The 262,027-nt window shown below is 36.9% G+C and overlaps 14 protein-coding genes and 1 pseudogene across 29 annotated transcripts in view; 6 read left to right on the top strand and 9 right to left on the bottom strand.

Moving 5' to 3' along the window:
• Window positions 1-69,776: 69,776 nt before the first annotated feature.
• Window positions 69,777-103,092, top strand: mef2d (myocyte enhancer factor 2d). 13 transcript variants are annotated; one of them, XM_042772649.1, is made up of 12 exons: window positions 69,777-70,014; window positions 73,288-73,491; window positions 80,787-80,924; window positions 83,713-83,920; window positions 85,387-85,443; window positions 88,793-88,971; window positions 89,997-90,026; window positions 91,739-91,853; window positions 92,194-92,407; window positions 94,993-95,061; window positions 97,496-97,546; window positions 99,069-103,092. In XM_042772649.1, the coding sequence occupies exons 1-12, from the start codon at window positions 69,961-69,963 to the stop codon at window positions 99,457-99,459; spliced, it is 1,710 nt and encodes a 569-aa protein (XP_042628583.1). In that variant the 5' UTR covers window positions 69,777-69,960; the 3' UTR covers window positions 99,460-103,092. The 13 variants fall into 13 exon arrangements, with proteins under 13 accessions (XP_042628583.1, XP_042628581.1, XP_042628582.1 ...); XM_042772647.1 differs by having other exon boundaries at window positions 91,730-91,853; XM_042772648.1 differs by lacking the exon at window positions 80,787-80,924 and adding an exon at window positions 80,554-80,691.
• Window positions 103,093-106,186: 3,094 nt separating this feature from the next.
• nes (nestin) lies at window positions 106,187-117,234 on the bottom strand. Its single transcript, XM_042772643.1, has 5 exons — window positions 116,291-117,234; window positions 115,814-115,938; window positions 114,745-114,818; window positions 113,521-113,912; window positions 106,187-109,127 (listed from the first exon to the last, which is right to left on the bottom strand). Exons 1-5 carry the CDS (start codon window positions 117,101-117,103, stop codon window positions 106,677-106,679), a joined length of 3,855 nt encoding a protein of 1,284 aa, XP_042628577.1. The 5' UTR covers window positions 117,104-117,234; the 3' UTR covers window positions 106,187-106,676.
• Window positions 117,235-118,027: 793 nt separating this feature from the next.
• LOC109059571 (asialoglycoprotein receptor 2) lies at window positions 118,028-122,843 on the top strand. Its single transcript, XM_042772645.1, has 9 exons — window positions 118,028-118,508; window positions 118,728-118,808; window positions 120,109-120,165; window positions 120,285-120,392; window positions 120,894-120,928; window positions 121,233-121,407; window positions 121,480-121,637; window positions 121,954-122,072; window positions 122,365-122,843. The coding sequence occupies exons 1-9, from the start codon at window positions 118,445-118,447 to the stop codon at window positions 122,549-122,551; spliced, it is 984 nt and encodes a 327-aa protein (XP_042628579.1). The 5' UTR covers window positions 118,028-118,444; the 3' UTR covers window positions 122,552-122,843.
• Window positions 122,574-126,516, bottom strand: gpatch4 (G patch domain containing 4). The gene is made up of 8 exons (XM_042772644.1): window positions 126,373-126,516; window positions 126,127-126,227; window positions 125,858-125,931; window positions 125,395-125,487; window positions 124,850-124,960; window positions 124,641-124,756; window positions 124,462-124,512; window positions 122,574-123,934 (listed from the first exon to the last, which is right to left on the bottom strand). Exons 2-8 carry the CDS (start codon window positions 126,203-126,205, stop codon window positions 123,127-123,129), a joined length of 1,332 nt encoding a protein of 443 aa, XP_042628578.1. The 5' UTR covers window positions 126,206-126,227; window positions 126,373-126,516; the 3' UTR covers window positions 122,574-123,126.
• Window positions 126,517-126,627: 111 nt separating this feature from the next.
• On the bottom strand, window positions 126,628-143,768 carry gon4lb (gon-4 like b). Its single transcript, XM_042772642.1, has 31 exons — window positions 143,613-143,768; window positions 142,367-142,614; window positions 142,187-142,288; window positions 141,809-142,050; window positions 141,530-141,604; window positions 141,359-141,409; window positions 141,203-141,253; window positions 141,027-141,125; window positions 140,125-140,235; window positions 139,844-140,020; window positions 139,533-139,752; window positions 138,376-138,477; window positions 138,249-138,289; window positions 138,062-138,174; window positions 135,933-136,134; window positions 135,627-135,713; window positions 134,926-135,100; window positions 134,668-134,818; window positions 134,138-134,288; window positions 133,814-133,930; window positions 131,775-133,589; window positions 131,038-131,332; window positions 130,772-130,935; window positions 130,475-130,672; window positions 130,218-130,361; window positions 129,713-130,024; window positions 129,525-129,635; window positions 129,185-129,359; window positions 127,755-128,028; window positions 127,565-127,667; window positions 126,628-127,482 (listed from the first exon to the last, which is right to left on the bottom strand). The coding sequence occupies exons 2-31, from the start codon at window positions 142,593-142,595 to the stop codon at window positions 127,369-127,371; spliced, it is 6,201 nt and encodes a 2,066-aa protein (XP_042628576.1). The 5' UTR covers window positions 142,596-142,614; window positions 143,613-143,768; the 3' UTR covers window positions 126,628-127,368.
• Window positions 143,769-146,088: 2,320 nt separating this feature from the next.
• LOC109059567 (atrial natriuretic peptide receptor 1-like) lies at window positions 146,089-182,350 on the bottom strand. The gene is made up of 22 exons (XM_042772641.1): window positions 182,126-182,350; window positions 179,885-180,680; window positions 169,354-169,541; window positions 167,381-167,494; window positions 165,196-165,331; window positions 161,424-161,518; window positions 159,935-160,070; window positions 159,774-159,855; window positions 159,555-159,675; window positions 159,329-159,403; window positions 158,814-158,891; window positions 158,346-158,450; window positions 156,689-156,760; window positions 156,386-156,545; window positions 156,069-156,224; window positions 153,149-153,317; window positions 150,959-151,105; window positions 150,747-150,870; window positions 150,591-150,659; window positions 149,920-150,094; window positions 149,137-149,235; window positions 146,089-147,827 (listed from the first exon to the last, which is right to left on the bottom strand). Exons 2-22 carry the CDS (start codon window positions 180,642-180,644, stop codon window positions 147,679-147,681), a joined length of 3,210 nt encoding a protein of 1,069 aa, XP_042628575.1. The 5' UTR covers window positions 180,645-180,680; window positions 182,126-182,350; the 3' UTR covers window positions 146,089-147,678.
• A 7,186-nt stretch (window positions 182,351-189,536) lies between these two features.
• On the bottom strand, window positions 189,537-192,731 carry chtopb (chromatin target of PRMT1b). Of its 2 annotated transcripts, none has more exons than XM_042772639.1 (7): window positions 192,583-192,731; window positions 192,282-192,377; window positions 192,020-192,170; window positions 191,777-191,924; window positions 191,564-191,695; window positions 191,304-191,348; window positions 189,537-190,481 (listed from the first exon to the last, which is right to left on the bottom strand). In XM_042772639.1, exons 2-7 carry the CDS (start codon window positions 192,344-192,346, stop codon window positions 190,291-190,293), a joined length of 732 nt encoding a protein of 243 aa, XP_042628573.1. In that variant the 5' UTR covers window positions 192,347-192,377; window positions 192,583-192,731; the 3' UTR covers window positions 189,537-190,290. The 2 variants fall into 2 exon arrangements, with proteins under 2 accessions (XP_042628573.1, XP_042628574.1); XM_042772640.1 differs by having other exon boundaries at window positions 192,628-192,729.
• Window positions 192,732-194,411: 1,680 nt separating this feature from the next.
• Window positions 194,412-203,944, top strand: LOC109066417 (mothers against decapentaplegic homolog 4). Its single transcript, XM_042772638.1, has 12 exons — window positions 194,412-194,505; window positions 195,162-195,408; window positions 198,546-198,720; window positions 198,864-198,887; window positions 199,150-199,341; window positions 199,727-199,942; window positions 200,092-200,196; window positions 200,735-200,788; window positions 200,868-201,051; window positions 201,135-201,303; window positions 201,550-201,688; window positions 201,960-203,944. Exons 2-12 carry the CDS (start codon window positions 195,172-195,174, stop codon window positions 202,169-202,171), a joined length of 1,707 nt encoding a protein of 568 aa, XP_042628572.1. The 5' UTR covers window positions 194,412-194,505; window positions 195,162-195,171; the 3' UTR covers window positions 202,172-203,944.
• A 574-nt stretch (window positions 203,945-204,518) lies between these two features.
• LOC109066486 (synaptotagmin-11-like) lies at window positions 204,519-214,273 on the top strand. 2 transcript variants are annotated; one of them, XM_019083516.2, is made up of 4 exons: window positions 204,519-204,784; window positions 208,401-209,317; window positions 210,163-210,283; window positions 210,891-214,273. In XM_019083516.2, the coding sequence occupies exons 1-4, from the start codon at window positions 204,751-204,753 to the stop codon at window positions 211,199-211,201; spliced, it is 1,383 nt and encodes a 460-aa protein (XP_018939061.1). In that variant the 5' UTR covers window positions 204,519-204,750; the 3' UTR covers window positions 211,202-214,273. The 2 variants fall into 2 exon arrangements, with proteins under 2 accessions (XP_018939061.1, XP_018939062.1); XM_019083517.2 differs by lacking the exon at window positions 204,519-204,784 and adding an exon at window positions 208,169-208,311.
• A 1,125-nt stretch (window positions 214,274-215,398) lies between these two features.
• On the top strand, window positions 215,399-226,354 carry LOC109066416 (perilipin-2-like). The gene is made up of 8 exons (XM_042772635.1): window positions 215,399-215,533; window positions 216,870-216,910; window positions 216,995-217,193; window positions 217,385-217,467; window positions 218,501-218,738; window positions 219,169-219,356; window positions 223,485-223,751; window positions 225,096-226,354. The coding sequence occupies exons 2-8, from the start codon at window positions 216,884-216,886 to the stop codon at window positions 225,546-225,548; spliced, it is 1,455 nt and encodes a 484-aa protein (XP_042628569.1). The 5' UTR covers window positions 215,399-215,533; window positions 216,870-216,883; the 3' UTR covers window positions 225,549-226,354.
• A 276-nt stretch (window positions 226,355-226,630) lies between these two features.
• Window positions 226,631-229,608, bottom strand: LOC109066484 (ras-related and estrogen-regulated growth inhibitor-like protein). The gene is made up of 4 exons (XM_042772636.1): window positions 229,072-229,608; window positions 228,909-228,962; window positions 228,745-228,806; window positions 226,631-228,073 (listed from the first exon to the last, which is right to left on the bottom strand). The coding sequence occupies exons 1-4, from the start codon at window positions 229,184-229,186 to the stop codon at window positions 227,648-227,650; spliced, it is 657 nt and encodes a 218-aa protein (XP_042628570.1). The 5' UTR covers window positions 229,187-229,608; the 3' UTR covers window positions 226,631-227,647.
• A 494-nt stretch (window positions 229,609-230,102) lies between these two features.
• LOC109066414 (transcription intermediary factor 1-alpha-like) lies at window positions 230,103-241,603 on the bottom strand. The gene is made up of 17 exons (XM_042772634.1): window positions 241,187-241,603; window positions 239,651-239,742; window positions 239,296-239,434; window positions 238,361-238,478; window positions 238,038-238,154; window positions 236,454-236,568; window positions 235,338-235,481; window positions 234,941-235,052; window positions 232,977-234,838; window positions 232,798-232,885; window positions 232,670-232,712; window positions 232,310-232,439; window positions 231,994-232,199; window positions 231,752-231,851; window positions 231,519-231,587; window positions 230,643-230,777; window positions 230,103-230,530 (listed from the first exon to the last, which is right to left on the bottom strand). Exons 1-17 carry the CDS (start codon window positions 241,371-241,373, stop codon window positions 230,255-230,257), a joined length of 3,933 nt encoding a protein of 1,310 aa, XP_042628568.1. The 5' UTR covers window positions 241,374-241,603; the 3' UTR covers window positions 230,103-230,254.
• A 5,222-nt stretch (window positions 241,604-246,825) lies between these two features.
• LOC109066413 (protein S100-A12-like) lies at window positions 246,826-248,698 on the bottom strand. Its single transcript, XM_019083438.2, has 3 exons — window positions 248,542-248,698; window positions 247,890-248,021; window positions 246,826-247,619 (listed from the first exon to the last, which is right to left on the bottom strand). The coding sequence occupies exons 1-3, from the start codon at window positions 248,617-248,619 to the stop codon at window positions 247,446-247,448; spliced, it is 384 nt and encodes a 127-aa protein (XP_018938983.2). The 5' UTR covers window positions 248,620-248,698; the 3' UTR covers window positions 246,826-247,445.
• A 1,540-nt stretch (window positions 248,699-250,238) lies between these two features.
• Window positions 250,239-255,850, bottom strand: LOC109066412 (annotated as a pseudogene).
• A 5,221-nt stretch (window positions 255,851-261,071) lies between these two features.
• The window catches only part of LOC109062205 (disintegrin and metalloproteinase domain-containing protein 15-like), a 20,919-nt gene continuing 19,963 nt past the window's right edge, over window positions 261,072-262,027 (top strand). Inside the window, exon 1 of one of the 2 annotated variants that reach the window (XM_042772632.1) lies at window positions 261,072-261,701. In XM_042772632.1, coding sequence (XP_042628566.1) covers window positions 261,542-261,701 — 160 coding nt within the window. In that variant the 5' untranslated portion in view covers window positions 261,072-261,541. The remainder of the gene's footprint in view (window positions 261,702-262,027) is intronic. The other variant, XM_042772633.1, reaches the window with a different exon arrangement.

Here is a 262,027-nt window from a genome sequence, read left to right as displayed (position 1 = left end):
CTTAATTGCGCATTATAATCAGCAAAAATGAAGAATACTAACTGCACGTAATAGGGTATTTACATTGATTTGTTTTTGTGTTTTGTTTGAAATGGAGCTTTAAGGGTTTCAAAATGAAATTGCGCTGGAGATTGAAGTCCACGTGATAGACTTTGACTAATTGTTGTTTTGTAGTCCAAATGGTTTTTTTTTTTTAAACCTAGAGCCATCAAGATAATTTTAGCACACTAATTTTAGTTTATGGGATTTTTTTTTTTTTTTTTTTTTTTTTTTTTTTTAGATAAAACCTAAAAATAACCATTAGAAACATTCCATATATGTTCTTATTAGGTTCTTACCTCCCTACAGTGTTCTGAGAACAATGCATTATAGTTACATAAAATCTAAAGAACCTCAAGAAAAATTTTCTAGAATATTAGGAATTGATTCCCTCCTTTTGGCATTTACCTTTTAGTAAAAGACCTGAATCAGGAATGACCAATTCCTCTGAAGTTTATCCATTTTTCCCATAAGAAGTGGGTCAGTGGGAGTGTGTGCTGAAAGGAAAGTCCTGTGTGCTCTCTGAAAGACTGTCTGTATGGGGAGAGCGCCTCTCTTTAGCTCACATTAACAGGATTACAGGCAGGCTGTGCTCAGGGGCCATGGACCCTTTCAACCGCAGGCCTCCCTCTGATCAGTGCTCCCACAAACAGCACAACGAGAAAAATAGAGAGAGTGGATTACAAAGACAATGGCACTACCTTGGATATATTTATTTGATATATGAAGACAGAACTTTGGCTAATTGAGGATATGACAGTATGTCCAGTTACAAGGTGCACTGTATTCTTTTTTATTCTATTCTATTCTATTCTATTTTATTCTATTCTATTCTATTATGTTATCTTAAAGCGCTATAATTTTTTAGGTTCCAAATGTGCGTTTTTTTGTTTTGTTTGTTTTTTTGCAGTGATACAATAGAATAACCATTTTTGAATTCCTGACCTTTCAGTAAACAGGTTTTTTTTTGCACAGGGTTTATCAAGTTCCCCAAAATATATAATTTTTGTGTTTTTGGGTCATTTTTGCCTACCTTGTTATAGTAATAAAACCAGCCTACAAAAAATCCTTCTAAATTTCTCATTGTGCTGTTTTATAATAAAATATTGAATTCAATGTTTTTATCAAGTTGTTTTCTTTCAATTAGCACAAGTTGTGTATTTCTTTTTTTTAACTGATTGATCATTGACCTCGCTGATCTGCTTATGCACCTCAGTTTTTGGTGAACATTGCCAATATTATTCACAAATAACACTTTATGCTCAAGCTCAGATCAATCCATAGAAATACAAAACCTGTGCTAATGAAATGAAAAGAAGTTGATAAAAAGATCAAATCCAATATTTGGTAACAATATAGCATCATGGGAGGTTTACAAGCAATATTTAAGAATGTAATGAGTCCCTTAAAATTTGTTTTATCAGTGTAACGTCATTTTGACTTAATAAAACTAGTTAATTTTAAAATTTGATTGTATAGTTTACAGAACAATAAGAGTGCTAAAATCTCACCTTATGAGCGTTAACATAGCCCATTGTGATCAGGAAGTCTCCTGTCAGTAGAAATGGGTGCTTATTTGAGTTTACCATATTCTCCACTTTGGCTAGTGAAGGTGTTTGGATCTGAATGGAGCAGAGCACAAGAGAATCAGACAAATATGGTCACAGTGGAGCTCACACCTGCTTCCGCCAAGGGCAGCAAAGTTCAAGAGTTTCATTAAGAGGACAGCATAGCCAGAACAAAATGAACAACAATTCATGAGAAATAAAATAGCAACTTAACTAAGTGATCAATGGTTATTTTCATCATTAAAAGCCAAAACTGAGTCAAAACATCTTTACAACTCAAATAAAAATAAAAAAACCCACTAACTGGATATCTTCAATCTTTCAAAACTGACTTTAAACTCATATTTGTGTGAGGATTAAGGGATTTTTGCTTTCATAAGCCCTCCCTCGGGGCCCATTACATTCAAAGGAATATAACAAAAGCACTGACAGCATACTTTAGTAAGAGAGGGTGGCCGGACATAGAGGGGACAAAAGCCCTTTAGCGACCCCCTTGCGATCCCCCCTCCTTGGCCAAGCACATCCACATGCATGCTTGACATTGTGGGAGGTGTGAACCTTAAGGTCAGAGGTCAGTATGGGTCAAGTGGGGTGAAGCCATCATTGAGTCTTAATTGAGTTGGTGCTGTTGAATGAGGATGTGACAGTGGAGGGGCTCTATCTGGCTCAACTGATGGAGTGGGTTACTATTAAAGCTTACATGAAGTGTGTCTGGATGTCCAAGGCCACGTATAGACATGATCATGACAAGACAAATTAGCAGTTCCTGACATATGCATAAGAAATTTTATTTCAAAGATTTGTACACATTACAGAGGACTCCAAATTTTGATGATCATTTACTTGTTGATTATACCTTTTGCACACTAAAAAATGCAAAATATCCCTTTATCAAATGAATGAAACTAGGGATGCACCATAGTTTAAAAAACTATGAGTGTAGTGTTATATGTATGTATATATGAATTGTAAATTCTAAAAATATTTTAAAATTGTATATATATAATTTAAACAATTTTTAGAATTTACAATTTATATATACATACAACACTACACTCATAGTTTTTGAAGGGTTACGGTTTTTTAGATTTTTTATATATATTTTAAATAATAAATTAAACATTTTAAATTTGTGCTTGATGGTGATTTAAATCACAAACAGAAACAATTCTGAAATTATTAAATGTCCAGTATCAGCTGATATATAATAGAACAAATACTACTAAAAAAACACAGTTAAATCATCAACATTGTGCCAATATACACTTCTCAGTCACTGGCCACCTTATAAATACAAATAGAAAAATAGAAATAGAAATGTAAATAGAAATAACATTGTCTAACCACAGTGTGGGTCTATCAAGAGCTCATGGAATGTTAGATTATCAAAGTTTAGTGTCAGTCATCAAACACACATATTTCTCCAAGAAATAAAAAGGAAAAGCTATTTCAAGTTCAAAGAAGATTATGGGTTTTTCATTTGGGGATGATTCATTGGGTATGGAGGGAAAAAGACAGAGTGAGAGAATGAGGAATGCTGTGTGGCTGTATGGGTTTTGCAACAAGAACTAATTCTCTCCTATTTACTCCTTCCCTCTACATCCCTTAAGCAAATTCAGTCAATGCTGTTTTATCAGATGCCAATTTGCATGATGGCAACAAGCCACAACAGACTTGCAGCTGCACCACACACACACAAACAGAGAGAGAGAGAGAGAGAGAGAGAGAGAGAGAGAGAGAGAGAGAGAGAGAGAGAGAGAGAGAGAGAGAGAGAGCTTACGCTTCCTTTAAAACCCCATACAAAAACACAAATATACACATTTTACACACAAAATGTCACAACGAATGACATACACACCAGCAAATCACACGATTACACACAAATCAATGCTTTCGCTGTCTCTCCTCTCGCTTTTCTCTGTCTCACACACACACACCTCTATTCACACCCCCTCCGCACCTTCTCGTTATAATTAAAGCAGGAGGTGTCTCCACAATGCTCTTTTGTCTTAGTGCAGCACGATGAGAGAAAGGAGTCCGGTGGCTGAATATTAATGAGGCAGGGTGTCCGTGGATGGGCTGCATGAGCAGAGGGAAAAAACACTGGTCCTATTTTCCTCCTCCTACGCTTGTGGAAGGATACATCATGTGCCAAAACACCTCCGGCTGCCAGCGGTGGGGAAATGAGCACTTTGCATTGAGAGAATGTGTAAGAGGTATATCTAGGATGCTAGTGTTGAAAATACAGTGAATGGCTGAATGATTGTGTGGCCTATTCAAGCCACTAGGTGGAGCTGAGTGAGTTTTGAGATGGAGCTGGTGCTTGTTTGTCTCTACAGTACCTGACTGAGCTTCACCGATGTTTAGATGCTGTACTTAACACTATCTACAGATAGACACACGTGCCTTGGTCTCTGGTTAAAATATAGTACAAACCTATGTACAGTATGCATGTAAGTATGTATGCATATGCGGTTTCTTTTTTCCCCTTAGAAATCATCCAGCATTTTTGTGAACGTCTGATCGATGCTTTGTTTTCATAAGCACACACGATACAATAACGTTTTGCCTTTACGTATTTATATTGTGTCAATGGCAAATAAGAGTTTCCATGATAAATAAAAGGACAGATGTTTTAAAAAAAAAAATCTATTTTAAAACATTTGTTATTTTCTTTTGGTTTTGAAAAAAGTGTCTACATTTAAGAAACGTTTCAACTTACTGGACTCTTAAATGTCATACAAGAAAAATTTAATGAGGTGTAACCTTGAAAATAAATAAACACATTTGCTTACACCTTCAATAACTACTGTACATGTCAGTGTATGCATCTTTATTTTCAAAAAGTTTATACATATGTTCAAGTAAAAATGTATTTTGTTACATATAATAAATTAATAATTCATAAATATCATAACTTTTTGGGGGTGTCACACCACATGACAGAAAATCATAGAAAATGTGTATTAGAAAAGGTGAATTCAAGTCATTGTATGTATGAATTGAATTTTATTACATTTATTAAAATTGTATTTTAAAAGAAACACACCTCCAACAATACTGCACAATCAAAAATGCTTTCTCCAACAAACACGAGGGCAATAAATGCATGTTTGCAAGCACAAAATCAAATACACAAACACGCCATTCCACAATGCCGTGAAATTGTTTCTTTTTAGCTTTTAAGCGGTCAAAGGGAAACACACACACAAACACTTGCAAGCATACTTCCAGTGTTGCCATGCACTTCTCTCACACACACTTTCTCACACAGCTACTTCCTGAGGAGGCATTTTTAAATCTGAGAGGTTGGATGTCTGTCTTTGGCTCTTAGTTCTAAGTGCCCTGTGTGAGTGTGTGAGGGGCCTGTATATGAGCAAACTGCCGCCTACTCCGGCCATGACCCACAATTCCTCACAATGCCCCTATTCTCTGGACTGAAAGGCTCCATCAGCAGCAGGGGCCAGCTCTCTGGAGGGGATATGACGCCTCCCAGGATGGCATACAGAGATGGGCATCGCTGCCAGGAAACCATGGGCCTAGCGGAAAGAGCCAGCAAAGGCAATGATGACAGAAAGATAGAGAGAGAGGGTGAGCAGAGAGATAGAAGGATATGCTTGCCAAGAGATACCAAGCGTTTTGTATGTGCCAGTGCCACTCAAGCCTCATTAGCCTGACTCTTTGTGCCACACTGCTCTCTGCTGTGAAGGGATGTGCAACTCCCTAGTCCTGACAGGAGCATCAGATGCTGGGTTTATGTCAATCAGTCTGGAACTAGAAGTGAAAGTGAGTTCAGAATAAATTTAGTGTTATTTTATTAACTATAAAAAATATTTCTACCAGGCATAATTTATCTGACCATTCAAAGACTAGTATTAAATTTTATTATTATTATTTTTTTTATATATAAAAAAAAAAATCTCAGTCATATTTTATTTGAACATTCAAGCACTAGTGTTAATGTTTGTGTTACTTTTTAAATAAAAAATAATTATGTCAGGCAAATTTTGTCTGACAATTTAGGAACTAATATTAATATTTAGTTCTTTTTTAAATATTAAAAACAATTCTGTCAAGCAAAACTTATTGTACCTTTCAAGCACTAGTGTTAATATATTTGTATTCTTTAAAAAAAAAAAAAAAAAAAAAAAAAAAAAAAGCAGATTTCTTTTAAGCACATTTTTTGATTATTGTGACACTGATTATAATGAAATATACTACAGCAGGTATAACCACGATTTTAAGGTAAAATAAACATTTATGAAAGGATTTAAAAATTATTTAAATTGAAAAACAGCATTGCTGGACTGCAACAAAGAGACTTGTATGTGGTCTTTTAAATCCATGGCTGTTTCTTTTAAACTAAAACAAAGCCTGCATGTTGCTATTGTAAAAAAATATATAATAATAATCTCAGAGTTTTTAGCTCCTTATTTTCAGGACGCATTTCTGCAAAAGTCTCCTGTAAGCAAACAACCCTGGTGGTTGGCCATGAGCACACACACACATCTCAGTGAAAATCTTTATTTGAAAAGGTACAGGTCAGCCTTATCAAAGAGCCCAGGGGCTGTTAGGGGCATTGAAGGGGCAGGATAGCCTGGCAGGGGGGTAGAGGGGGTCCAGGTGGGGCATTAATCTTGGGGAGGATTAATCTAATAATCTAGTGATCCAATGATGAATCAAACTTCAGAGCTTGGTCTGATTCTCTACAGCTCCAATTAACTCCAAGGGAGGGAGAGGCTGATGGACAAGTCTATTATTGGCATTTGAGAGACACTGTGAAAACTGAAAGAAATCAAAGGAAAAGTGTTCTGGAGAATTACGCCCACGCAGAGTGAATGCAGAACATGCATGACTGGCTCAATTGTGCCCTTTTAACATTTTCCTTCCAAACCCCAAATCGCTAGGATATATATTGCAAAAGATGTCGTTTGCGACACCATGGTGGGGAGCAGTTTATGTGCCTTCATCAATCCCAAAGCAAGCATTCACGATTACATGAAAAACACGAATGGGCAGTTAAAAAAAGATTTGGGATTAAAGATTAAATTGAATTAAATTTACAGTCCTTTTGAACTATTTCTGCCTTTGATAAAGCCATTACATGTGCACATAGATTAAAATGCTTTCTTTAATATGAATCAAGCTAGTTTGTTGACAATCTATTTGTCCCTGACTTTCGCTTGCTCAGCACATACATGAATTGTGGGAAATCCAGCTGGTCTTTTATTTTAATTTAATGAAACAAGCTATGCTGAGTTACAGGAACTGGCATAATGGCAACTCTGGATCATATTTTTAAACTTGATCACCGATAATCATACACTAAAAAATAAAAATATTCAAGCATACAAGCTAATAAATCCAGAAAATACAGAAAAAATAAAGTTCCTTATGTTTGTAAGTCACTGGACCAACTGAACAGTTTTACATAAGAATTAATATTTCAAAAATGGGCTGCTCACATAACATTGCATGGCTGACACTGACCTGTTGTTGAAGATCAGGCCATCAGCCTATAGAGCCAAATGTTAGAGGATAGGACCCTGACCTCTGACCCCCGGCTAATTGGAGGCTTGACCCTGTTAGGCAAGGACAAGCAGGTCACAAGGATAGCGGGGGTGTGCTTAGGGAGGGATATGCCCCGAGGGCTTACCCCAGGGACCCCTCCTTATGTTTCACATCCACCTTATGACTGATTAAGGATATGTCCATCCCACTGTGAGGTTAAACCAACATTCATATATCAGTTCATTCATCGCTGCCCTAAAGCTATTCATGTGAATCAGCTATGGTATATTATGAACTTCCATGCTTAAACTAACATTACCATAATCTGATAATGATCACAAACAATAAATCTTTGTATGCTACAGAAAAACTTTTTTTAACCCAAAATACATAAAATATTATTGATGGTTTTCACAGTGAAAAGAAATGTTTTAATGGACCAACATTTCAGATTAAGGTTTTTATTTTCATTAATTAAAATGCATCCTCTCTGTTTGTCGTGTAATTAAAAATGAATAGGCTAATTCAAACCTTTTTTTTCACAGAATAGTTTATGAAGCCTTTGTATCTTTCATTCTGTCTCTGCGTGACACACACGGTAAAAATGTTTCCATAATTACAACGTTATGTTTTCATCTAAACTATTCATTTCTATCGAGTTTTCAGATTTTTAAATCAGGTTTCATAATCAGTAATGAATATCAAACTGTTCGAAAACTGAGTTTTATTTTATTTATTAAAATATTTTATATATAAAATATATTTACTATTCTATAATATTAATTTATATAAGTTTTCACCACCATGATTTGTTTTGTTTTAATTGGTGAAAAATTAAAAATGGCGTCTGCCGTGTGTTTTTGACGAACGGGAGATGTGATGGGAAAATGATGAGTTTTCTCTGTGATCAGTCGGATACAGTGAATATTTAATGGTGAGTGCTCATGATCCTGTGATGTGTCATGCCAGTGGCACACTGTATATAATCCCTAAGCTTGTTATTTGGGCCTCTCGTGAGCTCTCCGCTCCCAGCTGCCAGTGAACAGCTCTGCTTCTGGTTCTTTTCACTAGTACAAGGGATGAGAAAAACAAAATACCATTGGCAGCTGTTTGTTTATGGTTTCCCACGACTCCATGCCAATTACCTCTCGTCCCTTTGTCAGTCGCTTGTCGTCTCTCATTAGCCACCCTTCGGTTGACATGAAACCCGGAAAAAGTGTAGGCTATAGGCGAGCCCACGCTTAGGTGTTGTGGATCATCTCCTCACTTCGCTGGCAAATGTTCCTCTTGCTCTGGAATACAGCTTTTGCTCTTTACTCTTGCTTTACTATACCTCGTTCCGCTCAAGGCATTGGACGCTACATAACTCTAAAAATATAGGCTATGCTTCTTTGCAGCACCATAGACTTATTAATTTATTAAGATCCACATTTATTTAGATAGGACATAAGCGGTTTTCTAAATAACTCCAGAGTAATAAAAAAGTTAAGTTATCATCAGATTGTAAAAACTTTCATGTTCTATTTGAACCATAACTTATTCATACAGTATAGCCTATATTAACTTCTATTTGCCTCATTTATTATTGTTTTTCATTTATTATTTGCCTCATGTATTATTCTGTTTTTGCCTGCATTTTACAGTTTACATTTCTCACGTTTTGGATATTTTGCCCATTTATGAAAAATTAACGTGGAATTAAAAGGATTTAGTTGTTTGTCCTGAATAAATAGCTCTTTTATCAAACCAGTGCACGATTTAAATCTAAAATTAAGTGACATCATAAAGATAACTGATAAGTGAAATTGTTTTGCTTTTATGTACCCTAGCTTATATTTTTTTATTTTCTTGATGCAACAATTGAAAAAAAAAAATCTAAAATGCTGACATTTTCTCAGCAATAAAATATTTGCCCTTTGATTAATTCGAAGTTATTAATTCGTTAAAAAATTATGCAACTTGGGTTATTTCTCTAAATTTTTTGAAGCTATATAGATTACTGATACTGATAGTTGCCAGTTGGTTACAGGTTACATTTATACGAAAATAATCAGATCAACATAAATTATTAAATTTTTCATATATCTTAACAAATATATACTATTGCTGTTCATATTTGTTATTTGCTATAGTATATTTGTTATAATGCTATAAAAACTTTTGTAGCCTACATTTGTATCTCCACAGCTAAAGTAGCCGAAATGAACGAATAATAGCCCATTTGGCTTTAAACCCACTTTTCCAGACCATCCAATTGCAACGAATATTATAGCGAAAATATGCCTTTAAAAGGATATTTACGTTTCAGTCACTCGGAAATGAGTCTGCATTCCCCTCCCAATCACAAACCTTATTTGCGTTTAGAAAATCACTGGGTTTATTTTGCTCACTCTGATTCGTTGGAACGAATATTAAACGGGTCCGTGTATGATCTCATTGCCTTCTTTTACTATTTTCCGGTTTTTAATTGGGTTCTGCAGTGCATAGAATGCACGCAGTCCAGCCGAAGAGGCGCGGTAAACAAAAGGCGCTTTACTTTGATGCGAGGGAAACTGTGAGAACTGCTCGCCTGTGTTTTAATCCCGTTGACCCTGTGTGGTGTTAATTGAGGCTGACGTCACATAATTCCTCGGTGGAGGAAAATTAAGATGCGCGCACTAATGAGGGCTCCTGTCTCTCAACACAGACATGATGAAGTTCCACAACATAAACTGCATGGCCATGCAACTGTCTAAAATCAAAAGAACGAAAAATGTTGTTTTTCTGAAAAAAATGAAGCGGAATAGTTTGGTTATTCTGGTTATTCACCAGAAATTGCATAGAGTTTTAAGAGCAACAGCGTTTTTCTTTTACTTAATATAAAATAATTCAATAATTAAGGAAGACTTCATGAACATTTGTTTAAAACAGAACCTACGATTTAAAAATAAATAAATATATATATTGTTTTTAATTATTGACATTCCCCTCCTTAAATATAAATAATAATTATTATTATTTGCTCTGTATTTTTTAACATGAAACAAATAGTAAACATCGATTTAATGATGCACCAAAGCAGAATGTATAATATAAATGAGACAAAAATTTGAAATAGAAAAAGTAAACAACACTGAGTGGGCTGATGCAGTCTAACCGAAACGGTTAGTGTTTGTGTTGCCTTCACACAATTATTTATTTATAAATCTGATGGTCTTGTAGAATATTTATACCATATCCGATTCCCAAGCATAGATGATGGAGGCACATCGATCAGTGTCTGATCTGATCACTCACTTTTATGTGTCACTGCACCGTTGGTGGTATTAACCCTTTCATCCCCGCGAGTCACTATCACGGTTACTTCGGAAAGAAACCAGTAGTGCTTTGTGATTTCCCAGACACACCCTGCGGCTGCGCGCGGATTCGCTTCATTACAATTTCACGGATTGTCACGTCGGTGACAGCTACTAAAACCGCTAATACATTGATCGTGAAGCTATGTAGACTGTTTCTTTGAATGCAGCACAACTAGGCATTTAGCAGCTGTAATTAAGCTCGTGATTAGAATTATATATGTGTGTGAGTTTTAGTCTAGAAAATGACAAAGGGGTGATTAAAAAGTGAGAGAATTAGGGTAGTGTGAGGTTTGAGTTTCCAAACAGTTTCCTAGCTATTAATGCTTAATTGGCACACAGTTAAGGCTAATGGATTTCTCTCTTTTTTTTTCAGAAGTTGGCTCCAAGTCAGCAAAATTCTACATCCACCATCATTATTGGATAGGCTAATGATTAGCAAGTAACTGCATTTACAGGTTGGCTGTCCTTAAAAATAATTACACACAGTAGAGAAATGGCCTGTCGATATATGTTGCTTATCAGTGTCTATTTCTTGTTGCATCAATTGCTTGTTTTTGTGTGTATTTTTGTATAAGTGCGTGTATGCACCTACTTAACCATATTTTAGGAACATATTTGTACCTTGAAGAAAAAAAAGAGAGAAATGCTTCTATCACAAAGTTTTATAAAACTGCAAAAATTCAGAATGTTTTCTGTCAGGGATAAATTTAGTTTGTGGATTAGGGTTAGGTATTTACATAAAAACAATTGAAGTCTATGCAATGCCCTATTTAGATAGCTAAGACTGTGTGTGTATGTGTGTGTGTGTGTGTGTGTGTGTGTGTGTGTGTGTGTGTGTGTGTGTGTGTGTGTGTGTGTGTGTGTGTGTGTTAATGTGTTAAATGATGGATTTATCTCCAGAAAGTGAAAACCATCCTTATCTATCAGGTGCTTTCCTTAGAAATTGAGTTTTGTCATTGCCTATTTTGCTGATTGTGTGTTTCACTTTATTTATTTATTTATTGATGCATGCATCTTCATGCATTTCTCCTAAAAACCCAAGACTGCATGAACTAAAAAAACTTCCCATCTTACAGCAGTTCTGCCAGTTCAAAAAAGTCACATTCTCTGACATTGATGTTGCTTTACCTTAATGTACATGAAACAAAAAATCCAATTATTTTTCTCTACATTTGAAATCTGTGCATGTAAGCTCATGCAACAGATTTTTAATTTGATAGCTTGACTCGTTTGAAAGAAACAATCCGATCTTTCTGAACGTGCCCTCAAATTTCTTTCATTCGTGTCTAGACATCCCTCTTTTCACAAAGTCTCTAATGTCTCGGCCTGTCGTCGTTTCTCGCCCCATGAGGCTAAACGATATTTCACTTTTTATCCATCCTTGACACATACCATCAGTTACCACCCACTTCCCAGGATGCTCATGGATGATGTTACCCAGTGCCATCAGGGATCCTCAAAACTCTGTATCAGACAGAACTGGGGGTGCATGGGTATGGCAATTAGCATGAGAAAGCCACCCATCTTAGTGTGCTTATTTGACCTTTCACCCCTACTCCTTGTGCTTCTCAGACAGAAAACTGGTGTGTATGTGCAGTGCCCTATATCCATACATGTAATATGGTGATGTGTTTGTCTGAATGAAATATCTGAACAGCATTAAACATTAGTGTGAAACAAGTAAAGTGTTAGTGTGCATGTAACAGTTTGATATGATATAAGTCAAACCCCCCCCCCCCATGAACACATGCATACATGCACAAGGGGCAACACGCTCCCACACTCTTTCCCAGACAGTCTGGAGGACTCCATCTCATTTGCTTTTCTTCTGCTCTCCTCTCTGTCTGCGCCCCCTTTTCACGTCTGTGCTTTAATTAAGGGGTTCCAATCCCCTAAAAGTGTCATTGTGGAGTGCAGCCAGTGTTCAGGCACTCTGTTTTATGTGTGTTCCTGTCTGTCTTCCGCTTAATCCCAAGACCATATGTGATATATTAGAGACAGCATTAAAGAGCACTCTCAGACCGCTTCGGTGGCATCCTGTGTCTACGGCATCACAGCACAGAGAAAGCCTTTCCCATCAAATCTCATGTCACTCCGTGATAATGAATGGACTCGTATCTGTCTGAATCAAGGATGCCATTTTGTGGGAACTTTTGAAAAAAATCTAACTTTCAAATGGTGTCTCTCGTTAAAGAAATAGTTCACGCAAAAATAAAAATTCCGTCATCATTTACTCACCCTCATGTCTTTTCGAAACTGTATGACTTTATTTCACCTATGGAACATAACTGTTTGTTTCCCAACATTCTTTAAAAGTTGTGTTCCGTAGGAGAAAGAAAGTCTTGGAACAACATAAGGGTAAATCAGTGATTATAGAATGATCATTTTTGGATGATGCCTTTAAAGACTTGTCTGTTTATTGGCAAATCTTAATTGTCACTCCTATTATGGGTTTTGATTCCTTCTCAAACACCTGAAATTAAAGACCATTTCATTTTGGTATTAGAAGTGCTATGCTAAACTTTAAAACTTTTTTTTTACCCTGTTTTATTAATCCTGGTTGAGTTTGATCAATCACTGTTTAACTAGCAGATTTAGGTTTAATTCAGATTCCGAAAGAATTATGGTTGTAGCTTCTCATAGTGGTTGCAGCGAATTGCTGGTGTAAAATTCCTGGAGAGGTAGGCAGTCGTAGCCAATAGATGCTGTTCAGTGCTCTTGGCCAGGGGGCTTTGAAAATATTGCAGGTGGTCAACGGATATATAAAAGTATTTAATGTTGTTAATGAAAGTTACTTTAAAGTTTTATCCATGGGGCCTGTTTGGTCTGAGTAGGATGTCCCTGGGCCTGTAGAGATTGCAAAACATTGCTTTAGTGACAGCTGCAGGGTTTGTACATGACCTTGGTATTTTGTTCTAAACCAGGGTTATTCAAATCTTGCCCTGGAGGGCCAATGCGGTGCAGAGTTTGGCTCCAACCCTGATCAAAGTCACCTGCCTATGATTTTCTAATGATCCCAAAAACATTGATTAGCATGCTCAGGTGTGTTTGACTAGGGTTGGAGCCAAACTCTGCACCGCATTGGCCCTCCAGCGCAAGATTTGAATAACCCTGTTATAAACCAAGTGACCAGTGCCTAAAATATGTAATTCATATAAATAAATTTGAATGGTCAAATGTATAGTTCAGTATGACTGAATTACTTCACCTATACTACCATTGAAAAGTTTGGGGTCAGTAAGAATTTTTTTTCTCTCAAGAAATCAATACTTGTATGCCTTAAATTGATCAAAAGGCATTAAAGACATTTATACTGTTACAAAAGATTTATATTTCAAATAAATACTTACCTAATCCTGAAATAAAATTAACGCAAAAACATTAGCAGCATAACTGCTTTCAACATTAATAATAAGAAATGTTTCTTGAGCTCCAAATTAGCATATTAGAATGATTTCTGAAGGATCATGTGACACTGACTGGAATAATGACTGCTGAAAATTCAGCTTTGCAATCACAGGAAAAACATTAAAACATATTCCCAAACAAATACATTTGAACGGTACCATACAATAGATTAATATTAGCTTCTTAAGGTCCACACAGATCACAAAACTCTCAGTCCCCTTGCAATGGTGGTCCTGTCAATCAGCGCAGTACCAGCAGCACATTTACCTGCTGTCTGCTTCTGAAACACACTATTCATTTTATTCATTTCATTTAGGGCTTCTGGAATGAAACATTAAAATCTGGATTCATTGTTTAAATGTTATGATTAGTCCAGAACTAGATGCATCAACTATAGTCTATACAGGTTATGTCTCTTCATATATAACATTATTGTATCAGTCAGCTAGATGTGTGTGTGTGTGTGTGTGTGTGTGTGTGTGTGTTTGTGTGTGTGTGTGTGTGTGTGTGTGTGTGTGTGTGTTCGTGTGTGTGTGTGTGTGTGTGTGTGTGTGTGTGTGTGTGTGTGTGTGTGTGTGTGTGTGTGTGCAAGCAGTGGCACAAGTGTATTTTCTCATCACTGCATGTGTTTGTTTGTTTGTGCGTTGGCATATATTTGTGTTCTGTGCGTGTGTGTGCTCACAAGTGTTGTTCTCTGCTGCAGACCTCTTTCCTCTCTGAGTCAGTGCCATCAGTTGCTACGGCAACCAGGAGGCAGCATGAAAGCTAGCGAGAGAAGACTGAGGGAGAGAGTGAGGTGGAGCATGGCACAAAGCCGACTCGCAGCAGCTGTGGAACAGCACTGGGACACTGTGCACATTCTCTGGATGTGGGAGAGAGACTGTACCAGTGTGTGTGTGTGTGGTCCTGTCTATTAGCACATAATAATATACCAAATTGTATACTGTAGGGAAAAAAATTTTTTTTTTTTAAATCCTTCGTCTGCAGTTAAGACTAAACATTGTATCTCTAAATAAATACTGATATTTATCATTGAATCTTTGTGAATCTGTGAAGCCAGCTTTCTATTGTTTCAACAAATTAACAGGCATCCTGCTGACAGTCTATCAGCAAGTGACAGCCATTTCGACTCATTAATGTAGAATGTGGTTCGTCTTTGTGTGTATGTTGTGCAGAATGTGCTGGAAATTCACCATCCGAGACATTATTCCTTGCTGATTCACAAACAACAAAGCAATCAGATAAATCACTCTCTTAAATATAAAGGTTACAAAAGGAGGTTTTCACAGTGATGCCATAGAAGAGCCATTTTGGTTCCCAAAAGAACCTTTAGTGAAGAGTTATTTTTAAAAAAAATTAAAGAACCTTTTTCCACTATAACGAACATTTTGCGCAAGGTTCTTCATGGAACCACTGATGCCAGTAAAGAACCTTTATTTTTGTAAGTGTAAGGTAGATAAAAGGATATGAATTCCAAAGACATGTTTCATTAAAAGACCAAAAGGAAAAAAAGGAGCAAAACATCTGGTCCTATGGAATGTTTAGGTCAAAATTTCTAGTTGCTGGAGTCTAAATCTCGTAATTTTCATTCATTATTGAACAACATAGTCTTTTGATTGAGTTAATATCTGTGTTGATGAATGATGTGAGATCTAGAATTTTACAAATAAAAAAATATAGCCTGAAAATGCTAATAAAATATTACTTTTAGCTATTATGCACTTGCTAAAACTCATGAAGCCTTTTTCCACCTCAGAGTGAAACATAAAAAAAAAAGATAATTGTAAAATGTAATGTCACATTGCACAATATCAATTCATAATTGGGAAATAAATTCACAATATATATATATATATATATATATATATATATATATATATATATATATATATATATATATTATTCATAAAGATTATAATAGTATATATTTATGTATATATATATATATATATATATATATATATATATATATATATATATATATATATATATTATGTGTATATATTTTAGGCAGAAATGGGCTCTCGTGTAAATAGACTATTAAATCTACAAAATAATAGTTGCACAAACATTAGCTCATTGCAGAGACTGTATTGAGGGAATGCTGTCTGGGCTGGGAAAAGTGTGAATTTGTGTGTGTGTGTGTTAAACCTCATTTACATCACCAGACAGTGAGAATGGCCTTGAACTTGACCTCAGGTCTGTTCTCTTGTTCCTCTCCTCCTTCTCACCCTTAAACTCTCATTGTTGTGTTGTCTGCATTGACTCTCTCCGGTCCCTCATCATTCACATCAGCACGGCAGGCTAGGGTGACTTCGTCCCTGCTGCACACGCCCTCTGGGGCTGTTCGCTTTCCATGAGGCAAATCCAGTGTTCGAATTCCTTTCCCACATCCTCCATCTTGTATTTACTTGCTTTTGTTTTAGCAAAGTGACTTCAGCAGCTTGAACAGGATTTGCAAACCAGGCAGACAACGGGTCAGACACAGCTCAGGACTGGAGTAGAGCTGTCAAAGACACAATGAAATGGTGATTCATGAGTATATAAGTGCTGCTTGATAAATGATACCCTAAATATATACATTTATATATAAATATATAAATGAACTCTGTTTTCCCAGCTTTCATCACAATTTCCAAATTGTTTAGTTATTCCTAAAATACAATGTGTCTGTTCTTGGGTTTGTGTGAACATTTGTTTTAATTTTGAAGCTTCACATTACAGCCTTATTGAAACTTTACTTGTTTATAATTATTTGTAAAGCCTCTTTATGTTAAATTGTGGATAATAAATCATTATTTCAATGTCCTTTTTTCCAGATTTTTTATAATCTATATTTTATATACTTTGGTCATTTCCATTATGATTTCACATATAATACTTTAGTACTGGAGCGTTATAAATATGTTTTTACATAAGTATCTTCATAGTTTTTGATATATGATTTTACTCAGTCATTTTCATACAGTGTTGTTAATATTAAAATCTAAACTTGGTGTAATGATGAACAAAACATTTTTGTTTGGTCACTTTTATATATATATATATATATATATATATATATATATATATATAAATTTATGAAAGTGAAAAAGTGAAATATATATATATATATATATATACTTATAAAATTGATAATATGGGCATATATAATTATAATATATAATTTTATCATTTTCAACAAAGTAACATCAGTGTTGATTTACTTTGCAGTTAGCAGATGACAGGAATTGTTCAGGATTTGATAACTAAGATGGAGATTTGAGGTCAGTCATCAGTATGTGCTGGGAATCAAGGCTGCATCCAAAAGCTAAAAAAAATCTGCTTTCACAGACAGTATATGGAAGTAGACATAAGATGCCTTCATCCTCATTTTGAAGGCCACCAATGCATTCTTGCCAACATTATCCTACAATCCTCAACACATATGTGACCCTGGACCACAAAACCAGTCTTACGTCGCTGGGGTACATTTTTAGCAAAAGCCAAAAAAACATTATATGGGTCAAAATTATCGATTTTTCTTTTATGCCAAAAATCATTAAAATATTAAGTATAGATCATGTTTCATGAAGATATTTTGTAAATTTCCTACCATAAATATATCAATAATTTTTGATCAGTAATATGCATTGCTAAGAACTGATTTTCTCAATATTTTGATTTTTTTTTTTTTGCACCCTCAGATTCCAGATATTCAAATAATTGTATATTTAACAAATATTGTCCTGTCCTAACAAACCATACATCAGTGGAAAGCTTATTTGTTCAGCTTTCAGATGATGTATACATCTCAATTTAGACAAATTGACCCTTATGACTGGGTTTGTGGTCCAGGGTCACATATGGTTCAGCAGTTGGAGAAAGTGGTATAAGTTAAAATTTGTAAATAATTCATATAAATGATTGTAATTTTATTATTAATTGTATGTTTAATTATATTACTTTTTTTTTAATCATACACCAATATATATAATCTCCTAGTGACAATCCTAGTGACAATAGCACATAGTTGTTTTTGAAGTAACCTGTTATTAATATCCATAACAGGACATTGTTAAAATTCACATGTGGTACTACAGAAATATATATAAAGAGAGATAGAGAAAAAAATGTCATATTATTTAATACTTTAATTAAATATCAATAAATTATCCTTAAATAAAAATGTAATATATGTTAAGTGTATGAAGTTATGCTCACTTGTAAGCCTGTCTGAAGCCAGTTTTCTTACAAAGCACACACCGTGAACACACACCCGGAGCAGTGGGCAGCCATTTATGCTGCGACGCCCGGGGAGCAGTTGGGGGTTCGGTGCCTTGCTCAAGGGCACCTCAGTCATGGTATTGCCTGAGACTCAAACCCACAACCTTAGGGTTAGGAGTCAAACTCTCTAACCACTAGGCCACGTCTTCCCCCCAGTACACTACAGTGGCCTACAGTACACTAATGTACCTTGTCTCCAGGCACACAGCCACACAGATCTGAGCGGCCAAGATATTGTTGTTGGACTCGACACTAATACACTAGACTGTATGTGGTTCATTGCTAGTTGAATAAACCCAGAGCAAACCAAAAAACCTCCAAAAGAAAATGAGTCAGTCTTACATATGCTTCCACCATCTTAGAATCAGTTTACATTTCATGCAAAATCTGACGTGGTGCCTTTAGGATTCCTTAATTTAGTCATATATTTATGAAATTTGTTCTCAAAAATATTAGCGATAACAGCACAAGTTTGTTTTCAAAGTAAACTTTTATTAATATTCATACCAGGACATTGTTAAAAGGCACATGCGGAAATACAAAAAATAAGGAAATAAAAATACACATTGAACATGGAATGAAAAACCTACAGTTAGATGATGAATAAAGTTAAAAGAAAATATGATTTTAGTTATTATCGTTATCATTACAGGACTATGACTAGCTGAAAATCACAGAAAAAACTACAATTGCATAGTAAAAGGCCCCATTTCATCAATCCATTGTCTTCACATTCACTTGATTTGTCAAATTTTGCAAGAAAAAACAAAACAAAACATTATCTCAGTTTTACTGAAAGGATAATGCTGTGATTAAAAATTATTTTAAGAAAAATAGATTGCACAATTCTCTTCAAATTGTAATAAATTTGTAAAACATTTGCATATTGAACTGAATTTTCTCTTCAGCCATGACTTATTGTAACACAAAATACAGAGAGACATTTACAGAGCATTTAATACCTCTTAAATTTGTTTCTATTTTGAGTGCTGAAACAAAAATGGAAAAAACAAAAAAGCTAGATGAAGCTGCTTTTTAGTAGTCAATGACTTCACAGTTTGCTGTTGAAACCAGTTTTAGTAGTAATGAAATATTAATATATATTCTGCTAAATATTCCTTTCACCTTAAAACAGGTTTAATAGCTGCTCTGATCTGCCTTTTCTTCCAGATGATTACAAGCCCAACACAATTGCATAGAAATTAAAGACAACAGCTCTCTGTCCAACAAGTGTGTGATGCACACAACACACTGAGCTGTCCAATCAGAGTGCAGTATCGTTCACCGCTGCCGTGGGTCTCACACTCATACATGCAGAATCTACAGAGCCTCACACACCATTTCTAATAATTCATGTTAGATTTCAATTAGTAATCAGTTATTAGATAAGTACATTAGGGAACGAACACAGGCCACTACATTTTCCTTTAATATTGAAAAGTACTGAACTAAAAAAATCAGTTTGTGTGTTATAAAGTGCATCATGCTAAAGATTGTACCAAGACAGACTAGATCTGAGAGTGATAAATTTCTTTAAATAAATTTTATCAAAAAGTACCTTAATGATTGTCCTTTAAAATGACATTTTCTAGAAAACCCTCATTAAATTCACTATAGCTACCCGAATAAATCCTTTTTACTTGGAGAATCCCCAACAAGTGCCTTAGTACAAATACACAATTTGTTGAGTACTTTGACCCGTATAAACAGACCCGTTTTTTTCCTTTCATCTTCTCCACACAGACACACACACACACACACACACACACACTTGACTCACAACATACAGCCTTATAACTGCATCAAAAATGCCAAGACTGAAGTAATGTAGAACAATTAAAGTGCTGTCTTTTATCTGATGTTGGGGCACATGCATAGTAAAGACCCGTTTGACTCCATCAGCCCGTTTCAGCTCCGATCCTCCATTTAATGGATGTCACTTCATTCGACTTAACTATGAAAACCTGAAAAGACACAAAAGAAAATGAGAAATGTGTTAAGTGAAGTAATATTTTTGATAATTTGAAACAGAATATACATTTGATTAATGAAGACTGTCAGTTTATCTCATCATCAAAACTGGCTTTTGTATTTTAAGGTGTCCTCCTATTGGATTTTTAATGTTTTGTGTGTGTGTGTGTGTGTGTGTGTTTGGGTGTGTTGGTTTTTGTATTTTAAGGTGTCCTCGTTTGTATTTTAAGGTGTCCTCCTATTGGATTTTTAATGTTTTGTCACAGCAAATGAACACCTCAGATGGCTGTGAATCATGCAGGCCGTAGCGAGTGCCAGGTCGAGAGATTAAGGCCAAAGTTGACGGTGCCTGTGCTCTTAGTACAAAGTGGTACTGAAGCAAAGAGGAGGCATGTGACACAACCTAAACCCAGAGAACTCCAGAGTTTAGTCGTTCCACGTGGCGTGAAGCGTGCAGGTGATTAAGAACACAAGAGCTGATCAAACATCCACATTCGTTCATATTTATGGGGTAGCAATGACTCTATCCTTCTCTTTCATTGTCTGAAAATTGGATAAGGTGTGAGTGGAAGTTTGTGTATGATGGTCAGCATCCCCCCCAAAAATGCACCTCCCTCTCTGCTTCTCTTTAATTGTTTCTTTCGTGATTTCCCTTTCTCCCTCCGGTTGTCTTCCCTAAATGAATACTCATTGGAGTGTTACTGTGTCTTGGTCTCCCTCCTCCTGTCCTGGCTGAATAGAAGACTGAATTGAACAAACAGTCAGCCTGTCAGCTCAATAGGCAGTCTGAACATGAACTCTGAGTCCTTCCCAGGCACCCAGCATCATCATCAAGAGGGGGAGGGAGAGACAGAGAAGAGGGGGAGGCAGACAGACTCAGACTTTGGGGGCCCCCGGTGCCCATTTTTTGGGGGAGCCTCATCGTGGTGGTTCCCAAGGCTGGTTTCTGCATGGAAAGGCAAGAGCAGCTGCTCAGAAGAGGAGACCCTTGTGTGTATGTGTGTGTGTGTGCAGACGAGAGAGTGTCTGCCTCTTTGCCCAAGCCCCAGCCACCTCGCACGCTCCCAGACGCAAGCTGCTGCAGATTCTTCGCTCCTTTTTTATCTGATGTGCTTTGGCTTTGTTTTTACCGTGCATAATTTACTGTGCTGTTCCCTCTCAGCCGCTCTTCCCCAGTTTGCCACCTGTTTACTGCGGCGCACTTAGATTACTGAAAACAATGGCATGATTGTAGACCCAGTGTGACTGCAATCCTGTAATTCTCTGTTACCTACATTAAGAGTTTTATCACCCGTGCACAATTTAATCCTTGTTTTGGAATTTAAAATACTAATAATAATTCAAATGTAATTTTTAATTTGATAAAAAAGGAAATAGTTTCATTTCTGCTGTCATTTTGCGACAAGGCAGTTATTGAGCGATCACATTTGTGGGAAAATTCTTTGTGTTGCTGTTCTGCAAGTTTGATTTGCTTACATTGACATTCATTTCTAGTGGTTGCACAAGTTATGCACTACTGTTTGGGGTCAGGATGATTTTTTTTTTTTTTTTTTTTTTGAGAAATTAATACTTTTATTCAGCAAGAATTCATTAAATTGATCAGAAGTGACAGTAAAGATATTTATAATATTACAAAAGAATTCTATTTCACTGCTGTTCTTTTGAAATTTCTTCTCATCAAAGAATCCTGAAAAATATGTGTCACAGTTACCACAAAAATATGAAGTTGCACAACTGTTTTCAACAATAATAGTAATAAGAAATGTTTCTTGAGCACCAAATCAGCAGAATGTTTTCTGAAGGATCACGTGTTTTTAAAGCAGACTTCTTTATGTTGGTAAAAGTTGATCAGGATACAATGCTACACTTACAAAAAAGTATTATAATGTGTTTTTGGATATGTATCTTGGTACTTTCATGGTGTCATATCATGAAGATACCAAGTAAATACCATGTTACCATAGTATTGCCATGTAACACCATCTCCTTACCACATGGTACTGTGGTGGCATTTTTGTAAGTGTATACAGCTAACATGCACCACCTTCTCTTGAACAGAGATACTGAGCTCTGAACATACGCTAGTCCTCCACTGTATCTCCTTGCTCAGGGTATTGTCTGGACTTTCAGTGATGGGACTTAAACAAAGGCAGCCCTCTGAGAGAATGAAGGACAATGGCCTGTATTGTTTACTTTGCTACCTCACTTCATCAGGCACAGCCGGCTCTAATGGGTGTTTTGGTTAAGCGGTTTTTAAACTTATAACTTCCTGGCCTTAATAACAGTCTGCCACAGCAAGCTCGCCATGGAGAACAATAATGGACTTGTCTGGCCCACGACTCTTAGAAACCAAGACGTACAAAAGGAGCCCGTCCTCATTGAGACCATGCTCTCTGCTCCTACTCTTGCTCTCTCTTAGCATGTTTTCCCATTAGTTCGTTTTTCCCAAAAGATGATAAATAATCCAGGATATTAGCTTATGGTTTCTATAGTTATGTCAGACTAAAAATGGCGATACATTTTGCTCATTTAAACTTCTCTCTCATGGGAAAGCTAATATCATGACGACCCTACAGCTGAAAGCAGGAGGGAAGTCTTGCTGTTCTTCTTAATAATGGCAGCACGCCATCTCCATGGCTGGCATGGGACAACGACAGGGCAGCAGAATCCCTGATGGCGATCTATTCACTGTTGATGCCCGCAGATGCAGCTCTGCCTCAGCCATTGTACCGGGGAATGATTTAATGCAAACGACTACAAAACATCTCCCCGCCCCCTTCAGCGCCTTTCACAACCAGGACATGTGATATTCACAATTAACAAACACATCTGCTGTAATGAACAGTGCCTTCGAACAGGGGGAGCGAGAGGGGACAGTATGTGTAAAAGAGGAAAGGAGGGTGTGAGACACAGGAGAGTGATAGTGGGTCATACCTGCTTATTTTCCACTTCCATTTAATGCCCGCATGCTCTAAGATGGTGGCTTTGTGCAAAATGCATCTCGTGATGGGAGGAAGGGGGCAAGCGAGCAGCGAAGGGGAGGGGAGCAGCAACTCCAGCAGGACGACAGCCACACAACCAACCTGCCCTGCTTCTTCACTCTTTCCTTTCCCTGGCATCAAGGATGTTTTGGTCTGTTTGAAAGCGAAAACGGAAAGATGAAGGAAGAAGGGCATAAACGCACACACGCACACCTTTTCATGTCTGTTCTCATGGTAAAGTCTGCCCTGAGCATGCAAATGACTTTCATTATGCAGATGCATGCAAATCAGACCCAACCATCTGAGAATCAAGGCTGGGAAAAATCTACAAGGAGATATTGAATGAAAGAGACAGAGAGTGAAGGATAAATCCTTTGGGTGGCAGGAGGCGGCTAACAGAACTAAACACCATGTGGAAGAACAACGGTGTCCCAAAGAGCACAAAATTGGCCATTTAAGATTGTAATACACTCTTTCTTCATGGTATGGTAGTGTGGACACAGAACGCAAGCCTTATTTGAGGATTGAAAAGTTCACAATATCTGTAGCTACTGATCCATGTCATAGTTCTAAATGAAACATTGAAAGTTTCTCTGAAAGTACTCATGTTGACCGTCTCCTGTACGAGCTTTGTAAGTATAATGGAAATGCAAGTCATATACAACACCGGGAATGTTCTAGACAACACTAAAAAATTCATTGGGGTGAGGGATGAAACTTGAGATCATCTTACACGCCATGTTAAATTAACCTAATCAGGGTGGAAAATGTAATTCTTGCCCACCAGACAAAAACTATTTTACCACTTATGCTTTTTTATATTGCATTTTTTTTACATTTGAATGGAATAAATAGCTACAGTTTATGTTTTAAAAAAAATGTATATATATATATATATATATATATATATATTTATATATATATTTTTTTTTTTTTTTTTTATATTTAAAACATAAACTCAGTATATATACTGAGGCTGGCAGATAAGACAAAAATACTAGCCACTAATACCCAGAAAGTAACCAAATTACTAGTACCAGCCCAAAATTGAAACCCAATCTGACAGGTTCATCTTGAGGCATATCTTTATAGGGGACTATGGTCCCACAAGGAGAAACAACTCAGCATGGTGGGCTAGTCTTTATACTGTATATAGCTGTTTCCTTCCCCCTGAGGTAACTGAGGTAGAGATGGTCTTTGTTTTTAAGGTGCCGTTAGCCGGGCCGGAGTGTGAGAGAGTTGGCTGAGGGGTAAATAAAGAGGGATTGGAGGGGTGGGGTTCTGCTGAAAGGCAGCAAACTTTCCCTAATTGGCACTTGACATTTTTTTGCTGTGGCTGGATAAAGTGGACCCTCTCTCAAGACCACTCCAAATGCTTGCTGGAAAAGTGCCTTATGCAAATGCTGCAAATAGGAACCATTGTCAGGCCTCTGACATTAACAGCTGAGGTAACAATAGGACTGCGTGCTTTCAGTGGACATGTAGGTGTGTTGAAGAGAGTGCGGGACAATGTGGCAGAGAGTGGACAGCATGTGAAAAGCCATCCAAATGATGCTTCAGTTGGGGAAAAAAAAGTCATTTCACCAGAGCGAGTGCCAAGCTTTAAACAGAATGGCCCATTAAAATTGGACAATCAAGCAGATGTATTATTTTACAACATCTGAATATTTGTTTTCTTTAACTGCTCCTCCAATGACAAATTTCTTAAATCTGTAAGTGTAAATAATTCATATAGCAGCTTCAGTATTATTATTCAGCTATTTTCAGACACGGTCTAAACATGAACCCATTGTACAATTATCCATTCATTCCTTTAGACTAAATTTGAATGTCTAAATGAGAACGGTGTGGTCTTCTTGTCGCCATACAGCATGTGTGATGAATCAGCCTTTCATGTAGTCAGGACAGCATTTGGCTACACCTGTTACTGCTGAGTGTTTAATCCCCTTTGTGTGTGTGGGCCCACTGACTTCTCTAACATCCTAAAGGAAATTCACAGTTCTTTGGGGCGACATCAGGGCGGGAGGGGGTCGTAGAGAACAGCGTCTATTACTCAGTTTCCTCTCCAACAGTGCAGCCATTTTGGGGCTCGGTTGGTGAGTTCCGTCCAAAGAAAGAGAAGCATTGCCGGGGGCAGGAATCAGAGCGGCGCTCACCAAAAGCAGCCTGGCTGATGTGACTGGGACACTGTCAAAAGGTTGGTAAAGGAATCCATTGTCTCTGTGACAAGTGAACTGGCTCTATTGACAGTACAGTTGACGGGAGAAGGGAGGAGGGTGGTTAAGATAAGGGCACAAAGCCTGGTTTTCTAGTTGACACTTGAAGTTCGAAATGCTAAGTGCAAGAAAACTGCCGTTTGTGCTTTTTCTTTCTGTCCCTCTGTTCCCTGTGCTCCAGACAAACTGAGAGGAGACCATTCTGAGTTTGATTAGAAGCCAGCAGCAATGGCATTCATTAATCCTCACACACCTTGACGTGTCCAACTTGAATGCTACCTTCACACTAAACAGTCAAGGTATGCTAACCATTCAAATAAGAAGCGTCACATCAATATTATTTACATACACCTATGGAATGTACTCTAAGATCTTTTTTTTTATTCCACTTTTAAAGACATTTTGTAATTGAATGTGGTTTAGCGCTTATTGTAACTACGCCAAGATAGATGTTTCACTGCTAAGCTGGTGTAAAGGATTCAACAAGAGAAACGGATAATGACCAAGTGATGCAAATCAAGCCAAATCAAGACAATGATGACTGATAAGATCTGCTACATACAGGTAAGTGCAGTATATAAATTGCAGTTTAGGTCTTTTTGATAATAAATTAATTAATACCAGGAAAGCAGGCAAAATCAGGACAAAACAAATCCGCCACATGTTATTGCAAAACTTCCAAAAACATAGTTTTGGAATTATACCAAAAACTTTAAAGCTGCCTTTTCACTATCTCTGACAAACAATAGACCGGAAGTCCAATGGAGAGCTGTGCAATTGGAGCTGTGTGAAGTTCTGACCATATGGGAAACTAGCATTTTCTGATCTGATTTGAGCTTTGGTTGTGTTGAAATATTTGAACTTTTGTGACTAGAACATATGCGACCACCAGACTGGATGTGATTTAGGCCTACATTATTCTAAAGTAAACTATGAGTGTGAGGTGAGAAATACAAATATTTTTTATTCTTTAAAAACTATTATTCTAAAATAGGTAGTTATAAATAATTGTTTCCAAAAATATTATTTTAGAAGTATTAAGTAATTGATTTAATAGCTCTAGAAAACTTTTGATGGTCATTTATTTGTTGTGGATACATTTGAAAATTCATTATTTATTAACGGCTGGTTCACCACCAGTTTGAAAGCTGCCATTAGTGAATAAAATACGACAATCCTACACAAATGGCAGCTTTTGTCAGTGGTTTTAATAAAGTTGTTCAGTAGAAACCAGTCTGAAACATTTTGTCATTGGAGGACATGCTCTAGTCAATGCTAATGTGGAGTTTTTAAACACATGTAGCACACACTCAAATTATTTATCTTATCTCAGTGACAAAATTCAAACTCTGTTTGTGTTTGCTCTGAGAAATGTACGGTTTAATCCCTGCACCTGCAATGCAGCAGCACTGTTTGAGGCTACAGCAGTAAAGCAGGCAGAATAACAGCACCTCACACCACATAGATTCCATTTTCTACATCTAAAATGCACCTGTTACTTGCTAAATCAGAAGTCTGAATCCTCTGTGATCTGTTAATTCCAGATGAGATCCTTTAAATCTCATTTAACATGTCCAAAAGTGTGATGATCTGGTGGCCGATGTCCATCCACTGAGCACAAGGGAACTATGGAATTGGCCTCCTAATGGCCCAAGATTGTTCAGGTTCAGCTGCTGAACCCAAAGACCTGTATTCAGGACCATCCCAACAAGTTTTGCCACTTTTATAAAGCAGCCATCGCGGAGCTGGCTCCATCCCAGCCCCATTTATAACTCAGCCAACTGTCACATCCAATCAAGGACCTCTCAGCACAAACTTAACAAATTTGAGTTCAGACAATTGTCGTTTGTTTCTCAGCACTGGCTCAAGATCCGAATGCATCCGAAGCTTAGAATAGCAGCCAAATTTGTGTGGGAACGCTTTAGCCCGTTAACTATTCAAATGCATGAGTTGAATTGAGTGAGTCCGGGTTGGTATTGAAAAAGACAATGTGGTCTCAAATCACCAACCTTGTTGAACAAAGGTAACGAGTGAATGAGCTTTGAGTGTTCACTGCAGCCTAATACTGCGGAAAGCACTGGGTGTTAGTACAGGCACCCGTGGGTGATCGTCATGTGGCCCCTGTGTTAAGCCTTGGCCTGCTGCTTTGTGCTCTGAGACTAGCATCTTACAGATTAAATGTGATCATGTTTGACCAACATACCACTGCCCTGCATGTCCACATAAACCACATTTTATCCATACAAATACACAGTTTTTACGTTTTGGAAAACATCCTGTTTCACATTCCTACAAAAAACCTACATTTAATCAGTGCATCCTGCTGATATTTGTTCAGCGTTACTTTTATTCTATGCATTATTTGTAATGAAAGTTGTTGCCTACTGGCGTGAATGTGCATTTTTTTCTGTTCCTTTTAATTTTTCTTTGTTTACAATGGGTCTATAAACTGAACACACCATTTATTTGTCTAATGCTAGCCAGATCTAGTCCCTGAGTAATGCATTTTACATCAAAAGACATTGCAGTTGAGTTTGAAAATTTCACATGTGCTCCTTTGATTTGTTTGCTTTCATTTTTCATGCAAATAGGACTGAATAAGTATGACAAATATGAACAAGCTCCATAACATGCTTCTCAGAAGAAAAAAAATAGGTAGCTGTTTTGTACTTGCATATTCCTTTGGTTCTAGGTTAATGCACCTTTTACAATCGCATTAGCCCTATTCCAGAGTGGAAGCACTATTTTTACATGCATTAGAAAGAGGGTAATGACAAGGATTGGGCATTACGAGGAAAGATGCTGCTGCATAACACTTCATATGAGAAGGGGGTACAATCATTGCTTGTTTGTCACATGAAAAATAACTGTGTAAGAATAAAATGCTGCTTACCTTCTCTATCAGCATTGAGGGAGGCCATTTTGTGGCTTGATCTTGCAATAAGATGCAGAGATTGAAGAGGAGAGAGAGGGAGACTTAGGAAGGGTAAGAGAAGAGGAGAGGGGAGGAGTACAGATCTCAAGTTGGGGTGATGCCTTTCAGGTGTGTAATGGGATTCTTGTTACTTTCGGTTATCTAGCTTTATGAGGAATGAATAACACTCATACAGCTAGATAACCAAAGATAACAGCCAACCCCTCCGGCCACCCGTCCTCTTCCACCATATGACAAACCCAACCGGGGTTGAACTGGGACCTGCAAAGGGAAGATTTTTTTTATTAACTTTGTAATTAGGACTGGATTGAAGTCAACTGTATTTAGTATTGCACACTAGTGTTAATTAAAACTGATGTGTTTAACACAAGTCATTCATTAATGATACTGACTGTGCAAGGAGTGTCTTGCTTTTAGACTTTCTCAGATATTTCCTTTTAAAGCTAAATGGTTAAAACTTGCTAGTATAAACTTGGCTATGAGTTACCCAGCCTGTTAATCCAGTTTGAACTGGTTTTTAGAGATGCAGGGGGTTCATTCATCGCTTGTTGTCTCTGTCTTACTTTGCAGGCTGATCATTCTCCCTGGGTGAGAGATGGCTTCAAACGCATCCCGCAAAGGATGGGATTTATTTTTAAATGGGAAAAAAGACTCTGACTGTGCTGATGGAAAAAAGCAAAAAGAATAGTAACACTGGTTGTTTTAGTTTTCCGCAAATTTACCCTCAAGTCGCTGTTGTTTGTGTTTCAAAAGCCTTTCTTTCAGTGCTAAGTGGCAGAATCATGAGGTCTCTCTCTCTCTCAGACTCTCTCTCTCTTTCTCACGATTCTCAGTCAATCTGATTTTATGCAAATAAAAGAGGAGCTGGTCCAATTAAAAGCCTTTGTGTGAGAGGAGCCCCTCCCCATACACTCTCAGAGGTGTTGTAATCAAAGAGATGAGAGGGAGAGGAGAGAGTGTGTCATCACTTATTACAGCCTTTCAAGCCTAGTGAAAATGGCGACACAGGGGCGAGTTCAAACACTTTTATTTACTCTACACACAGCTCATCATCTAATTATTTTAGTAAACAGCACCAGAACATTGTTAACAGGACAAAATGTCCTTAGCCAACTAGCCTTTTTAACTGTAAATGAATGCTAGAATTTTTCCCTGTAAATGAACAGTTAGCACACAAACTTGCTTATATGATACACAGGTAGACACATGAAAGAAAAACAATGCTATTCAAATGCTTCACAGTTGAATATTAAAACTTAATACTATAATAATAATGATTATAATAATAATAAAATAATAATAGTTATTTATTTATTTTTCTTTTCTTTTATCTTATTTTTAATTTTCGTTTTTTTAATGCATGTTTTTATTTTTATTGTTGTGATGGTGGTGGTGAGATAATCGCATTGCTTACATTCACTTCACATGTTGCGTCACTTCTAAGGTTTCCTGTTTCTTGTGCTGATTTTTTTTTAATTGACGTCAAGAATTAACGGAAAGGTACACTAATTAAGTAATCTGTTAGACCTGACTGTAACTAATAAACTGATCTTTAAATCTAGTCCTCTAACACCGTTTTTGTGTGATTTAGTGAAGCGATTAGCTGTAGGCTAAAAAATTCTCTCTCTCTCTCTCTCTAATTTTAATCATTAGAATAAAAATAATCCAAAATATATTTATCATTTATTATCAGAATAAATACAAATAATTGACCTTAAGTTTTCATTGAAAGATAAAATGCAACTGGTTCAAAATATTAATGATATTAAGTAGCCTAATAAGAATGTAAGCAACTAAAGAGGAGACGTCCTTCATTTTATCTTTGTAGCCTGCTTGTTTCTCTGTGTCTATTTGTGTCTTTAGGCTATATTTGAATTTATTGTAAGGGTCGTCTCAGTGTGAAAGACGTACAAGGACAAAATGGAGAATGCGATCAATTTTATTAGCTGTTTTAAGTAACTGAAAACCATTTGAACGTGAGAATTAAAAAAAGAAATCATTAAATACGAATAAGAAAAATATTAAATAAAATAAAATAGGCCTACTAGGCTACAGGCCTACAAAAAAAGTTTATTTTTATTTTTATTTTATTTTATTTTATTTTTATTTTATTTTTTTGACGAAACTTCCTGTTTAGAAAGTTTGTATACCTTACACTAAATATTGTCATTTGGGTCTACTGGCGACTGCCAAATAGAAATTGCTTTAAAGGTGGTCGTTATTAATTTTATTCCTATCGATGATGCACTATTTAAAAACTACAAATCTAAATATTCTTTGGCTAAAATTAAGTAGGCCTATACAGTAAAGCGCTGGTGTCCTGTTTTTTCAATCGTAATCTAATGCTCTCTGCTTCACTCACTGAATGAATGGGTCCGTGCCTTGTGTGTGAGTGTATAGCTTATCTGGGTGTGTATAGATAGACCATATAATACGCTAAAAAAACAAATAAACAAATAAATAAATATATAAATAAATAAATTAATTAAATAAGAATATTTTATATTAGTAGCTACCCGTGTAACTTGTCCCTCGTGTAAAATCTCTCTCTCTCTCTCTCTCTCTCTCTCTCTCTCTCTCTCTCTGTGTGTATTTCTAAAAGACGTCCTACATGGTGGGAAAGAAGCAAAGAGAGAGCAACGTGAGAAAAGATAACTTATGTCTGATTTAAAAAAAATAAAAAATAGGTTACAGACATTTTCGACCGAGTGTTACAGCGATGTATAGTAAATTTTGGGATGATATAGCCTATAACACAGCCTGCATGAGCAACAGAGAGGTAGACCACACCTTAACGACTGCGATGGGGATTTTTAAACGAACACGGTCTACAACCTAACAATAACTTTTGAAGTGTCACATAATGTACAATTTCCTTCAGACTGCTGATATCTTACTGCATTAATGAACATACTGTATAATACAAAAGAGGGGATGAGATTTGTGATACAATGGTCGCACAGTCCATAAGGTTTCAATCCAGAGTGACGTTGGTCATCCTTCAGTCGGTTGTCAGTTTAATTGTTAATATTTTGTAAGGTTGTGGGGTGGGGGCATGGAGCTACACACATCCTACCTAAATACATGTACTATGTGTAAATACGTTTACTATTTTATAAATCTATGAAACTAGAACTTTTAATAAATTACAACGTGCCTCAGTGTTCATATATGTTGCAAGCGACAGAGCGAAACGCGCACCAAAAAGGCACGTGGAGAGCATATATTCGGCCTTCTGATAAATCTGAACGCTTGCCATCAGGATTAGACACGTCATGCGCACAGGCCACTTCCACAATAAACACCATACAGTACAAACTACAGTCATTCAGGCCAAGGTTTTTAAAAACAATTATTGAGTATATTTGCTGCAAAGTAGGCCTACTTGTTCTTTAAATACACACTAGCTTTTCCCGCGTCATGTAGTTTGAATGAATCAGACGAACGAAATATTCTTGTTTTATTCTGTGGCTTAATAGAAGAAGATTCGGTCAAAAGAGCTTTCCCGCACTAGGCTACCTATTTATCACAAAACTGATAATTATTTGGATTGAAAGCATTTAATTCATACATTAAGCTCACTGCTGTAACTCTAATTTCTAATAATAATAAAAAATAAAAAATAAAAACATTTGACGCTGTCGTTTATAGATAAAAGAGATGTGAATAATAATAAAAGAAACAAATTCCAAAAAGCACTGATTTCTTAATTGCCTATAATTTACAAAATTAGAGTATGGATCCATTCACAGACTTATGAGTTGAGTCTGAAAGAGAATCCGTGTAACGAATTCCTAACCTTTAAACCATCTAGCTACTCGCTTCTTTCTATGAAAAATGAGATGACTATATGATACAATTGACCATTTTCCGTTAATTGCGTCCAAGAAGGATGCACGCGCCCCAATCACCTCTTAACAGCAGCGTGTCTCGAGCGCCAAACCTTACAAGGACCGTTACACGCGCAACCCGTTTTGGGACTTATTTCTATCAATTCTCGCTTTATCCTTAAAAAACACGGTTACAGAATTCGTGCAGTGGCTTTATGACTGCATTTTACAATACAGGCGGAAATATTAGAATATACTCACTCCTATCCACCAGCATCGACGATCTTTAGGACGGATTGCAATGATAAATGTGCGCGTGCCAGCTGCGTGCACTCCAGAATGTTGTCTAGCGCTTCGGTCCTCCGCTTCATGGCTGCGGCTCCGCGTGACGTTGCAGTGGCCCCATCCATTCAGCGTCTCCGTATCGGGCTGCACGCAGTCTTTTCACCCATATTTCCCATTGAGATGCTTCTCTCCTCCCCTACGGAGAGTGAAATGAGCTGCTCGTTGTCCCCCCTCTTATCATTCCGCGTATTAAACGCTTGTGGGCCTCAACCTGCAAGCCAAAAAACATATAGCATATTTAAAGCCCTCCCCTTATGACACGTTGCGGGTAAAATTTGTCCCCACCCTCCTGAATTAGCGATGCAATGCTTTTTAAACTTAAGGAGAAGCATTTTAATTTGCGCTCTTTTGTTAACAATTACTAGGCCTATTAGTATAAGTTGTCTCTATAGTAAGTGTTCTTGCTCCAGACATTTTAAAATTTATAATGAATATAGCTGACATGCAATGGCTAAGTTTTATTTCGTTCCATACACTCAAATAAGAATATTTGCTGTTTAAATGTACACAGTGCACCATGCATCATTCTGTATCTGAGCCTCAGGGTGCAGTGGTTAAATAAGTGCCTTTTAGTTGAACAGAGAACACTTTGACTTAGAGACTCCTTTAACTGTAACCCACAGTCTAAATCAAGTGCACTCGCTCCCAGCAACCCTTTGTCTTTGGCTTTCTCTCTGTAAGTGTCTAGGAATGTGACCACTGAATCGACAGGGTGAAACCGTGCAAATCAGCTTTAACCGTCAGGACCGAGAGTAGACCCCAGACAAGGAGACAGAAAGGGGTCTTGGTCGGTTGATTATCATAAGAATCAGATCGCTGGGGATAAAAATCTCCTTTGAATAAATTACCGCTTCAATAGGAGGCGCGACTGCCAAATAGACAACTCTGTCAGAGGCCGATGGTCTTGTTTTTTCCATCACTCGTCTGGGTCCCCTTTTCTAAAAGCATAGACTCATAATGCATTCTCTGTCTCAAATTCCATCGATTTCCATCGCTTGTTGTCCTTTCTCCAGATCTGGGTAGCACGCGAAAGCCGCAGTTACCAGGGCACCGGGGGGCATACAGGCCTCGAACCCTTCGTGAAAGCCAACCCGTCGAGAACTAATGAGTTAGAGATAATGCGCCAAAGCATCGTGTCCTCCAGAGATGCTGTGAGAATCAGACAGACGCTGCTCAGTGATGGCACGTCCCAGGGTCATTATCAATTATCGACCAACAACATGTTTCTACTAGTCCATTGCTTTAACACATCTCAGTCTTTTCCCAAGGGATTCTCCAACACGTTTTTATCACTAGGAGGATGTCCTAAAATACATAAACACTTTGTCGCTTTTAGACCTCAGGCCTTAGGACAGTGGTGGATTATAAATCCACGCACTGGTCAACATGGTAGGACATACGCGAAAGTAATTTAGATTTTGTTTCTCCTCCCAGTGAGTAAATAGGCTGTGAGACCAGCATATATAGCCTACATTTAAGTATATTTCTATATGTAAAAATATTATAATGACGTTTTAAATAGGCCTACGAATTATTCGTGGTATTATGTGCCCACTTGTGTGCTTGAGACGCTGCCAGGGCGAAATGACTGATATTCATAGACTGCAGCGTGCGCTCCAGAAGTCAGGCTGCTCGGATTCATTCTTAATAAGAACACGTGTTTCTAAGAAGGCGTTTGACCAACTCAGCACCACGATTTTCGGCCACGAAAGTGTGCTAAGGCTCTCAAAGCGATTATGTGCAGTAAAACTCATGACAAGGATTGTATTGCATGGGCTGAGCTATTCTGTTTTTTTCTTCACATTTGGTCTCTTACAGTAAAACGTAAGGACGTAAAACGTTCAGGGGAACACAATGTACCTTGGCACAGTAGCCTAGCATCCCGCTATCCTGTCAATATTGACTCAGGAATAAATCTGATAGACAAAGATCCGTAAACTACACACTATGCATGGTGTTTGTGAAACTCTGGTGTTTTTTTTTTTTTTAAGTGATTTCAATTTGAATGTCCCTAAACCAGAAGAGTGAATGAGATAATAAATATTAATGCTAAAATAATTAATAAATTGATAAAGAAATAAATACACGCAGAACAATACAATATCATATAACTGCAGCATCACAGACATCAACTTCCTTTACATTTTCTTAGGTGTTCATTAATTTTTTTCTGAACAGGTTTTTCTCCTCCAAATGATATTGTGTTAAACATCTATAAGTGCATCACATTTGTATTATGCAATAATAGACTTTGGTTGGTTCTGCTGATTCTTAATAGCTTTGTCACGTGAATTCAGCGTTAAGAGGAAGCCTAAAATGTAATTCTCAAATATGTTTACAAGTTAAGACATTGCATAATCTTTTTATAGCACAGGGTAGGATAGGGTGGAAGTAAGGTAAGTCCACACACGTGAATGTTTGAAGGAGTGTGTGTGTGTGTTTATGAGAGAGAGCGAGAATATAGTGTATAAAGACTATATTCAAAATATTTTTTGAGCTGGTGTACGTGCTGACGTATACGTACGGGCTGTACTTTTAAGGTCTGGTTTTGAATTGGGATGCTGGTAGGTTCAGAACCCGGTACGTGATTAGCAATTTAAATGTCATCTTTTGTTCCCATAAATCCAACTGAGTATAACTACTCAGCAGAGGAGCGTGCGCATCTTCTTGTACTGGTTAATTGCAAATAAATAAATAAATGACCATTTTTCATACCTTGGCAAATTTTGGCAATGTTCCCTTGAATAAGTACTCTTAACCAAACATTTTTAATCAATAAGCTTTTGTTTCCTTTCAGGCAAGATAACCCTGACATTCAAGCAGTGACTGGTTAAATTGATCCACATCACTCTACTTGTAGGCTATTTGTACTTAAACACAAACAAGTTCTACCCCATATAATTTTCCTGGTTATTGGAAATCATAAGAACCGTTTTCTCAATGACAAATCCCTAAGCCTGGTCTAAATGAAAAACAAAAATGGCGTTCTGACATCTCCCACGCACCGCCTGACAGGGTTTGCAATTAACCCTAATTTGCATATGCAAATTATCTGGAAATTCGTTTTGACTACAAAATGGGGTTGAGTGAAGCTGCAGACGACTCCGAGATTAAATGCACAACTTTATGCCATTGTAATCTTTAGGCTTGAAATGATGAGAGAATATTTATTTGAAGCTGGTTAAAACCATTGTTCTTAGTCTGGCGCCGGTTATGTTCTCACTTCCACATTTTAGGTGTTCATTCTGCAATGGGATAGTGAACTCTTTCTGAACTACTTTCAGTGATAGAACCTTATGCTGTAAACTATATCTTAAGTAGCCTATTCCAAAAAGTCTGAGACTTTAATTCAGCACGTATTTCAAACAATAAAATTGAAGCATCTTGCTCATCAGCAGCCATTCGTTGGGCAGATCGACTAAGCTGAATTAATTGCTTAACTGATGGGTTTGTGAGAGTTTATTAATTTCTACTATTGAGACCACAATTAGTCAAGTCTACATTTCACGAAATGGTTTACTTTTCAACTGCAGTTTTCCCTTCAAATCTGAGTCAGTTGTTATTGGTTAATACATTTCGTACATAAATGGAAAGATTATAAAGCACAGTCTATTTATTTATTTATTTTGTATTTATTTTTTGCAGGCTGTATAAGACATCAGTCATTATTTATTGTATTACGAACAGATTACGTGTTAAGAATTTGATGCAGTGTAGTCTATAAATTAAATAAATGCATGTTTGACGTGTTCATTTGACGAAATGTTAATCAAACGTGCCTAAACGCATACCTGATGTCGTGAAATTATTCCCGTGTTATAATGTGAAAAGGAGCAGCTTGTGTGAAAGAAATTCCAACAGGCTTTATGTGTGACCTCTGCCATTACGGTAGCTAATTATGAAGCTATCATATCAAATACGGCAGTTTAGCTGTAAGAATTTGGTTTATTTAGATTATGAGTTAACGAATTTATTTTGCAATTAACGAAATTATTAAAGTAAATCCAGATCATCCGACCATTGAACCCGTGCCAACTTGTAACTTGGCCTATGTAGGTGTCGTTTTATGTGTGTTGATTGCTTTACCGAGGTCATTATATCCAAGCAATATAGAGAAAAATTAAATATATAAACAGAGGGACAATACTTTGTGACATTGTGTGCCATAGCCTACCTTTTAATAAGCAAAAAAGGTTGCTTTTGTTATTGCAAAAGTGCAAATAAATCAATCATTATTTCTATGATAAATACTTGGGGTGAAATTTGAGGCATAGTCTTATCAGCACCTTCACATTTCGTCCCCCATCTATTATAGTGCTATTATATTTACAATAATTTGAGTAATTTTCCTCCCACAGCATACTGATGATGAATAGACATCGATAGAAAACTTCCACTTTTACCATTCCCTTTCTGACTTTAAAAAAGGAGGAAATAGACTCGACTCGGTGACTTGTTTGACTAATCCTTCTCTTTTATGGGCTCAAGGAAAACACTGAAAGAGGAAAAAGAGATGCAGGGGGCAACAGGGCTGATTATCTTTCTCATTGAGTGTAACTACAGGCGTCTAAAATATCAGCATGGTTCTCTTATAGTGCGTAAAATAAGTGTAAGATTGAATCAGGAGGACCTGGTCAGACTACAAAAAGTAACCCAACCGTTAACAAAACGTGCTTCATTCCACAGCAAGACATATAGGCTACATGTAATGAAGAATTTAGAGTTTAGAGAGTTCCATGCTCTTCACCTGATTCCACTCTTTAATATTATTTGTATTTATTTGTTTGTTGTGTAGTTTTGTTGTTCATCACACCGATGGCAGTTAGGACTAAATCATTCTGCTCAATTATTTCACTTATCTTGAAACAAGAAACTCCTACAGTATGGTTACTTGTGATTTGCTTATGTATGAAATGTATTTTATTCTATTCTATTGGAATAGTCTATGACTAAGCCTGCTCGCACTCTGACTTTCTGGCGCTGTCCGTTAAAAAGTGCTGAAGTTAGTCCTATAAAATGTAATTTCAATTTCGTCTAATCTATATACACACACACACACACACACACACACACACAAACGTATACATGGTTTTAGTCAAACATATTATTTAATATAACTAAATCAACCTGAGGTTACGCTAATGAAAAACATTTAAGGCTCAGGTAGATAAAGGTAGCTAGATAAAGCTTAGCTGTCAATGTTTAGTTTTAAGGTTCACCGATAGTAGGCTACAAATAGTCTTTTGAAGAAATTAGCATCAAGTTAAACTTTTATTCTCGGCTTATAACCTAATGGAATTTCAAGTCGTCATTGACTTTGCATTTGAATTTCAGTTTGTTACAGTGAGATGTAACACGTGGTGCTCTCATCTGTGCGGCCGGAAGTCCACCACGTGAAATATTTAAAATAAAGTCACTGTTTATATCTCAGATTACGGGAGAAGACTTAAATATAAAATACACACAGTAATTAGGCAGGAAAAGTCTTGTTAAAGCATATGATGTGCGTATGCTTTACAATATTATTTGTACTACATGTTAAATATAGGGTTTGGTTATGTGGCAGGTTTAACAAAAGAGAATGGACCGTCTCTGTCTTTTTCCATGTCGTCCCCTTCCTTTTTCTCCGAAAGCAGTAGCCTGTGTACAGCAGTGTGGCGTAGCATGGCAACTACTTTTGCACAGTAGGCTTCTGTCATCCGAAGTGATTTTGACGAAATATTCAGCTATAGCCTATTTTTCAGCACTTGTGGCATCGATAGCTCCTGCTGAGCTGTACATTTAACCGACTTGAACCTGGTCCAGGTGTCTTCCCGAAAAGAAACCGATTTTAAAGCACTGTACCAATTTATACTTTTAAATACAATTTAATGTTTATTAGTAAGATAATAAAAATGAATATGTGTGGAAAAAGAGACTATGATGACTATTTAAATGTAGCTATAATAAAGAATAATCTTTTAAAATTATATTTGTTGAGGATAGTCAGTGTAAAGATAAAACAGTAACGGCACATTTTAGAATTATGAATTCAAATATGATAGTACTGAATTCTGAAATGAATAATATTACTGTGGCGTCTTACACGCAAGAGTAGTATAATTAGCCTAATTAGTCTATATAATGTTTCTGAATCAATTAACACATAAACAGATAATATATTGTTCTAAAATGTGTGTGTGTGGCACAAGCTTATTTAAATTAAATTGTAAAAATTCAGAACGTTTTCTAGGTATTTATGTAAATACTATTACATAAGTACTAAATGCTTTTTGTAAAAACAATAAAAAAGTCTATGCAGTGTCTCCATGTAGATGTCTGGGTAAACGTGTGTTTATGCCAAGATATTATCCCTGCTACCATGATAAAATAGCCAGTCCTCTGACTCTAAGTGACAGGGATAAAATGAAGTAACCTTAAACTAAATCTAATGTCTTACTGTTTTGGATGAATAAAGAAAGAAGCTGGAAGACACACAGAAATCATTCTTAAAAAAAACTAAGGGAACACAAGAAACTTGTGCACTGTTTGTAAACCATTTCTAAAATGAAGCTCCTTCAAATGAGATGTTAGGTAGGCTTCATGAGAACAGGCCTCGGTGCTGGTTTAAATTTCACCCTCCTGAGGGAGATTGTAGCCTACATAAAACATAAACTGCTCATTTGCATGCTCTATCCCACATAGAAATTACAATGCAGCATAATTAATATGTGCATAAATTAAGACTGAGAGAGGGTTCTAGATTCCGTGCACAGGCGGTCCTCTTAAAGAAGAAAGAAGGGACTCTGTTGGCCCAGGAACAAGCTGACTGTTCACACGCTAAAATTCAGTAGGAGGGGGCAACAAACCCGCCTTCCCATGCCGCTGCTGGCCTGGGCCCACACAATAACCGAGCAAGAGAAACAGAGATTAGTCAAACAGCTTTGAGATGTTTCTTCTTTATTCACAGAGACCAGCAGATTACTTCCCCGATCCTCCACCCCATCACTATGACTTAATAGACCTGTTATAAAGTTTTCACTTGCCTACATGACCAGTGAAGATCACATTTATGGTGACATTATATTAGCCTATTTAATTAAAATGAAATTAAGGGAACCATAGGCTACTGACACTTCTCCTCTATTGTTGATCATGTTTAGAGAGAGACTGACTTCCAAACAGTACATTTAAACAAACTCAGTGGCATTTATCTTGATATCTTTTACTGTGACATATCCATAGCATGAGGGTTGATATGGTAGACTATCAATAACTTGATTCTATATCAGTGCCTATTGATAAAAAAGAAAAATAAATATTAAGAAAAAATTATGAAATTAATCATAAAATGGGTTCATATATATATATATATATATATATATATATATATATATATATATGAGGCTCTACAAATTTGGGGCCTTTAGCTCTCTTTCCGATGCAAATTGATTAAGCCTTGAACGCCATCTGGTGGTCTTTTAGGGTCCGTGCATTCTTTTAAAACCAGCTGATTTTCCATCTTTACATTGGTAATTCACAAGTATCTTAAATGTTTCTTTCAAGGTAATATATATATTACCTTGTTGTACACACACACACACACACACACACACACATTCACACACACACACACACACACACACACACACACACACACATATATATATATATATATATATATATATATATACATATAATGTTGCTCTAAAATACAGTCACCTAGTTAGCTTGAACTTCTATTTATTTTACTGAACTGTGATACAGAAAACCATAGAAGGCAGTTTGTACTGAAATGAACATTTCTTGTATGAGAACAATATCAAAAAGAGTTGTATATGGATTTGCCCATTGCTTTCTTCATGTGCCCATTATCGTAATAACATTATTGTTATTTCAAAAGCAAATTTTAATTTGTATTTTTCCCCCCATTAGTATGAATCACATTTTACAGGCTGGGGACCAGTTGCAGCAAACCACCTAAGCTAATAAAACTCTAATGAATTATTGCCAAGGGATTTCTCAATTTAAGATTTTCATTAATTCATTCATTCATTCATTCATTCATTTAGCAACAAACTGAAGGCCCCTGACTAGCCAATACCTGCAATATATCAGTGTAATCCGATCCACTGGGAGACTTTAAGTTGTTATCAATCTCATTTTATAAAATGTGATTAAAACTTTTCTCTGACTATTCTTCTGGCAGCAACCAAGCTATTGTTAATTTCTTTGTTTTGCATTGCATTTATTTTAATCACAAAATAATAATAATAATAATAATAATAATAATAATAATAATTTCTTAATACTTAAAAAGATTTGAAATATTTCTTGCTAGAATTTCCTGTACTGTAAAATACTTCAAACTCATAAATAATAAAAAGAATAACAAATTTCTTAAGGACTATGATCTTTCTTACTGATTGAGGTTATGTTTACCTGTTTGTATCTATATATCTTTTCCCTCACTTTTTCTTTTATGCTCTATGTATTTCGAATGCAGTGCAGTTACTTCTGTGGAAAAAAGACAGAAATAAGATAAATATAAATAATATATATAAATAATAATAAATAGAGTAACAATCACATTGCACAGTGAATGCAGTTTAAGTATCACAAAATTCGCAGGTGACTGCATTTTTCTGCGATAACGTCATTCCGGAACACTTGTAGATCTTCGACTATTTTCAAGTAATATTTTATTTTAGATGATTCGTACGATTGTTACTACGAGCCACTTAAACTTACTACGCGTTTGGAAAACTAGTCCTGGCTCTTTCACTGGTCTTGTCCCAGTGTGGCCACTAGAGGGCGCAACGTCACCATCCAAAAACCACACTCACGTGAACCATTCAAATTTTTGCAGGTTAAACTTTGGATACAGTGCAAGCTTCTCCACGACGCCACTTGCTACGTGTACTTCTCTTGCAGTACACGTAGCAAGTTTTTTTTTTTTTTTTTTAAATCATATAATAAATAAAAAGAAAACGGAAAAAAGATAGAATAGGAAAAGAATAGAGCAAGCTAGTTTTAGAGGCCATTTTTTGCTTTTGTTTATTGCACGATAAATATAAAAGAAAACAAATTGAATACAAAAAGATTAGATAAGCTAGTGTTAGTTTTTTTAAGAAAACAAGCTGTTAGTAAATAAAGAGTGCAAGCCTAAAAGGAGCATCTTTTTTTTAAGAATAGATTTAGAATAGAGAGTGCTAGAGTTAGAGGGTCAAATAAAGATTTAAGAGATGTGTTTTTAGCCGATACTTGAAGAAGGCTAAGGACTCAGCTGCTGGGATTGAGTTGGGCAGGTCATTCCACCAGGAGGGAACATTTAATTTGAAAGTCTGTGAAAGTGATTTTGTGCCTCATTGAGGTGACACAAAAAGGGAAATTCACTTGCATAACGCAAGATTCTAGAGGGCATGAAGTAATGAATTTAGGTAAAGGGGTGCAGAGCCAGTGGTGGTTTTGTAGGCAAACATTAATGCCTTGAATTTTATATGAGCAGCCATTGGTAGCCAGTCAAACTGATAAACAGAGGTGTGACGTGCATTCTTTTCGGCTTGTTAAAAATGAATCTTGCTGCCGCGTTCTGGATTAATTGTAATGTTTTGATAGATGTGTTTGTTGTAAATGTTTGGTGGGAATTTTGGTAGTCCTGCCTGGACAGAACAAGAGCTTGAACAAGGAGATGTGCAGCATGTTCCGAAAGAAAGGGCCTGATCTTCTTGATGTTGAATAAAGCAAATCTGCAGTTTTAGCAATGTGGTCATCAATCATAACTCCAAGTTTCTGGCTGTTTTTGAAGGAGTTATGGTTGATGTGCCTAACCTGATTGTGAAATTGTGATGAAACGATGGGTTTGCTGGAACCACAAGCAGTTCTGTCTTGGCAAGGTTGAGTTGAAGGTGATGATCCTTCATCCAGCAAGAAATATCTGTTAGACAAGCTGAGATGTGAGCAGCTATCATCGGATCATCAGGATGGAATTAGAGGTAGAGTTGAGTGTCATCAGCATAGCAGTGATATGAAAAACCATGTTTCTTAATGACAGAACCTAGTGATGCCATGTAGACAGAGAAGAGAAGTGGTCCAAGAACTGAGCCCTGAGGCTCTCCTGTAGTTAGATGTTGCGACTTGGACACCTCACCTCTCCAAGATACCTTGAAGGACCTATCTCAGAGATAAGACTCAAACCACTGGAGTGCGGTTCCTGAGATGCCCTTTGCCAATAGGGTTGACAGGAGGATCTGCTGGTTAACCATGTCAAAAGTAGTGGACAGATTCAGTAAGCGATTACAGTAATTATATAACACAGCCTCGTCATACATGATGCTGCGTTCTTTAAAGTAGCGATTTGACCATGAGAGACATATAGACACTTAAAATTTATTAGTTTTTTTCAAACTTCAAGCTTTTCCACTTACTGAATTCTTGCCTGTTCCTGATTGCCATACTTATAGCAGCTCATTGTGGGGGTACGTTTGATAGAGGCAGGAGGGTTTGTTGGCTTTGTTGCCATAGATACAGAGAGTTGCTAGGCAGCAGACAGGATGCTATGGAAGCCAAGTGCAGCAGATCAGCGGGTCACTGCAGATAGGAAAATTTTCACCCACACACCTTTCATCTGGATTAATACATTCAGAAATAAAAGAAAAGAGAAAGAGAGAGAATGAGGCAGATAAAGAGCAATGCATGGAGAGAAAGAAGCAAGTTTGCATCTGCACGTGTCAACAAAAGAGTGAGAGAGGGGGAGGAAAGAGAAGGATATGAGAAGATGATCCATTCGTAAAGTGTCATTTCCAGCTCTTCTCAGCTCTGAAAGCAGCTGTTTTGAAACACGTGTTTGAGCATGCAGGCACTGCAGCCCCATGATGACTATTAAACAATGAAACATCACCTGTGCTGAATATTAAACTAATTTAAAGTTTAACACCTTTTATACATTACACACTGATCCAGAATCAAAATGCACAGCATAACGTTTTGTTATGCACACCAAAGATGAATAAAATGTAATCTGACATTTTTTTCCCTCTCTTATAACTGCCCACTGTGGTCGGTCAATAACTGCTCCAAGATCAGAGGGCTTGTCTGAGTCATCTCTGTCATTGCAGCCCCACTTTCATGATTGTTTTGGCCTGCAGTGAAGGTTTCGTGGCTGAATGGCATTCTGTTGAGTGCGCAGGCTGAGTGTAGGAAGCGAGTGATCTGAGAGAGGGCAACAGGGTGTCCATCTGTTTGTATAAATGCTCTTCCACAAAACCCCAGTGCATAAGCTCCTTACATAAGGAATAAAACAGAGTAATCTCTCTCCTCCGCAGGTAGGCCTGTATGCACTGGGCTACATTCCTATTGTGTCTTTTAAGTAAATCAATGTTTTTATTATTTATTTATAATTTAGTTAAAAGCAAGTTTTTTATTTTTTTGCTGACATTTGCAACTCATTCGAGTGACTTATTAAACATGAAATAGCTACTTTTGACTAAATTCAAAAACTAAACTAAACTAAAATGAAAGTAAACTTTACAATTACACATTCCTCATTGATTTATGTGATAATTTCCTCAAGAGTATTTTGGTTGCATGTATTCCATCTCAAATAAAACGCAGACCAGGAGTTTTGTTTTCGAGTTCTGTGACTTTAAGTGTTCCTCCTTCGCAGTGACGCACGCAGCTCTGATCCGAGTATACTGTATGTCGCAAGTGCATTCTCATTATTCAACCCTTTTTTTGTTTGTTTGTTTTGTGTTTTGTTTTTGTTCTCGTGTTATTTCAAAACCCGTGGCGCTGATTTCCAGATTGATCGGTTAAACTGTTTCCGTTTCAGCTGCCTTCAAACTTACTTACTGCACTCTGACATTTTCATTTTTCTCTGTCTGCATCACCACCATTCCCTCTTTAAACGCCATATTCCTCCACGAAAAGTAGGGCTTTCCATGCTTTTATTGGATTGAGCAAATATGTCTCTCTCCAGGAAACACTAAATCAGCCAGGTCAAAAACTATTTTTAATATTTTGCCCAAAATAGGTTGTTCTTTATACTTAAAATTTCCTCGTGGTTAAGCGAGTTATGAATAAAAGACATGAATGCAATTCTACTTATGATTGATTGACGTATTATGTGCTTTGAAAAAATGTACTTGGCTGACGTATCCTACTGAACCGTGCACATCTGATATGATAAATAATAAAACGTTTTTATGACAGCGCACCAGTACAATACACTACCATGCTTGGAGGTTATTTTCAGGACCTTTATATATTAAACGGATTTCAAATATATAATACAATTACGTGTAACTATTACATTCCAGTTCTCACATGTATATACGGAGAGGAATTTTACAGGATCTTTTCATTTAAGGTGGGGAGGCGGATGAATACATAAACCGCTTCAGCGTGATCTCTTCCTATTGCACATTAGCACCGCCCACATTTCTGCGTCCACGCAGAAGAGACCATAACTCGATTGGACGGAACACGCAAAGCTCATCTCTGATTGGCCACATTATCTGTCAATCATAATGCATTGCCAGTCATGGTGGATAGGACACTTTGTACATGGAGGTTTTTGACTGTACGGGCTAAATAATAACCCTAAACAGGAGTTAAGGATTTCACATATTATTATTGATATCTGCTCGGCGGTTTTTATATTCTTGCCTGGTCTGATCTATATTACACTTCTTTCACGTATCGGGCCGTAAGAAACCTGGTGTTTATCGCACAGATGTGGATCTTGTAGCTGCTCCGGGTAAGTCGTTCGTCCAGTCTAGCTGAAGCTCTTACAGTGCCGAATTACTGCCGTCACCTCTCTGAATTTATTTGTAAAAATATCAAAATTAAGGCTCGTTCGCGTCAGTGCGCAAACATGCACTGGTTATTTGTTGTGTGTGTCTTTTTCATTGCATCAAAGGGGGAAGAGTCGCGACTGTAATCGAAGCTAGTGAGATACGGAGGTTGGGACTACGCTTTTAATAACCAATTGGTGACAAGGGCATAAGATATAACCCATCACAATTACGGTACTTTTTAAATAATTATCTACCTTAAAGTTAGTGTGTTATTATAAATCGTGACTTACTGGGCCGATATGAACGCTGTTTATTGTTGTGGTGCTTCTGACGAGCTGTCAGATTTAGTCGATGTCTGAAATGTCAACATGATTTTGATGCAGTCACACACATTTCGGCTCACTGCGTAGTGCGCTACAGAATAGCATGTGTTATGAGGTATTAACATGTTGTGTGTTATTAACTGATTCAGTGTATTTTGAGGGGTGTTTGTGTGGAGTAGTCAGAATTTTTTTTAGCGCTCAAGCCACTTACAAATCAAGTTTGGTTGATCCTGCTCACTCTAAACAAAAGTTTGGTTTAACCTACGCAGTTCTGCGACACCACCCTCTCTCTTTCTGTTATGCAATAACAACATGTGTTTTAGTGTATTCGTACTCTTAAAAAAATTATCTGTGAACATTTGTTGGCTCTGAAGTAAACTTTTGATGCCAAGGACACCCGAATATGATGTTCCCCTTTGCAAAGAAACCCTCTGAGATAGAAATAAAAATAATAATTATGCTGTAATGATTACAAGTAACTGTTAAATTAAGTAATTTGTCAAACAAAATAATTGCCTTTTTTAATAATAATAATTTTAGCATTGTGCTAAAGCCAAAAGAAATGATTTGTATTTATTATAAATTTAAAAAAAAAGTTTTATTTTTTTCTATCAAATTGAAATTGTGTCATTAATAGGAATCATTAATGAAATATTCATTATTGAGCTTATCATACAGTGTCATATAATGGCAATTTTGGTACATTTAACAACAATAATAATAATTTATTGCTTTTTTTTGGTCATTGAAACGTTCCTATCTGGACTCCTGAAGGTCCTCGGAGCACAATGTGAAAACCCCTGTCCTAAGGCTTTCAGAGAAGAAATGTCATTTTAACAAGTTGTAAAAGTGTGACTTTAGTCTCTCATAAATATGTTAGTTTGAAGTTTCCACAGGCTGAGTTGTAAGTGTGAAGTGCGTCTGTCCTAGATGCTTTGCTGTGTAATGTGTGTGTGTGTGTGTGTGTGTGTGTGTGTCTTTTGATTGGTGGCTTCAGAATTCCAGCTCTCATTTTAGGCTGAATCTCATAATGAGATGAAAGTCTAGTTTATGCAGACAGGTACCGTGCTGTCGTGATTCCCAGCAGGGTGTCAGCTCTACCTCCAGAGACTCAATACTGTTATGTCTTCCCACCTGGGGTACCAATAACAGTCAGAGAGAAAAGATTGTTTCACAGTTCACACATTACAAACCCACCACTGCTGTTTTGAAATGCTTCAAAAAAGTTTTCAGAAAATAACAAGCATCCTGCAAACAACCACGTTCATTTTGTGAAAAAGCGCTGGTTGCTAATGGGAAGTTTGTTGCATGGAAATGATTAAGCGGATGTAGTTCAGAAAATGTTTTTGTTGTGATGGAACATGAAACCCATATAAGCAGGTCAGGATGATGCAAAACATGACAGAACAAAAGTAGTGTTGTGTCTTCATCCTAATCATCTATAGTGTTGTTTTCATCACCATGAAGTCAAAATAATGACTGTTCATCCTGGGTTTCTTATCTGGTTTTCCACATAAACAAATTTATGACCATGCTTCCACTGTTTTTATTAGATGTCTATCTGGCTGTCTTGTATCTGATGTGTATATTTTATTACATGTGCTCTCGCATGTGTCAAAGGTCCTCTGCTGGTTGTGAAGGTGTTCTTTTTTTTGTTATTGTTGTGTTTTTTGTATATCATCTGGTCACATGTTTAATCCACTTTTTCGATGTCATTTCCACAATGTCTCTGGTCTTTAGTGTCTCCCTGAAAGTGTTTGACAAAAATGCTTGCTGTGGACTTTACCCAGACATCCAGCCATGGTTCACAGTTTATTTATTTTTATTTTTTTGTCAAATACTGGTGAGTTTAAAGGCATAGCGCACATAAAATTTCTATCATTTACTCCCCTTCCTGTTGTTCCAAACCTTTATGACTTTCTCTCTTTTGTGGAATACAAATGAAGATACAAAAACAAGACTGGACCCCATTGACTTTAACTGTATGGGAAAAAAAAAAAAAACACTGGCACATCAAATTTATCTTCTTTGGTATTATGAACAACATACAAGTTTAGAACAACATGAAGGAGTGTAAATGGTGACAGAAGATAGTTATTACCAAACACTTTCTGCACTCAGTAATTATTTTGTCCTTGATCAGTGGCATCTGATATTGGCCAACATCTGATTGGAAACAAATCTACTTTAAGGTCATAGCGCTGCTGATTAAATTACGTTTTATGAGGAGGGGGTGGGGGGGGCTTCCCTTCCCTTTCCAATTCAAAATGGCCTCAATGTCCTTACTGGCTGTGCAGTTGGTGCAGTAGGGCACGCTGAAGCTCCTCCGAGAGAGCACAGCTCTGTGTTAATCTCTCCTCCAGCAAGCTCTTAATTGAGCCGTCATCAGCTGATCTAGGGAAGAAACATCAATTAATGTAATGAGCAGTATGAAAAGAAACCACTGAAGATGAGTGCAACCTTTTTCCGCTGGAGATGAGACGAGACTGGCAGGGGTTTAGGGGTTTTGACAAGCAATCAGAGTTGCATGTTTTTAAAATGAGCTTTTGAAATGTTAGCTCTAGCAGGCACGTTTATGTTTTTCAAATTGTGCTTTGGTATCTCAGACTTGAGAGGAAACTGATGTGTGTACCATTTTTTTTTATATATCAATAAATGTTTAAATGTAAAATGAATTATTACTCTCTGGTTAACAAGTCAGTTGTGTGAATGTGTGTGTGTATATACACACACCCAAACTACACACATGTACATGCACACGCACACTATATATATTACACATTTTAAATATTACTTTTTAATATACATATAATTTCATTATATATATATATATATATATATATATATATATATATATATATATATATATATATATATATATATATAACTTTGAGGTTTCTTATTTGTGTGTGTGTGTGTGTGTAGTGTTTTTCTATTTTGTATTTTTGCCTAAATTTATGTGTAACATGTAAATAAATATATATGAAAATTAATAAATCAGTCAATAAATAAATAATGTGATTTTATATATATTTATATATTTAAGTCAATCTATACATATATTTGCTTGTATGTGAATAATAATAGGTACCAAGCCAATATTAATTTTTTTTAAACATCACAAAATTAATATCCAGTTTTCATACTTAACATTATAATATTGTGGTGTCTAAATTCATGTGTAGCTTTTAAAATGATTTTTTTTTAATTAAAATTTATTATTTGATTTTAATTTATAATTTATTTGTTATCGGCCATGACATGAAAATAATTATCAGCCAGAAAAAATTCATGATGTTTCGTGACAACTCTTCAAATATTTTTATTTAATGTAATAATGATTATTAATGACAGTTATTACAAAGTTCTATATATGAAATTCTATTTTTTTTAGTTAAGTTTATCCTTTTAGTATTTTAGTTAAGACCTCATCCCAGTTCCTGTGTCCTTCAGACAGCATGAATTTGCAAGACTGACTTGGAAGGTTGAAGGTTTCTGGACTAGATTTTGCTGTCCAAACAAGGTCTAGAGAACAGTGTGGTTACCTCAATGCTGAAGTACTGGTGTCATCTTACTGAGGAGAGAGCAGCTGTATCCCTTATAAAGACCACCACTCATGCATTCACTCAAACATATGGGTTAAAAAGACAGACCACCATTCATGCGCTTACTGCTTGAAGAGCCCTCAAGTTTAATCTTTAGTGTCTCTTTAATGCCTATGTGCATATCATGCAATTTCTACATCATATTTTCTGTTTCCGTTTCAACGCATCAGAGGTAATTGTAGCACAAATGCTTTCACAGTATTCTTAACCACACCATAGAACCGTTTTTTCATTTTTTTTTTTTTTTGTAGTAAGACATAAGCATGAATAATTGGTCCTCATGTGAACATCTTTTAATCATTTTATCATGCAAAACACTGAATGCATTAATAGGTAAATGATGAAATTGCTGCCTTTATGCTGGTTAACACGCGAATGCTTGATTAATGAATGCAGGCAGCTCAGACATCTGTCATGCTGGGACATTTTCACATAGTCCCCACAAAACTGATTTCCATATCGTGAATCAGGCGTATTCAGTTGAGCTCAAAATATGTCATCATCAGTAGTACTGAATTCCTTAAAATCCCCCCCGAGCTAAAATGATGTGTGGTGACCTCATTCCAGGCGTGCTGTTAAAAGGAAAACAAATGAGAACCTGAAAAATCAAATTGTGTTTATTTTTAGTTTGGGAGTAATCTATGCTTCTAAATATGGAAAATGGCTTCTCCTTTCTGTGTGCATATATGTGTGGGTATTGTGGTTCTTGTATGATGGTGGTGTTTAGTCGTCAATTTATACAGATTATGTTTTTTTTTTCCTCTGTATTTCCTGCTGAATGTAAGTGTTAGTGAATGAGAAATCCACTAGCATAAAACCAACAGCCATGACCTAAATGCTGTTTTGATATTCACATACATTATATTTATCTCATGAAGATCCAGGAACAGTTTTTTCTTTTGTTTACTGAATACATTGCTGTCCTTAAAGGCATAGTTCACCTGAAAATGTTAATTCTTTTATTATTTGCTCACCCTGCATGTTGTTCCAAACCTGTATGACTTTCTTTCTTCTGTAGAACACAATAGGAGAATTTTTTTTTTTTTTTTTTTTTTTTTGTCTATACATTCAAAGTCAATAAAGTCCAATGTTCTTGACTTCCATTACATGGACAAAAAACTCTGAGACAATAATATGTTTTTCCAAATAGCTTCTTCTTTACCCATCAGCTCTCTGTCACTGTCTGACTCTGTGTGCTTTTTCCTTCCAGAACAAAGCAGAGAACTCACTGTCATCTTGTCAGGTCTCGTCTAGTGTAACCTGTGCGTACCCAACACAGATATTTCCCTTGGGAACACACACAAAGTCATTTACTGCAACCTTGTACCTGATTCTGCAGCGTGATGTAGGAGAAGATAGAATAAGATCCTAATGATTTCAGTCCAATGTTCTTATAAAGACAGAGATAACAGGAACTCTTCCTCTGTTCTTCCTGTCAGTAACTGGCTTACTAATGATATATGACCTAACACAGAGATTAGCTCGACCGAAAATGAAAATTCTGTCATCATTTACTCCTTCTCATGTCATTCAAAACCTGTATGACTGTCTTTCTTCTATGGAACAAAAAATAAGTTATTTTGAAGAATGTTGGTAACCAAACAGTTTTGGTTGACTTCCACGGTATGGAAGTATTTTTTTTATCAAAATATCTTCCTTTGTTTTATTACGAAGAAAGAACATCATACAGGTTTCAGTCTGAAGCAGTGCTGTTGGAAACTAAAGAATTACCATCTTGATCATTTAAACATATGAGTTCGGTCATCACTAAAGGATATTGGACCTTTTTATATTATTCATAGCTCTTTTGCATCAGCATTAATGGCCTGTATTGTGCAGTACTTGGTAAACACTGACTTTAACCTGCAGCAAATGAATGGAATGCAAAATGCTTTTAAAAATCAGCACACAAAGACGGCACAATCACACAACCTAGCATTGCATGTGTTGGATAATGGACAGTCTAATGGGGTTACAGTGGCGTGAGAGCAAGCCAAACCAAGCATTAAAGCCAAGTGCTGAAACCGTGCACTCCTTCATCTCTCATTTCGCTCCTGTTTCTCTCATTCTCCCTTATTGTAGTTTGGGGCTAAGCACTGCAGGTACGTAGGTACTATTGTATTCATTAGTATTCCTATTACTCTGGCTGGGGCTCTGTGGTGTCCCTGGAACTGTTTGCAGGAAAGTTGAGAAATTTGGCGATTGGTTGACTGGAGTGGGACTGAATTGTCCTTAAACCAACTGTAGGGTCTTACATGCAAACTGTGAGCAACATTTTAGATTTTTCTTCTGCTTATAGATTTTTCAACCATTTTTGGTCTTGAAAAAAATGATACTCTCGCATTTTTGGCACTCTGAGGAGAACACCACCCAGGGGTCAAAAAATAGTTAGATTATGTCAGCGTTACACTTCATACCCTCTTCATATGTCTTAGGTGATCCAGAGTCCAGTGACTTCTCAGTTGTCATGAGAAGCCATGACAGCCATGTTAGTTGTTGGCTATTTTGAATTTTAATGAAAACGTTTTTGCTGCAACACAAAATTGGTCAAAATTGGATGATTGACTGTATATTTATATTCAGAATTGTTTGCTGTGTATGACGATAACAAATTTGACAAGAACTCAATAAACTAAACAGTCTTTTTGGCAATGCTGTTGGTAACTGAAATAAAGCTTTGTCACTAACGCAAGGAGCATTTACATGCACTTTAAAAGTTTGATTTTAGACAGACTAATGGAAAAGAACTGAAGGTGGTATGGAACACTTAAAACTACCATAGTATCTTACGTCGTTAACAAATGGCAAAAGGAATGGGATCAGTGTACGAACAACAAATTGTATGAAATTAACCCTACTGTGGGTAAAAGTTTTCAATAATTGCTGGAATCAGATCACTTATATACGATAGCGAATAGAATATTCCAGAACCACACACAAGTTCTTAATATCAAATGAAGATCCACCAATATGCTTTTCATGACAGAGTATGATAACTCATAAATAATTTATTAAATTGTATTAAAGTTTTCTTTATGAATATTTTAATGAAAAACTTTAAAATCCTTTGCAATAAAAATAGCAAAGGAAACTGGAAAGACAATAAAACACTAACAGACAGTATAAAGCAATAATGTGTTTTGTAATGCTTGTAAAACATTTTGTGAAAGTTTACTGTTAATGTTTTGTGTTTGACTGAAATTGTACCAGCTGTTTTTTCTGAAGTCATACTACTGGACCTAGACCAGACCAACTTCGTCCAGCAACGTTAAATGGACAACAATCATAGTCCGCATTTTATTGCCGTTGTGCCCTAAGGCAACAAAGCAGTTCGTTTACAGCACCAACCAATGGTCAAAACCGAAAATATTTATTCATGCTTGTAACTTTGTAATTTCGTTTACATTTGAGTACAGTTCAATATAGATGGTGTGCCTATGGTGCTTGGCCTCAGTAATTGCTGCTTGCAGCTGTATTTCTCGTTATTCTGCTATTTTACTTGCTGCTGTGTCTTTCTCTCATGGGGGACTACAGTTCTATGGCGGTACAGCTGTGGTTCTTGTCTAGGGCCATCTGCACACATTGTCTCCTTCGCTCTTGAGGCTTAGTATGGCCGATCTCCGCCATATTTTAATGGAAGATTGCTGGCTGGTCTCTTCTCATCACAGGAGATGCAGGCAGCAGTATGGAGGGCTGGGAAATATGCCAAAGTGGGAGGAGGGACAGGGAGAAAAAAAATCCCCTCTTTCTACTTCCAATGTGACACACTTGGTGTGCGTGTGTATGAGTGTTTGTGAGTGTTTACTCATGTGAATATGCACGCTTCTCTCAGATGGTGCTCTGAAAGCAATTGTGCACTTGAAACAACAAGGCCCTGTTGGCCAATCAGATCAAGCCAGGGATATTTATTTGTAGAGGTCTATAAAATATTACCTCATGGTAATTTTTTTTTTTTTTTTTGTGAGTTGGATTTAATTGATTAATGAAATATGTGTTTTTCTTAGCTGTCTCTCTCAGAGAGGACTCTTTTTATCTTGCACACATGCTTACACGTGAATGTTTACACATCTTTTCCATGATCTGCCTTCAGCAAGGATTTTGTGAATCTTAACCACTACATGTTCTTTTCTGGGGATTACAGCCAATGTTTATATTATTCAAAAGCTACATAAGCACTCCTACAGTCCATCTTGAGGGCAGCAGGCAGCACTTTTCTTTCTTTCTTCTTCTCCTTCTTTTGCTTTGCAAGTGTTTATCAAGTGCTTTACCAGAATGTTCAAGATCTTTTAAAAAGGCTGGATTTTGTTGATGTATGTCTTGTATTGTTTGTTTACTTTATGTTTGAGTTTTTAAATATTTAATTTTAGACATTTTAGGGCGTTTAACTTGGAGCTGTGTTCTGTTATCATTATCGACATTTGATCTCATATGACCAATATAAGACCCTGCAATAATGTGGTTCAGCCAGTGTTGCGCTGTTGCGCAAGAATGTAATTCATCTCATCCAAATGAAATCCAATAGAAAATGACAGCGTTACAGAGAGCAAATGCAGCCAAACCAGAAGCTGCTACACACTTTCCTCTTAACAACAAAATAAACACACACACAAAAAAATGACAGCGGTGAGAAAGCAGCAGTTAAGAAAGCATCTAATTACAGCAATGTGGATATGTTTGCACAAGCTCTGCAGTTCAGTACCCCAGTAAAGTCCAGTTACGTCATGTTTATTCATGTAGCACTTTAAACAATAGATTGCTTTAAATCAAGCAGCTTTACAGTATTAAACATGAAAAAAGTCGGTGTTACTTTCAGTTTGAATTACAACTTGATTTTCTGTTATAAAGCAGCTCTCCAGTGTGTAGCTAGCTAATGATAAAATATTTGTATTAGTGAATGCAAACAAACCAAAACATTATTACATTAAAGTGATAGTTTGGTTTGCAGAGATTAAAGCTTGATCTAGCTCAGGACTGTTTTGATTATCATAACCCTATAAGGTATTTTAAGAGAGATTATGTTATGAATAAACAATTTTATCGAAAAATAAAGCTTATCATTTACCTTTATTTCGTTTTTTTATCCATATGACTTAAAAAAGGAGATGTTAGGCAGAATGTTACTTTTTAATCTAGCTAAATGGTGAATGAGAATTTCTCTTGTCTGTCATCACATTTTGTGTGCCAAATATACTGTATTAAATTGTATAGTAAAAAAAATTGTATAATCATTGTATTATTATTACATAATAATAATACAGCCTAGTTTAGCAAAAGCTGAAGTGATTACCTCATTTTATATATTGTTAGAATGTGTATAACTCAACATTTTATCTAACTGCAAAAGTTGAATATTCGATCAAAGCTTACAGATGAAACAGTTAAATAATAAGCGATTATTCCATGGTCTGTCTGAATACTTGATTCTGATTGGCTGGCAGGTATGCATTAAAACCTTTTTTTAATGCACAGGTATTTCCAAGTCAGTTTAATCACCGTTCTATGTTAATGTGTTGCTTTATTTTATGCACACACACACGACTTTAATTAATAAAATAACATGGATACTAGATCGCTACATTATCTTCCTCAGCAATGAGGTAAAATCGAAGTAACTAAACAGCTTCATTGTTTGGAGAGAGAGACGCACAGACACAGGTAACTCACACACACAATGGTCATCTCTCTCTCGATCGATAACTCATTCAAATAGGCTATATGCTATAATTCAGTCAAATAAATGTGGTTTTACCGCACTATTTCATCTCTGTCCCTGATTTGAAGTGGGTAGAATGCTAGCGCTAACGAGCCAAAACTGATCAAAATAACCGTTATTTTTACCCTTCCGGTTAAATATTGCACTGTTAACATCATAAACCGCTTTACAGGGATACTCCATCCCAAAATGAAAATTTTGTCATTAATCACTTACCTCCATTTCGTTCCAAATCTGTAAAAGTTTGTTCGTCTTCTGAACACAATTTAAGATATTTTGGATGAAAACCGGGAGGCTTGTGACTGTCCCATAGACTACCAAGTAAAATACACTGTCAAGGTCCAGAAAAGTATGAAAGACATCGTCAGAATAGTCCATCTGCCATCAGTGGTTCAACCGTAAAGTTATGAAGCAACAAGAATACTTTTTGTAAGTGAAGAAAACAAAAACAATGACTTTATTCAACAATTCGTCTTCTCTGTATCTCTCAGCCTCACCGTAGCGCCATTTTGGAGAATATCCACTGGACGCAAGCAGTGTACGCTCTTCTGTGTCAGCTGTGCCGCACGGATGCGCTGTTTTTGTTAAAAAAATCTAAGCGTAAATACGCGTAGAAAACATATCCTTGTGTCGCAGCTGACACAGAATAGGGTATCGGTATCGGTATCGGCATCGTTCTGAAAAAAGTGGTATCGGTGCATTCCTATCGATTATCAAAATAATTGTTTGTTGCAGCCCCTTAACACATTAAGCTAAGGTGCTTGTCCTAAATAAAAAGTGGTATGCACAGTACACTACATTTAAAAAGTATGGGGTTGGTAAGACAGGCTCTAGGGTACTCCCGAGACTGCGCTCTCTCGGGGAGCCAATCACGGCAGACGAGGCGAGAGAAGAGATGGAAGGATGAGGAGAGAGGAAAAGGGAAAAAAAAACTTTGGTACCAATGTAACAGTGTTCGTAGATCGGGGAAGAAGGAGGTGGGAACTGTGGAACATTTAAACATTAAACTTTGATAAACAAATGAATGAACACAAAACAAATGTAAAAGCAGCAGCCCCTCACGGACAACTGCTGCATAAAAAAACAACATAAAGTCCAGGCCTGGTCCTCTCTTGCCTTGCACTGTCATCACTCCTCCTTTTATCCTTCCGGATCTCCTCTGTGGGACTCAAGACTGGTGAGGTGAAACTAGCGCAGGTGTTGCTCATTATCATTTACTCCACCAGCCTCACTCTGTTCCCACGGCTCTTGGCCCCACCCCACTTGTCACACTTATGCTCACCCAGGCTGCATTTATTTGATCAAAAAAGTAAAAACAGCAATATTGTGAAATATTATTACAATTTTAAAATAACTCGTTTCTAGTTTAATATATTTTAGAATATAATTTATTCCTGTGAAAATCTGAATTTTCAGCAGCCATTACTCCAGTCTTTAGTGTCACATGTTCCTTCAGAAATCATTCTAATGTGCTGATTTGGTGCTCAAGAAACACTTATTATCAGTGTTGTGCTGCTTATTAATTTTATGGAAAGTGTGATACATTATTTTTTTTCACAATTATTTGATAAGTAGAAAGTTCAAAAGAACAGCATTTATTGAAATAGATCTTTTGTAACATTATAAATGTTTTACTGTCACTTTTGATGATTAATGTCATATCATCTTGCAATAAAGTAAAAGAATAGTGATAGAATATGGCACATTTTCCCTTTGAAAGCGTTTGTCGTATGAGTTGCTTTGTGCATGTAGCAACAGTAGTTTTTATTTTTTTTTATTTTTATTTATTTTAAAGAAATCATTTGTGGTATCAGCCATGTATTCCATATTGGTGCATCCCTAGCAAAACATAGCCTGTTTGCCTCTGCTCTGGCACATTTTTACTTTTTAATTTCTTGCTTGGTTACAAGGACCAAATTACATTTTAAAGAAACAAAAACAGTTTTCAGTTAATGAGTAAAAAAAATAAAATCCTTCACAAAGCTGGCATGTCAGACCCACGTGACTCTGTTGCCATCTGAACATTTTGCTTGCTGCACACAGTGAAAAAAAATATGAGGTTATCAAAGACTCAGACAGAACAAGGAGACTCGCTGCACTGAGGAAACCGAGAGGAAGAGAGACGGGGAGGCCGCTATCAGAAATAAATAACTTGAGGTGGAGGAAGGGTTTATCACAGTTTCTGTGCGGTACTAATAGGTGTGCCTGTATGTGTGTGTGTGATTCGGAGTGTAAAAACTTCAGGATGAGGACAAGGGCTGTGTGTTGGGGGTTGAGGGGATGTACAGGGTTAAAGAGGTTGTGCCCTTCCCACCTGTAGCCTGTCAGCTGTTGCCTTTTGAAACGTCAGCTGTTTCTGTGAAGTGTGTGTGTGTGTGTGTGTGTGTGTGTGTGTGTGTGTGTGTGTGTGTGTGTGTGTGTGTGTGTGTGTGTGTGTGTGTGTGTGTGTTTGAGAGAGAGTGAGTTCATTTGAGTGTTTAGTAGGATGGTAGAAGCTGTGTGTGTGGGCCACTTCTCTCATGTTAAATACCTTTTGAGAATTCGTTTTTTTTTAACACCAGAGACCCATCACTCCTCACCCTCCTGAACGTTGAGAGAAGACATCACCTCTTACTGACAGCTGATGGCTCTTTGTCATAGTAAAGGCCCCGTCATTTACTCATGTCCTTGACTAGTTTAGACTATGATCAACCCGGCACTTGGAAAGCTGCAGTGAAATCATCTAGGCATGCATGATATATTGGTACTATATGTGATCCTGGACCACAAAACCAGTCTTAAGTGTCAGATTCATCACATCATCTGAAAGCTGAATAAATAAGCTTTCCATTGTATACTGTATGGTTTATTAGGATTAGACAATATTTGGCCAAGATACAACTATTTGAAATTCTGGAATCTGAGCGTGCAAAAAAAATAAAAATACTGAGAAAATCCCCTTTGAAGTTGTCCAAATGAATTCTTAGCAATGCATATTACTAATCAAAAAATAAGTTTTGATATATTGACGGAAGGAAAATGTACAAAATATCTTCATGGAACATGATCATTACTTAATTTTCTAATGATTTTTTTGCATAAAAGAAGAATCGATAATTTTGACCCATACAATGTTTTTTTTGGCTATTGCTAAAAATATACCCCAGCGACTTAAGACTGGTTTTGTGGTCCAGATTCACATATGAGTTATCAGCCAGTATTAGAGAATATGTACATTTATCAGTAACGGGCAGTGTTGTAGTAGTTTTGCATTTACCTTTTCCGTCATCTAATGCTCACTTAAAGTTAATTTTTAAAACACTATTAATTTAATTTAAACCCTATTAAATGTAATATTTAGCAAATGTCAATGAATTTGTATTTTCATGCTATACTTTATAATTTTGTGATGCCTAAATTAATTTATAGACAGAAAATGCTATCTTTACCCAAAATGCTTGTTTCAGTGTTACAATTGGGAAGTATTCTGTTATCAGCCAGACATAAGTGTGTTGAAGTATTGTCCATATGGCAGTAATATACTACAGATATAATACATTTTATGTGGTTAGTTAACATAATTTATTCAGTTCAGTTCAGCAGACATATCAAATGTGTTAGGCAGCAATTACAACTTGTGGTGCTATTGACTAATATAATGATAATATTGCAATAATAAAGATAATATTTGACAGTTTTGTATGTTTGTATGTTGATCCAAAGTTGGCAATTTTAAAAATGTGCATTGGTGATATGAATAAATATATAGAAATAGAGATAGAAAAATGGTTTTCTTTAAGGATGTTAATAGGACTTGTGCGTTTGCATTTGCAAACACATTTACACTAACACCTTCATTAAATGTGGTTCGAATTGTTCCCAGGTCACCGTCAAATTTCAGTGATCAGATCACAGACAATTAGGATAGTTCACCCAAAATTTAAAATTGCCCCATGATTTACTCACCCAAGCCATCCTAGGTGTATATGCCATTCATCTTTCAGATGAATACAATCAGAGTTATATTAAATAATGTCCTGGTTAATCCATGCTTTATGATGGGATTGGATGGTAGCCCAAAATCTGAAGTCCAAAAAATTGCACCCATCCATTATAAAAGAAGTCCACACGGCTCCGGGGGGTTAATAAAAACCTACTGAAGCGAAGCGATGCGTTTGTGTAGGAAAAATATCCATATTTACAACTTTATAAATCTTAATCTCTAGCTTCCGCTAACTGCCGTGCCCGCGTTCATTATAAAGCATGGATTAACCTGGACATTATTTAATATAACTCCTATTGTATTTCCCGATGGCTAATTCATATACACCTAGGATGGCTTGAGGGTGAGTAAATCATGGTGTAATTTTTCAATTTTTGGGTGAACTATCCCTTTAATACCAGGTGTAAATGGGGCTATAGAGAATTGAGTGTGGGCTCTTTTGATGAGAGCTAGTAAATAGACCCCTAGCAATCCCATAGTAACTTGCTAAAAACCATTAGCACCTGCATAGCAGTGCTTTGACAACATCAAAGGATTGTGTCATTGAGTTTTACACAGACTGCTCGATTTTTCTTCATTAAATCTGGCTTTTAAAATGTAAGTTTTAGTCCAAAATATTGTCTATATTGCTTGACATTTTTGTGTTTATTTTCTGTGAATATCTAGACTGAACTCTTGATTATTCACTGATTTGGAATAAGTCATGGTTTAAAACAAGCTCTGGCTTGTGCCTGCTCAAGAGTTGTTTGAAGGGTCAGAGGAAATGATTTCAGATTGCGGCACTGTTTCTCGAGTGGCAGCTGAAGGGGCTTAGGCAAAGACAAACAGGTTGCGTTTTCTGTTAGGGCACATCTAGCTCCTCTTGACCTTTACACTTTAGCTGTGACTGTCCGTCTAGGGCGAGAGATACAATGTTTCTCTGAATTACAGAGCGTTTTTAGAGATGACAACAGGATGAAAGATTCGACTCTGAATCTTTTCAGCACATTTCTTTTATATCAGTGCATGAGAACAGCAGTTTATTCTTCAGCTGGATGGATTTTTCGATGATTTTTCACTGATGGAGATCCGAAATGTTAAAGTACTTCTAGAAGAAGCTTTTAACAATGATATTTGTCTGCAGACCTCAAATCAAGTAATTTAAATAGAACAGTGCTTGTTCTGTTATTTGGTTTGGTTGGTTAAAAGTCCACATGCATGCAACTGTTCCTGGTATGGGAATCCTTTTCTGACTGACAGTACGTTTTCTGTGAAAGGGGATATGGAAAGATGTGATGGAGTAACTGACATTTTTTTCTGCCTACACCTCATACGTGGAACTAAAAAATCCTTGAAAATCAAACCTCTTCCAGATTTTATGGTAACACTGTGTTGTATTTGTATGATGATGCACAAATAGGGGAAACGAAACAATCTTTTTCTCATATCCTGTGTAAAATCTCCTTTCGTTCATATTCTGAAGAATTTAAAAGTAGTTTGCATTGGAGTCCTACCATTCATGAAAGTGTCAGATATCATTCTCCATACACAATTTTATTAAAAATAGTAAACATTAGGGGTGTAACGGTACACACAAACATGACGGTTCGGTACGTACCTCGGTTCGGTACAGTTTCGGTACTGTTTTTTTTTTCTTTAAACAAACTCCGTTATGATTAAAATTTACTAAGGGATAAAAATCTACCTCGGCTTATCAATTTATATTTAAGTGTATTTTTATAAGTGTTTAAATAGGTGTTATTTATCATTAAATGTGAGATTATTTTGTCTTCAAAAAAAAATATTTATTTATTTTTATCTTTAAAATATGAAATAGTTTTTGATAAGATAATTTCCAAAAGTTTTTTTCTTTACATTCATTTGTATTTAAATTTGCAAACAGCTGGAAATAATACAGCTATAATGTAACTCCATAAATTCATTAAGAACACTTTTGCTAAAAAAAACCATGGCATACGCCATGCAAAAAATTCTGATTGGTTTGTGGGTTTGTTTTCAAGACTATCACAAGCAATTTTTGTATTTTTGACAACCTTATATATGAGCCAATATTAGATGATGCCATGTACAATGTAACTTCAATAACATGGTTGTGATGCATGTTGTTCAATGATATTACATTTTGTTCCACCTCCCAAACCCGAATATATGATTATTTCTCTACAAAATAAAGTGAAAGAGAGTTAACAAGGAAACAGGATCTTAGTAGGCTGATGACCAGTCAATGATTTTTGTTGTTCTAGCAATTGTGTCCTCTTGATTTTGGCCCGGGTGTGTTATGTTGAAGATGTTTGTGTTTTTTTTTCTCACTAATGGCAGATTTCCAGCTTGATTTCGCGTAGGGAGGTTTCATTTCCCCCCATCCACAACATTTATCCATATAAGTTACTCTTTGTGAGAAACCACAGTGTCCAGACCTCCTCCGCCTCAACTCATAACGTTCTCAGTGCCAGAGCATGATTTGTGCCCAAAATGTTTTTTGTCCCTCCCATTGGAAACTCATTGACATTGCAGTTTTACAGACCCATGGCCTTTGCATTTCCCACACTCGCTCCAAAGCCCTTCTGAGATTTTGAGGTCAGGAAAGGGCAAATCTTGAGATTTGTTCTTGGTGAAATCATGATTGTTCTTTAGAAAAGACTGTGGACTTAAACAACAGGTTATTGGAACTTTACTTATGTATGAAAAGGTTTCCATACTTAATGTAGAGCTATTGTGCAGGATGTTTTTGGAAAAAGCTCCAGCGTGGGGTGGCGCCTGCAGCAGCTTTGGACCCGAATAGTTGAATTTGCTACAGCTGTGACAGCAGAGATGTCACAAGGGGGTGTCAGAACAAAAGGTGTGTATAGGCAGCTGCCACTACATTTAACACACACATGTACAGGCAGGAGAACAGAGGATCTGACATACTGACAAGCGTCCCAATCCTGACACCCATCTACCCTCTCAATTACATCCAAAGACGCTGATGGAATATAGGCAGTTGCTAAAGGCATATTAGGGCAAAGGGTGAGGGTGGAGGGATCTGAGAGGAGGGCTGGGGGTCTGCGCTCTGCATTAGAAGCTCATTGCTGAACCGGTCTCCACTGTCAGCCTGGCATAGGTCATGGGACAAGCTATGCTGTAGTCCGCTTGGATTTTATTTGTTGCTTGATTGGGCCACCGGAAAGGAACTGTAGGCACATGAGACCGTGAGGAGGCTTTTTGTTCATCTTTACTTATAAGGGGTAAGAAGAAGCTTAATGCAAGGTCAAAAACGCTATTTCAAGTTTCATTTTATTTAGTTTCATACTTAAACACTTTGGTTTCTGAAAAAATTACTGAATGTTACACAAAAATACAGCAGTAACATCCTAAAATAGTTTACTAGTTTGTTTTTTAGATTTGTATATTCCGTAAACGTCACTAAGAAATCAGATTGACATGAGCGATGTGTTGCATTCAGGGTATTTCCGAGCATTGAAGAGTGGTGTGGTGTGACAGGACCATGTGCTGTAATGCATGACAGCTCTGTCTGCATCTCTTTCTTTTGCTTTTAGTGCACCTTTGTCACAATACTCTTTCTTTTCAGTTTGTTTGAATAGGAATTCAGTTGCGTTTTTTCATTTTATCAGCAGTTACAGTTTTGGGTTTTTTTTTTTAAGAAATTAATCATTTTATTCTGCAAGGACATATTAAATTGTTTAAGTGACAGTAAAGACATTTTATGTTATAAAAGATTTCTATTTCATATAAATACTGTTATTTTGAACATTCTGTTCCGTCAAAGAATCCTACAAATTGTCACAGTTTCCATAAATATTAAGCAGCACAACTGTTTTCAGCATTGATAATAATAAGAGATGTTTCTTAAGCACCAAATCAGCATATCTGAATGATTTTTTGAAGGATCATATGACACTGAAGACTGGAGTTATGACTGCTGAGAATTTGCCATCACAGAAATAAATGACATATACAAGACATTACAGTTACATTTAGCAGACGATTTTATCCAAAGCGACTTGAAAATGAGGACAATAGAAGCAATCAAAACCATTACAAAATATATGACATACAAAATATGTGGCACATATATGTTCTGTGTTTCTGTTCTCCCTGCCTTGACCTAGTTTTCCTTTGTTGCTTGATTAGTTCATTAGTTTCCACCTGTGTTCATTTATTATCTTCTTAGTCCATCGTTTTGTTTAGTATTTATAGCCCTGCCTTTCTGCAGTTTGTTTGTCCTCTCTGTCGTGTAAAGAGTTTTTTTTTCTCCATTTCTCCCTTGTGGATTTATTAAAGATTCTGTTTGTTCGATATCTGCCTCCTTCGAGCAACTTTTCCCTGGCAACCCGTGACAATATGCAACAAATACAAAAAAAAATATTATATAAAAAAAATATTTCACAATATTACTGTTTTGAATGGTAGTGCATATTGACTCTGGCTAAGATTTTTAAGATTTTGTATTTGATCATTTCATTAGATTAAGTCTATTTTAACAAATCACATCTGTTTAATAAAAAAATTATCTTTAAATCTAAAAAGTCAGTACCAAAAATATATATTTAAATCATATAATAAATTTCTCCCAAAGAAACCAACATATAATATTCACAAAATGTAATAGATTTACAATCTTGTTTGGATAAAAATTGAACTTTTAAAACAGTAATTAATTTTCATGTGAGCATTAGCAGAGAAAAGCATTGAGACTATTTTGAAAAAGTATGTCAATATAACCAGGAAAGAAAGATCAGTATTCATGTCATGTATGTTTATAGTTACAGTCATTTTCCTCTGCAGAAACACAAAGGACATATTTTCCTTGTCTAGCTTGTCTTCTGATTATGATTTTGATATAATACTGAACCAACAAGCTTATCTTTTGTTCGAAGCAAAAAATCTTTTGTTTTGTTGTGTAATCAACCGCTTATGACGAACCGCTGGCAACACACCCTCCTTTACAATTGTCACATTGATGTCACCAACGTTATTCTGCAAGGTAAGGTGTGTGTGTGTGTCTTGAAGAGCTTTAGTGGCATATCAGAGTCATGGTGGGTCAGAGGGAAACAGATTTACTTGACCCCAGAACAGCATGTTATTATTTGCAGGCTCATGCAGTAGCCTGAGAGTTGTGTCACTTGGGTTTGTTTGGCTGTATGGAAGTGCTGTTAACTGACAAGTTTGACCACATTGTCCACACTGATGCAGGAAATGATAAGCTGTTTCTTCTGTCCACAAGTGTTGTTTGTCAAATGAGTATAGAATAAAAAAAAACCTCATTGAATCCCACGGTCTGACACCAAAAAAAAAAACAATTTTTTTTAGGGTTGAAAGTGGTAACCACAGATCCATTACACCCCTCCCCCTGAAATGCTGTCCTTGCAGTGCCTTAACCACCACCCTCCCCCACCTCAGAGATTGGGTTACACTTGTGGTCTGGCAGATATTACGCCACCTATCTCCCCATTCCTGGAGGAAGTCCAGTGATGGCACTCAGCATCGAACAGTGTCGTATCATCAGTATACGTTGTGTACTGGACAAACGGCTGTGTTGAAAAACAGAAATCATGCGCTGCGGTCAGCAGCTGAGTAGCCATATTGGACAGGGTGAGCTCCTGCCGTGCGGGGAGGTTGAGTCAACAGGCTGGAAATATCCTGCAGTTGGTGTTGGCAGTACAACCCCAAGGTTGGAGTAAATCGCTGGAGGGTCTCACAGGGCTCCATTTTTGCCCCAGTTTAGCCACTGCTTGTGTTTTGAACAGCACTCAGCTCAAAAAACAAGTCCATGAGGGTGTCTCCTCAAAACACCTTTCCTCCACCACAATGGCTTTGTGGCTCCATGTTGGACCAGCCAAGCTTGTTTTTTTTTCTTCTTCGTGAGTCATAATATAGCAGACAGGCTTGGTTTGATTTCCTTCTACTCTAGTATAGTTTTGGGAATTGAGCTTAAAATCAACATGAAACATCATCTGTAAGCCATTTTGCTTTTGTAATGAGAGATATTATACTAATCTGGCTGATACTGATTCATCGATGATTGGTCAGATGGTAAGATTTATGGCTGATATTAAAATGTTGTGCTATTTTATCTAAATAAATAAATATACAATAAAGTGAGTTGTAAATGCTACAAGTGTTAAAAATGGTTTTATTTTGAAAATTGCTAAAGATTCAATGTAACAGTGTTAAAAGGGGAAATGAGCATCGACTAAAACCTGTACATTAAAAAATCATTAATAACAGCCGATAACTGATAAAAAGGGATATTCAACGAGACTTCAGCTTAAATTTTATCCTCTGTATGACAGGTGGTTTGAAGAGATGAGTTGCTTTTTGAAGACAGCTTTTAAAATTTGCAAGCACATGTGCTAATGAATTATACGCAGTGAGACCAGGAATATGTAGTAAAAAAAGTTGCTGATATTTTGAGATTATGCACATCATCAGTTCCTATTTCTACTGACAACTTTGTCAGTGGATTGGAAACAATTAATTTTTTAGAATTTTTTGAGTAAATGTTACATTTCCATTTCAGCAAGTTTGTAAAAGGAAATTTCCACTTGCAATCATTGATTTGTATTATATATGCATTCTTTGGGGTACTGCTCTCCATTCACATCCATTATACTTTACATTCTTGTTTCACAGTATCTCAGTCAGCACACTTAGCTTTCTTCCTCAGTACAGAATAGCTTTTATTGGCTCTGGGACTGCCGAGATATTGCCGGCAGTGACAGAGCTGTGGTCATAGGGCGTTATGTGTAGCACCAATGTACGGAAACTGTAAACGGCCGAATTAAACAACTCTCTGTCCCAGTCGGTGACCTCCCGCTCTGAGCTGGGAAGGTGATGGATTTCTCAGCACAGCTTTGGACCTGGTCCAAGCCCAGTTCTGGCACGGTCCCTTATCTCCAAGCCCCAGGCCACTCTGCCTCTAGTTACAGGCAGGGATAACAAAACTGGACTCTCTCACACACACCCTGTGGAGGAGATATGCTTACACACGCATACGCGCTCACGCAGAATACCATATGCCCACACATGGATGAGGGCAGCATGCGCTTATCCCAGCGGAGCTCTGGTACTTCAGAGTCCTTGCAAAAAGCACTGCAGCCCAAACGGGTGGGTCCGAGCTACTCGAAGATGGAGAATTACTTGATAGTAAAAGCTCACAAACTTGTGATTTTATTTTTTTTTTCTCTTGGGTTCTTCTTCACTAGCAGCATGTGCCTTTGGATGTGTTTACATCAAGGTGTTTTTACACTTGTTTGCAAGCCTTTGTAAATGTTGTTTTGCTTGTGTTGCACGCTGATGCTTGGTTCCGCAGGATTTCCTCAGTGGTATGAGCAAAGCCACAGCTCTAAATTATAACACCTTCCCCCTGTATGTGTGTATGACAGCTGCATTGTACAGCGGCTCACCTTTTTGTTCTTAGAGATGTGAGAAATGCCTTCTGTTGACACGTGTGTGTATGTGTGTGTTTGTACGCACATGCATAAATGTGTGTTTATTTATTGTTCATCAGTATTTTCATGAGCTTGACTAATTTTCAAGATAAGAAGGTTTTTGTCTTTGTTGCAGGGGGTTCCCCTAGTAGAGAAACGGAAAGGAACCATTGTTTTATCTGTGACCTTCTTTGTTTTTTCTTTATTGTTTAATTGTGGTGCTTGCTAACCCTTAAGGTTAGAGATCTAAACAAACCCCAGAGTTCCCCAGATTCGCCATGTAACCTGTCCCACACCGTTTGTTCTGCAAACTTACATAATACCTCAAATCATGCAGCCTGTTGGAAGTGTGCTGTAATTTTTCTCAGCAAAGAGACTCTCACGGTTTTTACCTGCCGAATGATAAACTGCATAAAAAAAGTTCTCACATCAACCCTTGTAGTATATGGACTCTTTTGACTTCAAGCACAGTTTAGCAACCGCATAAATGTGCTAAAAACCATAGAGTACAGCCTAACACCCTGGCATTTGTGGTGCAAGTGTTGCATGGGCAAACACTACTCTTATTTTCCTGAGAAAATGTAATAATTAGTTTAGTCGATCAAACATCAATCTTTCTTTCTTCATAAAATTATATGCATATTTGATATTTAATTTTTCTGTAAAAAAAAACATAATGCTGTAAATATAATAAACCATTCTAATCATATTTTATTCAATTTATTTTAATAAATACTTGATTGTTTTATACAATAATATAAAAAATTTATTTAAATTATTTAAATTTTTATTTTATATTATAAAATAATAAATTATTTATGAAAAAGTTAAAAAGTTATATTAAATATTTAATGTATCCTAAATGAACTTTGATATATATATATATATATTACAGTGCCGTGTTTTTTTTTTTTGCCCCCTTCCTGTATTTTTTGCCCCCTTCCCGTTTTTTTTTTTGTTTTGAAATTCAGATCATCAAACTAATTTTTATATTACACCAAGATAATGGAAGTAAATACATAATGCATTACTTCACGAGTTCTCTGTGGTTAGAGAGTCTGACTGTGAGGAACCGCAGTCTGAGGACACTTTCCAGGTCCCTTGTGAAGCGACTGAGATCAGAGCTGGGAATTAGCCCCTCTCAGAGCTCACAGGGTGAAAGGTCAAACTCTGACTCTCATTGCAGATAAAGAAGTCTTTTCATGTGTTGGCCCCACAGACCAAAACACACAGACGGACTCTGAGTCGCTTTGAACTCAAGCCTGCGCTGCTGACGGCCGGCTGAGGAAACCTTTCCTGTCAACACATCCTCTCCATTTGGAGTCAAAAAACTCATGTAAACGTACACGCGCACACACACACTATTCAATGTTTTACTGTAAAAGAAGTAATGAAGCTTGTGACGGGAACTGTTTTGTCATGCCCTCAGAGTATGTGAGCTACTGCATTCTGACTGTCACTCTAGATGCATGGCTTTGTTTCTTAAGCCACTTTAATTAACCACAGCCTGGAAGTCATTCATTTTGTAAATGTTTATTTTTGGATTTGTTTTTTGTGTAGATTTAATTAACCAAGGATTGGAATTAGTTATTTTTTTAATATGCTTCTACTCAACAATTACTCTGAACTACACTTACTAATTTTGTGCTTTCTCCAAGAAGTCTAGAATTCATGTTAATTCTGGACTGGAAGGGAAAATTTGGGCTATTTGTTGCTTTTTATTGCAAGGAAAGTGGGAAGGAAGTAAAAAATCATCATTCGAGTTGGGCAGAATCTCATACATTTGTCTCTGAGCATGTGCACTTTGACCTGAAAAGAGGAAATGAGGAAGTTTGAAGGCTTCCCTGATCAGGGAGTCAGCTTGTGTCAGCAGTCATGTGGGGATGTGTGAGCGTGAGTGTGTGTGTGTGTGTGTGCACAGTCTGGATGTATATATAGAATTCTGTTTTAAGCCCCTGGTTGCTTTTTAATCGAAGGCAGAGATAATAATAGCATGTTTTAAAATTATCCTGGCCCATATGACAATTCTTAGGCGGCAGTAAATCCATTCATGCAGCCATTCATTTATACACACACAAACTTGTGCCGTCTTACTCCCAGGCATCTGTTCTCACTGTTTGTTTCAGCATGTTTTTTTATTATTATAAAGTGAAAAATTCACTTAACCTTCAAACGCAGTTAAATATCCATGTTGACTAAACAACTAAAAGGGAGAGTTATTCTTGAGAGAATGCTGTGAGTGCTGCTGGGTGACACACTCAAGTACAGAGACACTTTAGCAGGTGTTTCCCTGCAGGTGAAGATGCTTTAGGTCTGTAAGCGACATTGGCGTCAGTGGTTTGTGAACGAGAACACATAATCAGTCAGGCTGCAGAAAGGGGCTCTGCCCAGCCGTATATGAGGATGTCATGCTATGTGTTGTTTAGAGGAAACCCAGCGACGGTTGAGGTCAGGTTTGCTTATTCTGTCTAGGTGGCTCTTAAGCTTCAGGGTTCTCATCATGGTCCTGAAACCTAGCAATATCAGGGAACTTCAAAAGTGTGATTTCCTTGCCTGAAAAATAAATTAACATTGTCTTAAAAAAAGTCATGGAAATTCTTTTATTCTATTTTATGATTAGTTTTGAAGTATTTGTTAAGCTAAAAATGACTCTTTTTGAGTCCGGTCTTTAAAAATGGATTTGCAAAAATCCTGGAAAAACAATGGAAATTTACTGACGAGAGTGAGGCTTTTTGAGGCTTGAAATTCACTTGAAATTTGCTTAAATGTAGGGGTGAGAGAATAAGTGACACAATAATCACAGACCGCAAGATACTTGAAAGGTTAAATGGTAAAGGTTTTGTGTTTGAAATTATGAAGAAAAATAATTAAGAATAATAATCTTTTATCAAGATTTTTTTTTCTTTATAAAACTACAGGAGCAGGTAGCAGAAACATATAATTGAAATTTTGTTGGAGTTTGTTGGGCTCTTAAATTAGTACAATTAATTATATAAAATGAAACAATTAATTATGTCAATGAATGTATTAATTCTATAAATATTGATATACACTGCTGTTCACAAATTGGGGCCAGTAAGATTTTTTTTTTTTTTTTGAAAGAAAGAAATTAATATTTGTTATAGTATTGTATGGAGCCCATTTGTCTGTTTTTCTGTCTTTTGTTCAAAATGACTTGATCTAGATATAATATGTAATTTAGTTGTGATCCACCCCTGAATAGAAAATGTTTCAATCTATTGACTTTCCTAATACTTGGGCGTTTCACCAGTTTTGTTTTTAAGTTCCGTCTCTCTTTTCTTTCACAGAATTCATCACAAGACCATCATCATCTTCATCACCAGATTTTTTCCAGGGGGGTTTGGATATCAGAAAAGACACCTGTCGGATGACATGCACCCTGAGCAGACCATGATCTGAAGGCCCTACCAGGAGGCCACATACTTTCTTTCTTTCTTTCCTTCTTTTTTTTTTTTTATTGGTGGAGGACGGGTGAGGGGTGATGTCTGCTGTATGTGGTGTAATGAGGGGGGGGGGGGGGGAGAGAGAGAGAGAGAGAGAGAGAGAAAGAGACTCTCTCTCACACACATCTTCATACACAGAGGCGACTAGTCGCTGTTTGTGCTCCTGGAACTGCCTCAAGAAATTTTGACCTCTGACCTCTGACCTCACCACACTCCCATCCTTGCCCCCACCCCTGCTCGGCCAATCACAGCAGCCATGGGGAGGAAAAAGATCCAGATTCAGCGAATTACAGACGAGCGTAACAGACAGGTGAGTGCAAAGCCTGACTGTCTTCAGCATCAGTGTTTTTAGTTGAACACATGAGAATTCTTTTAGTTGAACATATGAGAATTCTTTTCAGTTTTGAATATGTAAGTGAAATTTTTTTTAATTTTGTCAGGTTTCTCTGGAATATACAGAGGATTTGAACTGAAATCATTCTTATTTGGTCTGACTCTTGTGAGTTGCCTTAAGTTGCATCTGTAATTTAGGCATCTTGTACAGGGCAAACAGCATGAGGCCAAATCAAATCTTACTCCTCCAGTGCAAGGTTTCTGTTGATTTATAGTTGAGGTGTGGAATTTTTTTTTTTATCTTTAAGTACTTTTTCCTATCCCAGTTTCTTTTCTTCCCTTAGGGTGCAAACACTTTGAAAGCATTGCTGTTTGTTTGAGTGGTGCAGTTTTTACATTTCTGGCTCAACTGATGCAGCAGGGTTTTGTACAGTTTTCATTACTTTTTACATATAACTGTTACTTTTAGTTTCTTTGAGCTTTTGTATTAGTTTTATTCAGAAATGTGCAATAAATTGGCAACATTGGTTATTGCCTGATTTAAAAAAAAAAAATGAATGTGTTTCGGACTATACTAGATACATAATTATAATGCAATTAATTTTTAGAAAATCAGATATCTATTTTTTTATACAGTACATTCTAATTTTTTGATACCTACATTCAATTCTAACTGATTTTAATCTTTATTTTGAATTTATTACAAAAAAATGTTAAATGTCATAGCGGCCAATGATATCAGTTTTCAGTCATAACATGAAAATATTTATCATCTTATCTGCTAAATTTTTATTGTTGTGCATCACTATTTTGTTTTATTCTATGAGTACATTTAATTTTAAGTTGTAGTATTTTAGGGCTGCCATAGGTAATGCGTTACCTTATATAATTTAAATATGAATAACTGCATCAAATTTCTCAGGGCTGTCTAGTGTCATCCTTTGGCATTACAAGGTTTTATTTTTATTTTATTTTTTTTCAATCTTCATTAGAAACTGTGTCCTAGGCTAGTAGATATACATCAAGAATAGCCAACAAGGGTGCAAATGAAAGAAACAGTAAACAGAGATTGAATTAATTAACCATTTTTTTTAAATTACAAGCATAAGTATAAATGAGTATAATTTAGTATAAATAAAAAGATCAAACAGATATAGAATTTTTTTAAATCAAGCACAGAAACAAACAAATTATATAAATATACAGATTAATATAAATTTTTTTTTTAGTTAGTTTTTTTTTGGAATTTTTTATCAATGCTATATGTTTGACTTGTTTAGATTAATACATAAGAAGAAGTGTTCATTTTTGCTATTTTGTTATATTCACCTTCATTTCTGTTCTCTCAGCTCCCCATATTCCACTCGTGTAAACCTGTCATATAAAACCCGTTAAATCACGAACTTTATAACAGTATCCTATTGAAAGCTTTTAAAGTAATTATGGTGTTTAGTTTAGAGTTAGAAATTCCACTCACTAGTGTTGTAATCTCTTAGAAAGGTGGCTGTGAATGTATGGGAAATGTTTTTCTGGTCACAGTTGTGCTGATAGGTGTAGTCACTCTGAACGGGGCAGGTGTGCATACTCAACCTTAGCCTGCTTCGCTGTGTCAGCGCTCTCTGTCTCCCTCAGGTGTGCCTGACTAATCATATTTGTAAAAAAGTTACAAAAAAAGTTGTGTAGTTTGTCTGACCCAGATTAAGCCTCAATTTGTACTAAATATCACTTTTAATTGAGATTTCTTCTGGAAAACTATTCTGCTCTGTACATATTGTCCTTCCGACCTTCCTGTGGTGTAACAGGTATTTGGGCTATTAAAGAATTAAAGAGTATGAGAAGAGGACATGGACTACAGTCTTTGCTGCAATAAAATGTGCATTCTAATTACCAAACTCCAGCATTGAGGCAAGTACAGAAGAGAGGTGTAGGAGAACAGAGGCATCCGGAACTGACAGACAGCAGCAGGTGAGAGAGCGAGCTTGAGTCCGCGTGTGCGGTAAAGGTCAGTGGGTAAGCATTCGGCCCTGAGGTTAATTGGATCGAGAGAGAAGTGGAAAGAAGTCAGGTCGCTGCTTCTCGACATTCTTCACAATGATAAAGTTGTATTCTCCTGTTGCCATTGGTTACCTGTGATTTCTATTTTTGATGGCAATTATGTTGCTGTTGTTTATCCTGGTGCTGGCATGGAGAGAAGGAACATCAGCTCCTTGATTGTTGAAGTGGAGGAGATTCTTTCACTTAATGGAAAAGGGCTTTTATTTGCAGAGATGCAATCACTGTCTGCTAACACTGTGGAGCTCTTAAGGTTAAGGAGTCCTGGGTTTGAGCAGAAAAACTTTGTTTCTTGAGGTGGCACTTTTGATAGAAGTGAGCAAGGTAGTGGTAGAAAGCTGGTCAAATCTGAGAGAGAAGAATCGGTGGCTAAATCCTAGTCAACCTCTGTGCACTGCAAAAATTCCCATAGGAGTATCACGAAACATTTAAAAAATCCTGTCACTATTTTTTTAAACCTCATGTGGTTCCAAACCTTTATGACTTTCTTTTCTTCTGTTGAATTACAAAAGAAGAAACAATGTAGTTGGTTCATCTTCACCTTTCTATGACAATGAATGGGCACTGGAGCTTTCACACTTTGAAAATAACACAAAAGCACCATAGTGCAAATTGTGACTTTGTCTTCCAAAGTTATCTGCCATCCTTAAAATAAGACAAATTTACCTGAGAAGCAAAATTGCATTAGATATAGTTCTCATCTCTTCACTCATCCTTGTCTAACCTTGTCTTACTCTTTTTCTTAATGTTTAACAAAATATTTCTTCTTTTTTAATGGCATTTTTAACGGCAATTTAATGGCCAAATTTGAATGTGTATCTTCCCAGACAGTGAAAATGTTAACTGTTAAGTGAACTCTAAATGGCTCAGCACATGTCAAGATTGTCTTAAATATCAGTATAACCCTTTAAATAACATATATCTTATCATATTACTTTCAGATAGCATGTTTATGATATAATAATGGTGCTTTTGCATCCTTATTGAATCTTGAAAGTCCCAGTCCTCATTTCTGATTTTATTTAAATTGAAAATCAAAATCGATTCTTCAGAATATCTTCTTTTGAGTTTCATGGAGGACTATAACTTTAGTATCTTCATTCTTGTTTCACTGCAAATAAAAGATTCAGTTCTCATCTTTTATCTCAATCATCATGTTTTTCTCCCTCTCTAACCTCATCTTTCTCTCTATCTACAGGTGACCTTCACCAAACGGAAGTTTGGTCTGATGAAGAAAGCCTACGAGCTCAGTGTGTTGTGTGACTGTGAGATTGCCCTCATTATTTTCAATCACTCAAACAAGCTCTTCCAGTATGCCAGCACCGACATGGACAAAGTGCTCCTCAAATACACCGAGTACAATGAGCCGCACGAAAGCAGGACCAACGCAGACATCATTGAGGTAACACAGACATACAAGCTCACCGTGAATCCTTCCAATTTCAGGTTGCAGGAAATTGTTTTGTTTGTTTGTTGGGCTCATTTATCCTTTATTTGTTTGCTCCTTCTCTTTACTCCTTACTTCCTGTCTTTGGTGAACCGTGTTAATTCGGTTGCAGTAGTTCAGTCAATATCCCTATTTGGTCGGGACTAGTTTTCCCTGAGGATGCCAGGTAAATTTGTGTGTTTTTCCTCATAAAAACCTTGTTAAAACCGCAGAGCAAATTACCTACTGTTTTCCCCCTAACACACAAGTCCTCTGAGAATGATCCCGTCCAAATAGGAATGTCTGTAATTGCAATGACTTGTTTTCATGATGCTTCTCCTCATTTATTTTGACCTTTATCGAATACCGTAACTAAAGCTAAATTCGTTGTTTCATTACATAGTGAACCTTCATTTAGAGTGACTAAAGCTAAATTCGTTGTTTCATTACATAGTGAACCTTCATTATGGATTTAGACCATGCTATTACCATGCTAATTTGACTTAATTTATTTTTCATTAACTATAGAAACAATGCAATGTTAGACTTGTTTAGATTAAATGCTAATTTGACTTAATTTATATATTGCTTTATTTACAGGCTGTTATTTACATAGTACTCCAAGGTACTCCTAAGTAAGGATTAGTAGTAAATCTCCATCACCTGCTTTCAGATGGAGCAGCATTTAATACACAGAGCTGTAGATTACTGACAATCTACACAATACATCACGTTCATTATCGCAGGTGGTTCAAACTGCGATAATGAACACGATATTGCCTAATTGTCAATGAAGTAAGGCTCTGTGTAGTAAATGCCGCTCCATCTGAAAGCAGGTGATGGATATTTACTACTAATCATGGAACCGGCTTTACTGTCGAGATGCGCATGACAATCGCATGCGATTAATTGCACAGCCCTACTTCTAAGAATATAATGGTATTACCATGTTGTCCAAAATACCTTGGTTATACAATAGTGTAAATCCACAACATTGCACGTTCTTCCAAAAATGCCAAGGCTTTTGCATAGCTAAACACTCATCCATAGGGTGGCCAAACACATGTGAGAGAAAGAGTGTGTGTGCTCGTCTAGAGAGCATGAAGGGTTGTTCAGAGGCTCGTGTATCTCTATACACTGCTGGCTAACTGCCTGGACGATGGTGGGACAGGAGAGGTAGGGACAGCTGCACCCTCTACCACCTCCTGCCTTTGGCCAGAGAGGAGAAAGTGGCTTACACACAAACACACACACGGTGCCCATCCGGTGTCTGTCCCGTCCAACACAAGATGGCGACTGTATGTGTGTGGCATGTTGTTCTGGGGCGGGGGATTTTATGTGTGTGGCATGTTGTTCTGGGGCGGCTCACTGGAGATATATAGCTTAAACACAATAAGAATTTAAAGGATAGTTCACTAAAAAATGAAAATTCTGTCATTTACTCTCCCTCTGTTTTATTTTTCATCTTCATGCACCTTAATGCAGCTGTTTCCCATAATGAGTAGCTCAGTGCAATTTATGAATTGGACCAAGCGGTACATTGAAAAGAACAGCTCAAACGAGTGATTCACATGCAAATTGACCAGGTTTGGTTCTTAAAGTTCAGCTCACTGACTCAATGATTTAGATATTTTGGTCCTCGAGTTAACAGCTCACTGGAAAATAAGATTATTAGTGAACAAAAACTTATAGAACTATCATATAACCTCACTGGAAGAGTTAAAGAGTGTCTCAGATAGGATAGTTTGAATGCTGCTTGAATTAAAAAGAGAGTTCACCCGAAAATAAAAAATTCTGTCATTATTTACTCACCCTCATAGTATTCCTAACACATATGTTTGTTTTTGTTTTTTTCTTGTCTTGATGCACCTTAATGTAGCTGTTTTCCGTAATGAATCATTCAGTGCAACTTGTGAACCAGATCAAGCTTTTAATCGAAAAGAACCAGCTCAAAAGAATGATTTGTTTCCAAATTTAATAGAACTCACAGATTTGGTTGCTTTGGTTCTCTGGCTTACCAGAGGTAGAGATTACAGTGAATAACAACTTAAATTTGGGTCTTTTACTCAATCAAAGCTATCATGACTTAAGAAGATCAAGGATGTAGTGCACAAGTCATATGAGTCCGATTTGTCGTTGCTATGAACAAATACTATAATATAATAACTATATAATAATATAATAACTGAATGTTGATTGAAACTGCATGATGGTGGGTAAATCATAACAGAATTGTAATTTCTGGGTGAACTGTTACTTTAAAACTTCAAATGTATGTGTGTGTACAGAAGAAAGTAAAGCATTTGTTTCAAGATTTATTTTTCAAGATTAAATGGTAATTCTGTGCAGTTTAAAATGCAGTCATCAGAGGGTGAATACTTCTGTAGAGTGTGTGATGTTGAGAAACTGATGACTTTTTTGCAGAAGCCCCCAGTGGTACAGGTGCATGTTTCCTGTTGGGTGCAGCTGCAGAAGTTAAGAGAGAGAGTATATGTGTGTGTGTGTGTGTGTGTGTGTGTGTGTGTGTGTGTGTGTGTGTGTGTGTGTGTGCATGCACTGTGGTGAGGGCGTTAGGCCGCTGTGGGCCACATCAGCTCAAGCCTGACTGGGCTGCTTTGTGTGTGTAAAGGCTGAAGGCTGTCTCATGCAATATTGAGAGGCAGAGTGACAGTAGAGGCAGAACTGGCGCTGAGTTCCTCAATGTTTGGCCTGATGTTTTTTGGGGCAGTACCATTCAGAAGGCCCTTCCTGTGGCTCATGCCTAATTAAAAACACATCTTCTCTGCTTTACCTGGTTATTTGACTTTAAGCGACCAAAAAGAGAGAGACATGCAGGCAAACAGAGACCGTTCAATGAAGTGAGGGAGATTTGCTGTTTATAAATGATGAAGTGGCTTACATTTGCCCAGAGAAAAACCCTCATTCACTTTACAGCTCACTGTACACACACACACACACACACATTCAGGCAGGCATGCTTTCACACTGATGCATGGCTGAACAGATGCATATGTACTCACACAGCCTCTCTTCTTCTCTCTTGCTACATCTCTCTCTCTTTGCTCTCAACTCCTTGCTTGCCTCGTGTTACACGTGCCTTGTGTGTGTGCGTGTGTGCGTGTGTGTGTGTGTGTGTGTGTGTGTGTGTGTGTGTGTGTGTGTGTGTGTGTGTGTGTGTGTGTGTGTGTGAATGTATGGGGGCTGCCTGCTTTTTCTGCCAGAGCTTGTTAATCTGCTTGACTGCAGATCCCAATCAAGAGAGAGATAGAGAGAGGGAGAAAGAGACAGAGAGATGAAGAGTGGGTGTTTAAGGATGAAGATCCTGTAGATATCAGTTGGGATTGAAAGGAGGTGGTAAGAAGGCTTTGCCCTTTTTCAAAGGCAGGTCAGATGAAGAGGCCGTGGGGACTTAAAAGCAACATGAAATATATATATTTTAAATTTTCTTAATAAATGGTTGGTGTAATTAATCTATCCTCAGCTTTCTAATAAAAAATATGATAATCTTACATCAAAATCTAATAACTTTCTCAGCTTCTGAAATAATGTTTATTTTTCTGACATAACCAAGGTCATGTGGGCGAAGAAAATAATAGTATTAATATCTTCATAATCCATTTTTCACAATTCAAATTAAATTCCACTAGATAAAATCAAGTGCCGCCTTCCTGAATATTCTGTTTTTCTTGGAAATACATCACACTGGGGACACTTAAAGGGACGGTTTACTCAAAAATGAAAAATCTGTCATCATTTATTCTCCCTTTTGTTGTTTTAAACCTATATGACATTTTTTGCAACAAAAATCTTTTTGTGTTCATGCCATGTCATTGCTTTTCAAAACACTGACAGTGATCATGTGTATCAACCTCAAATAAAGCCCTATCAAAGTAGCTGGTTGTAAGTCTTGTTTTCTAAGACAAGCTTCAAATTAAGATTCAAACAGGTCAGGCGGCATCATTTATTGGGTTTTATAGGGCCTGATATGCATGTATGCAATGTTGATTGCCACATTGAGCTGGAAAGTTGTTAAAGTGTTAAAAACATTGGCTAGTTTTGTCACAACAATACCAATACCAATGAAATTTCACAATTCTCAAAGTTAAGCTTGAGACCATAGCAAAAATTAATATGCTATGGTTGATATTATTATTATTATAAATATTAACAAATTAAATGTAGAAAATGAAATATAGCCTTTGACATTTGTCAATTAAGTAAGTTAAATTAAAAAGTTTTAATTAATTAAAGTTTTAAAATGAAGTTTTATTAAAACAAATAGTGATAAAGAACAAATAAATAAAGTAAGCACAGTAAGTGGTTTTCTCTTCTTATTATCAGCATTACTGTTTAATTATTATAAATTAAATAATAGACAGTGGCAAAAAACCTGCTGTGTTTACACTGATGCCATGCAAAGCTGGCTTTTTGACCAGGAAGTGCACATTTATGAGCGTTCAGGAGTAACCACCTGTCACCAGACAGCTTTTAGGTACACCACTGATTTGTCTATAGTACCAATGCTACAGAAGGAATTGAATTGAATTTGAGTATCTGCTTGACACCGAAGTCGGCACCACCAGCACTTTTGACATGCCTGACAGCAGCAGTTCCTTTCAAGTGTGACCGCTAGTGTTAGATTGTCGAAATGAAATGACTGTGAACTCTTAACCTCTGTCTGTAAGAGATGAGAAATCTGTGTGTGCTGGACACTGGCTAAGCCCTCTTCGATATCGAGATGATGTACTTCAGCTTATTCTCTCAGATCCGCCTCCACAGTGGGCTGAGCCGTGGGCTATCAGCCCAGATCAGCTGCTAAAATGATTCCATTAGCCTCATGCACGAGTTATAGTCAGACTCGCCTGATAATGGCAGACACGCTGCCTTTAAAGGAGGAATTGAGATGGAAGGATGAAGAGGAGGAGGTGTGGAGGGTTCGGAGGGGCCGCTAATCTGTCAGATGGGTGTATCTGGACGCTGTCGTCTGTGTAAGCTGGCAGGCTGTGGCGAAGCCGAGGCTTTAAGCGTGTTCTCAAGGGATGGCCGGGGGGTTGCAGCCTTCTCTGCTTTACACACTGCAAATGGAAGGTGACATCACATTCTGCCTGCGTTAGACATCAGCACACACTTGAGAAATGGAGTTATGTGTATGTTTTAAGACCATGAACCACCCTCATTTTCAGATCAATGTCTTTTTCAATTACAGATTCTTAAACTTAAACTTTGGCCCCTCTCAAATCTTTGCTAACATCCCACATAGAAAGTGGGAGTTTGAAAAGAGGATATGGGATGGAGGGAATAGAGGACAGAAATGAGTCAGCTCAGTAAGTTGTGGAAGAATGAGAACATACTGGATTAGAAAAGAGACTCAAAGTAAAAAAAAAAAAAACTTCCAGAAACATTAGAAGAATGAAAGTGAAGGTCGAGGGGTAACAGATGAAATAATGTAAAGACAAGAAGGGGAAGCTAGAGAGAGGGACCGTACAGGGGGAGGGAAGGAAGGCGGTTGCAGGGGGAGGGGCGCTACTGAACGAGGTTAGCCAGTCAGAGGCAGTGGAGCTCTGCAGGGGAATCTTCCCTTGGCAACACAAACACGCACCCGCCCCATAAAGGAGGGACAGGTGAACAGATGGAGCCAACTCAGAGACAGGCTGATCAGCTGACCCACTGTGTGTGTGTGTGTGTGTGTGTGTGTGTGTGTGTGTGTGTGTGTGTCTGTGTGTGTGTGTGTGTGTGTGTGTGTGTGTGTGCGTGTGTGCGTGTGTGTGTGTGTGTGTGTGTGTGTGTGTGTGTGTGTGTGTGTGTGTGTGTGTTCGAGAGAGAGAGAGTGTTATGTTTGAACGATCGAGCTAGTTCAAATGTTGGATTTTTTTTTTCGTCATCATTCATCAGATCTATAAATTGGTAGCAGTGCTTGCTAAGGCTAATTGCTAATGCTCATTCTTTGGGTTAGGAATGTCAACAGCCCCTATTTTTTTATATTTCATTTCAATGCTTGATTTGTGACTTCAAAACGCCTCCAATTGTACAGCGTTTTGTGGAGAGGTGCGTTTCTTATATTTCAAAGTGATTGACACCTTAGCAACTGCATAGCAACAGCTTGACAACACCTTAGGCTTCACCACTTTTATTTAAGTTCATTTACTAATGTAATATAATGTAATGTAATATAATATAAAACTACAGTTCAAAAGTTTGGGATAAGTGAGATTCTTTTAAATCAATTAAAAGTGACAGTAAAGATATTTATGATGTTACAAAAGGTTTCAAATAAAGGCTGTTATTTTTCTATTATTCATGGAAAAAATCTTGAGAACCAAATCATATTACAATGATTTCTAAAATATCATGTGACAGTGAAGACTGGAGTAATGGCTGCTGAAAAACCAGCTTAGCCATCATAGGAATTAGTTGCATTTAAAAAATATTAAATTGAAAACAATTTTTTAAAATTGTAATGATTTTTTTACAATGACTCTTTTAGTGTATCTTATCTTAAGAGACTTATATAAAATCTTACTGACCCCAAACTTTAGAATGGTAGTGTATATGAAAAAAAAAATCTGGGTTACATTTTTATGCTGTATTTTCTTTGCACACTTTTTATGTCACTATGTCCTCTGTGAAAAGGAAGAAAGCAGTCCTGAAAACTGTTTTCCATTCAGCCTCGATACCCTCATCAAAGCTACTTAGAGAAAATCTTGTTTGGAAAATCTTCTCAAAAAAGTCTCAAACTGTTTTCAGGCTGAAACCGATAAACTGAGTTTCTCTCATTTTCAGCCTCGTATAACTTATTTTCAGCCCACGGTTTTCTATGGGCTGTGCATTTTCAGCATTTTCCAAGTCATGGTGTAAAATCGAATTTAGCCTCTTCACTTCTTCATGAAACAATCTGCTGATGTACAGTGTTTTTGGTTTATGTGTCACACATTACTCTGTAGGTTTAATAAATCAGTGCTGTTTCTTTCTGATTGGCATTTGTGTTTCTAAATGTGAAATATGCTCCTATCCCTTTCTTCTCCCATTCCAAATGCTTTGACGTTGAGAAAGAAAGGCTTTAATGGGTGCAACAGTCCAGAGCCAGATGGGGATGATTCAATCGACCAAAGTCCGTTACAAGAGGACAAATTCAACAAGAATTCCGAAGAGCTGGACATCCTCTTCAAACGCTACGGAGTGAGTATTCCTCTTTACCTTGTTGTTCTAACCTCCCTCCTTCTCTTTCTTCCCCTCTGTCTCTCTCTTCTATCCTCGGTTGGAAATAAATGAAGGCTCTGAACAAGAAAGAGCACCGGGATTCGGAGAGCCCAGACCCCGAGGAGCCGTTCTCCCTCACACCTCGCACAGAGGAGAAGTACAAAAAGATAGACGAGGAGTTTGATAAAATGATGCAGAGCTATAGGCTTTCAGTGAGTACTCGTGTGAAGAGGCCTGCTTTTGGCCCGGCAACCAACTCACACAGCCTGCTGTCGGCCCGGCGACCAACTCACAGAGCACCTAGCAACCATCTCTCACCCCATTCCCCTCCCACCACCCCTCAATCCCCTCTGAATGTGTGTGCTTGGGCCAGGAGAGGGCAGTCGGGGACGATAGGGCGAGTGTGTGCCGCATTCCTTTGATCCTCACAATCCACGTTTTCAAATGCGGCTGTGATTTATAGCTGGCTTGATTCTGCGTTCTGTTGTTTCTTATGTTCTGCGTTGACTGATGCTTGTATCGTGTTTGCCAGGAATAGACTTCTGACTCATTTAGGTGCCGATTCAGGCGTTGGTGAAGATAATTTTCATTAAGGCACTGTCAAGAATGCTTTATGCATGAGCCCTGCATGAGGAATCTCCTCTCAGAAGGTACAGAAATAAGAAAGTGCTGCTCGCTTTCTCAATGTATCGTGGGCCCAAGTTTGATATCATTTACATTATGAACGTGACTCAACATGATGTGGGCAGCAGAGACTGATTAGTGTAGTAAGTTGCGTTCTCTTTTCTCTGTAATGCTAATGGGACTGGAAATTAGAAATTGCTTGATAGCTGCATCCAAAAAGCATTTTGTCACCTGACGGAGGGCCAGTTTTCCTCTTTCTCGCCCCACTCCCGTTCTCTGCCCAGTGCTCCGTTCACGGGCCGGAGCCCAAAGAGAGTCATCCAGCACCTCTCTCTTCTCTCCCACATAATCCCAGCATGAGTGCCCGAGGAAGGAAAGCTAAAACCTTAATCCCTCTCACTGGGGACACCCAGCAGCATGTGTACTACAAGCTCTACTTAACAGGCCGGAAAATGATCAGTTTGTAATGAGTTTTTATATATTCACCACTAACTGTCTGACTCAGCTGCCATGGCAGTTTCAGTGGATAAAACTGGATTGTGAAGAAATTTACTTGAGATTTTTTTTTCTTCTTCCTAGAAAAAAAGATTACATCATTTAAATTCGTTTTTTTTTTTTTTTTTCAATTTCAACTTGTGTAAAAAAAAAAAAAACGTAATTTTTCAGTATTGTGCATCAGCACTATACATCAGTGCTATATCAGTGATTATTATTTTTAGATATATTTTTGTATCGGTTGATGTTGGATATACACTACCATTAAAAAGTTTAAAAAAGCCATCACAAGAATAAATTACATTTAAAGATATATTGAAAATTAAATCTATTTATTGACCCTGAAAGATCATTCCTCATGTGCACTGTGATCTGCAGTAAGCTCCAAGCTAAAGAGACTTCATGTGAATATGATTTGCCAACTTGTTTCCCAAACCAATCAGTCTTTCTCACTTCACTGGTCACGGTCTTCCTCAACGTCACACAGTCTTTCTTTCAGTACCAAGTGTTGTTCTTATCACAATTGACTATCGCTTATCTATGTGTCTAGACAAACATAATCTTGAGTCTGTTGTATTTATCTTCAGTTGTTGAAGGCACATCAGAAGTGTAAGACTGCATTTTTTGGCTTAGAAATTGGAGACTAGAAAACTAGATTATTTCTGTCTTGGTGCTCCATATTTTAAAACCAGCTTCTCATCTCACACTAATGATCCTCCCTTCACCCTGCCTGGCCTGCGTGCAGTGCTGGAACTTAGTTACTTCATCCACAGTCTTATCCTATAGCATATGCTACATGGGTTACTCCCTCCAGAACCATAGTATATTCATTTAAAGCAGCTTTGGCATCAGTAGAATCTAATTAGAAGTCATTCAGCTGTCACACTTACACACTTAAAACTTAAAGTTCCTTAATGGCGTCTATATTCCATGAACCTTCAACATCCATGGAACCTTTCCATTGCACAAAAGGTTCTTTATACGAAAAAAAAAAAAATCTTTAGGTTATTAAAATGTTTTTAACATTAAGGTTATATATATGAATTTTAATAAATGTTCACTTTGTGGTTGTTGGGGAGGCTTAAAAATGATGTTTTTTTGTGTGACTGCGAAAACCCCCTTTTGGAAACTTTATTTTAAAGAATGTAGTGACTAATCTGCACACTTCAAACTACATTTTTCTGCTGAAGCTCAGATGGAGAGGCTAGAGGAGAAAGGGAGAAGGACAGAGGAACAGCCAGACTAACTATCAAACTGGGTCCCACTCAGAACACAGAAGGCTTACTGCGGCCCACATTCCAAATTTAGAAGCCCTGGTTTTGCTGAGGATCATGGGAAAATGGGTCTCCATCAGAGCATCTGGACAGTTTGAGTCCACACTGATTGCCGAAGCTGGCTAATTGTGCTTCACAAAGCACGAGAAGGAGGATCGGCTGACTCAGGAGTTGTCACGGCCACATGCCCCTGGTTTGAAACACCTGAGCCTACTGTGCGTGGTGGGTTATTCCCTAGAGCCATATTACCAGTTTAAGGACAACTGTTGCAGACTAAAATTGAGTAAAATCCTGGGCTACGAAACAAGTGTTAAAATAAAACCGTAAACACCGGATGATTCATTGAAATCTAGATGCAAATGAAGTTAAGACTTCCTGTTTCTTTCATTTCCAGCCTGGATAATTAACACTAAAACATCAACAGTTTTTACGTCTTACAAAATTAACTCTGCACCTTGTAGCTTCACGTGCTCTGCTTTGAAGATGTTTGCACAAGTCACTGCATGCTATTAAAACCGGTGTGTGACCATTTGTGCAATGTCTTGATGTACATGCAGGTGGGCGAGTTTAAGCCGATAACATTTCCCTTTCTATCTGTGCTTCTCAGTCCACAGTGCCACCGCCCACTTTCTCCATGCCAGTCACAGTGCCGGTGTCCAGTCAGAGCCCTCTGCCATTCAGCAATCCCAGCAGCCTTGTCACCACTTCCTTCGTCACCTCCACTCTCACAGACCCACGCCTGCTGTCGCCACAGCAACCGCAGCTGCAGAGGAACACAGTGTCTCCAGGCCTGCCACAGAGACCTGCCAGTGCAGGTAAAATCCTGAGCAGATCAATGGTGCTGGGTACCAGTAAGCAAAACAGGAAGGACGAAATAGCAGCTCATGTTGTGTACATGAGTTTATAATGTTGCCCTGTGGGTGCTGGATTACCCAGAGCAACTGTTTCAGAGATATATACCACTGCTTCATGCATAAAAGTGACTGTCAAACCTTCATCTCCTCTGCTCTTGAGTGCTTACATAGTACTGATCTTTCTTATTTTGTTTCTAGCTGATTTTACAGAATTTTTTTTTTTTTGGCATTGGATGATATTGAATATATACTGAAATTGTGATTTGGATTACCTTTGTCATCAATTAATGGCAATTGAATAACACTGTTATCCTAAATCACACGTTTATTTTTTTTTTATTATTTGGCAAAATAGTATAGAATTGGTCACACTTTAAAATTGGTAAATTTACTTCATTATATTAAATTCATTATTAAAATCAAAAGTTGTAATTTATTTATATTATTTAATGGACCTGAGCGAACATGAGCTAACAATGAACAGTTGTTTTTTTTATTAACTAATGGTAAAAAAAAAGATTAAATAATTCTCAAAAAAATGTACCATTGATCATTGATTGTTAATGCATAACCTGTGTTAACTAATGGGAGCTTCTTGTAAAGTGTTACCACAGAATTGTAAAACAAGTAATTTATCAATTATCATTCATAACGTTATAATAATTAGCACCTTTGTTTTGACCAGAATTGTAATATTTATTACAGCATGTAGTCTTACTTCAGCCAATTCCGTTAAGTTTTCATTTCAGTATGCCAGTATCAACTGAGCTGTAGCATCCTTTTTACACCTGGTATAAACATCTTGAGGCATACAATTGTAAACAATCTCATTGTGATTTGATCACTTAAAGCTCCTTTGGAGGTGGTCAGGGACACGTCACATTTGTAGTGTAAACTCTAATGTGTCCTGATGCATCCTTGAAAACTCGGAAGGACTACTGACTCACATAACATGTAATCTCTGCTAGGAAAAGCTTTGAAATAAAACAACTGCTTGATCGAATCATTTAAGAATGGAATAAAAGCTTTATTTCCACAAGGCAGGGAAGGTGGGCAGTGTTATAGGCACAGTTGTCCAACATAAATGAGACGGTGTTTAAAAGTATACATGAACAATTGTATCATAGTATATACAATATATTCACTACCTTTTATGTATGATTTTTTTAAATCCAGAAATAAGACACCCTCCTTTAAAATTCTGTATCCCATCCCCCAAAAGACACGCTCATACCAGGTGTAAACAACAGTCTGTCTTGACTGACTATCTGTGATCAAATCACCCAAGACTAATGTTATTTCCTTTAGTCCAAAAACTTTATTTTTTGTTCCAGTTTTATTTGTTTGGTTTTAGATCTAGATTTAGAATCTGTACTCTAGACTTGAAATTTCAGCCTTCCTGTAAGCTATTTTGTCCTTTTTTCCAGGTGCTCTTCTGGGAGGTGACCTCAACAATTCAAACGGAGCGTGCCCAAGCCCTGTGGGTAAGTCTTTTCTCCTACCAGCCAGACGGCCCCGATAATGCCTCTTCATTTTCACCTGAATAATGCATCAGTCTGTGTCAAACTGCTTGAAATCGAAGGGCACGCTTTAGACCTGCAGAGTGGAATGAGAGTTTTAAATCTCATCCGATAAGATATGATCTGATCTGACTGTGATTATGAGAATGACAGCAGCTCTATGAAGGTTGTCCGAACACAAAAATCTGAAAGCGGGTGATCAGATCAGACATCCACTGTACGCTCACACACCTGTTTGCTCATGACAGCTGAAGCTCACACTGTGCCCTACAAGCATGCACGTAAACACCCTCATGGGACCAAGGGGCACGAGTGATATGAATGTTATGGGTCAGCACAACACATGTCATGTTTCCTACTCCGTCCTTCCATTTTCTTAAATGACCATTCGTTTTTTTCTCTTTCCCTCTCCATTTATGTGCTCTTGCATAACTGTCTTCCTATATTCTTCCCCTCTCAGCTGTTTTTCATATCTCACTCATGACATTCTGTATGCCCAGCTTAAACCAGCACGCTCTATCCCCTCCCCTCCCACTCTGTCACACTCCCTTCTCTCCTCCCAGCCAGTCTTGACAGTCCCTGACAGCTGTAGGTTCTCCTGCCTCTGATCTTCAAAGAGCACATGAGTCTCATGGACATTTTAAGTGGGCATTTAAAATGTGAACATTTAATCAGTGAAGTGGCTGTGGAGTCACTGGAAAAACACCTCCCATGGTTTCTCGGGATTGTGTGTGTATTCTTTGGCACATTCAATGAATGTGCCTTATTTTGGTGTTCCATGTTGTTGTTGTTTTTTTTTTTTTTTTTTTTTTTATGAGAAGAATTAAATTTAAACATAATGTAACCAAGAATTAAATGGTAAAAAATTATTCAACAATGGCATAATTGTGACGTAATCTATTTAATGGATATTAAATTATTAGCCCTGTAAAAAAAAATTATATTTTTAATTATTTATTTTATATAAATTAATTAATTTGACAAAGAATGAATGATTTTTTTCCCATGCTCCTTTTACCAAACTGCATCTGATACTTCATCTGACTCAACTTTGAACAGTATTATCAAAGTTGGGGGGAAAAAATTATAAAACTTTTTAAAATCCTTTTTTTTTTTTTTTTTTTACTGTGGACTAAAGTCTGCCCCATTAGACTAATTTTGCAACCCTTTTACTATATATGTTTGTTAATTTGAAAAGTTTTAACATTTAAAAACAAGTTTTAATAATTTACTGTTTTGTACCCATGGGAAATACTTTTTGTATATGTGGAGTAAAAAAAATGTTTCCCTAAGAAACTTTCTCAGCTCTTACCAAACTGCTTTTCTCTGTCCATTCCGTTGCCCCTCCCTTCCCTCCATTCTCAGCTGTTGCTCTGGGAATGTCAGCATTGACGTCATGTAGCATTCCTACCATTCCCAAGAGAGAGAGGGACAGAGAGCGAGAGAGACATGGACAGAGACAAAAAGAAAAAGGCAGTCAGACCTTTTGAAGTGGAGATTAATAGAAGCCGGGGCTTACAACCAATGCTCACACGTATTTACTCACACAAACAGCACACTCACATATACATGCTCATATCCACTATATCTTCCAGCATACTCTCTGACCCAAGTTCACAGAGCATAAACAAATGTGTTTATACACGTTTCTATCTCGGCCCCCCTCTAAAAACCAGACTGAACTTAAAGCTGTGTTTCCTATGTCAGAAAACAGCTGAGCATGTCTCTTCTCTACTGCCAAGGAATTGCAGTTCCCTTTGCAATCTCTTTCCATTCAGAGCTGCTGACGCGGTTGTTGATCTCTCTCACACACACACACGTCTAGCGGAGCAACATGCAGTTGTTGTTGCCCTGTAACCAGAGCTCAGATAAGATAAAATATCAAACTGCAAATGTCTCTCCAGTCTGAAGCTCTTAAATGATTCATAAACTGAACACCTCTAATTTCAATAGACTTTTTTCATTTATTGTATTAAATTCAGCTTATAGCACAGTTTAGAAGCAGCAGGGGAGACTGGGGCTGGTTGGCAGAGCTTTCACTTTATTCATTATCTTTTGTGTTATAAATATTAAGATGTCCCAGCAAGGTTAAAATGAAATTGTACAATCTTTAGTTTAAAAAAACAAAATGTTTAATGTAATCTTAAAATATTTAAAGAAAAAAGTGGGAATAAATAAAGTTTGTCTTTTGGACAATGTATATAAAACCAACCCAACTCTTGTCATAAATATAATGTATATTATTATTGTTATAAAAATAATAAAACAGGCACAAATTTATAAATTTGGCCAAAAATTACAAAATACGATTTCTTACAAGTCTTGTATTAAAATATAATTGGTTCCCATTTGAATTAACTAACATAGATTGTAATATATATGTGTGTGTATATATAATATATATATATATATATATATATATATATATATAGATATATATTATTTTTAATATTTTTTTATTTTTTTCAGACAGGTTTTAGTCTTGGATTTTGGATATTTCTGTACAGCAGGAGACATCAGTGCTTTGCCATAGCACTAGCAAGTGATGTTCATGTTGTGCTGAGAGAATAGTGTTATTCAGTACCAGAATGTGGGAACACATTGGGAAAATCCCCAGTCTCTCTCTCTCTCTCTCTCTCTCTCTCTCTCTCTCTCTCTCTCTCTCTCTCTCTCTCTCTCGGCCATGCTCTGAAACGCAGATCATAACATACTCTGCCTTCCTCTGCAAACACTGCCCTTGAGTTTGACTATTTATTAGATTAGATCAAGCATTACATGTGCTATAGCGTCATAAACAAAATAGAACAAAAATATTTCAATAACAAAGCTGGGAAGAAAGTCGAGAAACAGGATGAACTGGTGTCAGTTAAATACCCTGATCCCTTCCCTGTGTGTGTCTGCTTGTGCGTGCATTTCCTCCCTGAAAGGAATGCAGTTCTCCAACCTAAAAACCAGTAACAATTAATCCTCCAATTACAACATAATAGAGCTATAATCATAAGAAAAAAAAAAAAAAGAGGATTTGGTTTGCAGCACAAAGAATTAGAAAACACATCTGCCATGGTGAGGGAGACCCTAATAGGATTATTTTCCATGGTGGGTAATTATTGTGTTTTTTCCCATCAATACAAATTATAGAAAACAGAAAATATGATCACGGTCGTGTATCTGAATTTTGTGTTAAAAAATGCAGTGTTTCTTAGGGTTGGTGAGAAAAATCCACCAAGGTTTTTTTTTTTTTTTTTTGTAAATAAACAGCAGCTCTCTGTTGACATCTTGCTGTATTTTCCTGGTTCTCTTTCTGTTTCTGTAGCCAATGGTTACGTCAGTGCCAGGGCCTCCCCAGGACTCCTCTCAGTCTCCAACGGAAACAGCCTGGGGAAAGTAGTCCCGGCTAAATCTCCCCCTCCACCCAGCACTCAGATGGGGAACAGTCGTAAACCGGACCTTCGGGTCATCACCTCCCAGAGCAGCAAGGGTCTCATGCAGCTGGTGAGCACTTCCACATTACTCTACAGGAGCCTCAATGGGTCAAACATCATCAAATCTCAAAGCTGTTCTGTGTTACCTCATGTGAGGGGCTAATGTTAGAGATGGGAACAGGTCTAGGCTCTCAATGTGATGCTACACAGGAATTTCTCACAGGGACTGTGAGAGGGTGAAGTAAAGCTGTCAGATACATTGAGCTGATTCATTCACATCCGTCTGCTCTCAGTATGTATGTGTGTGTGTATGTGTGACCTCATTTACACCTGCTCTTAAGATCCATCCAGATTGCTTCGATCACAGATGGTCAGTGCTAAATACAGGTGTAAACGAGTCTGAAAAATTGTCACCACAACTGGCATTTTGTAGAGCAGAGCTTGTTTCAAGCAGCTTTAAAAGAAAAGGAAAATAAACTAAAATATTATTTGTTTATTAAAATTAAATTAAATTAAAATGTTATTTATTTATTTATTTAAAGTAAATATCAACAACGTGAAGTGCATTGAACATCACATTAAATCAGGGTTTCATGAACTGGGGTTCATGAAGTAACTGCAAAGGGTTCATGAATTGATGAAAAATTAATACTTAATTAAAATTAAAAAATTAATACTTTTTTTAAATAAAAGCAATAAGAAAAACTTTCATGTAAAGAGAAATGTAAGAGAGAAAAAAGGGAAGAATTAGGGAAAATAATAATAAATTAAGAATCTAATCTAATTAGAACTTGATTTTTTTAAATCAGATTATATAAACCACGATCTATGCAGAATTGTGACTGATTTAAACAAATTTTTTAGTAGTGAACAATTAGTTTAAAATTTTAAAAAAGTATATTTGAACTCTGTTACCCGATTTTTTTTTTTTTTTTTTTTTTACTTCTTGCACATACATCAGAATGCAGTATCATACTGATGTAAGTAATATGTGCAGTAATAAAGTCTCTTCAAAATCTGACCAGAAGTGGTGAAAAACAGGGCTTGTGTGTTGGAGTTGTAATCTTTGTTTTCTATTTGTTTCTGGCCTCGCAGACAGATGAAGAGCTGGAGTTGGTGAGTGAGGTGAATACAGCTCAATTCCTTTGACTGTTGTGCTGTGAACGGTTTCACAACATTTGACAAATGTTTGATAAACGGTTAATGGATGTTGTGTATTGAACAATTTTTTTCTTCACCTTTTTTATTCACACCATTATTCACTGATCAAATTTTATTGATTAAAGAGTTTAATTGGTTAAAAATTATTTTTATTTGTTGAAGAATACAGTGTATACAGTGTTTTTCATATATGATCTAATTGGTGGTCAGTGAGTTGGAGTTAAATGCGTGCTGTTTATTCAGTTGCAGGCTGACTGCCTGATTTTTGTGTACGGTTTTAAATGAATGCACACACTCAAGGCGAATTGCACATATGCATGGGTTGATCTCACATGAGTCAGACACACTAGATCAAATGTGGAGCTCAGCAGAGCAGAATACCTCACTCCAGAGATCAATTTGTCTGTCTGTCTGTCTCTCTCCCACCTTCTTGATGTCTTTTCCTCTTATGATTGTGGTCCGATGACACATTAAGTGTAGTGCATGCACATTCGAGTTTGGGGTGGGAAGGGAGGGTGTTTGAACCATCTCAGCCTCTGGATCTGTGAGTGCGTGCATGAGCAGGGCAAACCAATGTCCAGTGACTGCTGAATCATGGGAGTCTTTTTGAATAAAAAATTGGCCTCTTTCTCAGTGCCCTTGTAGAACTAAGAAGACTTTCAAAGCGCCCATGGGGTTTAAATGCAAATGTTTGACACTGGTTTGCCCTGCAGACACACTCAACCCATTTTGTTATTGCGTGTTTGGTAGTGAAGTGTTTAGATTTTTTTCTGCATGATTGAGAGCTCGGCTCAACAATGAGGATTTTTTTTGTGTGTTGAGTCTCTACATTTTCAACAGCCCCACCACAAAGAATGATTTTGTTTATTTTATTTGTTTTATTATTATATTTTTTTTATATATAGTTATTATGTAAATATATTAATTTTATTTTTAGCGACAATATATTATGTTTCCTCATATTATTTTATGTTTTGCTATTATATTCTTCTGAAAAAAAATAATAAAAAAAAAAATAAATATATAGATAATATATATATATATATATATATATATATATATATATATTACGAATTATGATATATTTAATATTTTTATTTTAATTGTTTTATTTTAAAAACTACAAATATTGGCATTGATACTTCCAAGAATATTACAAAATAAAATAATATTAACTAAATAATAATAATAGTCTAAATAATATTACCTTAGTGGCATATTTTAATGAGCAGAATTCACAACAATGTTCAGTACATCATATAAACCAAGAGTACAAATATCAGTTCTGTCACCTGACCCAAAGCGCTTTCATACTTGCCTTCGACCATCCTTATTGTTGAGCCCTTCAGAGTTTCAGGACATTTCTCTCAATGTTTTCACTCAGTTTAGAGTGACAGTTTGAAGCTGTGGAGCTCACATTGTTTGTATGGACTTTGTTAGTTATAATGATTGATTATTATTATTATTATAAGGATTGCATCCAATACTCTAAAATTATCTAAAATGTTTAATCTTCAGAAGTGTCTGAAATTTGAAGATTGCATTCATGCGCATACATATACAAATCTTTCAGAGGTGTTCATGTCCATTCTTTCCTTGCCCGGAAAGTGAGCTCATGTAATTCTCACTCATCTTATTTTATCTCTCTTTTTTTTTCTCTCCCTCTGGCTTTCCAGAACGCTCAGCGGTTAGGCGCCTCTCAAGTGACCCAGCCTCTTACCACACCAGTGGTTTCCGTGGCAACGCCGAGCCTCCTGACTCCATTCTCCATGCCAACCGCCTACAACACAGGTGAGAGTGACGTCACTGCAGGCCTGCACACAAATGAATGAATGTGTTCTGCTGCTTTAGTTTACACTACAAAGAGATGCTTGCAGATATGCCATTTGAATAAAATTAAGGCCATGGCCCATTTATCTCTTTTACTTGCTTTCTTTCATTCTTTTGCACTTAATATTCTGCCATTCCCCATTTCTCACCTCTCTTTCGAGGCTAGTTTTATCAATAGAGTTTATTTTGAACATGAAATGAAAAAAAAAATTATATATATAGAATATAGATGTTATATCATCAGAACTACAGAACTCTGTAAATAAATATGCATAAAATGTTCATCTTTGTTTTCATGCAGAGTACCAGCTAACAAGTGCAGATCTCACAGCCCTCCAGGCCTTTACGCCATCGGGTGCACTGTTGCCAAGCAACATGACCACTTGGCAACAGCAGCAGCAGCCATCTGTATCCCAGCAACCACAGCAGCAGCAATCCGTATCCCAGCAACAGCCTCAGCAGCAGCAGCAACAACAATCCCAGCAGCTAACTCTGGCCTCCCTCAGTAATCTTGTGTACGTCTTATGCCTTTTACAGCCTCTCTGTCTCTTGCTCGCACCTACTCACACATGCACCTGGTTCTTCACTAACCACATGTCCGGAGTGTGAGCCCACATGCACCACATCTACTTCCTGTCTACAGTGTAGAGAAGACTGTTCCGGTGATATACGCCTCTCTAGTCTGAGTGTACCTTTAGCTACATCTAGGTAGATACTATAAAGTTTACAGGGCAACCCTTTACAATAAGGTTATATATTTTAATCAATTTAATGCAGAAGATAACATGAAATAAAAATTAAAATACTGTGCAGAAGTTTGGGATAAAATTTATATTATTTTTTAAATATAACTATTCAGCAATGATGCATTAAATTGATCAAATGTTTGGTAAAAAAAATATATAAATGCTGTTTGACTGAACTTTCTATTCATCCAAAAAAATAAGGTTTCCACAAAAAATATTAAACAGCACTGTTTTCAACATTGATGATAAAAAATGTTTATAGCAGAAAAGGTTTTTTGAGGTTTCTGAAGTATCACAGCTGACATTTTAAGAGATATTAAATAGAAAACTGTTATTTTAAATTGTAATATTTCACAATATTCCTGTTTTACAGTGTTTCTGACTTAATGGAAACAGGTTTGGTGAGAATAAGAGGCATCTTTCAAAAACATCTTATCACCTCCAAACTTTTTGTTTACAGTATTTATTAATTAAATGTAAAATATTCATTTTACATACACTACCGGTCAAAAGTTTTGGATCAGAAAGATTTTTAATGTTTTTTAAAGGACTTTTTAAAGGCTGCAATTATTTGATCAAAAATACAGGAAGAAATTTAATATTGTGAAATATTATTTTGATGTAAAATAACGTTTTTCTATTTTAATATACAATAAAAACTAATTTATTCCTGTGATGCAAAGCTGAATTTTCAGCATCATTACTCCAGTCTTCAGTGCCACATGATCCTTCAGAAATCATTCTAATATGCTGATTTATTATCAGTACTGCTTAATATTTTTTTGGAACCTGTCATAATTTTTTTCAGGATTCTTTGTTGAATAAAAAGTTAAAAAGAAGAGTATTTATTTAAAATAGAAATCCTTTCTAACAATATACACTACAGTTCAAAAGTTTGACGTCAGTAAATTTTTATTATTTATTTTTTTTAAAGAAATTAAAACTTTTATTCAGCAAGGATGTGTTCAATTGATAAGAAGTGATAGCAAAGATTTATATTATAAGAAAAGATTTATATTTTGAATAAATGCTGTTCTTTTTATTCATCAAAGAAACCTGAAAAAAAGTATCGCAGTTCCCAAAAAAAAAATTTGGCAGCACTGCTGTTGCCAACACTGATAATTCTATATAAGAAATATTAGAATGATTTCTGAAGGATCATGTGACACTATATAATGGAGTAATGGCTGATGGAAATTCAGCTTTGCATCACAGAAATAAATTATATTTTAAAGGATATTAAAATAGAAACCATTATTTTATAGTGTAATATCATTTTGCAAGATTGCTATTTTTTTTCTGTATTTTTGATCAAATAAATGCAGCCTTGATGAGCATAAGAAACTTCTTCAAAAAACATTACAAGTCTAACTGATCCCAAACTTTTAACCGGTAGTGTATACTAACACACTTAAATAATAAATGATGTAAAGAAAATTAATTCATTGTCCTTCTAATATCTAATGCATTAATTAATTCCACCTTGTTGTAAAGTCTTTCCGTTTAACATTAAAATTAAATAGAGCATTAAAGCTAAAATAGATTTTTTAGAAGCTGCATTAGCACTAACTAGTGTCCTACCGAGAAAACAATGGACGTTATTGCCTAAGTAAGCAGCTCATTCATTGTTACATTATAAATCTGCGATTTTATTACGACCGCACATAACCCTAACACTTTAATCTAGTTGCATTTTGTGTCTCTGCTTCATCAGCTATTGAAAGAGCATCACAACTACTCTGTGATTCAAAACTATGTTACAGGGACATCTAGGCACCCTGAATATGATGTTTTTTATGTTTAGGACGTGAACAGCTGAAAGCCTGCGCTACCTACATAATAGCCTGGGGCTTAGGTCAAGGGCAGCTGTATGCTACATTATTAGCATGACACATACATCTACTTTGGTGTGATTTTGCTCTTTTTTTTTCAGTTGTATTCAGCAGTATAGCAAGGGTCATGATCTCATATTAGCAATCACATGAACAAGAAGTAATGACCGTAGAGGCTAATGATCATCAGTAACGCACAACCTAGAGCCTGCATATTCCCCCTCAGAGATTGACCTAAATAATAATAATCTTTCGGTCTCCCACACAGACGTTTTCCTCTTTTTCTTCCTTTTTTTTTCTCTCCTCCCCATTGCTCCCCTTGGGGGGTGAACATGGAGGTGTTCTAGTCTGGCTTTAATGCCTGCTAACAGCGGGGTTAGTGCTGTGCTACGCTCTCATTAGCGTGACTGTTCGCTTAGAGGGAAGGGCCATTTCTGTTATTGCTGAGTACAGATTTGCTGATTTCTGGTGCAGGTCTAACCTGCCGTGTGTGTTTGTGTGCTCTCTCTCATTTGTTTACAGCATGTGGGGCTCAGACAGACAGAACGGAGAGATGGCTCACTGCATCTCTGGTCTGGCTGCTAATCTCAGGTGAATGGGGCCTTATGGGTGCTTTGTGTCAGCCAGTCAAACCGTGGACTCTCTGTGTTAGCCAGTCATATTCTGTGGGTGTAGTGTGTCAGGCTCTTACGCGCCGCTGTCCTGTCTGTCACCTGCCATGGCCTAGTTGTCATGGTTACCGCTTCGGACTGTGCTGAAGAATGTTCACGCTTTCGTCTTCTCACAGATGACCATCTCATCATCAGAGATCTCTCCTTGTTAAATCCGAATTTAGCATTTTATATGTGTCTTTTTATATTTTTCTTGTTCATTGTTTACTGTAAAGTGTACTGTGCGCGACATGAACAGATTTACACAAGAATTCAGTGCTTTTCTAATAAATGAAGCACTTAATGTCCTGATAACTGTGCAGGTAGAGATTAGTACTCGAAAGTAGGACAGACATCTCCATCTAACCTCCCAAGTGGGTCAGGACTCTCTGGGGTTCATTTGTTCGTCCGTTTGTAACCTGCTGCATGGCCACACGTTCATCACGCCAGCATATCCTGCTCTGAATCACTTCCAGCAACCATATATTATATAAACCAGGCTGTTCATCACAGCAGTAGGTCAATGCTTTTAAACTTTATCTGCCACTATTTTATGATGATCATTTGATCGCAGCAATGCACAATAATAAACACTTCACAGTGTATTATTTTAGTAGCAATATAGTTAAATATTTCATATTAATTCATGAGTTTTTTTTTTTTTTTTTCACATGCCGGTACTAGTAGATCCCATTTAATATGATATTTGCGCATTATTTGCAGTCACTTTGGTAAGAAAGTGTCTGCTGAAGAACCTGAATTTAATGTATTTCATGTAATTTTTCTTTGTGGTTTTACTACTAAAATTTTCATAAATTATTGACACGTTACTAAGCATTGCCTTCAATATGTTGCCAATTCTACAATAGCAAACACCAAATTTATAACACCAAAAAATAAAAAATAAATATTTGGTGTACAAACAGGTTTCACCCCAAAATCGCTAATAAATTTCACAAAGTTACAAAGAAATGATAACAAATTAAATGTAATGTGAAATTTTGAAGTAGAAAAACTGAAATGGTATTTTTTTGTAAAATCTTCTTTTTTTTTTTTTACAGTGTAGTAAAGACTCTTTTTTTAATGTAAATCTAATATCTGTGTTTTGATAGTTTCAAACAGAATTGTAATGAAATTATCAAATAAAATGGTAAAACATTGTTTCCAGGGCACATTTAGTGGTGATACAAGTTATCCAGAGAGGATACAGGTGGTATTTGTTTACCAAAGTAAAAAAAAAAAAAATATATATATATATATATATATATATAATATATATATATATATATATATATATAAATAATACCTTGATGCTGTGGATTCCCAAATGACCATGAAAACATCAGTAGCTTATTTAAACATAAGTATTTAATTAATTTGCATGTTGTGTCAGGTCATAGTACAAGCGATGAAAGTTTCACTGCACAGTTCACTCTTATGGGACATTCTCTAAAGCTTCTCTAAGTGAGCAACTGTAACCAAGGGGTGAAGAGCCTAGCAAAAGATCAATGTAGCTTTTCTGTCACTAGCTGTTTCCTTATTATATATGATATAATGTTATCGTTCACATCATATCATTTTTGCAATGAAAATAATTTGTTTTGTCCTGCCTTTTCCCTCTGTAAGTCAACTTTAATTTTTTGTGAATTTAACTGATTTCTTTCACTGACCTCAAGAGGACGTAAGAGTAGTTTTAATATCATCCCATAATTTGTGGCTTCTCCACTCTCAGTTCAAAGAAGAACATATTATTCCAGATATGCTGTAGATATTAGGTTTAGCAGGCCTGAGACAGTATTGTCATGTCTTCAGTATAGCCATGAGCAGATTTCATTGATCAGTAATGCAGAAACCTTTCACCACTTTATCAGATCTTCCCATTCTTCTGGCAGCAGCTGCTGCGTTCTCTGCAAATATTCAGTGAATTCCAAATGAATTTCTCTCTCTTTATACCTGAGGAACCTGTCATTACGTCCCTCTGTGGCCCTGACTCCCTGTTCCTTCTAATATAAATGCTAATGGAGCCATGAGAGCTCCCCACCGCTCTGCCACCCTGTCTTCTGTTTTCATGTCATCAAATCATTTTCACTTGCGCCATGACTTCCATGGCCAGGCCTCTCCTGACCGGACTGGGGTGAAGAAGACTCACTCTTTCCGCTATGCATGACAGTGGGATATGTATTTCTGTTTTTGGAAGTTAGCATTCAGTTGGGTTTCTTTCTCCTGCTGAGCAGTCCATGTTAACTGTGCGTAGACACCTGTCTGTCTCTCAACTGTTGTAGATGAGTAAATACTGTTATGTATGTGTGTGTTTGTCACATGACTTTGATTTTTGTAGATGCTAGAGATGGTTTCGCCTGTCTCTCTCTTTGCAGTGTGACATCTCAGGGCAGCTTACTCTTGGGCAGGGAGGAAGGGATCAGCTGGTATTGTATCTGGCTTTTCCTCTCTCCGTCTCTCTCTGTTTGTTGTCTGTCTTGTGGCCGTTTTCTATGCGCTAATGGCGCTTACTCGCCTGCTCTCTCTCTCTTTTTTTCTCTCTCTATCAGTCTTTGGCTGCTTGGCTGTAGGAAGCTGGGCTTTGTCTTTGTCAGTGATTTGCTGAGTTGGCCTTTCTTTGTGTTTTGCATTAGAACATACTGAAACAGCACCTGCACCATCATCAATCAACCTGTACAGACCCACAAGACCAAACTCTCCATGTTTCACTACCCACTCACCATCTCTCTTTCCCTTAGTTCACTTACATTCTTTAATTTTGTGGTTTTTTGTCTTCCCCTTCATTTCCTTTTGTTTCCTTTTACATTTTTCTTTTCTCTTCCTCTGCCATTTCCTTTCAGTTTTTTCTTTTTCATTTTCTTTCCTCTTCTATATTCCCTTCATTTCTTTTCCATTTCTTCTCCTTTTCTTTTTTGTTTCCTTTTTTCCCTTTCTTTTCCCTTTACTTTTAATTTTTAAGTTTCTTTTCTTTTTCCTGTTTCCCTTTTTCATGTTCTCTTCTCTTATCTTGATTTTTGTTTTCCATTTTTTCCTTTTCTTTGTTTCTGTTACTTTCTTTGTTGTTTTTCCTCATCCATATCCTTTTCCTTTTCCCTTTTTGATTTATTCTCCTTTTCTTTTCCATTTCCTTTCCTCTTCCTCTCATTTTTTCTTTTCAGTTTTTTCTTTACCGTTTCTCCCGTTTCTTTTATTCTTTCCTTGCCCATTTCTTTTCCTTTAATTTTTCTTTTCAGTTTCTTTACTTTTTTCTGTTTCCTTTCCTTTCCTTTTTTTCCTTTCCTTTTTTCCTTTCCTTTCCTTTCCTTTCCTTTCCTTTCCTTTCCTTTCCTTTCCTTTCCTTTCCTTTCCTTTCCTTTCCTTTCCTTTCCTTTCTCTTCCTTTTTCTTTTCTTTCCTTTTCCTTTCCTTTTTTTCCTTTCCTTTTTTCCTTTCCTTTCCTTTCCTTTCCTCTCCTCTCCTCTCCTCTCCATTTCCCCCTCCCTATCCTTCCTTTTTCCCTTCCCTTTCTTTCCAGAAAACCACAGGAATAGTTAAGTCTAATCCCATCATCAATTATAGACTGTATACAGTGTGTAAGGCTGCTGTCTAATTACACACACACATAAACAAACACACTCACTGCAGTTAAGGGTATGTGGCATGTTGTGTTTTGTGAAAGGAGGCTGATCAAGTTGTGACTGCATGGCTGACAGGAGTTAAGGGATAGAGATAATTTGTCTGACTTCTGTGCATCTTATAGCTGCTTTGTTGTACTATTATTGTTTGTATGCTGAAATGTGGCTGTTCAGAGGTAGTGCAAGACATGGTAAAGCTGTGGGTAACGTTGCTGTTTGTCCACACGTATGTTGGTCAAATTTCAAATGTGTATTAATGCAATGCATCAAGTGTCATCTTATTAATAGTAATGTCCATGATGTTAATTATTCTTCTCTTTCTCCTTCTACCGTAGGCCCGTGGGAACGATCCCTCATGGAGCTACGCTGACGGTTAACACTAACCCCAACGTCAGCATCAAATCCGAGCCAGTGTCTCCTAACCGGGATCGCAGCACCCCTTGTTCCACCGCCGGGGCAGCGGGTGGCATATCAGGCCTAACTGTGACCCAGTATCCAGCGACGCTCCGTTTGGAGCCCACCGGCCGCTCTCCGGTCGACAGCATCAGCAGTAACGGCAGCTCTTACGAGGGAAGCGACCGAGACGACGGAGGGCAGCAGCGCCATCCCGATTTCAACTCCGCCAGCCTGGGTCTCCTCCGAGCTTCCGGAGAGCAACCGGCTCAAGCAGAGCAGCAGGAGTCAGCCAGCGTCAAACGCATGAGACTGGACACCTGGGTCACATAAACGCTGAAAGAGAAAGCGAGAGAGCTGCTCTCTCACCCGCACATACACACACACTGACACAAACACACCCCTAGTGGCACCTGCTTTCAGCAGCCAATCTCAGTCCACACTTAGACACATGCATGCGCCTGTCTCTCTCTATCTTCCTGTCTCTCTCACTCTTGTCTCACTCTCAGACACACTCATATTTACTGGTGTGTGTGTATATATTTATATAAAATATGCATATATGATCACACACGCACTAGATCCTCACACACACAGTTGCCAATCCAGGTGTAAACGTGTTCACATATAAGAGACTGAAGAGATGTACCAGGCGGATGGTTACGTCTCTGATATCCTCGCCCTTGCTCAGAAAGGCCGTCTGGATCTCAGATCAACTTTTGCAGGCCTTACCGTCGACCCGATCAGCACTGCTCTGTCGAAACAGCATAACAACAGCTTATGTTGCATAGACAAGCCTGTCAATCTCTTTTTATTATTGATTTCTATTTTGTTTTGTTTTTGTATGAATGGTTAAATTTGCCATTTATCTTCTCGACTGACTCTTTCTCTCTTGCTTTTCATGTATTTTGTTTTTGTCTATCTGCTTGAGCAGCTGCCTTTAGAATCGGCCCCCATCCTTTTGTAACAACTTTAAAGTAGGATCTTTATTTTTGTTTTTCTAACTGTGCAAAAACTACGCATAGTGTGCGTGTGTGTGTGTGTGTGTGTGTGTGTGTGTGTGTGTGTGTCAGCTGTGAGACGGAGGTGCTCATTCATTCGATCGCTAAACACAATTCAACCAAAAAAGCTCCACTCGATCATGTTTGTTTTCCATCATTCGTCGAACCGTAATCTCGCACCAGTCCCCTCGCTTGCACACTCGTATGTGTGTGTCTATCGGCGGAGATCGAAGCACAAATGCCGCTCCGTGTCGATTTTCTGCATATGCGTGGACTGTAAATGTGGTGTCGTTGATGGAAATGTAGATCTGTCTGTACTAATGAGATCCAGGCGTGCAGGAAACACACAGACGTGTTCGTATCAGCCTGCAGTGTAACTGTGAGCAGCCACATCATGCTCAATTTATTGTTTTCGTCTGGCTGTGTAATTCAGAGATTAATTAGTTAACTCTATGGGATGAGTATGCTTAATTACTGTTTGTAAGATTCCAGGAATAAGTAAAAAGTGGTCAAAAAAAGTCTGAGTTGTTGTTTAACTCAAGATGGCGAGTTTTTAGATGTTTGAGATCATGTATATACAAAATTTCTCAGTGTTTCAGAACAGGTCTATAGCGAAAGAGTTGGTGGCAAACACATCTCAGCTCGCTCATTTCAGCTGACAAAGAGATGGAGGATCGTGTAGCGCTGTGTGTGTGTGAGAAGCGTTGAGATTGTACATAGCGATGTATGTTCACATATATTCTGCTGGGTCTTTCTGAAACAGCGCCGTAATCTCAGTGGAACCGTCTCTGTCAACCTCTACCTGTAAATAAACCGTACCGTGTTGTAAGTAAGCAAGGTGGAGAGGCAGACGAAGGAGGATTTGACTGTTTTTAAGCGTGACGCTTTTCTGTCGTTTTTATCCTGATGGCACGCACTTTAAAATCTTTCCCCCTTGCCCGCTCGCACACCTTCAGACACACACGTGAGGGATTTATGCTTCCTCGCATTTTCATTTTCACGATCAGTCCACTATCCATCATTTTTACACCTCTGTTCCCCCCCATCAGGAATTTTCTAGAGCGATTTCCCTGACAGCTCCGAAGGGAATACAGCCTCCTATAAGACGTTAAAAGCATTCAGGGAAGGACGTTTGTTTGTTTTGTTTTGTTTTGTTTAACTGTGAACAATAATAGAAGAAATATGTCACGTTTTGTAAAAAGAAAAGAAAAAAGACAACAAAGAAAAAAGAATGTTGTACTGAAATCTAGATTAGGCTTTACACGTGTTGCAGATGTGACAGTTATGTACACAAATCGTTTTCTGTGCGTTAGTGTATTCTCTAAGCGACAAAGATGAAGGATGTTTCCGTGACGATTTTGAGAAATGACGACAGATTAAGTGAAGACAGCATTAGGGAAGGGAATTATTTCAAATATGGCATATTCTCCTCTAAAAAAAGATGCATTTTAAGTGTTAGTATATTTATATTCAAGGTGAGACTCACCTGTCCGTCATCGGCTTCTCTACCTCTCCCTTCATCCTCTCGTATCTTCTCTTTCTCTCCTTTTTTCCCCCCACTCCTTCACTCACAGAGGAAGAAAGAAGCCATTTAATTTCACCTCAACAGGTGACCCACCTTTTGTTAAACCAGATTCCACACGCACACACACACTTGATGGATGCAGTACTGGGAGAGTAAGCATTTGTTGGGACTCATCACAGACCTGCGTTCGTATATCCCATCGACTGAGGTTCTAGAGCTACTGGGCGGATGTTTCTAGAACTGTATCACAGCAGAGTGAGGCCTCTGCAGTGCACCCAGCTGACTTAAAGACTGTTGTGTCCTGAGCTTTGAACAAATGCAGTGATTTCTATGTACGTTTATAAGATGACGGCCGGTGACTGTAAAGCGTTGCGCCTGGGATGGTCCAGTGCCTCGAAGCACTGGCTATGTTGATTTTTAGGCTAAGACAAAGTTCGAAAAGCTCTCGCAAGGACCTCGTGATAAAATTACGAATCTGAGTAATCAAAGAAAAGACAATCGTCTGGTGAATAGTTCACTTTGGCCCCCGTATTACCTTTGTATGATGTCTAGAGATTCTCACATACTTTTTCTCGTGTTAATTTGTGCTGGTGACAGTTTTATTGTCTGTTTTTATTATAATTGTTATGATGATTATCATTACCATTATGGTTATCATCACAGATGGTAATAATAATGATAAATTAAGAGAGAGACGGTTTTTATTTTTTGCTTTTTTTTTTTCATGTAGGTTAGACATCCTATTTTATTTTCATTTGATTTGATTTTATTATATATGAATATTATATAAATATATTTTCATTTTTGTTGTTTTTGTCTTTTTTTTCCTTCAAAGGGGTGTTACTAATATTGCACGATTTATTAAGTAAAACAAAACCGTTGTAGTAATATTAGTACTTATTGCTAATTGAGGGAAGCGATAAACAGGTTCAACAGAATGACCAGTTCAATGCTGCAATTTTTAGTCAATTGTACAATAGTATCTACACATAGTTAAGGTGGGACATCCACACGTTTAATTTATTCTGATCAGACACAATGCATGGGCATCAGACAAGCAAAGAATGAGTCATATAATAAATAAACTGAAATGTAATTTCGATAAGAATATACAACACAAACCTAGAATAGAAATTGAAGAAAAAAAGTTTAAAAAAGAAAAATTATAGCTAATATATTGTGTTCGGCTAGTCTGCTTTGAGTTTTGTTGTAAAAAGAAAAAGACAAAAAAAAAAAGTTCTGTTGTTTTCGGAGAATGATATACAATTTGTGTATATTTTCATAAACAAAGTATGCACTGAATATGTTATTACAAATTCTATACTGCTTTTACAAAAGAGTGTTTGTTATTGTACCAAAGTATCCATTGTCCTTTATGACCCTCCCCTTTTGCGTATGTTTTATTGTATTTTATATATTAAATAGACAAGTTGACCTACACAGAAGTGTGAGTCTGTCTTTTACAAGTTTCTGTGAATGAAACGGTGGGTTGGTTTGTCTTGTTGTCTGTACACTCATTAGATTTATATATTTACATATTTAGCAAACAGTTTTATCTACAGTGACTGCCAAATGTAGAAAAACAAGTGATCGTTTTTGATCATGAAGTACCAAGAAGGCAAGTAAAGATGTCTTTCAAACAATAAAAAGTCTTACAAAATCCAAAAAGTAGATACTTATATTTTGATGCTTGTAAGATTATTTAAATGTTTTAAGCCCCTTATGTGCATGAAGGCTGCATTTAAATTATAAAAAATATAGTAAAACAGTAATATTGTTAAGTATTATAACTATTAAAAAACACCATTTAAATATATATTTAAAATCTTCAGTGTCACATGATGAATGTTGACAAAAGTTGTGCTGCTTAATATTTAATTTTTCTCACAATGCAAACTTCAAATAATTTTTTGTAACAAATGTCATATATATATTTATTTATTTTTTTTATTATTATTATTATTTATTTTTTTTTTTTTTTTTTTTTTTTACAATATCTTGATTTAAACTGTGTTGCAGTATTTCCCTTTAAGGAATTTTCATATCCGGCCACTAGATGTCAGCCTTTCACTTCACATCAACACTGCTACTAAAATTCGCAATTTTAAACCAATGTTTTTTTTTCCCCCTTCCCCTTATCAAATCAGTTTTATAATATATCTAGTTTTCTAATATACCTACATGCTTTCATTCAGAGGAAATTCAGGTCTCCGGGTTCATTTTATCCCAAGTTTATTTTAACCCAAATTTAGATAGAAAGACTGCTTTGAGATAAAATTTTGGGTTTGAGCTAATTATGTAAGAATGTGTTTCCCATTTTAGAGACACTGGGTTTGTTGTTGGAAATAAAAGCCACAAATAATTAACTGACAGATCACAGTGACTCAGCCACAATGCCATGACCTTGAGTGTGAGTGTGTCTTGTGCATGTGTCTTTTGCTGGTGTGGGCACTGAATTCAGACCATCCCTCAATGACACTGTGTTCATCTGAGCCCAGCGTCAGCTGAGTTTGTCAGTTGTGGCATCTGGTGTCCCCACTTATATGATGACAAATCAACCTATTTTTCGCATTCAGACACACAAACCATTTAATACTAATGTAGTTTCATTCTAATGCATACAGTAATTGTGCTCTTTTATTTGTATTTTTGTATTATTTCTCTAACAGTTGTGCTGAGATTGATTCAGCTCTCCAGCAGGCTACTGTTTGTCTGAGGATTGAGAGTATGAAACAGGCAAACAAATGCGCATTGCTTAAAACAGACCCCACTAATTAGTCATCAAAAGAGACCAATTTGGATGCATACAGCACAGCTTGGCAAATTAATATGAAATCTCACAATGCAATGAGATATCTTGGTCTTTATGATCAGCTGGTATTTTCTTCCCTCAGGCAGTGGGATCAATTACAATGCATACTGTATGTTTTCTAGCTTTTAATATATAAAATATTTTTTTATTTAAATTGTATGTTTATAAAGGCCATTGGTTTACCCTTATAATATGAGTAAGACATTATTTTGAAAAAATATAATCATATTATTTTATTTTAAACTCAAAGTTGTAAATAAAACAAGTTAATTGAAGTATGTTTTACAAGAAAATACTACTTCAGTCTTTCTTCTTTAAAATGTCATGTTTCATTCAGTGTATTACTTGTGCTACTGGCATTTATTTGTGAAATTTACTAGCAATTCCTAAATTAAAATTGTTTCATTACCAAATTACTTCCAACATTAAAAATGGCAACTTTTTTTTTTCTTCTTAAAGTTTTTCTTTTCCCATTCAAAATGTCATCTAGCTGTAATTGGTAATCAATGTATTTCCTGTGTCCTCAATATCACTTGTCACTTTACAATTTGTTTTGCAGTATTCCGTGAACTAACCAAAGTTGACATCATTCAGGAAGGGACATCATTTTTGGTAGAGGAAACAACAGCACGAGCATTAAGCATTAGTAATGATTTGTCAGACATTTGCATTATATAGAAGTTAAATGAATGATGATGAACGTCGAGTCTTGTCTAATATTTAAAACACTCAGTCACTCGCTATCTGACATTGATAATCAATAGCAATCGATAACAAAGACAGATGGTGAAGGGAGCAGCAAGAGCTGAATGTCACTCAGCCTCTGAACACATTTCAGGCTTATTGAGATTTATTTGTAGAGCTGTGGTCTCGGGATTCTGTGGTCATTCCACTCAAATAGCTCTCACATTGACATGTGTGAATTCCATCGAGATCGGATTTAAATAACAACCTCTGTCATTTCAACAGGATCAGATAGTCACTTCAATAGGCTGCTTATGCAGTTGCACACTGTTGCATCAGGGGTGATTGTGTGGCGTCCCCTTCCAAATGAAACAGGTGTTGAAGCATCTGACCACCCAGCTGCTGCCCTGCCTCACTTTTGTTTTAGCTCTTAAAAGACCGTGTAAATCCTGCTAGTATTTGTGGGTCATCTGACTAGCTGTTTGATTGGACTAAGAATAGAATTTGTATTTTATTTTATACAGGACGTTATGCCAGTAGTTTCTATCTGACTACATGTTCTGGTAAAAGTGATGTTGGTAAAAAGTGCTGATACGTTCAGCCAATATAGCCACATTGCCCCATTACACCCCCCATCAGTGGCACCAGAGAGCCAGTGTGCATACAGAGGGAAATGAGGAGGTGATGTCATCTATTATTCATTCCTTCTTCTAGTGTGGCCTCTTTGTCTCAGACCAATATTGTGTGGCTACCAGCGCTCGGTTCCAACTCCAAGTGTTATTCATGTCACAATGAGAGATTTTAGCCTGTTCAACTGGAGTTCTGATTCACTGAAACTGAAATGGCTGGAGAAATAAAACTTAGAACTTTAACAATCAAAACCTAGAACTTTAAATCTATATTTAAATGTATTGTATGTTTAAAACACAAAAAAGTGTTAAATGTCTATGGAATATCTAAAAACAGGAAAAATGTTGCGAGTTTGTAGATCAAAATTGTAAAATGAAAAATAATAATAAAAAGGAAACACCAACTCAAATTATTTGCTATTTTACTTTTTTTTAATCTTTTCAGAATTGTAAAATTTCAAAGTTTTAATCTAAAATTTTGTGGGTTCTCCATTATAACATACATTGGTGAAAATACACTAAATTATTATATTTTTAACCATGACAGATGAAGGTCATCAAAAAGCTGGTCTAATTGGTACAGAAACAACAAGCATGAAGTAAAGCTTCATAGTAAATCTTTAAGAATCCTTTCTGCTCGTGGCTGTCATGGAGTACAACGCCTTCTTATCCCGAGACGACAGCTGTTAACTCACATTACAGAGATCACATTGTACAATTACACACACTGCACTGAGCAATCTTGTCTAGTTTAAATTCTGTGAACGTATGAACGTATGTGTTTCATGTTGCTGTCTCTCCCCATGAATTTTCATTTCGTCTCAGTTCCATCTATGAGCACTAATTTTTTTTGTTTTTGGTTTAGTCTTTAAAAATGAAAACATCATCAGACAAAGCTGTTACTCATCACCAGAGGACCAGGAATCTTCCTCATCAACAGAGTCATAAGATAGGACCATCTTGCTTTGTGTTGGCTGTTCATCTTTATGCTTCTCATCCTGTCCTTTTAGAATGTCCATCTTTTCTTTAGGACTTACATTTGCCATTGGCATTCCCTCCATATCTCTCCACTCCTCTCCAAAGACCATGGCCTGGTTTAAGTCTTCAGTCTTGGCAGGGTCATAGTTAGCTGCCATCTCCATTTCCCCCTGACTCCAGAAATCCTCCTTCATACTAGTGCTGAAAAAGCTATGAATCTCACTTTTCTTTTCCTTTGACTGAAGTTCCTCCTTCTCTCCTGAACTGGTGCTCTCAAAGTCCATCACAGTCAGCACTTTTTCTGAAAAGCTCTCCACTGTCCTTTCAAGATGTTCTTCAAATTTTCCAAAGATGTTTTCTGCCATTTTATTTGGAATATCTAAACTCTCAGTCTCATTTACTGGGAAAACGCCTGTATTTTCATCTATAGTTGATGCGTGTGTGATCTCAGCTGCATCTGGAGCATTCATGCTTTTGCTCCAGATGTTAGAATTCTCCCAGTCATCAATCTGAGCGGCTTTAGGTTCTTCAGTGTTCTTCTCCTTACTAAGTACTTCTTCAGGCAGATTGTTGACGTCAGACACAAAATCAGCCTTGGAGACTCCATTAGTGAAGGTGAATGGCTGCTCATTAAGAGTAGCCACTTTTAAAAGGCTTGTGTTCTGAAAGCACTGGCTGGCATTTGGAGACTCATCTTCTGAGCTATTGCCCTCTTCCTGGTCTGAGTTGGGAATGTCTGATGTCATATTGTCTGGCTGACTGCTTATTTTACTCTCCAAAGAGCGACTCTCCGTGAGATCCATGCTGGTGTGCATGGAAACATCCAGAAAATCTTCTGGATCTTTGGTTGCAGCTGCATCTTGGAACATGGTTAGAGTTGATGGAGTTTCAAAGAGGTTTTTAAGTTGATGAGATGTTTCAGGGAATGAGATTGGATGTTTTTGACTTTCATATGAATGGACTGTTTCATCCTCAGGCTGTTCAGTGTGCATAAGCTGGTTTTCAGTCAGTTGTGGTTGCTCATAAACTTTGACATTGTGATCTTCATCTTTCCTTATCTCTTTAATAACATCACTATCTTCTTCCAGGTTTACCTTGAGCTCAATTCTTGCACTTTCCTTCTCCACCATGTCCAAACCTTCGTGGACTTCAGAGTCACTTTGAAGCATTATGCACACCCTATCACCCTCTTGCACTTCTTCTTTAGAAACAACATCTTCCGTCATCATCTCTCCAGTGACCTCCAGGTCTCGTTCTTCTGTGAGATCCTCCATGGTGTTGAAGCGTTTGGAGGCAATCTCATTCCAGTGACCTCCTTCCATTCTTTCTTTCTCATCCTCACTATCACTAGTCTCACTAATGAGGTGCGAGGTTAGCACATTCCCATTGGTTTCCTCATCACTCTTATAACGAAGCAAGGGCCGAGTGTCTGCTATCGTGTTCTCCTGACTGTAGCTGTCATACTCACCAGGATCGGTTCTCCACGAGGTTATGTTTGGGGAGTCATCGTCTTCACCTTGGTTCTCTTCTTCTCCCTCAAATTCCTCAGGTAAATGATCTTCTTCATTTACTGTCTGATCTGAATGAGGTTCAGTTGGCAGTACAGTCTTTTCTAAACTCTCCTGATGATCACTGTTCTTGGGAGAATCTATACCTTCATCCAGCACAGAAAAGTCACTTTTAATCACTTCTATCTCTTCTTCTTCTCTTTCAGTTACATTTTCATCTTCTTTTTTATCCTCTCTGTCAGCAACAATGTTCGTTTCATTCTCTTCTTCCTCTTCAGAGTCAGGGCTCACCACTTTCATCTCATTCTCTGGTTCAATTTCTTCCTGTCTGTCCCACTCATTGATTGAATCGATCACTGCCTCAGTTTCACTGTTCATTTGCTCTCTTCCCTCTTCACTAATATTGCTCACATTGTCCTGTTTATCTACCTTCATTAAATCTTCATGATAGCCAAAATCACCAACCAAATCTAAAGTTCCTTGCTCAAGGAACGATGAACCCGTTATATTGGTGTTTGCACTAATATGGGTAGATTTTAATGTATCATCATCATTCTCTGCATCTTCATATGCAAATCTGTGGCTTTCACTGATGTTCTCTGATTTTACATCCATCTCAGAGGCATCATCTTTTTCATCCTCTGCTATGGTTTTATTTTGTTCCCAAGCAACCTTAGGTGCATGTGAGATCTGAGCCATTTCAAAAGACACTTCGGTGTCCTCATCCTTGCCTTCTTCTGAATCCCCTGCAGGATCTGTGAATGGACCAGCCCCACTTTCTGTCTCTGGAGTTTGGTACAAGTTACTTGGTTGGTCAGCTGACACAGTTGTCAATGCAGATGCATCAGTTTTACATTCAACCATCTGAGCTTTCTTGAACTGTTTTGGTTCATCCTCCTTAATCTCAGTATCTTCTGGTTTCAAAGGATCTTCTTCATTCACTGTCTGATCTGAATGGGGTTCAGTTGACAGTACAGTCTTTTCTAAACTCTCCTGATGATCACTGTTCTTGGGAGAATCTACACCTTCATCCAGCACAGAAAAGTCACTTTTAATCACTTTTATCTCTTCTTCTCTTTCAGTCACATTTTCATCTTCTTTTTTATCCTTTGTGTCAGCAACAATGTTTGTTTCATCCTCTTCTTCCTCCTCAGAGTCAGGGCTCACCACTTTCATCTCATTCTCTGGTTCAATTTCTTCCTGTCTGTCCCACTCATTGATTGAATCGATCACTGCCTCAGATTCACTGTTCATTTGCTCTCTTCCCTCTTCACTAATATTGCTCACATTGTCATGTTTATCTACATTCAATAAATCTTCATAATAGCCAAAATCACCAACCAAATCTAAAGTTCCTTGCTCGAGGAACGATGAACCCATTATACTGGTGTTTGCCCTGATATGGCTAGATTTTAATGTTTCATTGTCATTCCATGCATCTTCACATGCAAATGTGTGGCTTTCACTGATGTTCTCTGATCTTACATCCATCTCAGTGGCGTCATTTTTTCTGTCCTCTGCTACGGTTTTATTTTCTTCCCAAGCAACCTTAGGTGCATGTGAGATCTGAGCCATTTCAAAAGACACTTTGGTGTCCTCATCCTTTCCGCCTTCTGAATCCCCTGCAGGATCTGTGAATGGACCAGCCCTGCTTTCTGTCTCTGGAGTTTGGTACAAGTTACTTGGTTGGTCAGCTGACACACTTATCAGTGCAGATGCATCAGTTTTACATTCAACCATCTGAGCTAAATTAAACTGTATTGTTTCATCCTCCTTAATCTCAGTATCTTCTGGTTTCAAAGGATCTTCTTCATTTACTGTCTGATCTGAATGGGGTTCAGTTGGCAGTACAGACTTTTCTAAACTTTCCTGATGATCACTGCTCTTGGGAGAATCTACACCTTCATCCAGCACAGAAAAAATACTTTTAATCACTTCTGTCTCTTCTTCTCTTTCATTCACATTTTCATCTTCTTTTTTATCCTTTGTGTCAGCAACGTTTGTTTCATTCTCTTCTTCCTCTTCAGAGTCAGGGCTCACCACTTTCATCTCATTCTCTGGTTCAATTTCTTCCTGTCTGTCCCACTCATTGATTGAATCGATCGCTGCATCAGTTTCACTGTTCATTTGCTCTCTTCCCTCTTCACTAATATTGCTCACATTGTCCTGTTTATCTACCTTCATTAAATCTTCATGATAGCCAATATCACCAACCAAATCTAAAGTTCCTTGCTCAAGGAACGATGAACCCATTATATTGGTGTTTGCACTGATATGGCTAGATTTTAATGTTTCCTCATCATTCCATGCATCTTCACATGCAAATGTGTGGCTTTCACTGATGTTCTCTGATCTTACATCCATCTCAGTGGTGTCATCTTTTTCGTCCTCTGCTACGGTTTTATTTTGTTCCCAAGCAAACTTAGGTGCATGTGAGATCTGAGCCATTTCAAAAGACACTTCGGTGTCCTCATCCTTGCCTTCTTCTGAATCCCCTGCAGGATCTGTGAATGGATCAGCCCCGCTTTCTCTCTCTGGAGTTTGGTACAAGTTACTTGGTTGGTCAGCTGACACACTTATCAGTACAGATGCATCAGTTTTACATTCAACCATCTGAGCTTTCTTGAACTGTATTGGTTCATCCCCCTTAATCTCAGTATCTTCTGGTTTCAAAGGATCCTCTTCATTTACTGTCTGATCTGAATGGGGTTCAGTTGACAGTACAGTCTTTTCTAAACTCTCCTGATGATCACTGTTCTTGGTAGAATCTACACCTTCATCCAGCACAGAAAAGTCACTTTTAATCACATCTATCTCTTCTTCTTCTTCTCTTTCAGTCACATTTTCATCTTCTTTTTTATCCTCTGTGTCAGCAACAATGTTTGTTTCATCCTCTTCTTCCTCAGAGTCAGGGCTCACCACTTTCATCTCATTCTCTGGTTCAATTTCTTCCTGTCTATCCCACTCATTGATTGAATCGATCACTGCCTCAGTTTCACTGTTCATTTGCTCTCTTCCCTCTTCACTAATATTGCTCACATTGTCCTGTTTATCTACCTTCATTAAATCTTCATGATAGCCAAAATCACCAACCAAATCTAAAGTTCCTTGCTTGAGGGAACGGAAACCCATTATATTGGTGTTTGCACTGATATGGCTAGATTTTAATGTTTCATCATCATTCCATGCATCTTCACATGCAAATGTGTGGCTTCCACTGATATTCTCTGATTTTACATCCATCTCCGAGGCGTCATCTTTTTCGTCCTCTCCTACAGTTTTATTTTCTTCCCAAGCAACCTTAGGTGTATGTGAGATCTGAGCCATTTCAAAAGACACTTCGGTGTCCTCATCCTTGCCTTCTTCTGAATCCCCTGCAGGATCTGTGAATGGACCAGCCCAGCTTTCTGTCTCTGGAGTTTTGGTACAAGTTACTTGGTTGGTCAGCTGACACACTTATCAATGCAGATGCATCCAGTTTTACATTCAACCATCTGAGCTAAATTAAACTGTATTGGTTCATCCTCCTTAATCTCAGTATCTTCTGGTTTTAAAGGATCTTCTTCATTTACTGTCTGATCTGAATGAGGTTCAGTTGGCAGTACAGTCTTTTCTAAACTCTCCTGATGATCACTGTTCTTGGGAGAATCTATACCTTCATCCAGCACAGAAAAGTCACTTTTAATCAAATCTATCTCTTCTTCTTCTTCTCTTTCAGTCACATTTTCATCTTCTTTTTTATCTCTTGTGTCAACATCAATGTTCATTTCATCCTCTTCTTCCTCCTCAGAGTCAGGGCTCACCACTTTCACCTCATTCTGTGGTTCAATTTCTTCCTGTTTATCCAACTCATTGATTGAATCGATCGCTGCCTCAGTCTCACTGTTCATTTGCTCTCTTCCCTCTTCACTAATATTGCTCACATTGTCCTGTTTATCTACCTTCATTAAATCTTCATGATAGCCAAAATCACCAACCAAATCTAAAGTTCCTTGCTTGAGGAACGATGAACCCATTATATTGGTGTTTGCACTGATATAGCTAGATTTTAATTTTTCATCATCATTCCATGCATCTTCACATGCAAATGTGTGGCTTTCACTGATATTCTCTGATCTTACATCCATCTCCGAGGCGTCATCTTTTTCGTCCTCTCCTACAGTTTTATTTTCTTCCCAAGCAACCGTAGGTGCATGTGAGATCTGAGCCATTTCAAAAGACACTTCGGTGTCCTCATCCTTGCCTTCTTCTGAATCCCCTGCAGGATCTGTGAATGGACCAGCCCAGCTTTCTGTCTCTGGAGTTTGGTACAAGTTACTTGGTTGGTCAGCTGACACACTTATCAATGCAGATGCATCAGTTTTACATTCAACCATCTGAGCTAAATTAAACTGTATTGGTTCATCCTCCTTAATCTCAGTATCTTCTGGTTTCAAAGGATCTTCTTCATTTACTGTCTGATCTGAATGAGGTTCAGTTGGCAGTACAGTCTTTTCTAAACTCTCCTGATGATCACTGTTCTTGGGAGAATCTATACCTTCATCCAGCACAGAAAAGTCACTTTTAATCACATCTATCTCTTCTTCTTCTCTCTCTTTCACATTTTCATCTTCTTTTTTATCCTTTGTGTCAGCAACAATGTTTGTTTCATCCTCTTCTTCCTCCTCAGAGTCAGGGCTCACCACTTTCATCTCATTCTGTGGTTCAATTTCTTCCTGTGTCTGTCCCACTCATTGATTGAATCGATCGCTGCATCAGTTTCACTGTTCATTTGCTCTCTTCCCTCTTCACTAATATTGCTCACATTGTCCTGTTTATCTACCTTCATTAAATCTTCATGATAGCCAAAATCACCAACCAAATCTAAAGTTCCTTGCTCGAGGAACGATAAACCCATTATATTGGTGTTTGCACTAATATGGGTAGATTTTAATGTTTCATCATCATTCTCTGCATCTTCACATGCAAATGTGCGGCTTTCACTGATGTTCTCTGATCTTGCATCCATCTCAGAGGCGTCATTTTTTTCATCCTCTGCTACGGATTTATTTTGTTCCCAAGCAACCTTAGGTGCATGTGAGATCTTAGCCATTTCAAAAGACACTTCGTTGTCCTCATCCTTGCCTTCTTCTGAACCCCCTGCAGGACCTGTGAATGGACCAACCCAGCTTTCTGTCTCTGGAGTTTGGTACAAGTTACTTGGTTGGTCAGCTGACACACATATCAATGCAGAAGCATCAGATTTACATTCAACCACCTGAGCTTTCTTGAACTGTATTGGTTCATCCTCCTTAATCTCAGTATCTTCTGGTTTGAGCTGTGGTTCTGGTTCTGCAGCTGTTTTGGGGAGTGTTATTGCAAGGACCATGCCTTCATGGACTTTCTCTTGCTGTAAATGATCTACAGACTCCTCAGCAGCTTTCTCAGTCTCCTCTGAGATATGAACCTCTGTCTTTTCTGTCACTGAGGTTCTGGTTGGTGTTCTTTGTGGAGTCCCTTGAGTCGGGCTCCATGATGGAGTCACTCTGGTCAGCAGAGTGCGAGAGGAGGTGATTGATCTGTGACTTGTAGACACAGTATTGCTGACATTGCAGGAAGCAGCAGTAGTCTGTGAGGCTGGGCGTGTCCCAGTGGGCTTTGACAGCACATCTGTAACAAGAAACAAGATGGTGAGACAGGCTTTGTCACACAGACAGGGAGCAAGCTCTTGCTACACAGATTTGTCTCTCAGTTAGTTGTATGATGTATGTATTTGATTCACTAAAAAGAACCAAATCTTCAAAGTCATTGTTTCAGGATTCTGACTACACTGGTTGCACTGTAAGCTTGTAATAATGGAACAAAATATGAGGAAGTTCATTTACAGTTAAAATACAGCAGAGTGGCTGATGTCCCATGCCTATGATGCTATTGGAACAAATGTGGTTGACTGGAATGAATAAAGCCCCAGGCTAAAGAGATAGATGGATATACTATAGTATGAAATATACAGACATAGACCCTTGATCTGCCTCCCAGGGGAGTCATCAGAATATACACTAGTCGTGAACTGTGAGTGAGCTGTAATGGAGATGTATTGATCATCTTTATGCTTTTCCAGGCCTGCATTACTGGAAAGTGGAGCCATTTTTTTTTTTTTTTTACCTCAGTATGCAATAAGCACAAAATGTCACAATGTACTAATCATTTAACTAGCCCATAGCACAACAGTATTAGGGAAAGGAGATCTGTGTTCTATGATCTGTGAATTTTGTTCATTGTAGTCTGTATTCATTGTTCATTATTTTTCATACTTATTAAAAATACAGTATGAATATTTCATATTTTTAAGTTTAAAAAAAAGAAAAAAGTTTTATTTCACTTTCCCTTTGCCCAAACAGCCATCGCTATAAGAAAATAATAAGAATAAGAATAATAAAATAATTAGATATTAAAGAATAATAAAATAATAATAAAAATATTGGATATTAAAGAATGTTACCTAAAAAGAAAGCAGAGCTGGTCTTTTTTGTTGTTGGTCTGTCAGTTCTCAGGCCCTCGCTGTCCAGCAAAGCTCTGTAAAAGAAGCAACAGAACAGCTGTCAGCATCACAGCACTTTGTTTAATGTGAAGGTTGGGTTAAAAGAGATGGAGTCAGGTTCTTGAGCTTCAGTCCTGTGCTTAGTTCTCATGTTATGCAAATAGTATGTCAGATTTGTCATTGACAGTCCATCTGCAGGATTCAATTTGGCATCAGTTCATTTACCTCCTGCACGCAGCACTGAACATTTGCAAGGGTTGGAATTTACAAATGTACAAACACTGTTAGTGTAACAAGTATCCTGCCAAATGCATGTATTATAATTAACAAAAACAATATACAATTCATTTTTACAAGAAATGTGGATCTTTCTTTCTTTCTTTCTTTCTTTCTTTCTTTCTTTCTTTTTATACATATAAATGTATTCCAAAACTTTAAAGGACCTAAAGAAAATTTGTCATTAAAAGTCTTTTAAAAGACACGGGCATCATATTGTAATAATGCACATTTAAAAACTGATGTGCACATTTCTAATAATGTCACATATTTAAAACCCTCCCCCATACTTCTTAAGTGTATGTGCATGTTATGCAATACAACGTCATGATATGGAGGACCAAGAAATGAGCAACAGCTAAAATGCTTGGGCAAAACTTAATTTGAATGAATAACACCCTTTCCGCCCCACCCCACCCCCGTTTTATTGCCCCTCCTCCAAGCTGATGGATCAGGGTTAGTGCCGGGTAGGAAATGGAGAGGGTCCATTCCGTTTGACCTATCTAAAGTTACCCCTCTCAGGGTGCCTGAGATGCTTTTTAGAGCCACTGATGCATGTTCATATTAGTTGGGCCCCCATAAATCACAAATCCCACACTGCAGAGGAGGCTCTCCACTTTGGAAGGAGGGAGGAAGTGGGGAGACTCATCTAAAGCTACATCCATATTTTACTGCATGTAAAGATGGGTCTGAAGGTAATAATAAGGGAAGGTTGTATTTTGCTGGTATTAGTGATGATGTTGAGGACAGGTACCTGTATGTGGCCACCTCCAGTCCAAGAGACATCTTGACCTGCAGCAGATTTTGTCTGTCCACCATCAGGCTGTCTATCTGCTGCCCCAGGTTGTCTTTCTCCAACTCCAGAGCATCTACTTGGGCCTGCACAAAGATATGAGACATGTTTTCTTAAAGTGAAGAGAATGTAGAAAATTACATTATTTGTTATACAATATTAGAAAGGAACATTGTTAAATAAATTTGTTCTGTTCCCTATCTTGTATGAATTTCTGTCTTCTGTGGAACACAGAAGATATTTTAAAAAATGTCTCAGTACTTTTTGTTCATGCAATGAAAGCAAGGTCTAATGGTTTTTTTTTTGGACCCCAGATGAAGCATTATTCAAAATATCCTATTTTCACAGAAGAAAGTAAGTCATACAGGTTGGAATGATATGAAGGTAAGTAAACAATGACAGAAATTTAATTGGTTGTCCATAAGTTGAAATTAATACCTGAAGATGTTGAAGCTCCTGTGTATGTTCTTCTCTCTGCTGCACTACATTTTTTTCCAACATCTGTCTCTTAGTCTTAGTGCTCTCAAGCTCCTTTGCCAGATGCTGAACTTGATGCTGGTTTTCTCTCTTCTCCTGATGTATCTTTGCCATGTTAGCTTTGGCTTGGTTTAGACTTTCCTCCAGACGTCCAACCAGTCTCTGATAGTTGTTGGTTGCCTCCTGCCAGGCTTGAGCTGCTCTGTGGCTGTACTCTTGTCCCAGGTCTGGGATGCTGGTAGTTTGAGAGGGATGTGGGGCCATCAAGACTTGCTTTGTCTGTTTCAGAGAGGCCTGCGAGGTTTCCATGTTTTCCTGGTGGACTTGCATCTGTAGCAAGAGGTCTTTCTCAAGTTGGCCAGCCTTTTCTCTAAGCCATATCTGAGCTCTACGTTCTTCTTCCAACTCCTTCCTGCTCTCCATGAGTTTTCTCTGTGCTTCAGCCTTTGCATTATTTGCCTTCTGTCTTTGAATACTCACCACCTCTATATCCTCCATCAAGTTTTCCACTTCTAGTACCACATGATCTTTCTTCCTCCAGGCCTCCTCCAACATCCTCCTGGCCTGGCTGAGAGCCTCCTCTTGAGCTTTGCGCTGGCCTGATGGTTCCTTGCTGCTCTTGAGAGTGTGGATCTCCTCTCGCAGTAGCTTGTTTTCCTCCTCCAGAAGCTTCACATGGCCTAAGTACGATTCAAGACGCTGGTTCAGCTCCAGCATCTGGTACTTTTCCTCCTGAAACTGGGTGAAGGGCAGTCGGCCACCTAGAAACTCCATCTCAGAGTGGTGGGAAATGTAAAGTCTCACTGGAACTGTGCACAGAGGCTGTGTAGGGCTGGAGGTTTTTGTGACTGCTAAGTGATTATAATGACAGGCTTGAGGGTGAGGTCTGGACCACAGTGCCCAGCAGCTGAATGGACAGGGGACAGAAAGACCCTCCTTTCATAGACAATGAGAAGGGGAAGGGCAAAGGAGTTAAGGAGGAGGGGTGGATGATCAGAATGCAAGGGAAAGCAGTGATGTAATTTTCAGAGTTAACCCTACCACTGCTGGATTACTCACAAACCCGTTCTACTTTCTTTCTCCTGTGGAACGCAGCAGGAGATATTAAGCAGAATGTTAGGAACTGATCCTCAGTCACCATTCACTTTCAATGCATCTATTTTTTTTTCTATAAAGTAAAAGTTCCAGTCTGTTTGGAACAACATGAGGTGAAATAATGACAATGTTCATTTTATGCTGAACAATCCCTATAATTCTTGATTTTCTCTACATTTTGTCACATTAATTTACTGCTCCCTCTTGTGGTAATATGGTGACAATACATCAGACAAAATAGTTTCCTGACAGCCAAGGATGAATGGCAGGATGAAAATTATCTTTCAGTGAAAATTATCTATATTGTTTCATTATTGTATAGAGGCCTTAATTATTTAAGGATTTTTTTTTTTACACATTTACATATATTTTAATAGGTTGTAAAAACAGAAAAAGAAAAAAAGGTTCACTAAAAATAATAAGACAACCTACAATTAATTTAACTCTAACAACTGAAAGCTTAAATACTTTATCTATCTTAACTTTTTAACTTTCTATTTTAACTTTTTGCAAATTGGATTTTTACAGTCAAGTTTCATTTTAGACATTATAATAATGTCTACATGTGAAAATAATTCACATTTGCATAGTGATAGGACTACACTTCAAACTTCCTCAAAACACAAAGCAAACAAGTTTATGCCACAGGACAGGGAAGAACACAGTTTTGTAAGACATCACTTCTTCTTTCAGTAATAATTTAACATTTCATATCTTATTGTTATTAAGCTTCTCTAAATGTAGAATGTAGAATTAACAGTGCTGACACTTCAGACACCTCCTTGTGTATGAATATGATAAATGAGGCAGCATGTTCCGTTTTCTGACCAAACCCAGACAGCAACCAGTGTCACCCCAGGTCCAGCCCACATCTGGCCCGCATGGATTTCACGATGTTGCTATCAGAGAAATCTGTTCTTACCAAATTCTGAATGCCACATATTTCTGTTCAATCCGACTGACTGGATTTAATCACACTGCTGCTTTCTCTCTGTTTGTGGATTGTGAAGGTGAGCAAGTATGGAAGAGGAGTTGTGCTATTCAACAGTCTGCTTTAAGCCATTTGACAATCAGAAATCTACAGGTACGTGTTTTTATTTATTTTTTATTATTATTATTATTTTTTTTTTTTTTTTTTAAGTGATGGCAAAGAAACACAAGATCTAACAATAATGTTAACACAACATTTGCTCAGTTTGGTTGAAATATATTAGAGTAGTTTTTATTTTTATTCATTTATTTATTTGAATAATCAGAATATAAATGAATGAATGAATGAATGTTTGTCTTATTAATGTTAAAGTGCCACAGTTAGAGGAGTCTGTAATATATGCGGAGGTGAAAATAAAACAATCAACTACGCAGACACCTCCTGAGACCTCAGGTAAGAGATCTGTCACCAAAAAAACAAAACAAAAACATGACTATAACTATAAAACTATTTTTATATTTAAAAGAATCTATCTATCAACTGTAATACTATTACAAACAATGATATATATATATATACAGTACAGGTCAAAAGTTTGGAAACATTACTATTTTTAATGTTTTTGAAAGAAGTTTCTTCTGCTCATCAAGCCTGCATTTATTTGATCAAAAATACAGAAAAAAATTTAATATTGTGATATATTATTACAATTTAAAATAATTGTTTTTTAAATTTATTATACTTTAAATTATCATTTATTTCTGTGATATAAAGCTGAATTTTTAGGATCATTATCACATGATCCTGTAGAAATCATTCTAATATGATGATTCATTATCAAAGTTGGAAACAGTTCTGCTGCTTAATATTTTTTCAGAACATGATACTTTTTTAGGATACTTTGATGAATAAAAAGTAAAAAAAAAAAAAAAGAAGCTATGTTTTTAAAATATAAATATTTTGTAATAACAAAAAAACACTACTGGTCAGTTATTTGGGGTCAGTAATTTTTTTTCTTTCTTTTTTTTAAATAAAATCAATACTTTTATTCAGCAAGGATGTGTGTTAAATTGATAAAAAAGTGATAGTAAAGAAAATATATTATTAGAATATATATTATTAGAATTTTTTTTTTTTTTTAATAAATGCAGTTCTTTTTTTAACCTTTTATTCATCAAATATATTAGACAGCAGAACTGTTTCCAACACTCCATAATAAATCAGAATATTAGAATGATTTCTAAATGATTCATGTGATAGACTGGATGTTACATGTGACACTGAAGGCTGGAGTAATGATGCTGAAAATTCAGCTTTGCATCACAGAAATAATTTTTTTTTTTTAAGTATATTCAAATAGAAACTTTATTTTAAGTTGTAATAATATTTCACAATATTACTGTTTTTTTCTGTATTTTTGATCAAATAAATGCAGGCTTGATGAGCAGAAGAGACTTCTTTCAAAAACATTTTTTAATAGTAATGTTTACAAACTTTTGACCTGTACTGTATATATATATATATATATATATATATATATATATATATATATATATATATATATATATATCTATATATATATATATATATATATATATATATATATATATACACAAGCACACATTTTTTTTTTTTAATTGGGGGATTTTTTTAACAAATCTGACTGACATACAGATTATTTCACTTCTTTAAAATTTTTAAATAAGTTAAGAGTTACATGCTATTTTTTCATTTTCCGCTCTTTCCTGTGCAGCTGCTGAGTGTTCATTAAACAAATCTGTTTTGCCAGCACATGATTCTCTGTCTGAAGGTACAAAAAATTGAATACCTATAATTTAATCCTAACAAAACAGAACATCTTCTAAGTCTTAATTTGTCAAATATTACCATGCACTATCTTGGACTCAAACTAGTGTTATTCTTATTCAGCAAAAGATGCCACCACCCCAATCTTTTCAGCGTACAGACCAGCTACAGTTATTCTGGGGCTGCTCTGCTTCTTCCTGCTTGCTGCATTAACAGCTGTCAGCGTTTTCAGTAAGGATAAGCACTCATGTATATACACAATACCAAAATATCATTCAGTCCTACATTTGGATGTTCACATTTGGTTGCATTCTAGCCCTGTACAAGGAAGCTCAAAGACCATGATTAACTGGTTTAAGTATATTCAATCAGAGCTAGAACTAAAGTAAATGAATAAACAAATAAAATGAAAAGAGAAGTGATTGAGTACTCCTGATGTAACCTCAAATATTCCCAACATAGAAGTTTACAAATGTGTCAAGAAAAGGGAAATGTTGCTGGGTGACAACACTGGAAACTTTCTCATGTGTTCTGTTTTCTTTCACAACTTTCAACTTTCACAATTTCTTACAATCTTATAGGTGCAATATAAGCCAATGTAGTAATTAACGACTATGCCTACTAAACTCATAAATACTAAAATATCACAGAACCACTGCATTGCATTAGTCTACAAGTACTTTATATTTAACTAACAATTTGCCTTTTTTTGTTTGTTTCTCTGCCTTGCAGACTACATTCATAAGTCAAAATACAACAATATTCTGGTAAGATTAAAGCCTGACAGACATACAGCACCTCAAGGGATAGTTCACCCAAATATGAAAATTCTGTCATCACTGGCTTCAATACTGGGTTCACTGGATTCAATAGGAACCAGAAACTGTTTGGTTACCCACATTGTTCAAATATCTTTTGTGTCCATATAGAAATCCGTACAGGTTAAGAACAACTCAAGGGTGAGTAAACGATGACAGAGTTTTCATTTTTGGGTGAACTATCCCTTTAATAGTTAGAAATTTCCTCTCTGCTAAACAAAAAAGACTAACCACATGAAATCCCTTTATATAGGCCCGGCACACTCAAGAGAAAGCCACCAATCTGCAACTACTGGCAGACATGGAAGTGCTGGAGCGAGAGAGAGCCAGGCTGAAGACACAGGGTGAACAGATGAATGGCACACTTAACTTCATACTGAAAAAAAGCAGCTTTTTAGTGGATAAGTACTGTCAGTCCACTGGAAATGGTAAGCTGTTTCACTGAATCTGGAGTGAAGTCTGTTTTTCCTCCAGTTAACCTGAGCTTCTCTCCATCACAGGGGTCCAGTGTACACCTTGTCTTCAAAATTGGATTCAGAATGGTTCCAGCTGTTATTATTTCAATAAAGACTGGCCCTGGAAAACGTGGACAGAGAGTCAGGAATACTGCAAGGGATATGGAGCTCAGCTGGCCATAATAGACAGTGTGGAGGAACAGGTATATTAAATGAAGTATAAAAATATACAAGAACGTTCTAAATTTTCTTTCTTACTCAAAGACTTAATCTATGAACTTAAAAATAGTTGGTCAGTGTTTTTACAGTCTTTCCACTAGCCTCAAAGAACTTCAAATAATGTCTTTTCTCATGAGTTCAAAGTGACTTAACTGATCTTGCTTTAACATCACATTGTGATCAAAAGATGGCAAGCATCTGGTTTACACTGTACACAATAGAAATGATTGCCAACAGTAAATTTACTGTATGATTTCCACATGATTATAATGCGGTTTTCATCATCTTATGCAAATTCAGGAATTCATCAATCAGCACACCGAATCATATTATGACAAATATCATGGGTACTGGATCGGACTCTCTGAAAAGAAAGAAGAAACTTGGGTCTGGACCACTGGTGCTGAACTTGAGGGAGGGTAAGTCTTAAAAATGGCAACAGAAGAGTAATTTGATTTATAAATCAATTTTGCTTTCAATTTTTTAAAAAAATCAATATTTAATTTTTATAATTATATTTTTTACTATAGTAACAGGCAGTATTTAAAAAAAAAAAAAAAAGTTAAAATATTTATTTTTTTAACTGAAAATAAATTTCCTTTTTATAAACCATGAAAAAAAAAATCTAATCAATTAAAAAAAAATTAAAATAAAATGAATCCGTTACAGTTAAAAAGCAACTATCTGATGCTTTCCATATTTTCCTTACAGTTTCTGGGTCTATGCCCCCTTGAAAGGATACATGGAATGCGTTCTGTCAATGCCCAGCAAAAACCCACTGCAAAGCTGGATATCAACAAGCTGTAACATGAGGAATAGATGGATCTGCGAAGTGGACGTTTTAACATGGCCAACCTTCCTTCAAGCCCAACAAAACCAAAGTGGCCCCTCAACATGAACAGAAGACCGAACAAAAGACAACCATCTCAAGAATAATTTTATTTTCAAATTCATTTGAAGTTTGATTTGTTAGCAATGTTTCAAGTTACAGCTCCAAGAGAGACACATACTGTAGGAAAATGACTTAACTTAGTGCACCATTCTTCCTGTCTGTCAAACAACATCCAACTTTACTGTGACTGAATAAATACTTCAGCCACATAAATCACTGCAAGCTGTTCACAGTTCATCACATTTTTGTACTTGTCAATATGCTATTAAATATGCATTACACAAATGTAAAAAAAAAACACCATTTAATGTCACCTGTGGGTCTCAAGCTTTAAAAATTGACCATGATTTGTAAGAATAAATATGAGTGCTCCATAACAAACATGATCTGAACACGCCTGCATTTTGTCAAGTCAAGTTTCTCAGCTGGAGAATCGATGCTAACATTTCAACAGCAGCCCAGATTCTGATCTACTTCTTGTGTTTGTAGTGAGTTTGGTAGAATGCAAGGTCACTCTTTGCTTTTTTTTTTTGTTTTTTTGGCACGGACTCCTCAGACTGCAAATTTTTGGCCACCTCGTGCTATTCCTTTTTGCTTCGTTTCATTTTTTTGTTTTTCTTCCTTTCGTTCTTCTGTCCTTCTGTTTGTGTGTCCATTATCTGTGCTACATTGCTAGCATCTTCCGTTACTATCATTGCAGTAGCTGAGTTATCCACATCTTCGTAGTGCTCCATGGAAGAGCGCTTTTTCTTTTTCTTTTTGAAGGCATTATCAGATGTTTGTTGATACTCAGTACTGCCCTCCTGTGGTTGTTTGCTGTGTGTGTCTGTGGATTCCTCATTGATCTCCTCTGCGTCAGCCGTCTCAGCAGCCACCTTGGACCGTTGTTTCTTTTTCTTTTTCTTCTTGTGCATGCTGTCATCTGTCGGCAGGTGTGTGTCTTGCTCCTCTGATTTGTGTGTGAATGCCTCATTCACATCTATGCTGCAGTCTCCATGAACACGATCCTCACGTGCTTCTTTTTCTTTGCGATTTCTCTTTTTCTTCTTCTTTGGCTCTGTATCTGCGATCGTTTTGTCATTCACAGAAGCATCATTAGACTCTTTCCTCTTTTTGGGTTTGCGGTCCTCAGTATCATTACTTGAAAGGACCTGTGCTGTCATCTTATCTTCATGGATGTTATTCTCTGATGGTTCCTCCTGCCTTTTTGATTTCTTGCGTTTTGTTTTCTCTTTAATATCTGGACGTCCCTCAGGATTTAGACAATCTGTGTTGCTTGTGGATGGTTCAGCAGTGTGGTTCTTCTTACCATACTTGTTCATGAACTCCTGCTCCTGCTGCTCAAGTCGGGCCAGTTTGGCGCTCATAGTGAGTCCATGTCTGGCTCCTCTATTCACAACAAACAAACAAACGTGTTTAAGTAACCAGCATATCTGACACAGTGTTGTTACTGATAACCAAACAAATTTTTGTCAATTAAAATATAGCAGAAATATAAATATTTGATGAAAATCAAGCATAAAACAGACACACACATACATACAACACACAGTATTAAGAATCAAGGGTTCCCAAACTTTTGAATGGGGTTATTTTAATAATTTCAGCAATTTTTTTGTCTTGTGGACTAAATGTAAACATCTTTCATGTAAAAAATCTAATATAAACAAAATGACAAACTTAAAATGAAAACTAAAAATATAAAATGCTAATTCAAGTTTTTAGAAAAATAACACTGATTTGATAATATTACTTTATCTATGATTCAAGTCCTGCTCAACTGTGATAGATAGAAATGGTTAAATGCAGGAAGTTCTAGTATTATAATTTAAACCAGTTTGACTAAAACAAATGAATGTAAGGATACTGCAGATTGGGATGCATCATAGTGCAAACCTGAAGAGATCAGAGCTTACTTGTGTGCTGTTCGTCCTCCACAAGCTTTCAGCAGATCTGTATCTGATAGCCTAAAAGAGACAGACAGAAACACAGACAGCTGAGCTGGCTGAAATCAAACAATGATAGTATAATCATATTTGATACAAACTATAAGGTTTTTAAAGGAATATGTTAGGATTTTGTAATATTGGCATACTTGGTAGTGCTGGAAAGGTCCAGTTTCTGGTCCTCATCTTCAGAACTGCTGCTGCTGCTGTCATCTGAATCAGAGATCTTTTCTGGCTGCTCCTCACCTGACAGCAGTGTAGCTGACTAAGAATGGAGAAACACGACATTACAAAAACAGCAAAATCCAAATACTAAATCACTACTGACTTTTTTTTTTTTTTCATTGATTATTTGTACCTTGACAAAACATCCATAGAGCATGGACTTGGCTTGCTGAGCCTTGCGTGGCTTCTTGTTGGAGATCAATCCATCATTGCCGTCATCCGACTTCTTCACCATCACACCACTCTAAACCACAATGACAACATCAGATGAGCCGACAAAACAAATATGCCCTCATTCACACAAAACTCAGTTTGCAATAAATGTTTTTTTTTTTTTTTTGACAACTTAGAATTTTTTGTATTTACTTGCCAGATTTTCATCAAATCACAGACAAACTAAGAAAAAAAAATCTTCTTTTCTGCATTTCACCCCTGCATATCATAATCTAGATGTCTGATAACCTTGTAAATATTGTTGGCTCTGTGACAAATTGCTAGTTATGTTCTTTGTTTGTAAGTGGCTTTGGATAAAAGACTATGAATAAAACTGAACTGTAATAAATATAGTCACAAAATGTGATAGATAATGTTTACAAAAAAAAAAAAAAAAACCTACTGTAAAAAGATGATTTCTAAGTAATTGTAAAAATGTCCCTAAATCCTCTTCATATTACTTACCTGACCTGTCTCCACAACCAGATTGGATGAGGCTTTATTAAAAACATGGTCCCACCAGTGGAAAGTGAACTGCTCACCTTCCTTATGGCCCATCTGAATACAAACAGTACATAATAAACACAAACATAATGTGCATATAAGGGCTATAACAGCTGGTAACTTAAAATCTCAAAGGCTAGATATGAAAAAATAATTGACCTGCACAGAGATATGCCTATATATATTTTCCTTTTTGCCAACATTTCAAACTCATGTGTAATTATTATACACACTGGTTTTAATGACCTGATAATAAGAGACCGTAAAATGCAAAAGCTACAGGGTGAACCAGTTAGAGCACCATAACTGTGCATTATGCATAACAATAAATGCTTGTAAACAACCATCATGTCCATGTTGTCAACTACCCACATGCTGTATTCAGAGCAATTATCAAAAGATAAAAAGATGTTCTCTCACTCACCCCTCTTTTGTCACATTTAATTTTGACTTTAATAGCTTCTGAGATGCCATTCTCTGATCTGCCCAGACCTTTACCTACAATACAAGTCTAAATATTAGTCATCATCAAACAGACTTGGCATGTGTCAGTCGATTGTTTACATGAATATGCCAACGATTATGCAAAAAAATGATTTATAGCTATATGAAACTTAATAAATATAGTAACATACACAGGGTTTCCGATGTATAAAACAGTCTGCACGGTTCCTATTATATGTTCTGATTTACCTTTTTCCCATCCGTGTCGCAGAAGCTGCTCCTCTGCGAATTTTAGTCCTGTACTCTTTTCTTGGACCATTTCTGCCATTTCCACAGTAACTTCTCAGAATCTGCACATGGAAGCACGGTCACTGAAACACGGATCAAGCAACTGCACATATAGCTGTTTTAAATATCTGTTGATACTAAATAAATTTTTAATCTGTCAAAGAACAAAAATAGGATAACACATTATAAACACATTTAGGATCGTACCGTATAAAAGAGGAAAATTGGCAATAACCGCTACCACGCGTTCAGCAAGGGAGTAGACATGACACCGGAAGGTTACGAAACTACGGAATACGAAAAGGTTCAGCGCTCTTGATTAACGAAACGCGCTTAAGGCTTTTTTTTTTTTTTGCTTCATCTTACAAATTTAAAAAATAATATTACCCAATCACGTAAATAGTAAATAATTATACAAACAGATAATCAGATGCAGTAGATTGAAACACAGACCCATAATAGATTTCAGTTTTTTAATAATAATAATAAAAATCAGTGAACAAATAACGTGAAATATACACACTCACACACAGCAACATTTTTTTATTATTCAGTCTTACACGAAACTCAGTATAAATAATAATTTTACTAACTGTCTCTCCAGATTTCCAACAATTTGTGCATCATTCACAAAACATCTGAAGCAAAATAAAAACAAAATCACCGATATAAAAATACTGTACATAAACCCATATCCCCTCCCCCACACCCCCATATGTTCATATTTTCACAGAATATACAATCAGTCTGTTAGAAACGATGTTGGTGTGAATCTGCTGGTTAGTGCTTTACATTGAAAATATTTTTTCTGCATCTTTTCACAAATCAAATATTTTATTTTGTCCTCAAAAGGCTTTAAAATTTGCCCACCAACAGTAATATAATAATCAGGCCCTGTCAGTACCTGAGCCATTTTTGTGCTACACTTCTTAGTAATAAATTTGTGTAAGTTGGATTTCTGTGTTTAGCATGTGTTTGATAACACCTTCATATTTAGTGGATGTATACTTCATATGTTACTGCGAGACCTTCTGACCCATTGTCACCATACTTAAAATACGTCTTTGGCAGGTGTTAGTGCAAGTCATGGGGTTTATGTGCATGACTAGTCTCCAACTAGAAGAACTGAATCCGTGTTTTAATGCACCAAGTCAACAATTCATATGGATGGAGAAAAGTCTGATCCTTTTATGACTGCAGGGCTCAGTCCTGTTCCTCATCAGTGGCAGACTGCTGCTCGGCAGCCTCGTCCTCCGAGCTGGCCTGACATGCTGACGTATGGAACAGACGCATCAGGTCCCGAAATCTCCTTGAAACCTGCAGAGACACTGATGTTAAAAAAGGCAAAGAAAAGAATGCTATAAAGCAAAAAAAATCTGTAACGTTATAATTCTGGTACCTCACTGGCTGTTTTGTTGCCGAGCTGCTCTGACACAGCCTGAAAGGTGCTCTGATTGGCTCCTTGCTGCTGACAGGCAGTAAGAATCACACGATCTGCCTCCCTGTGAACCAGATAAGAGAGGGCCAAGTAAAACACAAGCACCATCAGACGATGCTTAAAACGCATCATGATCTGTGGCTGTGCTCACCTAGTCCAGAGAATGACCCTCTCTCCACTGGGAGTGAGGGAGATGTTTTTGGCACAAACAGGGGTGTCTAAGACTGGGCTCAGTGTGCTCTGCTGAGTGGCATCTCTCTCTCCTGATTCAGCTGAATCGTCTTCATCCCTACTGTGCTTTTGTGCAGGTGTATGATGCATCTCCTCTTCGTTTTTCTTGTCATCTTCTTTGTTATGTATTTTCTGCTCCTCTAGGACGGGGGAAGAGGGTCTCTCTTCTCCCTCCCAAACAGGAACATCACCTTCTGCAGATCAGGTAAAGAGTTTTTTTTTTAAACGTTTAGAGTTTCCAGTAAACTCTCAGTACACTGTAGATATGACAATGAACACTCCTACATTTTTAGTTTCCAGTAAACTTATATATATATATATATATATATATATATATATATATATATATATATATATATATATATATATATATATATATATATATATATATATATATATATATACATAAATACTATATATGAACAAATATTGGCAAACAAAGTATTTGTGTACACTACTATTCAAATTTAGTGCTCAAGAACAATTCTTATTATTATCAATGTTGAAAATAGTTGGCCTGCTTATGTTTGCGAAAGCCTTGATACAAAAAAAACAGCATTTATTTGAAATAGTAATGTTTTGTAAGATTATAAAACTCTTTCCTGTCAGTTTTGAGCAATTTAACATCTTTGCTGAATAAAAACATTAATTTCTTTGAAAAAATAAATAAATATAATAATAATAATAATATATATATTAGTTTTCGTTATATTTAAGAAGTGGTCATAGTTACATGGTTTTCTTTTAGTGGCACAAATCAAGCACAAACAAACGGCACCGGTTTAGAGAAATTTGGATGGCATGGGGTGGAGAGTGACATCACTGCCCCGAATTGGGTTTGAAATATATACAATGTTCATTTTAATAGCACAAACCAGCACAAATCAAGCACAAACGAATGACACCAGTTTTTGCGATTTAGATAAACTGGGGTGGAAAGTGACGCCACAGCTCCCGAAACTATTTTGGTTATATCTAACGAAGGAAAATAGATACAGTGTTTGTTTTAACAGCACAAATGAACTGCGCCGATGTGGAGTGATTTGGGCAACATGGGTTGAGTGATGTCACATGGTCGAGAAAAAATATTGTTTAATATCTCAAACACCAAACCAGCACAAATGTTCCATTTTTGTGGCACAAATCAGCACAAACGAATGGCATAGATTTGGTGATTATTTGGTGATAATTTCTTTTAATGGGGTGCCAAATTCACGGAGGTGTATATATATATATAATTTTTAAGGACAATTTACTATTCAAATAGGTCTCTGTAAAAATGCCTGTAGATGCTGATTTCAATTATTAAAAACCTAACTAAAAGTAAATCAAAAATAATTTAGGCTATACCATCATGTGGACTGTTTGCTCCACTGCCAGTCTCATCTTTAACCTCTTTCTCTGCCTCTCCATCCTCCCCTTGTATTCTTTCCTCTTCCTTTTCTTCCCCTCCTCTTTCAGATTGTGCATCAGCAGACGGAAATGCAGAATCACGACTCTTCAGTACCTTGGAGCCATTAGTGGCCTGATCACAAAAAACAAAAAAACAAAAATTCAGGAGTCCTCCTCAATGTGAAAACCACATTATGAGGAAACATGGTCTCTATCAAAACATCTAATTATAATTGGGGCAATTCCATATATTTCAAGGCTTTGTTGTGTCAAACCACAAAACAAGCACAGCGAGCACCTTGTTGCTATTACAACGCAAGCATCCCTTCCTCTTATGCCTGCGATGTTTGGCATCATGGCTGGAGTCATGACAGGGACATGAGCAATCTTTTTCAGGCCAATCACAGTCCTGAAAAAAAGCATGAGATTAACAACTAAACAAGAACGGGGGAAACAAATTCACTGGGATGAACAAAATGAAGACACCTTGTAGTTGCCATGTGTGCGCATTTCTTTCCTCCTCCTGCTCCTGCTGCTGATCTGCCGAATCTTGTGAGACTCTTCATCTTCCTCAAGATCAGGCAGAGTGACTTCCTCAAATCCTCCCCATACACCACCTCTAGAGGCCAAACTCATCCCTGCTTCTCCATCTGTCCCAGTGCCCACGTCCTCCGGCCAAACCGCCTCTTCAAACTGGCCAGGACGTGCTGGGGGTGGACGCATCTCGTCAAAAAACATCCAAAATTCTCCCTGTAGGTGTGTGTGGCCTTTAAGAAGGGTGGCCATCTGTGCTTTGAGCTGAGTTACAAAAGCAGAAATAACAGGGTTTAGGAAAACAAATAGTCTAAGAAACTTTATCAGGTATTTGCTGTGAAGCTACAGACAAACGAGTGATTCAATAATATCAATTAATGCTACATTCATGGACATTGGTTGTGTATTTCTATAGGACACTGCAGAAAACCTTTAATTTTATTCATGAATCCTATACCTCTTCAATCCCAGCAGGACTGAGAGGACTTCCACTCTGTAGCGCTCTCACTATCTTCTGGTAATGAGATGGATTCTCCCCAAAACTGATCTCCAACTGACGCAGGAACCGACGACTCCTCTCAAAGGCTTGCTGCTCCTCAAACTGGGGATGGAACAGATTATATTTGACACGGTTTTGTTTTTTTTAGTAATAACATTGAACAAATGACTTATTTCCACAGTTCTCTTTTCTGTCTATAAAAGGATTGCAATTACCAGTCCACACTCCAGAGCTTGCTCAGGTAAAAGGAAAGCAGCGAAGTCCTTGAGGAGCTCAGGCCAGTCTTTGAGCAGAAGTTTCAGCTGGGAGAACAACTCTATGACACTGCGACTCTCCCCTGCCTCGTCAAACTCATAAAGCAGCCCTAAAAACTCCTCCACCTTACCAGGAATGTCTTGCAAGGCCTCACGCACCTACAACAGCAAAAGAAAGGGAAAGCATATGAGAGAGAGGGACAATTGGTGTTTCTCTAATCGATGTAAAGGAGATGCTAGTGAGTCGAGTGGTCTGACCCTGCTGAGATAAGCCTGGGCAAAAGCCATATCTTTGCTCTCTCTCATTGGATCGTTGTCCAAGATGTGGTCATCGTACAACAGGAGCAGCTTTGAGGCATCTTTACTTCCTCGTTCCTGACGTCGAACACGCTTCAGACTACGAGGGGGTGGGCGACCACGGCCTTTAAGAGTCAATAAACTGAATCAACTGAATGTTTCATATTGAAAAATTAACCAACCACAACTTGACATCACTGAAAACAACACAAACAAGCTGTGCTGACCTCTTCCCCGCCCCCCTCCTCTCCCACTGATCTGTGGAGGGTCGTCACCAGGCAGTGCTTCTCCTTCAGGAAGCTTTCCACCTTCTCCCTCCCCAACTTCCATCTCATCACCCTTCATCGCACCATCATCCTCATCCTCTGAGTTCTCCTCCTGCGAATTCTGGGACACAGGGGAGTTTTGGGAGTTTGGGGAGGTGGGGGATGTTGGGGAAGTGGGCGAATTGTCCTCTTCAGAGTCTCCCTCTCTGCACAACCTCCTCTCTGATGCCAACCAGGTCAACTTCTCCATTGTCTCCTACCGAAGGGAACACAGAGGAAACAAATTAATAAAACTGTAGAAAGAATTGGATTACAATGACTCAATTTACATTTGTCTACTGAACTTATTTCAAACATTTAAGCATAATACTTCACATCACACTTAGGAATGCATTATATATTAGTACCAAATTGGTTATAGATTGATTTATTTGTATCTGTTATATATTGTATATTTAATTGTGCATGCTCATTTAATCTATTTTTAGATTTCTATCTTTACAGTCATCTAACGCTCACCTAGTCTTTAAAAACACTAAATATGTAATAAGATATTTAAATGTGTCCTTGCAAATCTCAAAATGACTATGTATTTTCATACTGCATATTCTAATGCTGTGATGCCTAAATTTACTTGCAGCGTTTAAAATGACTGATATGAATTTTTTGTATTTTAGTTTTAATTTATTTAGACAAACCTGAAGCTCTGGAACAGACAACACAGATTCCTCTGATGCTGATGACATCACTTCCTCTTCATCCTCATCCTGTGTGAGGTCATCGAAATCCTCCTCTTCTTCATCCCTCTCTCCATCTCCATCTTTCTCTCCATCTCCATCCTTCTCTTCCCTATCTTTGTCGCCACGTCCATCCCCATCTTTTTTCCCGCCACCTTCTCCATCACCGTTCTTCTCGCCTTCATCATCATCATGTTCTCCATTTCCCCCACTTTCCCTCTCCTCGCCCCGTCCCTCCTCGTTCCCACGGCTTTGTTTCTCTCCCCCGCTGGACTGTTGGTCATTCCCATCTCCAGTGCTGTGTTCGCGCACTCCTGGTGTTTCCTGTTTGCCAGAGGCAGATTGGACAGGAGGACACTCTATAATATCCGTCTCCACCCTCACAGAAGCATCATCTCCACCGTCCATGCTGGTCAAACTGGACTCGGGGCTGCAAGAGGACTCTGAGAGTGCCAGGAGAGGACTACCAAACAAAGCGCCTGCCATTTCCTCCTCCCATCTGTCTCCAACCATTTCCTCAACATCCTCTTTGCTTTCCCTAGCATCTTCTCCTCTAATTGGCAACGACATGGCTGGAGTGATGATGCTTAAAGGCACTTCAGTGCCACCCTTGTTATTTAGGACTACGGAGCCAGTAGGAATGTCAGTTTGCTGGGATAAACTTCCTGGTGCACCTTCAGCAGGAAGTAGAGCAGGTTGGTTCAGAACGATGGAGTTTTGAGGCAAAAGTACAAACTGAGGAACCCCTGTAGACGAAACGGTTTGAACCAGCACAAACTGAGAACTGTCTTCTGCTGGTGCTGCTGTCAAAGGAGACAAAACAGTCCTTTGACCATTTTCCACACTATACTGTATGGGAGTGCCATCCTTCATGGTTTGCAAAATCACACATTCGGACTTCTGTGTCATCTTTCCAATGTAGGGACTTGAGGAATTTCCCAAGGCCTGTGTCCCAGGGACTAACTGTATGACAAGATCCTGAGAGGGAGATGTGACCAACCGGTGTGTGGCGGCATTTTCATGGGCTTTGATAACAACAACGTTATCTGATGGAAATGTCTGTGTGACATTCATGCATATTGGCTGATCCATACTGACAGCAGGGTTGCTTACATTTCTCATACTCCCAGAGGACAGGGGCAATAGTTGGGGTAAACGGGGGGCTGGTTTCAAAGGAGCAAGTTTTCTAGGTATGGTCCGTTTCTTCTGCTTTTTGGGCATCTGCTGCATGCCACATGCTCTGACTGTTTCAGTACTAAGTAGAGGGATATCACACGGGGGTATCTGAACTACAGTGGGGGGCAAGTTGGCAGGAGGGTGTGCCGGATTACCAGCCCCCGATTCTGGAGTAACATACTGGAAATTAACAGGACAAGAGGTACTTAGTGGGACAGTCCCATGGGCAGGGGTCAAAGGGGGGTGAACCAATGGGAACACCCCATTTATAGGAGTGGTAGAAGTTTGGGTCAATAATACTACACCATGTGCTGGAAGTGGTGTGGACACATTGGTCAATACATTTCCTGAACCTGTGGGACATGGAGGCGCTTTAGCCAGTGGTGTGAGAGTAGGACAGGCAAAACCACGTAGAGGTCGAGATTTGGGCTGTGAAGCACGAATTGGTCTCTGTGAAGGGTGCAGACGCAGAGTGACGCCTTTAGGGAGGAACTGTGGGTAGTGTGTTCCTTTCGGGAAGACAAGGGTAGGAGACTTGATGGTGGAGGTCCCCTGTAAACTGCTCTGACAAACTGCCCTATGGATGTATGGCAAGCTTTTCTGTAAAGAAATTCAAAGGGATAAAATTATTTTAGAATGGTTTTGGTGAAAGAGTTTAGGGCAGCGATTCACCAGCTGTGAAGTTGCAGCAGTACATTTCAGTTTAGATAAGAGGGCCTTCAAATATTGTCTTCAAAGGCCCTCTTAGGGGGCCTTGTAGGTTGAGGTTGAGAACCATTGGTCTTGTGATACCTTCAGGTTGTAATAGCTTGAGGTTGTAATACCTTCAGCCAGTTGGGCATCACGTCTAGCTCTCTCTCCACAGGACGGCGCTCCTCTCCAGGCACCACAGGTCTGCACATCACAGGTAAAGGAGGAACCACACGATTCTGGCAGTAAAACTAAGAAAAACAACATTACATTAACATAAAAACTTTGTACATCTATAGTCTTTGTCACCATTCAGTACGACTAAGTATTATATTAGCAATTTCAAAAGGTGTTGAAATCATAGACAAATTGACAGAAACTGGGGAAAACTAGGGGCAAATATCCAACACCACAAATACTAGTGTATATGAAGATAGGCAGATGAACAGAAAGATCACCTTGATGATGTTGTGTGGGGCTCTGGGGGACACCATGTCCTTCACTCGCACACGCAGTTGCTCCTGACGCTTGGGCCGGATCAGATAGCGGCTTATCAGGTGATATGGGAACTCTGTTTGAGCAAAGTGCTTTAACCCCAAGACTAAGAGACTGTAGAGAGGTGAGAGCAGGGGATGAGAGAGAGGCAGAAGGTAAACTGGGTGAAGGTATGGCTAGTGTTTGCTAGGTGGCGTCAGTTGTCCAAACTACACAAATTGCTTGTTTTGAAACAGGACTGCAAAAGGAAATTTCTTTCTTCACTGACCAATTCCAGTATTATTGGTGTGGCATTTACAAGCAAAAGGTGATTCTTAACTTCTCAGGCAAATTTTTTTTGTACACGTTTTTGAAAAGTGAAATTTATATATATAGACACTAGATGATATGCTATATACAGTATAAATAATTCAATTATTTATAGATTAAAACATTAAAACATTTACTCCCATGACTGAACCTAAATGGGGTAGAGAGTTAAAGCCATTTGTACCCATCTTCTCCTTTGGTGTAAATATGTTTGCTGCGTGGGGGATGCAGGACTGGATCCAGCCTGCAGTGTGGAAGAAGCTCTGGGTATAGGAACACAGAGCGTGTGGCCAACAACCATGCAAGACCAGCTGGAAGCAACGGGTACGAACGAGCTATAGAAACAAAGCAAGCATACATCCATCATATATATATACACATCTATGCATGTGCAATTGATTTGATTAATTGGGTCATATGAAATACATATGAGATGCCTAACCTGAGTTTGGGTGAATGGGTTTGGGAGGAAGATACAGAGGAGAAGGACATTGCTTTAACTCCTCCAACAAGTTGAGGGAGGACTGCAAGTTACACACCCTAAACATGCTTCTAAAACCTGGATTAACTGTTGATCTCTCCTCCTCTGCCCGCTCCGCAAATGACAGCAACTCCCCCTGTCAACACAGGACAGGAAACAATTATTGTAAAATTACAACTTGTATGGCAAACTCTCAATTTTTTAAAAAGTTCTCATTTGATTTTGATATATAAAGTGATATGTCAAAGATGTTAAAACTCCTTTATCATATCACATTGTCTGCACAATTTTTGTATATAAAACATCAAAGCAAAAACATTTCACACACTATCAGTACTTGCGAATGTATCAAAACTACGATTATTCATGTAAAACATAACATCTTGGAAATTACAATCTCTATAAAAAGGAGAAAATGACACTTTAAAACTCAAAGAGAAGGAAGAAAATGTTTGTAAAAATGTGTTTGTACTTGTTATAACTGTACTGCTTTTTGAATTTCAATAAACATGATAAAAAAGAAAAAGAATCTGACAAGCAACACAATTTTCTTTCCATTTGTCAATTTTGAAACATGTTCAGTAGTCTTTTCTTGTGCCTTAAAAGTTTATTTTAAAGAAAAAGAAGAAGAAACTGGTGTGTTTAATCCCAAATTTTCTTACCAGGAAATGTTTGGTGGTTTCAGCCTCACTCTGTAGTGCCTTCACTGGGTTGCACAGCATATTGACCTGTGTCAGTAACTGGACATGCTGCAGAGGTGAAAATTTTTTTTTTAATTTCAAACCAAAATTAAATCATATCAAGATAACACAGGTTTTAGGTTTGAGATGTTTCCACTATGTATTACACGAATCACACTCAGACAAAGAGCAACAGCTTTTTAGCAAAAGACTAGATCCTTGTGCCCAAGATAAATTAAGTAAATTAAGCATGTTCATTGTGAATGGTGGTGTTTAAAACTCTCTTACTTGCTGTATTTGCTGCTGCAGTTGTATTCTCTGAGGAGACGTGACCACCAGAGGACAGGTGGGCTGCACAAGAAACATGCCAGGCCCAGTTGCATGCTGGGTGCTCCGAACCTGGTTCTCCCGTCGCTGCTGCAAAGCATCCAGCTGCTCTCTGACTGTCCGCCTGCATGCAGTCAACATGTGAGCCAATGGCTCCTCAAACCTGATGACAAATAGAAACATAGTGAATCTTTAGAGATTAAGGGATGTTTTTATATGTGCACAAGAAACGTTATAGAAAATCTGCTGAACTGCCATTCTGATGAAACATAAAACTTCAATGATTCTAAAATAGTATTCTCAACTAGGGACGCATAATATATCAGTACCTTATCGGTTACTGGCCATTATACAAGAATTTCTAATTTACTTTATCAGCGGTTATTGGATTTTGGCTCTTGAATTGTACATGCTCATTTCCTCATTCTTTTCATTTAGATTACCTTTGTAGTCACTTTAAACTAACTTAAAATTAATTCTTACAAATATTAATAATTTAAAAACACTTGTAAATTTAGTATTTATCAAATCTAATAGTGAATAGCCATTCGTTCATACATCACATTGTCATGTCACAATCTACTTGTATCATTTCATAATTTTTTTATTTATCTGTAAAACAAAATAGTATAAAAAAATTTATCATCAACTATTTATCAATTATTGGCCATAAGTTGGGAATTTATCAGCAGAGCATATCAGAATTTAAAAACATATATTAATAATAAGTATACAAAAATAAAAATTAAATTACTATTCATTTAATTCCATATAGTGAAGAAATTCTAGGAGAAAAATGGAGTGGGAGCTGATTTATCAAGAGAGAATTTACAGAATCATGAAAAGTGGGCATTCGATATAAAAATGGAGCCAAACCTTAATGCAAGTGTGCAATTTTGACAGCTGCATATATACTAAATGTATAATAGAATTACCAACAGAAAACAGAATTATGACTTATTGATTTGTACATTTTCCTCTGCATAAATGATGACACTCATTAAAAATCAAGTCATTGTTACATCAATCATCAAATATGACCGGCAAATTAAACAGACCAAGCATCTTATACTCTCTGTACCCTAGTGAATGAGCATTACAAGGACACACACTCACTCTCAGAGTGGAAAAGACAGCACAGACGTCAATGTACCTCGTTAACATTTAAAAACCCCATCAACCACATCTCTGTCTGCATCCAGAACACAGCGACGCACGTGGATCACATACACACACTACAACCTGTAATGACCCCTTCTCAGGGTAAATAATAAGCTGCAACAGTGTGTGAAATGTCCATCTCAAGAAAGTTTTCTACTGACTGACACTATGCTATTTCCGTAACCAATGTTAATTACATACATACTTAAAGAACATAGAAGCTACAAGCCTGATATGATGGGTTTTAAATAAAACCTCAAACAGGGACTGTTCATGATCATAACATCAGAAAAAGGGCATACGGTTTAAGGGATGCCCTTTCAGTAGGTGTCAGAGGTTTGATTGTGTGTATGTTGTGTGCGTACGTGCATGTAGCTGTTATGTTTTCCAGTAAATGAGCTCTATTTAAAGCCTCTGTGCCTGGATTCTGCACGTAGGTGAAATCTTTTCAGCACGTCCACAGTAACATACAGACCTGCACCTGTACAGTACTCAGCAGTGGTGGGAAGGGGGATGGGGGAATGAGTGTGTGTTCAGACTATAGTGAATGTGTATATGTAGCTCTGCTGTGTCCATTCCGTGTTCTGGGTCTATAGTGAAACAACTGGACACATTAGAGCATTTCTCTGCCTCCCTACCCAAACAGACAACAGCATTCCTCTGCTGCTCTGTCCCAAAGGGAGGACCCAACTTGAGGGTGTAATAACATGTCTTTTTGCTTTGTATTTTGCACAAGAAACACATACAGTTTTATCAAAAAGCAACTGCATATGGCTTTCTTTATAACAAAACTTAATTTAAGCACATGCAATTAAATAAAAACAGACTCAACAATAACAAAATATAAATATTTAAGAAAATACTTTATCTCTCTCTCTATATATAGTTATCAGAGATATGTTCCTTTAAAATTATGGGAAAATTGTTACCTAATGGCTTGAGGGACATTGAATTGTGGCGTGTCATTGGCCTCCTCATCACGTTCCTCATCTTCTTCATGACCTTCCTCGTCTTGTTCGTTGGCAGCCAACTCATCATGGAACTATAAAACAGGAGGGAAAATGAGTGAGGAGTGACTGGATTTAGTTTGTTCCTGTTAGTGTTAAGTCCTCTTACTGTCTCAAATAGCTCTTCCATGAGCTCATTGACTTCCTTCTCTGCAAAAGAGAGATGAAATCATTACTTAAAGCAAATACTTAAAACTGAGTGTTTTATCCAATCTACAACCTGTACAAAAACTCACTTGTGATCCGAACAGCACGATCATTTCGATAATCCTCCAAATCTGGCTCATCTAAATCATCTAGAAAGTTATATTCAGGGTCATCATCTTCATCAGCCTCTTCTGAAATACAAAGAGAGGATCGTCAGAAGATCTGTATCTTTCATGTGTGTGAACACACACGTAAAGCAGTGATGTTGAGAGGAAACTGGGGAAAAGGTCAGGGGAAGAAAAACATGAGTGGAAAAAGCAGAGGTAGTACTTAACCGCTGACACACACACATTAAACTAGTCTCACACTCAGAGGAAGCCATTAAGAAATTTTTAGAAAAGTGCTTTGAAAGCATCTGTGTGCAACAGGCATGACAGTGATTTGTTTAAAGTACAAGATCGCACTTGGAGGTTCACTGGTTCAGCCCAGGCCAGTAAACAAGAATAAGGGGTGTCAAAAACAGCCCCAAATAATATCAAATACACTACCATTCAAAGGTTAGGGGAAAGAAGTCTTTTATGCTCATAAAGTCTGCATTTATTATTATTTTAAAAATCAGTAAAAACAGTAATAGGTGAAATATTACTACAATTTATAACAACTGTTTTCTATTTTAACATTTTAAAAATAAATTGAATAAGCTGAATTTTCAGCAGCCATTTCTCCGCTCTTTAGTGTCACATGATCTTTCAGAAATAATTCTAATATGCTGATTTGGTGTCTAAGAAAAGTGTTTAACTAACATCAATGTTGAAAACAGTTGTGCAGCTTGATATTTTTGTGAAAACCGAAGTATCATTTTTCAATAGAATGTTCAAAAGAATAGCAATTATTTCTTTTTATATTTCTATCTTTAGTAACAATGCATAAATATGTACTTTCACTTTTCAATTTAATGCATCCTTGCTAAATATTTATTATTTTGGGCAACGTTCAAAATAGTTTTAAGAGTAGAGTTTCTTCTTCTAACTTGTAAGAACTTGCCTATAAACTTTAGTCTGCATGTAAATAAATACCTAACACTTCACAATTAATACAAAAAAATTATACTGATTATTAATGTTAATACTTCTCAGATTAATAAATCATGATTACAATATTAACAGAAATAAAAGCAAATTAAAATTAGATGGGAAATATAATCTTTTTGTGAACATTATGTGCAGTAATCGCTACACCTCCTGACCGTCATTGTCCAGATTAGAGGTCATGAGTCCCTGCAGCCATTGTGTCCATTCACGGTCCTCTGGTGTGGAGACGTTATCATACATATCTGGCGTGATGTCCGGCGCACAGAGCTCTGCCTCCAGCTGATCTAGAGGAACGTCCCTCAGCGGACGTTTTGACCGAGTACGACAAGCTACCAGACTGTCATTCGGCTCCCCTCCGCCACCATTGCTCAAAGCCTTTGGCAGACAGGCAGATAGACACACTGATTTTAGAGACAGAACCAAATATACTAGACAAAAAGATTTTTGAGTCTATGTGATTTGGTACCTGGTAAGGCTCCATGCAAAGAGGACTGAGTTCAAGTTCTTTATCAACAGCATGTAGTTTCTCAATGAAGGGGTCAGGGGCCCTAAGGGACCGTGAGAGGCCACAGGATTGAGGAGGTGGGGCAGGAGGACCCATAGGTACTGCTTCAACTGGCAAGTGCCTGGAGGGCTTTAGCTTCTGTGACAGAGATGAGGAGGAAAAAAAAGAGACTTAAACTTTGAACAATGTGTAAAAAGAATGAAATACTAGTGTTTATGTGATCATAATACTATGTAAAGTACCAGTCTGGGGCTGTTGCTGGCATCATCACATTGGGGAGGCGTAAGAGCGGTAGAACGTCTGCTGCCACGTGGCGAGGAGGCTGTGCTCTCCACATCACTCTCCAAAAAAGTCTGAGAAAAAAATCAAATATATTCTTTTATAAATCAGTCAAGAGGCTGTTACTGTAGAACAGTGTAGTAATAAACAAGTGATTATTAAACCACAGCTTGTCTAAATGCCTTTTTATTTTACATGTAAAAGGGGCATTCTTAAAAGGTACAAAAAAAATGGACAGTTAAATTCTATAGGTAAAAAGAGGGAGGGAAAAGTTGCACACATACACATAAAAAGTTTTATAAGTGGACCTCTAATGAAAAATAATATTTAAAGTAAGATTTTTGATGTAGCTTTTGGTAAAAGGCATTTATTCACTCAAAATACAGAAAACAAACACACACACACACAAAAAAAAAAGAATCTTGTGTAATTAACTGATGTAACTTTCCCAATTAAAAACATTTTAAAATGTAATTTATTTGTGCGTGGCAATGCTGAATTTTCAGCAGCCATCACTCTTCAGTGAAACATGGTACTTCTGAAAACATTCTATTATGCTGATCTTGTTCTCAAGAAATATGTCTTCTTATTATCAATGTTGAAAACAGATGTGCAACTTAATATTTTTGTGAAAACCATTTTTCAGGACTCTTTGGTGAATAGAAAGTTCAAAAGATCATTATTTGAAATTTATAAAATCTTTTGACCAATTTAATTCTTATTCTCATTGAATAAAAATATTAATTTCTTTAAAAAAAACATTTTCAATTGTAGTGTATGATATTTATACCAAAATTCAAATAATTTAAAATACTTTAATTACTTTTTTTTTATAAGTATGATATTATATGTTTGTGATATGCACCTCCTCAGCAGTTTCATCTTCCTCATCTTCATCAGGACAATACTCTTCATCAGAGGAGTCCTCCTCCTCTTGCAGGGGAATGTCCACAAACTGGGGTGGCTAAGGAGAGAGTCCCATTTACCAATTAGGAGTGAACATCAACCAAAAAAAGGTGTTACATCAAAACAATCTGATACCTTAATCTCACTTGGCTTCTTTATTGGAGAGATGTTCCAGTTGCCCATCCCTTAAAAAAAACAAAAACAAATATCAACACCCTCACATGTAAGAGTTAAAAATGCTCAAAACCTTTTTTTTTTCTCATAAGAAAAAAATAAATAAATCACACTCACCACCCCTTTCTCAACAACTTCTTTGAGCTTAGAACGGGTCATTTTAGGCTCCTACATTAAAAGGACATAACATAAATCAAATTTTATAAATAAACATAATAAACATAATAAATAAAATTACCATTTTTAAACAGACTTCCACTATAAGAGTTAAATAAAGGTGGAACTTACAAACATGGGCATATCTTGTGTGTCTCTTATAGCAGCTTTCATCATGGCCACAACATGCTCATTGGTTACCACCTCCTGAGATCAAACAAAAAATCATTTGTTAAAAAGTTTGGAATTTATTTTCAAACTACTACTGATTCAACGATAAAATTTCCTTATAATTATGTTATTTTTCGTGAAGGTTCACAGATTGATTAATTACTAAAAGAGCGTTTGTTTGATGTCTCGAGAACACATGCATAAAATCTAAACAGACTTTCTCATTGAAGTCAGACTCACGTGGATGATGTTACGAACGTTGACAGAGGAGAGCTTGAGCTTTTTGGATTTGAGTGTTAAATCTCTGTCCAGCTTCCTCAGCTCTTCCTCACTCACATCCTCTTCCTCAAGCTCTTCTGTAGTCTTCTCCATCTCTCCATCCTTCTCAGGGAGCTCTCCTTCCACCTGAGTCATTCCCCTCTTCTTTACATTCACTCCATTCCGTTTCTTTAGCCACTCCTCCCCTTCACACCTGTCCTCATCTAAAGATTGACAACCAATGAGACTTCAATCAGACTTTGGAAAACAACTAAATTCAATAGTGATGATTATCTTAGTTAGAAAGTAACATAACTAAGTGAAGAGTGGTTAATGGCCAGGCTAAATGGTCTGACTCACCCACAGTGATGACCAGACCCAGCTCTGCATCCTCCTCTGACTGTAGTGGGGATGAAATTGGAGTGGAGGACTGGACACTGCCACTGTCGTCTTCACCATGGCCTACACACACAGGAAATAACCGAATATCAAGCTCTGCTCTAAACTTCACTCAAGCAATACTGCTTGTTTCTACACTACCTGCACTGGAGTTCTGCTCATGGCTACTAGACTGATGATCATTTCTGTCTGAAGACAGTGTCTGGATTGAGATCCAGCTCTTGTTCTTAGTGGGGGTAGAGACCTTTGTTCTCCAGGAACTAAGAGAGTGTTTGAGAGAGAAAGAAGATCTGCTGATAGATTCTCTCTTATGTGCTTTGGCAGGATTCGGTTGTGGTTCTGGAGAAGAAGACTTGCGTTTCCAACCCATGTTCAATCTGTCTCTGAGCCTGAAAAGACAGGTAAAGAAAACCTAGTGAAACAAACTAATGTCTTGCAACTAAGTTATCCTCTAAAGTATGTATTAGGGCTGCACAATTAATCGAATTTCTAATCGTGATTACAATTATAGATGCCACAATTACATAATCATTCAAAGCTGCAATTAATCATTCAAAGTCCATTTTTGTTATTCAGCGTGCTTAAGATGCGTTTTTTTTTACTTTTTATCTTAAGGTTTTTTCCCATTATTTTAATGTATTTTTAGTATAACATTATAATACCATTCATATTTTTACTTTTTTAATAATTTAAAGAAGAAACCAATCTCAGGTATAGTTGACATTTGAGGCTTAATACTATAGAAAAGCACTAAAAGTTTTTCGGTTAGAGTGTTTTCAGCTTGTTTATTTTCATATAAAAATACGGCATGCAGTTGCTTCAAACAATGGTATAAACATCATTCAGTGTAAATTGTTTTCATCGTAATTAATAATCACAATTACAATTTCAAGGGAATAATCGACAATTACGATTTTGTCATAATCGTGCAGCCCTAGTATGTATTCAAGAAATTATGAAATAAATAAAACAAAATTAATTAAGAGTCAGATAAACAAAACTAACAGTACAACATTCTTTCTGGTTATGTCTCAAAACCCAGCCTAGACAGTTCACTAGTGTGGAGCAGAGCCAATTAATGAAAGTAATAAATGATAAATACAGCAGCGTTTTGTTTATATGTAGTAAATGTATTTCTGGTATACCAGAACAATATAAACAAATATACATTTATTTTTATTTCTAATTCACTGTTAACCAATCATAGAGAGATGGAGATCACAAACAGTGAATTTGTATGTTTGTCTCTTCGGATGTTAGCTTATAGGCTAACTGAAGTTAGCATTGCGCCACTAAATAATATATACCACTTGGAAACAGTTTATATTTCTGACACGGAAGGATGGTATTTGCGGTGTTCACAATTTATCATGTAATATCATCTTACCCACGAACAAGTGTTTGCAGCCATCGGTAGTTTTCTAATACACATTAGCCCGCCGCTTCACAACAAACGGCGGGTGTTGCGGTCATTTCCTTCCCTCACAAACACAGGCGATGACAGACCGTTCCCTCGCCCCCGTAGAGGTGCACACAACCACAATATTTCAATAGCCTAATATACGTTAGAAGTTTTAATAATCTAAAAAGCATTTGCGAGGGGAAAAAAGCGCTAAAAAATATGGCGCTTTGACGGCGGCAGAAACATTTTTTTCCCCCGAGGGAAAAAAGCTCCTCAAAATTACAATAATAAACGTTTAGATTTTTATTATCTGTAACTTCTGATATGCTTACTTATGGTTTATTCTAGGCACAATTATATATTATTATGACTCCACGTGGATCACACCTGCTGTCAGACTGTGAGTCTATTCTTTTTTTATTTTCTTTTTTTATGCTACGAACTACAACTTTTTATTATTTATAAATTATTTACATGTTTTTATTTTTTATGCTTCATTTTACATCAATACAGTCAGGGAGTGAAAAGAAAAGAAAATTAGAAAAGAAAAGAAAAGAAAAGAAAAGAAAAGAAGAGAAAAGAAAAGAAAAGAAAAGAAAAGAAAAGAAAAGAAAAGAAAAGAAGAGAAAAGAAAAGAAAAGAAAAAAGAAAAGAAAAGAAAAGAAAAGAATTTATATAAACATAATAGAGACTTTTCGGTCTATAATATCTTAATTATTTTCTTTTCATTAGAGAACATACAGTAAATGGTCTTTAGCTTTCCTTATACTAGGCTACTAAAATTAACAGATACATAGTTTTCTATTTCTTTGCAAATTTACAGAGAAAATTTTACCTTTATGTAGCCTATATGAAATTTGAGATAACGCCTCATTTTAATTTTGTCATCATAAAGGGAGGAGTTCGAGTCGGGACTGTATATTGGCCCTTGAGTTTGTCGCTCTTGTCCAGAAGTGGAGCAGAGCAAGACTTTCGAAAGCTCAGAAATATCTTAAAATAAATGGACTGCAATGAAAATGCCCTCAACAACCAGCGAAAACATTAATTGGCTCAACGGAAGACTTTCACCAACATTTAACCTGAAAGTTACATGCCAGGTGTAAACAATGGGCAGAAATCTACCAGCTCGTGATTCTGCAGAATTTGCACCTGCTAGGCGAGACAAGTCAAGCGCTCGGGACATTCAGCCGGCAGCTACAAGGCACATGCCGCTTTGGAATATGGTGGTGACACCTGACACTGTACCAGAGTTCACCATCCCCTCACTGTGCCCGGAGATACTCAAGGGATGCGGCAGGAAGAAGGCTGGAGTCGGGAGTGGACGGCGGCACACTATTCCCCGGTCCACGCACCCATCTTCGTTAGTCCGAGCACTCACGCGCTGCTGCCCGTTCACAGAGGAGCACGACCTGAGCTTCATGGATGATCTCCAGACTTACGCTTTGTCAGACCCGACCACCAGAGCTGCAATGTCTTTACCTCATCTTAGCAAAATCACCACTCCTTACGGCTTTCTGACACTGGGTGAAAGTCCGTGCGTTTGCAGAAGGGAATCATTGTTTTTTGAGGAAAATAGGTTTCAGGAATTTCTCAGAAATGCAAAATGTGCGCCTTGTTTAACTACGCAAGGTCATGTGAAACCAAAGAACCAGGCTTATTCTTTCTCACAAGTTGGAAAGGTTATAACTTTGTCCACGCGTTCCTCTGGTGACTCTGCTCCTCTCCAGCTCCAAGATTCATGTGACCATTCAGAAGGAGTGAGACCTGCTCACCTCAACTATGGATTCTTTCAAAAAGGATGGCTAAAGTGTTTACGTAAGGCTCCCTGGTCACGGTGAAATCATGTTTCAAAGAAACTGTCACACATTCAGAACTAACAAACACTTAGATTGGACATCTACTATATCTCGTGTGATTTTGATTTTGTATAAATGCAGCTTTTTCCAATATATAAAACAAATGTAAAAACTATAAAAGAAACATTGTGATTACAAAAAACAGAATTGTTATTAAAAATAAAGATTAAAAAAAGAATCATGCAGCTATCATATTGTAGAACAACCTTCCAGTGAACGGTTCTTCAAAGAATCATGTTTTTTCTTAGTGTGAGGAGCATTCTAATCCAAAGAACCATTTTTTTCACTATAAAGAACCTTTTGTGCATTTGAAGCTTTCCGGAACCTTTATTTTTAAGAGTAGGCCTACGTTGGTCTAGTTTGGTCATAATTGTATCGTTTAGTATGCAAATAAATGCTACACTTTACACGCTGTCTGATATGTTGATTCATTACAATTATACCTGTATATTCTAATACATGAATGAGTACCATATTTTAATCATGTAAATAAAATGACTCATTATGTAGGCTACACTGTTATGTATATTAAGGGACCGATTTAGTTTGAGCAAGAAATGGTGAGAAATGATTCATTAAAAGATAAAGTCAAGTTTTTGCTCTTCTAAGGAACAGGCTAAAAAAAAAAAAAATTAAAAAAGTGACCTAGGCGTGGAATGCTGAATATAACACAACATTGGTAATCAGAGAAAAACTGTGAGCAGAAATTGAACTTAAGCCTTTCCTTTCATAACGTCATAATATAACAATGAAGTTTAAATATCAGCTGTGCTTCTAACACTATAATGGGTGCAATGAGTATTAAATGGGGTTTCAAATTATATGACATGGCAATATTTATGTTATGTGTGTCCTTAAGGCATGATCAAACAGGAGCCGTTTTTAATAATCTCTCTCAGAGTAATACAGTCCCCTTTAAGTGCTCAAGGGAATGACAATCTAAAATCAGTGAGAAAATGCACTCAAGGTGGTTGAAAGTAATTGAAGTGTCAAGCAGGTAATTGAAGTGTGCAGGCTCTCAAGAGAACAGTAAGAAAATAAAGATGAACAAGTGGATTCAGATCTCGATTGCAGTCAGAAACTAATGTCAGGGTCTGTATGAATGTGCTATATTATACTCGTGACCTTATGTGGGTAATTTAGAGAGAGACTCTATGCAGCAAATAGTCTGCTGGGTCCTATGACTATGTTGCCAGATGTATTATTATCACTCCTAAGCACTATGCAAAGAACCTTTACACTGACTTACTGACTGACGAAGTAAATCAAGTAAAACTGTCCCGCAGGAACAGAAACACATGGAAACATACAAGCATGTAAAATAATACAAAGGCAAAGTGCTTCTTGTTTGTCAAATCTCTTGAAACGTACCAGTAGGCTACACAAGTGTAATGTGCAAAAAGCTGAGCAAAAGATCTAAGTTCAAACTGAGCAATGTAAGGTGTTTGGTTTTGTTTTTATGGATTATTGATGCTTTGTTTATGATTATTGATGCTTTGTTAAGGGTACTGTAGGTCTGTGTGGCTCACAACATTGCTGCTTGTCACACCAAAAACTTTTAATAACAACTGTCTCTCAAAACTGGAACACTTCTCATTCAGCAGAAACATCTGGGAGATGAACCAGAGATTAATGTATCTAGATACCTTGAGCTTGAGAAAGAATTTGCAGACTATGCGTGCAAGAGTCTGACTGGGAGAGAAAAAAAATTGGAATAGAAGAATTCTAAATAACACTCAAGTGAAATAAATGACAAAATAGTAAGTGATCAATGTTTGTCTTCAAAACATTTGAATTATGATAGCCAAGTGATTTTTTTGGTGAGCTAAAATCTATATACCTCCTCATATTTAATATTTACATGTCTTTATTCACACTCATCCTGGAAGTAATCATGTTTATTTAGCCTAATATATTTTAAGCCAGCAGTGCTGCTACTTATCCACCAGGGGACGATATTCAATCACACTCAGCCTTCACTCCATTTACAGCTGCAGCTCGTGTTCTTATAAAAGAAACATCTTAAAGTACATATATACAAGATTAGACATCATCTAGTGCTGTACAAGATTATGTGCGTGTGCATTTGGTCAACAGAACAGTCTTGCTTGGTTTTCCTTTGGATGCGTTTGACTAGAGTCAGCGTGTCTCTTGATCCCATGGAGCTTTTTTTTGTTCTCTCTCCCCCCACTGTCTCAATCACTGTTGTTTATTTCCCCCAGAAGCCAGTAGGTCCTCATCTTTCCTTTTCCCTTCATCTCCACATCTCCTCTCAGCTCCAGCTGGAAGCAGCTGAACTCCTGTAGCACATCTCGAGTGGCTGACGACACATGAATCTTCAGAGCTGCAGGATAACAGCGTGTGAATGATTACAGTGTTGCTGTATAAATCCTGATTAGTTGCGTTTGCACATCTTACTTCACCGGGTTAACTAATGTGTGTTGGCAAACATGATTTACGCATGTACTTTCCATACCAGCAGGTATATTAAAAGAGTCAATTATTTTTATTGGCACACGGTGTTATTTTAGCATTATTTGTACAATATTGTTATTGTAATATAATATTGTACTGTACACTGTGGCTCTTATGTGTATTCCTACAGTACAGTGTTTCAGTCAGGATTGTGATGGTCAAAGCAGATATACAGTACTGTGCAAAAGTCTTAGGCCACTAGTATTTTCACCAACAAAAATGGTTTTAAGTCAGTTATTTCTATCTCTTGCAGTAGTGTGTCAGTGGGAAATATGAGTTTACATTTCCAAGCATTCCTTTTGCCATTAATTGTAATAATCCAGTGAGATCTTTGTATGCACACGGAGTCTGACAATAGCTAATGCTGCACACAGAGATCTGATCTCACCATCATTCAGTCTGGAATGACATGAAGAAACAGAAAAAACTCAGACTAAACCCAGAAGAACTGTGGCAACATCTCCAAGATGCTTGAAGAAACCTTCCTGCAAAGCTACAGTATTACTACAATTAATGGCAAAAGGAATGCTTGGAAAAGTAAACTGATATTTCCTACTGACACACCACAGCAAGAGATAGAAATAACTGGCTTAAAATCATTTTTTGTTGGTCAAAATACTAATGGCCTAAGACTTTTGCACAGTACTGTATGTTAATCTTCTCCTGTGAGAAATAAATTAGAAACGCCTACAATCCATTCCTTTCCTGATTGCAATTTGTTTTGCTTTTGTCAAGTGTTATCTAACATTGATAGTTCTCATTTATCTGGCAGCAATTATATGGGGAAATAGGTGATGGGGGAAATAATTAAATCTGAAATGGTTGTACATTTCATTATGGAAAACTGGTGTTGATAACACAACATCTAAAGAAGCAGCTCTGTGCTCAAATATTGAAGCAGATGTTCAAAAAAGATAATTTAGGAATAAAACTGTAAAAAATCAATACATTGTAATTTTTATTTTCTATCCCAAATCTCGAATTGAAATGAAACACACCAAGTGCTGCATTAGTTCTTGTCTTATACCTTATATCTTATACCATAACTTATACCCTAGTATAGAGTCATGCTCAAACCTATAACCCTTTAAAACTGACCTGAACTCTTGACTTTTACAGTCTCTATGGTTATAAGCACAAGTTGCAATTTGGTGGGATTGGGAACAGTGGGTTCTTACGTTCTCCATTCGACTCCATACGAGAAGATGTGTTCACTGTATCTCCAAAAAGACAGTACCGAGGCATTTTCAGCCCAACTACGCCTGCACACACAGGACCTGAAACACACATGGGGAATGCTGTTCAAAATGATGCATGCTAATATAAAAAATTGTTCTATTCTATGGGAGAGTTTGAAAAGTATGTTTGTATGGAAAGTACAGATTAACAAAGCTCATTACAACCAGAAGAATCCCTGTCAGTTTCTGCTAATTAAAAGTCCATCAGTATGTTAAAGTCTAGTTCAACTTAAAGGGATACTCCACCCCAAAATGAAAATTTTGTCATTAATCACTTACCCCCATGTCATTACAAACCCGTAAAAGCTTTGTTCGTCTTCGGAACACAATTTAAGATATTTTGAATGAAAACCAGGAAGCTTGTGTCTGTTCCATAGACAGAGTGACACAGAGGAGATAATTTGTTGAATAAAGTCGTTATTTTTGTTTTATTCATGTACAAAAAGTATTGTCGTCGCTTCATAACGTTACGGTTGAACCACTGATGGCAGATGGACCATTCTGACAATGCTTTTCATACTTTCCTGGACCTTGACAGTGTAATTTACTTGGCAGTCTATGGGACAGTCACACGGTTTTCATCCAAAATATCTTAAATTGAGCTCTGAAGACGAACAAAGCTTTTACGGGTTTGGAACGACATGGGGGTAAGTGATTAATGACAAAATTTTCATTTTGGGGTGGAGTATCCCTTTAAGTAAGCTTTGAAACTATCATTCTTACCACTGTGAATGCCAATTCGTAATTTGAGCTGCTCATCAGGTCGGTGGCAAATCTTAAATGTTTTGACAGCCTCCAATAGAGCAAGGGACATGCGTGCAATCTCTCGACCGTGTAGTTTCCCATTCCGTACGGGCAATCCTGAAACCACCATGTAGGCATCACCTATTGTCTCCACCTGAGCCAATAAGAAACAAAACTACCACAGCATGAGGTAATGATTCTTCTCAGCACAAACAAGGAAGATGTTTTGCATTAAATACAGTGAATGTTTTAAAGAGAGTTACTAGAGGTGAATAGGTCTTTATGACACATTTTGCGATATGAAATTACACTAAAAGCAAAAATACACATTAAGGGATATGAAAATTCGCATTTATTAATATATTGAACTTTTTTTTTTATCAATACTTCATGGATCATGACCCTTTAAGTTAAAATATCCCATAAAATTATAATGCAAAAATAATTAAATAAAGTCCTCTTACAATTACCAGAAATACAAGATTTTTTTTTTTTATGTTTTCTTAAAGTTTAGTAAGTTTGTAAAGTTAAAACTCTTAAATCCAAACAGAAAAAAAATGAAATGAGGAACAAATTTAGTTTGTTTGCAAAAGATACACTTTATACAGCTGTCTAGGGCAAATACATAGTCAGGTATAAGATGGCAATACCTTGTAAACATCAAAATTATCTATAATGGCATCAAAGCAGGTGTAGAGGTCATTGAGGAGAGTGACAACCTAAAAGAGAGACACATCCACCTAAAATCTTTAGAGTGAAATATTAAAAACAACACAGAATTACTCTCAGGTTCAATTGTAAGATACCTGCATAGGTGTGCTCTCTGCTGACAGAGCCGTGAAGCCCACAATATCACTGAAGTAGATGGTGACAGAGTCAAAAGCTTCGGCCTGCACCGTCTCACCCCTCTTTAGCTGATCTGCCACTGAACTAATACAACAGAAAGTAAGTCTTTTTAGAGTAAGCCAAGTTTTTTAATAGTTAATTTATTAGTTGTGTATTATGTGAGTCAACTGACTGAGGGAGGATCTGGTACAGTAAAGCTTCTGCCTTGCGTTTCTCCTCCAGATAGGCTTGAGTCCTCTCCTCTACCAGCTCCTCCAGATTATTAGCATACTGCTCCATGCGAGACAAAAGATTATCCAAGATATTACTTCTGTGCTCCCTGAGAAAGAGGATAAAAGACAGATAAAGAAACAGGATAAGGTGAATAATAATAAAAGATCTGTACATTTCCAACTAAATGGTTGCTAGGGTGTGGCCACAATGTTTGCATAGTGAAACTAATAGACTGAAGGTGCAGAAGGATTCCACTTGCGATCTCTCATTAACCACAACCACCATGAGCTAGTCTCTGCTGCTGTGGCTATCTCTCCACTGGCTTTCCTCAGTCCTTTAGGTTCCAACCCAAGCTTCTGTAGGAAATAGTGCACAGATGTAGCTGGGAAGCCATGGCAACCAACTTCAAATAGCAAACAAGGCTGCAATCCATCTTTTAATAGAAGCTTGATCAATCGGGTCTTGATACTTAGCCTTGAGAGATGGCTAGCCTGTCCTCCCAGGGCACACTCAACTCAACTAATAAGATTGTTTTTGTGCTCCTGGACAGAGGAACCATATCTGGTCGAAGTGTAGTCACTGCAACCTCACCTGGGAAGACAAGCTTCTTTTTAAGGTCAACTTTCATCTCCCAGACTGATGCTTTATATAAATTAGAGGGCGGAGTATTATCAGTTCTAGTTGAATTGGGAACCTTATCTCCTAGCCTTAGGAAACTGAGTCTTTCTAGGTGGTGGTGCCTTACGTTCAATGGCTTTAACCCTCTGTAAGTTTGTCCATTTGGCAATTTCAACAAGGACCTTATCATGCATCCATCTGTAGCGTCCTTCTCCCAGTGCCTTGGGACATCCTGTCAAAATGTGGTTCAGGGAACACAAGACTGCTCTGCACTGATGGCAGGATGGATCCTCATCTTTGCCCCAGATCTTTAGGTTGTTAGGAGTTGGTAACAGGTCAGCTACAGCTTGCAAGAGGAAGGTAAATTTGCCCTGGGCAGCACTCCAGAGTTCCTTTTTAGGACAGTGAATGTTTGAGTACCTGATCCCACTGCACCCACTGCCCTTGAGAGGCAAGCCCTACTGCTCTTACACGCCTGTCTTCTTCTGCACCACAAGTGTCCTCCTACCTCTGGCATAAGCCTTACTCCAACTCTTGGCTTTGTAGTTTCCCAGTCCCAATCATCCTTGACAGACCACGCCAATGATTTCCTGGTGTTTCCAGTAAGATTCCACTTCCCTCACTCCCTCTTGTGGCTTCCACTTCCTGCCACACATGACTGTCTTGTTGGCATGTCGAACTTTCTCATCCTTAGACAGTAGCAGAGTGCTGACTGCTCTTGCCTTGGTGGCTTTAAATTCTTCCACCACCAATGAGACTAGTAAGCGGAGCTTGGAGGTCTTGCTGTACAAATTGACTGAGCTGAAAGTAGGAGGAACACCTAGCCATCTTCGCAAAAACCTGCTGCACAGCCTCTGCATCGCTTCCACCTGAGTCAAGGGTAAGTCTTACAGCAGGAATGGCCACTGTAGTCACGGTATGATGCCATGCTGGAAGCACCATACCTTAAACCTCCCAAGCAGCTAGCTGTTGTCTATTTCTTGAGCCAATTGGTCAATTGAGCTATGGTTTCCTTAAGATTGGTGCTGTACTTCAGAGTGAAGTCATAGCTTTTTCCCAGACACCGAATTCTGTTCTTCAATAGTTGGAATTGTAGCCTCTTAAATACTGAAGGTGTTCCTCAATAGCTTTCATTTCAGGATACACAGGCTCCTAGATTTACCTGGTTTAAATTGCAGCCGTGACCAAGAAGTTATTTTCCCCAGTGAACTTAGGATCCACTGAGATCCCTGGAATGATGAAGTCATTATCATCCATAAAGGCTAGGCAAGCTGGTAGTCTTGTGCCGTCGTCTGCTACTGGTCCTTTACATTGCTTTTCTCCTACCTTGAGTAATAGGTTCATAGCAGCCACAAACAAAGCCACGGATATCGTATTTCCTGCCATAATATACCCTAGGGTGTGGCCACAATGTTTGCATGGTGAAACTGACTGAATGCTTTGTAAACTATAAGACATATAAAAGTGCTTGTTAAATGACTTAGAAATACGTAAACAAACAAGTGAGCCAATACAGCAAAATGGGACAGACCTGTTCTGTTTGTGGAGTAAAACACTAATATGGTTGAACTCTGGTCTGTCTGATGGTTCTTCAGCCCAACAGCGCTGCATCAGCTGACCCAGCTCTTCACTGTGGGCCTGAGGGTTCATTGATGGCCGGAGATATGGCCATTCGCCCAGAGCTACACGGTCCACAATCTCTATACACAAGGAAAATTAAGAAAAAGAGAGGAAATTTTGAGCTTAAAGGAACAGATCACCCAAAAATGAAAGCTCTATCATCATATACTCACTCGCAAAATCATATTTCTTCATTTAGATAACCTTTTCCAGCATCTAATGCCCATTTATAATTACTCTTAAAACACTAATAACAACACTGATAAACATAATCTTTAGTGAATGTCAAAATGTACATTATTCATACTGTACACTGTAGTGCTTATGTTCATAAGTAGCAATTCAAATGAGTAATTTTCATTTATTTTAATCGAGTAATTTTCATTTATTAACAAAATAGTACTGAAATTTAATATTGAGCTATTTATTATGAGGTTATCATAAATAAATCATAAATGCATGTTATTGATCCTATTGTGAATGTTTTTTCCATGATTCCTTTTTTTTTACCTTACAACTTTTAATCAAAATGTCATAACTTGCATTCAGATCTGTCTCCTTCCAAACAACAACTATGAATTACACTTAGATCCAGCCCTGGATTTTCTAATTTTAATCATCTGTTTTACTTGGACATCACAATAAAGATGAAAATATTCTTCCATTATGTCACAACTTTAATATTGAAGTGTATATAAAAGAATATAAGTCATTTTTAGGTTGAACTGCTCCTTTAATTCTAACCGTGTCAGCAGTCTGAAGACATTTTGCCTGTCAAAGTGCTCTCCTTCATTTTCTCTCTACTTTCTATTGCATCAGAGCATTTTCCTCAGTCTTATTCCCACAAACTTTACTGCTACACAATTTCTTTGTATTTGTGTTTTGTATTTATATGTGTGCCGGTGGTGCCAGGTTGACTGGTTGACCAGGAATTAACTAGAGTGATTGGTTCACCAAACCAGAACCATAATCTTCGCCAACAGTAATCTTATTACCAAGGTGCCCAAATGCTTCTGTGAAGATTGATATGATCTTCTCTTCTATGTCAGTTCTGATTATAGTGCTGAGATCACAAGCTCCAGGGATGCTGACATGATCTGTGTTTGCGGGTGTAGCAGAAGACACACACACACACATGCACGCACACACACACACACACACACACACACACACACACACACACACACACACTGCTATTTGATCTGTATTCTAAATCATATGATTAAATCCATGAATTAGATTAGAGAGGAAAAGAGAGTGAAAGAGAAACGCATGGATGGATGTGTGTGTGTGTGTGTGTGTGTGTGTGTTTGCGAGAGAGTGAGAGAGAACAAATGTACCTTTTAGTGTCTCTGAAAATGATATAAAGTGACAGTGATTTATACAGCTTTGCTTTAATTTCATTCACATAGAATTTGTAGATGCAATGGAGGCATTTTACAACTTCAGAGATGTTTTAGGATGTCGTGATTTTAATATTTTATGGTAATTAGTAACTCTGCAACTCATATGGATTCAAAATGCAAGAGTTTGGCGCAAAATATCTTCTGTGTATGAACAAGAGCTCTTCACCCTCTTGTTCTCTGTAAACATGAACCATAAGAAGGGGATGCAATGTGTGTGAGGATGTTGGCAGGATGACAAGATAATGTCAAGTGTCTTCCTCTTCAGACAAACTCTCTGGCGGTAGAGTGAAAAGGGTAGTGGACTGGCAAATTAAGAGTGTGTCAGGGTGCTCTTATACATATTGAAGGCCTATATTTAAAGATTCAACATTGATATGTTTGTGGTAAAGAGAGGGTGTGAGAATGTGCATGTGTACAGTATGTGTGTGAGCACAGCTGTGAATGGCGTCTGGTTGTGTATTTGTTGACCTCTCAGAAGAACCTGGTTCATTAGCATCTTTCATTCGTGTCACTGCAGAGGCTCCTGAGGGTAATTTGGCTGAGTGTTCTGAGTGCTGAGCCATGCATCAATATTTTAAAGTGTTTTGGAAAGATCCTCCTCAAATTGTTCTCAAACAATTGGGTATTTCAGACCCCAAATCTCACAGAGAAGCAAAAAAAATTAAATAATAATAATTATTATTATTTTAATTTATTAATGAAATGGAAAACACATAAAACCAGGATTTTACATTGTCTTTTTCTGACAAAGGAATAGGATTTAAGGCTTTTAAGCTTAAAAATAACATGTAAGTACAATGAATGAATCAGTTCAGTTTAACTTGTAATATTTCAGATGTTCTAAAACCATATGATAGCTTTGTGTGAGAAACCGATGAAACAGAAACTAAATTTAAAGGATGGAATACACTACACAATTTAAAATCTAAACAGATTTTAAAAAACTAGGCTTTATGCACTTAGTTGCCAACTTACAGAGGAAATACTTATACACTACAACCACTGATACACACTATTAGACATTCAAGTCATTCTGAACACAAAAAACTGATGCAGAAACATACATCTTGTTGCTAGGAGATGCATGACAAATAAAAACAATAAAAAAGTGGAATCACAGTCTGAAGCTAAAAAAAAGTCTATGCCCATCATACACCATGTAATTTTCTCAGATACTGAACTGTCCATTATCTGAAACTGACTCTGACTTTCAGCGACTAGTGTCAACTCCTCCGGACTGATAATCAATGCAAAAATCTGGGCAAAAATCAAGTAGTGTATTCCAATCTCAAGTTGTTATTCACTAAAAAGTCTCGACATTGGCTCTAGATGTTCATGAGAGAAGTAAGATGTCAGAACAGGATAAGGATGAGCAGATTTAGGCTAAACATATAATTTATGTATTGGCAAGATTTGATCTCTGACCTTTGGGGCTAAGCGAGTCTCCCTCCAGGTAAAAGACTCCTCTCCGCAGAGCCACCTCTTGAAGGATTATGCCAAAACTGTAGACGTCGCTTTTCTGTATGCCTCCTGGAGGAAAGCACTCCATTCTCAACAGCTCTGGAGCCATCCACAGCTTACCTACACACAGGCATACGCAGATGCACACAGACATAGACAGGGGATTGACAGTGAATACCAGAGTCCATGATTAAGGTTTGCATGAATGCGTTTTTTGGAAAAAGTAGCCACTTGAGTCAAATTGACACAAAATGACAAAGCTGAAAGGTCACATGACTGACGTGCATAATGAGAGTGGGCGTCCTCCGTGTCTGACTCTGTCCTGATGCTGGACAGCCCATAGTCAGTGATCTTTAGCACAAAACGATTGTCAACCACACAGTTGGATGATTTCAGGTTTCCATGGGATACAATCACACTGTTGTGAAGGAAAGCCATGCCCTGAGGGAAGAGAAAGTTTGGAAAGTATAAAAGAAAGCTAGAGGGTAGGGACAGAGCACAATCAGAGAAAAGGAATTTAATCACTTTTGGAAAGTTATCATGGAAAATAAATGCACATTGAAAGTACAGAGAGGGGCATCTACCTTTACTATGTCACTGACAAGTGAATATTTGAACATCCAATCTAGTGTGATGCTTTCATTTTCCAAAATGTCCTGTACACAGATGCAGAAAAAATCTGAGATAAGTGCATATACATACATATATGGCCCAAAAAGTATTTGGACTTAATAATGAACAAATGCATTAGATAACAACTGGATTTATGGTACGTAGGGAGCTGTATAATGAACATGTTCATCTTTATAAAGATGCTCTTTCTGCCGGCAATTGGCTAACTGAGTCTGGAGATAGTAATACTAAAGCCTTGCTGTCCACTGTAAATTGTATTCTGATACCACCTCAACCTTCCTGCACATCTTCTACTGCACTGCCCAATGTGATGAATTTATGTTTTTTTTTCAATGACAAAATAACTGCCATCCACCAGAAGTGGGCCTCCTAGGCTAACCCATATTGTAGTTCATTATATAGTGTCTCATCTGATTTCCCCCTTACTCGTCTTTCTATTTGTACCTTGCCATCTGAATTAGAACTTTCCCATCTCATTTACAAATCTAATTCTTCTATGTTTACTTGATCCTATAACAAATTATCTAGTAAAAGCCTGTTTTCCTTCTCTTTCTTTTCTTATAACCAGTATTATTCACACCTCCCTTAGCTCCGGCATTGTTCCATCATCTTTTAAAATAGCTGCTATAATCCCAATTATTAAGAAACCTGGTGCAGACCCCAACAATCTGGATAACTTCCTTATCATCTCAAATTTTCTTTTATTTAAAAAATTCTCGAAAATGCATTTGCAGCACAGGTCCATGCATAATTTATATGAGTGTTTCCAGTCAGGATTAGTTCTACTAAGCATAGTACGGAAACTGCCCTGGTGAGAGTAACTAATGATCTGTCAACGGCTGTTGTAGGCGGTTCCTTATCTATTCTTGTTTTGCATGCAGCTTTTCACAATATTTTGTTGAACCGTTTGTTGAATCTGCTATTTGTATGGTATTCCTATCACCTGGTTTACTTCATACCTTCAAACCACACACAGTTTGTACAACTAAAAAAAATCATTCCCTACCCTTTTCTGTTAGCTGTGGTGTCCTTCAAGGCTCTGTCCTAGGTCCCCTATTGTTCCTAATATATCTTCTACCACTTGGTAATATATTTTTCTAAATTTGGGATTAAATTCTATTGTTTCGGTGATAACACACAACTTTATGTATCTACAAAGTCTGACTCCTTTCTTCCACCTGTCTGTTTTACCAACTGTCTTCACAAAATAAGGTTTGGTTATCTGCCAGCTTTGAGACCCAAACAGTCTCAATAATCAGTATGACGTCATATTGCTCAGAAAATCAAAACTGTGTGTGGTTTGACGGTGAATAATGTGTGAGTTATGCTTCATACATCGCAACACTACTGACAATAGATAATGGACCTTTTTTGACTGTGAAATTTCACTAATGTGACCGCACCTTTAGGCTGATTATTCCATTTTCAGGACATTTAAAACATCAATTCATTCATATTTTCAGCCAACCTGAGATCTTCCACAGGCACTTGGCTCATACTGATGAATGTGTGTGGCTCAACATGCTATCAAAAGGATAGTTTCAGGGAAACCATAAAAATGTCAAAAGTTAAAGGATAGAAAACATCATGAATCTTGAGTGTTTGTACCTGTAGGCTGCCTCGAGGACAGTATTCTGTGACGATGCATATGTTGGGGGGATCGATGCAGGCACCAATAAAACGGGTCAAATGCTCATTCTGCACATCTCTCATCTGGGAAACAAACACACTATTATTTTCAATTCACAGGATATCCTTACAAAAATGTTTAAAAATACTATTACTACTACACTAAATAAATGGTGCAGAAACTGATTTCACTCAGAAATTGCTAGTAAATTTCACCATTAATTACAAAGTAATGACAAGTAATATACTGAATTAAACTTGAAATATTGACGTAGAAAGACTGAGATAGTATTTTCTTGTAAAGCTTACTCCAATAATCACTTTTGTTTACAACTTTGCAATTTTTTTTACAATGTAGTCAGTTGTTTGTGAACGTATTGTAATGATTATAATTAGATTTGCAGAATAATTCTTCAGTAGTGTAAAATAACAGCATGACACACTCACATGCTTTAGTTCAAACAACACTTTTCTTGTTAAATCGATGCGCTTTCTGTTGATGTATTTAATGGCCACAATGTTTCCCTGAAGAAGAAGCAAGCATACACACACACACACACACACACATGCTATGAATGCAGTGAGATTTGCAATTTAAAATTCAAACATGCATACAAACGTTACACTTTACAATAAGTTTCATTATTATCATTAGTTATAGGCATCGTCAAACTAACAATGAAAAATACTGTTAAAGCATTTCATCTAGTTTAATGTTAATTTCTACTAACACTAATAAATTTATAACATTTCAACTTTAACATAATTGAATGTATCATGAACAAACATGAACTAGCAATGAACTTATTTTAAAATTATCATTAACCTATTAATACATCAATAAATGCTGTTAACAATGTTGTTCATTGTTAGTTCATAATACTAAATATGTTAACGAATTGAACCTTTCCTGTAAAAGGTTACGAAGCAAACATTTAAACCAGAGCTTGACAGAATGATACCTTAAAATAGCCAGTCTTAGCAAACACCTGGAAATTACCATCAGCTGTCTGCAGTGATCCATAGTTTGAACCTCTCTGTAGAGAATAAGGGAAATCAAATGACTAAGTGATGAAAATTAAATAAATCATAAATAAAATTTGTATTTAAATGAAAACCAAAGAGCTGGTGAAGACAATTAAAAATATGAGTGTGCACTATGTAGTATGTACTGTATGTGTGTTTTACTAGAGACAGTGTGAGTTTGCTGCCGGTGCTCCTCATGGCCTTTTCCAGATTGCTCATCTGAATGTCCTCCCAAGCAATTCTCCATAACTGTGCGACCAACTCCTTCTCCAGCTTCAGCTTTCTGTATATGTATGTGTCTTAGATGCAGCCATTTTTGCAGAACAGAATCACATTTATAAATTACTGGTCAGTTATCAAAATCATCTAGCTAGCTCTCACCTGTATATAAACACAGTCACGGCGAAGATGATGAGGATGAGGAAAAGCACAATGGAAATCATCTGGTGCATTGCGATAGTTCCTAAAAGGAAAGAGGGAATGTGACTGATAGTGAGAGGCTGATAAGCAGTTTGACTGCAGAACTACTGTATAATACCCACGTGCATGACAGGCAGGGTTATCATTCTTAAAGCCACAGAGGGGCACATCCCAGGGAATGTTGCCACCTGGCCACTGGATGTTCATCCCAGGAAGAATCTTCATCTGCTTCTGAGTGCCATTATACACCGCTACAATCTGCAGGACAACATGTAAGAAAAAAGAGAACAAATGCAATGGAGTTAAATAATAAATTAAATTCTAAATGTAAATGGAAAGAAACAGCAGTGTTCAGTGTTAGACTTGTTGCAATATCTTTAAGACCAAAAATTAAATAAAAAATTGTGGCTTTTAGTTCATGTCTGTTAGTTTGAAGGACATTTATAGTACCATTCAAAAGATTTGGGTCAGTATTTTTTCACCTTTTTTTGTAAGAATTGCATTTTATTCAGCAAGGATCCATTAAATTGATCAAATATGACAATAAAGACATTTACAATGTTGCAAAGAAAAAAATTTAAAATTCGTCTCACTTTCAGATTGAATGTATCAGACTGAAGTACAGTAATGGTTGTTGAATCTTCCATAAAATAATTATTCCATCAGAAAACACAGCTAATTGTGTGTGTGTGTGTGTGTGTGTGTGTGTGTGTGTGTGTGTGTGTGTGTGTGTGTGTGTGTGTGTGTGTGTCCAGATGTTACAGTTATGGCATCTACCAGCTGGGGATAACTGAACCATGACCACTTTACATCAACATAAGAGAAAAAAAAAATCTGCTTCTCACACAATTCGTTTAAACTCACAGAAAGCAAAAGCAAAGTGAATAAACTGTTAATGGTGGCAACATCAACCAAAAATGTTAAAATGAAAAATTACAGAATTTAAGAAAAAATTACAAGGACAAGCTTCATTCAGAGAGCAGCTGAGATCTTTAATATTCATCATCTATCCGGTACTCGCTCACACACACAAACAAAAAAAATTATTCCCTTGACTGAATATGTATCATATAATTAACCTCCCTATAGCCTGCCCTGCCAATTACCAATCAAGTGTCTTTCAGAAACGATTTGTGTGTTTGTGTGTGTGTGTGTGTGTATGTGTGTGTCACCAATCTGCCACTTGGTTTTGAGATTTAGGTGTTCAATTTTAATTAATTCGCTTGTAACAAAGGCAGAACTGTTACACATAGCTGCGGCAAAAAAAATGAGATTGCATTTCATCTATCTACTACTAACAACAGAAACATTATTGCTATTCAAAGTAAGGTGGCACCTTGGCACCTTAAAAGTGATTGTCTGAAATACATCAAAAATAAATTGAGAAGAAGATGATGATGATGAAGAAGAAGCAGAAAAAGAAGCAGAAGAAGAAATTCATAAATAAATAAATAAATAAATATGTATTTTTAAATAAAAAATAATATGGTGCCCCAGTGGTTAATAAAAATAAATAAATGCAAATTACCCCTTCTAAAATACCTAATTTGAGAATAACAATAACAAAATGACAAAACTGTGAGACAAAGTAAGTATGTGATTATCACTGACCTGAAAGCTGCCAAAGTTCGTGTCAGTCATGTCCCAGAGGGCGAAATCAGTCTCTCTGTCTCCATTCTCATCAATCTGCACCAGACCAGTGACACCTGGGGAAACCAAGTGACAAACTATCAAAATTAGCTTTGATGACGTGAAGTTTAAACTTTAACCTACTTAAAGTTGATGACCTGCCTTGCCATCATTAAAATATGAATATAAAGTTCAACCCCATAACGCAGGAGTCCCATAAATGACAATTTTAAACAAACAATCAAATGCAATTAAATTCTATTTAAATTGATTTGTATATTAATTTTGTTAATTCAATTTGTTTTGTATTTGTTTTGCAGTTTTTGCATTTGTCTTAGTTACAAAGCAGAAGTGAATGTGTCCAAGTATGTTCATTTTACAAATGAACAATTCAGGATAACAGAATCATACAGTTAGCTAACATGAATTCATTTTAGGCAGAAGCTCATTAAAGCGATTATTACAAGTGCGATCATAATGATTACAATATAGTGAAATTCTGGCAGTTGTGCATGTCGATTTAAGTTGGCGTCATCTGGGGTCCTTGAAGGGGTCAGCATCATCTCTTCACAGGTGTTGGATCATCTGAAGTCTTTCTATGAGGCTGGATCAACGCGATCAAACGCCAAAAATTAAAATTGTGTTATCATTTACACATCATGTCGTTTTAAAGCTGTAAGACTTACTTTCTTCTATGGAACAAAAAAAAAAGATATTTTGAAGAATGTTGGTAATCAAACATTTTTGGTTGCCATTGACATTGTTTTTTTGTCCATACAATGGAAGTCTATGAGAACCAAAACCTCAAAATATATTTTTTCATATTAAACAGAAGAAAGATATACAGATTTAAGAATGACATAAAGGTGAGCAAATTGACACAATTTTCATATTTGGGTGGACTATCCAGGTAAGTGAGCTATAATTTTAAGAAGATATTAACATGTACCTCTCTGTCACATTACGAGTAATCAAAATGATTATAATCAAGCATAGTAAATCAACCAGAGAATGTGTATACAAGTGTTCAATCAAATCTGATCGAGTCTGTTGAAAAGCTTCCGGTTGTGCCCATCTGCCAATGAGGGTCAGGTGCGGGCTGTAATTTCCTGTGGAGGCCACTCACCTCTTTAAATGGGCTACAGATAAAGGCCCAGTCAAGCTCAGAGGAAACACACAGTGACATTTAGACTGATATGAAAAGTTTAAGCTTTATCAGACTGGAAATGTCAAAGCCATTGGAGAGAGAGGGAGAAAGGAAGAGAGACATATCCTCACATCGGCTGATGATAAGGATAGCTTTAATAAGCCCACATGAGTTATAAAGGGAATGGACACACAAATAGACAGTGAACCATGACTGTCCATCTTGTGCAAATTGTATTCAGAATGTGTGGAATGGTTTTGCACATATTTCCCTTTGGAGGATATAGGGAAATATCTCTGAACATTGACACTTAACACCTCCAGCCAACATTCTCTCAGAAGACATACAGACTATTCTGGACGATACTAAATTCAGCTAATAAATTTTTCATTACACATAGAAACACCAAGGAGAACATGGATAGACAGAGAGTGTGTTTGTACCATGTAATCAAAATAATGAAATGAGTATAATTGTAATGTTAGTTTAAGTCATCTGAATTGAAGACATTTATGACAGATTGATGCTGAAAGCAGGAAAATAAGACTCCAAAATATATTTGAATAAAGCAAGTGGAAACACGTTTCCCATCTCCTATGAAGTTGACATCTGTATTTATGCCTTGTCAAATTTGTTATCTACCTGAATAATTGAGGTTTTGTCTAAACTGTGAGAATGACTTGTGATAGAACTGGAAGCAGCAGTAAAAACATACTGAAAATTACTAAGCAATCAGTAATGTTTTGCATTTTATACCATCATTTTCAGCAAAAGTGTATTTATGGATGTATTTGACTTGGAACCTATATAGAAGGTTTTTAACTTATCATTTAATGAAACAAATTGTTTTTATTATCAGCATTAATATTTTAGGTCAAACCTTAGATGAATATACGGAAAACGGTTTATTTTAGTTGTCTTTATGTTTTTGGAGTTATTTTATAGCTATATAAATAATTTTTAATTTAACCTAAAATGTTGATATAAACAACTTTTCATAATATTTCATTGGTGAATATCTATGGAAAACAGCATATTTTATGTTTTTTTTTAATATGTCTTTGTAAAAACTGAATTTTCTTAATTAATATGAGGTCATAAAAGCTGCATGCAAGAATTAGAATTAGAAACAATTAGCAAAATGTTTTTTTTGTTTGTTTGTTTTTTTTTAGAAAGTTTTAGATGGAATATAAATATATGCCACAGTGAAGTATTTTATATTAACTACTAATTTATCTAATATCACAAAACTAAACTGATGGTATACTGTGACAACACAAGATTATTAATATATATAACATATACATATAAATATATAACAAAACAAAAAAAAATGAGAATTAGTTCTAAGAAATTGTTGAAGGTGATTGAAATGATGGCCAGTTGGAAGATAGTAGAGCCCCTTTCTGAGTCAGCTGTGCAAACTAGCACAATGTAACTGAACTATGCACTCAATAAATAGATCTGAAAAGGATTTAATTTTCTTTACAATAAGGATGAATGATTTCAGAAGTCTACTAAAGAAAGTCTTCTTCCCCTTTCAAATGTCATGTAAAATGCAGAACAACATGTGAACATTCTGTGCTTCCCGTCTATTCAGCAACTTTAAAACTGCTGTGAAACCCTTGTGTGCCAAAGTCTTTAGGAGACAGGATTACAGAATATAACTGTACTAGCTGGATCAAGAGTAGCTTAGTAATTTCAGTTTTTGGGATGGCTTCTGTTACAGATGTCTGAATGAAAGTCCTAATTTTACAGAGATCTATTTGCTATCAGCAGCCAAATAATCATTCCAATAAATATGAACATCACACATCCTCCACAGCATGAACAGATCTTCTGCAAATGATGTTGCTATTAAAGCATGAATTAGAATGTTATTTTTAGTTAAAGGTGTCATATGATACGATTTCAAGTTTTCCTTTCTCTTTGGAGTGTTACAAGCTCTTGGTGCATAAAGAAGATCTGTAAAGTTGCAAAGACTAAAGTCTCAAACCCAAAGAGATTTTCTTTCTAAAAGTAAATCTTTATAAAAAAAAAAAATAATAATAAAAAAAATCTTAATAATGTACCAAATAAACTCATGGAATCCCTCAAGAAATCACTTTGAGTTTCCACACTTATGTTTCTTTGTTTTAGATCTCTGAGCTGAACACACAAAATATTGCTAACAGACAAAAAAGCCTCAACCAACCATGACCAAATCCACACATAACACAAGCTGAGAAGAGAGAAAATAAAAAGAATCTGTTTATGGTGATTTGAACAATTATCTTTTTTACAACGCCTGACCTTCAGCCAGGAACATTAACATAACTCTATTCTCAGTAATCCCTACTGACCAGAATATTAGACCAGAGAGACATTTGTGCAGCAAGTGACCTCTACAGAAAAGAGCAGAAAAGGCCAGTGATACACATTAAACCAGACAGTCCCATGTTGCTTTTGAGAGCTTCTTAAAGCTTATTTCAAAAAAAAAAAAAAAAAAAAAAAAATCAGCATCACATAAAACATTATCAGCACTGAATTGAACTAGTTTATTTTCTATGAAAGACAAATCCTGAGTTTAGGTTCTGGATTTTGGTTTCAGTTAGATCATGTGCTCACCATAATAAGTCCGGTTCCACATTCTCTTTGTGACAGACTCTCCTGAAGGTCGATCATGTGCTTCTGCGAGACTCTCATTTAGAGCATTGCAGTACAACATCAGACCGTCATAGAAACCACCTGAGATGATGTTCATCTGAAAGAATTAAATACATAAGTGAATACAAAGACGAACAAATTCATGATAATCACTACAGCATGAGCCTCCTCATAGACTGTAAAACAACTAATTTACTTTCATTTTTAATGTACATAAAACCTAATTTCCTATGTGACATGCAGTGTTGGGGGTAATGCATTACAAGTAACGCGAGTTACGTAATCAGATTACTTTTTTCAAGTAACTAGTAAAGTAACGCATTACTTTTTAATTTACAAGAAAATATCTGAGTTACTTTTTCAAAAAAGTAACGCCAGTTACTTTGTATTCCCATTTTTTGACTGACAAGCCTCCTTTTCCCATATTGGGAGAAATCGGAAGTATGGAGGCGTTGTGTGCGCTGTGTGAACATGATGTTACTGTAGTTCTAGACTAAATGTGAATGTGCATTAATTCATCCCACTCACAAAAAAAAAACAAAAAACAAAACAGATTTAGTATTCATCAAAATTAATCAAAACAGTGAAATGCAAACTCAGAATATGACGCAAACCTGCAATAACTAAATATATTAAATAACACAAATGTATCTATTCCCATTTTATTAACAGTGTCTTTGCTGCTGACCTTTAATGATCCAGTTCAACCATACTAATAATCAAAAATGACTTTAGATAAATTAACAATTGTGCTTCATTGTTTTTTTTTTATTGCTGAAGAGTGTTGAACCCTCTTCTCCTGTGTTCTACTGTACAGACGTGAATTTACTTTTCCTTCAGCCTGAGCAATATTGTAAGGCATTACTTTTAAAAGTAACTTTCCCCTACACTGGTGACATGGTTTCACCAGCATTATCAGTGTTCAGCATCCAAAGTCCATCATGCTGCACTGACGGATGTTGTTAGATTGATTTTCTCGACACAAATCCTACATGGAACATGTTATTGTTCTGTTGATATTTTTTAAATATACCTGATATGATCTGAATCCTTAATCAAACATTTGTAATAAATGAAAAGTGAAAGTCATACTGTGTGAGGCACTGGGTTATGTGCTTCATCTCTTAATCTTTTTTTCCCATTCTGACCATTTTACACCCGCAGAGATCCATTTACATGCAAATGAACAGAGCTAATGAGAGACTTGCTTTTTTTTAAGGCACAGTCAAGAGTATTTCTTTTCATATTTCACTTTACTCAAGCCCACTGTTACTTCCAAAATGTGAACTGGCACCCAGAAAAACACTTAAAGATAATCTCAGACTTAGGTGTCTCAATTAGAATCCACACTGAGTGGAAAATCCACAAAGCCTCAGACAACTTAAGACAGACGCCGTGCTCATATGGCTTGTTCGTCTGGTAGAGAAGAGTGATAAACATACAGAGTTCCTCTCAAAAGCACACCCGATGTTAAACACCCCATGAAATGGCTCAGCAAGCCCTGTTTTCTCTCCTGTTTCTGTGTGAATGTTTTTATACACTTTGTTTTGAGATGCACGGTGAAATAAAGATGAAGATCCTGAATTGAACCAAATTACCTCTCTACCTGCATATTATATGTGCCCTACTCTCTTAAATTTAATAAAAAGGACAGACATTAACAGACAAATACATCATATACTGTACATGAGCTCCATAACTAGAAACATGATATTTTACTTACATTAAAATGCATTAATGCAGTGCAGCTTGAAGCTGTTAGTCCATATTGTTTCATATTCTGGGCCTCACACATAGTGATGTTAAACCTTATGTTTAAACCGTGTTATGCAGCACAATTTTTGAAGAAAGAAAGCAGTGAATAGTGAATAGAGGACTATTACAGAAAAAGCTTTAAGCACACATTTTGGCTGAAAAAGCAATCATTTAAATGATTTTGTGTCCCTTTAAGCTCTTCACGAGAGAACCCTGACTGTAATGGAGGTACATAGAGTTTCTAACAAAACAGAAATAACTAGTAATTTCAAGGGAAGATAGAAAAGATGGAGAGCACAGTAGAGTCTTGGTAGAAAGGCATAATAATACAACAACCAAAAAAAAAAAAAGAAAAGAAAACAATAAATCACTTCACAATGTTCTCACTTACCAAAGAATCCTCCACTGTGAAGTTGAACATTTGTTTGGCATCCGATTTTAGATCATTGACAAACTCCTTGTACTCCTGATTCTGCGGCTCAAGGTAGGTCAGAATCTTCACACTCTGAAAAAAATAAGCAAAATATAAACAATTTCAAAATGTGAAACTGAAGAATATGCTAAGAGGAAAATGTTTTCTGTTTTAATATTTTCAAATTGTAATTGAATTTAATTTTCAACAGTCATTACCCCCATCTTCAGTGTCACATGATTCTTCAGAAATCATTCTAATATGCTAATTTGGTGTTCAAGACAAATGTTATTTTCAGCATTGCTGAAAACACTTATGCTGCCTAAACTGTCTGTGTAAACCATACTTTTTCATAATTATTGCAAGACTAAATTTTCAAAAGAACAGCATTTTGAAAAGCAAGTTGAAGCTTTCTGTAACAAATTAAATGTTAAATTAAACTTTAACTTCAACTTCTTTAATGGTCACTTTTGATCAGTTTAAAACATCCTTGCAGCCCTTACTGGACCTTTAACTTTTGATTGCTATTGTATAATGTAAATACATCAAATATTTTATCTTATATGAATGAAGTATGCAAATCTACCTTCTAAATCCCATCTTGTTGGTCAGTTGTCGAAAATGCAACAAACTATCACAATCTGACATACTTTTCTGGGACTGTAAAACATTCCATCAAAACTGTGATTCAGACACAAGAATCAGCTCTTTAAAATGCCAAAAGGGTGCTTGACTACATGGTGCATTTGGATATATGCTTGGTATTTCTCTTATAATACCCAACCTAAGTATGAATAGTTTATTAATTTAGTCAGGTAGGAAAATTAAGAATATACATAAATGGTCTGTTTAGGGAAGTCGTGGCCTAGTGGTTAGAGAGTTTGACTCCTAACCCTAAGGTTGTGGGTTCGAGTCTTGGGCCGGCAATACCATGACTGAGGTGCCCTTGAGCAAGGCACCGAACCCCCAACTGCTCCCCAGGCGCCGCAGCATAAATGCCCACTGCTCCGGGAGTGAGTTCACGGTGTGTGTGTGTTCACTGCTGTGTGTGTGATTTTGGATGGGTTAAATGCAGAGCACCAATTCTGAGTATGGGTCAACATACTTGGCTGTATGTCACGGCACTTTGTAGGCTGTGTGCAATCATAATCTTAAAACTACCAAAACTAAGCTCCAATGAGCATCAGCAAGTCCTGTATCTAACTGTGCGTGGGTTCATCAGAGGGAACTGAGTGCAGGAAATTCAAACTTTTTCTCGCGCTCTGCACAGAAACTGTTGCACTCTAAGGCGCCAGTTATCACAGTAGCTGGTGACTGCAGTTCTGTGACACCAACCAAATCCAGAGTGACGTGCATAGTATTTGATAAGAATATGATAAAAGGGATTTTGAGCCCGCTGAGGCAACAATGATTGTTTTGCGTTAGAGGATGTTGATATTAAACATACTGTTGTTATATCACCAGACACACTTAAAGCAAGGCTCTTTTAACAATTCTGATGAACAAGCTTCATAAAGATCCATAATTGTCTCTCTCCTCCATTATCATCATAATCATTATCATATCAAATTGAATAATATTATTTATATTTCTAGTAATAACCACAGAACCAAACCTACAGAGAAACTTAAAATGTGAAAGTAAGGGTGTTTTGTGTGTGTGTGTGTGTGTGTGTGTGTGTACATGTGCATGTTATGGGATGCTTTACTGTGCAGACCTAGGGCTTACAGGACAAATTTAATAAGGACATCTGATAACAACAGTTATCACAATACAGAGCAAGACAGACAAACTGACTTAGAATATATAGAATTAAGTTTATTTGATCAGAGACTATATACTCTCTACTATATACTATATAGTATACTATATATAATCTTTAATCTCTATTTTCAAAAATGTGTCTCCTAATCTCTGTCATTCTCTCATGTTTTATGAAAAGCTTTAATCACCTGGAAGGCCTCCTTTGCAAAGTTATCATCAGGGTCTCCTCTGGCCCACGGCTGAGAATGCCTGGACTCCAAACTGCGTCCAAAGATGTCAATGTAGAAGAAGACATACTCCTCCTTAGGGAGACCTGCCCTGTGGAAGTGCACCATCAACTGCCGGAAAATATCCGGAGAACAGCATACAAACACCACTGTAACGAGAAAGAGAGAGAAAAAAAAGGATATAGAAAAGACATGAGAAAAACTTCAGCCTCTTTATCACTCATATCAGCCTTTCCTTTATTTGAGATAGAAGCACAAATATAGCGTTTTTGTACTCCCATTAGCACTTTTACCAGAAATGACTTGGTAATCAATACCATAATGTCATTAACTCAGCATAACGTGTCAATTTAACACATCCAGACAGGAATTAGTACAGTACATGTGTGCATTTTTGTTCATGTGTGTAAATGTATCTGTACGGTTCATTAATGCATTTATGGCCCTAAATGTGTCTCGACTGTCTGTTCTATGCTTTTAGCATCACACGTCATACTGTACATGTTTTGCATGATTCGTTCACACCGCATAATATTGTTTTCCTAAACAGTCTTGTTTTCCAGTTATCTAAATATCTTAAAAACAACAAATTTATTTGCGAGATAAATTTATGTTTATGCAAAAATGCATGGAAAACTAAGACCTGTTTTCAGAAAATATATATTTAAATACATTTTTTATTAAAAAAATTTGTGAGGTTTTTGTTTTAAAAAAAAAAAAAAAAAAAAAAAAAAAAGCTAATGGGATTGGTCAATTAAATGTTTTTTTATATATATATATAAAATATATTCTCTGAAACAGGTCTTAATATCTTATGTAGTTTTTCTTATCAAGTAAACTTATCTTGTTCAAAAGATATTTAGATATTTGTATTGGAAAATGAGAGGGAAATACTGATAATGAAAAAGATTTTTGCAGTGTAAATATAACCAGCAGAAACATTCTCATTTTTATTGAGCTAAACAGGATGTTTCAAAAGAATGATAAGGAATAGATTTTATATGAAACGGATGTTAAGCTTCACCTCAACATTTCAGATAATAAAAACATACAGGCGAGAGAAGCAACCACCGACAAGGAGAGAAAGAGATCTGGACAAGAAAACAAAGTGCTTCATTAACTCTGATCAAATGAGTGTAATCACAGAGACAGCGAGAGAAAGCGATAGAACTTGACTCCAGACCAGACAGTCATTTGCAGAGTGAGTGTAATTGCAGGAGACCTATGTTAACAGCCATGTGTGTGTATGTGTGTGTGTGTGTGTGTGTGTGCATGCGTGGGTGCGTGTGTGTCCAGTGTGTATGTGTGTGTGTGTGTGTGTGTGTGCATGCGTGGGTGCGTGTGTGTTTGCGACTGCTGCTCAGTGACGCAATATGATTTCAGTATGTGGATAATAATGAATATAACTGAGAGAGGGATTTAGAATTTTAGAAGAGTTCTGCGAAATAACATCTATCTATAAGCATCTCTGCCAATATAATGGAATATGAGTAAAGTATAGGGGAACATACATCCATCCATATGAGACTATAAATAAAAAATCTTTGTATCTGAAAGGCAAAACTTGCTCAGCTTTGCAAATGTGCGTATAATTCAGAATATAACATGGCACCTGTGTGCTACAAACAAATGTTAACAATTTGAGAGATTTTTAGTACATATGAACATGAAACACAAACACTGGCTTCTAACTTGTCTAAACTGGTCATTTGCTGATTCAAGCTGCTAGAAATTTTGGATCTGCAACAAACCAGATACATGTTGGTTATGCCATATTAAAGGGATAATTCACACAAGAAGACCATTCTGTCATCAATTACTCCCCCCTATTGTCATACCAAAGCTGTATGTGGAATATAAAGAAGATATTTTTAGAAATGTCACAAGATTTTTGTCCATACAATGGAAGTCAATGTTTGGTTTCCAACGTTCTTCCAAATATCTTCTATTGTGTCACACAGAAGAAAGTCATATAGTCATACAGGTTTGGATTAACATGAAGCAACAACAGACTTTTGTTTTTTGGGATGGTTTTTGGAACATTGTTTCTGGTTAACAAGCTATTTAGATCAGATAATGAAAGATTGCTAAAAAGCAGCCTGTGAATTCTCTGTAGGAATTTTCTGTACAACAGATACATCCTAAAATCACTTTGAAACTGTGTGGCATTACATCTTGGATGTTACTCTCTCACCCCATCAGAATAAAACACTTATAGACATAGATTTGATCTGAAAAATGCACACAGAGCAGTCTGCAGGCTACTAAAGTAATATATAACTGCAAAGTAAATTGGTAGTATATTGGAGGATAGAAAGTCCTACTGTGAGTGAGTCAGAGGTTCAGTTCATTGTGTCTTAAGTCAATACTGAATTACCACAGAACCAGACCTTTACCAGCCCACTGACACTTGCCATTACAAAACCCAGCCGTCTATCACTTTGACAAGAATTATAGAAAGAGAAAGAACAGAGAAACAACTAAGATGTGCAAAATGCAGCCTCAATCAAATATTAAACTGCATAATATGTGCAATTAGCTGTTGCCAGCGATGCAAATTTAATTATGACTTTCTGATTTCCCCAGTTCAAGACCAATCAGAACCTACAACAGCGACTGCATCAACTTTTCATTTTTGCTATGATTACAAAGGCATGTCCATAGGTACATCTGGGTATGAGAGCAACCTGTCATTGAGATAAAACAGTCCATTACACACCCAAATGCACATCATTATCAGATAAAGCCCTTGAGAGGGGCTGCTGGCAGATAGGGAGGAAAACACTATTTTCAATGCTGTTAATCATTAACTAGCACTGACCAAATGAGTTCTTTGCTTTTCTCAGACACACACATAACATTCCTGAACATGTTTTCCCTGGACAGGAGTGTTATTGTGGTCCAAATACAGTTTAATGCCTGCATATACTCAACAGAGTTCAGTGTACAAATAGTTGGTTGCTATGGTAAGAAAGTCTACTAAAAATATACTGCAAATGATTAGTTGACATGACATCTGAAGCAGCATGACACCTTATACTTAATCTAAACCTCTTTTTAAAACACCAACAGACTTCAAATTAATTGAGGATGGGGCATTTTAAATATTCATTTGTCACACCATATTTTCATCTGTTCATGTGATCTCAATACAGTATGTCCATCCCCATATGTTGACCAATTTCATGTAACATAAAACAGGTTTGATTAGTCTGATATAATTAGTGTGCACTTAATTAATTTTTACTTTATTTTAGTATTATTCATTTCTTCATATGTCATTTTATATTATTGTTATGACTGCACATTTTGTGAACTGCCAAAAAAACCCTTGGTGATTAAAAATGGAGAAGTTTAAAAGTAGAGCAAAAATACACTTAAATTTTCAAATAAAATTTCATTCAAATGGGCCCCTATTGGAAATTTTTTGATCATAATTGCATATAAGTATTAACAATTTGTTTTGCTACCTGCTGATTATGTGTCACAAATAGTCTAGAGTAAAAGTTGATGGTTCCACTGATGTTAGGGCTCTCACTTGGGAGCCCCAATCATCTCTGAGCATTACATGAAATGGCCAATGACAATTGGCGAGTGGAATTTGCAAGGCAAGCCATTTCCTGTACATACGGGTATATAAGATGGGGGTGTGCATCAACTCATCCAGATTTTTGCATTGCTGATAAAGGTTGCTTTACGCCTTGCCTCCCGGGTTGGGCTCTCTTCCTTCCCTCTGCTGCCCCTCCGTGTGTATCTCAGGAATCATTCCTATGGTGCCGCTTGCTTGAAATTTGGGAGCCTGGCTAGCACTCCCAACCTGTCTCGCTGGCGATTCGACTCAGCTATGTGATTAAATTCGCCAGGCGCCCTCCCAGTTTCAGGGGCATCCTCTTTGCGTCAGTGACAGACAGGGATGTCCCTGTCCTGCTTGCAGATATTGCAGTCATTTTGGCAAAGGATGCAATAGAGACTGCGACACCAGGGTTGGTTTGCATTGATCAACCTGAAGGACACGTACTTCCATGTCTCGATTCTACCTCGACACAGGCTGTTTCTTCGGTTTGCTTTCGAGGGTCGGGCGTATCAGTACAAAGTCCTCCCCTTCGGGGTGTCCCTGTCTCCCCATGTCTTTACAAAAGTCACAGTGGGTGCCCTGTCCCGACTTCGGGATATGGTGGTTCAGCATCTCAGCCAGCTGGGCCTTCGAGTCAACTGGGAAAAGAGCAAGCTCTCCCCTGTGCAGAGCATCTCTTTCCTCTGTATGGAGCTGAACTTGGTCAACATGACAACACGTCTCACGAAAGAGCATGCTCAGTCTGTGCTGAACTGCCTGAATTTGTTCAGGGGGAAAACAGTGGTTCCTCTACAGCAATTTCAGAGGCTCCTGGGGCATATGGCATCTGCAGTTACGCTGCTCAGGTTATATATGAGACCACTTCAGCACTGGCTGCACAGCTGAGTCCCAAGATTTGCATGGTGCAGCGGCATTCACCGAGTTGCCTTTACCCCATCTTGTCGGCGCTTTTACAGCCTGTGGTAAGACAATGCTTTTAAGGCAGGTGTGCCCTTGGAGCAAGTGTTGAGCCACATTGTTGTCACAACAGATGCTTTAGGCATGCAGCTTCAGGCTCCTGGACAGGACCTCGACTGCAGTGGCATATCAATTGCCTCAAGTTGCTGGCAGTACTCCGTGCAAGATTCGGAAGAACGAGGAGGAGGTCCTGTTGGTTGGTCCATATTGGCCCACCGGGACCTGGTTTTCCAATCTTATGCTCATTGCAGCAGCCCCTACCTGGAGAATCTACCTGAGGAAGGACCTTCTTTCTCAGGGGCAGGGCGCTATTTGGCACCCACGTCCCAATCTGTGGAATCTGCATGTCTGGCTTCTGGACAGGACACAGTGTACCTCAATGGCCTCTCATGGACTGTGATAGATACTATCACTCAGTCTAGGGCCCTCTCTACCAGGCAGGCCTATGCTCTGAAGTGGGGTCTGTTCAATGATTGGTGTTCCTCATACCAATCAACCCTCAAAGATGCCGGTCACCGTTGTGCTTTCCTTCCTGCAAGAGATGTTGGAGCGGAGACTGTCCCCCTTCACTTTGAAAGTGAATGTCACTGCTATTGTGGCGCATCATGACGCAATGGATGGAAGATCCTTGGGGAAGCACAACCTGATCATCAGGTTCCTGAGAGGCGCAAGGAGATTAAATCCCCCAGATTGCGCCACATTCCCTCTTGGGATCTCTCTGTATTCCTGGCGTGACCTTCGAGCCACTTGACTCAGCTGAGCTCAAGTTACTTTAATTTAAGACAGCGTTCCTGGTTGCGCTCATGTCCATCAAGAGGGTTGGGGACCTGCAGGGATTTTTAAATGCTCCTATACCCATTACTTACATACATTTTAACTTTAATCTTGATTTTAAAAAACATGCTATGCTACTTTTTAACTAGCCAAATGAATATTACATTTTCTAATTAAACTTCATAAATATGGGCTCCTATTCTTATGAAAAAAAAACGGGCTGAGAAAAAAAAATCCTTAAATGTACATATAGACAAGAATTGTTTATCAATTCAAAACTCTGCACTCCATTCAACACATCAGCTAGACCATGTGTAAGAGTGAGTCTGCCCTCAAAACTAGAGCTAATCACAGCCCTGCTTGTGTGGAATCAGATGAGGACGTACGTTGTAATTGCAATCAAGAAAAATGGCTGCACACTGCACTCAAATGATAATGATAATGTCTCAGCTTAGAAAATGTGATGTCGTTCTCTAATACAAACATGCTACAATTACACCGACAGCCAGAATCAGACAAAAAGACATTTTTTATGTGTGTTACATTTAAGGAAACCCACATTCGTTGTGTTCTCTGAAAATAACACCATTAAAAATTACTTCATGTTTACATATAAATCAATGCATGCTCTACTCTTGCTGTTTGTTTTATTCTGTCTTCACTATTTGCAATTTTAAGCCACTGTCTGTCAGTGTATGTATACTGTATATATATATATATATATATGTGTGTGTGTGTGTGTGTGTGTGTGTGTGTGTGTGTGTGTGTGTGTGTAAATGTTTGATTGATCATAGAAGACTGTTACAGCTTCACTCCTGCACTGACTTTGGTCTATACCATGTAAATGCAGAACTTGAACTGCTATGTTTAAGCTGTTCTATCCTTCCCTTTAACCTGTAATTAAAGTGCTTCAGTACATTGTTCCAAAGAATATCGACACTAGGCACAACACTCACAAAACACTCCATGGCTCCAAAAAATGATCAGAGCAATTACAACAGGAAATAGCAGCAGTTCTATTGATCTGGATGGAATCCTTGAAGCCTATTTTCTCACACATCTGTTGACCATGAAGTGGGAGCAGACAGGGACATGGATGGGCTTTATCCATGCTCACTTGTTCAGCTATTTGTTGACAAGATAATCCATCTAAACCTGAGTGATCTGACAGAAGATGAAAGAATAGAAGTGATGTGTTCAGATTCACTCTACAAGCATCAAACAGGCCAGAGAGGAAGTAAAGGAAAGCTTAAACCACAACTCTCACAAGAGCTTTCTGCTTTGCTCTGCATAAAAATACAAATTAGATGGAAGGGCCTGACTGGGTTTAAAGGGACTGCATCAGCATTTATTTTATATTTATGGATATATATTAACATTGATGTATTATTTAGTCATATGAAATGGCACATCAGCTGTACATCTTATGACCTAGACACTTGTACAGTATATCATAGAAATCAAGAAGCTAAAATTGGAATTTTGTGGATTTTAGTCCATTTTTGAAGTCTAGAGTAACATTGACAAAATTCACTTTTAGAATATAAACACAATTTAAATTTGCAGTATTTCCCTCTTGCAACTATTAAAAATACTGATGACACATCTTGCACTACACAGATTTTTGTCAAATTAAATGTTCTCTTGAATGAGAGTCCCACCCCAATACAACCTTCAACTACACAAACATAGGAAAGAAAATTGCTAATCAAGTTTTACAGGTCTTTAAATGAATGGATGTGGTGGTTTTGCATAAAAATTAAGATATCCAACAACGCTCATTAGAAATGGACCAACAGAATGAAATTTCTTCAATCTAAGAAAAAAAAACTGAGCACATTTAGAGGGAACTGTTTAACATAAATCTAAAGTCACTAAAAATAGGTTCTGGTATTGAACATAAAAATAAACTAATTTCTCTCTCTCGAGTCAAGTCTGTCACTTTTCTCTTCTAATGCTGTTTAACGCAAGCCAGTATAGAGTTACAAATTCTATTAGCGCCAGAATCTGTGTGATGTAAGGGAGGTCTGCCTTACATTACCTCATTCTAGAGGATGTGAGGTCATTCTGTAAGTAAAACAAACCTTATGTTCTGCTGTCACGAAGAGAACATTATAACTCGAGTATTCTGTTCACGATGGGTCAGATTCAAGACTGATATAAAGACCAGCTTTCACCTTGAATGATGCTTTTGAAATGTTTGGATTCAAGTATGGAGGTGTCCAGTTACACTGCATTACATCCAAAGGTCAGACCTGATGGGAAATATCAACATGAAATATCAAAATACAGCACATTCCTCCAGTAAGCAGAGAAGCAGTTCTGGGTTTATAAAAATGTGTGTAATAATTTAACAAATTTGTGTAGTTTGCTTCCCATCTCTCTCTACCCCTCAGTTCTGATTAATTTTTAAGTTGATCCAGATGGATGGAAAAGCAGTGAGAAGCAGAGCATGGCCTTGTGGGAAGTTTAGTTCAGCATGGCCGCTCTTGCGTCTGCAACCATGACGACAAGAGGGCAAGAAGCTCTAGTCACAAAGAGTGGCAATTTAGTTGAAAAGGCGACAAGAGATACCACTCCATCAGAAGAGGAATTATTAGAAACAGTTCCATAATATGAGCTCAACACGTTTGTCCTGACTCAGAACTGCTTGTCCTTGATCAGAATTCAAGACACCCAAAATCTGGGTCAGGGGCCTGAAAACCAGATCTTCTTGTTGGCACACTGGAGTGAAGATCCTCTTTGATGCTGGTTTCAACCATGTGCAGAATCAGGTGTGACTGAAGTGATTGGGTACATGGAAAAATTCAACTAGAGGAGCACAGTCCTCATCAACAGTGAGTGTATGAGAGAGAGAGATTGATGTTGAAGCACCTGCTGACTTCTGGCCATTAACAGCCTTGCTGTGCTGGAGATTTTATCCAGAAGCAAAGCAGCAGCTAAGTGCACATCACTTCAGCACTACAGAGAGAAAATTAGAAGTCTGAAAGGTTATGAATGAATGTGCATTTATTGCTGGGTTTGTGTAATGATGTGAACAAATAACAATACAAAAAATAATAATATTCAGAGAACTGAATGGATGTTCAGATGGTTGTAATTATGCAATTAGTTGCATGTCAGCTTCGAGATCCCCAGCTAAAACTCTCTAAATGCCAAGTCCACTTTCATCGACATTTACAAGCTGGGTGTTTTCCAAACTGCCCTGTCCTGATAATATAGATATGTTCAAATAAAATGCACGTGATGTTCTTAGTTTTATAAATGTAGAACTGAGCTTTCAAAGGACAAGCATTCTGAATCTTCAAATGAGAGAGCACTCACATGGAAAACTCCAGTAGAAGAGCAGGAATACATTAGAGATATCACTCTCGGCAAGTGGTGTGTCTCTATGTGATGACTTCCTGCTGCTGATGAGGTGAGGATGTTTTTACAGGGTTGAGGGGTAAGAGGCAGGAGGTGAGGAAGGGCATTTCCTCTCTTCGGAGAATCTCCGGAAAAGGTTATGACTCCACAGGTAATTACCACACGTTAATCAGTCAGAAAGACCCCAAAACATTTCTGCATCTACAAAAACATTCTATCATTTGTCCCCAAAAGTTAATTTAAGGACACCCTGATATTAGGCAGATAATTATTTTCATGTTGTGGCTGATGGCCAATTCTGTAAATTTTTTCTAAATCACTTGTGAATTTATGCATCGCAACATTGTAATATGCAGTAAGAAAAATAAAACCTTTTAAATCATTTTAGAATCTTTCTAAAGATAACTTTTAACAAGTATTCTTAAACTATTAGTGTTTTTGAAAATTAACTTTGAGTGTGCATTAGATTACGGCAAAATTACAATTTACATGTTAGGGTTACATATAGAAAACAACAACATATATATCTCCAACATCAACCAATGCAATAAATGAATAAATATCTAATTCTGGCTGATAACAGATTTTACCAGTGGATGACACTATTTAGTGTACTTAGAACTAACTGAAATATAATACTTATTCTGACACAGACCCTAATCTGACCTCATTACAATCGCTGAGGCTTTTGTCTGTCCTCCAGAGAGAGCAAAGAAATTTAGTTGGACTTTATTTCTGGTGGTCTATGAGCACAATGTTTTACATCATGAGGTTGATAGTATTTTTCACTTCATGGATGATCGCAAAAATGGGATATTGCTGATACCATCTCCTGAAAACACATCCGGATGTGCTTATAGGATTCTTCGTCTTCAAAGGGATTTTATGACACACACAGCCTCCACCTGAGACATCATACCACCGCTACATTCATTTGACTTTTGATGTGTTAGTACAACATTACATTTCTTACTAACTGTTCATTCAGTGACTCAACAGAGCATCCATTGACTAATGATGAACAATTCAAATTTACCAGTTAGAAAGACAGAATAAACTCACTGAATGAAAACAAACTCTGCATTTGCAGGAAATGCCAAAAGATCAGATAATGTGTGCTAAAATTTCTTGCATGCTCACAGCGGTCATGACCTCTGTTAATAAATATTATTTGGTTGACATTTATATGTCCCTGTGGAACTTGGAAAAAAAAAGGTTTGAAGTACATTGTATCCATTAAAAACATACAGATACAGGTTTCTTGAGGTCCTGAAGAATATTTAACTGCAGAGACAATAACAATCTAAATTTTGTGATGCTCTGACATACTGAAATGTGGCACTCTGACTCAGATTTGAGTCTGGCCTGAATCTGAGTCTGAAACTATGTTAAAAAATTATATATAGCTGGTACGTCATTGAGGTAGTTCAATCATGGCAGAGGAAAGCAAGAAAAATCAGTGATGACTTCATATTCTAAATATTTCCTAACTCTCTAACCTTCTCCTTCACTCACTGTCAGTCATGATTTGTGTGATATTATACTGAATTAATATAATGTTAGTTCACATGCAATTAAACCCATATGCCTTGAGCAGCACATCTTGAATCATTTCAATCTGAATCACAGAATGCAGCACAAATCAAGCTCAGAGGACAAATTTGCTGTCACAGACAGGTACAAGGCCACTCGATAAGACCTTCACATTCACTCTTACTGTTCCCTGTGGTAGAAGAAGCTTCTATTCTTCTATTAACATGAGGAGAGATTCCCAATTAGATGCAGACTGTTCTAGCAAAACAAGAGAAACAAACCACTCACCTCTTCCATCATCCTGGATCTTGTGCAGGAGTTCGGAATAGTTAACAGGCCCTTTGTTCTCCTCGAACACCAGGTCCATGGTGGTGATGTTGTCCTCATGCATCTCCGTGTAAAGCCCCTCCAGGGCAAAGTAGCAGGCCCTTTCTCCCATTTTGGTATCACTAAACATCAGCAGAGTGTGTTGGTGCCACCCAAAATGCTTGTAGAGGTGGAGTGCATACTCGCCCAGTTTCTTATGTGTGGGGCCTGTGTTGGTGATGGAAGTGTACATCTCCATCTGCACGAAAGCTACAGCAGGGGCCCCCGCTGTGATCATGGGGAGGCCCCAATGAGTAGTGAACAGCCCAACGGGGGAGGAGGTATAGTCGCAGCCAGGCCCTATGAAGGCCCACGGGTTGTGTTCAAACTTCAGGTCTACGGCCATGAGGGGGGCAATAGACTCTGAGCAGATACCGTCCCCATCCTCACTGTTTGCGAAGATGTGCCGGATGTGGTGCCGGGGCAGCAGGGTGGGATCGGCATTAACGTGAGCAATGGCACGGTTCAGTGCAGGTCCCACACGAGGCCATGCCCAGGGGTAGGACGTATTGTGCTGAGGGAGTATAACAGCCAGTATGATGTCATTGGTGTGGTTGTGCACATGTCTGTGGGACCCTTGGTGTCTGCTGGTCTTGGTCCAGATTGGCAAGGTCCCACAGCACAGCTGGATCAAAAGCAGCAGAAATGATCTGCCTCCACCGAACCAGAGCAACAGATTCATATCACTGGAGCTCAAGCTTCCAACTATTAAGGAACACTAGACACACACAGGTTTATCATATGAGAACCCATTGTAAACATACAGTACTTAGAGGCTATTTTTGTACTTGGACACACTTCAAATACTTTTTGAAAATGTATATATAAAAAAGAAAGGTTCTTAAGTACATTGAAAGAATTTTTGTTGTTTTACTAACCCATTCACTCTATATTTGGGTCAGAAATCAGGTATTTTCAAATGTACTAATCTTCTTTGCACCTCTGAGAAGACATTTTTTATCCTAGTATTGCAGTTAGTAGTTAGTTTTCAATGATGAAAGCATAACAGGCAACCAGTCCACGTTTGGCTAATTTGTTTAGCTGCTACCAAGTTAAAGATAAGGTTGTGGCAAAATTTAGTGGCTCAGGTGATTGGCTCCTAAAAATCTGGATGCAGAACTGAGCTGTTATAAGCTAAGATGTCCTATTTCAAATAATGTATTTTGGGGGGTCTTGTGGCAACCAAGCAACAGCCATTGAGGTGAATGGGAATACTAAACAAGTAGCTTCACAGTAAGGTTCCATTGTCAAAACCATTTTAACAATTTATTGATATGTTTATATTAATTTTTAAATAATATATTGTTTATCTGTTCAAAACACATTGTTAATTTATACAAAAATAAATGTTCTATTAGCACATGTATAGATTAACATAATAGCTACCATAAAAGTATTGCTCATTGTTAGTTCATGATACCGTGTGCATGAACTAAAAATAACAAATTGAACCTTAATATAAAGTGCCACCAGATGTTCCAATCTAATGAAAGATGCTTTGTATTCACTTCTAGGAAAAATAAAACGTTATTCTATTTCTGTTGAAACAGTGTTAATCATGCAACTGAAGGCAACACAAAGAGCTAAAAAAAAACCTAAAAATAAATAAATAAATATGAAAGAAATATTTGAATGCATCCTGAATCACAGCTAAAATATATCTTATGCCTTTGTTTGTAGAGAACAGATTAAAATCACTCCCCACTGAAAATCAACTCTCAAGTAATGGGTTGCAAAAATTAGGGGAAACACACTGAGGGGAAATAATACAATGCAAATATAAATAATCATGCATTTTGGATATCTTAAAATTTTTGTTGATCACATCAAAGGTCCTGCTTCAAACTCCATTTTGGCAGAAATTCATCTGTCACTTGGTAGAACGCTATAGCCAAACATAGTCAGATGCCAACATGGACAGTTTGAGCACTCATCTTTGAAAAATAGGGTATAGGAAAATTCAACAGCACTACATTATAAATACAGGTTACTGGTTTGCCACATGTCCAGTGTGAAAAGTCCTGAAACAAAACCAGTAGAAAAATGATTACATCCAAAAATGTAATGCCAAATAATATATAGTTAAAAAAAAACATCAACTAAATACCAAACACAACAGAACTCCAAGTGTGTCCAAGCAGAATAGAAAACTCTCTTAAGTACCTTTTATACATGATGTCTCCTGGTCTCCTCAACATGAGCTGGTACAATCCTGTAACGGTCCACTCAGCACAGCACAAATCACATCCCTGCCTCTGTGAAACTCATACCTACAGGCTGACTGTGTTTCATTCAGAGTGCCAAGAGCAGCAGTGATTTTCTCAAATCACATTGCCTCACAGAAAGCTCCACCTCATCTCCGTGTCGAGCTGCATTCCCTGCCATGCTCTAGAGTTCTGAGGGTATTAATGCATCTCAGCTGCAGTTACTGCGGGCAGGAAGAGAGAGAGAGAGAGAGAGAGAGAGAGAGAGAGAGAGAGAAGATCAGCCATGATGTGTTTTAATGCATCCTCTCTTCTCTATTCCAGTATAGGGTAAAGGTTGACCCTTTGGTCTGAGAAGCATATCCAAAAGTTCCCAGCTATAAAAAATCAACAATGTAAACACTCCTCTAATTTAAAGTCAGAGGAAATCAATGGCATCAGAATCCATTAGAATCTCCTTTCATTGAATAACCATAGCTGAATATTACCTATAAGAAACAAGTTTGTATGACCCTGTAATCTCTTGCTGGTAGTTAAATATGGGCAAACAGCTCTTTCTCCATTAGTGACTATTCAAAAGTGAACTAAACATTAAACACTGGTAAAAAATGTATGCAAGCAACATACACTACTGTTTGAAGGTTTAAAATAATTAAGACTTTTTGAAAGGAATCTCTTATGCTCACCAAGGCTCCACTTATTTAATCAAAATACTTTTTATTTTTTATAAATTGTGAATGTTCTGATTATTTTCAATGTTGGAAACAGTTTTTGCTTCTAAATATTTCTATGAAAACCATGATACATTTTGCAGGAGTCTTTTCAGGAAAAATAAAAAAAATATAAATGTCTTTACTGTCACTTTTGATCAATTCAACGTGCATTTGATTAATAGAAGTATAGCTAATAATCAGAAGTATTTCTTGAGCACCAAATTAGCATTTTAAAATGATTTCTTTATATCTTTATATTCTTTATTTATATCTAAAACAATTTTTTTAATGAATTATTACAAACTTTTGACCTGTAGTATATCACAAAAAAAATATTAAAACAGAGATATTTTACTAGTACCCAATTATGATATTGTACACGTTGATTCAGTTGTTAACAACAATTTTAACATTTGTTAATATAGGCTAGTATTGATTTTAAAATAGAATATTGTTCATTGTTTGTTCATGATACATTAATGTTCTTTTATACAACCTGATATGTTGCAAATGTATTTGCATACTGCATGTAGAAATGAACATAATAGATGCTGCCAAAGTATTGTGCACTGGTGCTTCATGATCTCTAGCGCAATAAATAATGTTAAAAATTGAACCTTATTGTAAAGTTGTTGTTAAGTGTTTTACAGGAGTAGTGTGGAAAGTTACTTTTATTTTTACTAGACCTTACTGTGCCTTAGTAAGTACAGGGCTGAAAGTGGTGTTGGATATGGCCACAGCAGTGAGGTTACAAAGGTTTAAATGCTTTTGTGAGCAGATATCCCTTCACTGTTATTTGCTTTGACCCTTACGTGAGGCAGGTCAGAGTGGTTTCCAGCTGCCCAGCAAGATGTGTCTCTGTATGGGTCAGGACAAGCTCTATCTGCTCACCACACATTTGGAGCTCAACCTCTACTAACCTTCTTCAGCTGAGTGTTTGTGTGTATGAAGCTGGTTTCCTTGTTTTTTTGACAGCTGATGGTATTTGTGTGTTTGTGAGTTACTTGTGAGAGACTCTTTTTTTAAGCTTTCAGCCTCCAGTGTTCCAGCACAACTCTGACATTTATATTCAAAGCCAGTTACAGTTTTTTAACACAATGTTGAAATAATAGTCATAAGCACTGAGATATGACATGCATGTCACAGATCTCAATGTCAGTTATGGGTAATTCTAATAGAGATTCTCCAGTAACATTGCAGTGCATAGATAAATGAATTAAAAGGGTGGATAATTCTTCATGGTAGTGGTTCTCAACCAGAAGTACATACTTCAGCAGGTTCAAGGCAAAGAAGAAAAAACATTACTCATTTAAGCAGGAATTTACTGAAATTAAAATTATGGTAGATAAACATAATTATTATGAATGCTATGGCCAGTAACTGATAAATTGCTGATAATAAAATTTTATATTATTTTGTCTAAATAAATTCAAAACAAAACCTGATAATTTTAAAACGATACAAGTAAAATTAGGGATCACAGCATTATAAATGTTCAGTGTGAAAAATGGATATTCATTTTAGAGTATATTAAAATTATTTAAATTACTAGTGTTTTTAAAGATTAACTTAAATTAATCTTTAATTAAAGATTAAAGTTAGATGACAGCAAAAAAATGAATAAATGTTGATGCATAAATAATTATCCAATACTTTATCATAAATACTATTTATAATTAATAATATTTAATATTATAAATAATATTTATAATAAAGATAACATTTATTATATAAAAAAAACTTGGCAGGTAATCAATATGGTATTGATATATTGTGAATCCATATTTTTAAGGAGAGAAAACAATAATGGGATCAATTTTTATAAATTGGGTGACACTCTTAGGAGAATACATGTGCTAGCTGAGTTTTTCCAACTACAGTATTGTTTGTTTTTTGTTTAAGAGATACTTTAATTACATTTATGAAGAATATTTTTAATATTTAAAAAGAAACAATTCTGGTTGGTGTCAATAAAATGGCATGTGAGAATTACATATGGGGCTGTCAGGCTACATAAAATTAAAAAAGGTTAAGTTTAAAAAAGACCCAAAATGAATTCAGATCAGTGTTTAGTCAGTTCTAGACTTGTCCTTTACTCCCCTTCAGAGAGTTGGGGATGGTCAGATGGATAGAATTACTAAAACAGGATGCACAATAGCATCTCCCTCCCTCTCTCCCTCTCTCCCAACATTTCTCTTTCCATCTTTATCTCCATATTTCATTCTGTTATAACCACTCCCTTATTTAAGGAAAGCTGAAAGTGAGTGACTAATGCACAGAGACAACTGAAGTCATTTTAGGATTTACAATTATAGCAGGTTGGAGGACGAGATCTGGATATGTAAAGAACACGGAACTAGTGTCACATTAGCTGAAAAAAAAATTATGCACATCTTGTACCCAATTATTCTCTGTCTCAGGAAAAAAGCAACCAGTTAAACATTAAAATAATCATCAGTGGACACTGCAAGCACCATATCAACTTCAGCCCAGAAATCTAAGGACATGGGCCTCATTGTTCTCAAACTTCTCATGCAAAGATGAACTTTTGTTCTAACCCTATTTCTATAGTTTGATGTATCCCGATTAGGGATTATTTTAATGAGAGAGAGCGCCAGATGCCAACAGCTACTCATTTTCAAAAACAAGCCCACAGCATGTCCATAAAAGAGATATCTTAACAACAAAGCAAGAACGTGAAGCAAACTGTTCTGTTCTCGATTCAAAAAAGTAAAACACAATGAAGGGTTTTCATACATATACCAAAACTACATATATTTGTGTTTTGAACCTCTTATTTGTCAGCTCTACATGTAATTATACAGGCTGCATTTTGTCTTGTTTGCTTTGTGACAGAAATAATATTCCATAGAATATTTTATGTATTTTAGAAATAATCATCATTGTAACTATGTAATAACAAAATAATATTTTGTAGAGTCACTGAGTTATTATTTTTCTAATAATAGAAACAACTAGAAAAATGATGGCAAAATAAAATTGAAGTAAAAAAAAAAAAGAAGAAAATGTTGCCCACCAGAACCATGTAATTTTTTGCTACATGTGACTTCAGTTGGTTTTTGATACCTTAGAATACATTTTACTGTGAACCACTTATTCATGGTGCAAACATATTGATAAATCATGAATTTATTATCATTATTATTTAAGCATAATAGCATACTCTGACTATTTCTGCCATATAAAGCTATGGCTAAATGAAAGTGAAGCATTCAGCTCCAGTTTTCATGAAGTATGAGTGAAACATTGAGGGGGAAGTCAGAAAGCACTGGCTACCTTTCTGAGTTAAGAAAACGGGCGATTTTACCTGTAGGTGTTCCTAAAAAGGTTAGGTTTATAGTTGATTACAGCGCTCTCACATCTTTCTCCCAGTAGCACTGATGTGTTCAGCACTGAGTTTGATCGTCTCAAAGAGCTGTTCTGGAAAACTGATACGTTGTTCACACCATATTTACACACATACAATGTGCTTTTGGACTTAAAAACACAGTTTCTGAAGCACCACCCATTAAGTTGTCCACCCATGAAGTTGCAGCGGTCTCAACTTCATAAACACACAATGAAAATCTGTGCTCAGTGAGCAGCCTAAAGCTGTTACATTAAAACCAGTGTTGAACAAGAGGTAATAAATCACCTACTTGTGAAGATAAACACCATGTTTTTAGTGGAGTGTTAAGAAATTCCTTTGAGTAACATTTTATATTATGATTGTTCATTAATAATTTTGTCTTTATAATTATTACATACAAAATCAGTTGCCAAGCATTTAAATATGTATTTGAAAAAATGGAGATGACAAGTTTCTCAGGATGGTAACAACTTTGATCATGTAATCTTATTCCTGATTCTTTGTCTTTACACACCTTACACTGCGTTCACATGGGGGCCAAAGGGGAGACAGCCAGCGTCATTCTACCAAGCTGCTTTCATCTCTGACATCATCTCCTGCTGAATGCAGCGCTGTTGACAGGAATGCCATGGCAACCCTCCTCAAGTCCTCAGAGTGGCACATTATAGTCTAAACACTAAATATCAGGAAGAAGGGAGAAGGGTGGCAGCTCACTAGCCAAATTGGCTCCTGCTAACAACCAATGCATGATGGTGGCTGAAAAAAAAAAGTATGTCACAGATTGTGAAAGGTTTGGCTTGATAGCTTTACCTATTTCCAACTGAGAACTGGCTGAATTGATAAGCGGGGTCTTAAATGGCACAGCAAGTGACATTTATGCTCAGAAGTTGTTGCCATCTGAAACATTTCACAGTTCATGATACCTCTTCTATGTCAGAGAGGGAATGTAAAACGTGCTTAATTCAGGAAATCTACAACTCTCTACAATAGCAGAATAAATCACACAAAAGAACATGTACTCTTACTCCTTGAATGAACACCGACAGCCTCCCAAGAGTGAGCTTGGGCTTGATGGAGAACATCTAGCTTGACAAAGAAGATTGGATTCGGACCACATATTGTTCTTGGATGTTCAAAAAAACCCTAACCGCCAAGGAAAGATATAGAAAACAGTGTGATCTGGCACTTCAAATAGGCAATGTTTCAGCCAACAGCTCAAAGCATGAAAAACATGTTGCAGGGTGCAAAGATGGAGCAAGCGGGATGGGGCGATGGCTAAGAGCGGTTTTATTTTACATAAAATTTCAGATTAAATGCCTAGGGAAGTATGAAAATAAAGGGGCTGTGGTGTTCTCATTTTATTGAAGAAAATAAAGATTACGCAACCTACTCGCAATCAGAGTCTGACTTTTCGATAAAAGAGGTGACGGTAATGTGAGGGGATGCAGATCCTTCACTAATCAATTTCTATAATAGCATAATTGTAATACATAACTTATTATTTCGGTCTTAGTATTTTATAGATTGCTGTTACACATGCAGTTCTGGTACATTATGATGCAGCTGGCAACACTGAAATGGACCGTAGCAATGTAACAGCTACTGAAATACTAATTTAACTACTGCCATTTGAATTTCCTGTAGGATGATTTTTTTTAAAATCATTTGGGTTGTTTAAAATATAGGAAACTACAAACATCTAGCACCCCCTGCTGGGAAATCATGTCATTTACCAAAATTCTCTTTTTTGGCACCAATTTCTTGTTCTGTAATACATAATAATAATAATAATAATAATAATAATAATAATAATAATAATAATAATAATAATACAACAACAATAATATTCACTCCCAGTGACAAAGCTGAATTTTAAGCAACCATTACTCCACCCTTTAGTGACATAATTGAAATTAGTGAAAGGATTCTAACATGCTGATTTACTACTCAAAAAACATTTTTCTTATCATCATTGCTAAAAACAAAACTAAATTTAATGAGCAGGATGTATTATACCAATGAAAAGTGAGTTATGTTACAAAATATATATTTTTTTTTTACTTTCTATTCATCAAAGAATCGTGAAAAAAAAAAAGATCATGGTTTCCACAAAAATATGAAGTTTTCAATTACTGAACTGAATGCTTCAACTGTTTTCGATTTTGAAAAAATGTTTCTCAAGCAGCAAGTCAGCATATTAAAATCATTTCTAAAGGGTCATGTGCACTGGAGATTGGAGTAATGGCTGCTGAAAATTTGCTTTGCCATCACACGAATAAATTACATTTTAAAATATGTTAAAATGGAAAGCAGTTATTATGAATTGTAAGGAAATTTCACAATATAACTTTCACTGTAGTTTTGATCAAATAAATGCAGTCTTCCTGAGCAAAAGAAACTTCTTTCAAAAACATTAATTATCCAAAACTTTTGACTCCCAGAGTATAATTGAGAATGTGAAACATAATGGATAATTCTTAATGCAATAAAATGCTGTCTATCAACATATTTCCTGTTTTCTGGCAATAACATAACTTGTTAGAAATTGGTTTCTTTCCCATCAGGATATTTCTATCAGACTAACTAACTGGGTAGCCATTTAGCTGGAGCTGTGTGAAGTTGTTGGAGTGCTAAAGAACACCCTCATCCTCCTGAGGCACAGGCAAAAACTCTTGATACTGGTTCGAGTGCAGAAGGATTGAGTGGTTGAGTCATCTGATGCTTCTATGATCCAGGGTAACACTATGAGGAAAAGGATAAACAGTATCCTACTGAGGGATGCTCAAATATATTTTCCCCGGGTTCTCTTATATAAAAGCACTGATCTACAAAATGACAGCATGAAAGGACAGTTTTTGTGAAAAAGGATTTCTAAAGAGAGGCCAACTCAGTTGTTTCCACAGCAACAGGAGACTGCACAAACAGTTTTGCGGTCCTCCTTCATTACTCAGCTGCACATGGCAGGAAAATACTACAGATGATAATAGAGAATGCAAACCGGAAATTGTTTTATATTAATGATACTAGTAGATGTGTTTTGATTTGACTCACCCTTGGTCTAAGATTTTCAAAATAATCACCTTTGGCTCATATGTGACTGTGAGAGAATGAGAAAAATCAAAAAGCAAATTGTGTTATAAACACAGACATGCAAGTGAAGGGTTGATATTTAGTTTACCAGTGCCTGTAAAATAAAGTAAAATAAAGAAAAATGAAGCCCAAGACAAAGACAGCAATTTGCAAACATCTTTTATTAAAGAATAGAAAAACCAACTATCACCAGAGGGTGAGTGTTTAAACAGTTCCACATTAACTTTTCAAATTTTTTTTTTTTTAATTACCACCTGTAACACATAATCCAGCAATATATAAATATGTACAGTCAATCTTGCATATTCTAATCAAATCAGAATGATACAAATACCTGTTGTGAAAAAGAAAGGATGGCTGACACATGAAGTAGCTCCTACAGACCAGTTATAACATAAATAAATCTGATTGTCAGCTTCCCTGAAATTTTATGATTCTTGATACAATATACAATCAAAACTTGAGGAAACGGATGCCATGTCGGCTATTAAACGCATTTGTTTTGTAACTGCAAACAGCTTATGAAAAAATTAACTAGTAAACTTTTAACTGAGGGATGATTCATGTCCATTCAATGCAAGCAGTCAATGGAACTGCTTATCAATTAAAGTGAAACGGTTTTTCTCAGAAACAACATCATGCTGGATTACTGAAAGGAGTTTTCCTAGAAAGCAGCACAAGCCTTTGGAAAGCTTTCAGGTCTTTCTTGTTCAGTTAAGACTGTGGGCAAAATAATTGTTTATTTAGAGTAACAAACTGGAAGTCAAAGGTTCCTAAGCAGCAGAGATCTGAGGGACGAAGCAACTATATACAATTAGTTCAGGTTTTCTGGAGTCAATCAATAAGGACAAATAGCCCTGTAACAGAGCAGTCTACCTGCAAGTTAGACTACATGCTCCATTAGTTAGGGTTAAACTAAGGAATATGCAGTTTAGCTCAACTTTGGGATCATCACATTATGTCATCCAAATCAACCTGAGCCATATATGCATCCAGCTCTGCGTCCAGATGGCTCTTGGACATGGACATGTAGTCATCCAGTTGTTCATCCAACTGCTCTCGAGAAGGAATGTGGTGGCTGTCGAATCTGGCCCGGCTGCACCCTGAATACGCCCTACTGACAGACATCAAACATCCACCACCTGTGCAGATAAAACTAGAGTTATTTTATAGCTAAAACCGAGAGAAGGTTATCAATGAAAGCATTTGCATGTACTGCATCTAATCGTATCACTTCAGTGAGGGGAAAAATATGCATGATTTTCCTACAATATGAAAAATGTATTTTTGAGAGAAACGTCTGCCATCTGGCAGCTTTTTAGTGCTCAGAGCTGTTGAGCACAGCAAAAAATATTAATCAAGAAATCAATTTATTTGCACCATTTGAAAAGAAATGGAACAGAGACCATTTGTTTAAAGTGTTTCCATAACCAGGTAAATTACTGCAATCTTTTCTGATGCTCACTGAATGCAATGAACATCCAAAAAGCAAATGGAAGTACATTCATACATGTAATCGAATACGTAGGCAATTCTAAAGCTATCTGGCATATATTTTAGTGAATGTTGCTGGCTTTTTCATTTCAGAATATTTCATCTGACATCATTATCAGAGTAATTCACTGAATAAACCAGTGTATTATTAGTACATAAAAGATTCATCAAAAAGAAACTAAAATTCAAAGGGGTTAGATCATAAGGAATCAAATTGACCTTAACCTTTTGAACTTTGTTTTTAATCACTGTACTAATATAGCACAATGTAACTTTTAGAACTTTTTTTTTTTGGCCATAATGCCACACATATTCATCCCAAATATTAACATTGACTACCCAGATTTACACATCAACAACACTTAATCAGCTGATCAGAAACCTGGCCTTCCCAGTTATAAAACAGTTAAATGTGCTGGATAAACTACTATTTAAACAACAGAACAGAAGAACTAGTAAGTTTGCCAAACCTTGTGCTGTTTCTGGATGCGGCACCTGTCGCTCTGCATTTCCTTCTGAAGAATCCAAACATTAGAAAAAAAGTTGCTGAAGTTCATTTTTAACAAATTCCCTAATCATTTCAGTCTCAAAAATAACAATTTTCAAGTGTTTCACTTGAACACTTAAGACCAAATACAGGAAATATGTCATGTAAGTAAACAAGTGGTCAAGTGCAAAGACCGTTAAGTGTGGTTATTGGGATAGGTATTATAGACCTCCATGTTCTCACCTGTCTTTTTAATGGCTCCTCCCCCTCTGCTTCCCATTGGTGCAGGCCAAATCACATTTCCTCCACGCTGTTGCTGGCCCCACCCTTTCTGAACACCTAGTGAGGAGACTACCCCTCGCAGACTACTTATGCCTGTACACGAAACTCACATACATGCATGTACATGCGATTTAATGTAATGATGATGTTAATCTCATCTACTCTCTCACTCACTTCTCCTTGTGTAAAATCCTTTGACCAATCCTGTTCTGCCGCCTCCGCCACCTCCTCCTCTCATTTGCCCCCGCAATCCCATCATGCCCCCTCTCAGATGGCCAAGTCTCGCCTTCATGCTCACTTTGCACAGTTGATTATTTATATTCTGCAGAGAGGAAGAGTCACAGAAACTATTTAGTCTACTATCAGAGAACATCGGCTCTGATTGTTTTGTATTATGATAAACAGAATGTGCCTGACAGATGTGTTATTTAGGGCGGCCAGCACAGAAGGTTTGTTGGCCATCTCCAGAGCCAGGCGCTGGTTCTTCAGCGAGGCTGCAGTCTGCTGGTTCACTGCGGCTGTGATGTCCATCACACCTGCTGGCTGATGCTCCAGCAAACTGGTGAAGCTTCAGGGAGGAGAACAAGATGACAGAGATGTAAAGTACACCACAATATCGCAGTGGTTGCACTGTAAACAAATGTTTAGACAATAGTAGGACTGGGAGACTAATTCTCACCGGTCATGCAGAGAGACTGTGCATGTGCTGTTCAGAATGATCTTTTGGGGATCCAAAGGATTCATTTTCACATCCAGACTTTCAGTCAAACAAATTCTAAAATTATAGAATGAGAAGTCAAATTAGTGTTGACATCTAACTTTACCCAACACAGTCCTTTCTAAGTGTCCATCTGGGTCTGGGCTAGTTCAGCACTCACGAAACAAAACTTAGCAAACATTTGGACGTGCTGACTTTAACAGAAATATCGCATATTTTAATATTTAAGCTATAAACATTAAAATCGCGTTTATTGATTTACCACCATTAAAGTTAGCATCAACACACGTGCACAGAACAACGTTACTAAAGCAGTTTTAGTCGGATGTTTTCTGCCAGGTGTGCGGTGTTTGGGACAGTCACAATGATTCACCCACGCTGCTGTGGTTCGGCTCAATGTTTACCGCCCTCTACCGGACATAGTAACACATGGACACTACAATCTGTCTTTTTTTTTTTTTTTTTTTTTTTTATTAAAATATGATCTGGAAGATATTTATTTTTATATAACGTCTGTGTATAATTAGCTCTTTTCTTATAAGTAAAGAGCGATATACTATTCATTTCCCCCACTCTACCCTACTATTGATTTTCTAGAGAAAACTGCGTATGTGATGTTTTCCAGTCAGAAATTCTTAGTGTAGCAGTATTGAGCTATATGAAATAAAGCCGCATGTGAAAAATAGGCTGTGCAAAAGTTTGGGCACCCTTTCAATTGTGTTGATTTTAATACCTGTGGCCACTTATTGCTTACAATTATTGATTACAACACAATATTGATTTGATTGGCTCAGTGACCCTTAACTCAGGTGCAACCCATCATGGGTTAAGGTAGATAATTGCTAGTTGTGCTTCTTCTTGATTCTCTAATGGAAAGTAGCAACATGCAAACCTCAAAAGAACTGCATAATGACCTTAAAACTAGGATAATTTGTCAATATGAATTAGGAGAAGGATACACTTTTTTTTTTTTTTACAAAGGCTTAAGGTCTCTGCCTCCACAGTCAGAAATATAGTTAGAAAATGGAAGGCCACAGGAACAGCCATTGTCAAGGAAAGATGTGGTAGGCTGAGAAAAATATCTGAAATGAGAAGAATGGTTAGAATGGTCATATATAAACTACAGACCACCTCTAAAGATCTCCAAAAACTGAGAGTCATTGTACATCGTTCCACAGTCCAGTGCATTTTGCACAAAAAACAGCTCAATGAAAGGGTAATGCAGAAAAAGACTTTTCTGCATACTGCTAACAAGCAGAGTTTTCTTCTTGGAAGAAAAGAAGGACCTGCTCCCTGTTAAATTTGGTGGAGGGTCCATCATGCTATGGGGCTGTGTGGCAGGCACAGGTAGGCTACTGGAAACCTTGTCAGAGTTGAGGGTCACATGGATTCCACCCAGTATCAGCAGATTTTTAAGATGTTCAAGAATCTGTCAAGAGCTTGAAGTTATGCCGGGGTTGGTTGATTCAGCAGGACAATGACCCAAAGCATTGCACCAAATCTACCAATGAATTCATGCACAGACACAGATACAATGTTCTACAATGGCCATCCAAGTCTTTAATATCATCAAAAATCTATGGATTGATTTGAAGCCGGCTGTCCATGCTCGACAGACATTTTGCATGGAAGAATGGTAAAAATACCTGCAGTCAACAGTATTCAGAGTCTTATCAGTGGCTAGAACTATTTTAGCAAAAGGTGGCTCTACTAAATACTGGGGTGCCCAAATTTTTGGAATTGTCAATTTTTATTCACATTGCATTGCTTCTGTTGACTCAAATATTTCAGAACTGAATATTAAATGATAAATTGAAATGAGACTGTATCCATAAGGTATAAATTATATCCAAAAGAAGTTGCTCCTTCGAAAGCCTAGCAGATTATAAATTAAAATTATGATTATCCTTTTGCATAGTATTGCATTTATTTATTTATTGGCGTGTTTTAGCTATATTGCATTCCATTACATAACTGTGGCCGTTGCCATTTGTCTCAGTTTCAGATTTCAGCTTTACTGTGCCTAATGTGTTTGACAAATAACTCCGCATTTGTGTCGACAGGGGAGTTACCTTCTCTCTCTCTCTCTCTCTCTCTCTCTGGATAAACGTGCACGTACAGCGAGCGAGTCAGACGTGCGCAGACATACACAGAAGAGTAAGCACATGTGACACCTAAGTGCATTGTAAGTAGTTCTTTGACTTACACGAATTTGCTGTTTGTGTTTTATGTATTTCGTAATTAATAGTTGTGTCAGTAACTATATGCGGTCTCAGAGTAAAACGAATAGTACGTGTCTGAGTCAGGAAGTAACTGTTCGGAATTCCCAGTTAAGTTAGGAGCGAAGGACACGTCTTTTGTGGAATATCACATCAATTTATTTGTTTAGTAACAAATATAGTTACTTTGAATTAGATTCTGTATTTTCATATTAAAACGTCGGTCTGTTTTTGTGCAACTGGCTATTAAGTTGCTTGAAATTAAATCCCAGAGTCTCCATTTCACCTGTGCAGCAGTGCCAGTCTGAATACCCAGTTCTGAGACATGTTGGTTACATTCTTGTCTTGTATTTGTATAATTTTTCAATATTGCTTTGAAAACTATGTGGTGGCCCCAAAAGTTTTTGAACACTTATCACACATGAAATGTTTGAAAAGTTTGACAATCAACTCTTTTTTGTGAAATGTTTTGGATGAAAACTGTGTGCTTGTGCTTTCGTCCTTTCTTTCAAATAATTACCACATGATTTTGTTTTTATATCCATATGACAGTGCATTCATACATGTGTCCAGGCCACATTCATATACCATTATTTTTCTCTCTCCTTCTCTTCTAAAATAGTGGGAGCAGAATGTCTGTGAATGCGCCCAGCAGCAGTGATGCATGTTTAAGCATCGTTCATAGCCTGATGTGCCACCGCCAGGGGGGAGAGAATGAGAGCTTCGCCAAACGTGCCATAGAAAGCCTGGTAAAGAAACTCAAAGAGAAAAGAGATGAGCTCGACTCCCTCATCACCGCTATCACCACAAATGGAGTCCATCCAAGCAAGTGTGTCACCATACAAAGAACACTGGATGGACGTTTGCAGGTCAGAGCACTACCGGCCCACATCATCTGTTTTTGACACACATTTATCACACTTATTAAAAATCAAGACAACGTGTGATCTGAAGTAAAAGTTCACAGTATGTAAGACCATGCTAAGCAAGCATCTACCCTGCTGAAATCTAGCTAGCTTTGTTGATTCAGCTGGTATGATGCTGGGCATCCAACATATCCATGCAAAACTTGCTGCTAACACTGTTCAACCAACTGGTTAGTGACTTCTGATGAAGCTGGTTGACTAAGCAAGCAAGTTAAACTAGTTAAAAAGCCTGGTACCAGCATCCAAAACACAACATATATGAGCCAGTGTTGTTATTTTTAACTAAAACTATTTAAAAAATTGGTAATTTAACTAACGATTAAATAAAAATATTAAATCTTTAAAAATTAAGTTTTTATTTTTTACCTCGACCACTAACTGAATAAGTTAGAGTAACAGTGTGGAGTTAGAGCAGTGGGTTGAAATACTAAAATTATTCAAACTAAAACTGAAATAAAATGAAAGCTATATAGATAGACAAAAGCATGCAACACGATTACTAAAACTGAAACTAAAATTAAAATGAAAGCTTTAAAAATAAAAGCCACTATAGTTGTATATAAATGATACAAAAATAACACTGAAACTTGCATGCATGTTTTTTTTTTTTTTTTGCAGGGTAATATATTGCATACCAGGCTGTTGGTATCATCTTACACAAAAACAGGCTGTTATTATGGAAAAGCTCAATCATTTTTCAGTGTTAATTTTTTCTCTGCAAGTGACTGACATAGTGTAAACAGGGTATGTGGCCAGTTCTCCACTTCAAATGAAATAAACATAAATGATATCAAATAAAGCTCCAGCATGTCAGCATTAATTGCATGTCAAAATGCAGAAAAAGACAGCACATTTTTCCTAGAGGTTCCAGGCCGCTTCCATGACAGTCATGACTGTGCTTGTCATCTACATTTATAGTGAATTTTCAAGAACATAATTAACTGAAATAGATTCATTTAAAGAGCGAGTTAACCCAAAAAGCATGCATAAATGCTTTTACTGACAAAAAAAATAGTCACATCATATCGTAATGGTTTCTAATACAGTGTGACATTTTGTTATGTGATCAGTTTTCACATTTAAGAGCAAATGTCTGGCAGACTTTCACCTCTAAAGTGGTTTATAACCATCAGAGAAGGAGAATCGAGGTATGAGTGATGTTAACATGGAAATCTTCTCTCCCAAAAATAGTCATTTCATGATTTCAGAGAGAAGAGAGGCCCGTGGAGAGTGAGACTGAGTTTTCCCTTCCCCCAGCTGTAGACATAGAGAGAGGCGGGTGGAGGGCGAGGAAGGGTTGTTTTGTCTGAAACACAGGAAAGGGGCAGGGCCAAGCTTAAGCCTGTCTGTCTCGCAGTCTGTGTATGTGGGAGAAAGACAACTGTGTCAGTATTTGAAGCATGAGTGCAATGTGTTCAAGTAGGACATTTATGCAACAAGTTGTAAAAGTATGTGTGCATCAGTATGGATTTGAGCTGAACTCTGTTTGTTAGTGGAGAAATGCGATGTTTATGAAAATGAGAGCGTTCTGAGAGTTTAATATGGTTCTCTGTCTCTGTGAGAGTGTGTAAAATGTAATGGGTTTGGCAGTGGACCAGTTCTGTCTCTGTCTGTGCGCCGACTGTCTCTGCTTTGACTCGCTCAGGAAGGTCAGTCTCCTGGCTGGAGAATTTTAAGTCATTCCAATAGCAAATGAGGTCACAGTATGTTGCCACTCACGCATGATTTAGAGAAGATGGTCTAACAGAAGAGTCAAATGTTTCTTCGTACATTTTATCTTCTGTGTTCCTTCGTCTCCTTTCGGTCCATCCATCCATAAAAGTTTGACTATTCTCTACTCTTGTCTAGTTAATGTTTAATATGGATTCAGTGTGAAGCAGTTACAAGTTCCTAGAATCTTAGAATCAAAATTTATATCTAGCTAAATTATCTAAAAAATTTTATTTAAAATATTTAATACGATACTAATATGATGTAAACTAAACTTGAAAACATTTTCTTTAAAATGAAATCTAACTGAAAAAAAAATCAGTACAAAAATAGACCACCAGTTTGGGGGCAGTAAGATTTTAATACAGTTAGAAATAATACTTTTATTCAGAAAGGATGCATTAAATTGACCAAAATTGACTAAGGAAAAACACTTACATTTTTACATTTCAGAACTTTCTGTTTATCAAAGAATCATGAAAATACATCAATTTCAATATTGATAAATGTTTCTTGAGCACCAAATCAGCACATTAGATTGGTTCATGAAGGATCATGTGACGCTGAGGACTGGAGTAATGATGCTAAAATTATTTTATTTTTTAAAAGCTTTAACATCACGGGAATATATTACAAAAAAAAATAAATAAATAAAGTTAAGTTATTTTAAATTGTAATAATATCTCTCAGTATCTTATCTTGTATGAGACTTCTTCCAACTCACTCCAAACTTTTGAACAGTAGAGGTATATAAAGAACATTTTAGCTAATTCATTTGACATTATGAAAATAATTTATGACATTTATAGTAATTATTATTTTGAGTTCTAATTTTCACATTCATTTTATACTTCAGGTCTATTAAGCATATGAGAGACTGTGACTGTCACATTTTCCAATTGTGTTTTACATCACATTACAGCATCAGTCTACTATTTCATTTGGCAAAAAGTGTAACAAGCTAATCTATTTCTAAGCCATTAGTTATGTCTTTCTCGTGAGCCAAAATCATCAAATTCATTTTTCTCTCAAGAGAAGAATTAGTTCTTTGGAACAGTGTTAGGACTTGGGACAGGGTGGAGAATGAATATGATACTGAGGATAAGCGATTACCAGTGCATGCACTCCAAAAAATTATTACTAATAATAACACTAAATAGATATAAGAAGATCATAAATGATCAACCAAAATTTCAACAGAATATAGAGAAGTCAGTAGGTAGAAAATCAGCAGGTCTTTGTTTATGTGAGAAAACATGCAAGCCTCAGTCAACAACCCCATAAAGCTGTGTTTTATTTTTTTTTTCTTGTGTTTTATTTATTTTCTTACTTTCTTTTTTATGTTGACATCAAGTGTTATTGCTCTTCAGGTGGCTGGGCGGAAGGGTTTCCCTCATGTCATATACGCTCGTCTGTGGCGATGGCCGGACCTTCACAAGAATGAACTCAAGCATGTCAAGTTCTGCCAGTATGCATTCGATCTGAAGTACGATAATGTGTGTGTCAACCCTTACCACTATGAGCGCGTGGTGTCCCCTGGGATTGGTGCGTTACTTAAAAACACAAACTATGAAACTAGCAAAACTTTTTTTCATCACTTTTATAATTTTAGCAAGAAAATATTTTGATTTAAAATAGGCAATGAAAGTGTGCAATGAATATTTGACTCTGTTTTATTTTTTTCTCAGTGGGATTCAGTTTGCCAAACACAGGTGAGTGAAGCTCTGAATAAATAGTGGAGGACATTAGCATGTGTATTTCTTCTCAAGAATGTCTCAAGCATTTATCCGGGCTAATTGCTGATGGCCCTGATCGCTACGCTGCTGGCAGCCAGCCTTTAATCAGACAGAGACTGCCATAAAATGTGTCGGATCGAGACATGCGAGCACTCGCCTTGCAGTGAAAGAGACAAACAAGGAACAGGAGTTTGGATAGGAGCTCAGAGATGTTTTGACACTCGCTCTCATCCCTCAGGCAGGCTGATAAAAGAAGAGCACATACATGACTGCATCCAGATGGAGGGTCTGTCAAGTATGACCTTACAGCAAGACCATCATCCTCCAGATCACTACAGCCCACAGCCGCTGAGACTGATGTCCCCAGAGCCACCCCAGCGGACCACTTCCTCAGTCACTCTCTACCCCAGTCTGCCCCTCTCTCCACCCTGTAAGTACAGCACAGTATGGACAAAGTAAACCAGTGTTGGCAGTATTAACATAAAAAAATGTATGTAATAAATGTATTACATATATCTCATAATGAAATTGGATGATTCTAACAAGAAATCATGTAATTGCATTGTGGGACATTTAATTTTTTTTCCTTATTTTTTGTATTTATTTGTTTCTTTTTATTTTTTTGATTCAATTTATTTTATTTATTATTTTGATGAATTGATTGACTGATTATAATTGGTGTGTGCATAACTACCAGTGTTATTAGCAATGGAAAAACAAACTTTAACTTGACTTGCTGTCTTCAAAAACAATGTTTTTAGAATAATGATATTGACACATCATTGATCTCATCCTCTCTCTAACTCTTTCTAAAGCAAGTGCAAACCGGTTGTCAATGCAGGCAGAACGCCCTGAGGGACTGTTGCAGATCGCCTCACCAGCGGGACGGGCCTTGACCTCTGGCTCTCCACCTTCCACCCCAACACACAGTCACGCACCCACACATAGCCAGCCTTCGTCCCAGCAACCCTCTGTCAGCCAGAGTGAATATAGCACCTCCAAGCACACACAGACACCGGGATCTTACCACAGTGAGTTCTTTTGATAAATCACATGGGTTCATATGTTCACTATTGACAGTTTAGAAATTTGTAAGGCATCTATATGACATAATCAGTGAAAGACTGATATATGAAAACAATGTAAAGTCATTAAGTGTGTTTATTTTTAAACTTCTCAGCAACAACCTGGACCGGGAACAGCACAGCCTCCTATTCTCCTTCTGGACCACAGCAGAATGGGCGGAGTCATCAACAAGCCCCTCCCCCTCATACCAGCCACTTCTGTATGAACATTTACATGTCATGGTTTTTTGTTAAATATATATAATGATCATTGTAAAATAATTTAATAATCTCATATAATAAATAAAACACATAAATGCATAATATTTGTATATTCTACTGTTCAAAAGTGTGGGGTCATTACGATTTTTAAAATGTTTTTTTGAAAGAAATATCTTATGTTAACGAAGGCTGCAGTTTTTTTTTTTAATGCAAAAAAACAATATTACGAGATGTATACAATTTATATACAATTTATTGTAACTGTTTTCTATTTTAATAGTCTATTTTAAAATGTAATTTATTCATGTGATGGCAAAGCTGACACCAAATTTTTAACAGTAGTGTATATAAAAGATTATATATAAATACATGTATCATGAAATGTAATACATTTTGTAATTATGTAGATTTTTCTCATAATAATTATATACAGTGATGGCCCAAGTAATGATATAACTATTATATTTATAATTCTCACTATCATTGAATCATCATAGAGTTTTTAATTGTGTTAATGTTATTTTTTACTGTTATCAGGGTCTCAGCATCATACACCAGCCTCATACCCTCAACAAGTCTCCAACCATCCAGGTACTACACGCACATATACTGTACATCTATGTAAACCACACTCTTTATTAAACCCGTGTCATTTGTTTGTGTACTACAGGCCCAGAGTTCTGGTGCTCAATCTCCTACTTCGAGATGGACGTGCAGGTCGGGGAGATGTTTAAGGTTCTAGCCAATTGTCCTGTGGTGACCGTGGATGGATATGTGGACCCTTCGGGTGGGGACCGCTTTTGTTTGGGTCAGCTTAGCAATGTTCACCGAACTGATGCCAGCGAGAGGGCACGGTCAGTTTGCATTCAACATGATTATACACATTCATTCATCGCCGGAGATTCAAGTTTTTGAACACCTGACATCTACCCAACAGGCTTCACATTGGTAAAGGTGTTCAGCTGGAATGCCGTGGGGAGGGGGATGTGTGGATGCGTTGCCTTAGTGACCATGCTGTATTCGTGCAAAGTTACTACTTGGACAGAGAAGCAGGGAGAGCGCCAGGGGACGCCGTTCACAAGATCTACCCAGGAGCCCTCATTAAGGTGCACCTTTAATGACATCACTCCTTAGCACTGCTTTCTTCTTTGCAATTAAACCATACCAGACATCAAAACCAGAAGGGCAACCACATTGTGTCAATGCATTATAGACAATATATGCATTATAAATGTTTATTTTCAGGAAAAAAAGCACACATAAGTTAACTTAAGCGTAAAGTTTTGGACAAAGACTGAAATATTTGGATCAGTTTGTCCTGCTGGTGAAATAATCCAATTTTATTACTCCAGGTGTTTGATCTTCGTCAGTGTCACAGGCAGATGCAGCAGCAAGCGGCGACTGCACAGGCAGCTGCGGCTGCGCAGGCTGCAGCAGTGGCTGGGAACATCCCGGGGCCTGGCAGTGTTGGAGGAATCGCTCCAGCCATCAGTGAGTTGCTGGTCCCAAAAACATTCATTTTTCAGTTAAATATGATCAAAAACATTTTTTTTTGTAATGTACCAAGCTGGAAGGTACAATTTATAACTGAGAATTACTTCATATGTCAGCAAAATTAGCACTATAATGGAAATATTCCCAAAAGAATCTGAATCAAATCATGAGCTAGCAAATCAGAATCCAGCCCTAGTCTTGAAATAATGCGTTTTTAAAAACGTACTTGCTTCCTGTAATACACACTCTTCCTTATACATTTTCACAGGTCTGTCAGCAGCAGCTGGGATAGGAGTTGATGACCTGCGGCGCTTGTGTATCCTGCGGCTGAGTTTCGTAAAGGGCTGGGGACCTGACTACCCTCGACAGACCATCAAACAGACACCGTGCTGGGTGGAAGTTCATCTACACCGTGCCCTGCAGCTGCTAGACGAGGTCCTGCACACCATGCCCCTCGCTGACCCCGGACCTGCCAACTGACCCACAGACTGCAAAATATACAAGCCCTGTCACAAAAACAATGAGGATGACAGGCTGGGAGAAAGAGAGACACACACACTATGCAGGCAAACGGTGACTCATAGTACCACATACACACATAAGCCTTCACACACACAGTCTTTCCACAGCCTTGGCCTTCACTGTGCCTTTGAACTGACCAGTGTTTAGTCCACTCTTGGGTGCTGTTGACTTGGTTGTCATGGTAACATAGACCAAAGGGCCCTACTGATGAGTTCACACTAATGGAGGTCCAAAAGAGGCGAAAGTATGTTGGTTAAGAGGGAGAGGAAGATCCATATAGTATGATAACACAGTTAATATGCTTAATCCACAGAGACCCAAGCATTGATATTAATTATATATATTTTTTCAACCTTAAGCATGTCTTTAGGAAGCTATAGGTTATAAATACCATTTAATTTAGGAAAAAAAGTTACATTGGGGTATAATATAAAACAAAATTGGAATGCTGGGCATTTAGCCTGGCAAAATTGCACTACTATTTTTCAAAACGCATAGTGAAAGTTTTGAACTGACAACAATTCAGCACACAAATGTTTTTGGAAAATAATGTATTTAAACCAGTAAGGTTGAGAAGTTAAAGATTTTTTACTGTAATATTAACATCAAAGTGTGCAGTAAATTTATGGCAGTTTAATATAATTTAATATATTTTTTCTTTTCTTTTTTCCATTTTGTGAAAATTGGGTATCATTTAATTGCTTTATATAAACATTGCAGTTCTGCTCGGTCTCTGAGGGTTAAAGCTCTGACTCAATCTGATTTCTCATAGTTCCTTAAGTGGCAGCTTATCCAAGTGCTGAGTGCAGACAGGACGTCCAGGAACAAATGCATTTAAAACCAGCTAACAGAGAGGATAGAAAATATGCTGGTTCTACAAGCCAGTATATTTTATCTGACAAAACTTGAAACGAGACCAAAGACTCAAGTGAGATCAAAGAATCTGCAGTTTTAATTACAATCGACTTGTGAATACCATAATAGTTTATAATTCAGTGACACAGAGATAAACATTTAGGGAGATTTTTGCCTGCTAGGCTATACATGAGGGATATTGAACAGTCCGTGCTGAGCTATGTGCCAAAACAGTCTTGAAACTTCCATTCATGTTGAAACCTTAAGCCATGACACTGAGACAGAAGTGAGGACAGCTAGTGGTTATTTCAAGTATTGCATTCACTCATACACAGCCTTGCATTTTAGACATGGGTTACCTGACTTCTGTTTAAGCTTTATATATTACGAATTATATTTAATTCAAGGATTCTTTGAGAGGATGTGCTATATTGTGAATATATTCATGACAAAAGGGAATTGTTAGGCATGATGCCTCCAAGAGATGGGTTTCCAAAATTATTTTCCACTGTGCCTATTCAGAATACAACAAGCACTCGAGTGCCTTATTGCTTCCATACAACAGTCACTACAAAATAAAAAATATTAATGTCCTAAATTCATTAAGCATTCATCTGCTAAAAGATAAACTTGGCATAACACAACAATCATTGGGAAAAACTTTTCTTGGTACTTACAGCACCCCTCTGGTCTCATGGGTTGCATAGTTCATAATCAAAGATGTCAGGAATTGACCGGAAATATTTACTTGAAGTACCCTCTGAGATTGTAGGTTAATATTTAATTATTTAGAACACATTTGCATCTTCACAGTTTTCTGTTAACAGTTAATGGTCACGACATGCAAGTAAACAAATAAAATATCTAACCCTTTTAGTAAGTTATCTGGATTGTTTTGATTTTTAAATCATTTTAATTTTCACATTTTAGGATTTAATTAATAAGCTTTGCATCAACTCAAGAAGCCCCTGCAGTTTTCTCATTCATGACCATTTTTGGACATCCTGCTTATTTAACACTGCTTTTTGCGTGCTGTTAAGTATTATGCATATTCACAAATGGGTTTTCTTTTTTCTAATTGCATGTAATCATTTAAAAAAAAATGTCCTGAGCTATTTATAAAAATAACAATAATAATTAATTAAATACGCCAGGCTGAAATGATGGGTTAAGCTATTACAATTTTTTTTTTTTAGAAGGATCATGAGATATTGATAAAATTAATTTCTTCCGGTTTTTTTTTTTTTCTTATTTATTTATTTTTTATTTTTTTGCACGCTTTAACAATTTAGACACCCCGCAATCTCAATATCTAAACTTCAAATTAAAATTTTTAAACGATGTCTTATGAGAAATGTACTTCGGATGTACCCCTGCGGATATGAAATTGCTGGAAAATACAGGACGGTACGGTGTTTGGATGCTGTCCATGAGATGCGCGCTGCTGGTGGGCGGTACTTACGGTCAGACTCTCGATCTGACGCAGTGTATCCCGACCCTCAGCATCCTTCAGCGCGCGCAGCATCCGACAACGGCCTGGACCGGACCAGATACGAGGACGCCGCGTACCGTAGAGAGGTAGCCATGAATCATCTTCATTATATCAGCTAAACGAAGAACCGTCGACATTTATTGTTTATTCCACGCCTGTCATCCGGATCGCAGCGCGCCCAACCCTAAAAATGGCTGAGATCACTGAAATACGCGCGGCGTACGGTGAGTATAGTGCAGGCCTGTGCACATCCCGACACGCCTGAAATATGAATTATTACGCATTATGGATGCACCTGACCTGGTTAAGATAGCACTAATTTGTGATGTGTGGTTTTGGATAGTGCTTGTTGAGCTTCTTAAAGCAAGACTATATGTTCTTTAGTCACGTAGTGATTCATTAAATTGTGAGCGTTTGTGAACGTCGCCATGTTGCAAAAGTGTTTTAATGGAATGATGCGCAGTGGATGGGAGCAGGAATGACGTGATGTCTATCCCAGACTGGACCTGAGGGCTCTTTGTTTGTTAAAAACACACAAGCGTACCGCTGAGATTACAGCCTCCACCCATGTGTCCTCAAAATCGCCAGCTAGACTGTATGGGGCTAGTTTTCACACGGGAAATTTATCACAAAAGCTCTGTCCCAGTTATTATATATATATATATATATATATATATATATATATATATATATATATATATATATATATATATATATATATATATATATTAATTTAAAAGTTAAAAGCACAAATATGCAAATGTGTGTTTTCCCTATCAGTGCTCGTCCGTGCTGGTTTCAATCATTTATAGTTCAAAACCCTCTTATAGGAACGTTTAACCTAAAATGAATTCGGTCGTCATTTAGACACCCTCATGTCCCATAGAGTTCTATTTGCATGGTTGTTACAGGGATTTCTTTTTTCTTTCTTTTAAAAAAAAAAAAAAAAGATTTTAGTTGTTTTAGCATATTTTAAACCTTGTTTTTGCTCATTTCAGAGCTTATTGTAATGCCCCTCTGGGCCCTGGCCCTGTGGTTGAGAACCACTGGTTTAGGGTGTTTGTGTTGTTCAGATTAGACAGTATAAGTGTTGGGGTTAAGAGGATCTTCTCGCCTCTTTCAGATGGGATGGGGGCAACTTACAGTCTCTAATTATAGAAGTGGCATTAGGATTTTTTTGTAAATAATTTTATAAAACAATTATAAAACAAAATATACTGGGATTATGTTTAAAATCATTTTGTTTATTCTCAGAATTATACATAATTGATTTCCTCTATACTATGGCTGAATTAAAACAAATCTGTGAGAACAGTTTTAGAAGAAAAGCTGTAAACGGAGTAGAACTATGTTGTCACTCTGGTTTATATGTTTCACTTTAATCACTAAACTGATATAAAAAGCATTATCTTTAAGGAAATTAAACTTTTTAGGGGTAATGTAAAGGCATAACTGAGTTGTGTCTGAGGTTGTGTGATAACATGACGGAAAGGAGTGTCCATCTGGCACCACAGTGTCCACCTCCATCTGGCATGAGCCTCCGAGAGACGTTTACGCTCCAGACACTGCTTCTTTGCCCACTCTCACTGTGGGCTGCACATGTATACACAGAAGAGGCACCGTGTGTTTTGGATGATGGGCAGAGTCATGTAGGATTTACACTATAGGACCTTGTATAGAATCCTGTAAGACAGTATTAAGTGTAGAAAACAATTTATTTGCCATTTTTACAGTGGAGGATCTTATCTTGTTTGAGATACAACCAGATAATCTGTAATTACTTTTTTAATTCATTAAAAATGCTTTAGGTAACAGCTCAAAACCTAAAATCAAAGACTTTTAAAATGTAATATTAATATTTTAAAGTCATAATGAAATGGAAAGTCACCCTAGCTATTTTCTTAATGCAACTTAATGATCCTACTGTGAACAGTAAGTTCATACATGTTTATTTTAATTTTTGAACTCCTAATCTTATTTTTGATCTCATAATCTGTCATACATGTCCTGTGAAATAAAAAAAAATCTTTCCATTTTTTTTTCTCTACTTCCATTATATCACAACTTAAATGGGACAAGATGAATGTTATTGTAGACATTTTACTGCATTGTTCTGGTATGACGTATCCACACTGAGACTACAGGACTGGAATAACTTGCAGTACTAATTTCTGTCAGGGTTGGTAAATTGATGTCTTGCCATTTTCTAGTATGGGAAAGTCCAAGCATGCATCAATTAACTCATCGTCCTCACCCACAGGCAGATGTGCTTGTTTGTAATTTAGCAGATTCTTTTGCCTTCCTCAAGGGTGTAACATTGATAGGGCTCTTTTAGCAACCCTCACAGGTCTTTCCTTCCTGCAATCCAATCTGCAATGTTTTAACTAGCAATGACTAAGTCATAAAGCTACCATCACCGTAGACAGATGTATATCTGGTTCTTCCGAGATTTGATCACTCTACTGTGTAGACACAGTCTAGACACACCTGTCAGGGCACTAAAGGAAGGTTATTTTGATTTAAATTCTGAGAAATACATGGTACACCAAGAATTCAGACATTGAGATGTCACTGAGAGGTCAGAAGCTTTGATACCCTTTTAAATGAAAAACTCAAGCAAAAGTGTGGGCATGTGTGTGTGATGTAGGTGTCTCTCTTTGTTTGCCTGTGCTTCATATGGTTCATATGTGTCTATGCCCCATGGGAGGTTTCCAGGTAATTGGAGCAGCTGTTTTTTCAGAGCCTGCCAAGTCTTGCATCATCTAGCAAGAGGGGAGAAGGTCTTTGTCTGGGGTTGGGTGAGAGTGATGGAGCAAAGAACAACAGACTGGGTGGAGCGCTGGCAAATATCTTTTTCTGTCTGCCTCACGCTGTTAATTTTGGCTGTAGCTCCATCATGCTGTTCTTTCTGGGCTGTGATGACTTTGGCTGCCTTTTTTGAATATTTGTCTTCCTCCACCTTTTTCAAAACAGTTATGACAAAAATCATAACTGTCGATTATTCCCTTGATTATTTTACAGTTATCACAATTTACACTGAATGATATTTATACCATAGATATAAATATCTGCATGTCATATTTTTATATGCACAGAAACAAGCTGAAAAACTTTGTTTTAATGCTTTTCTGTAGTATAAAGCCTCATATCTCAACTATACATTGGATTGTTTTTTTCTTTAAATAATATATATATATATATACATATACATATATATATATATATATATATATATATATATATATATATATATATATATATATGCGCATGGTAATATAATGTTATATTAAAACAATGGAAAAACCCTTAAGATAACCTGTAGAAGAAAAAAAAAAAATCTTAAGCACAAAGAATAACATAAGTGGACTTTTAACGATTAAGTAATACTTTCTTAAGTGGTAGAACAAGGTCTCATATGTCCGCCAAAACTGTGGCATATTTGTTTCCAAAAAGATGTCTTTAAACAACATTTGTAATGTAGCATACCATTAAATGCATTTACATCCCAATGACAAACACTCTGATATTTTGTAGCTGGGGTGTTGCAGAGTGAGACCGGAAGCAGTCGTCGCTGTGTGGGATGGTTATGTTCCTCTGCATCTGCGGATGGAGTGGGCATGAAGTAGATATAAAGCGAGTCTGCCGTGGGTTTGTCAGTGTCTGCATGTTCAGAGCTGTTGTGCTTTCACCATCTAGCACGAGAAAGACTGTTGTTTTATTATTTACCATTTAAGCTTGTGAACATCTCCAGGTAGGAATATGCTGTGGGTGAATGTAGACAGATGTGACTGAGTTGTTCATCAGTCAGTTTACTCTTCTGTCTCTGTTTTTCTCTTTTAGATATGTCCCCAGTGCTGGCGGGGTTTATCGGTGCTGGTGTGTTGGTCGTTGCAGTCATTGCAGTAATCTTTGTGTGGACTTGCTGTCAAAAACATTACAACAGGACGAACTACAAGCTTCATGGAATCCAATCGGAACAAAGTGATCCTCTCACAGACCCTCCGTACAGGTTTATTCACATGCTGAAAGGAATGAGCATCTACCCCGAAACGCTTACCAGCAGCAAGAGGCTCATACGAGTGGCACGCCAGGCCAGATCCCAGACCACCGATGGGGCTCAAAACAACAATGGCCGCCCAGTGGTGCTCGTAGATATGGACTCAGCTGCAGAAAGAGGCCTGCTGGGAGAGAAACAAATGCAGATGAGGCTTGAGGAAAGTGGTCATGAGGTTCCCAAGCTGGAGAGGGAACTTCCCATGTGTGCGGATGACTGCTGTCTGGACAGCAGCTCTGCTAGCAGCAGTCAGACCTCCAGTACTACGGTTTCCAACACGGCTACACCCTTCACCCCCGCAGATGAGCCCAGCCGAGGAGATCTCAGCATTGCAATCGATTATAACTTGCCCAAGAAGGCATTGGTGGTCACCATCCTGGAGGCTCGGGGGTTACTGGCAGTGGAAGGCCAGGCGGGCAGTGCTGACCCCTATGTGAAGATGACCATTCTCCCAGAGAAGAAACATCGCGTTAAGACTCGGGTCCTGAGGAAGACTCTGGAACCTGCGTTTGATGAGACCTTCACATTTTATGGCGTGCCATACAGCTCCCTGTCAGATCTCACTCTGCACTTCTTGGTGCTGAGCTTTGATCGGTTCTCACGAGACGATGTGATCGGGGAGGCAATGGTTCCGCTGGCAGGTGTGGACCCGAGTACAGGCCGGGTCCATATTACGCAACAGATCACAAAGAGAAGTATGCAGGTGAGAAATAGCATAACACACACACACACAAAAAAAATACATATGAGCCACAAACTCAGTCTATCTAATTAAACCTAGTTCAAATTCAGATTTTTACTACATTACATACAGTAGCACAATGCAGTGCATTATAAAGTTCTTTATACATGGAACTTTATATGAAAAAAAAGATTGAAAGCAAAAATAATATTTTTTTATTATTATTATTATTTATAATATATATTGTACACATTCTAAATACATATTTATAACAATGTAATAACAACAAGAAATGTAATAATTATTTTTCTGCATTCAGTTTGTGTGACTGATTCATCTGGGTTCTTTTTATAAGTCTGACACTTGTATGAGCTCAGCACTGAATCATTGTGCATCACTGTCTCATCCTCCTACTGAAGTTTGGAGTCATTGATAAATCTGCGTATCCTCCTGCTCACTGAGTGGGTTTAGAGGATGCGTAGACAATCCAGTTGGCACGTACATGAAAGCCTCCTCGTGCCTCCACACAGAACCCAAGCTCTGAAGGATGAGCTGCGAAGATTAACGGAAAACAAGTTATTAACAAGTCTTCAGCCCACTTATTTTGTACCTATTATTAATGCATCTGATCAGTTCCTTTGCTAATACACCATGTGCTGAAGAGCTGCTATCACATTATCATTTACCTGCTTATTCTGCAGTTCTTCCATCAAGTGCTGTAGAGGTGCATTGAGAACCCAGGGATATTCTCACATGTATTGTAATGTTGATTCAAACCAAAAAGGTCTATTCAATTATGTTGTGTTAAATACTTAAACTGGTTGTCTCTTTTTAACTTTTGTGTCTGTGTATTTGCATTTCTGCAGTGCGTGAGCCGTGGAGAGCTGCTGGTCTCTCTGTCCTATCAGCCGGTTTCTCACAGGCTGAGTGTGGTGGTGTTAAAAGCGAAACACCTTCCAAAACTGGACATCACTGGCCTATCTGGAAGTAATTGTACATTTAAATGATTTTTATATATTTATTTTTACAGCACTCGTTTAAGTGTTTTGGGGTCAGTCCGATTTTTTTATGTTTTTAATGAAGTCTCTTATGCTCACCAAAACTGCATTTATTTAAACAAAAATAAGTAAATCAGTGATTTTATGAAATATTATTGCAATTTTCTATTTGAATATATTTTAAAACATAATTTATTCCTGTGATGGCAAAGCTGAATTTTCAGCAGCCATTACTTCCGTCTAATATGCTAATCCAGTGCTCAAGGTACATTTTTTCATTTAAAAATGTTGAAAATATTTGAACTTAATATTTTTGTGGAAACCGTGATGCATTTTTGCTGGATTTTTTTTAAGAATAGAAAGCCTAAAAGAACAGCATTTATTTGGAATAGATTTATTTGTAACACATTTTGATAAATTGCTGAATAAATGTAATGATTAAAAAAAATTATAATAATTACAGACCCAAAACTTTTGACAGTCAAATATACACCATGAATTCTTAACAAATTACATCTTTTTTAAATTACAATATATGAAATTAATATTAAATTAAGTCTGTCTTATTTTTAAACCTGTCTTATTTTGTGTCCTAGATCCGTATGTGAAGTTGAATGTGTTCTATGGCCAAAAGCGCATTGCCAAGAAGAAAACACACGTGAAGAAGTTCACTCTCAATCCAGTCTTTAACGAATCCTTCATCTACGATGTGCCAGCTGAGTTGCTGCCAGACATCTCTATCGAGTTCCTAGTCATGGACTTTGACCGCACTACTAAAAACCAAGCCTTGGGACGCCTGGTGCTTGGCGCAAACAGCCCCTGTCCCTCGGGAGCAACCCACTGGCAGGAGGTCTGCCAAAACCCACGGCGCCAAATCTCAAAGTGGCACATGCTCAGCGAATATTAGAGCTTTACCACACTCTCTCTCCACACACACACTCAAACACAGGCTCACAGGAACCATTTAATGATGAAAGAGAGAGTTTTGGGAAAAGATGCCTTTGTTACCGTCACTACATGGAAGGTAACTGATTATCAGGAAGACTTAAAAAAAAAAGACTTAAGCCAACTTTATGTCATTGCTAATGCAATGATGGGCCTCGGAAATGAATCTTTTTAAAAACACAAGTACACATTTACGTTCTCACTCAGTTACTCACATATACACACACATACACACTGCCTAAACACAAACATACATGATAAATAATAAACGAGACCAAAATAACAAAAATATATTGACAGACTGTTAGACGTTTATGAGGTTTGGGATTCTGTAACTGTACTTATAAAACTTAACGCATGTCTCAATGCTCCATATTTCACTCCAGAACAGGACATTGTGTGGATTTGTGATGCTGGCGTGCATTAAACAGGCTCTTTTTTTTGAGACATCTGATTTACGGAATTCCACATTTTTTAAAGTTAGTGGAAGGAGTTTGTTTTGAAGGAGCTTGTGATGAGCATCTTCTGATATGTACTGATTCTCCACTGTATGAGAAATACACTGAAGTGACACAGAGGTTGTATGATCTACGCTAAAGTATGATTTGTTCTGTTCTGCTTGTATTCTGAGATGTTTCGGAGATTCCTGCTGTGTCACATTCTCCACAGCTACAAGCTGAGTCATGTGATTGTACAACAATAACCCTATTGGCAGCACTCTGGGCCTGATTTATTGCTTGTGCAATGACTTTCAGTAAATCTGGCCCTGAATAACTTAATCTGCACTGCTATGCTACAAACACACTCTGAATGTCACTGTCTGTATGAATTTCATACATCAGAGCTTCACTTCACCATAAAAGAGTGCTTCACTGTTTCATAGGTTGTACTAGCCAATGTCATTAGATGACCTTTTTAAGGTGGATTGGATTCACTTTCATTTTAAATCCTGTGTGATATAGACAAAGAGGTGTGTTTGTAGTTTGGAGCTCTGGTATATTCCGGGGTCATTCTGAGCTCTTTGGTGTGATGTTTGGGAAATGGAAAGATATGTAGCATTTTATCATTTGTAGTTTGTAAAGTCAAGGGGGAAGATGTTCATGTTATTCTATCATTAACAACAGTCTGTTCTTCAAGCATATCTCCTTCACCTCACTTTCACTTTTTTGTCTTATACCACTTTGTTACATCTCTCTTTTGTGATGAGAACTTGTAAAGTCATGGTTTGCCAGTGTGCCTGCCGAATAGCCTGGGCCTTTATCTCTGATTGGTGCTCCTCACTGTTAATGAGGTCTGAATCTGGCATAGAGTGTACTGTGTTTTATATACACTAAGAATTAAGATTGGACACCAAAAATCAGAGCTGATTCCATTACAAATAAAAAATACTGGAAACAGATCTCCTTTAACGACTATCGCATGTGCATTTTTGGCTAACACTTTATGTTTCCTGTTTTCTAAATTTCCTACACCGTTTATTCAGCACAGTGCCACAACACCGCTACTGAAGTTACAGTGTGACACATTTAGTGAGCCCAGTGTAGTCCAATTACAGAATAAATGGCTCATGATTCAGGACTTTCATTGAATCAAACCATACAGTGTGACCTGTGTAGTACAAATCCAAAACGAATTATGAATCAGTTTTTTTTAATGAATCAAAAACATACAGCACAGTTTAGTGCAATTCCCAAAAAAAGGGCTCCAATTAATTTTTTTTTTTTTTTTACTAAATCAAAATCATTTAGCACAACCAGTATATTAGGATTCGCAAACAAATAACTCTAACGAGTCGGTTCTTTTTAATGTATCGAACACACAACACAACTATAGTACACTCTTAATAATGAGGGTTCTTTATTGGCATTGATGCCTCCATGAAGAACCTTTAACATCCATGGAACCTTCCATTGCAAGGTTCCATTGAAGGTGGAAAAAGGTTCTTTAGATTATTAAAATGTTCTTTACACTAAGAAAACAAAAAGTTTATTTTATGAAATGTTCACTTAAAGGTTCTTTGGGGAACCAAAAATGATTCTTCTGTAACTATTTAGCGTAATGACTGACTGGTTGTTCACATGACAACAATGTGTAGTTTAAAGATACATATTATGTGTTTTGTTATTAGTATTTTATAAATATTAATAAAATAAATAGTTTGTTTAGTACTTTTGTCAAATATATTTAAGGTCAATCATTGGATTGCATTTATGCTGCCTAAAAAGACTATTATAAGAATTGTTTTAAATGTACTTATTATTGAAATGAACTCATCAGTTGGCAATTGACAATGTAATTGCATTTTCCCCAAATATATTTTCCTTAGAAGTATTAAAAATAATTGTTAATCAACTGTTAAAGAACCAGAATCAGAACCGAAACCAGAACATGTAAATGATTCTCGTATTTTAATCCCAAGCAGGAAATGTGCCCAAGATTGAGGAGACCCATCAGAGCAGAGACAATAACAGATCTGAGAAGCTCAAAATGCACAGTGTCACATCCTAAACATACATCCGAACATTCCCGATCAATTCCCCACAAATTAACCGCCAATGGTCAGCTGGTTTTATGGCACATGGTTTGTCTGTCATAGAGATATTAGATTCTAAACTGTAATTCTGGATGGAAAAATGCTTCTTTCCATTCAAGCTTCTTAAAGGCTCAAGCCACACTCCCTGTATAAAAGTGCACACTATCCTCCAAGTAATGTCTTTCGGATAGAAGATACTTTTTTGTGTGTGACAAAATGGAAAGATATTAAAAGATTCAATCCGTGTGACAAACAATACACAGAGAAAAAAAAAACCCAGATTAAAGTTTTTTTTTTTTTTTTATTGTGTCCTATACACAATCACTTTGGTGTTCAAAAATTAATTTGCCAGACACTTCAAAATGTTGTATTAGTGTGAATATTTGACATATACTGTACTGCAAAATGCTGTGAGAGCTCTGCTAATGTTAAACACCCTCCTGTATGTTAGTGTTCTTAACACCCACTGAATGTGCAAAATAAACGTGATACACAACTGAATTGTCTCTCCTAGTATATTTTCACTCCAATATTATTTGGATATTTTCAAAATGTGCTTCTGGTTGAGATGGGTCGAATAAAATTAAGAACTTTTGGAAAATCAAAATATGTCAATATTAAGGTTTTCTTTAAGTATATGAATGGTATTAAAGCTAAACCAAAGCAAATATCTGTGGTGTGAGCAGTGACGTCAATTAAAATGAAATATTTTACACCAGTTACTAAATTAACCATGAGGGGTTCTTTTGTGTCCCTCTTATATCACTGATTAAATTATTGATAAAAAATAAAATCTTTAAATGTTGTCATCAGACGTGTTTGATTAGGAAATGAAAAAATACAGTAGTGCTCCAGAAGCTTCATGGCAAGTCTGAGAAATTCCCCAGGCTCAAACGATTGTTTACACTTATTAAAAAGTCCAGTTTACTGAGTCATTTCTTTAAGTTGGGAAATGAGGCAAACTAATATGAGACTACATGACTCTCCAAAGAGAGTCTTTGTGAAGGGTTTCAGTTATGACTTGGCAACGTGAGATGACCTTAATATACTTAATCTCCAATGAAAGATTGATTTTCTTGGAAGAAACCTCAAGCTTCTGGTAGACCATGCTTCCACAGGAATGCTGATATATATAAAGGGGGTTGAACACCCATTAAACTTTTGAACTGTGACATTAGAATCATAACTGACTAGACATATCTGACTCTCTGTACACTGTAGATATATTCATACATCACAAGTTTAAGTCACATTTAGGTTACATTCTTTGAGATTTGTTGTTCATACAATTTTGTGCAATTATACAATACAACTTGATCACAATAAAGATCTGCATTGATATATATTGTCCTTCTACAGATTTTAAAGAATAAAGATGGTATAAATGATAATACCCCATGCATGTCCTAGACTATTTTTCATCTGAATCAATGCAAGAAAGTGTAAGCGTGTATGTGAGAAATGTCATATGTGAGAAACAGACACAATCACACAGTCTTTGACACTGATAGGTAAACCAACAATCTAGCAAACAGCGTCATGAAAACGTCTCGGCATACGTGGACTGGCCGCACCCTAAATGAGGGGCATCACATGCATCTACCATGAAAATGACAAATCCGTCCAACCAAACCCTCATTTCAGACACAGCAGACAAGGATTGAGACCTAATAAAAAGAGCAAATCTAGTAGGCTTGCAATAAAGATATTTTTTATTTCTACATTTTACCATCTCAAAGGACACACTCATTCATCTTAAAGGTAAGAACTGTTGTTGTTTTGACAGTTTTTGACATTCCGCTTAACATCTGCTCTATAATAACCAAAAGCATGACAAACGCACAATCTGTAGTCACACAACTACTCAGAAACTGGTCTTAATAAATAAATGTCATTAAAAAATACATAATTTTTATTATAAAATTTGTGCAACATTTTAAATGAATTACTTCGTAACTATAGCTGACTACCAAAGAGTATATGAGAGAGATTGATAATTTTGGTTTACTGTAACATAAACATAGACAGGTGCTTAACATATCCTTTAGAGTCCTGAACCGGGATCAGTACCCTTGCATCTGATTTCTTAGATAATGAAAGGCAAACATGACCTGAAGCATTGGAGACTTGATCAATGTTCTGTTTCAAATTCACACAAGCTTTATACGTCTAGTCTCATGACTGGTCTTCATCTTAAAATTAATTTTCTATTCATTTCACTCACAACACCATTTTAGGCAGATTATAAATTGTTGTGATTATCTTTAATATGATTGTTTATTCAGATATAGGTTTTTTATTTATTTATTTATTTATTTATTTGCAGGTAAGCTTAGTATTGACTTCCACTGGGATCTGTAAGAGTGAATCTGAATGCAACAAATTTGATATTATAAACGGGCATGTGAGAATGCTTTGATCAGATTTGACACAGATGGATTTTATTCCATGAGATAACATTCTGAAGAACCCTTTGATCTGGAGATTCCATTTAATCTTAAGAAATGTTTGAGAGATTTCAAAAACATTTTAAAATGTCTGTTTTTTAATGGTTTCGTTAGTTTTGGGTGAAGGTCTGGGCCATTACCTTATATGACATTTCAGGGGCACCAGAAATCAAATGACAGATTGATTGAAACCACTGACACTTTTTTATCCCACAATATTGTTCACTGCAAGAATGTTTTTCAAATATACCTCAGAAAATAATTAAAAATAAACTGCTCTTCTGTGCATTATTTTTTTCATAAAAGTTTGTCTAAAACCATGGTATTTGATCACAGTAATTTTCAAGGCTTCATGACAGACTTCTATTTTTTTTCCTGTGTTCTATACTTTACTCTTTGAATGGTAGATCATTATGGCCTGTGTGGTTTTAATGCTTAATGAAATTTCCACAGCAAGGAAATTCTAACATAGAGTGGTATTGTCTTGTGACATCAGCTGACTTGGCATGAGCAGGTCAAATATTGAATCTAGAACAGTATTGACATAGTTGAAATTAAATGATACTGTCAGAAGTATGAATAAGAAATAATATAATAATAATAATAACAGAAACCCTCTATATCATGAATGTTTTATGTTCTGCTTCCAGAGTGCAAAGAAGACATGTCTAGAACAAAACTAAACAGTGAGGTGAGTTTTCTTGCAGGGTCACTCCACACTGTTCATCTATTGCATCATTACCATGTTTAATAAGACACTGACTTGCCTGTGCAGGGCAATGTGCTAAAGCGTGTGGCAAAACTGCCACTCATCAGCTCAGCGCTGCAGCAGGCCACTTCTGTCTACATGGGTGTGAAAGGTCGTTACCCACTGCTCGGGTTTGTAGGAGGTGTAGCAGAGCTAGGCGTCCGTAGTGCATCCACAGCAGCCCTGAAACAAGCAGCACCTCTGCTACAGAACCTAGAACCAGAAAGTGAGTTCCTCATGTGGTATCTCTAACACTAAAATAACATAAACCTAGAAAAATCAATCACTGGAAATCAAATGTTCATAGTTGGGACATACTTGGACAAAAGAAAGAGATACACTTCTAAAACATTTAACAAAATGCATGACGTCTTTAAGGGTGATAATGGTGATTTCACTGTATGTCTGCCTTTGCAGTTGAGGCAGTGAACAGTTTTGCACTGGTGGGTTTAGAGCAACTAGAGAAGCTTTTCCCGATTCTCCAGCAGCCCACAGATGAGGTGAGTGTGTGAGAGAGTGGAAGAAACTGGAGCAACAGTTGTTTATCGCAGCTGCTACATCTTGGCTGTCTGGTAAAAGCACATTTATTTGAACAAAATTAGTTGAGTTTCAAATTATTTAACTTACAATTATTATATTAATTCTATTTTAAAAATAATTTAAATAACTAATTAGACTTTAAGTATTTAAATTTAACTAAAACCATACATTATTATTATATTTTTGCACATACACAAAAAGTAAATCGTTTTTAATTTCTTTATTGTTTAAAATGACCTTCAGTACATACATAGTGAGTTTGCTATTTTACCTTAATAGAGTAAGTACTTGCTTAAAAAAAATCCATTAAGCGAATTAAGAGGCAAGAAGACTTTATTGCTAGATCATTTTGTTTTATTTATAGATATTTTACTTAATGTTAATATTTATTTTTAATTAATTTATAACTGCATCAGTAGCGTTTGTTAATCTGAGGTAATCAAAGGTAGGTGAATTATTTATTTATTTATTTATTTTTTATGGCTGATGCCAACGCTGATGGTTTATGTTTTACCTCAGTTTTGTCCTTTTCTCATTTGTGGTTCTGCACATCTTGGCTTGCTGTGACACTGAATTAGTTTAATCGAGCTGCCGCCTTTCAAATATAGTGATTTAAGATCTTTGGAACAAAAGTCGACTATTAGCTGTCAGAATATCTTTTACTGTTATCAGAACTTTTTGATACTGTCACGTGATAACACATCACATGACGCCTGGTTAGCAATCCAACTGAAAATCTGAAAGAATTTATAAACAAAATACTTGTGTGTGTGTGTGTGTGTGTGTGTGTGATTCACTTAAATTAATCATATGTACAAATAATAACAGTAGGCCTATTTGTTTCATTGGTGTTGTTTGCGTTACTGAACGAAAAGCGTTGTTGTTAGTTTCAGGCGACTTTTCGCGCACTCTGACTTCTATTACCGAAACACTGTAATGTGAACTGTTACTTTTTACTGTTAATGTTACTCAGCTTGCCTTCTCTTCCCTCAGGCGCTTGCTGATCTGAAAGACGCTTTTTTCTCGAGGCTGGATGCTGCGCAGTCTCGAGTGAATGATGAGCTGGACAGAGCCGTGGACAGATGGGACAAACTGATACAGCTAAGCTCGCGCCTCCTGGCGGAAGCTCAAGAATCAGCACCAGGGCGAGTGTTGACCGCTGGTCTGGATGAGCTCATCACTCAGTCAGAGGCGGCAGTGGCCTTCTATCTACCTCTGCCACCCACGCTGCGTAAGAAAGTCATACAGGCTCTGACCGGACAGAGAGAAATTTTTTTTTTTGTAATTTTTTTGTCTGACGTTATCATGAAACAACCACTTTAAGAATGTTTTAAAAATGCGTACACAAGAATTAACCATACGGGGGCGCAAATGTTCTTCTGTTTTGCTAGTCGTTTGGCACCATCTTACTTTCAGAGGGATATAGACAAACGTGTAATAACAATATTTGATCAAATTAGCTTTATATATATATATATATATATATATATATATATATATATATATATATATATATATATATATATATATATATATATATATATATATATATATTACACTAAGAGTTCAATTTTAGACTAAGTAAAAACTCCTTCAGTTGAATTATGAGTAATAGAGGTTGTTTTGAAATCACAACTACTTTGCACTTTCTCATCTTGCAGGTCTTGAGTGGGAGAGAAGAGTGCAGAGCTATGAAGATAATGATGATGATGATGAAGAAGAGCCTCGAATGTGGACACGTATCCGTAGCCTGTTGTTGTGCCTGTACCTTCAGCTGTACCACAGACTGATGAGGCTGAGAGAAAGACTGGACAGCGTTTTGCAGATGCTGGGAGCAGCTGCTGAAACGGTAGGCCCTGTTTACAAAAACAAATAGCTAAATCTTTGACCTTATCTTAACTAAATAAAGTCGTAGTGACTATTTGAGGGTGGCACAAATACTCTTTTCCTAAACTAACTGCATCAACCAGTTTCTCAGTGGCTCCAAAAATGCACATGTAGTTATCAAGTCCTGAAACATAATCACTGGTAAAAGGGGAACCAAACTAAGTATTTTTATATTCCAGTTTAACAATTTTCATATTTTAAAGTAAATGTTTTTATTTGACCTTCCTACATGTAGGGAAAAAAGGACGTGGGCCCTTCAAAAGAGACCAGGTTTAGTATAGTTAACGAAAACTAAAACAATTTAAAAAAAAAATACTAACTGAAGTAAAATTAAATATGCAAATACCTATTTTTATTTCAACCAGTTGCCAAACTGTAGTTATGTACTAAAATAACTAAAAATGAAATAAAATTTAATGGAAACTATATAGACATGTTTTTTTTTTTTTTTACTTAACAAAAAACAACAAAATGAATAAAACTTTAACTAAAATTTAAATGAAAACAGAAAATATGTACTAAAATAACACTGATGGAGACCCAGGATAATGAGGACGTGAGTCACGAGCCAGTAATGGAGAGTGGTATGTTAAAGATTAAATCACAAAATAAATATAGATGCAGACATGTCTGGGTGAGAGATTCAACCATGTACACTGACAGGATGATATCAGCGGGGAGTGCCTCCTCAGAACATCCTCAAACCATAGCATATCCCCTCTTCTTGGAGTTTGAAGTTAAAATAGACAGTCTACGTGCTGCAGTACCATGCTGCAGTCATTCACCCTGCCCTGCCACCCTCAGGGCTTCCTGTCTAGTCTGCAGACTCGCCCACATAGAATAAAATCACAGTAATTACTTGTTCCAAATTAAGACCCCTGAGACACATTCAAGCAAAGGGCATGGGGAGGGGGAGACAAGTCCCAAGAAGAGTTCCAGTTGTTTTACACCCTGAGCTGAAAACATAATGTGTATGACCTTTTTTCACACTAATCCACACCATGCCAAAGTGATAAGACACCTAATTGATAACACAATAATATTTTACATTTATGTTTCTAGTCACCTAGTAGTGAAGTAGATTTATCACCTCTGATTTGAATCACTCATTTGTACACTTCTTCATATTAAAGTTAATGTTCAGGCTAGATAGAGCATCTGATCGATCCTGGAGAGCTGCAGCCCTGCAGAGTTTTCCTTCAACCCTAATCAAACACACCAGAACATGCTAATCAAGGTCTTAACGGTTACTAGATAGCTACAGGCAGGTGATTTTTAATTAGGGTTGGAGCTGAACTCTGCAGGGCTGCGGCTCTCCAGGACCAGAGTTCACCACCCCTGGTCTAGCATATTAGTCCTTTAGTGACTCAAAATGGTAATAAAAATAAATGATGAAACGTTTCTGTTTGTGTAAAAGGAAGGCAATATTTTGTTTCCCAGAAATCAAAGCTGAAATCAGAAGTCAGGCTGCAGTGTGTTTTTGTTGGAAGTGCTTGTTTAGAGAGAAGATGGTCATAATTGAGCTGGAAGTCCAGTGGGATCTAGTGCTACGTGCTGTTTGGCAGTTGCTGCATGTGACTTAAACACCCACTAACCCACCCACGCACACACAGATAACACACTACAGGATGAAAAAATATGAGATGAGGAGAACAAACATACTGCCCGCTTTCAGGAGAATCAAGCCCTCTACCTTCAGACAACTGTTCTGTTTGCCAGCATTTATATAGTGACGTGACATACAGCCAAGTATGGTGACCCATACTCAGAATTTGTGCTCTGCTTTTAACCCATCCAAAGTGCACACACACAGCAGTGAACACACACACACCGTGAACACACTCCCGGAGTAGTGGGCAACCATTTATGCTGCGGCGCCCGGGGAGCAGTTGGGGGTTCGGTGCCTTGCTCAAGGGCACTTCAGTCGTGGTATTGCCGGCCCGAGACTTGAACCCACAACCTTAGGGTTGTGGGTTGTGGGTTCGACAGCATTTATATATATTACTGCTTAAAAGTTTGGGGTCATATTTTTACTTTAAAGAAATTAATAATTTTATATTGTTATATTGTTACAGAAAGTTAAATGCTGTTTTTATAACATTAATCAAAGAAGAAAAAAAAATGTATCACAGTTTCCACAAAATTATTAAGTAGCACAGCTGTTTTCAACATTGATAATAATAGGACATGTTTCTTGAATATCAACCCATCATATGAGAACAGTTTCTGAAGGATTATATGACACTGAACATTGGAGTAATGGCTACTGAAAATTGAGCTTTTCCCTCACAGGAATATATATTATATTATATAGTATATTATAATAGAAAACAGTTCTTTCAAATAATATTTCACAATATTACTGTTTTACTGTATTTCAATCAAATATGATGCCTTGGTGAGAATAAGAGACTTAAAAAAAAAAACATTAAGATTTTACCAACAATAAAATTATAATAAATTATGAATAAATTATAAATCTGTAATATAAATTTGACATTGTTACTTGTTGTTGTTTTTTTTAAAACATATTTTTATTGACAAGAAACATTGAGGACAAAATGAAAATATCCAAAGAAATTTTTTTTATATACATTTTATCTTCCCATCCCCCACCCCCACCAGCATCCAAAAATTCAATTACACTGATAAAGGAGTTATTATACAAAGGCTAAGACAGACAAATCCACATATTTTCCAGTACAAAAACCACGCAACATATATACACGCATCAATCAGTAGAGTGAGAGGTACATTTATGTGTATATTTATTTGTATACAGTGATAATATATATTTATATATAATTTATTTTCATAAGAAGAACCCTGGTACACATATATCTTAAGGTATTAACCCTAGAGTAATAATCTTTACACAACATTATTATTTTTCCATTTTACCACTGTTCCCAAGAATCTACTCAATACCATCAGTGAAGCATAGAGTACCCCTCAGTTCTGCCTGGTTAGACTGATGGGAAAATGTTGTTCTCGTGTCCAGATAGACTCTACCTCAACTGACCTCTATCAGACAGAGAGGCTCAGACTTGTCTACCCATACAGATCTTTATGTTTTATATGGGTAGACAAGTTTGTGTGCTGAGGTTCAAAGGGCCAAGGTGGACTATTGTCTGTACAGGGTCCTTTGGTGCTTTCGCAGCAGGAGGGTGGAGAGTAATTAGGGCTGAGAGCATGAAAGCCCAAGTGCACTTTGTTCAAAAGAGTCTTAATTAACAAACTCAAAAGACACCCCAGAGGTCCTGGACTGCAGAAATGTGAGTGACAGATTATGTTCTACCAAGAGTGATGCTGAGCTGTCAGCAACATACCACGGTCAGACTTGGCAGCATAATGCCTTACAGTAATTCACGTGTTGGTCATGTGCTGTGCAGTGAACCGGTAGCGAGGTGGAGGCCCAATGGGAATTGAGAACAAAGAGGGGACCTTCAAATATGGATGACCCACTTTCTCCTCCACCTAAATAAACCGACAATAGTAGGAGGGTCCTACTGCCAAAGCAGGACTGTTTGTGCCTGTGTCTGCCAGACTGGCGCTGTTCATTTGCTCTGTGTACTCACGCTCACGTTGTCTGGCAGCACATGAAGCTCCACGTGAGAGGTTGGCTGCATGTGGCATGGGGGGCTTTGTGGACCAGCCTTAATAATAAGCCAGACTTGAATATGGTTCCCCAGTTTAAAATATTTCTATTCTTCAAATTCAACTTAAATGTAGTTTGTTAGTCACATCTGGTTCAAAATTGTTTATTTAGTGACAGTGCCGATTTTCACAGCAGTTGCAGTTTCTGTTGTTTGTTGATTTATTTCCACAGAGCAGGGAGTGTATTCCCAATAAACCTTTAACGTTCCTGCAGGCAGTGTGTGGGTATGTGAACAGAGTCATTACTGCCACTTGATCAAACTAAGGCCCCATTTCCAGGCCACTAGGTTCAGCAACAAAAACGTGACTCAATTAAAGTTCTGTATATTGCTCAGTTGTGGTGTCACATTCCCTTTTTAATGCATAACGGTCTCATTTTCAAGTCTAACATTTTCACTAATTTCCTGATTAGGTAATGTTTGTCATTTGTCAGGTGGGTCTAATGCAGTTAATGGCGATGGTGGAGTCCCTGCTGCAGCTGCTTCTTTCATTTTACACGACTCAGGTGCATCGTGTGGAGGAGCTGGGTTCTCTTCTTGTGGCTCAGCTCACGTCAGGTATACAGGCACTGAAGGTTTTGCCCCCTGTACAGCAGATACTGGCTCAGCCTACCCAGGTACGCACTATCATGAATGAACTACTGGAACTGGGACAGATTCTCATACAGTTGCTCATCAACACCACCCCACTCTATGAACTGGTGAGAACACGCGCGCGCGCGCACACACACACACACACACACACACACACACACACACACACACACACACACAAGAACAACACTAGAACCTGTTCTAATGTAAAAATTCAAAAACATCCAAGTACATGTTCTAGTGTAAAAGAACACTCTAGGATCATGTTATGAAACAGAACAAATGCAAAACAATTTTCTCTATCAGTCTAAACTTTTTTTTTTTTTTTTTTTGCCAAACACATCTGTTCATAGAATTAACAAAGCTAAATATATCACTCTGTGTTCCCATAAAAACTAAACGTGTAAATCTGTGTTTCATCTAAGTGTGTTGCATTAGTCACATGGCCTGGTTTGTTTTCTCTCCAGGTTACCATGTTTCTTTTCAGTGATGGGAAATGTGTTTGTGGAATGAGGGGTTTGCTTTTTTCATTTTTCTTTTAACATAGTAGCTCATTTTAGATCAGGTACATAATGCTTTCAAGACACTGTACAACGTAATTAAACTTCACTCACATATAAGAACTATTGTAGTCTAAAAACACTTTTCGGTTTCAGAGTTTAAAAGGGTTTGAAGCTCAAACCAAATTGTGAATATTTGTACTTTTTTTTCTCTGTAAACAGTTCTGTTTTCTGAAATTAGCAAAATGCATTTTAATTAAAAAAAAAAAAAGAAAAGAAAAAGAAAGCATAAAGGGGTGCAACTCTGGTCTGACAGGTGGGGCGAGGTGAAGGTAATAGTCAGTTTTCAGTGACAACATACCATTCTAATATGTAATGGATTATCAAAATTAAAACAAGAAAAAGAACATAATTTTTTCAGGAAATTATATGCAAAGAATTTATTTAAGTTGCATACCTTGAGTATCTTAAGGCAAATATACAATTCCAAAAGTTTCAAATGTGTCAATTACTGTTTGTGTGTTATATAACAAAATTAGTAAAAAAAAAAAAAAATAAATAAAAAAAATACATAACCTTGTACTAAAATGTAAATGGTCAGTTAAGAACATATGAACAAATTCCAAGCAATAGCACAAATTTTTCAGGTATGTCTAACAGTATTTAGGTATGAAATACTATAATGTTTACATTTAATATATATTAGTTAAAGCTAAAGGAGTTATTCAGTCAAGAGCAGATCTGAGCAGTGATTTTTTTCTTTTGTTCAAAAAATATAATAAATTAAATGGTTGCACAAAATTTTAATAATCAAACTTAGTATCAGAGTCTTGGATTACGACTTAAAAAAAATTCTCTCTTTGTCATTTATCTTGGTTTTATAATCTGTAATGCACAGTGGTCGACTCCTGTTGTGTTTATTTGTGTTTATTTGTGCTTATTTACTCTCAGGTAAAACAGGTTTCTGATCTTGATGCAGCAAACAATCCAATTCCAGATGAACTTCCTGAGAGTCCCTCCAGCCATGACTCTGCGAACAATCTCTTCCTCAAGGCCATGGACGGTCGCCCGCGTCGCCGCAGAAGCCTTAACGCCCGCTCCCGTCGCGGGTCTGCCAGCGGGCTTCCATCAAGCCCAGCTCTCTCCCCAACTCCTACCCCAGTCCCAGCAAATGGCCGTAAAGGCAGTTTGAAGCTAGATTCCCAGCCTTCAGGCAATCCCGACTTTGACACACTGGCTGTGCCCACCACTGATATGATCCGCCGCAGTTCCTCAGCCACCGAGGTCCTGCTGGCTCCCATTATGCAGTTAGTAACACAGAGCCAACGGGCGTTTGAGTTTCTGAGCTCTGGCCCTTCATCTGAAGATCAGGTCATACCTGTGGTGGAGACCACAGAACATTAGGCTCCACTTTTCTCAAACATAAGATTTCAATGTAATCAGAGCATTCAAACAACAATCCATACAATGGCTTCTGTAGTAGGCTTACAAAAACAAATCTGGTGACTGATTATTAAATAACATCATTAGCCTAGCATTCAGTACGTGTAGATGGTTAAAAAGTTAAAATAAAGCATTGTTTAAGCTATGTGCATTACTTACAGATTTGCGCTCTGAAGTGCCATTTGGGTATGTAATGGTTTTTAGCTTTAAATGCCTGTTTCTTGAAGTTACAGTAGGGCAAAAGAAACAACTTAACAAATGAGCAGAAATGACAGAGCACCATTTTTTCTATATATATATATTATTATTAATAGCATGTAACACAACATTTTGTTTAGACCAAATAAAACTGTTTCTATTCTTCATCTTTCTTAGTTCTTATACACTATAAGCAGTTTTTAATCTGTAGACTGTCAATGAATGACTGATACTGTAGTTAGATCAGTGAGTGAAACAAGATGATGCAAGGATTCTGATCAGTTGGAAGTGAAACATTTGAAAATTGGTTTGACATGCAGTCCAAGGTCACGCATGTTCAATCGAGAGGAGAGGATAAGATACTGTTAATGTGACTTTGATTATTCATGGTGTGTTTTATGTTTTAAGATCAAGGATGTGTAATCACTGAGTGAGAAACATAAAGTGAAGTGTGTTATACATAGACAGGCATGTAATGTTATGTGACTTGGTAAACATTTATAACTAATATCCTAAAAGCCTTTATCCTTCCTATTACAGATGTTATATTGACTTTAAATACAATAAAACATTTTATAAAATGTTATTGTTGTTTTGAGTGATATTTGAGTATAGAATGAATAGCTGATTGTGTAAAAAAGGTAAATGTCCCTTGGTTAAATTGTAAAGATATTTCACAATATTACCGTTTTTACAGTTTTTGCTTAATAAATAGCTTAAGAGACAAATATCCTGTTCAAAATTTCGGGCCCGTAAGATGTTTTTGAAAACATTCAAATGCAGTCTAAATGTTTAATCCAATAAATAAAATACAGTAAATATATAGTTAACAAATAATCAAGGCATGTTTTTTTTTCACTTTATTGAAATCAGTCGTTCAAGCAATAAAAACATTCCAAAAAAGGTCTAACTAAAAGACAGCGTGTTTATATACAAAAGTGAAAGATTCAAATATATACAGATATATTAGAATAACATGTACAGACACTCTTAATATCTCACTCTGAATTTCTTTATATGTCACTTTTAAGTTCACACCAAGAAAGAAAATTATAATAATAACTCTAACAGTAACTATGTTGGCATACACACCAAAGGACAATAAAAGCTCAAGCTTTAGTCATGTTGATTCTGATTGGCTGTCCAACAGTATTGTTTGTATCATTCATTAGAATGATTATTAAAGTTTACAGTTACAGTCATCACCCTCGGTGTGAATGTGCCTTTACTCGAATTGCATTTATACTACCACCAACCTCAAAAAAAACTATCCAGGAAATGATGTTATGGAAATTACAATACAAACATCAAATATCTATATACATTTTACTACATATAGTCTCCTCCCACTTGCCACATTTAATAATTCATATATAAATGGAAGTGGAGACTCAAATGGGAACAATGCGGGGAAGATAAAGTTCATCTCTATATTTCAGGCGTCTGAAATCTGAAGCAGAAGCTCACTTGAATTTGTCTAAATCATTTGTTCAGAGCTGAAGGATCTTTCTGTGAGAAATGACAAGAACTACGACAGATCTGGGCCATCTTGGTTCATTTCAATGCACATACCCAGTGACCAACTTACATCAAAGCCCAGGATCACTTATTTTCAGCACATCTTTTATCGCCTTGCTGTAACAAATATCATCTACTTTTCTTCACCATAACACTGGGCTCTGAACTTTTAACATGCTGTCTTCTTATTCTTTTTCCTTCCAGCATCCATGAAGGTTAACAAGGCAAAAGTGACTCTCTTCTGCCCACAAAACCTATCAGCCGGGGTCCTCTTCTCAGCTATTTAGATGCTAGGCTGCCAGGGGCCTCATATCTTCATCTTGCTCATCATCTTCAACAGTTCTTCACTCTCGTTTCTTTCCAAACACTGCAGACACACTTTTGACTATACCCTTGATTCCAACCATTCCCTTTTTAAGTGCTTTGGATTCCTTGATGAGGTCCAGGATTTCATGAAAAACCAGCAGCACACCGTGGTAAGTTTCAGCCGCCGAGATCTCGAAGAAACCACAGTCTGCTGAGAGGGCGAACAGTCTGCCCTCCTCACTCGACACGGCTCTCTGATGCAGCAGGTCTCGCTTGTTCCCCACGATGATGATTGGGGTAGTTGCGGACAGCTTCCTAGTCTGGCGGATGAGCTGCACCTGTTCCCGGACCACCTCAAAGCTGGAGCGATCACAGATGCTGTAGACCAGGATCACACCGTCTGCCCACTGCAGCTGCTTGTCACTGATGGATTCAGTGGTTTCACAGCTCTGGAGAATCAGAGTTCAGAGGGTCAAATCACATCAACTTCAACAAGAAAGTATGATCTAAAAAACCTGAATAAATGCAATAAATGACGTTTTTAATCTTTATTTACAGTATAATTAAATATGACAAAAAATAATGTCAACTTCACACATACATAAAGTATAAAATTCAATATGATTATTATTCTCACTATATTTTACTAATTATTATGCTTTCCCTTCATTCTTTAATTCATAGGTACAATTTTATTAGTCAATAAATCAACTTTAATGTATTTAAGCATATTTCCTCAGTTTTAAAAGTATGCTGGCTCATTAGAAATATTAATTCAGTCAGGTTTTTAAACTTTTCTTTGGTACTGTATGTATCATTTCAGATTTTATATTATTTATTTATTTATTTTTTGTATTTACCCTAACCCTATTTTAATATAATAAAGAGCCTACCAATTTAGGACAAAAAAGCTTAAGGTAAATAAATAATTAAATTTTTCAACAAAATACAAAATTGACACTCACAAACCATTTTTTTTAACTCCATGCTATCTTTGTCTATTTTCATGGTGAATACTTAGAAACGATATAATATACTAATGTAAAATATTAAAAAAAAAAAAAAATATTAAAAATTTTTTTTAATAGTATAATAGTAGTAATAATTTTTTTAGTCGTAATTGTTGTTGATGGGGGTCCCAAATATTCAAGGCTATCTCTCGCCCATCTGTCTTGTCAATATGGCTGTATATTGATTCTGAAAGAGAGCATATCGAAATTAAAGTCCTCGTTCATAAACAACATAGCTTGTATGCTATTATGAATGGTATTATAGTTGGCTAAATCTAATTTGACGTACCAATATCCCCATATTCTCCGATGAACCTTTTGGTGAGAAATCGCACAGTGAGGGCTGCAAACAAAAAAATATAATAAATTATTATTCTCAAGCTTAACCAAATAGACCATAGAAACATGACATAAATCTCTGCATTCAAAGTCAAGTTCAGTTTTGTGCTCACCTGACTTCCCAACATTTTCTGCTCCAAGCAGCAGAACATTAGCCTCAACTTTGTGCTGATTTCCATCCATCGCTTTGCTGCCCAACTGAAGATTTGGTTTGACCAGAACAACCATGTCACCTTGTGAAGCCCGTGAATGTCTTGAGTGTAAGCTTCACGAGCTACTTCAACTATATATAAAAACAGTGGGTGGGGCTTATGGAAGTTGAGTCGATTTTAAACCAATCAGAGAACAGTGCGCCTGTTCGCATTAGCAAACCGTCAAAAACTAGTAGCCACGTGATCAGCCCAGTTTAGGCTACATCAACATCAAGGTTTGTTTTTTCGTCTTTCGACCACAATCGACTCAAACAGCCCTCAAAAATTGCTAGCGCAAGAGAGCGTCTTAAATCATGCGTGTTTTCTTTGCATTCGTAAAGCAATAAAAAAGGTTTTTAAAATGTTTTATAACAAAATTGTTCGGATACAACTACAATCTGTGCCATTATTATATTCCAGAGACTGACTTTTATTAAAACCTACTGTTTAAAAGTTTCTGTTATATGAAGGTAACGTTATACGTTTTGCATTTTTTTTTTTTTTTTTTTTGTATATGGTGAAAAAGTCTTTCTAACGGTATTTATTCATTTATTTTTTATTTTTTTAAACAATGTTATATAACCAAGCCCCCGCTTTAGAATTTAAATCTTAAAGTTCCACTTATTATAATCAAAAGAAAGAGTAAAATTAAAAGAAAATATCAACAATTTTAATGCGATATTTCATATTATTGCAGCACAACTGGTGGGGGTGGAACAAATAACACACAAACATTAAATATAGGGTTATTAGGAGTTATGCATAGGCCTATATATGTGTAAGACTGACAACAAGCGCTTACGATAAGTTACATTGAAAACAGAGCAAAGTCATGCAACCAAAGGATCCTCGCGCCCTCTGCTGGCATCAGAGCTAAATGAGAACAATGTTACTAATAACTTGCAACCCGTGGCAGATCAAGTCATAAAGTGACCAGAGAAAGAAATGTGGCCTTGGATGAAAATAATCTGTTTAATACACATCTTACTTAAAGGCAAATCTGAATAAGCGAACTACAATAATAAACAGAAAGTGGTCTGGTTCCCTCTTCACAAGCGAATACAGAAGATTTTTTCTCGATTTAAAAAGCAATGAATGAGGCACTTCAGTATTCCGCAGCTGCAGTGTTTCCACAGCCATCTTTCTCCTTCCCTTTATCATTGCAGGATTTCTTTGCAGCTGTACCACAGTTTGCCGTGAAAAACTCCCTCATGCGTTTCAAAGTGTTTCTGTGCTTCTCTTGTTCAGTCTCTGTCTCTGGCATTCTGCTTGGATCTTTGCTGCTTGAGTGATTCAGAAGAGAAGGATGGAGACTCTTCCCAAAAGATTCATTCAGCTGTTGCTGGAAAGATTGTTTAAGTTTGACAACCATGTTTTTCTTCTGTAGAAATAACAAAAATAGCATGTTGTTATTGTATAACATTCAATGCAAGGATTATTAAGTATGACTTTGCAGAAGCTTAGCAGTGATCGGCTGAATGGCAGTGATTTACCTCAGAGTTCATCATCAAGATGTCAAAAAGAGTCCAAACGTCTGACACCAGCTCAGCAACAGTCCGATAAGGCGGCTTCCGTTTCCCCAGGAGTCGGCCGAGTATTATATCAAATTCGGCTGTTTTTGAGTGATTTTTTAAAACAAAGCATAGCTCATAAGGTCATTTTAAATCTGGATCTAATTATTTATTCGAAAACACATTCAAATGTGACGCAAACAACAAAACCATGTGGTGTGACAAAGACAGAAGCATTCAGGCAAAATAAGGAAATGACTGAAGACTGTCATGAATGTGTATCAAGGTCAATAAGTCTATTAATATATCTAATAATTTGCCTATGAAATAGCAAAGTTAGTTCAGGTTGTAAAATATCATGTGGTACATTATAATTATGAATAAATAATTGAATTATTACACATAGTTTTTACATCCATATATATTAAGTATCATAACATTTACTTTAAAAAAATGACAATTTCTTTTTTTTTTTTAAATGTGTAAAATAAGATGTAAACACTCTTAATGAACACTTAATGAAAATGTGTTTTCAAATTGATAGTTACACCACATGATTTTTTCATTAAATTTAAAGTTGTTGAAAATGGTATAAAAGTTTTTTTTTTTTTTTTAAACAGCATGAATACAAATAGTGTATTTCTAAAAACATAGCAACAAGCTAAATTGAACACATATATACCTTGTACATTCTTATTTGTCATTAACCATTCAATAAACTGTCTGGAATAATAATATTATTGGAATATAATCAGTATTTGTGACTATTTTCACATTTTAATATATAAAAAAAAAAAAGTAAATTGTGAACTAAAGAAGCTCAAGCTATGCTAAATCCAACATGCACTGTGTATTTACCTTGGTGGCGCTGAAGAGCAGGCTTTTGTTCTCATCACACAGGAGACCAAAGACAAGCTTCTCACACTTCTGAACAGAATGGATGACATTATATTGATGTGACTTTATATCATTTTAGGACAAGAGATAAAAGATGTGGCATGACACTATACTAAACTACAATGCTCTCCTAAAATATCCTTTTAAAAAGTGTAACTATGAATGTAGATTGTTTCAGGCTGGTGGTGTCTCACTCTTTGATCTTCCAGACTCAGACTAGGTGTCCTCATCTCCTCACTGCCATACACAACCGTCTCATTTACATCCTGACATAGCAAACACACCCAATCCTTACTGCAAGAGAAAAGAAATATACCAAGACTCAAATAGTGGACAAAGAAACCAGTTATTGTTCTTAAATGCGCAAGCTTATAGATACTCCAAAATCAAGAATTACAGTACAGTGTGATAAAATGTTAGTTTCCAATGGTCTCACCAAGGTTTTGTGAGGATTTGTGGGATGTGACAGTCATAGTGAAAAGCACAGCCACATTTTGCACACAGAAGTGGAGCTCCTGCAGACAGACACACGGCACAGAACTCTACATCAGATGCCGGGGAGCTGTCGCTGTCTTGGGATACAGAGCAAGAAGAGGATCTAGATGGTAATGGATCTTCATGCCATCTCCACACCTGGTAAACCTGGGGAAGAACATGGCACAATTGATAATAGCTCTGGTGCTAACATGGCTTTATACTAACAAGGGTCATATGTACTCAGGTCTTTCCAGCTCTAAGTGTCCTGTCCTTACCTGTCCGCCCCGGGATTCCTGTACTAAGATGTGACCTGTGGAGGCATCTGTAGTAAGGTGGAACTCTGGGAGTGGCTGTCCACTTGGAGGCAGAGAGATGGGCAGACACTCAAGAGAAACACGTAGAGACCTATTCGACAGAAAATAGACTTCTTTCAAAACCTTTTGGACAGTAGTGTAAATAGTATTAACACTTAATACTGTTAATAATATTATTAATAGTTATTACAAACATTATTTGTGACATAAATGAGGTTAATAATTCATGCGATGCAGGAAGGATGCAAATAAGCACTATAGATTCCACTATGAAGAAGGTCTTCAACCAATACTATACTATATACTATATCCTGAGTGCACCTCTTGAGTTGTTTGATTTGTCTTCTGAAGTGTTCCACCGTTACTAAAAGAGAGAGAGAGGAGAAAAAAAAAGAAATGAGTCAGGAAAACAAACATACTTCAGACAACTCTTTTGAGAAGAAAATCACCTGCAGGTTCTTTGTCTTCTTTTTTGTCTTCTTTTTTTGCCTCCCTGTAGTCAGAAGCACTTTGGACAGTCTTGAAATGAGTTGTCCTCTGGTAGGAAAAGAAAGCTTTTGAATGAAACACAGATCTCTGACATACAACTCTCCATACTTCTATCTGTAAGAATCAAACATTCACCAACCTCCCCATCAAGGTCTTCTGATGTGCTACAAGGAGTTGAATCGGCTGGAGGTGTGGTGTTCAGATTGTCTTTTGACCTGACAGGTATGCATGTTGCCTCTACAAGCTGACGGAAAGTTGTCGGCATGCCAACGCTCCAGTGTTTTGGTCCAGAGTAGTTCTTGGTTGATGACTGATCGTCTAGAGGTTGTCTTGAACATTTCTCTGTGATGGTGGAGGGAGAATCCTGGTGAATGTCGGATGGGCCAGAGGAGTGGGCAGGATCTGGTGAAGGTTCTTTGGGAGCTGTCTCTGACACAAGGGAGGTGGGCAAGATGCTCTCCAGATGATCCGTATCAGTGAAATTCGTGCTGCTCACATCTGCATCCTGATCACAGGCAGAATCAGCCAAGGCCTTGACTGGGACGTTAATGCTATTGTAAGTGCTGCTCTTACTCCAGAGGGTGCCGTTGCCACTAATGGGAGCAGAAGGCACTGGGTTTACAGGAAGTAAAGAACCACTAGCTGTGCTTGGGATAGCATTAGAAATTGTACTGGTGGGATCTGGTGCACAAGGGTCCTGGGGACAATGATTCATCCTACCACTGGAGGCTTCAGTAAAGTGGACATTAGAGACTGCAGTAGCGTCATTTAAAGAAAGTGCATTTACAGTTGAAAGGACAGTTAAGGGAATATTGGGTTGCACAGAAAAAGAATGTCCAGGCCCCAGGAAATTGGTTTGTATTGGATGGGTCAGTATGAGTGTTTGGTTGCAAATTGGTAAAGAATGGGTTAGTATGGTTGATTGGTTGTTGGCTGATATTGGTTGAATTAATACAGGCATTTGGTTGTTGGCTGGTATTGGATGAGTTTGTAGGGGTGTTTGGTTGTTGGCTGATATTGGTTGAATTAATACAGGCATTTGGTTGTTGGCTGGCATTGGATGAGGCGGTGTGAGTGTTTGGTCACTGGCTGGTATTGGATAAGTTGGTACAGGTGTTTGGTTGTTGATTGGCATCTGATGAATTAGTAGGGGTGTTTGGTTGTTGGCGGGCAATGGATGAGTTGTTTTAGGTGTCTGGTTGTTGACTGAAATCGGTTGTTTTTGGTTATTGACTGGCATCTGATGAGTTAGTAGGGGTGCTTGGTTGTTGGATAGTATTGGGTGAATTGGTATGGGTGTTTGGCTGTCGACGGGCATTGTATGAGTTAGTACAGGTGTTTGGTTGTTAGCTGGCACGAGTGTTTGGTTGTTGGCTGGTATCGGATGAGTTGTTACAGGTGTTTGGTTGTTGACTGGAATTGGTTGTTTTTGGCTGTTAACTGGCAATGGGCGGGTGAGTATGCGTGTTTGAGAGACCTGCATTGTAGGGCAATAGGTCTTCCTACATTTGGCTGACTCAGAGATATTGTTTATTTGAGATGCTGTGCAGTTCATGAATGGAAGACGAGGCTGAGAATAAACAGACGGAGAATATTGAGGAAAATATGGGTTCGATGAGGGACTGTAAGCATGCTTGGATTGCTCAGACATGACTTCGTGGGACTGGACTTGTAAAGATGGTGAGGATGATGAACTCTGAAGGTCTGAAGAGGATCGTTTAGATGGATTCAGTTGGGATGAGGCAACATCGTTACATGCAGAGTGGGCCTGGTTCATTTGCACAATCTGAGAGGAGGCACAGGGATGCAGTTCAGAGCCGTTGAGAACATATTCACCCTGAACCTGTGCATCAACACTTGAGGAAGTGGGTGCAGGATGAACATCAGTGGCAGTTAGAGGAGAATTTGGATTTGAGCTTTTCACAGACACAGACTCTAACTGAGTGGAATCAGTTCTCTGAGTGGTAAATGGGACAAGAACCTTTCTTATCCTCAAAAATCCTGGGCAAAAAAAGATATTAAAGCAAGGAAACAATGTTAAATTAATAGATTTTTATAAAACGTAGATACATTTTTCTAGTAAAAAAAAAAGTTTTATTTTACCAAATTTCATGATGTGCTGACAGAGTTCATTCTGAATCTGAAGGTGCAGTTCAATCATGGTCTCAGGGGTGTATGCCTTCTGGGACAGAAGCTTTTTCCCCTGGGTCTCAATCTGAGTAAGAAACACAAAAAATATAGCAGGGGGCTAAACAAAAATTTAGAATCTGAATGACTGCAAGTTTTAGTCACAAATATGGTAATAGAGTAACAACACATGAAAGATATTAATATACAAATGTATGACCCTCACCTTAAAACATATGATGTAGCTAATATTATGTTAAACAATATCAATAAATCTGGGGGGGTCTTAATTAGTATGAATGTATTATGTAATACAATGTATTATGATATGTATATGATATATAAGCAATAAGCAAAAAATAGAACAGCTTACCCTTTTTGTGTGGACCAGGAGGCCGTGGCCCTCTGTGCATAGGATCTTGTCAATAAAAGCTGCTATGTACTCCTGACAGCCTTCCAACTTGTTCAGAGATGTCTTCTTCTCCAACAAACACCCCACCTCCTCTGCAAATAATGCTAATATAAAACATTTAAAAATTAATCAACGGTTACAGGCTTGAGGTTCCTGAACAGAATTGGAGATAAATAACAAGGAAGTCATACAAAGGAAATGCTGAGTGCTTTCAGGTAATGCTAAAGTATGTGGGTGTTTCTCAGGGAGAGTTGATACCAAACAGAAAGAGTAAAAGATTGTTTTTTATGATGTGATGGAAATTCTTTGATGGAGAGTTTAGAGAATGTGCTCCAATACAAACCTTTTAATGCATTTACTACACAGAGCCGTTGTTCACTGACAAGCTGTGCAAAATATGATCGTAGTTTTGCGCAGCTTGTCAGTGAACAACGGCTCTGTGTAGTAAATCCTGCTCCATGTGACACGCATGTGTAGAGATTTACCGCTGATTACAGAACCGGCTTTACTGATGAGATGTGCATTAATATCATGCCAATATTTACCATGCATCCCTATGTATGAAATTTGAATGCTTCTTTTATTTGTTTTGCTTAATTCCTGTTTCATATTCTTAACAGTTATATGCTAAAAATGAAATCCAAAATGTTTAAATGTATTTTGCCCTGAACTAGGAAGGTCAAAAGTACATCTAACAACAACCATAAATGGATTTTGTAAAAATGTATACTATAACTAAATCTGTTTTATGAAGTAGTCTAGAGAAATTATCTGCCTAGATGAGCGTAACCAGTCAAAATGAAGAAAACCATGCAGCTCATGTAACCATGCCATTTTTATATATTCTGCAAAGTATAAATAGGTGTGCATTTTTCTGTTGGTCAAACTTTAAAGTAAAGTTTTGTCAAGTTATGATAAAAGAGACTGGAGCTTCATACTGTAATGATGGAGATCGAATACACATTCTAGAAATTTATGAAGTATGCCAAATATTTACAATTTACCTTTCCACTGAAATATTAAAATCAAGTACAGCATGCTTCAGTAAATGAGGATTATTGAGTTCTAAATGCTTACCTCTATCACCTTTAACATCTGTGTAGCTTTCAGAACCAGAGCCTGATAAATGGAGTGGACTACCTGTGTCAACATCTTCTTTGCTGCTGCTTTAATTTTTTCAATTTCCTGCAATCTAACAAAGATTAAAATATTCTCAATTACACACAAGAGGAAGATAAAACAGGAAATTTCTGTAAAGCAAAACCATTATTATGCAACTTTGGTTGCAATCACATCTGTTAGAAACTGTTATATTTAGTGAGCAATATTTAGTGAGCTATGACAGTCTAAAAAGAATGTTGTTTCTTTTTATTATAATTTATTACGTCTCTTTGTTCAAGTCACAGAATACATTATACAAATAAACATTTCTTTTACAAAGGCATAATAATTTTTCCTAGTAATTATTCACTTTTTGTTCTTTTCCTTTATATATATACCATTTAATTCCCTTTTCCAATATATACAGTATATATATATATATATATATATATATATATATATATATATATATATATATATATATATATATATATATATATATATATATATATATATGCATACAACAACAGAAATAAGAACAAATAATAATAAGATAAATAAATAAGCAAACGAACAAATTAAATAATTCCATGAGGTAAGAGGGAGGTATAAGAAAAGTCATTATTGCTCTTGTGTATATTCCTTTGTTTTATATTATATTCTTTACTTTTAGAGGCGCCCATATATTTCCAAAAAGTACACTTTTAATCTTAATTTCATGTTATCATCTCCATAGAATGTGCTTTGGAAACTATATTTAACCAGTCCAACCCTGGGGATTGTAGCCTTCTCCAAAATTTCATTATTTCTTAAAAGCAATTCTCATTATTCTAAATAAGTAGCATACTGTACGCAAGACTAAGTTTTGTATCTTTATTAAATTCAGTTTCTTAAAACTGTTCAACATTCCATAAATTACTTCTGTCCAGAATTACAAGTATAACAAATATGTGTGTAATGAGCTTTAAACACACCACACATCTTTTTTCTACATCCTAAAGATGCCTGGTTATTCTTACATGATATTTCAGGTGTTATGAAATATCTCATGTTAATTTTCCAAGCATATTCTTGTCAACATGGAGATTTTTTTAATTTCTTTTAAAATTTTGTTTTCAGTCTGCTTCTATTATTCTTCTTTCATATTGTTTAACTCAGCCTCCCATTTTACTTTAAAGTTATGTAAACTCTTAGCTTTAAATTCTTTGAATATTTTATTTATTCGTCCTATTAAATTATATACTTTAGAACATTTACAACTTTGATTACAAACCACAGATTGCCTATAAATTCGGCCAACTACCAGTGACATGTCCAGACTGCAATCAAGGCAAAAATAAAATAAAACATTTGTAGTGTATTTCAGCCTTCACCAATTTTTCTTAAAGGGACAGTCCAAACTGATAATCTGAATCAATAGTGTTACTGTAAATAAGTGAGACATGCAAAATGTCCAGAGCAGCGGGTCCCCAGGACTGGAATTGAGAACCAGTGATTTAAATGGTGTACTGTAGATTTTACCAAGATAATCTGCAAGTCCACATGGCCCCATTCAGTTACCTTGCCTCTAGGAGCAGCAGGCTGCTGATGACCGTCTCTTTCTGTTGTCTGATGGAGTCCAACAAACTCTGCAGCTGCTGTCTCTGCAATCCCACAGCTTCCTCCTGCTGCACAAAACTGACACATAGATGGACATGTAAAAACACAGACATAGAGACTGTGATAAGGTACTGTTGGGGAGGAATATCAAAATATATAAAATATTTTTGGTCTAACTCCTCCAAATATCACAAAGTTTGACAGCTAAGCAAATAGGGAAACAATAACCCAAAATGCAAAAAAATGCCCATGCACTGATCTGAGTGAGTTGATATGGACTTTACCTGTGGCCCCTATGAGTGATCAGCTGACAGTCCTTACAGGTGAGCTCTTCACAAACAAGACAGAAGAACCTCAAGCTCTCCTGAGTGTGTGAGGGACAGCGTCTTCTCTGTGTCCAACCTGAACAAAACAAACAACAGAACAGATCTGATAATGCACAGAATCACAGAAGTTTATAGTGTAAGAGAAAATATTATTTTCTCTATGTATATCAATGCCACTGCTTATGCATGATGAATTTTGTTAATCTTACATAAACTACAGAGATTTCCTTGATTTTTGACATATATACATATATATGTGTAAATCATTATTTTTAATGTATGTATTTAAAACAAATGTTCTACCATAATTGTTCATTAATAAATTGTTTTTGATGAAGGGATTAGAGAAGGGGGACAAAAGTAATTGTTTCAGGTTTAAACTACAAATGTTGTAAAAAAAAAAAAAAAAAAAACAAGAACTTGTGTACGATGCCTCAATCTATAGTCAAGGTCAGTAGATCTGGGAAGAGTCTAAGGAGTCAAATAAAAAGTTTCAATTAAAAAATATTTACATACATCAGGTGAGCATATTTTGGGATGTTTAGGGAAGACCAATATGGATGAAGATCAGAAAGTGTACATATAGGATAAAAGGAATAGAACACCTTGTGATAATCTGTTCATTTTGATTATCCAATCTACTTTGAAGGCCTTTGTTCAATGCTAAATGAATTTGCATGATTTTACTGACAAATTCTCTGTTTTGCTTAGAGCCTATCTCGTAGCTCTCTGAGGTATTTTGGTTGTAAGGGAAACTACCCTGGATAACGATTTAAGACAAATACATTTTATTTCATAATTTTACCATTGAGTGGTCTGACTTTAATTTTACAGGTGAATGTCCACCACAATAGCAGTGTTAGTCTGAAGTGTGCAGGGACTTTAAGTCTAACCTGTAGGTGGTTTTTTGGGTGTGACTTCATGGTCACGGGTCACTTTTACCCTACGATGAGCAGATGTACAGTCCAAACACAGGGCCTCCTCACACTGGACACACCATCCACTAACCTCACTCTCTTCACACCCGCCACACTGAAAAGATTCAATTAACATTTTGCATTAAGATTTACAATGGAAGACAAAGAGGAAATGCCTCCTTTATGTCAGTGCTGGAATTAAGGGCTTTTTATCGTTCTTTGTGTGAAAGGCCCTTTATATAACTTAGCAAAATATTCTGCAAAAAGAGTAAGGACTGAACTGAATGTACCATTTTATTCAAAACATTCTCCATAATCTGTGCATTCTTACCTTGGGAATATTGTTATTGTTAGACGTGTCTTCAAAAATGGCACATTCTGTGACCTCAGACAAGCAAAAGGATTGTGCACATAATGGACAATCTAGATGAAGAAAGAAACAAAAGCCTCAGACACACGGTAAAATTTTATAATAACTTTCATTTATAAATCATTAACAAACGTTATACAATGCTTAACAGATCATTAGTTAATATATTCACATAGCTAGAAATATGAGATAATGTTCTTGTTAATGTTTAATAATGAACTTACTAATCATTACCTAATGCCTAACTTATGATTATTTAATGTAAACTGAAATGCTTTCAAAAATGTTTTTAAACTTTCAGTTGATCTCCATTTGTTGGTCTTTGTTTGTTGTGTAGACCTCTATTTACACATCTTAACAAATAATCTATTAATTATGTGTTCATGTTTTTGCAGTATCCAGTCTAAGGTGGAAACTATTCATCTTTTGCAAATGTTTACTAATCATCAATACCTTTATGAACAGTCATCTCCATGACAAAATGTGTCCCGAAAGACCTGAATTTACCCTATTCACACCTCATACCTTTTAATACTTTTAATAATTTTATAACATCTGTTTAAATCATTTGTAGATGTTCATTAAGTGCTTGATCATATGGAATTGAAAGTTTAATGACATTCATAAGTGTTTTTAACTTTTGTTTGAACATTATCTAATGTTTAGTAAGTTTATTAGCAAACATTAACAAGCACATTATCTCACGTTTCTAGCTCTTTGAATATATATTAACTTATGATCCATTAAGCATTATATAATGTTTGTTAATGATTTATTATAAAGTGTTACCAAGTATGTTAAATGTTTTTTACTTTACACCTTGTTTGCTTGACAATTTTATTAACCAAACTGAACTGATTTTAACAAATCACATTTCTTTCAGCAAAGGGATGAACTGTGGTATCTTTAACGTTAATGCAAATTATATCCAAAATGACAAAAAAAAAACTTATTAATAAAATCTCATCAAAATGACATGTGCTTCCATTTGGTTTTATTGAAAGCAAGTTATATATTCCATATGTAAACATGACACTAATTTCGTCGTGACATCAAAGAAACGCAGCGTTTCTATTTTTCAGGCACTGTACGGTGGCCACTTAAAAAAAAGCTATTTCTCGTCGAAACTTCCTGTATCGATAGGAAATGCGTCAATAAGCTGCGGGTTTTTTTTTTTTTTTAGATCATTACTGTGCATTCATAAAATGTTATTAAACGTTACAAATTTCACTAAAATACTGTTATTTAAAAACAGTGCAATGTTTTAGTAGGTACGTTAGATAAGAAAAACTTTATATCGGGGCTAGTTGTAACTCTTCATCTGGTCCCGGACATTAACTTTAAGACCCCTTATGTAGATAATCGTAGGGACTACACAGTCAATTAAACCCGCGCGATCTTAAAAACGCGATTTTAAAAACGTCACGTGCAGAGTTGACTTCAACTAGCGCCCCATTAGAACCAGTCAAACTGTGAACAGTACCAGCGAGTTCTCACCTTGTGTGGCACCATCTGTGCAGATCTTCGTAAGGCACGTATTGCAAACTATATGCAGGCAAGGCAGAAGTCTAGGGTCCGCAGAAGAGTTTAGGTGTACTTTGCAAACAGTGCAGCGTCCGCAAACAGTTTTTTGTAAAACCGGGTGAGGCGACGCTGGACGCCCTGTTTGGTGAGGGGTAAACATCTGTTTCTTGAGAATAACGTAATGTAATCACGTATCTTGATACGCCTCACGGGAAACTCACCGCGTTACGCTTATTATTTTATGAAGCATTCGTGGAGCTAACGGTAAGCCGTTGGATCATGCAGTTCCTAGTAGTGATGTTCGGTTCTTGAACGAATCGTTCTTTTGAACCGGTTCACAAATCGAATTGAATCAAACTTTAGTTCCGGGTTGATAACGCAGGACGCACGACCGAAGTAGCACTTCCGACTCGTAAATAACCGAATGAGCCTTAACCGACTGTCGAAGTTTGCCGAGGATTGCCGAGGATTCTGACGATTGAGTTGCACTGCGTGTGTATCACCGAGGATTTGAACGAGCCTGATACTTAAAGTTTCTTTATAACAAACATAACATAGGCTTCTGCAGCTTATGAATCGTTTTATTAAAAAACCCTGAATTTTTATTAAAAATTGGAAAACCTGAATTCTAGCACGGTTTATTCTGCATGCAGATCATATTTTATGTTGTAAATGAAATCAATGAGTTTATAAAACAGGTTTATTCTTTCTTTATACTTTAGACATGTAGAACATATCCGCGTTTGTGCATCAGTGTCTGTAATGTGTGCTTTAGGTGCGAAACTTTTACGAATCTTAAGTTGTAGGTTAGTCAATACTGGTCAGTAGTATCTGAGATAATCTGACATAAAGGATCCGCGAATGAAACTGACCAATGACACCATTAACTTAAGGGAATGAAAGGCAATATTCAGTTTTGTGCATTCACACAAATACATTTACATTTACATTTAGTCATTTAGCAGACGCTTTTATCCAAATCGACGTACAAATGAGGACAATGGAAGCAATCAAAAACAACAAAAGAGCAATGATATATAAGTGCTATAACAAGTCTCAGTTAGCCTAAACGCAGTGTACGTAGCAAGGGCTTTTAAATAATATAATAAATAAAAAGAAAACAGATAGAATAGAAAAAGAATAGAGCAAGCTAGTGTTAGAGGTCTTTTTTTTATAATTGTATAATAAATGAAAAGAAAATAGGTAAGTTAGCTAGTTAGAATTTTTTTTTTTTTTAAATAGAATTAGAATAGTGAGTGCAAAAGTTAGAGGGTCAAATAAAGATGGAAGAGATGAGTTTTAAGCCGATTCTTGAAGATGGCTAAGGACTCAGATGCTCGGATTGAGTTGGGCAGGTCATTCCACCAGGAGGGAACATTTAATTTAAAAGTCCGTAATAAATAACTTTTTATTTGAATGTTTCAATATGTTTTGACACAAATGACTTTATCTGAATGTTTCATTGATACAACATGTCACTGAGTTGTTAGAAAAGAAACGCGTAGTAGTGATATCATTGCTTGGTGACGCCAGGAACCGATGAATCGGCTTTTTGAACCGGTTCAATGAGCCGAACTGTCCGAAAAGAGCCGATTCGCGGAAAAGAATCGGACTTTGCATCACTAGTTCCTAAAACTTTTCTGTTGGAGGGGCGGGTACTCATGGAATATTCATTAGTTCATCATATAGTGGGCGTGTCCTTCTAGCAAAACGAAGCGGATGGAACCGCAACGTAAGATATGCTATACAGTAACTTAGATAGCTACTATTGGCCATTTCACAATTTTTGTAGATTATTTCGTTTTAGTTTCTGTTTAATTCTTTTCACGTATTGTTTTTGAACGTTTCTTTGTGTTTTCAATTTGTGAGTATATTTTTAGGATAGCACTTTCCATGTCAGCACCATGTCCAAGTCAAAGTATTTATGGCTTGTAGCTTTATGAATAGAAAAATGCTGAAGTTGTACCAGTGGATTGATGGTGTCTTGCTTCAGCTTGATTTAAAAAAAAATGAAATATTTGTTATTTTAGAAGTTTTGTACATTTAAAAAACATCAACAAATCATTTACATCCACTTGGTATTTTAAATCTATATTAAATGTTACAAACTCCATAAAACTGTGATATACTGTAAGGAGTTGGTACTAACATTTCCAATGCTTTTACTTTGTCAGAAGGACACACCCACAATAGGGTAGACTGATGAATATTCAAGCATGCTCCACCCAGTGAAATAGAAAACCTGAGGAATCCCATATATTTGTAGCCTTGTACAAGCCTTGTGGAGTGGAATCTGTTTTTAATGTCCTGGAAGGAGTGGGTGGATTTCCATGAAGAGATAAGTCTGTGTGCCTACTTGTCTTTGGGGGAGTGCATAGATTAGAAACTAATATGAGAAACTAATTCTTAAATGTATGTTTAATACATTTAGGGACAGGTAACTGCAGAAATCTAAGGTGTTTTGATACAAGTTCTTGACATAGAAGACTCACTTGTGGTTGTTCTTGTTTAGTTCACCCAAAAATGAAAATTTGCTAAAAATTTCCTCAACCTCAGGCCATCCAAGTTGTAGGTTAGTTTGTTTCTTCATTGGAACAGATTTGGAGAAATTTAGTATTACATCAATTGCTCACTAATGGATACTCTGCTGTAGTCAATATAAAATTCCATTTGTGAATACTGAATATTATTGAAAATTAAGATTAATGTGCCAAAGACTTGAAGTGAGAAGCTGCATGTTTGTAACAAATCCATCATTCGGATGTTTTAACCATAGTTATGTATGTATGTATATATATGTGTATGTGTATATATATATATAAATGTTATAAAAACATCATATGTCTATGGTAAATCACCTGGATTTGACCCTTTTTTTATAATTGATTTAGGTGGCTAAATAATGTCTTTTTCCTTATGTGCTTTCATACCTAAAGTGCTTGAACCCCGGTAATTGCTGCTTGCAGCTTTTTTATTTTTCATGGTTTTTTATTATAATATATATATATGCTTTTGACTTGTTTGTACATAGTGTCAAACTGAATATTTCATGAAAATCACCCACAAGGTGGTACTTTTATACTATTATAAATATGCTTACATTTTTTTCTTATAACGTGTATATAAATAAATATAAAACAATATAAAAATAACTATTATTTACATTTAGTCATTAAGCAGACAATTTGTCCAAAGCGACTTACAAATGAGAACAACAGAAGCAATCAAGACCAACAAAGGGCAATAATATGGAAGTGCTGTGACAAGTCTCAGTTAGCCTAAGGCAGTACACATATTTACATATCCCCAAGCAAGCAATGCCACCAAGTATTGCTGCTTTAAGTTAAGGGTTGCACTTGCACAGACGACTCTGTGCTGGTTTGTATTGGCTGCCTCCAGTTATCCCTTTGTTTTGCTTCCAGCTAATGGACTTGCTACCAGGACTTGCCCTGCAAGATGCTAAAGCCAATGGAATGGTGAACAGGGACTCCCATGTCAGTCTGCCAGACGCAAAGACAGCAGGGTGGCCATAACAGGAGTTGTTTTCTGATATTAATCATGTTTTACTTCATGACCTGAAAAAAAATAAATAAATCAGCTAAAATAGTGAGTAATGATCAAACTGGAAAAGAAAAAAAAAACATTTAGCTAATCTTATTGTTTATCTTATATATTATGACAGCTAAGGCATGCTTTATTGCTGTTTCTCTCTATCAGTCATCGAATTAACATTTAAGACATTTAGGACCTGGACTTTGAGGGTTTCTTCTGAAAAAAGTTACTGAAGTCTTACTAAATTACTCTCTGTTGTTGTGCTGTGGAGAAAAGTCTCCTCTGTCTTGCAAAATAATGCTCAGAAGGCCATAAGTTCCAGAAGTCAAAATTAGACTTTATTGCAAAAAGACAACAAAGCCGAGATGCCTGCAAACATCTTAATCTGTCTCTGACATCTTTATACAGTTTCTCTATCGGTCACTGTCAAATGAGTATTCAGACCATTCTTTGATACGTCATTCCTAGTATTTTCCACACTTGTTTATTCATTTTCAAAACAGTTCTTTCATTATAGAAAACCACCTGCTAGTCTGTTTTCCAAAAGAACTTCTCTTATCTACCACTTTCCAGGTGCCCAAAGTTGAGGAGGCATATACATTTTAGGATTTTAAAGAGCTGTTAGATTTTAATATATGATATAGTTTTACACACATTATACATTTCTGCTCTTTCTCATCCTGTAACATCTCCCATCTCCGGTTCTTCCTTCTCTATTCTCTATTCATAAGCGCAGTCATGTAGGCCATAAGGCATACACAGTCAGTCAGTTTGGCCTTGAGGCTTTCAAAATGCACCTGGCTCTCAAATGTGGCAGAATAGATTACACAAACATACAAGCAACTTCTTAAAATATTTTATATAGGATAAATATAATATTTCATCAGTTACAGGTATGTAGTTTAATGAGACAACATGTACCTATCTTACTCTTCTCTGTGCACACTTTTCGAAGTTCCTGACAGTCATTTAAAAATAAGAAAATGGAGGAAGTAAAAAACGTAAGTGAAACTAGAAATGGTTTTCATATTGTATTTATTTCAAGGAACTAAACCATTGTCTTTCAACTAGTTTGACCAGAAAAGTTCTCATATGCTCAGAGCTGCAGGGCTCTTGTATATCATATGTAGTACAACAGCAGAGTCCAAAGCAGAACACCAAAATGTGCTAAATCAAGCTGACCTTTTAAAATCAGTGGTTAAATAGTGGATATAAATGGATCTTAGAAATGAATGAGGAGCAAAAGACAGGAGAGAACCAAGGTATTCCAAATTTAAGGAACAATAAAGTATCTGCACTCTTAGCATAAAGGTGATTAATGACAAACCATCATCAGTTTCATCAGCATCTTCCAGCTCTTTTCATTTCATAGGCCTACATTTTTAATTCTAAAAAATACAGTTTCTGTTTGAGGTCAGTTTGACCCCAGCAAAAACACATACACTCCATGTCAGCATCAGAAACAATACAATAAAAGAAATAATAATAATAAAAAAACTTTAGCTCTATATATCAAAATCTCAGATTGCCAGACAGTAATTCATCATCTATGAATTATTAAAATATTGGTGTCCAAGACACCATGAGTCCGGGGACTGTAGTGTACACTGTGAGTTTATGAAAGTTTAGCTTAAAATGTGTGATATGAATAAATAGTGCTCATAAATATTTGTTGAGATTCTCAATTGAATGAAATAGAGGTTTAGACTCTGAAACATATTCCCTACATCACAACTTATTACGGTATTAAAAATCCACCCTTATTTGTATACTCTATTCCATTACTTTTATGTTGTATATCTAGGCCTAGGGTCTTTACACAAACATAAGTGATGTAGAATTGTTTGTTATCAAGATTTTTTTAAATTATCATTCAATGTAAATAATCATTAAGTTTCACCTTGATGCTTTTTTTATATATATATATTTTTAATTAAAATGGTCTTGGGACATTTTAACATCAGCGTTAAATAGTAAGTAGATGTATAAAGACCCTCTCCATCAATTTTTTAGAGCGCTTTCATTACACCTGTAAACTTCAAAGATCATTCAGACTGAGAAACCTTTAACACATATTTAATAGTATCAACACAGATAATCACATTTTGTTACCAAAAAGTTAACTACAGTACAGAATATGTGGTGTCATGTCTCTATTTCCCTCTACAATATATTTTGCTCACATTATCTCTTTTGCAATGCATGTCAGTCTGCACAAACAGACTTGTGGCCCACAGTTAAATCAAATATGATCACAGTTGTCACATCAAACACATAAAGAATTTCCAGTTTTATATGCATGTAAAAGAAAAGATTGGGCAGGTTGAACGTGACCTGACGTGACACAATAATACAAAAAACCTGCAGCACCAGAACAAATGAGGAAGCAAATTAGCCACTAGATCGTACTGGCCAGGCAGGTGTGGCTCAGGTTACACAGATGAAAGAGATTACTCACGGGCTGTGTCGTAAGGGCTTGTTGGGTATTTTTTCAGGAAGTTCTATAACAATGCTTAATTATGATAAGACCTCAGCGAATATACCAAAGAAACCAACAGAGTGACATGTACAGTATTGCGGAGGGTGATGGGAAATAGAAGCTGCTGATTTGATGTGTTTTCTCAGGGCTGTCGTGGACACCTACGTAATGTTGATCGGTCTTGTTTGCTCAGGGCCGGTCTTACATCAGACTACATTTCACGCATTTCACTTGTTTCTCTTTGCTCAGCAATCCAAACTGAGCAGTGGCCAGAGAATCAACCAACTGCCAAAAATCCTTGAATGCGACACCCTTGCCCTCTTCCACATTCAGCTCCGTCAGGAGTTTGTTGAGTCCTTCCTGGTCCCCTGCTGTCTGGAAGAGAATAGAGGGTGTGGGAAACTTAACAAAAATTATGATGATAATTTCTCATATTTATTTGAAGTGTAATTTTGGTCTGTCCTAGACAAAATGGCATCAGTCCAGCTAACAAAAATATGTTCTAAAAATTTTAAGTTTTTGCCAATATTCTGAGAATGTTCTCTGTTTGCTGGGAAGTAGCTTTTAGGTTGATATTATAATGGGTTTTGAGAGACTGAAATGTACTTAAGCAGTGTCACGGTTGGATTGTAGGTACTGACTTACCTTCACCATGGTGGGCAGCTCTTTGGAGATCATGCTCTGGAACTCCTGGGCTGTGAGCGTGTCAGCATTAGTAGGAGATGCTGAATGGAAGTTTGTGACCAAGGTGTTTATGGCCAATTCTAGATCTGTGTACTACAGAGTGAGCATAGTTTCAGACTCAAGCACAGCTGAAAATAAACATCCCTCATTGACAGAAACCACCCTTCGACACATAACGGCAAGGCTTTGTTGCATTCCTCATGAAATTCTCCGTTTATCAGTTGGGAGCTGTAGAGACCTGTTACTACCTCTATCTAGGCTACTCTTAGAATACATTCCTGTGCTGGACTATTTAGCATGACTGACATCTACTTTGGGCGTTGGTCACAAAAAACAAAACAAACAAAAAAGCTAATTAAAAGTAAAATCGTTTTTTATTTTTTTTATTCTTGCACGACTGCGATTAATCCACATTGACCAAATTAAGAATACAAATCAGTTTTTTTTTTGTTGTTGTCAACGTAAATACATGTAATTCATTTTCTGCATTTACATCGAAGGGAAATTATAACGAAAAATAAAATATACTGGTGAAATATAGCTACAAGTGGACCTTGTAAGTAAACGAATCTAAAACATAAACTTTTTAAATACAGCAAAAACAAAAGCTTACCTGTGTGGCCATTGGGCTTGTTTTGTCCCATGCGGATGCGGAAACTAGAGCAGGTGAAGTGAAGTGACGGTATTTCATCACCTCACCAGCGGTGCCTCGCGCCTCCGACCCGCCCACTGTTCACGCGCACGCGAGTGATGTCCACGCTTTTATAGTATTGAGTAACACGATACTGAGTTTATAAGGGAATATGTCGTGAACAGAATATTTGTTAATTTGCGATACACGCAGAGATTGACTGGTATTTCTGAGTTTAATGTAATAAAAGATGGAAATAGTTTAAATATTTGTTTTACGGTGAAGAAACTGCAGCTCATACTCAACATTCCTCCGACAACCATGTTCATGTAAATACAGTGTAACCAGACCAACCGCATTCTGACAGATGTGATGAGATTACATGAGATAACATTGGAACATTTTTTGTAGTTTCATCATGTATGCCTCTGTTGGTGTAACAGAACAGATTTATATTCAACACCAAAGAATCTGAGAGCATACAGCAGCTTTGGCCTTAAACTCGGTTATTAACCTCGACATTTTGATGTTGTTGATCTATGAGAAATATGTGACAAAGCTGCTCAGTTACTCTGGACACCTGATCATTACTCTTGCTCTTTATGCTCTGGCCAGGCTAAGGTGATGTTATAGCCGTCTCCCATAAACTGGCTTGCTCCTCATCACTGGAGTCTCTGAAACTCACACATGTAAGTATTTATGTGTAGAACTTTTCTGTACATTTCCAAAATGGCAAAATAAAAGCTAATCAGAATAATGATCTAACTGAAATTAATGTGTTCATTTGAGCTGTATGTAGTATATGCAAAATCTGTTTTCCTCCATTAATATAATTCTGTTTCCTTAGTAATAATTCTATAATATATATGCCCTCAACACCTTGAAAAGAATATGCCAGGTTAAATACAAGCTGCAGATTCCACAAACTAGACTGTTTCGTCCTCGTTGAAAAAAGTGTGCTTAGAGAGTAGTGACAGTGTCTTTGTTGGTGTTATAGCTACCACAGATGTTGTCGATAGAGCTTAACTTGTATTCATTCCAAAAATGTTTTTTAAAGTGTCTGTCATTGTTCTGTCATGTGACATACAGCTCTTGGTCCTCGTGGAATGTGAGGGGTGCCATACAGATAGCACAGAGCTTCCCCATCAGTCTGAAGCACAGCGAGCAGTAATGGCCTGTCAAAGGAAATCATTTTGTCCAGCAGGTTGGTCTAGCAGTCTGTTTCTTTTTGCCAGTTATAGATGTTCTGATATCAGTCCTTTCTCTAGAGCAAGAAAACCAACCTGCGCAGCGAATACAGGGCAAAGCAGCTGTACTTCCCCTCAGCCACAGAGATAGCTATATATGTTTTCGAGAAGAGAATAATTTATCCAGCAAGTGTGTTATAGTGATTTTTATTTTTTATTTTTATAAAGGTTCATACTTACTGTTTGGCCAATGTTTGTTTAATGTCATCATGTTGCTGGTCTGCCCTGTTTCATTTTACAGCCTTCAGTAGGGCTTTTCCTCAAAAACCCTGTTGGGTGAGAATATGCCTGTGGAGGAACTGGATTCTCTTTTGCAACATGCACACATGTAGTATACACTAATTTTCTCTTACTTTAAGAATTGAATGAATGTTGATAATGAATTCATAATAAAAGCAAACTGAAAATAAACTAGTTCAGTTCATTGTCCCTTTACAAGCCAAACCTGTACACATAAGTCTTTGTCCTCCATGAGGCATAATACTCTTTATAGATCAAATTTTAAAATTAAGAAGGTCTCAGGGTGACCAGCATAGTCAATAATTGGCAAATAATTTACATTTATGAATCTTTTGAATAAATGAATATTTTGTTTTCTTACTTTCTCTCTTTCTCTCTTTCTACGTGGCACACACAAACCTCTGTAAACGTTTGACGTAGCCACCAGCAAGCCATAACCAAATGAAAGTTAAATGTTTGCATACATCTATTGTTTTTGCTATCATTGAGTTACGATAACTAGTGCAGTTGTACAATATAAAAAATAAATACATAAAAAATAAAAAAGCTAAAAACTAAAATATTTTTTTTAAAACGACAGTAGTTGAATTTTAGTTAAGGTTTCAGTACAATTATCTTAAACACACTTTGAGTTGACACAGACATCATTAGCACATTAGTGAATTTGTATTAGTATTTGTGGTCGTGGCTGTGGTAAGTTCTATTTGTTGTTCCAGTCTTGACCACTAGGAGTCACTGTACATCAATAGACATCTAGACCGACAGTACAAAGGTTTTTTTTTTGTACAAATGTCTAATGATACTTGTACCAATGAGCATAAGACATTTCTTGCTAAGCACAGTGATGGTTCCTTTCTGCAGGATGTCAAATGAGGCTGCAATGTCCCTAAAGATATCTGAGGCATAACCAGATCCATTCACTTGTACTGCAACCACTACAGGAGCTGGAGCAGGAAAAAAATAAATAATTAAAATGGTAAAATATCTAAAAGATATGGCAGAACATGCTAGATGGTTAACAAATATATAGAAAGTAAGCAAATCATTAACATATTATTACTATTTTATTTGAATGTAAAATGTTTAAATAAGGTAGCCTATTGGAATGTGAAAATAAGAGTGAAAGTGCTAATATAATAAGTTACATTTTTCAGTGGCATACAGTATTAGTGAAATTGTGGAATGCAACAAAGAAAAACATGCATTGAAACCATGCTGTGATTTTCACTTTGTGTACCTTTGGGTCACGATTTCACCCTGGGCCTGGTGGTGTGCCAGCTCAAACACCCAGAACACCATGAGGTCAACAGCTATCAGTATCACAATCATGACCATATACCTGAGCAAAGACAACATCTGACCTGCTATAGTCCATCTCTCTCTCTCACAGTCAGATACAGAGAGCCTGAAGAAGACATTAGAGGCAGAGTCATTATTAGTCAGTCTAGGACTTATTAGCCAGCAGATGTGTGTCTCTGTGGACCTGGTGAAGTTGAATTCTACAGTTTAATATCTTTGGGAGTATCACTGGGGGCTCTAGATCAGTAGTTTTAAACTTGCTTCACACAGATTGGTCGATCCAACACGGTACCAAAAATGTACAAAATCATACAAAATGTCCTAAAAATAAAATATGGAAATTTATCAATATTGCAATGGACTGCATAGGCTCAAACAATATGCAAAATTGTTAATATGACATAGACTAAATGGAAAACATTGACAATTTAGGTTTCTAAATGTCATTTTCAGTTATTTTGAGTAGCCATGGTCTCTGAACAAAATGCAGTTATTTCATAATTTTATTGTTGTTGTTTTTTTACTGTATATTTGATCCAATGCAGCCTTTGTGGGCATGAGACTTCATTCAAAACTTACTGACCCCGAACATTTGAACAGAGGTTCCGCAGGTTAATACAGCTATGTACTGTAGAGTTTGACATAAATTAGTTGTTGTTGTTTCCTAAAACAAACATTCAGATTTGTGTTCAGTTCAGTGTTTTAGTGCAGATTAATACAGCAGTTTAACTTTTTGACATGTTGTCTCTCTGAGTGTGAAACACTTTCCCTGTTCTCTGGTAGTTGTTGACCTTTCCCTTTTGAACTTTTTCTCATCTTTCCTTGTTAATCTCTCCTCTCTCAGTTCAGGGTCCTCCTCCACATTTTTGAACCTCTCAGCCTCTTTCAGCTCTGTTTCACTTCCTTTCTTCCTTCCTTTTGACCTCTCACCCCACACCATCTATCTGCTAATGGACACATGTACACAACAATTAACCCTCTGGGGTTCTTCATTTAGGAGTCACACTCAGGACCTTCAAGGTCAAAAGTGACCGGACCCCTGAAATCAAATATTTTTCCCCCCAGTAAAATCAATGTAATATATTTTTATTCAATAATATTTTTTCTTTTGAATTTTTAGAGAACTTTATGGTATTAATTAATATTTATGCAATAATTAGGCCTATGATCTATTTTTTCCCATTGAAAATAATATATTTTTTAATATATGCAATTTTCATTATTTTTCAATTAATGCTGTATTTCAGGTTAAAATAGAGACTAGGCCTTTAAAATCCATTTTTTAAGTCAGATTGGTGCCTCCTGGTGGGAGTAGTGAGCAATAATTTCATGCAATACCATTTTACATTTTGGACCCAATGTCTCCCCTTTATTTGATCCATTGATTTCATTTCACATATTCTCAATTTTCTCTGTTACAGTGTTACATTACTCTATGTGTGTGTGTGTGTGTGTGTGTGTGTGTGTGTGTGTGTGTGTGTGTGTGTGTGTGTGTGTGTGTGTCCGCGCGCGCACATGCCTGTGTGTTCAAGAGAGAAACACAGTGTGAGACTTTTGCATTTTGGATCCAATGTCTCCCCATTTTTTTGATTCATTGATTTTATTCCACATATTCTCAATTTTCCCTGTTACAGTCTCATATTTCTCTCTCTCTCTCTCTCTCTGTGTGTCTATTTTGCAATCTTGATGGCTTACAGTCTCATGCTTTCATGCTTTCATTGCTGTGTGCTTTTTTTCTTACTTTGTGGTTAAATAATTGATTTTATTTCACACATTTTCCAAAATTAGCTTTTACAGTGACACACATTCATTTGTTTGTGTATGTTTATGTGTGTATAAGTGTGTGTGTGTGAGTGTGTTTGTCTGTTTTGCACTCTTGATGTTTTAGAGATTCACCCCTTCACTGTTGTGTACTTTTTTTAGGCATCGTGGCTGATTTGTAGATTGTACGCACAAAAAAATCTCTGTATTTTCATATTTTTGCCAACTTCCCATTCATTTCCTATGGCGGTCACTTTTGACCGCGAAGACCCTGAGTGTGACTGTTTTTTTTACGACCACTTAGCCTTGTCAAATCCTGTCCCCAATTTTTTTGTGTGTTCATATACCAAGTACCATAAAAGTCACAAAGTTTCATACCATTCTGATGAAGCTACGATTTTTAAATTTTTTTATTGTAAAACTTTTCGGTCAGAAGTGACCGAAGAACCACAGAGGGTATACACTTACAGGGCCTGATGTAGGTGAGAGTTTCTCTGTGGCTGAGGGGAAGTACAGCTGCTTTGCCCTGTCTGGAGCACTTCCTGTCCAGCTCAATAAACTGGTCAGTTATGAAGATGTTTTCAAAGTTATCGTTATGAAGGTCTTGATTTTTGTACAGAATGGCCCTGTTCACAAATGCATAAAAAACATTTATTTTCCACAATAGAGCTGTTCGGTCATGATGTCAATCTGTAGGCCAACCTGGAGGAGTAAAATTGTACTGTATATATTAACAAAATTATTAATAATAATATTAATTATCAATATTATTATTATAGTTTTTTTTTCCTAAACAGAACGAGAGAACCCATGGCTCAAAAATCCTCATTCTCTTCCAGTTTTCTGAACTCAAAACTGAACAGCTCCATTCAATTTTGACTAAAAATATAAACAAATATACGTTTAAGAGTTCTATGTCAGTTCTGACATGGTGAATATGTCTCAATGTCTGTGACTATTTACTGTGGTTTGTTGTCTTTAACAGGAAGTACATACTGGAGATACATGAAGAGAAGCAGGAAGAAACCCAACTATGCCTGTAGAAGTTTGAGCTCCTGGAGGAGGCCCAGCTCCTCTGAAACCTCCTCCATGATCTCCTGAGCAGCATCCTGCATGGACTGACTGTTGTTTAGAAGCAGGTCAAAGTTGTTGGAGGTATAAATGTTGTATTCAAATTCCTTTTTAATTCGATTAAAGGCTGCATTGGTTGCTATGGGTAACAACAACAAAATGGCAATAACTAAACAATAAGCTTCTTTCAGAGTAACTAAATAAGTTTTAAAAGCGTTAAGAATCACTCAGTACTGTTTAAAGTAGGAATCTCAGAGGAGCTGTACTTACGAAAAGCCAAAGCATTCTTCACTTGGTCAGCAATATATGATGGTAAGATGCAGAACAGCTGTCCCACTGCCGGAAAAGCCCATTAAATCAAACAATAAGCATTAATTAAAAAATAACATTTGTGCAAACTGACTTAAAAAATATTTTTAGTAATGACATGCAGTTTTCAGTTTATTATTCAGAAGTGCATTAGGCTGAACAGAAGATTTCTGTTCCATAAGGCTGTAATCAATTATTTTAGAGCTGATTCTATAGAGTCCATGTTTAAGTTTGCTGTCAGATCATGATCATCCTGTTGAGGAATGTGCAACATATGTACACATGGGAACACGACCACCCCTCTTCACACTGTAACATTTAGGGTACTTAAACGTGACAAACTGTTCCCACAGGAGCAAATATCATCATTAAACTATATATCGAGCAGACTTTGTACTCTGTGTCACAGGAAAGAATTCTGCAATGGCAGAATAGACATAATATACCAAATATAATAAAACCAAACCAATGTGACGCAGAAAATAAACAGGATACTGTAAATTACAGTAAGGAATCATTGCGTTGTGGCTGTACGGTTTCCTATAAGAGTGTAATGAAAGGGCTTTCAAGGGACTAATCATATACCAGAGATGCACAGCGTGCGAGCTCACAGAAAGACTGGAATCCATCCAGGAAACACAGAGAGCAGCTAGATGCAGTTCTCATGGGCCTCATCAGCAACTGCCTAGTGCACTTCTGATATGGCAGACCCAGCTTGTCATTACACACATCACCAATATTCGCCAAGAACTGCTGTACATTTCTTAGAGTACGAGCTGAAAAGGAAACAGAGGGACTTCAAACATGACTAAACCTCAAACCTCAGTAAATAAATTAAAGACAAAAAAAAAAAATGGCGGGTTTGCCCAGTCATTATTGGAATTTTGAGTGATTGATTCACCCACCAATAAACAAAGATGTTTTCAGGATTTCAAAACGAAATATGTACAACACTACTGTAATTTTGATTACCTAATTCACATGGATTTTAAGATTTAGAATTAAATTGGAAAGAAAATAGATCTGTGTGTGTGTGTGTGTGTGTGTGTGTGTGTGTGTGTGTGTGTGTGTGTGTGTGTGTGTGTGTGTGTGTGTGTGTGTGTGTGAATATTTGATATTTATTTAGTATATTGAATAATATTGATTTCTGGACTATCCCTTTAAGTTATTATGATGTGAATTTCAAAATAATTTCTCTACTTTGTTTTATCAGATGTTGGTGTTTTTGAAAGAGGTGTGTTGGTGATATCTTTAACATGATGCTCTTGCAGATAGACTCAAGCCGCAGGAGCTGTTGTGTTTGACTTATGGAAAAGTTATGTGCTGCAGATCACACTGTCTGCAGCCCATTCAACATTTTCCATCGTGTTACTCACTGGGCCTTGGATAACAAAGGCACAGATGAGGAAAAGAAGGAAATTTTTACCCCGACTGAAAGACAAAGAAAGAGATGTACTGAGTGTTATGCCTGGAATTACCTCTCTTGAAAACTGTGAAGTAATAGACTATTGATAAACAGATGATTTAACAGCAGTTTAAAGTTAATTCAGAGGAGATTAAAGAGAGACTGGGGCTAGGTTGTCACACGAGGAAGGACTGTATCTCAGTATCTGTAAGGTTTTGAAAAGTCCAATCAATGCTTGTGTTGTGAGTTGGTTCTAAGCACCTAGTTTTAAATACCAAAATCCATACTCATATCATATTTATTGTATAGGTGTTAAGTAAACAAATGAAGAATAAAACTACACTGGCATACATTCAGAGGAGAGGTGACTTTACTACACATTTGAACTAAAATGTTGTTGTCAGTTCAAGTGAATATTCCTAAGTGTCCATATCTTACATTAACTTCACGTTCATTCATATTATTGTGTGTTATCTTTTAATTTTTTTTCTGTTTCATTAATTTTTGTGTTTCTTAGTGTGTTTAATGGCAGGTTCCAATGTGACAGCATGAACCTCAGTTCAGAAGCTGAAGTATGTTCAATAAACATGAAAAAATACTATAGTAATTTATAGTAAATACTACGGTGTTTTTGAACCATACTATAGTAAAGTGTATACTGAAGACTATATATTATAGTATTTACAAAAATTTGTAAAGCTTACTGTAGTATTAACTATAGTAAACTGATGAACTGTAATAAATACTGTAGTATACTTTAGTTTTTACTACAGTAAACTGTAATGTATTGTAGTATAATATACCATATAGTTGTACAAAACTTGGTACAGTATTGGGTAAAGTAATTTGTTTATATTACTATAGTTGTTATATTACCACAGAAACTATAGAATTAACACAACAAATTCATTCAAGTACTTTACTATAGTATGGTTCAAAAACACTAGTATTTACTATAAATTACTATAGTATTTTTTCATGTGGGCTGTATCGTTTTTTCTTCCTTTTTTCTTTCAAAAATAACCCACAACTAGCCCCAGTGTCCCGTATCTGCAAAAAATATTAAGATGATTTCTGAAGAATAGTGTGACACTGACTGGAGAAATGGCTGCTGAAAATTCAGCTTTGCCATCACAGGAATAAATTACAGTTTGAAAAATATATTAAAATAGAAAACAGTTACAAGTACAATTTTAATTTGTAATAATATTTCACAATATTACTGTTTTTACTGTATTTTCATCAAATAAATGTAGCCTTTGTGTGCATAGGATACTTCTTTCAAATACATAAAAAATGAACTAAAAAACAAAAACTATTTTGTTTTTGTATACTTTATAATTTTAAGAATACACTTTAAAAATCTAAAATTGATAGAATGTTCATCATCTAAAACCCATCCGAAAGTGACTGTCATTGTGATATTTACATACTGAATTCCAATGGGTATTTTCCTTGCATCTGTTTGCATAGTCTTTCTTGCATCTACACTTTGCATCATTTATGTTCTTCCTTGTGTGTGTGTTTATGTGTGTATAGAATGTTTGCCCCAGCCACATGCTCTGAGCCAGTCAAACTACTTGTGGATCTTCATTCCCCTTTTACTGATGTGGGTCATCACCGCCTTCTACTTCCCAAAGGTACCATTTCTACTGACATGAATTCCTGTCTTTTGATCAAACAGCCCCATCCTGTTTAGCAACCTTACAGTGACATCCACCTTATGAATGACTGATTGTGGCGTTGGATGGTTTGTTTGGATCGAGAGACAGAAGCTGTTACTCCTGGCAGTGTTTATAATTAACAATATTGGTCTGTCATAAATATCAGCAGCTCCTTATGCTTTCTTTGGCTAAGGAGCTTAAATGAGTCATTGTTCTGCATGTGCTGCTGCTTTCTAATGCTGATCATGTTTTGTATTAAATAACCAGATATAGGAATAATAGCTGTTGCACTTGCATTAATGTAATGTGTGTATGGCTTTCAGGTTTTTCCAATATAAACATTTGTGAAAAATGTTATTTTTTTTCATAGTATTGTCTATTTACTAACAAACATTTTTCATTTATTAAAGGAAACTTCATCATAATGTCCTGAATCAGGTCTGGTATGAGGTCCCTGAGCTGTGTTTTTTGCTAAAGCGTTTTTCTCATAATGCAGTTTGGTATAAAAAAAATAAAAATAAAATTGGCACTTTTCATAGTCGGTGCATTTGACAAAGACATTTCACAAAAAGAATTCTCCCAGCAGGAGAATATTTATTATTGCTCAGACTGTTGTTTTGCTGTTGTACTCTTGGCGCAGGAAGGCTTGAACAAATGCTAAAGGTCTCTCCTAGCATAACTGAAACAAACAAAAAGCACAATAACAGGCAAAATTACTTCCTCTGATGTCATTTATTTTGTTTACAGCCAGTTCTCCTATTAAAATAAATGCGTTTTCATTTTTTTTTTTTTTTTTTATGTGAGATATGATCCAGCTTGCTCACTTGTGTTTTAAAGAAATGATTGGAAGATAATAAGGTTTCTAACAAAATAGTGGAAACTTTGACAGCTTGAACACTGTGTCTTTGGGTTCTAGGCTAAGTTCTGAAGAACATGTGTGACTAGTCCATGGGTAGAAGTAAATCGCTTATGCAATATAATCCATTTAGTCATGATTTTAACTGATATTCTGATTCAGCAAGTTCAGTGTGTCTGAGACACAGCGTGCTGTGTAAAAAGAGGATACTTTCTCAAACATAATGAATGAAATATGTGTTCTCTAGTGTATGTGCGGGTAAAGTACTAATAAGATAAGAGGGTTTTAAAGTAATAGCATTAGTTTTGCAGCACTCTCCACGGGCCCGTGCCGGCATGAGGAGGATTACAGGCACCCTGTAAAGCCTGATTCAGCTAGTGACACTAGTATTAGCTCATTCATGAAGAGGTGAACACCGGTGTTTTTCTCCTATAATCCACAATGTCTTCAGCATTTTGATGGACAAAATTCATCTGATCTGTTCTGCTTTTTCAGAGAGAAAAAAGATGGATCCTCTTCCTCTACAATCTACAGATCCAGAAACTTTCTCCTTCATCAAAAGACAATGACATCGGCTAAGAAATCAAAAACAGACATTTATAAAGGTGTGTGTGATACATCTGCATAGGGTCCTACAGAGAAAACAGAATTTTTTCATGTACCTTTTTGCAGTTTACAACCTCTTTAGAATTTTCAATTCTTTTAATTTGGTTCAAAAATTCTGCTCCATTTAGGTCATACATTCAGTGAAAGCTGAGAAAAAGCATGAGACCAAGGCTGCATCCAAAATCGCGTACTTTCCCATTATATAGTAGGCAAATAACAGTATGCAAACAGAGTAATATGTCCAAATTCACAGCATTTATAAAACAGTAGGCAAAAAGTGCTGGGATGACCTATTATTTCCAACAAGATTCTGAAGTGTACATCCAATGGACACTTTACTGTCCCACAAGGCCACGGGATAGGATTTGTGAATGGCAGTGAAACTGAAGCTGGTAGGTCACATGATAGTGACAACATAACAAATCGTACATCTGGATTACATTCATATATGGAACAAACTTTTTTGAATGGTTGTGGAGTAATTATTCAAAATAAGTACCTACTCAGAGAGTATGCAATTTCGGATGCAGTCCGAACTTGGTTAGATTCATTTGGAAGTACCTCTATTTCACAAAACTATTTTGTGGAAGATTATCTATCATCTATCATTGTGGACATCATCTGCTATGCCTGCTTCTCTCATGACCAGTGTGGAGAGCAAGACAATGGCTCTGAATCTGATGTGTATAATGGCTGCTGATGAACTTCAATTTCTGACATGCATTCATTTTAAAGCCCCAAACTGCACAAATGTCTGATATTTTAATTGAAGAAACTGTTTAATTGAAGGAAAATGGATTATTGTATAGTGTCTTTGCTAAGTGTACACAGCTGAAATGGGTAAAAAATCAAGCTTTTAACCAGAAATGATTTGTCATGTGTTCGTCTTGCTTTAAGGGGTCATTGGATGCCCATTTTCCACAAGTTGATATGATTCTTTAGGGTCTTAATGACATGAATAGTTTGGTTAAAATTTCTCAATGGTAGTGTAAAACAGCACAGTTTTTACCCTGTCAAAAACAGCTCTGTTTACAGCAGGCTGTTTTATTGCATCCCACTTTAAATGCTAATGAGCTCTGCTCACCCCGCCCCTCTCTTCCGTGCCGCTCTCTGAGAGATGTAAACTTTAGCCGCATTAATCGTAAAACTCACTAACTAGCACATTATTAGGAATTGAGTTTTGCAAAGATTAATTAAAAACCCTTACATCCACTTCTTCTGGAGGTGAAGCTGGATCATGAATGATTTGCATGAACATAGACACATTTAAGTAGATCGGGGCGCATTCCCTTCAGAAACAAAGGTAATCCACTGCGCCTTCAGCGGCTCACATGTCGGGAGTAAATGAGGGCTGCTATGTTCATTATTAAATCCAAAAACAGAACACCTCAATCGCTTTGGAGACATTCTTGTCTACATCTGCTCCGGAGGTGAAACAATGGCGGACTGATGACAGCTCACTCAGGGCGGGTCTAAGGTAAGACACCAGTCCAATCTGTGCTGAAATGTCAATCAAACTATCGTGGGAGGGGCCTGTCTGTGTGACGTCACAAAGACAGGCATCTGAGATCTGGCTCGATTTGAGAAAGGAGAAATCATTTAACGAGATTAAAAAAGAGATAATAACACTGGGTTGGTATTTGTCTTTATGTGGTGGTTGTGTACACACACTGCCAACACACATTTCAGCTCAAACTGCTTGTAAAAGTGCATGTCGATGACCCCTTTAACCTTTATTTTTTATTTTTTTAAAGAAAGAAACAAGTCGTCTTCAAACCTTTTCAACTTTTTTTGATATACTTTTTTTTTTATATAAACTTGTAATCTTGCTAATTGTTTGAAAACGCAAAATGTAGCTATATGTTGTATAATGTATACAATGAATACATATTCTTGCATATTTTCAGACCTTCCCAATCCAGTTTTGACGACCTTACATCCCCTTCCCTGCTTAATTTAATCGTAATAATTAGTAGGCTACGCCCTCAGGATCTTTCTTTATTATTTCAGCTGTTGAAGAACCATTGTGATTATTAATTCTGGCAAGGATTTGATCCCGACCGGACAGCAAAGAGTTAACTCGAAAGAGGAAATCCTATCTGGTTGGACACACTGAGAAATGCGATTATGCTGCCTCAGTTTAACACTGGCGAGCGGACGGATTGCGCACTATGCGATCCGCCTCATAGAGAAAGCTTATTCTGCAAGGTTATCATTACAGGCTATTCCTCTGTATCTCAAAACGAAACAAGCGCAGTAGAGTAGCCATTATTATTGTTGGGACAAAACTGAGGTTTTCAGCAGGATGTCGGTTCGCCCTGACAGAACCTACACTGGGCCGAGAACACGCTTTCAGAACGGACTGCAGCTCGGCGTCCAGCAGCAGGTGAATGGCCAGGTGCGCGTTTATGTGTGACAGATCGTCTGACTGCGGGCCGTGTTCACGTGACTGTTTTTAAGAAGTGTACTGATCCGCTACTCCATTTGAATCTAAAGAATAGACCAATCAGTGCGTCACTGGACCATGAAGCACCATCCTCAGTTGTTCAGGTGTTTTTGGCGAACTCTCGTCACTGTTCTTCTGTTTGAAGGCACCCCGCTCCTGATGTTCAGGGGGTCCCTCACTCTGACCCTAAACAGGGATGACAGCAGCTTCACACGGATAACGCACTTCTCTCACAATGGTATGGGATACTCTGCTTTAAATATTGCATTTGAGTAAGTGTTGCATCAAAGTAGCATAGTTAAGTATAATTACACATTTGCTTCTAAAGCATTTTGTGCAGCACAAATCTATCTGTTTTGTGTGTACAACAGTCAAACAAGAAGAAATGGCCTGGGCTTCTATGATTCTTTGAATCTTTAACATCCATGGAAACTTTTCATTGCACAAAAGTTTATTTAGATAATTTCTTTTAGATGTTCTTGCAGATGTAGATGAGATATAGTATTAAACATATGGTTTTGATGTTATTTGTTCCATTGCATTTGTATTGGAGCTGTTTAACCC

Source organism: Cyprinus carpio, chromosome A16 (genome assembly GCF_018340385.1).
Source record: "Cyprinus carpio isolate SPL01 chromosome A16, ASM1834038v1, whole genome shotgun sequence".
In the NCBI taxonomy this organism is placed as follows: Eukaryota; Metazoa; Chordata; class Actinopteri; order Cypriniformes; family Cyprinidae; genus Cyprinus; species Cyprinus carpio.
The sequence above is the reverse complement of the archived record's forward strand: the minus strand, read 5'-3'. Positions and strand labels throughout refer to the sequence as shown.

Coding starts and splice junctions, on each gene's coding strand:
- mef2d (XM_042772647.1), top strand. CDS start 69,961: ATGGGGAGGAAAAAGATCCAGATTCAGCGAATTACAGACGAGCGTAAC. Junction 88,972..89,996: donor GCAAGGGTCTCATGCAGCTG/GTGAGCACTTCC, acceptor CTGGCCTCGCAG/ACAGATGAAGAGCTGGAGTT. Junction 92,408..94,992: donor GCCTCCCTCAGTAATCTTGT/GTACGTCTTATG, acceptor ATTTGTTTACAG/CATGTGGGGCTCAGACAGAC.
- nes (XM_042772643.1), bottom strand. CDS start 117,103: ATGGAGTTTCTAGGTGGCCGACTGCCCTTCACCCAGTTTCAGGAGGAA. Junction 114,819..115,813: donor CTGGAGGTGGCCACATACAG/GTACCTGTCCTC, acceptor CTTCTTTTACAG/AGCTTTGCTGGACAGCGAGG. Junction 109,128..113,520: donor TACAGTTCAAGAAAGCTCAG/GTGGTTGAATGT, acceptor AAGAAAGCTCAG/ATGGTTGAATGTAAAACTGA.
- LOC109059571 (XM_042772645.1), top strand. CDS start 118,445: ATGGAAGAGGAGTTGTGCTATTCAACAGTCTGCTTTAAGCCATTTGAC. Junction 118,809..120,108: donor GACACCTCCTGAGACCTCAG/GTAAGAGATCTG, acceptor TTTCCTGTGCAG/CTGCTGAGTGTTCATTAAAC. Junction 120,166..120,284: donor ACATGATTCTCTGTCTGAAG/GTACAAAAAATT, acceptor ATTCTTATTCAG/CAAAAGATGCCACCACCCCA.
- gpatch4 (XM_042772644.1), bottom strand. CDS start 126,205: ATGGCAGAAATGGTCCAAGAAAAGAGTACAGGACTAAAATTCGCAGAG. Junction 125,932..126,126: donor GCGACACGGATGGGAAAAAG/GTAAATCAGAAC, acceptor CTTGTATTGTAG/GTAAAGGTCTGGGCAGATCA. Junction 124,757..124,849: donor TCTATGGATGTTTTGTCAAG/GTACAAATAATC, acceptor CTCCATTCTTAG/TCAGCTACACTGCTGTCAGG.
- gon4lb (XM_042772642.1), bottom strand. CDS start 142,595: ATGGGTTGGAAACGCAAGTCTTCTTCTCCAGAACCACAACCGAATCCT. Junction 142,289..142,366: donor TGAGCAGAACTCCAGTGCAG/GTAGTGTAGAAA, acceptor CTGTGTGTGTAG/GCCATGGTGAAGACGACAGT. Junction 128,029..129,184: donor AGCAAACAGTCCACATGATG/GTATAGCCTAAA, acceptor CCTGATCTGCAG/AAGGTGATGTTCCTGTTTGG.
- LOC109059567 (XM_042772641.1), bottom strand. CDS start 180,644: ATGAATCTGTTGCTCTGGTTCGGTGGAGGCAGATCATTTCTGCTGCTT. Junction 159,676..159,773: donor GTGACTGTGTTTATATACAG/GTGAGAGCTAGC, acceptor ATACATATACAG/AAAGCTGAAGCTGGAGAAGG. Junction 156,546..156,688: donor TTGTCAGTGACATAGTAAAG/GTAGATGCCCCT, acceptor CTCTTCCCTCAG/GGCATGGCTTTCCTTCACAA.
- chtopb (XM_042772639.1), bottom strand. CDS start 192,346: ATGAATCCTTTGGATCCCCAAAAGATCATTCTGAACAGCACATGCACA. Junction 192,171..192,281: donor ACAGTCTCTCTGCATGACCG/GTGAGAATTAGT, acceptor TCCTCCCTGAAG/CTTCACCAGTTTGCTGGAGC. Junction 191,696..191,776: donor AGGATTTTACACAAGGAGAA/GTGAGTGAGAGA, acceptor TTTCGTGTACAG/GCATAAGTAGTCTGCGAGGG.
- LOC109066417 (XM_042772638.1), top strand. CDS start 195,172: ATGTCTGTGAATGCGCCCAGCAGCAGTGATGCATGTTTAAGCATCGTT. Junction 195,409..198,545: donor CACTGGATGGACGTTTGCAG/GTCAGAGCACTA, acceptor ATTGCTCTTCAG/GTGGCTGGGCGGAAGGGTTT. Junction 198,888..199,149: donor ATTCAGTTTGCCAAACACAG/GTGAGTGAAGCT, acceptor CTCATCCCTCAG/GCAGGCTGATAAAAGAAGAG.
- LOC109066486 (XM_019083516.2), top strand. CDS start 204,751: ATGGCTGAGATCACTGAAATACGCGCGGCGTACG. Junction 209,318..210,162: donor TCACAAAGAGAAGTATGCAG/GTGAGAAATAGC, acceptor GCATTTCTGCAG/TGCGTGAGCCGTGGAGAGCT. Junction 210,284..210,890: donor CATCACTGGCCTATCTGGAA/GTAATTGTACAT, acceptor TTTGTGTCCTAG/ATCCGTATGTGAAGTTGAAT.
- LOC109066416 (XM_042772635.1), top strand. CDS start 216,884: ATGTCTAGAACAAAACTAAACAGTGAG. Junction 216,911..216,994: donor GAACAAAACTAAACAGTGAG/GTGAGTTTTCTT, acceptor TTGCCTGTGCAG/GGCAATGTGCTAAAGCGTGT. Junction 217,468..218,500: donor TCCAGCAGCCCACAGATGAG/GTGAGTGTGTGA, acceptor CTCTTCCCTCAG/GCGCTTGCTGATCTGAAAGA.
- LOC109066484 (XM_042772636.1), bottom strand. CDS start 229,186: ATGGTTGTTCTGGTCAAACCAAATCTTCAGTTGGGCAGCAAAGCGATG. Junction 228,807..228,908: donor CGGAGAATATGGGGATATTG/GTACGTCAAATT, acceptor GCTCTCTTTCAG/AATCAATATACAGCCATATT. Junction 228,074..228,744: donor TAGCCTTGAATATTTGGGAC/CCCCATCAACAA, acceptor TTGACCCTCTGA/ACTCTGATTCTCCAGAGCTG.
- LOC109066414 (XM_042772634.1), bottom strand. CDS start 241,373: ATGTTTACCCCTCACCAAACAGGGCGTCCAGCGTCGCCTCACCCGGTT. Junction 238,479..239,295: donor ACCCAAAAAACCACCTACAG/GTTAGACTTAAA, acceptor TGTTTTGTTCAG/GTTGGACACAGAGAAGACGC. Junction 232,200..232,309: donor AGGAATCCCGGGGCGGACAG/GTAAGGACAGGA, acceptor GTTCTTCCCCAG/GTTTACCAGGTGTGGAGATG.
- LOC109066413 (XM_019083438.2), bottom strand. CDS start 248,619: ATGAAATACCGTCACTTCACTTCACCTGCTCTAGTTTCCGCATCCGCA. Junction 248,022..248,541: donor CAAGCCCAATGGCCACACAG/GTAAGCTTTTGT, acceptor CTCACTCTGTAG/TACACAGATCTAGAATTGGC. Junction 247,620..247,889: donor AGCTGCCCACCATGGTGAAG/GTAAGTCAGTAC, acceptor ATTCTCTTCCAG/ACAGCAGGGGACCAGGAAGG.